The sequence below is a fragment of the Mesoplodon mirus genome (assembly GCF_964341445.2).
Source record: "Mesoplodon mirus genome assembly, chromosome: 15".
Classification (NCBI taxonomy): Eukaryota; Metazoa; Chordata; class Mammalia; order Artiodactyla; family Ziphiidae; genus Mesoplodon; species Mesoplodon mirus.
Genome location: NC_138991.1, coordinates 26,737,966 through 27,022,736, shown reverse-complemented (window position 1 = coordinate 27,022,736; position 284,771 = coordinate 26,737,966). Strand labels below are relative to the sequence as shown.

The 284,771-nt window shown below is 47.1% G+C and overlaps 9 protein-coding genes and 1 long non-coding RNA gene across 17 annotated transcripts in view; 4 read left to right on the top strand and 6 right to left on the bottom strand.

Annotated features, from left to right (window-relative positions):
* The window catches only part of BCL2L1 (BCL2 like 1), a 50,311-nt gene extending 4,583 nt beyond the window's left edge, over positions 1–45,728 (bottom strand). Inside the window, exons 1-2 of one of the 5 annotated variants that reach the window (XM_082600348.1) lie at positions 45,604–45,728; positions 43,408–44,083 (exon numbers count right to left, since the gene is read on the bottom strand). In XM_082600348.1, the coding sequence (XP_082456474.1) occupies positions 43,408–43,971 (564 nt within the window). In that variant the 5' untranslated portion in view covers positions 43,972–44,083; positions 45,604–45,728. The other 4 variants (XM_082600349.1, XM_082600351.1, XM_082600350.1 and 1 more) reach the window with 4 other exon arrangements.
* Positions 45,729–58,361: 12,633 nt separating this feature from the next.
* Positions 58,362–114,250, top strand: TPX2 (TPX2 microtubule nucleation factor). Of its 3 annotated transcripts, none has more exons than XM_082645836.1 (18): positions 58,362–58,450; positions 61,784–61,900; positions 73,128–73,296; positions 76,290–76,409; positions 81,474–81,600; positions 88,222–88,350; positions 89,241–89,369; positions 90,913–91,034; positions 92,004–92,155; positions 93,827–93,998; positions 96,004–96,142; positions 96,950–97,166; positions 105,235–105,330; positions 106,354–106,530; positions 106,963–107,109; positions 111,095–111,206; positions 111,877–112,043; positions 113,445–114,250. In XM_082645836.1, the coding sequence occupies exons 3-18, from the start codon at positions 73,191–73,193 to the stop codon at positions 113,553–113,555; spliced, it is 2,223 nt and encodes a 740-aa protein (XP_082501962.1). In that variant the 5' UTR covers positions 58,362–58,450; positions 61,784–61,900; positions 73,128–73,190; the 3' UTR covers positions 113,556–114,250. The 3 variants fall into 3 exon arrangements, with proteins under 3 accessions (XP_082501962.1, XP_082501960.1, XP_082501961.1); XM_082645834.1 differs by having other exon boundaries at positions 111,856–112,043; XM_082645835.1 differs by lacking the exon at positions 58,362–58,450 and adding an exon at positions 58,457–58,670 and having other exon boundaries at positions 111,856–112,043.
* Positions 114,251–129,302: 15,052 nt separating this feature from the next.
* MYLK2 (myosin light chain kinase 2) lies at positions 129,303–141,552 on the top strand (the record flags this gene model as incomplete). The annotated part of the gene is made up of 12 exons (XM_082645837.1): positions 129,303–129,354; positions 129,832–130,333; positions 131,306–131,616; positions 133,176–133,281; positions 133,839–133,932; positions 136,134–136,243; positions 136,325–136,466; positions 139,252–139,322; positions 139,444–139,572; positions 140,057–140,209; positions 140,378–140,510; positions 141,460–141,552. The coding sequence occupies 12 exons, from the start codon at positions 129,303–129,305 to the stop codon at positions 141,538–141,540; spliced, it is 1,884 nt and encodes a 627-aa protein (XP_082501963.1). The 3' UTR covers positions 141,541–141,552.
* Positions 133,330–149,232, bottom strand: LOC309817493. The gene is made up of 3 exons (XR_014296134.1): positions 148,988–149,232; positions 134,527–136,586; positions 133,330–133,862 (listed from the first exon to the last, which is right to left on the bottom strand). It is a non-coding gene; the product is annotated as an uncharacterized lncRNA (long non-coding RNA).
* A 2,188-nt stretch (positions 149,233–151,420) lies between these two features.
* On the bottom strand, positions 151,421–152,771 carry FOXS1 (forkhead box S1). Its single transcript, XM_082644652.1, has one exon. The coding sequence runs from the start codon at positions 152,673–152,675 to the stop codon at positions 151,683–151,685; it is 993 nt and encodes a 330-aa protein (XP_082500778.1). The 5' UTR covers positions 152,676–152,771; the 3' UTR covers positions 151,421–151,682.
* Positions 152,772–155,353: 2,582 nt separating this feature from the next.
* On the bottom strand, positions 155,354–162,528 carry LOC309816851 (interferon regulatory factor 4-like). Its single transcript, XM_082644646.1, has 8 exons — positions 162,078–162,528; positions 159,167–159,356; positions 158,760–158,860; positions 157,853–157,955; positions 157,668–157,733; positions 156,540–156,911; positions 155,825–155,943; positions 155,354–155,592 (listed from the first exon to the last, which is right to left on the bottom strand). Exons 1-8 carry the CDS (start codon positions 162,306–162,308, stop codon positions 155,482–155,484), a joined length of 1,293 nt encoding a protein of 430 aa, XP_082500772.1. The 5' UTR covers positions 162,309–162,528; the 3' UTR covers positions 155,354–155,481.
* Positions 162,529–166,114: 3,586 nt separating this feature from the next.
* On the bottom strand, positions 166,115–174,948 carry DUSP15 (dual specificity phosphatase 15). Of its 2 annotated transcripts, XM_082644648.1 has the most exons (7): positions 174,707–174,948; positions 173,980–174,013; positions 171,968–172,050; positions 169,864–169,913; positions 168,816–168,890; positions 167,504–167,675; positions 166,115–166,668 (listed from the first exon to the last, which is right to left on the bottom strand). In XM_082644648.1, exons 1-7 carry the CDS (start codon positions 174,725–174,727, stop codon positions 166,396–166,398), a joined length of 708 nt encoding a protein of 235 aa, XP_082500774.1. In that variant the 5' UTR covers positions 174,728–174,948; the 3' UTR covers positions 166,115–166,395. The 2 variants fall into 2 exon arrangements, with proteins under 2 accessions (XP_082500774.1, XP_082500775.1); XM_082644649.1 differs by lacking the exons at positions 169,864–169,913; positions 173,980–174,013; positions 174,707–174,948 and having other exon boundaries at positions 171,968–172,051.
* A 7,017-nt stretch (positions 174,949–181,965) lies between these two features.
* Positions 181,966–237,847, top strand: TTLL9 (tubulin tyrosine ligase like 9). Its single transcript, XM_082644647.1, has 13 exons — positions 181,966–181,987; positions 182,273–182,316; positions 198,318–198,429; positions 199,342–199,527; positions 211,003–211,071; positions 213,265–213,355; positions 214,921–214,961; positions 215,823–215,910; positions 227,271–227,329; positions 228,139–228,335; positions 230,397–230,510; positions 231,725–231,849; positions 235,955–237,847. Exons 1-13 carry the CDS (start codon positions 181,973–181,975, stop codon positions 236,029–236,031), a joined length of 1,218 nt encoding a protein of 405 aa, XP_082500773.1. The 5' UTR covers positions 181,966–181,972; the 3' UTR covers positions 236,032–237,847.
* A 134-nt stretch (positions 237,848–237,981) lies between these two features.
* Positions 237,982–245,299, bottom strand: PDRG1 (p53 and DNA damage regulated 1). Its single transcript, XM_082644653.1, has 5 exons — positions 245,127–245,299; positions 242,753–242,828; positions 241,602–241,676; positions 239,559–239,639; positions 237,982–238,933 (listed from the first exon to the last, which is right to left on the bottom strand). Exons 1-5 carry the CDS (start codon positions 245,211–245,213, stop codon positions 238,851–238,853), a joined length of 402 nt encoding a protein of 133 aa, XP_082500779.1. The 5' UTR covers positions 245,214–245,299; the 3' UTR covers positions 237,982–238,850.
* Positions 245,300–260,074: 14,775 nt separating this feature from the next.
* XKR7 (XK related 7) lies at positions 260,075–283,537 on the top strand (the record flags this gene model as incomplete). Its single annotated transcript, XM_082644499.1, has 3 exons — positions 260,075–260,658; positions 281,054–281,256; positions 282,582–283,537. The coding sequence occupies 3 exons, from the start codon at positions 260,075–260,077 to the stop codon at positions 283,535–283,537; spliced, it is 1,743 nt and encodes a 580-aa protein (XP_082500625.1).
* Between the last annotated feature and the right edge of the window lie 1,234 nt (positions 283,538–284,771).

Below are 284,771 nucleotides of genomic sequence, written 5' to 3'. Positions count from 1 at the left end.
GTGGGAAGCAGAGAGAATAAGAAGCAAGACAATTTCAGACATGATGAGGTTTTTAAGACAGTAAGTCCTGGGCAGGTGATAAAGAATACCAGGGGACTGATGTAGGTGGAGTGGCCAGAAAAGGCCTCTCTGGGGAAGCGAGGTTTAAACTGAGACCTGAATGACTAGGTGGCAGTGGCCAAGGGAGGACTAAAAATCTCGGGTGAAAAGGAGCATGTTCCACCAGAAGCAACAAGTGCAAAGGCCCTGAGGCGGGAAGGAGAGGCAGGGGCGTCCCTAGGTTGAGGCCCTCTGTATGTCGGTCTCGCCCATCAGTCTGGGGGCTCAGTGCAGGCAGGGACCAAGGACCCGTGTCTGAAACCAGGGGTCCATCCAGACAGGCACAGACTGGCTTCAGCTAGATCTCTGCCCAGAGACAGCCAACTGCACAATGCAGGTTATCCTGCAGCCCCCCGCAACCCTGGAGAAGTCAGGAGAAAGGCTGGCACAGCAGTGCCCCTGGGGCAGTGGCCCAAGTGCCAGCGGACCACCCACCCTGCCAGGGGCTGGAGTGCAGTTCCTGCTTGAATCCGGTCAGTCCTCCACTCCCCACCCTTCTCCTCTCTCACCTCCCACGTCTCCATCCTTCTTCCTAGCAGTGTGACTTTGAGCAGGTTACTTCGATTCTCCAGCCCGTAGTGTCCTCACTTTTTAAATAACAATAAAATATCTGTTATTATGGCAGCTGACCTTTATCACACAGCTGAATGTTTTACCTGTGCCAGGGATTGAGCTAAAGCGCTTTACTCCAAGGAGGCCATACTCCCTGCACAATCAAAATCACATTCACTTGAGTGACTGCACAATCACATTCACTTGAGTGATTGTTTTTTGTCCTGTCTCCCCCACTAGACTGCGTGTAGTTTTTGTCACTTCTACCTCAAGAACCTGGTGCTGTACCTGGAACATAGCAGGTGCCGCTCTAAATGAACCTATTTGAGATGAACAAATGAATGACTACTTTCAGTTAATCCTCAGAACATTTATCAGGGCCTCATTCTACAGACGTGAAGATGGAGGCTTCAGCGTTTCCCCACAAGCTCTATCTAGGAAGTGGTAGGACTGGGATTTGTCTGAGTTCTGGCCTCCTGCTCATTCTGATGTCCAATCCTGCCATCTTGGGTCCCTGCTGTCTCCACCCACAGAGAACTAGCCTCTTCAGTGGCGGCAGCAGTGGCTGACTTTTCCCGAGCACTTATCTTGCAAAACACTCTTCTTGGCCCTTTCTGTGGATTAGTTTATTTAACTGTCTCTACGCTCTGTCGGCCAGTGGGTACTACTATTAACCCAGCATACAGCTGATGGACCCGAGGCCCACAGATGATTTGTGACTTGCCCAAGGTAACACAGTGACCTGGTGACATGGCTGGGTTGCCTGCACCAACAATCTGGCTCCAGTGCCTTTGCTCCTATCCTCTACACAGCACTCTGCTCACTTTCAAAAGGATAATTTGCCTCAAGGCCCCATCATGGGCCAGGTGCATGCACTTCTGTTACTGAAGGAGGTCCTCACTCTAAGCCCAGGTAAGCCGAGGCTCAGAGATACTGAGAGATCTGTCCCAAGTGGATAAGTAGAGAAGCCAGTTCATATTCTGGGCCAGGCCTATAGCCCTGAGTCCCTCTAGGAGGAAGAAGGTGGCCTGAGGCCACCAGCTGAATGAATGAGTTCTGGCCCCTAGCCAGCTGAGGGGAACTGGGTGCCACAGGAAAAGGATGTGACGAAGGCCAGGAGAGAAAGTGAAACCCTTCCGTCCTGCCTTCAGTGGATTACAAGCACCTCTGCCAGACGGGCCCTTCCTTCCTTTAGGGTGACTCTGGAGGGCCCAGGCCCACTGCTTCCTTCCTGCTTGGTTATTTCAGGAAAGAGGTAGGTGGAGAAGAGGAAGGGGCTCCTAGCAGCCCAGGGAAAGTGCCAGGAACAGCAAGACTGTACCTTACCCGGCCTTACCACAGCCCTGCATGGGCAGGCCGGGAGTCGCTTTCTGCTCCTGGCCTCAGTTTCCCTGGGGGAGAGGTTGATAAATGCCGGCTAAATAGACAAATGAGGCCTTGCTAGGAGATCCCAAGGAGATGGCAGGAAGGTGGGTGGTGGGGCAAACGAAGAGGTCTTATCACTCTTGGCAGGGAGCAGCAGGCGGAGACTCGGAAGAAGTGAGGTTTGTGGTTGGAATCCACTTCCCTTGGCTTTCTTGGGGGAGCTGTTGGCCTCAGCAACGTGAGAGGAACACCGCCTCTCTCCTCTACCCTGGGGAACACGGGCCTGGATGTGGGCAACTCAGAGAGGCGGCTCAGTGGGGCAGGACAAAGAGATGGGTTGCCAGATTGCTGGGCCGACACCTCAGTCTAGCCAGCCCAGCTGTGGGCGGCACAGCAGGCCGCTCTACTTCTGAGCTTTAGTTTCTCCTGCTTTGACCTCACAAGGCAGTGATGGTGAGACCAGGGGATGAAAGCACTTGGTAAAGCAAGGTGACCTTGGTGTTACTGGCTGAGGAGGGTGGCATGCGGGGCCCAAGCCATCTGGGCTGTAGGTAATGTTTGGAGCATCCTCACAGCAAACTTCATGTTAATCTTTCTCTAAGTCTGCCCCGTCAGCTGCCAGCCTCTCCTCCCCCGCCTCCTCCCCCACCATTAGTTCTAAGAAGCTAAGCCTGACAGATGTGCTTACTTCTCAGAAAAGGAAGTGGTTGTGCCAGGAGGAGATAACACCTCCGCTGGGGAATTGAGAAAGCTATCGCGCCCAGCAGCGCGAGCGTGGGCTCTCCACCTCCTCAGCTCAGAAGTGGAGTGCTAGTCTTGGAGGCAGAGAGAGATAATTCAGAAAAGCATTTACTGGGGGCACAGATGCTCATTTTGGGGCTCTTGACCACCTTCCCAGGGAGTGATGGCTGCTCTTTACTGAGCACTTACCATGCACCAGGCATGGTGCTAAGAGCTTCGTCATGTATGCAAATTCACTTAATCCTCATAATAACCCCATGAAGTAAGTGCTATCATTACTCTCCAAGTTACAGATGAGGAAACAGGCATGGAGAGGTCAAGTGACCTCCCAAGGCCATACAGTAATAAATCGCAGAGTAGGGATTTGATATTCAGGCAGTCTGGCTCCAGAGCCCAAATGCTTAATGGCTCCTGGGCAGCTGCTACCTGCTCATAAGCATTCATTCCCTGGCAGTCTGAGAACTCCCCTCATCTCAATCCTCTCTCATCTCATCCTTGGTAAGTAACTCCCTATTCTTTCATGAGTAGATGTCCACAGCCTTTCATTCCTCTCCCAGTGTCCAGGGTGAGAAGGACCAAGGCTCACCCTTGAAACAGAGTCAGAGACTCAAAAGTGACCTTACAAGATACCCATCCAACCTTCCATGTGATGCTCAAGCTCACCCCTAACTCATCCTCACTTCCCAGATGAGGTTCAGAAAGGTGGAGTACAAATCTACAGATTCAGTGCAGTCTCTATCAAAATACTAATGGCATTTTTTTCACAGAACAAAACAAATAATTATAAAATTGGTATGGAAACAAAAAAGACCCCCAATAGCCAAAACAATCTTGAGAAAGAAGAACAAAGCTGGAGGTATCATGCTCCCTGATTTCAAACTATACTACAAAGCTACAGTAATCAAAACAGTATGGTACCAACACAGAAACAGACACATAGACCAATGGAACAGAACAGAGAGACCAGAAATGAACCCACACTTATATGGGCAGTTAATCTACGACAAAGGAGGCAAGAAGATACAACAGGGAAAGACAGCCTCTGCAACAAATGCCGCTGGGAAAACTGGACAACTACATACAAAAGAATCAAACTGGATGATTTTCTCACACCATGCACAAAAATAAATTCAAAATGGATTAAAGACTTAAATGTAAGACCTGAAACCGTAAAACTCTTAGAAAAAAACATAGGTGGTATGTTCTTTGATTTGTAATGTTTTATGGATATGTCCCCTGAGGCAAGGGAAACAAAAGCAGAAATAAACAAATGGGAGTACATTAAACTAAAAAGCTTTCGCATGGTGAAAGAAACTATCAACAAAACTAAAAGGCCACCTATTGAATGGGAGATGATATCTGCAAATGATATAGCCGATAATCAGTTAATATCCAAAATATACAAAGAATTCATACAACTCAGAAAAACAAATAACCAGATTACAAAATGGGCAGAGGATCTGAATAGACATTTTTCCAAGGAAGACATACAGATGGCCAACAGACACATGAAGAGATGCTCAACACCACAAAACATTGGGAAATGCAAACCAAAACCACAATGAGACATCACTTCACACCTGTCAGAATGGCTATTATTGAAAAGGCAACAAATAACAAGTGTTGGTGGGGACGTGGAGAAAAGGGAACCCTCATGCACTGCTGGTGGGAATGTAAACTGGTGCAGCCACTATGGAAAACAGTATGGAGATTCCTTAGAAAATTAAAACTAGAACTACCATATGATCCAGCAATACCACTCCCTGCATATTTATCTGAAGAAAACAAAAACACTAATTAGAAAAGATATATGCACCACTATGTTCACCGAAGCATTATTTGCAATAGCCAAGATATGGAAGCAACCAAAGTGCCCATCAACAGATGAATGGATAAAGAAAATGATACACACACACACACACACACACACACACACACACACAACGGAATATTAGCCATAAAAAAGAATGAAATCTTGCCATTTGTGACAACATGGAGGGACCTAGAGGGTATTATGCTTAGTGAAATAGGTCAGACAGAAAGGCAAATTCTATATGATTTCACTTATATGTGGAATCTCAATCAAAACAAAACAAATGAACAAACATAACAAAACATAAATAGAGTTATAGATACAGAGAACAAACAGGTGTCTGACAGAGGGGAGGGGGCTAGGGGGAGGAAAGAAATAGGTGAGGGAGATTAAGAGATATAAATTTCCAGTTGCAAAATAAATGAGTCTCGGGTATGAAATGTACAGTGTGGGGAATATAGTCAATAACTATGTAGTATCTTTGTATGGTGACTTATCTTAACTAGACTTACTGTGGTGATCAGTTTGAATTGTATAGAAATACCTAATCACTTCATTGTATAGCAGGAACTAATATAGTGTTGTAGGTCAATTGTACTTAAAAAACAAACAAACTCATAGAAAAAGAGATCAGATTTGTGGTTACCAGAGGCAGGGGGCGGGGGTGGTGAGGGGAGGGGAAAGGAAGAAGGTGGTCAAAAGGTACAAACTTCCAATTATAAGATAAATTAGTACTAGGGATGTAATGTACAACATGATAAATGTAATTAACACTGCTGTATGTTATATATTAAAGTTTTAAAGAGAATAAATCCTAAGAGTTCTCATCATAAGAAAAACAATTTTTTTTCTATTTGATTTTGTACCTATACGAGATGACATGTTCACTAAACTTACTGTGGTAAGCACTTTATGATGTATGTAAATCAAATCTTTATGCTATAAACCTTTTAAACTTATACAGTACTGTATGTCAAATATACTTCAATAAAACTGAAAGGAAGGGCTTCCCTGGTGGCGCAGTGGTTGAGAGTCTGCCTGCCGATGCAGGGGACACGGGTTCGTGTCCCGGTCTGGGAAGGTCCCACATGCCGCGGAGCGGCTGGGGCCGTGAGCCATGGCTGCTGAGCCTGCGCGTCCGGGCTCCACAACGGGAGAAGCCATGACAGTGAGAGGCCCACGTACCGCAAAAAAAAAAAAAAAAAAAAAAAAAAAACTGAAAGGAAAAAAACAAAAAGAAAGGTGGAACATCCAGATCACATAGTAGGTCTGTTTCACTCCAGATGGTCCATACTCATGGAGTATCTCCAGGGCATTCTCTGCTTACACACTTGTGAGCAGGGGCTCCCTCCCTCCTGTGTGGAGCATTTCATCTTTGGACAGCTCTTTTGGAAAACTTTTCCCTTTGATCGGCTCTCCTGGAAAACTTTTGCCTCTTTCCCTCTACCTCCCGCCATGGCTGGGCCTTAGTTCTGGTTCTCTCTCCTCTGCTGCTCTCCTCCAACTCTGTCCCAAGGGCTACCCAAGAAGGCAACATGAGCTGGCAGAGGAAGCTATGCCAGCCTTGCCGAAGGCCCTGGACCAGGTCCTGCTGCTCTCTGAGTATCAGCTTCCTCATTTGTAAAATGGCAGTGCTATCCGGATGAGGCCAAGGCTGGTGACAAATTAACTTCTTTTTCTCCACCAAACTGGGCTGCCAGAGCAAAGAATAGGCAGGTACTCAAAAAGTCTTGGAATTAGATATTAGATAGACTAAGATATTTAGCTTTGGACCTCATCTATAACATGGGGATTAAAAATGTACTTATTTCACAAGAACATTGTGAAACTTCAACAGTAATACATATAAAGGGCTTAGAACTATACGTGACACATAGTAGACTTTAAGTAAATGCTAGCTATTATACTGCTCTTATTATTAGACCAAGGCTCAGCCTGAGTCTCAGAGCTTTCTCCATGGTCTGCAGGGTTTCCTTAGCTTTGTCGAGGGCCAGGCTGCTTATTCCTCACATGCCATGTTCTGTTCGGCCTCAGGACCTTTGCTCATGTTGGTCCCTATGCCGAACTCTCTCCTGCTTATCTCTTAGGTCTTAACCTACAGGCCACTTCCTCAAGGAGGCCTCCTGCTCTCCCCTTCCAAGTCTCCTTCGGCTCTCTCACCAGTTTGCTGAGCTGCTCATTTCTGACCATGAGCTCTGTCCCCCAGGCCTAGCCCAGTGCTGGGCCCAGAGAAGGTGCTGATGAGTACGGCTGACTGGTGGGAAGGGAAGAAGGCCAGTTCCCTCTCTCTTCATCCCCACCCACATTGCCTGGCAAAACTAGGAGGAGGTCCCAAGACATCAGGTGATTGGGCAGGGTACCTGGGGCTCCCCAGACACCAAGTTCTCCCAGGCTCATGAGAAAGTTCTGGAAAAGGCAACTTCTGCATTGTGTTGAGGCAACAGGTAGGAGGGACTAGGGCAGCAATCTACAAAAGGAACAGGGGCTTGGTCTCTGGGGTCAACCCCCTCCCTAAAACTCTGCTTCTTTCTGGGGTCTGTGCCTCTAAATACTCCATGGTCCAAAGCAGCCACTCCCTCCTCCTTTCTGCCCAGAGCCGCCCCCATTCCCTCATCTGGTGCTGATCAATGCTGCATGCTGTGAGAAAAAGAGCAACGGGCTGAGTATCAGCAGGTGTGGGTTTTGTGTCCCAACTCTGTCACTGGCTTGCTTGGGGTGAGTCCATTCCGCTGTCTGGGATGCTGGGAAAGCCTGGGACTTTCCTCATCTGTAAAATGAAGGGGATCATCTCAAAGGGCTCTTACCAGTACTGCAGCATGAGGAGGATGAAAATAATTCACACACGGGCAAATAAGTGACTACCTGTGTTCTCTCTCAGGGGTATCCAAAAGACCCAATAATTTAGTGTGGAAGGTGAGAGGCAACATTCTGGAGTAGAAGAACTTGTTGCCTCCACTTTAAAGCCTGCTGGGCCTTGCCCTCAACCCTGCAGATTCCAGGGGAAAAGGGCAATGGGCATGTCTTTGACCAGGGCCAGCTCCTCAGAGGGCCAGAACTTGCCAGGCTGTGCCCCAGTGGCCTCAACCTCCTCACCCCAGCACCGCCTCCAACTAGTCCAGACAAGTCCCGGGTATTTTCAGCCACCTTTATCTGATGGGAAATGTTTGGAATTCCACAGCAGAAGGCAACGGCTCTGGAGGATTTGGGGACGGGAGCAAATCCCTGCAGCCCCCACCACATACGAATGGTCACACACACACCCTTGTAACCAAAACCTCAGAGCTGAAGGCTCCCTCAGGGTGCATCTCCTTCATTCTGGTTCCTTCTAGTCTCCCCGTTTCATCTTCACCCCAGTCCACCAGCCCCCTCAAGGTACAGAACAGCAAGATGCCTGAGATGGTGCCAGGAGAGCTGAAGTACTCTTGTAGCCGTGACGCTGAGGAGGGGCCACCTGGAGGTGTGCTGTTCACGGTCAGTGCCCACAGCACCAACAAACTGCAGAAGGTCACCACCACCATCACCAGACAAGCCCAGAAGCAACTCACTGTCCCACCTGATGTGGCATGACCTGTGGTTCACAGAGATGTCTAGTTCAATTCCCACCCTAAACAGATGGAAAACTGAGACCTGACCAGGTGAAGGGACTCCCCCGCAAGGCCTCTTGAGCCCTGGAGCACAAAAGTGCGGGTTCCAACCCCAGCTCTGTGACTGCCTACTTGTGGGACCTGGGGCAAGACTTTACCTTTCCAAGCCCAGGGGCCTGTCTACAAAGTGAGAACACTGTCCTTACATCACAGGCTTAGCAGCAAGAATTAAATGGTCCATGGAAGGTACTCAATAAATGTTAGCTGTTTTTTTTCATAGCTAAAAATGAATGGCCCCATTTGTGCTTCTCATGTGGTAATCTCATTATTTATAGCTACAAACAAACAAACCCCAAAAAACAAACAAAAAAAAAACAACCCCAAAACAGCTCATACTGACTCAGCCTCTGCTTGAATTCTCAAAATCTTCCAGGCAGGTGTTGTCCCCATTTTACCAACGAGGAAACTAAGGCTCAGAGAGGTGAGGAGACTTTGCCTGAGATCTCTGGTTACCAAGTGAGGGTGTCTGACTCCACAGCTCGTTAAATCTGCCAGCGCAATAGGACAGATGCAGAAGGATGTGACTAAGCTCTTCCTTCCTTCCCCTTTCACCCACCCACTGCCCACTACTTACTGAGGATCTTGGGCCTTGCATCAGAGGTGACTTTGAGGACAGGGCAGAGGCATATCTCTTGGTTCCCCCCCGGGTGCCTTGTGGGTGGGAAGGACAGAGGTATGCAGATGGCTGCTCTGTGCTTCCCCACTGCCCCCCAACTCAGCCCCTGCAAGGCCAGTCCTTGCAGAGTCCCTCCCTCCACCTAGTCATTATCTTGGAAACAAAAGCCATGCCAAAAAGCTTTGGTGGAGTTGTTAGCTGAGTTTTTAAAGACAGACCATGACCCCTTTCTGGGCTGACCTGTGGGGTTGTAGGAGGATTCCCTGCTTAGCTCTGGACACTCATTCATTACATAAATCTATATTAAGAGCTCACTAAATGCCAGGCACCACGTTAAGTGCTGGGGATAAAGCAGTGACTAAATTAGAAGAAAATTCCTACCTGCATAAGTTTATCATTTAATGGGAAGAGACAGGCAACAAACAAATGTCAGATGGCGATAAGTGCTAAAGAGAAAACTAAATGAGAGAAAGGGGTTAGCGAGAAACATGGAAGATGGCAGAATTAAAACCCTGGTCAGGGAAAGCTTCTTTAGGAGGTGACATCTGATCAGAGCCCTGAATGAAATGAGGAACCGCACTGCAAGGATCTGAGGAAAGGCAGAGGGAAGAACAAGTGCCAGGCCCTGAGGCAGGAACACACCTGGGGTGCTCCAGGAACAGGAAAGACGTCAGCGTGGCTGAAGCTGAGTGAATGAGGGGAGAATGATAGCGTGGGGTCTGGCAGTAGCCAAGGGCCAGATTGTGCAGGGCCTGTAAGACCATTTAAAGACTTGAGCCTGTCCTTCGAGTGACATGGGAACAATGCAGGGTTCTGAGCAGGGGAGGGACATGATCTGACTTTGATTTTACCAGACCCCCTCTGGTTGCTGGGTGGAGATCTCCAGGGGTAAGGGTGGAAGCAAGAGGTCTGGTGAGGAGCTGATGCAGTCATCTGGGAAAAATATGAGGATGGCCTAACCAGGATGGTGCCAGGGAAGCTGGAGAGAAGCAGTCAGATTCAGAATTTATTTTTAAAAGTAGAGCTGAGGGGCTTCCCTGGTGGTGCAGTGGTTGAGAGTCCGCCTGCCGATGCAGGGGACGCGGGTTCGTGCCCCGGTCCAGGAGGATCCCACATGCCGTGGAGCGGCTGGGCCCATGAACCATGGCCGCTGAGCCTGCGCGTCCGGAGCCTGTGCTCCGCAACGGGAGAGGCCACAACAGTGAGAGGCCCACATACAGCCAAAAAAAAAAAAAAAGTAGAGCTGAGGACTTCCCTGGTGGCTCAGTGGTTAAGAATCCGTCTGCCAATGCAGGGGACACAGGTTCGAGCCCTGGTCCGGGAAGATCCCACATGCCGCGGAGCAACTAAGCCCGTGCGCCACAACTACTGAAGCCCGCATGCCTAGAGACCGTGCTCCGCAACAAGAGAAGCCACCTCAATGAGAAGCCTGCGCAACACAACGAAGAGTAGCCCCTGCTCACCACAACTAGAGAAAGCCTGCGTGCAGCAACGAAGACCCAACACAGCCAAAATTAAATAAATAAATAAAATTTTTTAAAAAAGTAGAGCTGAAAGGATTTGCTAATGGATTGGATGTGCACTATGGGAGTTGCTTTCTTCTCTGGCCTTGTTTCTCATCTACAAAAGGCAGGGGATTTTTTTCCAGCTTGATAACTATGGGAACCCTATGGCATGAAGAAAGAGACAAAACCATTCCTGCTATCAAAGCCATTTGCTCACCTGACCTCCAGGCATGTGCAGGATCATGGCGTAGCCAGGCCCAGGGTAGGGGTGGGGATAGCTTAATTTCTATGGGGAGGAAAGGGGCATTAGAGCTGTGCTGTGTGTGTCCAGGGCCTGCTAGGCAGAAAGTGCTCAGTGAGTGAGTGAGTGAGTGAATGAGGCAATGTTAGGAGGCCAGGATGCGTGCAAGAACTTTCCAAGTCCTTCCAAATTAACAACAGGTAAGCCTAGCCTAAGGGATTCCTCTCCTGGCATTCCTTCTGCATCCATTACATTCTAGGCTGAGTGTCAAGTTCCCATTCTTCATGAATGGGAGACTTAGAGGTCTGAAATCACCAAAGCACAATTTTAGAACCGGAAGGAAGCACAGACACATCTGGCCCACTCTATCCACAATTTTAGCCGTCACTGTTTTGGCCTTATCCACGTGTCATGATTATTATTAACATTTTTCTATCAATTGACTCACTTTTTAAACGCTTAAATGTATTGAAAATCCTTAACCCATCCCCCAACTTGTTCTTTCTGCATCTTTCCCCCTTTTACTGAATGGTAGCAGCTTCATCCATCCAGGTACTGAAGCCTGGAACACCTTGGAGTCAAGATCCTTAAGTCCGCTCTAGCTCTGATCTGTCAGCAAATTCCTCTGCATACATACTCAGAATTTATCCAAAATCCCACCACTTCTCACCACCCCCACTGTCCAAGCCAACATCATCTTCTGCCTGTATTGTTATAACAACCTCCTTACTGATCTCCCAGCTTCTTACTTCCCTCTCTGGTCCCTCACACAGCAGCCAGAAGGGTCCTTCTAAAAGCAGTTGGGGGACTTCCCCTGGTGGTCCGGTGGTTAAGACTCCATGCTCCCAGTGCAGGGGGCACTGGGAGTTCCCTAGTTGGGGAACTAGGATCCCACGTGCCACACAGCGTGACCAAAAAATAAAAATTAAAAAAAAATTAGGGCTTCCCTGGTGGCACAGTGGTTAAGAATCCATAAGCCAATACAGGGGACACGGGTTTAAGCCCTGGTCCGGGAAGATCCCACAGGCTGCAGAGCAACTAAGCCCGTGCACCACAACTACTGAGCCTGTGCTCTAGAGCCTGCAAGCCACAACTACTGAGCCCAGGTACCACAGCTACTGAAGCCCACGTGCCTAGAGCCCGTGCTCCACAACAAGAGAAGCCACCACAATGAGAAGCCCGTGCACCGCAAGGAAGAGTAGCCCCTGCTCACTGCAACTAGAGAAAGTCCGCACGCAGCAACAAAGACCCAACGCAGCCATAAATAAATAAATAAATAATTTAAAAATAAATAAAAGCAGTTGGACCCGAGCCTGTCTGGTCAAACCACTCCCCCACCTTCCCATCTCACCCAGAGGAAGAGCCACAGTGTCTCACCACGGCTCACGCAAACCTCTGTCTTCTACCATTCTGCCACTCTGTTCTAGCCACCGTGGTCTCCTCTGCTCTTCCTCAAACATGCCAAAAACACCCTTCTCACCTTGGGGTCTCTGTACCTGTACCCTCTGTCTACAATGTCCTTACCACAGACTGTTACATGGTTTACTCCTTCAGGTCATGCAGATCTCTCCTCACATGGCTCCTCCTCAGAGAAGTCTTTCCCAATCACTCTTTATTAAAACAAACAAATACCAAAAGATACCTAGCCACCCTCCACCCCCACCATCATTCCCTGTCTCTTTTTTTTTTTTTTTGCAGTACGTGGGCCTCTCACTGCTGTGGCCCCTCCCGTTGCGGAGCACAGGCTCCGGACGCGCAGGCTCAGCGGCCACGGCCCACGGGCCCAGCCGCTCCGCGGCATGTGGGATCCCCCCGGACCGGGGCACGAACCTGTGTCCCCTGCATCAGCAGGCAGACTCCCAACCACTGTGCCACCAGGGAAGCCCTCCCTGTCTTTTTAGAATGTAAACTCCATGAAGGCAGATATCCCCAGTAGCTAGAACGGTGCTTGGCACAGAGCAGACACTCAGTAAGTATTTATTAAATGAATAAATGGAATGAAAAGGCAACTTATATTATTATGAATACTACTATAAATAGAACACCAGTATCATTTGCCACAGATGGAAATCAACATAAAATAAAAACACTATTAAAAATCTTAAATACTTATCTGCATATCAACTATAAGTTACCTTAAAGATCAATGGTACAGGTACTGATCTTGGTCCCACATCTTTACAAAGGAGATACATGAAGTCTAGGGCAGGAGAAAGCTCAGGACAAAATCAGCCAGCCCATTAGAGGCCAGTCCAGAGCAGCCACACAGGTGCCCCTTCCCTGCCTCGGAACCACAGCCCCGGCCCCCAGAGTGCAGGCAGAGAGATTGAATCTTGGGACGGGTATAGCTAGGATGGACCAACAGAGCCTACCTGAGGGGACAAGAAAGCTCTCCCCTTGGCCAGGCACAGAACTGGCAGCTCTGCTGAAGAGAACAAAGGCCAAAGAGGAGTATGCCAGGCAGAAGGAGCCTCGTGGGGCTGCATCGTGGGGGACGGGCATGCATAAACCTGTAGGTGAGGCCTGCGGACACCAGGCAGCTGAGAGCAGAAATGAAAACAGGCTAGGTCCCAAAGGGTGGCAGCTTCAATCCCGTAAACACCAGACAGGCATGGGGGTTCAGGTGCAGGCCTAGGGGCCCAGCTGAGCCCAGCACGAAGCTGAGACCTTCCCAGTCTCCTCCATCAGTGATGATGATGCTAAGCTGTGCTGAGCAGAGGACCACCAACCCTGCTACTACTAACCACAGCAAGCATTAGACATTAAGGGGGAAAGAGACAGACACCCTCCTAGTCCCCACATTCCACATGGTCTCTTCCAGCACCCTCCTAAGTCCCAGCCAGCTCCGCCTACATAGGCCCTTGAGGATTTGATCCCTGTTTGGAGGGGAACATCCTTTTCCCATCCCCACAGGGCTTAGCAAACATGGCTGCAGGTGCAGGGGTAGAGACAGAGCTGTTGTAACTGCCAGGTCAGCAATGCCTGACCTACATCTCCACGGTTGGTCGCATGCAAAGAAAAATACCAGGGATTTCCGTTGGTGTTCACCAGATGCAGCTGCCAAGGGAAGGCTGGGTCTTCTGAAGGCCTATTGTGAGTTGGGCGGGACCAGTGGTGAGCTGGCTGGGATAGGCTGGGGGCTGGCCTCTAAATTATTTCCTGGCTTTGAGGACCTCCCTAGATTTCAGAGAATCTATCAAATTTTTACCTTTTTTCTACCAAGGTCTTCCACTGAACTTCCCCCTGCTCCCCCTTCTAGTATATCATCCTTAATAAGAATTGAGAGAAAGAGAGAAAATGAGAATGAGATTCTATTTGGGAAAAAACTCCCCAAACTCAACAGCTGTTCTAATTGTAAACTGCTGGCATTTGGAGTGAGGTTTAGATTTGCATAGAAAAAAAGCAATTTGGAATCCAGTTTTGCAAGGTTGTATGAAAAGGACCTGGGACCTTAGTGTCAGGACGCTGGGTTTACTACTGCTCTGTGGTGACAGAGACATGTCTGGCCCTGGACATGTCAGTTAATCACCCTGGCCTCACTCTTCTCATCTGTCAAGTGTGGAGGATGGACCAGAGGATCTCTAAGGCTCTCTCTCCAGCTCCAGAGTGCTATGATCCCATCCCTAGGCCTTCCTCCAGCACCCCCGTACCCCTGCGGGGGAGCAGTATTGTATAGGGAAAAAGTAAACTCTCTTAGGTGACAAGAGACCCGAGTTCTAATCCCAGTGTTGCTGTTTATTAACTCACTGTGTGGTCTTGGGCAAGTCACTTTACCTCTGGGGGCACATCACTTTCTGCATATGTAAACCAAAGACTTGAAAGTTCGTTGAAAAAAGCACTATAGGAACTTTGGCATTATTATGCCTCCCTTATGTCATTCACCCCTTAGAGTATGCCTGCCTCCCAAAGGGCATGTTCTTCACCTGCAATTGCCTCAACCTGCAAATCTTAAGATCCTAGAGACACAAAATGGAGGAAGGGGGTTAGATCCCCCTTCTAACCCCCTTCTGTCTGATCGCAGAGCCTGTGTTCTCCCACTACAGAAATGTGGAGGTGGTACGGATGGTGGAAAGGACTTGGGATTTGGAGTCAGAAGACCTCAGTAGCTTCCATGGTAAGAGGAAGACCTCCTCTACACCTCCTGGCATAAACAGAGGCTCAATGAGATAATATATGAACACAAAGCAGCACTGGACAAACCTTAGTCAATGTCTCCAGGTCACCCAGCATAGAGCCCACAGTACTCTCCCTGAGAGGCCGTGGAGGGGCTCAGAGTCCTAAATCTGACACTTATTTGCGGTGCACTCTGGGCTGATCACTTAAAACTCTGAGTCTCAGGGTCCTTGTTTATAAGATGGGCATAAGACCTACCCCATAGGGCTCAATAAATGTTTGCTACGATTCTAATTATGTTACGCTTCCTCCCTCCTCTGAGCTCTTCTAATCCTGTAGTCGTTTCCATTGACTTTGGTACTTGCAGTCTCATGACCTAAGTTGTTGAGAGCTAGGCCCATACTTTATACGTCTCTTCTCTCCCATGGGAGCAGTGAGCACATGACAGGTGTGCAAAGAGCACCTGTTATACCATTGGGAGATGGATTCTTTCTGAGGCAATATCAGTGGGGGCCATCGCCAATGATCACCAACCAATCCTCGGGCATCACACTGCAGCACACTCTTTGTTTGCTACCCTGTGCTGAATAGTGGGGCCAGGGGTGGGGAGTATGAGGTAAATGGAAGCTACAGGCCCTCTCCTCTGAAGCAGTCAGTGTGAGGTGGAGAAGCCAGATTCACCATCTGGAGAGGGCGCCAAGCAATACAGAAAAGTGGAAGAGGCAGAGAGAGCCAAGGGAAATCAATGGACACCAGAGGGAGCGAGTGAGTGTGTCTGAGTCTAACGGATTGTATTTGGATTCTGTCCTTATTAGCATCTGACCTGTCTTACTCTCAGTTCACTAATCTGGACAACGGGGACAATAATATGTTTCCCAAGCAGGATTATTACGACATAGTGCACCTTACAGCACCTTGCACATAACAGGTACTCAATAAATGGGGTTATGTCTATGGGCCCCTCTGACGGCCAATAGATTGCACACCAAGAACCAGTATGACTTATGGCTCTCTATAGCAACTGGAGCTCTGGATGGAGAAAGTTCTCTTGACAGAATCCTGATTAGATTTGGAAACTCTTTCTATAGAAGGAAGGGAGGCAGCTCAGTACAGACCAGAGGCCTCAGATCAGACATATGTGGGTCCCCCCTGGGGACTCCATAGCTTCCTGGCTATGTGTTCTTTTGGCCAGTTACTGTGAGTCTGATTCCTCATCTGTGTTAGACTCTAAGACCATGTGTTACTCCTTCCAAGAGGGAGCCAGGGTGTTCTTTAAGAGCACAGAGAACAGGTGTTAGAGGATTCAGACCTGGGTTTAAATCCCAGCTCCACAACTTACTAGCTTGGGTGAGTGACCACAGCACACTATTTAACCTTCTTGAGCTTCAATTTTCTCATCTAAAAACCTTCCTCCTTGGGTGGCTGTATTACCAGATAATGTGCTTGTGTCTGGCACACAGTAACAATTTCACTTGATACATGAAAGTGTTATCTTTGTATCCAGAGCCTGGCACTGGAAAGCACTCAATAAATGTGCTGAATCAAACCCTGCCCAGTGGAAGAGGTGTGGGGAGGAAAGATGCTCCTGTAGACTGGCACTGCTGCTACCAGCCCAGGTTGGTGATATCTATCAAAATCACAAGTGCACATGCCCTTTGACCCTGCAATTCCACATCTAGGGATTTATTCTCCACAGATACCCCGTAGTCATACATGGGCCAAATGACAAATATATCGGGCTCTTCACTGAGTATCCTAATGGCAAAAGACTGCAAAAAAGTGTTTACCACTGGAAACTGGTTAAATAAAGTAAAGGACAGTACCATGTATGGAATACTCTGTAGCTATTAAGAATGAGAAAGCTCCTGAAGGACTGATACAGAGTGATCTCTAAGAGACACTCTTAAGTGAGAAAATCAAGGTACCAAATAGTATTTACAGCACACAACCATTTGTATAAAAACCAGGGGAAACATATGTGTTTGCTTATGTCTACACAGTCCATTCTCCCAGGAAGGGAACTGGGTGGCTAGGAGAAAAAAATGGGAGGGAGACATTTATTCCTTTCAAAATTTGAACCCCATGAATATATTATCTATTCCAAGAAAACTAATACAAAGTTAAAGGGGGGGTGGTTTGACAGAGAAGAGAGAGAGAAATTAATTCTCCCACGAGAAGCAGCTGGGACTCCCCAAAGACAGACCCTTTGGCCAGTTATCACACTATCAGAAAAAAAAAGACGACTCTGGTATTTGCAACCTGTGACAGCAAAATAACACCACTGCTGTGTGACCAACTGCACTAGGGTTACCAACATCTCTGATCCTTTGGCCCTAGGAGAGGACCAGGATCCATGATGAGGTCCTCTATCCTCTGGGTTAAGTCTGTCCAGGTAGAGTAACAGGGAAAGAAGGTTCTGGTTAAAGTAAAAATTATCCCTGATAGTCTCAGAAGAAAAAAGGGAAAGGAGGGAACCTAGTCCTGGGGGGAGCCCTCTTCCCACCTTTCATTCTTTCATTCATTCTTTCTTTTTTTTTTTTAAAGAAGGCATTGGATCTTTTTTTTTATATTTTATTTATTTATTTTTGGCTGCGTTGGGTCTTCGTTGCTGTGCACAGGCTTTCTCTCGTTGCAGTGAGTGAGTGGGGGCTACTATTCGTTCCAGCGCACCGGCTTCTCATTGCGGTGGCTTCTCTTGTTGTGCAGCATGGGCTCTAGGTGCACGGGCTTCAGTAGTTGTGGCACATGGGCTCAGTAGTTGTGGCACGCAGGTGGTTTAGTTGCTCCGCGGCATGTGGGATCTTCCCAGACCAGGGCTCAAACCCGTGCCCCCTGCATTGGCAGGCAGATTCTAAACCACTGTGCCACCAGGGAAGCCCCACTTTCTTCCCCTAAGGCCCCTACTACTCCTTCTCCTCCTGTTTTCCTTAACAATCTGCCTGCATGCTAAAAACACTCTATCAGGGACTCCTGGAAGTCGATGGAGACCCAGCTGGCTCTAATAAAATATAATAAAAGATGCTTTACCTCATAAGTAACCCTGGAAATAGTCCTTGGATATTTTTAACTTTTTATTATGAGAATATTTAAACATGTACAAAGGTAGACAGAATGATAAAATGAACCACCGTCACTCAGCTTCAACAATTATCAACTCAGTATCAATCTGATTTCATGTGTTTCAACTCTCCCTCACCTCTCTGCATTATTCTGAAGAAAATTCTAGACATAGTTTAGCATGTATTTCTAAAAGAGAAAAAAAAATCCATAATCACAATACCATTATCATATCTAAATTTGAAAAATACAACAAAAGTCTGCTTTTAAATGTGATCAAAACTCTTTCCCAAAGAGGACACCTTTGTTCAATATGAAATATTAATGCAGCGTATATAATAAGCTCTAGGTACAACTCAAGTTATAAATAATTCAGATCTGTAGATGTTTAAAACCTATCGAAATAAAGGTATTCCACCAACAAAAATACTAAGATGACACGAGAGTCAATTCCAGATCTATTAAGAACTTAAACGTGAGAGGAAAAACTTTAAAACTTTTAGAAGAAAATACAGACAAATGTCTTTAGGACTAGAGATTAAGGAAGTATTTCTTCAACATAACATAAAGGGTGTAAATCGTGGAAGAAAAGATTCAACTACATTAAAATTAAGAAATTCTAATTATCAGAAGACATCATATATAAAGTGAAAAGGCAAACTGCGAGCCTATATTTATAACACATGCAGACAAAAGACTAGTATTCAGAATACGGACTTCCCTGGTGGCGCAGTGGTTAAGAATCCGCCTGCCAATGCAGGGGATACGGGTTCGATCCCTGGTCCGGGAAGATCCCACATGCCGCTGAGCAACTAAGCCCGTGCGCCACAACTACTGAGCCTGCACTCTAGAGCCCATGAGCCACAACTACTGAGCCCATGCGCCACAACTACTGAAGCCTGTGCACCTAGAGCCCGTGCTCCGCAACAAGAGAAGCCACCACAATGAGATGCCCGCACACCACAACAAAGTGTAGCCCCTGTTCGCCACAACTAGAGAAAGCCCACGTGCAGCAACGAAGACCCAATACAGCCAAAAATAAATAAATTTATATATAAAAAAGATTAGTATTCAGAATATATAAAGAATTTCTACAAATCCATAAGAAAAAGGCATATGAAAAGAAAACAGAGCAAAGACTTTTACAGGTATTTTACAAAAGAAGAAACATGGTCAATAGATGTAAGGGAAGATTCTCAACTCCATTGAGAAATGCAAATTAAAACCCCAAGATACCATCTCACACCCACCAGCTATATAAAAATTTTAAAGTCTGACCATATCAAGTATTAAGATGTAAAGCAATGGAAATTCATATGCTGCTGTTTCCAGCATAAATTCTTACAAACACATAGGGAAACATTTGGGCATTACCTTCCATCAAGCAATTCCACTCCTGAGTATATATCCTACAGCAATGTTTCCCACAGTGTGGTTCCTGGACCCGAAGTAGCGGTATCACCTGGGAACTTGTTAGAAATGCAAATTCTCAGGGCCCCAACCCCAGACATACAGAATCAAACACTGTGGTGGTGGAGCCCAGTAATCTGTGGTTTAACAAGCCCTCCAGGTGATTCTGATAAGCAGCTGAAGTCTCGGAACCACTGCCCAGGAGAGACTCTTGAACATGTGCATGCGAGGGAGACACACAGAATGTTCAAAACCACATTGTTTGAAATAGCAAAAACAAGGGAACAACCCAATAATCACTGACAGTAGAATGGATACATAATCTGAGACATAATCATACAAAGGGATATGAAAATGAATGAACTACAACTATACACGTAACATCAAGGGATCTCACAATGTTCAATGAAAAAAGAAGACTGCAGATGAATACACACAGTATGATATTTAAATGAAATTTAAAAGCATGCAGAAGCATACACACACACACACTAAAACTTTTTTTTAAAGGCAAGGGAACGACAGACACAAATCTCCGGAGAATGGGTAGGGTGTGGCTGTAACTGGAGGGGACACACAGGGGGCTCTAAGGTATTCATAAACTGGGTTATGAGTTTACAGGTGATCATTTTCCTAGTCTTGAAACTTTACATACGCATAAGATATTCTCTGTTGTATTTATGATAAATTTCTTAAAAAAAAAAAAAAAGGTACACTGGAACAGTGCATACTTGGGAGCCAGAACTGCAACCACTAACTCTGGGTACATGTGTGGTGTCCAAAGAGTTAAGCCTGTTTCTCAGCCTGTGGGTGGGAGGGCAGGCAGCAGCTGGGGCACAGTGGGAGTCTCTGGCTCCAGCTGGCTCCAGCCTAGATCTGCCTGGATCAAGCACCACGCCCAGGAACTGGCACCTGTGGGGGCAGGGCCCTCTGGACAGGTGGCACCTGAAGCCTCTGATGACCTGCACATGTAAGGGACTGGGCCCAGTCAGATGGATGGCAGCCTCCTCCTTTAGGAGCCCCTCCATCTGGTAAGAAAGTGTGCTGGTGGCAGCTTAGAGATGGTGAGAAGGGGGAAGAGGGTCTGGAACTCAGCGTGGAGGCGGGGAAGGAACTGGGTGGGCTGGGCTCAGATACCAAGGGAGGCTGCTGGGATTAGCACCTGCTGAGAATGAGATTAGGTTTCTTGGGAAGGGCTCATCTATCTAATGCCCCCCAAAAGCTGTCTCCCTACAGCTTTTCTCTGCTGGACAGATGGTGTCTGAGCTGCCTCCTTGAGAGGGTGGTGGAGGTGGGGTGGGAGCTGATGACTGCTTGGTCTTGGGCTTCCCTGTCTTCCACAATAGTAAATCAGAGACCTACTATATGCCAGGCACTGTCCTAAAAGCCCTTCACACAAATTACCCCCATTTAGTTTTCACAGCACCAGACTGCCTATGGCCTAGACAGCAGGTTTACATTCGAGGAGACCTAGGCTTGGTATACTTAAACACTTTCCCAAAAGTCAAAGAGTGAACAAACTAGGACTTGCATGCAGGAGCCCTCGCAGGAAACTACTGGCCGTGATGTCTTCCCCTTCTCATTAAACGGCAGCAAGCTCCTTCCTGTTGCGCAGGCCAAAAACCTGGACTCCTTTTTCTCTCACATACCCCTTATCCAATCATTAGCAGATCCAGTGGCCCTGACCTTCAAATTATATCTACGCTCTGACCACTGCTCACCACTTTGGCCACATCTCCACCCTCGTACAAACCACCATCATCACCTGCCCAGCTTTTTACTGGTCTCTTGCTCCCACCTTTGCTCATATAGTGAACACAGGGACTCTGGTTTGTTTACACTGTATGCCCAACCTATAGCTCAGTGTCTAACCCACAGCAGGTACTCAATAACTATTTCTTAATGAACAAATGAATGAATGACCAACATCTCTCAGGAAATGACTCAGATTCAGAAGGGAGGAAGACCTGCCTGAGTGCCCTTAGCTTTCTCAGCCCAGATGACCTTAGGTACCCCAAAGCAGTGGTCAATGTCCTTCCCTATTATGAAATGTCCTGGGTGTATAGCATTACCACTGTGTCACCTACTTGTGCCTGTACACATGCACACACACACAGGGACAAAGGTGCTGGAACAGGGCTGCTTCTGATTAGGAATGAGCCTAGGGCACTTATTTCTAGTGGACCGTCCCTGCACTGTATACACGTTGGTTTTTATTCTCATGAATGAAGAGTCACTGGAGGGTTCTGAACTGAAGAATGACAGGATCTGACCTCTACTTTAGAAGAATCAGTGGTTGCTATATGGCTAACAGATTGGGGAGGGGAGCGGTGTGCAAGGGCAGAAGCACGGAGGTGGCTGTAGAGTTGTCCAGGTGAGAGAGGGAATGAGCAATAGTTCTGCCCTTAGCCAAAGCAACCTTGAGAAAGAAAAATGGAGCTGGAGGAATCAGGTGCCCTGACTTCAGACTATACTACAAAGCTACAGTAATCAAGACAGTATGGTACTGGCACAAAAACAGAAAGATAGATCAGTGGAACAGGATAGAAAGCCCAGAGATAAACCCATGCACATATGGTCACCATATCTTTGATAAAGGAGGTAAGAATATACAGTGGAGAAAAAGCCTCTTCAATAAGTGGGGCTGGGAAAACTGGACAGCTACATGTAAAAGAATAAAATTAGAACATTCCCTAACACCATACACAAAAATAAACTCAAAATGGATTAAAGACCTAAATGTAAGGCCAGACACTATCAAACTCTTAGAGGAAAACATAGGCAGAACACTCTATGACATAAATCACAGCAAGATCCTTTTTCACCCACCTCCTAGAGAAATGGAAATAAAAACAAAAATAAACAAATGGGACCTAATAAAACTTAAAAGCTTTTGCACAGCGAAGGAAACCATAAACAAGACTAAAAGACAACCCTCGGAATGGGAGAAAATATTTGCAAACGAAGCAACTGACAAAGGATTAATCTCCAAAATATATAAGCAGCTCATGCAGGTCAATATCAAAAAAACAAACAACCTAATCCAAAATTGGGCAGAAGACCTAAATAGACACTTCTCCAAAGAAGACATACAGATTACCAACAAACACATGAAAGGATGCTCAACATCACTAATCATCAGAGAAATGCAAATCAAAACTACATGAGGTATCTATCACCTCACACTGGTCAGAATGGCCATCATCAAAAAATCTACAAACAATAAATGCTGGAGAGGGTGTGGAGAAAAGGGAACCCTCTTGCACTGTTGGTGGGAATGTAAATTGATACAGCCACTATGGAGAACAGTATGGAGGTTCCTTAAAAAACTAAAAATAGAACTACCATATGACCCAGCAATCCCACTACTGGGCATATACCCTGTGAAAACCATAATTCAAAAAGAGTCATGGACCAAAATGTTCATTGCAGCACTATTTACAACAGCCAGGACATGGAAGCAACCTAAGTGTCCATCAACAGATGAATGGATAAAGAAGATGTGGCACATATATATGATGGAATATTACTCAGCCATAAAAAGAAACGAAATTGAGTTATTTGTAGTGAGGTGGATGGACCTAGAGTCTGTCATACAAAGTGAAGTAAGTCAAAAAGAGAAAAACAAATACCGTATGCTAACATATATATGGAATCTAAAAAAGAAAAATGGTTCTGAAGAACCTAGGGGCAGGACAGGAAAAAAAACGCAGATGTAGAGAATGCACTTGAGGACACGGGGAGGGGAAAGGGTAAGTTGGGACGAAGCGAGAGAGTGGCCATGACATATATACACTACCAAATTAAAACAGATAGCTAGTGGGAAGCAGCCGCATAGCACGGGGCCATCAGCTCGGTGTTTTGTGACGACCTAGAGGGGTGGGATAGGGAGGGTGTGAGGGAGATGCAAGAGGGAGGGGATATGGGAACATATGTATATGTATAACTGATTCACTTTGTTATACAGCAGAAACTAACACAACATTGTAAAGCAATTACACTCCAATAAAGATGTTTAAAAAAAAATAGCTCTGCCCTCTCACATCCCACTTCTAGCTTTTTTTTTTTTAACTTTTAAAATTTTGGCTGCGCTGGGTCTTAGTTGTGGCATGACATGTGGGATCTTTCGTTGCGGCGTGCGGGCTCAGTAGTTGTGATGCGCAGGCTTAGCTGTCCCGCAGCATGTGGGATCTTAGTTCCCCGACCAGGGATCAAACCCGCATGCCCTTCATTGGAAGGCAGATTCTTAACCACTGGATCACCAGGGAAGTCCCCCCCCCCCACCCCCCGCTTCCAGCCGTTAAGCAGGCTAGTTCTCCTACCAAATGAGAAACAACAACAGCACGTGCTGGGGACTCCCTCAGCAGCTTCTATTATCAAGATAGCACCTCACTAACCCCCTCAACAGTCCTGTGAAGCAGATTCTAGTAGCACCCAAGTTTTACAGAGAAGAAAACGGAGGCTCTAAGAGGTAGAGTCACCTGTCAAGACTTCACAGCAGACTGTCAGCATCCAAAGTCTGTCCTCTTCTCATCTGAATAGGCTGCTTCCAGCCAGCATCCATCCACAGCCTATCCAGACTCCAAAGCCCAGTTCCCCTTACTCAATGGCCTTCTTTTGAGAACCTATCTACAGGGCAACCATTCACTGAGTACTCCCTGGGTGCTGCGTGCACTGCTGAATGCTGTACATGTGCTGTGTAATATTCCAATGATCAAAGGAGCCACGTACCTTGGTGACTTCCATTTTACACATGAAAACAGTGAAGCTGAGAGAGGCAAAGTCACAGAGCAAGTAAGCTGTCTATTGTCCTAGTCACCTGGCCCTGGGCCATCTTATTACTTTTCTGTTTCTTTATTTTTTTCCTTTTCAGTCACTGGGTCAAGGGAGGATATCCAATAGGTCATAGTGTGGTGGATGCTCTGCTCTGAAACATAAGCTGTCTTTTTTTCCCCTTGACCCGACTCTACAGGCCTTAAGGTCAAAGTCCACAAATAACATTTGTTTGCCCATCCTACAGTGCTGGACCTGAGCCTTGGACTTGGGCAAAGGAGATCAGAAGGGTCAGGAATTCTTGTCAAAGTCACAGGGATAAATGAAGGTGGAGGAGAGGGACGGAGGCCCTCCTGTGAATCCTACCCCTCAAGGGCACTGTTCCTTTTAGCTTGAGAAGCCTTGAGGACACCTTTGTCCAGGAAAATGCACCTTCTAGTTCCTTAAAAGTGGGGAGCACTGTCCCAGCTAAGACCCTGCAGACAGGTGGAATGTCTGTACCCCAGCCTCGTTCTGAAGAGACTTGCAGAGCGGGAAGGAAGGGGCAATGACTTTCAGTTCCCGTTAATGTGTCTAGAAGCAGCAGCTGATTCAGCTAGATGATGTCACCTTCCTAAACCTCCTGACCAGCAGCTGAGATGGTAAAAGCAGGAAACTGGGGGATACTCAGCTGGCTAAGCCCGAACATGCCTCTGGCAAAGGCCAATAGTGACCCCGGGCTCTGGGAGCATCCTCCTGAAGTTTAGCAAAAAGAGTCCTATCAGATGAGAGGACAGTAGGTGTCCTTGAAGACCCTCATTCCAAGATGCTGCCCTAACTCTCCTTTTGCTCAGCAGCTTTCTGCACATCCTGAACTAACAATGCTTCGCTTACTTGAGGGTGGAGCACTGGAAAGAAGCCTGGCTTTTGGAGCCAGACCAATGTGGGTCTGAATCCAGGTCCCACTGTGTCCAAGCTGCAGGACCCTGGGCATGGAACTTCATCTCTCTCAATCTCAATTTCCTCATGGAAAAGAAACTGGAGCCAATAGCCCACTCATCACACAGGCTGGGTGGGAGAATAAACAAGAAAATGGATGTAGAGTGCCTGATTTGGGAAAGGTGCTCAGTAAGTGGTAGTCACCATTACTCCCTTTGGATCCCTGGGAGGGAGGAGTGAAAGACCCATAACACAAAGGGAAAGCAAGGCCCGCAGTGGGCCCACCAGTGTCAGAGCCGAGTATCTGCGTGGGCCCAAAGTCTGGACGAGCCAAGTTCAATCTGCCTTGCTTTTCTGTTTGCAAAATCCTTGCTTCAAATCTTCCCAGGCCGGCTTGCTCCTTAATCTACTCTCAGGTCAAAAGTCACCTCCTCAGAGAGGCCCTCTTGACCTCCTCGTATAAAGTTGGTTCCCTAGATACTGCATTACTCAGTTTCATTTTCTTTAAATTATTTAACCCTCTGTCCGAAATCATCTTACTTGTCTGTTTCTCAGGCTAGCTGCCTCCCCAGCTCACGTGTGTGAAAGCAGTGTCCTTGACTGTCTAGTTCATCACAGCACCCCCAGCACTTAGCACAGGGCCTGGCATGTGGTGGTGCTCAAGAAACGTCTGCTGAATCAACAAATGAATGAATGCACCTGGGACAGCCACAGGCGGAACTGACAAGGACCCCACACTTACTCCTCTGCTCACTGGCAGTTCTAGGTCCTGACTCTCATTCCAGATGCTGGCATTGCTACCTGGGAATCAGTGGACCAGAAGGTGGCCAGGATGGGCATCTGTACCTGGCAATGAGATATATATATTGGGATACCAGGACTGCCGAGGAGGGCCTCGGACTCTCTCCCTGGCACTTGAGGCTCCCACAAATATGGCTCCAGTTGACCTTTCTGGCTTTGTCACCTAATAAGTGACCCTTTCACACACACTCCAAAATGGACTGCCACTCCTATGGGTCTCTTCTTGAGAGTCCATGCCAGTCTGCACAACTTAGCTCACATGGAGCACCAGCTCCTCTTTTCCCTGTCTCTGCGGTAAGTCCCAGCACAAAAGTCACCTCTCCTGTGAAGTGCTGCTCTTATTTGGCATTTAGCATTTATTGTTGGCTTTCACAAGATCTCTTTTCACGTGCATTACGTCTTTTCTAATTCAACTGGAAGTATTTCAAGGATAGAACTGGGTCTTCAAATGGCGATATCTCAATTAATAAATCTGGAAAAAAGGCTCTCTCTCTGTTTTAATTAGTTTATTTATTTATTTATTTTTGGCTGCATTGGGTCTTTGTTGCTGCACGTGGGCTTTCTCTAGTTGCGGCGAGCAGGGGCTACTCTTTGTTGCGGTGCACAGGCTTCTCACTGCGGTGGCTTCTCTTGTTGTGGGGCATAGGCTGTAGGCGTGCGGGCTCAATAGTTGTGGCTCGCGGGCTCTAGAGCACAGGCTCAGTAGTGGTGCACCGGCTTAGCTGCTCTGCAGCATGTGGGATCTTCCTGAACCAGGGTTCGAACCTGTGTCCCCTGCATTGGCAGGTGGATTCTTAACCACCGTGCCACCAGGGAAGCTCCCAAAAGACTCTCTTTGAAACAAAGTTGGCTGTGTCCCGAAAGGGTTGAGGGGGTGGGCCAGGCTCCTCCCTGCTGCACTGGCCCCTCTGGTGAAGGAGGAGGAAGATCATCATGCTGTCTCAGCCCAGGAGCCCAGGTACGAGGCAGTGAGGGAGCCAACAAATCCTGGACTATCACATGCAGTCTGGGACAATCCCAAGGTCATGTGTGTGACTGGCTTTTTAAAACTCCATCATTTTCACGAATCTGGGCATAATTTACTTATCAATCATAAAGAATGATAGAAAAGCTTTGCTCAGTTCAACGGGACCTCCATGCTATTTGCTTCTGTGAATTAAGCTTATCCATCTTATCATCTTCTTATCCGTACTTTCCTTTCCCTTGACTCCCCCTGCTATTTTATCCTTTTGATCATATGAATTTTCCTAAGTTGCCTCCAACTCTTTGTAAAACAGAGTGAGGCTCCAATAAAATATGGGTTGGTCCAGTTCTCTTTTAAATGCTACAAATGGTGTACAAAAATGATGTCCCAAACAATTCATTATAACAAAGATAAGTGCCAGAAATAATGCATGTGGATCACTAAGTATAGTACATGGCACTTAGCATTCAAAAGGTAAGTTGAAAGAACACTCACAATTCTTACTAGCTTCTCTGGGCTGACTCAGTTTTCTCATGTGTAAAATAAAAACAACGTCTTAGGTTTATTCATTTGTTCAATCATTCATTCCAAAATCATTCACTGAATGTGAATGATAAGGAACAGTTTTAGGTATTAGAGATAAAATGATGAGCCATCTAAAGTCCTTATAATCATGGGGCTTATATTCTAGTAGAAGAGTGACAAAAACCAAATAAACAAACAAAAAGAAAATTTCAGATAGAGGTTGGTGCTGTGACAAAAATACAAGAAAGTAAAAGACTAGAGAGTGATTTAGAAGTACCTTGGCTACTTTAGACCAAAGGTCAAAGAGAACCTCTCAGAGAAGGTGACCTGGGAGCTGAGTCAACTGAAAGGACCAGCAAGGCAAACACCGAGGGCAAAGCACTCCAGGCAGAGGGAACAGGCAACTACACAGACCCTCAGGCAGGGGCAAGTGAGCCAGGAACCAGGAACAGCAGGAGCCCCGAGCCATGAGCGCAGAGGGGGAAGGGGGAGTGCTGAAGGATGGAGAGGCAGCCAGTACCAGATCATGCAGGCCTTAGAGGCCTCGGTAAGGACTGGGTTTTATTCCAATTGGGTGGAGGGTTGTAAGCAAGAATGTGCCAAGATCTGAACTGGTTTTCAAAAGACCACCCTGTCTGCAGTGTTGGGGCAGAAGTGATTTTTTAAGGTCCCTTCTTAGCTCCAAATAGCTGACTTTTCCTCCTGTCATTATTCTAGGCTCCCACAAACTGGCTGCCAGAGCAAGAAAGATGCATCCTCCTCAATAAGGAGAGAGCAAAGAGAAGGAGCAGTTTCTACCCCGGGGAAGAGGCAAGGAATCTGTGTCACCTTGTTCTGCAGGAGATGGAGGGAGTGGCCCCATCAGGGAGGGGTGGGAATCCCAGCTTGGAAAACATCCCCAAGCCACCTGTATTGTTTCTGCCTCCTGTGTGGAAGTTTCTGCCATGACACAGTGCTCTGGAATGCTCTCCCCACCCCCCCACACACCCAATCTTCCGTTTACAGAGGCAGAGTTGTACTTTGCATTCCTCCCAGGATTTAGCTCAAATCTAGCCTACAGGAAATGGTCGATAAAGAGCTACTGACTGATTAATGAAGAGAGGGAATATTCCCAGCCATTAGGCAAATATTAATGAGTACTATGTTGGTCTCTGCGGATACAAGGTGATTAAGATGGGTTTCTTGCCTTCACTGAGCTCAGAAGTCAGCAGATAGACCAAAAACCACAGACAGCTACAATGCTGGGTATAAGAGTAAACAGCAGCAACATTTACCAGGCCCTCTTTATCCACAGGTAGAACACGGTGGGCTTTAGAGCCAGACTAAGGTTCAAATCACGACTTTACACCACTTACCAACCTAGCATCTTTGTACAAATTCCTTAACTTCCCTGTGCTTCACCCTTCTCCCCTGTAAAGTGAGAATTATAGTAAGAATGCCTACCTCAGTGGTACTGCTTTGAGAATTCAATGAATTAACACATATGAAATACTTAAGGGTAAGTGCTGTATAAATGTTAGCTATTATTAAAATTACTATAACATCTGTGCCAAGCTCGACATGTATGATCTCATTTCATCCTTACAAAAACCCTACAAGGCAGGTATTACCATCTCCATTTTTGAGATAGGGGAGCTGAGGCTCAGAAAGGGGGAGGAATGAGCCCAAGATCAAACAGCTGGTATGTGATGGAGCCAGACGCAAACTCAGCTCTGTCCCACTCCAGAGGCTGTACTTGCAATAATGAAATGATCCCATTCTCTTCAGAAGCTCACAGCACAGTGCCCCAAACACAGCAGAGGCCCCGTAAAGGGAGCAATGGTATTATTCCACTGTTCCTGGAGATCTTCCAGTAGTAGGTGCTGTGGAGCCTAGAGGAAGCACCTCTTTTACCCTGAAGGGGTCTGAGAAGGGCTCAAAGGAAACTGACCTGGGTGCCAACTGCAGGCTTTGCTATGGGTTCTCCTCACTGAAGCGTGGTCTACTAATTTGGAACCCTACCTTCCACCACTAAATCAGACCCAGAAACTGCTCCCAGGTGCCTGGACACCTGCATGGACAGGCAGGCAGTTTCCTCTGGGCTGACTTCTTGTCTGGCTCTACACATCTCTCAGTTTCATCACTTAGCCACCAGCCTGGGGCCTCTTGCCTGCACCTGCTGCTGGACCCAGTCCCAGGGGACCCGGCCCAAAGGGCCATTTCTGAGCGACTCCCTGGAGACTTCCTTGATATGGTAACCCCTAGGGTTCCATATGAATGTGGGTGCTGTGAGCAAAGGGAAATTTTTCTGAGTAGTAGATGGAGAGTGGGTAGAACAAGGGGTGGTTGTTCTTGTTTTGAATCAGAGGTGAGTGTGGGGTGAGGCCCACTGTGCCTCCCAGTTTTATATTTAAGCAGCACTGATTCTGGCCGGTCAGAGCTCCCACTCAGCAGTCTGTGGAGCCTAGAGGTGGGTGAGGACATCCGGGGGTGAGGAGTTAATAGTCATCTCTACTTCCCATTTGAGTCTTACTCATAGATCTGGCCTTGCCGAGTAATTAGACTGCAAAAGGCATCCAATGGCTGAATTAATGAATGACCAAACCTCACAGTGAGAGGAAAGGGAAAGACCCAGCATTTGGTAAAGGACCCAGCTTTTACTCCATACCAGGCTCTGTGCTGGGGCACTTTACATACACCGTTCATCATTATAATGTTCATTAACTTGGACACTAAACACTCAGCCACCAAGTGCTAGGCACAAGAGTAGCTGATGGCAGTGAATGAGATGCAGTTTCTACCTTCAATAAGCTCAGAGCACCTTGCTTAGTCTTTCTCCCAACAATCCTATGAAATGATTATTATTTCCATTTTATAGATGTTCAGGTTTAGAGAAGTAAAGTAACCTGTCCAAATTCATGAAGCTAGATAAGTGAGAGAGCTAGGATATTGCTTCCACTCAAAAAGTGCTTGTTGGTTGAATGAATTAATGAGTAAAAGAATGAATGAAAGAATGAAAGACATAGGGTTCTGACCTCAGTCAAGGAGCAGCAACAAGACCAAACATTTATAGTTCTCAAAGTGCTTTTTCATCTATCATCTCCTTGGGCCTCTCAGATAGCCCATGAGGGAGGCAAGGCGGGTGTTATCTTTCTTCAGCAGATGAGGCAACAGGCTTACAGCTACACAGCAAACAAGGAGTGGGGCCATCCTGGAAAACTCCAGAGTCCCCACGGCACCTTGTTTAATCATTCAGATGCATGTCAAGCAGCTACTATATGCTAGGCATGCTCCTACGCTCTTTAAACATTCAACTCATTAAGTCTTCCACTCAGTCAACAAATAATGATTCAATGTCTTCTGTGTTCCAGGTTCTGTGGCAGGATCTAGGGATAGAGCAGCGAATAAAGCAGAGGAGGAGATCCCTGCCTTCCTGGAGGCACTTGGCAAAGTGCTGAAGAAAATATGCCCCATCACCAAATGCCCAGCCAGCAACCATGGCCAAACCCCCACTGTACAGCATGATTTGGGGCCCTTGTGGAGGAGGTGGGGGACAAGGTTATGAGCTACAGCCCCCAGCTTCAGGAGTCTTAAAATCTCCAAGCTCTTGGTTCAAAGGACATCCATATACTCTGTCAGCCTAAAAGTCTGCTCTTGGAGTGTAGCCTCGATAGTGATCGCAGCTTCTTGATCACCTGTGAAGGCAATCTGCTAGTAACAGCTGTAATAGTAGCCGTCATACTGAGTAATTACACACGCCAGGCTCCAAGGTAAGTGTTCCATGTATCTTACCACTTATTTTTATGATCAAAAGAGTCTTTCAAGAAAAGTACTGCATTATTTTCGTCTTTTAACAGATGAGGAAACTAAGGCTGAGAGAGATTAAGCAATTTGTCCAAGGTTATCTACAGAGCAAGTAGGATTCAGCACTGGTTTGTCCAATTTTGTATCTGGCTCTGAACAGTGATGGCATTTCTCCCAGGGAGGCACTGGAGATGCAAACATCAAGAATACCAAGAGCAGCTGCTTCCTGGGAGGACTGGGACCTCCAGAGCCCCCAAAAGATTCTTCCTCCCCCACTTTTATCAGGTCTGAACATCAGACAGAGAGGGAAAGGTTAAGTAAGCTCAAGCTATCCCTAGGGCAACGGGACTCTCTCCCTCTCTGCTGAACCTCCAGGGGAGAAGTCTGTGACCTTCATTTGCCACCCCCCCCCCATAAGAGAGACAGAAGGAAGGAGGGGATAGGGGCAGGGGAGTCTTTTCCCTGGGCTGGGGAGGGGTGGGGCACACCAGGGAAGAAGGGAAAAAGCATGACTGCTTCTTTCCTCTCTTGGACAAGAAGCCCGTACATGTGACGTGGTGTGTGTCCTGCACATGGAAGCCCCACAGGGGAATGCCAGGGTACCTTTTGGACCCAAGAAGACTCAGAGACGAGAGACTGGCACAGCCCTGAACTGCAAGCTGAGCTAACAATTTCTAAGCATTGTAACTAGGTCATCAGGTTCCTGGAGAAGCCAGCTGTGTCTGGGGATGGGGGATGGGGAGGGAAATTTTGCAGTTTACCAAGATCCCTACTTCCCTTCAGGCCCCGCCCTCCCCGAAATCTGCACCTGCTCCCAAACTGACCCCTCCCCCTAGCTGGGCCCAGCTGTCAACGGCTCCCAATGCCCCACCGCTGCCTTCCATGGGGCGGAACTATGGGGGCCTCTTGGACAGGAGGTACCTTATTGCCACCTTAGCCCTTCGGAAAGGGAGCTGTGGGGCAGGGAAGGAGTGGCCTCTCCTGGGGGGTATTTCTTACTCCATGAGGGCAGCAAGAAAGCTGGGTCCCTTTGGGCCTGCCCAGGGTACCTTCCTGGCATTGTTGCCACAGGTGGCAGGAGACAGATGATGTTTCCCCTGCTGAGACCAGAGTTGCCAAAAGGCTTCAATCAAGCCTTTGAATCTGCACCTGGCCTGGAGCCCCAAAATAACAACCACGGCAGCCTACCTGATCCACAGGTCGCAGGTGCATCTGGCTTTTTTCTCCCTGCTGAGCCCTGGCTGGCAAGGGATTCTCTCTGCCAGTGATAACTAGAGACCTGGCTGCATGGCTCTGGTGTTGGACCTCTCCCCATTGGGCCCACCTCTACCAGCAACTATCCCCATCCCTCTGCCCAGGGGCCTCCACCATCAGTCACCATTCCCTTCTCCCTGACCAGCTTTACTGACAGCCCAGACCCTCTGCTGCCAGACTGCCTCTTCACCGTCTCCCAAATGCTTCATACACACTCCACCCTCCAGCTCTGTCTGGATCTTTCTTACCTATCAAGGCTGCCCTTGCCACATTCGTTTCACCTACTGAAAGCCTTCATGGTCCACATTTTCCTAGTAGGTAGTAATGATGCCTGACACCGAATGAGCATACTGTATTCAGGCACTGTGCTAGGTAGGCTACAGAGTCACTCACTCATTCAGCAAGTATTCACCGAGTGGATCCCATGTGCCAAGCACTCTGCTAGATGCTGGGGATGAAGGAAACTTGAAACAAACCCCCTACACTCCAGGAGCTTAGTTTTTACAAGAGGAGTCAGGCAGTAAAGAGGTAAACAAAGGTGGCCTCTTTACTGTTTAGGAGAGGTGATATTTGAGTTGTGACCTAAATGCTAAGACAGCCCTGATCAGATCTAGGGGAAGAGTGATCCAGGCAAGCCTATGACAAAGAGATTACTACCACTATCTTCATTAAGGGATGATTACTACCTTCATCTTACAGATGAGAAAACTAAGGACTCGGTGTGAACTGCACAAAGGCACACTGCTGAGAAAGCTATTATTCAAGGCTCTAGTGACCTTTCTCCTTCCTGACACTAGGGTTTGGGCTGGTAATGCAGTTGGTGAGGGAGAAGGTACATGGGGTGATGCAGGCTGAGGGTGGAGGTCCCTGGACCAAGCCACCAATTGAGTAGCTAGCTGATGGTGGAAGTGGGCTGGTTTGGCAGGGGTCCAGGGCACCTGTGGGATGCAGCCAGGGGGTCTGTCCTCTTCCATTTCTGGAGTCTACAATACAGATTTGGCACAGTTTGCCTGGAGCCATTCACCAAGGGCTGTGAGTCTATTCCTACTGCTTTAAATGAGTTTGCTTCCTTAAGGACAGAGATATTTTTGTAGCTTAACCTGCATCTGATAATAACAACCCTTCATGTTCATTGAGCAGATCCTGGCTGAGCCCCTGCCCAACCCCAGGTCCTGTGCCAGGTACTCAGGGTAAAGTAAGCCAGTCCAGGCCTGCAAAGAAGCAATGATGCTGTGACTTGAGGGTAGGCTTTGGCATGAGATACAGCTGGGTGCAAGACCCAGCTCTGCCTCTTACAAGGTGTGGTGCCGTGGAAATGCTATAAAGCCTCTTGAAGCTCTGGATTCTCCATCTTCACACCAAAGCAGTTGTGAAGACCAAACAAGATGATTATGTCAGGGGCATAAACATAGCACCTGGCACAGAGCAAGCACTCAACACATAGCACCTGTCATTATTACTTAAAAAAAACACTTTTGCATTTCACTTTCTCATTTGAGCCTCGCTTACTCTGGTAGGCTGGTACTATTCTCTCAGATTTATGGATGAGAATTTAAAGCTGATTTGTCTACCAGCAAGAAATTAAGCTAAGTTTCAAATCTGAGTGCAGAGTTTTATGTAGAAAGTGATCAATACGTACTACCATGACCCTTGCCTCGTGTGTCTGGGAGCTGAGGGAACGGATGGGTGATGCACACAGCCTGACTCAGATGGCAGAAAGACACCAGCAAGGCCCAAGGTGTGGGGCATGGAAACAGACCATTGAGGGATGGGACCCGGTCCCCCTCACTGCAGTACCCACAGTATCCCCAGCCCTTAGCGCAAATAAAGTATTCACCAGTATTTGCTGATTTAACAAATGAAACAAAACTCTGAAGACAGCTCCAAGCAATGAATCCCACTTTAGGGAAGGCAGGCAACATCGATAACACTGAGTTAAAAGCTAGAATTCTAAGCCATTTACTGTGGGACTAAGGCCCCTTGCCTTAGTTTCCTCCCTGAAATGGGACTGAACATACCCACCTCACTGTGAAATCATGTATACAAAGAAGTCTGGTAAGTTATAAAGTGTTATCATGCATATAAAAGCAATTATCATCAGGCTACAGACCACTAAGGCAATGAAGTGTCGTGAAGACAAGCACCTCAGGTTTGAAGCCCGGGTCGTCCTGGCACTAGCCTGTGTGGCCCTGAGCATGTCACTTTTCTCTGAGTCTCAGTCTTCTCAACTATAAAATGAAGATGACACCACCTACCTTGTAGGGTTTTTAAAGATGGCTTAGAGATAAAGAACACAGGCTTGGAGTTAGACAAACTTGGTTTCAAATCCTGACTCTGCTTCCCACTAACTGGGTCCCCCCACATCTCACTGTCCTGTAATGCTGAGGTTGTTGGACAGTAACACAGAGATGAAATTGGTGAAAGCCCTGTCACACAGTGAGCACTGAATAAATGTCAACAATCATTTAGACACTGGTACAGTCAGGAGAGGGGGCAAGGTGTAGTGTTTAAAAGTGGGAGCTTGGAAGCTACCCTCACAGGCTTTGCCACTTACTAAGCATGCTACCCTTCATAAGTTGCTTAACATCTCTGTACCTCAGTTTCCTCATTTGTAAAATAGGGATAATAATAGTAGCAACTTCAGAGTGTTGCTCTGCGAATGGAATAAATTAATACATGTAAAGCATTTTGAACAACGCCTGGCATAGAATAAGCACTTGATAAATGTTAGGTGCTATTAATAGTAACGTTAACAATGATATTAATCACCAAGTGGAATAAGAGGGAGGGACTGTGTAACCCTGGGACATGGGTATCCCATGGAAGAATTCTAGGGAAGTCCCTGGGCAGCTGTTTGTAGCCAAGTTCTCAGCCTCTGGGAGAAAGACTCTTCTATGGAGAGGACATGAAGCTGGGGGCTCCTGAGCAAAAATCTCAGTCCCGATGACCAGGAGGCCAGTCTCTGGGGAGGCAAGTCAGGCTCCTTGGAAGGACACAGTGTTCCTGGCCCCGCCTGACTCAGGGGAACAAAGGCACGTGTGTGGCCAGGGAGGAGGGAGGGGAATGTTTCCCTTTCAAGAGCGGAACAAAGGATCTGAGGCATAGTTGAGTGCGTTCCAATCCCCTCCCAGGCTAGCTCCCATTCCTCAGATGATTGTCCAACAAGGTCTTCAACCTTCTAGCTTCCTCCTGAAAGGTGACCTCGGGGAGGGAGTGGCAGGCTCCACTTCACTCTTCTCTCTGTCATCGGTCTCCTCGAGGCAGGATTTCTACGTGCCAACCTCTAAGACCTCTCTTAGGAGTCCCAGGCCTGTGCGGGGTGTGGGGTGGGGACCCCGGGGGAACCCAGGGTTAATGGATGACACAAGGCACTGCAAGCGACAGGTTTAATGTCCCTCTAGGGGGAGTCCAAGACTAAAACTGCTACTTAGTGTGGAGCCAGGAGAGAACCCAGGAGTTCTGACCAACCCCCAGTGTGGGGTAGGTGGAAAACTCTGAACAGAACTCAGTGGAAATGCATTTTCTAAACCTTAAAGGGATGATCACAGGCTGGAGAGAGAAGCTAGGTGAAGGGTGAAGGGGGAGGAAGCAAAGAAAGTAACTGACAAGAGGAAAGGGAGAGACATGGCCAAAAAAAGGAGTTTGTGTGAGCGGGGAGCCTTTAGGGATATTACTTTCCAATTTCCACACTCTAGCCAGCAAGAATCTGACTGCAGGGCTGGGACAGGAAGCAGTCCATGGAAGTCATTGCAATGGCATTTCCTGAAGAGTGAGAGAAAAACCTCTAGTTCCGAGGGGAGCTCTGGAGTCTGCCCAAAAAGCCCTGTAGCTTGGAGCTAGCCTTAAGGCTCCAGCTTGGCCTGAGAGTCTCATCAGGGATGAAACCAAGTAGCAGAAGGTCCCAAAGGCAGTTTCTTTCTGCAAAAACACTATTTACAAAAATCAATATGTAATAAACGGGAAGCCAGATGATGTGACTGAAGGAGCCCTTGGTTGTGGCTGCTGGATGCTGCTGATACTGACAGTCACTATTCTGAGAGCCTTTCGACATGAATTAACTCACTGAATCTTCAGAGCAAAGCGCTATTATTATAGCCATTTACAAGTTAAAAGACTTGCCCAAGGTCACACATGACATAAGTGGTCTAATCCAGATTTGAAAGCCCAAAACCTGCATCTTCCTCCTGATGTAACCTTGGGCAAGTCACTTCATCTTTCTCAGCCTGATTTCTCTCTGCTCACCTCCCTGGGTGGTTGGTTATAAGCATCAGAAAGGCAAGGTAGGGGGAATTCCCTGGCAGTCGGTGGTTAGGACTCCCACTGCAGGGGCACAGGTTCGATCTCTCATCAGGGAACTAAGATCCTGCATGCTGCACGGCCAAAAAAATACAAAGTATCTGGGAACACTGGAACCACAGTCCCTCAGGGAAATAATGAGCAGAACTCACTCCATTAAAAAAAATAATAAAAAATTAAAAAAAAATTTTAAAGGCAAGGTGGATATGAAAGTGCTTTCTAAACTGTAAAGTGCTACATAAACGTGAAGTAGAAATATTGTGGGGTCAGTGATAAACTACCCTACATTAACACTGGGATTAGTTAATTTTTAGCAATTAAAGTGCTGCAGCTGTTGATAGGAAAGAGCCATCCTAAAGCATAACTATCGTGAAATATGCCATAATGATGGAATCCACAAGGCCTAGGGTCATGAGAAGCAGGATTCCTAGACTCAACTTCAATCCTCCATCTTACAGATGGGGAAACTGGGGCCTAGGGGTAAAATGACTTGGCCAAAGTGAGACAGTGAGTCAAGGCAGATTTGAGACTAGAACTGGGATCCTGACTAAGACCAGTGCTTGACGACCATGCAGAGGAACGCTACGGAGCTCCTGGCAGGACACGAACACTGCTAGGGCCTGCCTGCCCTAAGGATGTGCCCAAAGGTTACTACGAAGTCCAAACAAGGGAGAACAGACGCTGTAGATTCTGTGAATGGGTCTCCGACACGAGTTCTGTGGCAAAGATGATCAGAATTATGATACCAACCCGTGCCGGGCTCTATGCATCTCAGGCAGATCTCGTTAGGTCTTCGCCATGGACTTGTGAGGCAGGTAATATTTGCCCCAAGGTTCAGAGAGTTCAAGGAGCTTGCCCCCAAGGTCACAGAGCTAGACATGGGTGATGTGGGACCTCAACCCAGACATGGTGCAGTTATTCACACAGAAATAGCGCTAGAGTGGAGGAGGACCATTCAGGACACCACATTTGAAGAGACTATCCCAGAAGAATATCTAGCTTATTTAGCCCTGATTCTATGATCTCCAAGTGGTTAAAAAATGTGGCTTTCAAGGTGGCCAGACCCATCAATATGCCATGTGCAAGCCTGGTCTTGGTCCCTTTTCACCATTTCCACCTCTACCTCCTGATCCAAGCCACTCTTCTTTCTCACTTGACAGCTTTCACCAGCCTCTTCACTGGGCTCCTGGCTGCCACCCTTGCAGAATTCAGATCATTTCACCCCTGCTTCTAATCTTCTCCTGGCCTCTCTCTCATTCTACCAAAGCCAAGTCCTCACCATCACCTGTAAAGGGCCATGTGATTGGGCCCCTGGCTACCTCTCCCCCCTCAATCCCAACCACTCTCCCCTCTCACCTCCTACCGCTCTCTTACTGTTTCTTCTGCAGCTACACTGACCTTCTTGCTCATCCTTGAGCATGCCAAGCACCCTCCCTCCTGAGTCCATCCCTCTGCTTATAACACTCTTTCTACAGGTACCCACATCGACCACCACCTTACCTTCTTCAGGCCTTGGCTCAAATATTACCTTCTGGTGATGCCTTCTCTATGCACTCTTTTAAAATTGCAGCCTTACCTCCTTTGCTAGGCATGCCCTATGCCTCAATGTGCTTCATTTTCTTCATAGCACTTAGTATCACCTGATACACGTTACGTATATATGTAATTACACGCTGTCTGTTTCTCCCCACTAGAATGTAAGCTCCACAATGCAGAAACTTAATTGTATTTAATGCTGTACTGCTAGTGCCTAGGACAGCCTGACACACAGCAGGAGCTCAATTAATATTATCTGAATCACTGAATGAATGTTTAGGGGCTTCCCTGGTGGCACAGTGGTTGAGAATCTGCCTGCCAATGCAGGGGACACGGGTTCGAGCCTTGGTCCAGGAAGATCCCACGTGCCACGGAGCATGTAAGCCCGTGCGCCACAACTATTGAGCCTGTGCTCTAGAGCCCGTGAGCCACAACTACTGAAGCCCGCACGCCTAGAGCCTGTGCCCCGCAACAAGAGGAGCCACCATAGTGAGAAGCCCGCGCACCCAGTGAAAAGTAGCCCCTGCTCTCCACAACTGGAGAAGCCCACGCGCAGCAATGAAGACTCAACACAGCCAAAAATAAATTTTAAAAAAAATGAATGAATGATTAGATAAAGGGCAATTCCTATTACTATTATTCTGGTTTGATAAGTGTCTGTTTCTTCAGAAATTTAGAAGGCTTCTCTTTCATTAGGTACCTGCTACGCCTAAGACCTCTGCTCAGTGCTGACTAAACAAGTATGGACAAGATGTAGACTCCACCCTCAGGAAGTTCCTAAACCTGGTAGAGGTATGGTAGTGTTAGATGTCTTCTTTATACTAATTTAAACTCTACCACTGTGATTTACCTATCCAAGTTCTTCTGGCTACTATACCAATAAAAAGGCTTAGCCCCTCTTCCTGCAGATATTTGAAACCAGTGACCGTGGTCTCCTGGGTCTTCTCTTCCCCAGGCTAAACAAAAAGACCCAGTGGGATTGTCTGACTCAGATCTGCCAACTGGGAACGGGGAAGACAGACTGTCGGCTGGAGAGACAGAAGAGAAGCGGATCCAGGAGCAGAGTGGCTCCTTCAAAGAAAAGAGAGGGAGTCCTTGGGGAGGAACTCCATGGAATTAGGTTGAAGGTTGGGGGTGGGGACAGAGCCCTGCTCATTAGGTAGTAGGAGATTATGTTTCTGTAGAAGAGCAGCTCACTGGGAATTACCCCTAAATCTATCCATGCTAAACCCAGACAAAACCATGGCTGCTAAAATAAAGCCCTGTAATGGAAGGCTGAGGGCACTGGAAAAACCAGGGAGGACGCTCAAGCCACTGACCTCAGGACAGATACCTGCTGGGGAAGGGACGAGTAACAAATGCTGCTTCCTGTAGCCCAGAGAAATCTGGTGACTACCCACACAAAAGCCAAGAAAACCCTCTAGGTTCCGTTGGGGCCCCCTGAAAAAATACTTGGGTATTTTCTGAAGGGAAGCTGAAGGGCTCTGTGGGGCTACTGGGGAAATCAGTCTCAGGAAGCCTGGAAAACCCTGTGATGGTGATGGTGTTTTAAGGGCAACTTCAAATGTACGTCCAGAAGAACCGGGTGTTTTGAGGGGGAGCCCCTGAGACACTTCTACCTCACTTTGGGACCTGAACGAGATTACTAAAAATTTCCACGTTTGGGGTTTCTAATGGGGTTTCCCCAAGAAAACCACAGAATTGTGAACAGCTGCTGAGATCTGCAAAAGTCGCTGAGGTGCTTCAGCGAAGCATACATCAGTGCCAAAGAAGACAGAACAGGCAAGAAGAAACCTACAGAAACTAGAAGACCACAGAGCTATGCAGCCTGGGAAAGGCCAAATTATGGTTTCTCCGCTCCCCCCGCCCCGCCCCGAACAACTGTTCATTGCTTTCAACAATGGTGTTTCCATCAAGCTAAGGGGTTTCCCAGGGACAGTGATAACAAAATGGCCTGGCCCACCTGGGTCCCCACCACATAACTGTCCACATTCCCATTGGAAAGCCCCAGAAACACTCTGTCCCTATCATTCTAGTGAACATCTCAGCGGCTGGCTTTGTTTCTCAAGAAACTCTGGGGGCAAAGTTCAGTTTTCATAGGCAGATAGCCCATTCATTAAAAGAGGTGCCTCCATCCTACAATTAAGGCCCAAAGACAGCCTTTGTTCTAGATCCTTTACTAGAGTCAAGCTATGGTGGCTATCATTATTTCATTTTACAGGTGGGAAAGATGGATGGACAAGAGAGATAAACAGGTTCAGCATCTTGGCAGGTGACTCCAAGGGAGGCGGTGGTGTGGTTATATGTGTGGAATTCCAGTCCTTGGAGCATCACCCACAATTAAGTAGACATACCTGGAGCAGGCCATCTTCTCCCTTTATGCACACAATTCTTACCTACTGGTAGGGCTTGAGAAAGTTTTAACAATGAAAAATTAACAAGAAGCCCACTCTCACTGGGCAAAACCCTGATACCCACTTGAGTTTTACCAGTGCCAGAATGTGTGGAGGCTACACACATGCCTTTGGCAGCCCGCTACTGCCAACAAAGGTGCTGTTCTTCCTGCAACGCCTGAACAAGGCCAGCACCACAGACTTGAGTGAGCACCTCCACAGGCATGTTGTGCTTGGCCCTACAGCACCTCTGGCTCACATTATTACTCCTAGGACAACCTGAAATGGAGGGAAAGAGTTTAGGCTTTGGAGTCAGGCCCACCTAGGTGTAAGTTCTCACTCAGTCACTTAACTGGCTGAGGAATACCTGCGGCCAGTCACTTAGCTACCAGGAGCTTCATATGTAAACTGGGAATAAACCCACCTACCTTAGAAGGTTACTGTGTGGAGTACATGAAATAGCATGTCATTTCCATGAAAGAAAGTACCATGTTTTGCTTATGGCCAGCACCCAGCACATGCCTGCCTCATAGTAGATGCTCAGTGAATTTTGGTTGCATAAGTAAAACACCTAACATAATGCCTCATGCATAAAATGTACTCTGTAAAGGCTCATTTCCTTTTCCTTTCCTGTAGGGATGCTAAATTTAGAGCATATCCTAGGGTGGAATGGCCCGTAACTCCTGCACTCATGGATCCCCCAGCCACAGCCTCCAGAAAGGTTATGAGATGCCACTGCAGTAGCCAGTCGGTAAGTCAAACAGGATGGTCCCTGAGAGGGGCGTGGGCGGGTACCTTCTACCCAAAGGATCCCATGTCACATGTTCTTTACCTCCTGGCCTCAGGGAGAATGCGTGCCCAGAAATGGTTCTGACATAACTGGCTCTTCTGCACACATCCCCTCTGTTCACCAAGAGGAAGTAACATATGGTATGCTGTCCAACGGGCTCTGATAATTCTTGAGCAAAGAGACAGAAGATGGAATTTCAATCCAGTGGTGATCTAACGAACTTGCCCAGTGCTGCTGTGTCTAAAACCTCTTTCTACGTGCAATACTGGGTGACTAGCAATTCTCTGGTCCTCTCAGAGGCTGTCTGGCAGGCCAGGAACCTCTCCCACATTGCCTTTTGTTAATAGCTGGCAACAACCCACCTGTATTAGGACCACCGGCCAAAGACAACAGTCAGGCAAAGTGGGCAAATGGCCCAAGTCTCTACTTGGAGATGCCTCAGAGGGTGTGTCAGAAATGCTGGAATCCTGTCCCTCCTGTAATAAGTTAAACAAATACTTGCCCCCAAAGAGAATCAAAGCAGGAGGGAATAAGAGAGGTCATCCCACAAACCAACAGGAACTATTTAATCATTTATCCCCCCAGGGAGTTCATTTACAGAAAAGCTTTCAAGTCTGGTCAGCCTTAGCTAAAGAAAGCCCTCCACCCTTACCTTCCGCAACCCCACCCCAGTCTTCGGACCTCTACTGACTTGACCCCTTTGCCTTTTACAAGAACTGGCACTAGGAAGAGTTGATGAAGTTGCAAAGAAATGGGAAATAAGACAGGGGGTGGGGTTCCAGGAGGTCCCTTGCTCTGTGGTAAACTGAAGTGCCTACCACACCCTAGGCCCAGCCTCTGGATAATTGCATTCTTAACATTCCTGTGTCCATGATGCATGGCCCTTTCCACCTCAGCTCCTTCAATCAATGACTTATTTTCCACAGGCTGCTTGATTTTCTGGGTTTTCTGAGGGGACAAAATACCTCTCAGAAGCCCTGCCCCTCCCCGAGGCAGGGAGATAAGCAAGGAGATAGAACTGAGCTCACTGCAGAAAAGCAAAAACTGCCTACAATGACCACCAGTAAAGAATCTCTCACCACTAGCTCATCCTGACTTGGTGACGGGCAAGGGAATTCTCTTTCCTGGCAAAGGAACGAGGCACAACTGCTGGGCCCAGAAAGTGTACCTGGGACCAACGACAACTACTACAGCAAACTTGCTGGTGTCCATCACTGTGCTCACATTAGCTCCAAGGACTGCAAGGCAAGGAGGGCTTGCCACATTCTTTTAGTGGAAGAAGCTGAGGCTCAAGGTAAACTGGCCTGTCCAAGGTCACACGGCTAGTTACGTGACAGGGCTGGAACTCACACCTGTGTCAGTTTGATTCTGAAGTCTGTCACTGAATCTCAGTGTTCCAAGGAGCCCCACAGACCAGGTTCTTGCTTTGCCAGCAAACAGTGCTCAGTGAAGAGGCCCCAGGGCCCCGGCCGGAAAGCAACAGGCGTAACAGCTGGAGCTCCCCAACCGACCCCAGGCAGTGAGGTGCAAAGTCCCTGGGCTTAATGAGTGACACAGCAAGAGCTCCGCAAACTGGCCAACCACACAGAAAGTTGCACACTTTAGAGCCAACGAACATAGAGGCGCAGCACAAACACAACTGGCCCACAGGCACAGCTTACACCCTAAAATCAGACAATCCTCAGCCATCCAAGCCAGTGGGATGCAAAGTCTGGTCATGCAAACTCTAAAATAAAGGGAACTTGATTTGGGGGAGGGAAGCCCGGGGCAGGATTGACATCCCAGGGGAGTAAGATTGAAGGGGCTTGTGGGTCACTGATACTCACTATCGTCTCCAGGCATTACACTCATCACCCCTTAGCATGGTGAGCCATTATGTCAGGGTGAGGGGAACACTGGACTAACTTCCCACTCTCAAGGGTTTGGGGCCAAATGAACACACAGGCTATGTTTTCCTCTGCAGAGAAACTGGAACACAAGTATGAAAGAGTATGGTCATGAGGATGACCAGAATGAAGATGTCTGGTCCTTGCAGAACTAGGTCATCTGTATTTCAGAACAGTTAACCCCTTGTGGTGCAATGAGGCCAGTCACGTCTCCTTAGCAAACAACGTCTCCAATAATCACCCAGCACAAGAGAAAGAGACATAGGGGAAAGGCTGTTGGGAATCTGATCAGAGGCCAAGGAAAAGGGACACACAAGGGGCGTGGTCCTTACCCAGCCGCCGTTCTCCTGGATCCAAGGCTCTAGGTGGTCATTCAGGTAAGTGGCCATCCAAGCTGCAATCCGACTCACCAATACCTGCATCTCCTTGTCTACGCTTTCCACGCACAGTGCCCCACCGAAGGAGAAAAAGGCCACAATGCGACCCCAGTTCACCCCATCCCGGAAGAGTTCGTTCACTACCTGCTCAAAGCTCTGATATGCCGTCCCTGGGGTGATGTGGAGCTGGGATGTCAGGTCGCTGAATGCCCGCCGGTACCTCAGTTCAAACTCATCGCCTGCCTCCCTCAGCGCTTGCTTCACCGCTGCCATGGGGATCACCTCCCGGGCATCCAAGCTGCTGCTGTGGCCAGTGGCTCCATTCACCGCAGGGCTGTCCGCCAGGTGCCAGGATGGGTTGCCATTGATGGCACTGGGGGTTTCCATGTCTGATTCAGTCCCTTCTGGGGCCTCAGTTCTGTTCTCGTCCACATCACTAAACTGACTCCAGCTGTATCCTTTCTGGGAAAGCTTGTACGAGAGAAAGTCAACCACCAGCTCCCGATTGCTCTGAGACATTTTTATAGTAGGGATGGGCTCCACCAGTCCATTGTCCAAAACACCTGCTCACTCACTGAGTCTGGTCTCTGCTTAGTGGTTCTCTTCTGAGATCCAAAGCCAAGATAAGGTTCTGAAGGGAGAGAAAGAGCTTCAGGAAAAAAAAATTAATATGCATGCCATTTACCCTACAACGTCCCATTCCCCCTCCAGGTACCAGCACTGGGTTCTTTGCGGCTCTTATGAAGGTCTGGGTCTAGCTTCCAAGGGACTTCAATGAAGTCAAATTGAAAGCACCAGTGGGCTCTGAATCATCACACCGGCTTTTTTTTTTTTTTACCTCAACCATCCCATTTTCCCCAAAATGTCTTCCTCAGAAAGTCTCCCCAATGGGCAGTCTGCCCCCCAACCCCACCCCCGCACCACCTACATTCAAATGTCTCGGGCAACGGCAGGCAGGTGCAGCCCCCGGAAAATCTTTTGTATCATAGGTCGGGCTAGGAGGTGGCAGCCGGGATGCCGGTAACTCAACCGGCCTCGCGGCGGCTGGCAATAAAAGCAGCTCCGGCTGGAGGGATCATGCGACCCGGCGGACTGAGAGCTCAGAAGGCGACACAGGAATTACGAAGCTCAAGAACCGGCCCCCTCGCTTGCTTCCTCCTCCATCGCCCAGATCGAGGGCGGCCGCTCAGCAGCCGCGGCCTCCAGCCACCCGGGAGCCCAGCCCCCTCGCTCTTGCACGCCCCTTGGCTCTCCGCCTCCTACTGGGAGCCAGGAGAACTCTCTCGGAGATGGCTGGTGTGAGGTTTAGTTTTTGTTTTTTTCTATTTAAGTACCAGCCCAAGGTGAGGCTTCCGAAGAAACCCTGAGGGGACTTCTCAGTGGGGCTCAAGGTTTCGATGAGGGGCGGAGAGAGGGAAAAACTGCCTCGGATCTGCGCTCTGACTGTGGAAAGGCCATCCCCGGGCCTTTCTGGGAGGCTGAAAGCCGGGGACCCCCCAGAAACGCCGCTGGTTTTCTCTGAATTCCCCAAAGGCCCTGGACGTGGCGGTGGCGGTGGCGGTGCGGGATTGCCGGGTCCTCCATTCCCCGCACGGACACAATGGCCGCCGGCGCCCTGCACAAAGACCGGGCGAGGGTGAGGCGCCGGGCCTCTTCTCGTGTCAGAGAGAGGGGTCGAGGCCAGCTCGAGACCCCCCACAGCTGAGACCACGTTTTCCTGGGGACAGGCGGCTTCCTGGCGCCCCCGGGAGGGCTTGGGGGCCGGGGGCTGCACCTCTCCGGAGCCCGGGGTGGGTGGGCTGCGGCCTCGCAGCTTCCTCCGCGCGTTAGGCCGGGTACCCGCCCGGCCACCGCCCCGTTGCTAGGCAACTGCTCTCCCTCAGGGGCGCCCCCTAGACCTTTCTGGGAGGAGGGGTCTCCCCCCGGCGGCCCGCCCCGGCGTAACCAATCAGCGAGTCCAGGTAGCACGCAAGCAGGACGGCGAGGGCTCCCATTGGGCGCAGCGCCTGCCACGCACAGGGGAGGCGGCGCTCTCACCTGCGAGCCCCGCGAACCGTGGGGGGCCACATACCCCCTTCATGGGCCAGGTCGTTTTCGGACGCGAGCGCTCTTCGCGGCCAAGTTCCGCGCCGTGGACCTGGGCCGGCCTACCTGGCTGAAGGCTCGCGCTGTCTCTTCCGAACGAGTCGGCCTCAGTTTCCCCTGAAGAGACCGGGAGAACTTGCAAGCTCAGTCACTTCCGGTGCCGCGGCAGCGCGCGCGAGCCCGAGACGCAAGGGGAGTGCGCGCCTTGAGGACCGGCGTCAAGAACTGGGCGAGAGCGCCCCCTTGCGGTAGAGCTGGGGAACCCGGAGACGCAAGAAAAAAAAAATCAATGTTTACGTTCACATTTCCATTATGCATTCATTTAGCCAGTTACATCCACCCGTCAATTTATATATCGAAAAAGCATCGCGTTGTGGCTAAGAACCTTGTGTCTGGGATTCCAGCTTTGCCGGTTGGGCAAGTTACTCAACTGCTGCGTGCCTCAATTATCCTTAACTGTAAAATGAGTAAAAACCAACCTCCCTCATTGAGTTATTGTGATGATTTAAAAAGTTGTTATTTGTGAAGTCCCTAGTATACGCTGCATAATTTCTCTCAGCAAATTTTTATTGTTTGGATTGCTGAAGTTAGAGTTAGGAACAAGACAAGACATGGTCCGTTCTTTCATAGAGACTTAAACCCTTGAGATGAAGAGAGACAGTAAGCAACTAAGAAAACGAACATGGTAATTTCAAATAATGACTAGTGCTCTTAAGAAAGCAAATAAGGGTATTGTCATAAAGAGGGTGAAGGAAGAGGTGCTCCTTTAGAGTGGGTGGTCAGAGATGTAAGCCTAGTCCTCCCTGCCCAGTGAGGAAGAGAGGCATTTTTTCAACTGTTTCGATTGTTTGTGTAGGGTGCCAGAGACGGCCTCTTTGAAGAGATGACATAGGACCCAAGACCTGAAGTGTAGGAAGATGCCAACTCATCGGAAGAGTTTAGAGAACATCAACCTTGGCAGAGGGACTGGCTTATGCCAAGTGTCCTGAGGCAGTAAGATCTTGGCATGTCCCAGAAACTGAAGGAGAGGCAGTGTGACTGAGGGAGGGCAAATATGGGTTGAGAGGAGGTTGAAAAGTTGACCATGGAAGTGAGTTAGACTTGATTCTAGACATTCAAAGGTGTTTTATTTTGTGGTAATTTAATTGATTAAAAATAGGATATTAAAAATACACCAAAGAGCATAGAATTAAGTCCTCTTCCCACACCTGCTTTCCAACCCCTAGTTCCCCTCACAGAGGTCATCACTCTTAAGCCCTTTCCTCTGTAGTCTTTCAGAGATGGTCACTGTATTCACAAGCAAATTTATATGTATAAATGTTTTTACACAGCCAGTCGCTTGCTATAGACACTTCTACATCTTGCTTTTTTTTGCTGAGCTCTATGTTTTTAGTCGGCCTTCATTTTTTAAATTAACACACAACTTTATAAAGATATGCCATAATTTACTTGCCCAATCCCCTATTTGAGAACACTTAGGTAGTTTCCAGTCCTATCTTATTATAAATAAAACTATAACTTATCCATTTGTTATTTTGCATATGTGGGAGTTTATCTGTTAAGTAAATTCCTGAAAGTGGAATTACCAGTAACTGAGTATATGAATTTGTTTTTTGTTTCTTTTTTTTTGCGGTACGCGGGCCTCTCACTGCTGTGGCCTCTCCCGTCGCGGAGCACAGGCTCCGGACACACAGGGCCAGCGGCCATGGCTCACGGGCATAGCCGCTCCACGGCATGTGGGATCTTCCCGGACCGGGGCACGAACCCGTGTCCCTTGCATCAGCAGGCGGACTCTCAACCACTGCGCCACCAGGGAAGCCCCGTTTTTTGTTTCATTTTAATGCATACTGGCAATGTGCTCTACATAGCAGCTGTACCAGTTTGTCCTCCCATCAGTAAAGTATGAGACTGCCTATTTCCTCACATCCTGAGCTACACAGTGTGTTATCAAACCTTTTTATCCTCACCAATCAGATAAAAACTGAGAGACACTCTTATTTTGATTTCTTTTTATTAAGAGTGAAGTTGAGCAATTTTTCATATTTATGAGTCTTTTCTGGGGGGAAAGTCTTGTTCTGATGAATCCTCTATTCATTTCATTTGCCCTTTTTTCAGTTGGTCTTTCTGTTGAACTTTTTTCTCATTGATTTGTAGAATGTTTATCCTTTTTTTTCTACATATAAGTCATAAATAGTTTTCCAGCTTATTATTTATTATTATGGAAAAACTTTTATTTTCTATGTATTTTAATGTATAAGTCTTTTTCCTTTGTGGTTTCCAGGTTCTATGTCATTCTTATGAAGACCTTCTCCGTTTGATATCATAAAAATAATTCTCTGTTTTCTTCTACTTGGTTTCATATTTTACATTTCAATCTTTGTTCCGTCATAAATTCCCTTCAGTGTAAGATGTGAGGCAAGAATCCATAAATTTTTTCTAAATAACTACCCAATTATCCCAATATCATCATCTTTTCCAACTCACTTGAAATGTCTCCATTACCATAATCTATATTCCCAAGTATATTTGTGTCAATTTCTGAATTTTTTATGTTCCATGGAAACTTTTTTTTTTTTTTTTTTTGACTGCGTTAGGTCTTCATTGCTGCAGGCAGGCTTTCTCTAGTTGCGGTGAGCAGGAGCTACTCTTCATTGTGGTGCGCGGGCTTCTCATAGCGGTGGCTTCTCTTGTTGCGGAGCATGGGCTCTAGGTGTGTGGGCTTCAGTAGTTGTGGCACGTGGGCTCAGTAGTTGTGGCTCGCGGGCTCTAGAGTGCAGGCTCAGTAGTTGTGGCTCATGGGCTTAGTTGCTCCGTGGCATGTGGGATCTTCCCGGGCCAGGGCTCGGACCCGTGTCCCCTGTACTGGCAGGTGGATTCCTAACCACTGTGCCACCAGGGAAGTCCCCATGGGAAGGTTTTAAACTGGTACAGGACATGATCTGATTTCCATTTTTTTTTTTTTTTTGCGGTACGCGGGCCTCTCACTGTTGTGGCCTCTCCCGCTGCGGAGCACAGGCTCCGGAAGCGCAGGCTCAGCGGCCATGGTTCACGGGCCCAGCCGCTCCGCGGCACGCGGGATCCTCCCGGACCGGGGCACGAACCCGCGTCCCCTGCATCGGCAGGCGGACTCTCAACCACTGCGCCACCAGGGAAGCCCTGATTTCCATTTTTAAAACCTGTGGTGTCACAATCACTTCAATGTGGAAATTAAAAAAGAATAAATTTATTTATTTACTTTTGACTGTGTTGGGTCGTCGCTGCTGTGTGGGCTTTCTCTAGTTGCGGTGAGCCAGGGCTACTCTTCATTGCGGTGTGCAGGCTTCTCATTGTCGTGGCTTCTCTTGTTGTGGAGCACGGGCTCTAGGCGCTCAGTCTTCAGTTGTTGTGGCACGTGGGCTCAATAGTTGTGGCTTGCGGGCTCTAGAGCTCAGTCTCAGTAGTTGTGGCACACGGGCTTAGTTGCTCCACAGCATGTGGGATCTTCCCAGGCCAGGGCTCGAACCCGTGTCCTTTGCACTGGCAGGCAGATTCTTAACCACTGCGCCACCAGGGAAGCGCTGGAAACTTTTATTATGGAAGTCTCTGATGTGCTTTGGGAGCCCAGGAGCGAGAAGAGGTGTGAGAGGTATTTTAGGTGTAAGGCACTGCCTCAGCAAAGGTATGGAGAGTTAACAGGAGAGTCCAGATGGGATGGCTAAGAGGGAATGGTAGCAAAGGAGACTGAATGTAAACATGTATCTGCGTGTGCAGGACACTAAATAGGCACTGGAGGAGCCAACCAGGCTTTTTGAACAGAAAGGACGTGAAGAGATTTATATTGGGGGAAGATAGAGCCTTTGGGGAAGGGAACTTTGCAATATTTATCAAGAGCCTTAAAAATAGCTCTGGAAAGATCATTGAAAAATAATCTTTGATTGGAATTGAATTTAAGAAAAGAAGTGAAATGAAACCAAATTTTATCCACAGAGATGTTTATACTAGGTTATTTATAACACAGGAAAGAAAAATTAAAACTGAGAATTCAGTAAATAGGGTGATACTTTAAATGGGTTAAATTCACACATATTTAAAGATGGGGAAAAATGCTCAAAACATAACACTTTGTAAAAAAAAAAAAGGTTACAAAGCTATACTGAGACTTATTCTAATTTATTTAAAAATGTACATTACATGCAACATATATTAGAAAGAATTATGCCAGGATGCAAAAAGGTGATTATTGCTACATAATCAAATTATGGATGATTTTATTTTCCTTTTTATAATTTCTATATTATCTAAACATGACTATTTTCTTTTAATTGGAAAGCATTGTTTAAAAAACACATTTGCTGAGATTTAGATGATGAGGAGATGCTTATGGTGTAATATTAAGTGAAAATAAAAGTATACAAAATTAGATGTGTGACATGATCTCAACTCTAAATGCCATGTATAGGAAAAAAGGCTGGGAAATCAATGTGATAAAGACAAAAGAAAACTGGAGAAAGCCCTTGTGCAGATGCTAAAGAGGAATGGAAATAGAGTGGTCCATAAACCAGAGATTGAGGTAGATGCTCAACCTCACTAGTTATCAGGGAAAATGCAGATTAAAACCTCAGTGAGATATCATTTCACACCCACCAGATGGGCAAAAATGAGAAACTCTGCCTTTTTTGGTAGATGGTTATTCAGCAGTTGGTTGTGATTTCGGTGTTTTCGTGAGAGGAGGTGAGCTCAAGGTCTTCTGCTCTTGATGATGGCACACTACTGCTTCACCAGCAACTCCCTCACCTCGGCCAAGAAAATCTGATGAAATCAAGTGTGGTTCAAGAATATGGAATAACTTTGGAAAAATGGTATTGTTACCAAGTAGAATTGAAGATGCCTACAACCTATGACCCAGCCATTCTATTTTTTGATATGTGCTCTAAAAGAACTCTTAACACGTGTGAGATGCAGGTATAAGAATGTTTATAGCAGTATTACTTGTTTTAGCAAAAATATGGAAACTACCCAACTGTTAATTATAGCAAATGATGAACCAAATAGTAGTATGTTTTTACATAGTAATATGACACAGTGAAAAAATAAGCAGATTTAGCTATACACAGCACGAAAGAATCTTAGAAACATGTTGCATGAAAAACATTGCAAAAGAATAATGCAGTATGATTCCATTTATATATAGTTTGAAAACAGGCAAAATTAATTGACACACTGTGTAGGGTTTGTGGTAGCCTGCCACCTCCAAGAAGGCTCCCAAAGATCCCTGCCTCCTGGTATTCACACCTTTGTGTAGTCCCCTCCCACAATGTTCTGTGTGATTGATAACAAATGGCAGAGATGATGGCATGCCTCTCTTTCTCTCTCTCTCTTCTATCTCTCTGTCTCATCATTCACTCTGGAAGTAGCCAGCTGCCATGTTGTGAACAGCCATGGAGAGTAACAGTATGGAGAGGCCCATGTGTAATGAGAAACTAGATCCTCCCGCCCCACCGAGCCTTCAGATGACTCAGCCAACAGTTGACTACAAACCTTATTTGAGACCCTGAGACAGAACCACTCTCTTAAACTGAATTCCTGACCCTCAGAAACTGTATGAGATAAGAATGCTTGTCATTGTAAGCTCCTAAGTTTGGAGGTAATCTGTTCTGCAGCAATAAGTAGATAATTCATACAGGGAAATATATCTATGTGGTAAAATTATAAAGAAGTATAAGGGAATAATCAACACAACATTCAAGATAGCCATTGCACCTTCACAGGGGAGGGTCCAGGATGAACCAGGGAACAGGATAAAGTTGGGAGCTTGAAAGAGAATAGAAATGTTCTTCTTATTAAATTAAATCTTATGTATGTGTACAGAATGTGTTGCCTTACTATTCTTTATACCTTTCATTCATTTTACATATACATACATTTATATTTGTATCTGCTCAGTATCTAATAAAATCAGTTTATTAGATTTGAAAGACTAGAAGGAAATACACTTAAATGCGAAGAGTGGAGAGGTTGCTTCTAAAGACTAGGTTATAGCTATTTTTTGGTTCTTTATTATTTTCTATATTTGCCAAATATTACAAACAAGTAGGCAATACTTTTGAAATGAAAAAATTTTAAATATATAAACACACACACATATGTAAAATACAAAAATGCATGCGTGTATAGATACAGATATATGAGAGTTTGTATTTGCATTAAAAGCCTTTGAAAGATTCACACTCATCTTTTAACACTAATTTTTAAACTGAGGAGTGGGATTGACAATGGGGTAGGGTGGAAGGCTTAGGGCATTTTCACTTTTTAGTTCATACATATTTATAAACTCATATGGATCTGGCTGCAGATCTTAACACTGCTGTGTGACCTTGAGTAAGTTATGTCACCACTTTTGGGTTTTTTTTTTTTTTTTTTTTTGCAGTACACAGGCCTCTCACTATTGTGGCCTCTCCCGTTGCGGAGCACAGGCTCTGGACGTGCAGGCCCAGCGGTCACGGCCCACGGGCCCAGCCGCTCCGCGGCATGTGGGATCTTCCCGGACCGGGGCACGAACCCGTGTCCCCTGCATCGGCAAGCGGACTCTCAACCACTGCGCCACCAGGGAAGCCCTATGTCACCTCTTTTGAGCCTCGGCTTTTTTCATCTGGAAATTGAAAATAATAGCACCTACCTGGTAAGGGTGTTGCAGTGATTAAATAAAGTAATAAATATACAGCACCTAACATATATTCTCACTCTGTCATAAGCGTGTATAATATTTGTAATTTAAAAACTTTTTTAACATAGAAAAAGTCTCCAATATTAAAGTAGTTTGACATAGGCCAGGGCCCACTGCAAATGGAGAGGATGGAATTTCAAGTGATTCCCCTCTTCCAACTCCCAGAAGAAGACAAAGGCACCTCTTGAGTCAGGCTACCACTTACCTTACATGAGCTTATTGAAAAAAACCCCTGCATCAGTAGTTCCTTTCTATCCCCCCATCCCCCATCCCCTGGCAACCAATAATCTAATTTCTGTCTCTATGGATTTGCCTATTCTGGAAATTTCATATGAATGGAATCATACAATATTTGTCCTTTTGAGTCTGGCTTCTTTCACTTAGTGTAATGTTTCAGGTTCATCTATGTTGTATGTATCGATATTTTATTCCTTTTATTGAAGAATACTATTCCATTGTATGGATTTACCACATTTTATTTACCTACTCATCAGTTGGTGGATACTTGGGTTGTTTCCTATAATTCATCGCTTTTAATCAATGTGTGCTAAGGCGTCTGTAATCCTTCCTCCAAAATGGATTACACATCAGCTAGGAAGGAAGAGACCAGGACACCCACAGAGATCCCTGTGTTTGGTTGGAGGGGAACTGCAGAAGACAGATCCTTTTGATGACTGTCACCAATGACTCACACTTGCAACTTTCTCCAGGGGGTGTCCTTGGGTGATCACAGCCACCTTGCCTGGAGGTGTCTGAGGGTTACGTCGCTACTGAGAGCCAGTGACCAGCTGTTGTCTGTTCTCCACGAAGCAGGAGGTCTCCAGTGAGCTGGAAGGCAGGTCCAGATTTCTGGCCTGGTGACCACAGGTTGGATGGTGGAGGGAGTGACGGACATGGAATGAAGAAGATTTGGAAGGGGCAGGAGTAGACGTTGGGTCTTTCCCTCTCACTTTTTAAATCTAGAGCTTGTCTCCCCCTCCTCTCTCCTTTGCAGACTTCTCTCCCCTTCTATAATAAGAAATAATAAATTCAAAGCAAACAAGTAACACATGGATATATTCTTTAAAAAAAATTAAAGATAAAGATCCAATTATCTATCCTTTCTGTCCACGAGTCCTGTTTATCTCCTCCCCTCTGAAGTTCCCACTCTTGTCAGGTTGTTGTGAATTCTTCCATACCTTTCTCTCTATATACACATGCATGTTTAGGAGAGGTAATATAGGGCAGTGGTTAAGGGTTTGGCCTCTAGAGCTGGCCTCCTTGGGTTCAAATATTGGCTCTGTCACATACAAATTATGTGACCTTGGAGAAGTTGTCTAACCACTCTGAGTCTCAACTTCCTCAATCTATAAAATGGAAATATAACATTACCTACCTCACAGGGTTATTGTCAGGATGAAATGAGTTAACTATGTGCACAGTACTCCAAACAGTGCCTGGCATATGGTAAGTGCCAGGTAAGTGCTAGCTGTGAATACTTAATCACACCCATGGGAAAAGTGGTACACTGTTTTGCATATTTTTTAAAAACATAATGATCAACTATACTTCAGTAAGAAAATATAGTTCTTAAAGTTCAGAAAAAAAAACCCATAATCAATCAGCAGTTTGTGTTTTAACTCAAAATGTGTCTCAAAGATATCTCCATATCAGTCCAGATCTATCAAACTCTTTTTTTAAAAATTTATTTATTTATCTTTGGCTGCATTGGGTCTTCGTTGCTGCATGCGGGTTTTTCTCTAGTTGCGGCGAATGGGGGCTACTCTTCGTTGTGGTGCGAGGGCTTCTCATTGTGGTGGCTTCTCTTATTGTGGATCATGGGCTCTAGGTGCGCGGGCTTCGGTAGTTGTGGTGCACGGGCTTAGGTGCTCGTGGCATGTGGGATCTTCCCGGACCAGGGCTCGAACACATGTCCCCTGTATTGGCAGGCGGATTCTTAACCACCGTGCCACCAGGGAAGTCCCCAACTCTTTTTGAACTGATGCTTAGTATTCCATCCTATAGACAGTTTATTGAACAATCCCCCTCTACTAATGGACCATTAGGTGGTTTCCAATTTTTCACAACTACAACGCAGCAGCCTACTAATTGTTTTCCCTATTTCCACTCTTGTTCCCCTTCCCCCTGTTTTCAGCACAGCAGCCAGAGTTATCCCATTAAAAGTAGAGAGTAAATCAATGCTCAAAACCCTCCCAGGACTCCCACCTCATTCAGAGTAAAAATCAGCTTCCTTCCTAAGGCCCAGTTGGTCTGCATCCTGCCCCAGGATATCTCTGGCCTCATCTCCTGATACTCTTCTCCTTGTCCATTTGATCCAGTCACCCTGACTTCCTTCTAAAACATGCCTCTCTGCTCCTGCCTTTGCACTTGCTGTTCCCTCTGCCTGGAATATTCTTCCTTCAGATATCTGCATGGCTTACTCCTTCACCTCCTTCAGGTCTTTGTTCAAACGTCCCTGAACTACCCTATTTATAATTGCAAACCCCTTTCACATGGATAAGGCCAAAAGAGTAATGACTGAGGGACTTCCTTCGTGGTCCAGTGATAAAGAATCCACCTTCCAATGCAGGGGACGTGGGTTCAATCCCTGATCCGGAAACTAGGATCCCAAGTGCCATGAGGCAACTAAGCCCGCCCGCCACAACTACTGAGCTCCCGCTCCTCAACGAGAGGGCCTGCATGCCACAAACTACAGAGCCCACGTGTTCTGGAGCTCGCTTGCCACAACTAGAGAGAGAAAGACCCGCACGCCACAACTAGAGAGAAGTCCACACGCAGCAACGAAAGATCCCGCATGCTGCAACTGAGACCCAACACAGCCAAAGAAACAATAAAGAAAATAAATAAATAAATATATAAAATAAATCAACAACAAAAAAAAGAGTAATGACTAAAATTGTGGAGAGTCTACCAGATATGTCTGCACTTCCTTCCAGGTCTAAAATTCTGCTTTGGTGATTTCAGACCTTGAAGTCTCCCATTCGTAAATAATGGGAACTTGAGACCCAGCCTACAATACAATGAATGCAGAAGGAATGAAGAGAGGAATCTTTTGGGCCAGGCTTACCTCTTGTTAATCTGGAAGGACTTGGGAAGTTCTTGCACGCATCCTGGCCTCCTGGCATTGCCTCATACACTCATTCTCTCACTGAGCACTTTCTGCCTAGCAGGCCCTGGACACAGCACAGCTTTGATACCCCTTCCCTCCTAATATAAAGCAAGTACCTTTACCTCCACCCCTACCAGTGGCCCTGCCCGTACCTTGAGGTCGGTGGGCAGCCACAGCCTAGGCAGACCCTGCCCTCCCTTTGTCCCTGTCCAGCCCTCCTTTCCTCCGCTTCTTGTCATGGCTTTGCATTTATCATCTCTTATTACAAGACATTATTTACTTATTTATTTATTCACCTTGTTTAGTGTCTGTCTTCTCCACTAGAATGTCAGCTCCCTGAAGACAGAGATTTTGTCTGTCTTTTCACTGCTATATCCCCACATTTATCACAGCGACTGGCACCTTGTACGTGCTCAGTAAATGCTGCAGTGACTGTGCCTCTGTTTCTCTGTGTGAAAGTTGATAAGTGTGTCTCTTGGAACTAAACCTAGAAATAGAAGTGCTAGGTTACAGGGCACACATGTTTGACATTTTAAATACGTGTTGCCAAGTTGCCCTTTAAAGCAGCTGAACCCATCCTTTTTCCCAACCTTCTGAGTTACCTTGTAAATCCTTGATACCATCAAACTTTTAATTTTGGTCAGTTTGATAGGTGAAAAATGGTACTTCTTTGTTTAAATTAAGCTTAAAATTTAATTTCAGTATTACTACTGAGGCCAAGCACCTTTTCATTTCTTTAATGGCCAGTTTTGTTTCTTCTTCTAAGAATTGCCTATTTTCCCCATTTTTTCCCCCTATTGAGCTTTTGTCCTTTTCTCACTGATTCTTAGGAGTTTTTGTTGTTGTTGTTTACATTTTAGGTTCTAATACTTTGTTACATGTGTTGGAAATATTTTATCCTTCAGTTTTGTTTGTTTTTCTTTTGTCAAACAGAATTTTAAAATTTTGGTTTGGTCAGTCTTTTCCTTTATGTCTTAGTTTTCCCCTTATGTCTTACTTAAAAATTTCCTACACGATGTCATAAACATATATTTTAACTTAAAAATTTTAATTTAAAAAAGTTTATTTACTTTGGCTGCACTGGGTCTTAGTTGCGGCACGCGGGAACCTCACTGTGGCATGCAGAATCCTCAATTGTGGCATGTGGGCTTTCCTGGTTGCGGCATGTGGGCTCATAGTTGTGGCATGCAGGTTCTTTAGTCGCAGCATGCATTTGGGATCTAATTCCCTGACCAGGGATGAAACCCTGGCCCCCTGCATTGGGAGCGTGGAGTCCTACCCACTGGACCACCAGGGAAGTCCCTAAAATTTTTAATTTTTAAATATCTTCAGGGTTTTAATTCATCTGAAATTTGTTTTTGTAAATGGTGTTGGATAAAAATCTAACATAATATTTTCCCCAAATGAAAAGCAAATGTCCTAACTCCATTATTTGTTTCCATCTGATGTGAAATTCTACTCAGCATTTACTAAATTCTGATATACATGCGCCTGTGTCTGAACTCTTAAATTCTTCCACTGATCTTTTGTTGTTAAAATTTTTCTATGCTAATACCCTGCTTAAAAATTTTTTGGAAGATTTCAAATGCATATATGTATGTGTATGTATATATGTATCTTGAACCTGTCACTCAGTTTTAGCAATTATCAATTTGTGGCGAATCATGTTTCATCTATACTCCCATCTACTTCCCTTCCTGGCATATTCCAGATTATTTTGAAGCAAGTTCTAGAGTCATTTCATCCTCATCATTTCCATGTGTATCTCTAAAAATAAGGAATATTGAAAAACAAAGACAAACAAAAAGACCCAACTCTTGTTGTTTTTTTGTTTGTTTTTGTTTTTTCTATTTATTTTTTGAAGAAACTAGATCTTTTGTCCTGTAGAGTTTTCTCGTCTGGATTTTGTTGATTGTATCCCCATAGACTCAACTGACGATACTTCTTAAATTACTATAATTTCGTAGTATGTTAATATTTGTGAGATCTGTTATGGCGATTGCCCCCTATTATTTTTCAAAATTCAGATGCCACTTCTTGTGCTTTTTTTCTTCCATGTGAATTTTAAAATCAACTTGGCAAATTCCATGACAAAACCTATTGCGATTTTCATCGGAATTGCCTTGAACTTTTAATGTGGAGAATTTACAATATTAGATCTCCCCATCCATTAATAAGGTCTATAGCTTAATTATTTTTATAGTTATTCAACGAAGTTTTAAAATTTCCCGTAAAGGTCTTAGGCTTATTTTTAAAAACTTTGTTGCCTTTTTTGTTATTATGAACGTTGATCTTTTTGTTCTTGTTGTTGCTATTATCTTCTAATTGACTATTGATGATATATAGGATCAGACGTTCTTAACTCAAATCCCATCTCCTCTACTTAAAAAATGTGATCTTAGATAAGTTTACTCAACTTCTGTGAGCATTTGTTTTCTCTTCTACAATACGAGGGTAATAGAGCCAAAGATGCAGACGGCATTAAAAGTGAAAGCCCAAGCCTTCAAAACGCCGCCGGCTTTAGCCAGTAACATTGGGGCGTGGACTGGATAAAGAGTTTGAGAGACTCCTTCACGATTGGCAGAGAATCTGGGGGCGAGACTATGTTGCTTGCAGGGGACTCGATGTTAAAACGAAGTGAATTCCTAAGAATAATCAAAGGCACGATGCACAACTACAGGGAGAATTATAAACTAATGAAGAATTTCCTTCCGTGAAAGTTTTGGAGAGGTTCAGGACGCGCGCCGACCTGTTACCTAAATAGACTCCCTCTCTCTTCAGTGGGTAGTACCACCTTTCCCAAACAGTCTGTAGCCGAGCATTCTGGGCTTTGTGGTAATTTCCTCTTTCGAGTTGCTGCAGCCGGCTCACGCAGTCGCACTACATTTCCCAGGAGCCTCCGGGGCCGGTTGTTTGCTTGTCTCTCATCCTGACTTCCGGCCTCCCTACGATCTCTAGGGCCAATCGGAAGGCTGGGATAGCTGGTTCCCGGCACTCTGATTGGTGCGTTTGACTGGATAGTCTGGGTTCAAATTTTCAACGGTACTGAATGAGTCCCGCGGCGGGTCTTCCTGGCGGTCGGTTGTCAGCGCTGAGGCGAGGTGAGCCGAGGGGAGAAAAGGGGAGCAGCTGGGGCGCCGGGCAGCCTTCTCCCTGATTTCCAAGTGGCTGGAGGTCTCCTCCTCGAGGGCTCAGCTTCTGGGACGGTGTGCTGCTGGGGCGCCGACCTGACCCGCAGAGCAGGAGCCGGGCTTCCGGCTACCCTTCCCTTCATGACAGGATTTCCACGGCCGGACCGGGACTAGCGGGCTGTGTCTCCAGGTAGAGGCGGAGGCCGGCGTGGGAAATAGGTGGAAGGAGGAGTGGGGGGAGGTTGTGCGCTAAGGATAACGGTAACGACAACTATATTATTACCCAGCACACATGAAATAAGCGTTTACCGGACCAAGCACTCTGCGTTTTCTCGTTTAATTTTCGCCCCAATCCAGTGAAGTCGGTGCTAGTCTTAGCCCTCCTTTATAGGAGGGAAACTGAAGCCCGTAATCTAGATACATTTCTCGAAATGGTTGATACAGTAGCCCTACCCGCCCTCAAGACGTGTGGCATTTGGTGGAGGAAAAAGATGTGGCCACAAACTACATTTCAAAACTGTTGTGTAAGATAGAAAGGTAAATGAGGTGAGAACATAATTGAGGGCGAGTTTAATTCCACTTGGAGTTGTCTTTCTATTTGGGGATTTAAAATTCATTCTGTTTTATCCCTTCTGCCCAGCCCTCCCCCTTTGTGTGGTATCACTAGGTATTACTGCTTTTCTAATTTCCTGTTCTAAAACACTTATAGATCGGAGAGGGAAGGAAAAGTGAACCAGGCTGTAATATTGTAGGATTGTTTTTCTCCCTGGTTTCTTGATACATGGTTTCTTTTTCTCGCCTACAATTTCCTAGTACTTAGGTACCAAGGACTTGCTCCCTATCAGTCCTGCTTAGAACAAGACAGCATCTGCGTGCTCTGCTGATTTTGCTTTAAGACCATCACTTGGAGTTCTCCCTGGTTCAGCCTTACCTTGTCTTGACATTCTATGGCCTTTCAATTTGTCTCACTCATCAGATGTCAAAATTCAAACTGTTTGCTGCAATACTAATGATATTTTTGTGTTGTGGCCTCAGTGTATCACCCCCTGTCAAGCCACCTCTAAATCAAACTTAAGTTGTTTTGGAGTTGTACTGTGGGTGTGTCAATTCAGTATTAAGTTGGCACTCTTGGGATCAAAATTATTGTGGCTCCCAACTCACTTAGCTAATTAATTGACCTTTGAGGTTGTACTGTGTGCCCAGTATTAGATACTGTGTGTATACAGATGAATGGTTTCTGGTATGTTTGAGGCCAAAAGTCAGATTCAAATTGACAAGTGACAATTAGAACAAGACAAGAAAGCATCTGAGTGCTCTATTGTTTTGTATTGTAAGCGCCCTGGCAGTTTAGAGGTGAGGCTTAAAACAGGCAAGGGTGGCTTTGTGAAGCAGGTGGGACAGAAACCGTTCTTGATAAGGAGAGTCTAGTTAGACAGGAACCAGAACAGTCTTGGTGCATGGAAGTCACCCATTCAATATCTGTTGAATTGGAAAGACAAGAAGGCATTCTCTAAATTGACTACAAAATTTCAGGTATGAAAAACTGGATATATTGAATTAGATTGGTAAATTTGTTTAAACTTTCAAATCATTTAAAGAAAATAGTTATTTTGGCCCACCTTATGCTTAAGTCTGTGTATTCCAACCTTAATAAAGTTAGTTTATCCTGCAGCTGCAATTAAGCTTCAATGGGAGACAGGATTACGTGGGAAGGTCCTTCATTTCTTGTTTAGGTATCAGGAGAGGTTCAGAATTCACCTATATTTCCTATATGTATTTTTTCTTCAGCCTTTCCTGGGTCTCTTCCCTAATTCTTTTTGAATTGCTTGGGAAGAAAGGAGGAGGAGAGATTTAAATGTCCTTTGGCAAACTGAGTTTTCTTTGCCATGGGTAAAGGTAGGAAGCAGAATTTACTACAGGGAGATTGAACAGGCCAATCAATTCTTTTTTAATAAATTTATTTATTTATTTTTATTTTTGTCTGCGTTGGATCTTTGTTGCTGTGCACAGGGTTTTCTCTAGGGGGACGACTCTTCGTTGCAGTGCGCGGGCTTCTCATAGCGGTGGCTTCTCTTGTTGCAGAGCACGGGCTCTAGGCGCGCGGGCTTCCGTAGTTGTGGCTCCTGGGCTCTAGAGTGCAGGCTCAGTAGTTGTGGCGCTTGGGCTTAGTTGCTCCGCGGCATGTGGGATCTTCCCGGAACAGGGCTCGAACCCATGTCCCCTGCATTGGCAGGCAGATTCTTAACCACTGCGCCACCAGGGAACAGGCCAATCAATTCTGTGAATAGATCTGTGTCTGAGACAGATCAGCAGCTAGGGTACTTTGTGAAAAAAGTACAGATAACTGGGAGGGGTTCTGTTTTTGTTTGTTTGCATAGAGAAACTTGATTATAGGGGGAAATTAAAGATTAGTGAGAAAGGTATAAAATTGTATGTAGGAGCATACTTTAGAAAATTTTTATAAAATGCTATTTCTACTTTTTAATTAATTTTTTAAAGCTAAGTTATTTTTTTTAATATTTATTATTTATTTATTTTGGCTGTGCTGGGTCTTAGTTGTGGCATGTGGACTTCTTAGGTGTGGCATACATACGGGATTTAGTTCCAAACCCCAGCCCCCTGCATTGGGAGCGTAGAGTCTTACACACTGGACCACCAGGGAAGTCCCTATTTCTAATTTTTTAAATTTAAAAAGGTAGTAGAAGTTTTTTCATATTTTGAGTGTGCCTACTCTTTGTCCTGATGTTTGAATAGGATAGAAGTGCACACTACAACCCCTTGATGTCAGTGTTCCTAAGTTTCAGGTTTCAGAAAGGTTGCTTTAAAGTGGGAGTATGTAACCACAGAGATACTGGGAAACAGCACATGTACACTAAAAAACTTGAAGAACATTTTTACACTAATGAAACAACAATCTTTTAAGAAGTCTGGCATCTGGGGGGATCCATGCTATTTAGACCTTAGCTCTCAGAAGCACTCTTTGGTTTTAAGAGTGGGTATCCTTGGTATTTTATAGCAGAGGTCCCCAACCTTTTTGGCACGAGGGGCTGGTTTTGTGGAAGACAGTTTTTCCACGGACGGGTTTGGGCGGGGGTGGGGTGGGTGGGGCATGGTTCAGTTGGTAATGCAAGCGATGGGGAGCGGCAAATGAAGTTTCGATCGCTCACCTCCTGCTGTGCAGACTGGTACTGGTACGTGGCCTGGGGGTTGGGGACCCCTGTTTTATAGCTCCTTCTGTTCTCTGTTAACCTTTTTTACTACAAAGAACTTGAACCTGTTTCATCACCTTTCTGCTTCTTCCAGGTTCTTGATAAGAAGTACTTTCTAGACTTCAAGATTTCAGAAGAGAGGTTAAAGAGTATATTACAACTTTGAGTCAAGCCTGTAGACAGGTGGACTGACAGACGGATTAAACCACAGGTAAGGCTGTATCCACAGTATTACATTAAAAAGGAATAAGGGGGACATTAATATATTAGCTTCAAAATTCTTTAAATAACTTTAGCTTATCTTTAGAAAGTAACACTTATTTTGGAAGAAAATTTATTTAATATATAAAAGCAAAAGAAAATAATGTCACCCAATATCCTACCTCTCAGATAAACTATGGCTAGCATTTTGATAGATTTCTTTCCAAATTTTGGAGGGTATCTATATTTGGTTTTAAGAACCATGCTCTAATAACCTTCATTTTTTTTTCATTTAATAATTAGGTTATGAAAAATTTTTCATTTCATTAAAATTTTCTATAACATAATTTTAATGGCTATATATTATTCCATTATATCGTTCTACCATAGTATTTTACCCAGTGGAACCATTGGTCAAAAAGAATGCATATTTTAATTTTTTTAACTTTTAAAATTTATTTATTTATGGCCATGTGACATGTGGGATCTTAGTTCCCCAACCAGGAATTGAACCCATGCCCCCTGCATTGAAGGTGCGGAGTCTTAACTGCTGGACTGCCAGGGAAGTCCCAAAGAATGTGTATTTTTAAGACTTTGGTACGTAACACCAAATTGCTTTATAGGAAAATTGTGCTGATTTACATATCCACCAGCAGTGTATGTTCACACAGGCACAATTTTTTATTTTTAAAATATATTATAGATTCAAATGGTGCAAAAATCAAAATAATATAAAAAGGTTTATAGTTAAAAACCTTCCAACCCTCTCATTGTCTACCTCACTCCCTGCCACCTCATTGATTATCACTTTTTTAGGGTGTGTGTGTATGTGGGTGTGTCTCTGTCTGTCTGCTTTCCAAACCAGATACCTTTTGAGGGATATAAATCTCTACAAGATTGAATGATTGAGATTTGACTAGGATTGTAACCTCCTGTAGCCCCATTGTCAACCCTTACAAACTCTTTCAGCTTCTTACTTTTGGAACGTCAGAACACTTTGGTATTACAGAGATCTGTGTCGTTATTTGGCCTAGAGGTAAATGGCATCTTTGATTTCTATCCAGGTCCTGTTAGTCATGTAAGAGTGGATTATGGTTTATAGAGTTCTGTGGATGAATAAAAAAAAGCAGAACTGAATTTATAATCCTTCAAAAACAGTGATATGAAACTCACAAGTTTGGGAGGAAAATGGTAGAAAAATGTATTTGCTTGAGACTTCTGGACAGTGATGAATTAGAACAAGTGTCCGTGTGTCCTGTGCTGACTTCTAAGTGCTTGGAGAGTGAGAGATTGTCACTGGACTTTAAAATGACCCAATTTTGGAAGCTTCATAGATCTGTTTCTGTAAATAGATCCGATTTCATCATAGAAGTTAGCAAACAAATGTGGAAACACGAAGTCCATTAACTTCCTTCAGACTTAGTTTGTGACTTTGATGAACAATTAAAATTGCTGTCTGTATTATGTTGCCATTTACTGTCTCCTACTAATCCTTATGTACAAGAAAAAAAAATGTAGGTGTTTTCTCCCTGGTTAAGATGACAATAACTCAACTCTAACTTGTGGTAGTGTAACAGGATCTCTTACCCCTTGTGAAAATAGGAGAGGGTGTCCCTGGGGAAATGGCACTGCCTGGGATGGGACCTTTTTAACTAACTACACTTCTAATGAGGTCTTGCCTTACTCTGTTTATTCTATTACATTACCATTTATTTAACTCATGATTTTTCCTCCAGTAGAATTAGGCAATACACAGTTCACAAGCTTGTATAGTGAGGTACTTGAGATCATTTATCACACCAAAGTCTTCGTCTTGCTCAGGAGCTGCTAGTCTATTCCAACCTTGCTTAGAGTGCAGCCTTTTACAGCTTTCCTCCACCCGCTCTGAACCTGCACCTTTTGATTTATAGAGCTTGTCATGGCTGGTTATTTTTGGTTTGATAGTGAAGAGAGACAGGGGCCCTTGGAGGTTAATTTCAGATGAATGTGGAAATAGGTTACTTTGCTTCTTTTGCAATCTTCCTCAATTGTGTACTTCCCCCTATTTGTTTTCCCTTTCCATTTATTTCTTCCCCTAGAAAAAGTCAATATTCATCTTTAGCCTGTAGAACTCTGCAGGTCTATCTGTATCTTTTATGTATCACTTCCACCAGGAAGCCTTCTCTGACCCTCCTTCATCTATTCCCCTTCTCTGCACTTTCACAGCAAAGATCACCCTGTGTCAAAATTACTGTGAGTTCCTTAAGGGAAAGGATTATATATATCTTTTCAATCTTTGTTTTTTGGAAACAAAAATTAGCCATGTGATGTGATGGATGGCACTTGATAAGCAGTTTTAAAAGGAACCTAACTAGTTCATAACATATGGGAGAAACCTTTCCCTGTCTATCATAGGATTATTGGTCAGGAAGAGCTATTTCTTCACTCAGAATGTTTCTAGTTTTGCAAAAGTCTGAAGTTGTGGTGGATTCAGATAATTTTGAAATGTGAAGCCGATTCTCTTGCTTGGCAGCTTGATTTGTGTGGGGGAATGTGGTTGACGCATGTGCCTTTTTCTTTTTTCTTTTTTTTTTCAGTGAAACCTGTTGACAGAAATTCAGTCTTGATTAAGGGGTGCAGGAAGGCATCCAGTTCCACCTTGCTTGGGGCTCTCATTTAAACAGTTAGTGTTGGCCTTGGCCTGTTCTATTTCCCACTAGTCCTTTAATTTTTGAGGGTTTCACATCCTAATATTTATTATTTGTGGGAGAGGCAGCGTAGTGACGCTAGCATAACCCAGTAGTTACTTTTGGTTTTGTTCATGTACTTGTGCCATCACTCTTTATTGAGGAGAATCAGACTTCTCAATGGATATGTATTTATCTGTTTGTTCCCCTCTTTTGGTCAGGGGGTGGGGGCGAGGGTCTGTATTAGACCAAAAGATAGCTCAAAAGAAGCTTTTTGAAAAAGAGGTCGTTTATTTTTTAATATCTTTATTGGAGTATAATTGCTTTACAATGTTATGTTAGTTTCTTGTACAACAAAGTGAATCAGCTCTAAGTATACATATATCCCCTTATCCCCTCCCTCTTGACCCTCCCTCCCACCACCCCTATCCCACCCCTCTAGGTGGTCACAAAACACCCAGCTGATCTCCCTGTGCTTTGGAGCAGCTTCCCACTAGCCATCCATTTTACATTTTGGTAGTGTATATATGTCAGTGCTGCTCTCTCACTTCGTCCCAGCTTCCCCTTCCCAGCCTGTGTCCTCAAGTCCGTTCTCTACATCTGCGTCTTTATTCCTGCCCTGCCACTAGGTTCATCCGTACTGTTTTTTTTAGATTCCATATAAGGGCGCTAGCGTACGGTATTTGTTTTTCTCTTTCTCACTTACTTCACTCTGTATGATAGACTCTAGATCCATCCACCTCATTACAAATAACTCAATTTCATTTCTTTTTATGGCTGAGTAATATTCCATTGTATATATGTGCCACATCTTCTTTATCCATTCATCTGTCGATGGACACTTCCACGCCCTGGCTATTGTAAATAGTGCTGCAATGAACATTGTGGTACATGACTCTTTTTGTTGTTGTTGTTTGTTTGTTTGTTTGTTTTTTGCAGTACGCGGGCCTCTCACTGTTGTGGCCTCTCCCGTTGCGGAGCACAGGCTCCGGACGCGCAGGCTCAGCGGCCATGGCTCACGGGCCGAGCCGCTCCACGGCATGTGGTATCTTCCCGGACCAGGGCACGAACCCGTGTCCCCTGCATCGGCAGGTGGACTCTCAACCACTGCGCCACCAGGGAAGCCCATGACTCTTTGAATTATGGTCTTCTCAGGGTATATGCCCAGCAGTGGGATTGCTGGGTCATATGGTAGTTCTATTTTTCACTTTTTAAGGAACCTCCATAGTGTTCTCCATAGTGGCTGTATTAATTTACATTCCCACCAACAGTGCAGGAGGGTTCCCTTTCCTCCACACCCTCTCCAGCAAGAGGTTGTTTTAAAAAATAGTATTTTGGTTTTAAAATTTCATCTAAATAAAGATAAGGTATATTTAGGTTTCAGCCCCCTTTGCCTTTTTTTTTTTTTTTTTTTTTTTGTGGTATGCGGGCCTCTCACTGTTGTGGCCTCTCCCGTTGCGGAGCACAGGCTCCGGATGCGCAGGCCCAGCGGCCATGGCTCACGGGCCCAGCCGCTCCGCGGCATATGGGATCCTCCCAGACCGGGGCACGAACCCGTATCCCCTGCATCGGCAGGCGGACTCTCAACCACTGCGCCACCAGGGAGGCCCCCCCCTTTGCCTTTTAACCCCCACCAATCAAATGCAGTCCTAGACCTCAGAGGACATCCCTCCTTCAGATGTGTGAATAGTCTACTCTGGAATATCCACTGAGAGGTTCAGACTAACCTCCATCTTATTTACAGCAAAAATTTATATGCAAGAGTACAAACTTAGAAAAAGAGAAATTAAGGGGTGATATTTTAGTTTATGAGAAGATTCAGCTCAGCGCTTTCCTGGTATACTTAGAATAGGGTTTTTAATTTACCAAAGTGTTCTTTTTGCACAACTTGTCAGGAATGCTTAATTTTTCTATAGAGCAGAGTTTATTTCTGTAATTGTCTAACAGGTTAGTAAGATTTGGTTATGTACCTCATTTTTTTTTTTTTTTGGCTGCACTGTGCAGCATATGGGATCTTAGTTCCCCGACTAGGGATTGAACCCGTGCCACCTGCAGTGGAAGCGCAGAGTCTTAACCACTGGACTGCCAGGGAAGTCCCTACTTGCCTCATTTTTGAAGGAATATTTATAGGAAAACCCTGTATATTATAGTGACCCTAGATTTTGGAATCCTATAAACCTGGTATTAAAACTCAATATTGCTACATACTAGTTGGTGATCCTGGATCACCAGGATCCTGGAGTAGTTGAGCCAGTTCCTTATTTGTAAGATGGTGATGACTATATCTGCCTTATACATTGTTAATGCAGTTTAAATGAGATGATTTATGTGAAGTGCCTTGTAAAGTGCTTGGCCTGAGGTAGACAATCAGTATTTGGAAGTTATTATTATCTGTAAATGGTTTTGTCTCTCGCTCCTTGACAGTTGATATTGATCTACATAAATATCTATTTTTAAATAAATATGAGAGGCAGTGGATAAGGACACTCCCTTTAGGGCCTGTCTGGGTTCGAATCCTGGCTGTGCTACTTCTTAGCTTCATGACCATGAACAAATAGTAAATCTTTCTGTGCCTCATTTTCCTCATCTGTAAAATTAAGATAGTAACAGTACCTACTTTATAGGATTATTGTGAGGATTTAGTGAGTTAATATATAAAAACACTGTTTGGCTTGTCGTAAGGACTCAGTAATTAATAGCTATTATTTTTTTAGGTCAATACACAGGAACATTTTATTTTTATACAAAAGCACGAGAAAAGAAAATATTTAGCATTTGGTTACGTGAAATTAGTAGTCAGTTTACAGACCATGTAAATGGGAAGCATTATTTCCAAGAATCAAAAGGTTTAACAATTATTGCTGGATTGTAAGAATATTTAATAAAAATTCCAGAAAACCTAATGTCTTCTGGACTGTAAACATAGATTTAGGGGGAAATAATACTGCTTAATTAGTTCTTTAAACTGAAAAGGTATGTGTTTATATAGTAGAATACAAAAGTTCATATAGTGAAAAGTCTTCCCTTGACCCAGACCTCCCAGCTTTCTTCCCAGACCAAATGCTGTTAACACTTTTGTGTCTCTTTCCACAATAGTCTATGTATATATAAAGGTATATATGAGTATACGTTACCCCTTTCCCTCTTTTTTTAAAAAATAAATTTATTTATTTATTTATTTGTGGCTGCATTGGGTCTTTGTTGCTGCGTGTGGGCTTTCTCTATTTGGCGGCGAGTGGGGGCTACTCTTTGTGCGCAGCTTCTCTTTGCGGGGGCTACTCTTTGTTGCGGTGCGCGGGCTTCTCATTGCGGTGGCTGCTCTTTGTTGCAGAGCACGGGCTCTAGGCATGTGGGCTTCAGTAGTTGTGGCTTGCGGGCTCTAGAGCACAGGCTCAGTAGTTGTGACACATGGGCTTAGTTGCTCTATGGCATGTGGGATCTTCTCGGACCAGGGATCGAACCCCTGTCCCCTGCATTGGCAGGTGGATTCTTAACCACTGTACCACCAGGGAAACCCTGCCCCTTTCCCTCTTTTATAACCTGAATGGGAGCACACACTTGTGCATTTTGCTTTTCTCACTTAGTAGCTCTTGGAGCTCATTTTGTACAAATCACATATGTAAAGTTACCTAATATTAAAGTTACTTAATATTTCAATATACGGTTGTGCCATAATTTATTCACCTAATCTATTGGTGGAATTGGAGTTTTCAGTTTTTTGGCTTTTATGAACACTGCTATGTGAATTTTCTTATACTTACATATGTATAAATACATATCTGTAAGATAAATTTCTACATTTGGCAAGATGTATCAAAAAGAAAAATGTAAATTGCCCTCCACAGGGGCTAGCAGTGTAGCTCCATAATTTAAAAAAGGAAAGAAGGATGTGAGGGTTTAAATTTGAATACTTTCCAGGTGGTTTTCAGCAGCATGCTTTGGTGGAATCACAGTGTTTAGGAGGCTAAGTGGGGTTGCTGCATATTACATTCCTGCCTCTTCCCTCCCCCTGCTTTAGTTGTCTTCATTACATTCTTGCCTGGGAAGTCTTCCCAGTGACCTGGGTTAGGCATTAAGATCATGGGAATCCAAGATTTTCCCATGTCTTCCAGCATGTTTGTTCACAAGAACTGGAAAACTTCCTCCTTGCAGCAGGGGAATTTTAACCATTGTCAATTGCTGGAGAATCTTTCAACAATGTCCTTTGAATAGAAATGTGGTCAAGGAGAGGAGAGATATCAGTAGGTTAAAAGGCAATGATAATCTCATGCGGTAGTGTACTTCATAGCACTCAAAATACCTTCTCACTTGTTTATGGGAAGTAGGTAGGCAGAAAGGTGGAGTGACTTGCCCATTATCATATACATCAAGTAATGCCAGGGAGAGGGCTAGAATTCTGGATTTCTATGTTGGGATTGTTTTTGGCTTTAAGTGAAAGAAAATGTGACTTTAACAGCCTATATGAAAAGAGTTTTATTGTCTAGAGGTAGGTGGTTGCTGATATTTGATCATCAGTGATCAATAGCTCAGTGATATCAGGGCCATTGTATGTTATTCTCTTGATCATTTACTCCTGTGTATATGATGGCTGCTATAGCTCTAGCCATTACATCTGCCTTCAAGGCAAGAAGAAGGCTGAAGGAAGAGGGCAGGAGCAAGAGCTGTAGCTGTATCAGGTAAGTATGAGTTTTCCTATGAATCCCTCAGCAGATTCACATCATTCTCATTGGCCAGAACTGTCCCATGGCTACTCCAAGCTTGGAAGCTTGGCAATCAAGGAGGTGACTTCTGTTACAGTGCACTCCTTACTGTTTTGATGCTGTTCAATGAAAAGTATTTAATCATAACTTGACTTAAGCCACGTTCATCTCTAATTTTCATCCTTTTTTTAACTAATTATTTTTGGCTGCGTTGGGTCTTCATTGCTGCACATAAGTTTTCTCTAGTTGCAGTGAGAGGGGGCTACTCTTCGTTGTGGTGCACGGGCTTCTCATTGCGGTAGCTTCTCTTGTGGAGCACAGGCTCTAGGTGCACAGGCTTCAGTAGTTGTGGCACCCAGGCTCAGTAGTTGTGGCGCGTGGGCTTAGTTGCTCCACAGCATGTGGGATCTTCCAGGACCAGGGCTAGAACCCGTGTCCCCTGCATTGGCAGGCGGATTCTTAACCACTGCACCACCAGAGAAGTCCCTCTAATTTTCTTTATACTTATGGTTTATACTATATAATTTAAATATTTATACTGTCTTATTTATTGAGTCTGATAGGACTCCTGTCTAGGTTTTAATTCCTTTGTGTCTGAGACTAGATCTTCTACCTTTTGTATGAGACATATTGTCTCATCCTTGAATATTAGTGAGAAAGGAGCTCCGATATTATCAAGCCCACATTTATGACCTCTAGCAAGTGTGTAATATGAGTGGACTGCTAATAAATAGCTTATTGAGTTAAACTGAATAATGAAAGTAGAAATAGGGGAGAATGAAAACTTAGAAGGAAGATAATAAAGAATCCTCTATTCAGGGCAAAAGACTATGAAGAATGGATCTACTTGGAAAGAAATAACCGTACTATTTTCTGTGCAAATAAAGACTATAACTACATTAACATGCTCCTCTAATTCATAGGGTGAGAGGGCAGAACGATATAGGAAAAACACTGTGCTGAAGTCAGGGGCCTCAGTTCTAGATCTAATTCTGCTTTTATATAACTGTATGATATTGGGAAGTCTTTTAATCTCCCTTACCTTCAGCTTCCTCTTCTAGGATGGAAATAATAATTGTTGCTTTAGAGGATTGTTGAGGGTTATTAAAATAGTACAATTTAGTACCTCATGGTGTCTGGCATGTATAATCACCTTGGGGAACTGTTTTTACCGTAATCATTAGTAGTGTTGTGTGATCTTGGAGGACCCCATTTCGCTTTAATTAATCTTTATAAACTTAAAAAGTTAGGTGTTATTTAAAATTCCTCCCAATTCCAAAAGGTCATATTTCTACATTAAGTTCCTCAGTCGGCACATTGTTATAAAGGTATCTGTGGAGTTCTGGCTTCGGTGAGTTCATAAGAGAGACCATGGGAGAATGAGGTTCTCTGGTGTATAGGTTGATGTCGCTATATAAACTAAATATCTGTCAGAACAAATTCCTTCTGAATTACCCAAGTCCACTGAGAGAAGCTAATGAAATGATGGCCAAACCACTGAGCAGCAATGAGGTTGGGTGGAACTAATCTCATGGTTTATCTCACAGCATAGGTATAGTGGTATAAAATAGAGAAAATGAGCACTGAGGGCTGTTAGTGCCCAGAAGAGAACGGGCACACCTCTCTGGTAATGCTAGTGGGTATTACTCTTCTGAGGAATGTTTTCACAGTATGTGTCAAGAGCCAGCAATTCCATCTTTAAGAATTTGTCTTGGGACTTCCCTTGGTGGCGCAGTGGTTAAGAATCCACCTATGAATGCAAGGGACATGGGTTTGATCCCTGGTCTGGGAAGATCCCACGTGCCAAGGAGCAACTAAGCCCGTGTGCCACAACTACTGAGCCTGCGTGCCACAACTACTGAAGCCCGTGTGCCCTGGAGCCTGCGTGCCACAGCTACTGAGCCCATGCGCTGCAACCACTGAAGCCCACGCACTCTGGGGCCTGTGTGCTGCAACTACTGAAGCCCGTGCGCCTAGAGCCCGTGCTCTGCCACAAGAGAAGCCACTGCAAGGAGAAGCCCGCGCACCACAACGAAGAGTAGCCCCCATTCGCCGCAACTAGAGAAAGCCCACGCACAGCAACAAAGACCAAATGCAGCCAAAAAGCCCCCACATGGGCTTCCCTGGTGGCGCAGTGGTTGAGAGTCCGCCTGCCGATGCAGGGGACACGGGTTCGTGCCCCGGTCCGGGAGGATCCCACATGCCGCGGAGCGGCTGGGCCCATGGGCCATGGCTGCTGGGCCTGCGCGTCCAGAGCCTGTGCTCTGCAGCGGGAGAGGCCACAACGGTGAGAGGCCCGCGTAACGCAAAAAAACAAAAAAAAAAAGACAAAAAAAACCCCACAAAAACACAAAACATAAATAAATAAATAATAAAAAGAGAATTTGTCTTAAGGGAAGAATTAAGAATATGTACAGAAATTTAGCTACATGGTTATTCTTCTAGTAGTATCTTTAAAGTGAAAATATTGGGAAAATCCTAAAATAGGGGATAAGTAAATTGTGGTTGCTGATATATCTGTATTTATTGACAAGGAATATGCTCACGATATGTGAAGCAGATTCAGAATGTCAGTGATCCCATTTGAAGAAACAAGTGTGTGCGTGTGTGTGTGTGGAGAGAGAGAGAGACTGAGAGAGGTATTGTGTGTGTGTCTGGAGCAGTGTGGCATTGTAGGTTTTTATGAAAACTATTTTTGTGATCTAATTTTTTTTGTGATCTAATTTTTAAAAATGAGCATGTGTATTTCTAAAATAAGGGCTTACAGAAAGGTACTTAGTTTAATAATGTGTATGCAAGTTGTTACTTATATCTACTTCTCTTCCAAGATACAGAATACTTTAAGTACATGTCATTTCATGGATGAAGACAAATGGCTCATTGGGTTTCATAGGGAAATTATTTACCAGTGAGTGTGGCCTTTCGGCTATTTTTCAGAATACTTCCAGCTATTTTCTTAACCATACAAGGCTGGAGTGGGGGCTGACTTTAAACCTACACAGGTTTCCACAGCACAGAGGACACAGGACAGTACTTCTGTACAAAGTATGCAGAAGTAAGGATGGACCCATATGTTTGACATGTTTCTTTTACCTAATCTGCATGTTGTGCCTTTTATGTACTTTTTTTTTCTTTTATGTATTTTTTGAAGTCTTTCTCTTCATGCCCAGGAATAGTATTTTTATGAAAGTATTTCTAAAGAAAAAACCTGTACTTGGCAAAACTATATTGAGCTTTTACTATGTATGAGATACTGTTCTAAGCACCTTGATGGATGAGGTATACACAAGTGAGTAAAATTCATCCTTATCTACAGGAACTCAGCATCTACTAGGAGAGACATTTGCATAGTTAACTAATATAAAATTAGATGGTATAAAAGCACTATGGCTTTGGAGAGGCAACAATTAGGTGTGATAGGTGGAAACTGGGAAAGATTTTACAGAGAATTGGACTGGATTTGAATGATGAGTAAGATTTTGGTCAGTAGGTATAAAATTTAACGGTGTTTCAGAAATTGGGTTATTCAGGGCAGAGAGAAAGCACACTGGATGTGGAGGAGACTGGAAATGAGAAAACGGTAGATTGAGGAAAATAAGATAATGAATGTAAAACACCTAGCACAGTACATGGCATGTTGTAGGTATTCATCAAATTTGACCTCTTTCTAATTCCAACATATTTACCTCAAGGAGTGTCTTCAAGTTACTGAAAAAGCGAAGTTAACTGTTAGTGTGATTTGAAAAGTAAGGCATACTGCCTAGGTGATTTTCAGAACTGCAAATGTGATCGTAAAAGCAAAGTAATTGTTAGGCAATCAGTACCTTAAGATAAATGTGCCACCAAGTTTCTGAACTATTTCTTTCCTTAGGAGGTGACCTATTGAGAAACAAACCCTGGGCAAACCTGCTGTTCTGCACCAAGGGTGGAAAAAATGTCACAAGTTACAACCTCCTATTCCTATGATGCTCCAACAGACTTCATCAATTTTACATCTTTGAAGGATGAGGAAGATACCCAAAACATAGATTCCTGGTTTGGTAAGTATCTGCTTTCTCTGGTTGTTTTAAGGGTTAGTAACTTGCTTTGTGCTGGGGACCTTTCAAAAATAGAAGGGATTGTAGATAACCAAAATATAAATTCCTGCGCTTCCCTGGTGGTGCAGTGGTTAAGAATCTGCCTGCCAATGCAGGGGACATGGGTTTTAGCCCTGGTCCGGGAAGATCCCACATGCCGCGGAGCAACTAAGCCCATGCGCCACAACTACTGAGCCTGCGCTCTAGAGCCCGCGAGCCACAACTACTGAGCCTGCATGCCACGGTTACTGAAGCCCGTGTGCCTAGAGCCCGTGCTCCAGAACAAGAGAAGCCACTGCATTGAGAAGCCCGCACACCGCAACGAAGAGTAGCCCCTGCTCGCCGCAACTAGAGAAAGCCTGCGTGGAACAACGAAGACCCAATGCAGCCAAAAATAAATAAATAAAATAAATAAATTTATAATAATAAATAAATTAAAAAATATAAATTCTTTTCTGCACCAAGATACTTTGTCATCCCCGATATGATAGAAATAATCGAGATGCCCAGTATTTTGGGAATGGACTATCAGTAGAAATCAATGTTTTCCAGTTAAGAATGACAAATATTTAAGCTTTAGGGACATATGGTAAGATCTAGATGAAACAAAGTTGAGTGAAGTTCTAGGACATGTCTGTAGTGATGGCAGTCACATAAAAACTTGCTCTACTGTCACTGGGCATAGAGTATAATATTACAACTATGATGTTGACAGTCTTACTCAGATTTCTCCAGCTTGACTTGTATTTATTTTTATTTATGTGTATTAAATTCTGTGCAATTTTATCACCTGTGTAGGTTTGTTGATCTGCTGCCACAGTCAAGATATCAAACAGTTCTAACATCACAAGGACCCTGTGTTGCCCTTTTATAACTATACTCATCTCCCTCTTGCTGCTTCTCCCCAGTTCTTTTTTTGTTTGATTTTGGTCCCACCACAGAGCTTGAGGGATCTTAGTTCCCCGACCAGGGGTCGAACCTATGGCCCCTGCAGTGGAAGCAGGGAGTCCTAACCACGGGACCTCTAGGAAATTCCCCCCAGTTCTTTTTTTTTTCGTTGCGGGGCGCAGGCTCCGGACGCGCAGTTTCAGCGGTCATGGCTCATGGGCCCAGCCGCTCTGCGGCATGTGGGATCTTCCTGGACTGGAGCACAAACCCACGTCCCCTGCATCGGCAGGCAGACTCTCAACCACAGCGCCACCAGGGAAGCACCCCCCAGTTCATTTTTTTTTTTTTTTTTTTTCTTTTCGGTACGCGGGTCTCTCACTGTTGTGGCCTCTCCCGTTGCGGAGCACAGGCTCCGGACGCGCAGGCTCAGCGGCCCTGACTCACGGGCCCAGCCGCTCCGTGGCATGTGGGATCCTCCCGGACCAGGGCATGAACCTGTGTCCCCTGCATCAGCAGGCGGACTCTCAACCATTGCGCCACCAGGGAAGCTCCCCAGTTCATTTTTATTTTTTTTATTTTATTTTTTTTTGCGGTACGCGGGCCTCTCAGTGTTGGGGCCTCTCCCGTTGCGGAGCACAGGCTCTGGACGCACAGGCTCAGCGGCCATGGCTCACGGGCCCAGCCGCTCCACGGCATGTGGGATCTTCCCGGACCGGGGCACGAACCCGTGTCCCCTGCATCGGCAGGCGGACTCTCAAGCACTGCGCCACCAGGGAAGCCCCCCCAGTTCATTTTTAAATGGAGGGATTATACTACTCAGAACCCAAACTCCAAATAGAGATAGGATTGCCTGATGTTGGAGCAGGTGATATGACACAAAATTTGACACCAGGTCAACAAATAACGATGTGGTTTTATTTTTATATTACGTTGGAATAATATCTGAGCCCAGTGATATGTGAGGCTAGTATTTGTTGGGACTCCTTCATTTTCTTCTATCTCATGTCCTTATCCTCCTCATTAAGAGAAATCAGTATGTGATGGGGGATAGAACTTAGCCATTGCAGCTGTACTTAACACTTATAATGCAGTGTCCAAATGTGCTGGCTTATGCCATTCTCTTGGAAAAGGATTCTAATAAAATCCAGTGGATATCCTGAGAGGAGGGGTCTTTTGGGTGTGGTGTAGGAGGAAGGGTGGATAAGATGGCCAGCTGCTATAAAAGGTCTTCTCCATGCCCTTGGCCCACAGAAACCCTGAGGAAAGAGCTGAGTTGTCTATCTCTTTTTCCAAGTTTTTCTTGAAAACAAGAAAGGAAGTATTAATATAACAATACTATTAGATACAGTTTGGAAGAAAAAATGAATCTCACTATTTTTTTCAAAATCACCTTAGTTCTAATATATTACTTTCTAACTTTCTTCCAAATAATCACATCTTTTTACACAGTTGAAATCAGAGTGCACATTCACAGAGTTATTGCTGGGGCTCGCCACATTCCTAAAATTTCTATCAGTAGGCTGTTGGTAGAACACGCTTTTCACTGCTTTGCACTGGCTTTTGGGCATAGCAGAACCTAAGATAAAATTCCTTAAGAGAGCCTAACTCTGTTCCATACTCATACACCCCACACTCTCCTAGTTGAGGAAGAGCCTCAACACAATTAGACTATCAGATGTCCCTTGTAAGCCTTGCAGGTCTTGCTGGATACAGTTTTCTTTAAGAGAAACATGATGTATTTAGGTGGTAGATAAGGCCAGTTTATGCTTGTATGGTCCTGAATGTGTATCAAGCAAAGATAAGGAGCTATTCACAATGCAGAGTCTGCACTTCTTTTCTGTGATACATTGTTCAGTGTTGCCAGTGTTTTAGTGATAGTTTTTGCAGTCGCTCTGACATATAGTGTGTACTTATTCCGTTTTGAACACTAGAACTTTGCTGGTACTTGCAAATGAGTTAGAAGTATACTGGTAGGAGGCTTTATTTAGGCCCCATATTAAGTGTATGACACTAATTTATTTTGCTTTCTTGCTGATTGTTTACACGATGATGATTTTACCTTTTCACAGAAGAGAAGGCCAATTTGGAGAATAAGTTTCCTGGGAAGAATGGTACAGGAGGGCTTTTTCCGGGCAAAACTCCTCTGAGAACAGCTAATCTTCAGCAAGATGTCACACCTTTGAGACCAGGTAAGAAAGAACATCTTAGAAAAAAGCTGCTTGGCAGAATGGTCGAACAGTATATTAGGAACCTGAGGGATCTGGGGATATTACCTAAATGATGTATCCCTTGGATTTTAATTGGTGAAATGTGCTAATTCATTTATTCATTTCATGGTGAACATGAAACTAATGATGTGCTGCATTTTTTTTTTTTGTTCCTAGTCTTTTGGAAATTAAGCTAACATAGAATTTTATTGCCAGATATATAACTATTTTCTTTTTATGACTAGATTTAATGTAACCTAACCTCGGTCTGGCTGGGTAACAAAACAGCAGGAGGAAAGAATGTACTGCTTGCTAACTGTACAAGAATTCTTTGAGTCACGTATCTGATTTTTAAAGATGATTGACACTTAAACTAGTAGTTACTAAATCTGCAAGATACTATCTATTTGATTAAAACAAAAAAAGTTTCTTTAAATCCTCAAAAATGATTCTTGTTTTGAAATAGTAGCTATATTTAGATTAATTCACATATCATACAATTCACCTGCTTAAAATGTACATTTCAATGTTTTTTCATATATTCACAGCATAGTTGTGCAGCCATCACCACAATCAATTTAGAACATTTGAAAATTAATCTTATGGGTAAATCTGAAACTAGCCTCAGTCACACCAATAACTAGAGGGCCGTATCAGAAAATGGCTGTATTTTCAGTGAACTTGCGTAGTTTGCAGAGTCTGAGTTGCTAGGCTGACTTTTAAATAGTTTATTCATGAGTACAGGTGATATCTATTGAATTTGGGATCTGGACAAGGATCCTGAACTTTTACATCCATCTTTCTTGCATAAGAGGTTAGAACTATGTGCACGTTTCACTTGAGGTGCTTAGAAGTGTGGCAGATTTTCTGTTGCTTTGATGGTCTTTGTGCTCTTCTTGAATTGAAAGAGGATGTGATGTACCTAGTTTGTCTGGACCACTTTCAGTTTAAGACTGTTATATCAGCAGTAAGCCCCAGAGCAAGAGACCTCTGCATGGCCCATCATTTGGCAAAGACCATGTACCCTGCTTCCATGCATGTATACCCCTTGGGCTCTGCAGTCTTTTTGTTCTTTGTTAGCACACATTCTTACCTGTCTCATTAGTGCTATTCCCTCTGCCTTGAATACCTTTAATCTGACTGAGAAGTCCTTACTTATCATTCAAGTTCCAGCTCAAATATCTTTTCTCTAATTGATTCCCCTTATTTGTGTTCTCAAAGCACTTTTCAGACCTCTATTTTGATTTCAAGTTTCTATTGTGTTGCTAGTACAAAGAAATACAATTAATTTTTCTATGTCCATCTTATATCCTACAATCTTCTAAACTCAGTAGTGTTTGTATCTTTTTTGTAGATTCCATCAGATTCCTACAAAGGTGATTATGTTATCTACCTTTTGTTTCTTTTTCTTTCTTGCATACTGCACCTTTAGTAGGATGCTGAATAGGAGTAGAGAAGTAGACATGCTTGTTTTATTCCTGATCTTACGGCAAAAACATTCAGGCTTTCACCATTAAGTATGATGTTAACTGTAGTTTTTTCATAGATGCCCTTTATCAGGCTGAGGAATTTCCCTTCTATTCCTTTTTTTTTTTTTTATCTTGATTCCTTTGTTTTTATATTCCTATTTTGCTGATAATTTTTATAGTAATGGATGCTAGATTTTCTCAAATGCTTTTTCTGCATTTATTAAAACGTTTATATGATTTTTTTCTTTTTTCTTTTATTTTTATTATTATTTTTATTATTATTTATTTATTTATTTATTTATTTATTTATTCATGAGCTGTGTTGGCTCTTCGTTTCTGTGTGAGGGCTTTCTCTAGTTGCGGCAAGTGGGGGCCACTCCTCATCGCGGTGCGCAGGCCTGTCACTATCGCGGCCTCTCGTTGCGGAGCACAGGCTCCAGACGCGCAGGCTCAGTATTTGTGGCTCACGGGGCTAGTTGCTCCGCGGCATGTGGGATCTTCCCAGACCAGGGCTCAAACCCGTGTCCTCTGCATTGGCAGGCAGATTCTCAACCACTGCGCCACCAGGGAAGCCCTCTTTTATTCTTTAACTATGCTCAGTTATGCTGATTTTCCAATTTTAAGCCAACCTTTCATTTCTGGGATAAACCCCCAATTGGTCAGGATGGTATTTTTCTTTTTATATATGTATTAGGTTCAGCTTGCTACATTTTTTTGTTAAAAATTTTTTCATCTATGTTCATGAGGAGTAATGATCTGTAGTTTTCCTTTCTTATGATGCCTTTGTTTGATTTTGATAGAGTAATGTTGGCCTTACTCTATAAATATTCCCTTCTCTTCATTTCTCTGGAAGAATTTGTGTAAAATAGATATTACATCTTTCTTAAATGTTTGGTAGAATTCACCAGTGAAGCCATCTGGTTCTGGACTTTTGTTTGTTGGGAGTTTTTTTTAAATTACTGATTCAATTTCATTGCTAGTAATTGGTTTCTTCGAATTTTCTATTTCTTCCTTGTTCAGTCTTAGGAGATTTTACATTTCTAGGATTTGTCCATTTCTTCTAGGTTGTCCATTTTATTGGCATATAGATGGTTGTAGTAATCTCCTATGATCCTTTGTATTTCTGTGGTGTGAGTTGTAACTTCTCCTTTTTCATTTCTGATTTTATTGATTTGGGCCCTCTCTCTTTTTTTCTTGAAGAGTCTGGTTAAAGGTCTATCAATTTTATTTATCTTCTCAAAGAACCAGCTCTTAGTTTCATTGATCTTTTCTATTTTTTTAGTCTCTATTTCACTTATTTCCATTTATTCATTTCTTTCTGCTCTGGTCTTTATGATTTCTTTCCTTCTACTAACTTTGTGTTTTGTTTGTTCTTCTTTTTCTAGTTCCTTTAGGTGTAAGCTTAGGTTGTTTGAGATTTTTCTTGTTTCCTGAGGTAAGCTTCTATTGCTATAAACTTCCCTCTTAGAACAGCTTTTCCTGCATCCCATAGATTTTTGGATTGTTGTGTTTTTGTTTTCATTTGTTTCCAGGTATATTTTGATTTCTTCAGTGATCCATTGGTTGTTTAGTAGCATATTGTTTAGACTCTATGTGTTTTTGTTTCTTGCAGTTTTTTTCTTATAGTTGACTTTTAGTCTCATAGTGTTATAGTCAGAAAAGATGCTTAATATGATTTCAGTTTTTTTAAAGTTACTGAGGCTTGTTTTGTGGCCTAGCATGTGATCTATCCTGGAGAATGTTCCATGTGCACTTGGAAAGAATATGTATTTTGCTGCTTTTGGATAGAATGTTTTCTCTCTATATATATGGTCTAATGTGTCATTTAAGGCCAGTGTTTCCTTACTGGTTTTCTGTCTGGATGATCTGTTCATTGATATAAGTGGGGTGTTAAAAGTCCCCTACTGTTGTTGTGTTACTGTCAGTTTCTCCCTTTCTGTCTGTAAATATTTGCTTTATGTATCTAGGTGGTTCTCTGTTGGGTGCATATATATTTATAATTGCTATATCTTCTTTTTGGATTGATTCCTTGATCATTATGTAGTGTACTTCTTTGTCTCTTGTAACATTCTTTGTTTTAAAGTCTATTTTGTCTGATATAATTATTACCACCCCATTTTCTTTTGATTTCCATTTGCATGGAATACTCTTTTCCATCCCCTCACCTTCAGTCTGAGTGTGTCTTTAGATTTGAAGTGAGTCTCTTGTAGGCAGCATATATATGGGTCTTGTTTTTGTATCCATTCAGCCACTTTGTGTCTTTTGATTGGAACATTTAGTCCATCTGCATGTAAAGTAATTATTGATATGTATCTACTTATCGCCATTTTGTTAATTTTTGGGTTGTTTTTGTATGTCAGGTTTTGTTCCTTTGTTCTTTTTTTATTCTCTTCCCTTGTGGTTTGATGACTGTCTTTAGTGTTATATTTGGATTCCTTCTCTTTGTGTGTGTGTGTGTATCTATTATAGATTTTTGGTTTGTGATTACCGTGAGGTTTATATTTATCAATCTGTATATCTCTGATTATTTTAAGTTGCTGATCTCATAACTTCAAATGCATTTTAACAACTCTGCATTTGTACTCTCCTCCCTGTATGATTACTGTTTTGACATCATATTTTACATCTAATTGTTTCGTGTATCCCTTAACTGCTTATTGTAGATACAGATGATTTTTTTTTGTCTTTTAACCTTCCTATTAGCTTTGTATGTGGTTGATTTACTACTTTTACTGTATATTTGCCTTTACCAATGAGATATTTCCTTTTGTAATGTTCATGTTTCTAGTCGTGGTCTTTTCTTTTTCACTTAGTGAAGTCCCTTTAACATTTCTTATAAAGCTGCCTTTGGTAGTGCTGAATTCTTTTAGCTTTTGCTTGTCTGTAAAACTTTTGATGTGTCCATCAAATCTGAATGAGAGCCTTGCTGGGTAAAGTATTCTTGGTTGTCGGTTTTTCCCTTTCATCACTTTAAATATATTGTGCCACTTCCTTCTGGCCTGCAGTTTCTGCTGAAAAGTCAGCTGATAGCCTTATGGGAGTTTCCTTGTATGTAACTTGTTGCTTTTTCCTTGCTACTTTTAATATAGAATTGCAGATTAAAAGATTTTTTTCTTGACTTCTCTGAAGGCATTATTCTGTTATCGTTTATCGTCCTGTGTTACTGATGAGGAATTCAGCTTATCCTATTTTCCTTCCTTAGGTGATTTCTTTTTCTCTATGGAAGCTTTCAGAATTTTATCTTTTTAAAATGTCATAAGAAGATGTTAAAATAAAAAATGTCATGAGAATGTGTTTGGGATACTTTTTTCTGAGGTGATGCCTTAGGCTGGCAAATAGGCAGGGCCCTGGATACTTCATTTCTGCTTCAACCAAAGTAGCTTTTATAAATTGCTCTTCTGCATAAGATTTCACTGCTTAGGAGGGATACACACACACACACACACACACACACACACACACACACACAATTTGCAATCTAGAATTCTATATTAAGTCATATATATACACATGTATCTCTCATCTCCAATTCATTTCCTTGGGATTTGAGTACTGACTAGTTTTTGCTTTCTTGCAGTTGACAACACTTATAACAAAGAGGCAGAAAAAGAAAACCTGGTAGAAGAGTCCATTCCAACAAATGCTTGTTCTTCTCTGAAAGTCAAAGGAACCACATCAAAAAATATTCTAGCTCAGCCTCAGAGGTAAGACTGTTTTGGTGTTCAAAAGTAGTGGTTATATTAATAATGTTCAAAGAAGAGTTACTGGAGCACCTACTATATGTCCCATACTACATTAGACTCTTCATGTTACCTTATTTAATCTTCATAACATTTATGAGTTGTAGGTAACATGCTTAATTTATAGATAAGGGCTCAGAGGTACTAAGTTGCTTGCCCAAGGCAGATTTATTTCAGAGACAGGATTCAGACTGATCACTTTGGATCCAAAGTCCTTGCTATTTGCGCTGTCAACATGGGTTGCCATTTACATTTATTTGTGTGGATATGTGGCAAGTTTGTTTTTTTTCCTGTGTATAGGTTGTAAATAAACTTCATAAGGGCAAGTGTCATGTATCCTTAGTACCTAACAGTGTCTTGCAGGAGCAAAGCTGAATAAAGTCTTGAGTGAAGGGGTGGATGGATGGGTGGGGTAAGCTGTACTCTTGGCACTAGGAGCCTCTGAAAATCTAATGTCTTTGAATGTTGCACTTTGTATCGGTATCCTCTTTTTAACCAAAACAAAGCTGTTAGTCTTAATATTAGTTGCCTTCAGATGGCACTAATCAAAAGATTATTTGAATTAGATTTTTTTAAAATTTCACTTGGGAGTTCCTGGTGGCCCAGTGGTTAGGACTCAGCACTTTCACTGCCATGGCCTGGGTTCAATCCCTGGTTGGGGAACTGAGATTCCACAAGCCACACAACATGGCCAAAAAGAAAAAAAAAAAAATCTTTCACCATCTAATAATTACCACTCACCCATAGAGTTTAAATTCCAGGACTGGGGACTTCCTTGGTGGTCCAGTGGCTAAGATTCCACACTCCCTATGCAGGGGGCCCGGGTTGGTTCCGTGGCCAGGGAACTAGATCCCACATGCTACAATGGCATGAGTTCGTATGCCACAACTAAAGATTCCATATACCACAACTAAAAGATCCCGTATGCTGCAATGAAGATCCCAAGTGCCGCAGCTGAGACCCAGTGCAGCCAAATAAACAAATAAATATTTGAAAATAAATAAATAAATTCCAGAACTATTTAATGCTTTATACTTTGTTGTCAACAATATTGAGGAATGGCAGAGTATTTATAATACTATTGCTCAGAAATAATGAAATTACCCTTTACAAAGCCTCATGCTGGTATAAGGGGATCACCTTTTGAAGATGGTATCATACATGCTTATTTTAATCTTTTCTGGTGAAGAAGCCCCTTTTAATTGAAAAATTCTGTGAGATTCAACCAGCTATCACAGGAAATTTAAGAGATTGCTACAGGTTGATTCTATGGTTTCTGTTCCATGTTTAGATTGTTAAGTCCCTATGGAAAAGGGACCCAGTATCCTGTAGATTCCTTCAGAGTCCAAGATAGTGCTAGTGTCTTGGCTTCTGCATTTTGAATATGTATATGATTACTAAAATTGCCCCACATTCTGAATGAATTTTTGAATGCTTTTTGGAAATGATGGTATGACAGAAAGCCAGCTGTTCACAGAGTCAGAAGACCTGAATTGTTTTTGTTTCGTTTGTTTTAAAGGCAGATATCTCTACTACTCAAAACCTTAGTTTACTGAGAATAACCGTCTCTCTCAGGCTTATTGCAAGAAATGGCCAAATAGGATAACATGTGGTAGTAGTGTGTAAATGAGACTCCATTATGAAAATGCATAAAGAGGTAAAACATTAGTGCCATTTATCTTAGATCTCAGATTTATCTTAGTCTAGGGATGCCTAATCTAGAAAAGAATAGCAGATGGAATAGGAAGGTATAGATAATCATACAAATTTCCTACAATTTTCTTCTCACATGATTTTGATGGATAAGCTAAAAGATGGCCAAAACTCCTTTGACTCAGAATAGTTAAAAGTCAATAAGGCCTTAGTCTATAATAATAATTTTTCCATGCAGGTGTTGCTTTACCACATATATTTTTAAAATAAATTTATTTATTTATTTATTTATTTTTGGCTGCATTGGGTCTTTGTTGCTGTGTGGGGGCTTTCTCTAGTTGTGGCGAGCGGGCCTACTCTTTGTTGCAGTGCACGGGCTTCTCATTGCGGTGGCTTCTCTTGTTGCAGAGCACGGGCTCTAGGCGCACGGGCTTCAGTAGCTGTGGCTCGAAGGCTCTAGAGTGCAGGCTCAGTAGTTGTGGTGCACGGGCTTAGTTGCTCTGCAGCATGTGGGATCTTCCCGGACCAGGGCTCAAACCTGTGTCTCCTGCATTAGCAGGCAGATTCTTAACCACTGTGCCACCAGGGAAGCCCCACATATATGTTTTAATTTTTTTAGTCTCATCCCTTAGCAACTTCTCCCTAAAGACATTCAGCAATTCTTCTCCTGACTTGATAATATCATTGTATATTGAATTTAAGTAGTGGTCCAAAATGGCCATGTCTTCATGTACTTTGCCTTCTTTCCTTCTAATTTTTAATGAAACCCTGTCCATTAAAAAAAAATTAACTAATTTTATTGGGGTATAATATGCATATAGAAAAATGTACAGCTCTTGAGGGCACAGTCTGATTAGTTTTGACAAGTCTATAATGCAACCACGATACCAATATAGAACAAATTCCATCACCTCAGTACATTCCCTCATTCCTCTCCCTTTAAATTCAACTTTTACTGTTCTTTCTGCCTTCTCACTTTCCCGCCTCCCACCCAGAGGCAGCCACTGTTCTGATTTCTGTCGCCATAGATTAACTTTGCCTGTTCTAGATATTTTTATAAATGGAATTGTATAGTATGTACTCTTTTATATCTGAGTTCTTTCACTTAGCATGTGCTTTTGAGATTCATTCATGTCATTGCATATATTAATATTTTGTTCCTTTTTATTGCTGATAATAAATTCTGTTGGATGGATATACCACAGTATATCCATTAACCAGTTGAGGACATTTGAGTTGTTTCCAGTTTGGGATTATGATAAATAAACCTGCTACGAGTAGTTTGCCTATAGATTTTTGTGAGGACGTGTTTCTCTTGGGTGAATACCTAGGAGTGAAATTGCTGGACTGTACTGCTAAGTGTATGTTTATAACAAACAGAATTTTTCCAAAGTGACTGTACCATTTTACATTCCCATTAGCAGTATATGAGAGTATCAGTTGCTCCATATCCTGGCCAACACTTGGTATTGTCAGTCTCTTTAATGATATTTCATTGTATTTTTTTTAAAAATAAATTTATTTATTTATCTATTTTTGGCTGCGTTGGGTCTTCGTTGCTATGCTCAGGCTTTCTGTAGTTGCAGTGAGCAGGGGCTACTCTTCGTTGCGGTGTGCGGGCTTCTCATTGCGGTGGCTTCTCTTGTTGTGGAGCATGAACTCTAGGCGCGTGGGCTCAGTAGTTGTGGCGCGTGGGCTCTAGAGCACAGGCTCAGTAGTTGTGGCACATGGGCTTAGTTGCTTCGCGGCATGTGGGATCTTCCCGGACCAAGGCTGGAACCCGTGTCCCCTGCATTGGCAGGCAGATTCTTAACCACTGAGCCACCAGGGAAGTCCCTCATTGTGTTTTTAATTTGTATTTTTCTGATGACTGATGATGTTGATCACATTTTCATGTGATTACTGGCCATTCATATATCTGCATATACAGTTGTTTTTTTAGTCTGGCTCCCTGGAGTCTCCCCTGTGCCTGAAAATGTTAGTGGTCAGCCAAGACCGAGTAGAGTTTATACTCAGGCTTAAGGGTTCATCCTCTCTGGTTCTCTTGCTTCTCATTTTGCCTCTAAATTTCCAGTTGTTTTGCCAGCCCTAATGTTTGTCTTCTGATACCTAAAGCTAGTAAGACTTTAGCTGTGTGCCATTCTACTATATACACATTGGGGAATGCACTGAATCAAATAAAAACCAGCGAACTCACCAGTCTTACCTAGTGCATTTATGTCTTTTAAGGATGGACACCTCACCAGTTTCTGCTTTTTCACTGGGCCCCCCAGTCTCCTCTAAACATGCATAGTTAGCATATATAGTAATACATAGGAATTTGTGCAGAGTTTTGGCTCAGACTTTGGGTGATACCTTTTCTGTAGCTCCTTCACTTCCGGGACTTTCCTCCTAAGTTTCCAGCTGCTGTACTGGCCTGAATTCTATCTTCCATTATCTACAGCCAGTGAGATTAGAGTTTTCTGCTGCTGGAGCTGCCGCATTTGGGGTGTGCCCTCAGGCAAAAAAGCTACTAACTCATAATTCTTAACCTTTGTAGTTGCTTTTCATGGATAAATGTTTCTCTTTTTTCTGCCTGCTTTTGGTCACTTTTCAGTGCCTTCAAGTAGTCATATTTTTATATATTGTGTACATTTTGTAATAATATACAAGAAGATTTGCATGATAAATGCACTCTGCATTACTCCATGTAATTGTTTTTATGAGTACTTTTAGAGATTGGTATGAAAATATTTGCAGAAGAAAGATCTGAAATTTGGGATTTGCTTCAAAAGCTGGGGGTGGGGTGGATGGAGGGAAAATTGACAGTGTGATTGGCTATAAGTTGAAATTTTTAAAGCTGAAATGAGTAGTACCTGGTGGTTCATTATATTATTCTCTTCACTTTTTACTAAGTTTTAAATTCTTTATGATAAAGATTTTAAAATTAGGTACTCTATGCAATCTAATAAAAATTTGAATATATACTAATACATCTTAAGACTTGAGAGAAATTAAGCAAGATCTAAATAAATGGCAGGACATAACCATGTTCATGGTTTGAGAGACTCAGTAATGTAAATATGTCAAATCTCTTTATCTGATGTATAGATTCAATGCAATCTCTACAAAAATCCCAAAGGTTTTCATTTTGGACATTGATAAATTCTAGTAGATAACAATATTATAAAGCTACAGTAATTAAGACTTTGTGGTATTACCCAAGGATAAATGAGACCAATGGAATCAAATAAAAGCTTACTCTCTCATATATGGACACAATATATGACAAATGTGGTACTGCAGACCTTTGGGGAGAGGGTGTTTTTATTTTTCCCCCTTCAATAAACAATGATTGGACAATGGATAGCCACATAAAACAAAATGAGAATTAGCCCCTACCTCACTCCATAGAAAACAGTCAGTACAAGGTGGATTGTAGTTCTAAATGTGAAAGCTAAAGCTCATGTAAGGAAATATAGGAGAATATCTTCATGACCTTGGAATAGTGGAAGATTTCTTAAATAGAATCCACACAGAAAAACACTGACATGCTTTTAGGGAAGGAGGTTGTTGTATTTGAGCATATTTGTCTAATCAGGTGATACCATAAGGAGAGTGAAAAGCCAACCCCTAGATTGAGAGGAGATATTTGTAACACTAAAAACCTACAAAGGGCCTCATATTGACAGAATATAAAGAATTCCTACTAATCAATTAGAAAAGGATTGACAATGTGGTAGAAAACAACCAAGAGACTTAACTAGCACTTTATGAAAGAGGATGCCCAAATGGCCAGAAAACATGTGAAAAGGTGCTCAGTCTCACTGGGAAAAGCAAATTAAAACCACAATGAGTTTCTACTCTATACCAATTTATATGATTAAAATTAAGTCGTCCAACAATACTAACTGTTTTGGAGAATGTAGAGCAGTGTAGACTTCGTAAATTAGTCAGTGTAAGCATAAATTGGTACAAGCGCCTTGGAAAATAACTTTAGTTGATAAACCAATGTCTATCAATGACCTAGCAACCTTACAACTTAACATACCCAACAACAATGTGTACATCAAGAGACATTATGTGAGAATCAACAGTAGGCTGGATAAATAATTGTATGTTCCTACAATGAATGTTACACAGCATTGAAAATCAGTGAATTAGAACTATGTGAGTCAGTGTGGTTGAATTTCACAAACATAATGTTGAGTAAAATAAATCAAGACAGAAAAAATGCTTGCAGTAGTCTGATTATTACATAATGTTTTTTGTTTCCTTTCCAAACTAACAGACCGTATTTATGGAATGCATGTCTGTATGGTAAAATGATAAAGAAAAAGTAATCATTACTGTAAAAGTCAAGATAGCATCTGCTGCCAGTGTTTTATTTCTTAGTCTATGTGGTGATTTCATGAGTCTTCACTCTGTAATCATTTAACTTAATTTTTGTTTTGTGTACTTTTTGTTATGTGTTATATATTTTAACAAAAATAGGGGGCCATGGCTAAAAGAAAGTAGAGAAAATAAACACTTGGTAGTAAATTTCCAGGAGGTCTGATTTCTAATTTTAAGTCTGACAGCAATTAGCTGTGTAACAGGGTCAAATCACCTCATCTTTTTTTACTTTTACGCATACTTCCAAAAGGAGGGAGTTGTACTAGGTGATTGCCAGTGCCTTTTTACAAAATTAAATCAGCTCTATTGAGGTCTAATTTACAAACACCAATGCACTTAAGTACCAACATTTTATGGTGAATTTTCAAAAACTATCAGTAAGACAAGAAGGTATTAGATTTTTAGAGCAGAAATAATGCCACTTTTTTTTTAGAGCAGAAATAATACCACTTTTTATAGCCCTTTGTAGTTCGACATATTTTCACATTTCTGAGGAGTATTTGCATATATAGGAGATGTATTCATTACAAATAAGTTTTGTCAATTCTTCTACCATAGAAGATCTCTTAGACTCTCTGCTCAGAAGAATTTGGAACGGAAAGAAAAACATCATGTACAAATGAAAGCCAAGAGATGTGCTACTCCTGTAATCGTCAATGAAATTCCACCCTCCAAAAAAATGAGAGTGTAAGTAGCCACAGCTTCTGTCTTTTGACATAGATTTTACCCCGTTTGCTCCTATAGTAATAGGAAGCAGAATACATGGTGCTTGTTCTTATTTTTATCAGTTAGGAATGTATTTTGCTGAAGGTAATAGCCTATTTAACTAGAGAGGTTTAAAGAATAGTGATTTATTTGCTTCACAGAAGTCTGAAAGTAGTTTGCTGCTAGCTTTGGTTCAATGACATCTCTTTGAGTCTTAGGGGTTTTTTTCATACTTGTTGCTCAAGATGGCTGCTCTGTGTTTCTTAGCTTCTTCTTAGTGCTTGTTGCCTCATTACCTGAAGATAGCTACTATATCTCTAGGTATCATATCCATGTTTGAGAGAAGAAGAAGGGTCTGGCAAAGAGAGGGGCAGCACCCATATCAGGAAAGTGAAATATTTTCCAGAAACACTTATGTTATACCTCAGTTGACTGAACTGTAAATTAGATCCCCTCTAGTTGCAGTAGAGACCGTTGAAGCAAGTACAATACTTTTGCCTTCATACATTGCTGCCCCAAGCAAAATTGGGGTTCTGTTAATAAGAAAGAAAGTGGAATAAATATTGAGAAGACAACTAGCTGTCTGGCATTTGTTCAGTTGATGATGAGCAGTTGGAATCTCTTTCTACCCTCCTGAACCATCATCAGACAACTCTTACCCTGACTTCTATTGGCATTCTCAAAGTTCACCCATTGTAGCCATTGGTATATATGATCTGATGATACTATTGGAAGAATCTTGCTGTTGAAACATGGTTGTTGTCCTAAAGAATGAGAAAATTTAAGCCATGTGTGGTAGATCTGGGGAGGAGGGTAGAGCAGGATATGCTGTAGGGAATTGAGAGTATATTTTTTGTCCTTTTCAACTCAAGTTCTCACAATAAAAAGAAGCCAGAGGAAGAGGAAGAAGGCAGTGCTCATCAAGATACTTCTGAAAAGAATGAGTCTTCCCCAGAGAAAGCCAAGGGCAGACATACTGTGCCTTGTATCCCACCTGTAAGGTATGATTCTATCCTGAATTTCAGCTTTAGAGTCAGTAGAGTAAAATTACAAATGGGTACATCTACAGTCTGTTTGATGCACATGGAGCTTGGGAAACTCCAAAAGCCATAACCATGGTAAGGTAAATTGTTTTATGTCCTTTTGGGTGTTTGAGTGTTACAGATTGAAAAAAATTAACTATTAAAACAAACGTAAAAGAAATATAGAAGGAAAAAGTTAGTGAAGGTTCTTACTACCTAAATTGAACAGTTTTTATTTTGCCAAGCTCCCTTCTGGACTTTACTCAAGTAAAATACATATTTTTACAATCAGTGTATAAGCAATCTTTGGGTTCTGCTTTATTCATTTGCTATGAGACTATTTTATTTTCTGTACTGCTACAAAATCTTCACATTTACCCTTTTTTTGATAGATTGTTAGCATTCTATCAAATTACATTTAACTATTTCCCGTTGAAAATGCTGTTTCTGATTTTTCACTATTATAAGGAATCAATGAACATCTTTACAGGCAGATCGTTTTCTTTGAGTAGTCTCCTCAGGATAAGGAAAGAGAAATTCCTTGATCTAAGATTATGGTCAGTTTTCTGGCTATTGATATTTATTGCTAATTTTATTTCTGAAATGAATGTGTGAATTTACAGTGCCATCAACTTTGAATGAATATTTTTATTTCCTTGTAGTCTCATCTGCATTGAATTTTTTTACTTTAAAAATTGTTTCAAATTTAACTGATATGTTGATGGCATCAAATTATTTTAATTTTTATGTGTTTGCTGACAAGATTGTATAACTGTTACTGTAAGCATCTTTTCCAAAGTTCCTCTTGGGTGAGTCATCTGTTTTCCTTTTCTATTTATCTATAAGTGGTCTTAGTGATGTTCTCATTACTAAGAATGGCTACTTTATTTTATCGTTATTTTTTTTTAAGAATGGCTACTTTAAATTGAATTTTTGCTATGTGTCCAGTATTTCAGAAACATTATCTGATTTAATAGTCACAAGTATTCTGTGAGAACAAGTATTCATATTACCCATTTTACATTGGAGAAAACTGAGGCTCACAGAGGTTAAATAGTTTTCTCAAGATCACATAGGCAGAAAATGAAACAACAGGGTTGGGATTTGAATTCTCGTTGGCTTTACTCCTAAGTCTGTTCTCCCTATCACAGTATATATTTTATCTATATTAACCTCTTGCCATGTTTGTTGAAAATATTACTACTGGTATTTTAGTTTTAGTTTTTCTTGTAGCATAAAAGTTAATCATTATATAGTCAAATTTATGGATATTTTGTAATAGCTTCTATAGTCTATTTTAGCTGTTTTTTCAGAAACTTTTTCAATATTTTGGAATAAATTTTGTATCTTTTTTCATAGTGTTATCTAAGTTAATATCGATTTATTAGGTAATAATTTTTGGTTTTGATGGTTATTTTATCACAGGTTAAAAATCTAATCTATATAATGCCTTTAGGTTTTTTTAACCACTGAGTCACTTTCTCCTCTCCTCTCCCATCTCCTTTACTGATTTGCCTTTTAGGCAGAAGATTCTAAAAACTACTGAGGAGCAAGAGTTGGAGAAGAGAATGAAAATGCAGCAAGAGGTGGTAGAGATGCGGAAAAGGAATGAAGAATTCAAGAGATTTGCTCTTGCAGGAGCAGGTCAGCTTGGTTCTGATTGAGTCTGATTTATGAGGGGGTGCTTCTCATAATCTTGGTAGGGTTTTTGAAGTCTCTAAAGCACAAAAGTCTTTCTTGGTCAGTAGTCAGCATAAAAAGATGTGTTTATTTAGAAACCTGGACATGGGTACCATTCATATCCCAGTGATCATTCCCTAGAACATTTTACATATGTTGGTCCTTTCTTAGAGCATGCTGTTCCTCTCCATCTCTAACTGAAGAAGTCACACCCATCTTTTGAGGCCTTTTTCCATGAGTCCTTACCTCATTTCTCTAAGTGGAGTTAATTCCTCCTTCCTTTTTTCTCCTAATTCTTTTTCTTTGTATTAGAATAGGAAGGAACTAGGATTGAGACAGAAGATAGAGCAATTGGGCAGACCAGCTTTTTGTTATTGTCTTCCCATTTTATCCTAGTCAGAGGAAAAGACAGCTGAGTGAATCCAGTTGTAGTTATGGAGGAAAGTATGACTGAGAGAGCTGAAGGGATCAGAGTTCTACTTTGCTTTGGCATAATTATCATTGGTGGAGTCAAAGCTGTGAAGCTCTGCTTACTGGGTTGAAAAGCATCTCTGGAGTTTATAGGGTATCCCTCTTGGAGATGCTTAGTTAAGTGTGCTTTTAAAGTCAATTCATAGCTTTTCCTATCAAAAGTATTCCAGTTTCTCTGTCTCCAGAGCTATGACCACAACTGGGAGGTGGGATTCTTCTCCCCTGTGCTACCTTATAACAGTTTGCCTCTGACTGAAAGGCCTCAAACCCAATAGTACTAAATGAATAAGGCACATATACTGGTGTCCCTGAGGACTGTTTCAAGTGTTGGCTTATATGTAGAGAGTAAACAAAGTTAGATCCATGGTAATAGAAATACCAAAAGGACTGGATAAAAGGGGACTTACTTTATGTTCTCTATTCTTAGTGTTATCTGTGTGTTTTACTCTGCTCCTCCCTCAGGGCTCCCTGTGAAGAAATCAGTGAGCCAGGTAACCAAATCAGTTGACTTCCACTTCCTCACAGATGAGCGAATCAAACAACATCCTAAGAACCAGGAGGAGTATAAGGAAGTGAACTTTACATCTGAACTGCGAAAGCATCCTCCGTCTCCTGTAAGTTGATAGACTAAATTAATATTCTTGTTAGTAATTCAGTGAGGATTCTGGTGTAGTATTTGTGGTCACTAGTTACAAGAATATAATTGAGAAGAGCATATGTTTTTGAGTTAAGATAGGTCTGAATCCTCACTTTGCCCCTGTTAGCTGTATAATCTTGGATAAATCACTCTATGTCTCTGGGAAGCATCTTAGCAAGTTGCTGTGAAAACTGAATTGAGAAAACTGAATTGTACACAAAACACATAGAATTATGTGTGGCAAATTGTAGTTACAGGCTTGTTACAGCTTGTGCTATTACAAAATTTTTGAAAAAATCTTGTGTCTGCAAAGTTGTGTGCAAAATATAACAGGGTTTATGGGGAAAATGGGATTGGGGCAGACCACTCAAACCCAGTTTTTTTACCAGAGCACTAACAAAAACAGTAACAATCCTAAATAAAAATTCTAGCACTAAGCATTTCTCCTTGCATTTGCAGTCACCATCATCACTTGGTGAAGTCAGTCCTTTGCAGTCTTAAATCCTGGGGTTGTGCTTCTTCCTTTGGGACGTAAGTCCTTGAAGAGTTCTGTTTCCAATCAGAGACCAATTTTATCAAAATTAATGACCCAAAGAGTAGGCTTCTGCATCAGTCAGTTTTTGGTAGGATGTGTGGAGAGAATTTGATTCAGGCAGCTGCCTGACCTGATTCAGGTCCAGAAGCCCAATTAAAAATTTTTAAATGGGACTGGGGAATGGGATACCTTTGTAGCTTTTTTCGCTTCTAAGAAAACTTGCTCTTGATTGCTTCAAAACATTAACATGGGCTTCCCTGGTGGCGCAGTGGTTGAGAGTCCACCTGCCGATGCAGGGGACACGGGTTCGTGCCCCAGTCCGGGAAGATCCCACGTGCCGTGGAGCGGCTGGGCTCGTGAGCCATGGCCACTGAGCCTGCGTGTCCGGAGCCTGTGCTCTGCAACCGGAGAGGCCACAACAGTGAGAAGCCCGCGTAGAGCAAAAAAAAAAAAAAACAAAAAACCAAAAAAAAAAACATTAACATGCTTGGGAAAAATCACCTTATGTACTCTTACAGAACAGATAATTTGTTAAGTGCTAGATGCTTTCTCCCCCTTTTCATTTTATTTTTATTTTTACTTTTAACTTTTTTTGGCCACGCTCTGTGGCTTGTGGGATCTTAGTTCCCCAACCAGGTATTGAACCCACACCTCCTGCAGTGGAAGCACAGAGTCCTAACCACTGGACCGTCAGGGAATTCCCCTCTCCCCCTTTTTAAAAGATGGGAATAGACTGTTTATAACCCTTGCTCAAGGACTGACAACTTAAGAAGAAGAATAATCTTGGATTTACACAGGCCCTTTTATTTTTTTTTTTTTTGCGGAACGCGGGCCTCTCACTGTTGTGGCCTCTCCCGTTGCGGAGCACAGGCTCCGGACGCGCAGGCTCAGCGGCTGTGGCTCACAGGCCCAGCCGCTCCGCGGCACATGGGATCCTCCTGGACCGGGGCACGAACCCGTGTCCCCTGCATCGGCAGGCGGACTCTCAACCACTGTGCCACCAGGGAAGCCCCGACCCTTTTTCTTTTGATCCTCTGTACTGAGTTTGTGGCTTGTGGTAGATCTGAGCTCTTCCATAACACTTCATTTGGGGAACAACTTCTTTCTTTTCAGGCCCGAGTGACTAAGGGATGCACCATTGTTATGCCTTTCAACCTGTCCCAGGGAAAGAAAAGAACATTTGATGAGACGGCTTCTACGTATGTGCCCCTTGCACAGCAGGTCGAAGCCTTCCATAAACGAACCCCTAACAGATATCACTTGAGGAGCAAGAAGGATGATATTAGTAAGTTTCTTTCCAGTATCATACCTGGCTGGAGCCTCCCCTAGAATTCCCTTTCCTTACATCTTAGGCACAAATTTGCCTTTAGTTGAAATCCTCACTTTTGAACTAAAGCATGGTATGTGCCTGTATGCAGACAACAAATGTATACATAGTTGAGCATTTCTCAAACCACCCAGCTATCTGTCCATTTATACCCATCAACCACCTTGATCCTCCTGATCAATAATTGGCCAAGGGGAATTAAGTTAACCTGAGATGTCATTACACATCAAGGCTATCTTTACCATGTGTCAGTGTGCATTTACTGACCTACAGAAAATGAAAACATTCCATTCACTTAAGGTTGTGTGCTTTTTGTTCAGCGATTCAATAAATGTTTTACCACTACAAAGCAGACACTCTGTGTGGTGTAGGGAGTATAGAAGTGAGCAAAACGGACTTGGTGCTACTCAATATCAGATTTCTAATTCAGTGAGACAGATAAACAAATAGATCATTACAAATTATGGTAAGTGCTGTGCATGTGGAGGGAGATAGATGTAAGAATCCAGGGAGGTGCGAGATAGGGAGAGCAGGTCTGTATGCCGAGAGGTCCTTAGCAGGGAAAGAAGATGAAGATAGAGGAGAGAAAAGAGATAACCGATGATTAAGTCCCTGTGCAGGCAGGTAGGAGAGGGATACTTCGCACAAGTGGAGTGATGGTTCTTTGAAAGGAGGGTGGAAGAGAGCAGTGGGTGTAGGTGCTGCTGAGTTTGATCTATATTTCTCTTTTTGTGCCAGTACCATGAAGAGGCTGTCTTTTCTCCATTGTATATTTTTGTGCTGGTGAGTTTGTAGATTTGGTGGTGAACAGATAAGAGTAATCTAATCTAATAGCATCTATCTTTATGAAAATAATTCCTACGAAAAGAAGATAAAGAAGTTTGAGGAGTGGAGGTGTGGTATACAATAGTTGTCAAGAGTGTAGGGTAGTATTCTGGATAAAGCAGAATCTATTTGTTTTGACTTTGAAGGTTTCTAAATTTTTTCTGCCTTTGCATAGGCACTGTTTAGTGCTATGTTAGGTAGCCAGATGAATTCCTTTAAGGACAGCATTTCCTAATATTGTTATTATGTTCTAGTAACCATCTATCAGATTTTATATTATGAAAATAATGAAATGTCTTTCTTTATTCTAATGGAAATGTAAATATTAACCATGAGTTTCCAAATAATACATGACTGTTAGAGTCTTATATACATTGCTCTTAGAATCTTGGTCCTGGCAAATAGAAAAATTATTTTCTGCAATTTTTATTTAAAACTTTGTACTGTTGTAGCTCAAAAATAGTTATATGTATACTTGAAGGCTGGCTTATTTCTAAAATAAGTAGATTTGGTTTCCATCTCCCACTGTTAGGTAATAAGGTCTAAATTAGAGGATTCATTCTATGTAATTTTGAAAATTGACAAGGTTGCTCCTGGCCAGATAAATCAATATTTTCTATGAGTGCTGGTGATGATCTTAATATTGATGCTTTGACATAGTTTTTTCTTACTTTTTCCGTTTGACTTTCTGTGAGAGGTGGTCTTGATGTTTTGATGTAGACACTTTTAGGGAATTCATAATATTGGGAGTTATTACTTGGTCTTTAGAAAGGCCTTATTTTAAAGCTGGAATAAGTGAAAATCTTATTTGTCAATAACAAGCAAAATAGTTGGCACTGTCAATAGAAAGTCAGTACAGGCCTGTGCAGTGAAAAGGAATCCATCAGACATAAATGGATTTCAGATTCAGAAGATGATAGCAGAGTTTACCCAAGGGCTGCCTTCATCATACCCTTCAGTAAAGAGTGATAGGGGAGAAGGGACTGAATGTTTATCAGATTGACTGACATGAGCTGAGCTGAGTGTAGAGGGCCAGCCACTCTGTGGTTTGGCATCTCTGGGCTGCTAGCTGAGTCAGCACCTACAGGTAAACAGGGTCTTGGAGAGCTAAGTGAATGTCTGTGATCTCGGTTTACAGCTCTGTTACCCTCCAAGTCTGTGGCCAAGATATGCAGAGACCCACAGACACCTGTGCTGCAAACCAAACATCGTGCAAGACCTGTGACCTGCAAAAGTGCAGCAGAACAGGAGGCTGAGGAGCTCGAGAAACTGCAGCAGTAAGTTTCACTGCCAGTGTTTGAGGAGGAGTTCCAAGAACGTGCCTACTTTCCTTTCAGTTCTGTAAGGGGGACAGTTAACTATTTTTCTTGCCTTGGTAATTATGGCATTTGAGCTACAGGCTCTGCCTTGCCACTGTGATGAAAGGATTGAAAGTGGGAATATGGAGCTGTCCGGGAGTGTAAACTGGTAAAACACTATTGTGGAGGTCGCAGTGGGGGAACTTACTTATGATTCCAATAAGGAGTGTCCTCTGAGGTTAGTTTAGGTAGATCTCACCCTTTTATGGCTACCCAAGGGAACTGGAACTGTGATTAGTGCTAGACTTTGTCTCCTGTATTCTTCTTTCTTCCTTCTTGTACTTTCTTTTTCTAAAAAAATTATTTATTTATTTATTTGGCTGTGCCATGTCTTAGTTGCAGCATGAGGGCTCTTTTAGTTGTGGCATGCAGGATCTAGTTCCCTGATCAGGAATCGAACCTGGACCCCTTGCATTGGGAGCTCAGAGTCTTAACCACTGGACCACCAGGGAAGTCCCCTTCTTTTACTTCTTTTTAGAAGGGGGAGTTTCCTCTTGCAGAGAAACCCCAATCTTTAAAGTGGTGGGAATATTACACTGTCTCATTTATTCTTTGCTCTAGAGGTAGAGACAATGGCTATGAAGAGAGTTGAAATTTTGTTGTGCATGATGGGTAATCTTAATGAGTATTATTTTTCTGGTTTTGGCCTACTTTGTTGTTTATGTAGTTTTCATTTTTATTAAAAAAATATTTTTTGTGGTTGTCACTTAAACTCTCACCTTACAGATACAAATTCAAAGCACAGGAACTTGATCCCAGAATTCTTGAAGGTGGGCCCATCTTGCCTAAGAAACCGCCTGTGAAGCCATCCACTCAGCCTATTGGCTTTGATTTGGAAATTGAGAAGAGGATCCAGGAGCGAGAGTCAAAGAAGAAACTGGAGGATGAACACTTTGAATTTCATTCTAGGCCCTGCCCTACTAAGATCTTGGAAGATGTTGTGGTAAGAGTGGGGAGGCTCTGCGAGCTGGCAGAAGTGCCCTGCTCATGACCACAGATCCACCCATTCACAAATGTTTGAGTAGATACGTGATCAGGGCATCATATTAGGAGCTGTGGGTGATAAAGAGACATGTCAGAGGTGGATTTTGCTCTCAGGAAACTTAAAGTCCAGTAAGGGATACAGTATAGGTATAAATAATATAAAGAGTGACAGAAGTGCTCTAAGAGAGGTGACAGTTAAAAGTGCTGTAAGTATTCAAAGGAGATAATGATTTCTTCCAGATAGAAGGTTCAGGGAATGCTTTGTGGAGGAGGAAGCATTTGATCTGAGCCTTGGCAATGTATAGTAGTCATCCTCATCATCGTCATCTTCCTGTCGTTACTGTCATAATAGCTGACACTTTCACTATGTGCCAGGCACTGCTCCTAGCCCTTTTTGTATATTAACCCATTCATTTTGATCAGAACCCCTTCAGGTTGTCTACTCTAATTCTCACCAGTTTCAGATGAGGCACTTGAGGCACAGAGAGGTTAAGTAGCATTCCTAGGGTACTCAGCTGGTAAGTAGTGGAACAAGTATAAGAATTCAGGCACTCTGGCTCCAGAGTTTGTGACCTTAACCCTTCATTATATTGCCTCTCCACTCTATGGTGGAATTTGGACTTGTAGAAATGCAAATGAAATGGACTGGCCAAGCATTCCAGGCAGTGGGAGTAACATAAAGTCCCAAAGGTGGAAAGCATGGGGTGGCTACTGGGAACTGTAAATGGGTCATTTAAGCTGGAGAAAAGAAGTATATCAAGAGGAGCACCTGGAACCTAGATTAGAGAAGTGGGTTGTAGTTTGATGATGGGCTCACAGTCATGATTTTAGAGAAAATATACAATCAAGAAGAGATGCCACAGTCAGAGAAGAAGTAATGGAGTTCAGCGCCTGCCTAAGTGCAAAGATGGTTTTCAGGTATATTTCCGGGCAGATGGGGAAACATCCTCCTCCCAGTTTGGATCGCCTTTTGTCCAGGTACTAAGAACTGTTTTCCCGTCCTCTTTCTTTTTGCTTATCCTTTAGGGTCCCCATAGTTTTAAGTGAAACTGTGCACCAATATACGGTTGGCCCTCCTTATCCATAGGTTATGTATCTGCAGATTAAACTAACCATGGATTGAAAATATTCAGGAAAAAAACTAGAAAGTTCCAAAAAGCAAAACTTGAATTTGCTGCTCTCAGGCAGCTATTTGCAAAGCATTTACATTGTATTAGGTATTATAAGTAATCTAGAGATGACTTAAAGTATACAGGAGGATGTGCATAGGTTATATGTAAATACTACACCAATGTAAAGGATTTGAGCATCTTCGAATTTTGGTATCTTTGGGGGTCCTGGAACCAATTCCCTCAGGATACTGAGGGACAACTGTATTACCTTTGACTGGCTATTTAGTTTTGTTTATTTTCTTAGCACTAAGTCAGAAGCAATCTGAAGTTATATTTTCCAGGCTTTAAAAAATCATGATGATGCTTACAAATGGTTCTTCCTCTCTTCCCTTACCGACACCTTCTTTCAATTTGAGAGCTTTCTGCACATGAGACCTCTTTTCTATTCACAATGCTTTTCTTTTTTCTTTTTTCTTTTTCTCTTTTTCTTTCTTTTTTCATTTTTTCTGTGATGCATACATATGATAGGCCAGACTCTATTACACAAACTTTTAAGAAACCTCTGCCCACTCAAGTGATTAGTCTCCAAGAGCTGTGCCTTCTTTGTCATTACCTGGTGAGGAAATTGTTCTGAATACAACAAGGGAACTGTAGTTTGTATGCAGACCTCAGAATCCTAGACCCAGAAGGGCTCAATGTTTTCATTTTACACATCAGAAACCCAAGGCCCAGAAAAGAGAGATGACTTCCATGAGGCTTCTGTAACGTGCATTTGGCACCTTACTTTTAATAACATTTTTTTCTCCAAGCTCCTGGCTTTTCCCCCTGTTACAAGTTTTTTGTTTTTTATTTAATTTACCTATCACCCTCTCAATTTTTACTGTATTCTTTGTATCTCATATACCAGTATTGACTTTAATTGACTTTATATATTCTTAAAATCATCAACTCATTTTAAAAGTAATTTTAAGGGGAACATTTAAATCATTATGTAAATGGAAAATCAGTACTTTTTGCCATGAATAACAACAATAATAGCTATTACTTCTATAAAGCTTATGTGCCAAGTTTTATTCTAAGCTCTTTATATGATAACTTACTTAATTCTCATAACAACCCTATGAAGTAAACACTGTAGATACTATTATCAGTCTGTTTTGTAGAGGTCAGATAACTTGCCCAAGATCACAAACTAGCCAGTGGCAGAGCTGGGATCTGAATATGGTTCCAGGGTCCATGCTCTTGTGTTAAAATAGAAGGTGCCTTTTAAACTAAAATGTTCTTAGGAAAATATGTGATTTTTTTTTTTTTTTTTTTTTTTTTGCGGTACGTGGGTCTCTCACTGTTGTGGCCTCTCCCGTTGTGGAGCACAGGCTCCGGACGTACAGGCTCAGCGGCCATGGCTCACGGGGCCAGCCGCTCTGTGGCATGTGGGATCTTCCCGGACTGGGGCACGAACCCATGTCCCCTGCATCGGCAGGCGGACTCTCAACCACTGCACCACCAGGGAAGCCCGTGATTATTTTTTTAAAAAACATGGTCTACATCCTACCTAACATCCTTTTCCATATCACCGGTATTACCTGAACTCCATTTTTAGAAACACTGATTTAGGAAATTGGTTTGGCAGTTTGTTGTACTTTGGAAATGTTGGGGTGAAGTGTTAAGTGGGGAAGGGTGACTGGAGTTCATTGGGAGTTAAGTGAGATCTTAGAGTAGCATTGTACCAGGTAAGGCCTTGTTGAGAATTCTGCATAAACAGATGAGCAAAACACTAGGTAAGTATGTTAGATGCTACTGAATGGATATGGTATGCTGTAGGGAAGTGATTGCCAAATCCAGCTGGTTCTCAGAATCCTCTGGGATTTTATTATATAAACAGATTCCCAGGCTCCATCCCTGGAGTTTTGCTTTGTTAGGTGCAGCATAGATTAGAGAGAGCCCTGATGAAGACCTTAGTGTCTGACACACAGTAAGCAGTCGTGTTGTTAATAGTAAAAACTATTGCATGCTTACGTTGTACTGAGTGTTTTGTGCAGATTCTTTTATTTATTTCTCATAACTCTTAAAAGAGATATTGTTCTTTTTTTAACATCTTTATTGGAGTATAATTGCTTTAAAATGGTGTGTTAGTTTCTGCTTTATAACAAAGTAAATCAGTTATACAATGTTCTATTATTAACCCTACTTTTCAGATGAGGAAGGAGATGCTGAGAGGTGTCTAGTATGCAGAACCAGGATTTGAACCTGTCATCTCCTTAAACACTGATATTCTACCCCACAATGCTGTTATCATTGTTTATTTTGGCAAATGCAGTTTCTGAATTTGATGCTGGCTCTTAGCAGCTCTCTCCCTACTGAAATTTCCAGTGACATCACTTCAACTTTTGGATTCTAGAGAAGCAAAGCATAAAAGGAGGCAAAGATGTATTTATTCCCTTCCACTCTTCTTCATTTTTTAGAAAAGGAGGCTTTGAAAGGAGAATGTGGCTTGCCCATAGAAACGTTTTTAAAAGTTGGTGGCAGAACTGAGGTTAGGTGTCTTAACTTCTAGTGTTGGACCCTCAGACAGCAGAAGAGCCTGCCTCCCAGAGTCCGAATGCAGCTATCTGTCTGACACTGTTGTCCCCATCCGTGTCCCCTGGTGCTGAAGCTCTCTTTCCATGCGTCCTTACGGTGTTTCTTGTGCTCTCCAGTGACGTAATTTTAGCAGCAACATTTTAGGGACTTGGGGAGACCAGCAGCCTTTAAAAAAAATTTTTTTTTCATACTCCCTGAGATATAATATTGCTTCATGGTAATCTCCTAATTGCTCTGGGACAGGCCTGAGAACTTGTCCCAGGGCACTTGGGGGCATATCCTGCCTTAGGGAGAAGTGCTCACCCCTAACATCCCATCCCCCATCCTGGGCTGCTTTTCCAAAATGTGTCATCTGTCCACCCACATTGCTCACTTCTAACCATGTATCACCTCTTTAGAGATACTTTCCCTCGGCTTCCTTTCAGAGTTTCCCCCATTATCCTTCAGCTCCACATTCTGTTGGGTTTCTTCAGAGCACTTGTGAAAATCAGGAAATACTTGATTTGTTACTTTTTCATTGTCTCTTTCCTCCACTAGAATGTGAACTCCCTGATAGCAGGGACCATGTATATCTGTACTGTTCACTCCTGTTGCCCCAGCACCTAAGCATCACAGCATGGGCATTGCTATATTGGATAACTGCATGAGCAGCAGTACAAGCTGAAGTGCACCAGCCTATATTAGACACTGGGAATTCGAATGGAATTAGGCACAGCCTTTGTCCTCAAAGCTTTCACAGTCTGGGAGAACAGATTTACATGTAAACAAATAAGGACAGTAATGCTAATCAACATATGTTCATTGAACAATTACTACTTCTTGTAGGTGCTGTGGAGAATGCAAAGGAATGCAAATGGCAATATCGCTGCCCTCAAGGAGCTTATAACTAAAAAACCTTAAAATAATAAAACAAGAAGCCTTCTCTGTCTCTAGAAACCCAATGTCTTTTTCTTTATTTCTGATTGAGCCCCCTATTGGCTTTGATTGCAGTGGAGATGGGGTGTGGATAAATAGTTGCTGCAAGGTTGATTTTCATAAATCACCTTTCCCTCACCCCCAAGTAATTATGAGGATTGATCCTACTCATAAATATCTCTTTCATGGCTTACTTATTAGAGATTTCTTTTAAAATGCACATCTCTCTGTTGGGAGGATGCAGAGAGAGGGGAAAAATAGGAAAAGCAACATTATTTTAAAACTGAGTCCTCAGATATTTATTTCAATTACTATATTTTATGAAAAGAAAAAAAACAAGGACTAAAGGCTATCTCATGTTATACAGGTTGTACAGACTGGAGTCAGAGCTGGGCTAAAACAGACCTCTTGACTCCTTGCTCAGTGTACTTCCCATTACCGCGTATCCTTGGCTGTGTTCGAGCTACAGGCTGGTGTCCACAGGTGTCCAGGATGTTGTAGAACAACAGATTTTTGTTGTCGTTTTCTGGCAAGCATTATTTGAAAACCCATTTCATAGACTTTTGTCACTCTGATTACAAGTTCTGCTGTATTAAATTTTACTATACTAGTGATTCTGGTTTTCTTTAGAAAATGTATGAGAACTTTCACAGCAGAATGAGCATTCCCTTTACAGTGGTCACCTTGAGCATTTATTAATTCTTTCCAAAGATTGATATTGTAGAAAGCATTTTGGAAAAACCACTGGTCTTGGATCCTGTGGCACAGTCTTTTGGATCTCTTCAACGATGGCAAGTCTTCATAGTTTAAAGATTAATTTGCTCTTAGGGGCTGGTCTAAAGTCATTGGGAACTAAAACTTCTGAGTAGTCTAAAATAATAGAGCTGGAAACAATTTTGCTTAATTAAAAGTAAAGATTGAGCAGTTGCCTTGCATGGCCCTAAAACTGGCTTTGAAGGCCACTCCAAGAAAGATATTCCAAACATGTTTGGAGCAGTTGCAGCACTGTTGGGATTAAGAAGTCTCCCAGGGTATAAATTAGAGTCCAAGAGTCTTCATGTCCAAGGTATAAATTCTGTTATTCATGCTTACTGTATTCATTCAACAAACATTTCCTGAATGCCTTATGCTTGCCAAGGTCTGTGTTAGGTTTTAAGGGTTGATGGAATAACAGTCCCCACTCTCAAAGCACTCATAGGTTAGCAGGAGGAGATGAATACCTAAATAAACAAGTGCAATGAAGTTTCATATGTACCATGATAGACTATATACAGGGGAGAGTGGGGTCAGTAGGTCTGGAGGAGTGGAGCAATCTATTGAAGGGTTTTATCAGAGAGGAGATGCTTTAGTGGAGGCTTGAAAAGAAGGGTTAGATGCTTCCAAGCAGCCAGAGCATTTCTGAGAGAGCATAAGCAAAGGTATTGCATTGCGATGAGAACCAGTGTTAAATTTTGGTAGCTGTCAGTAGTTCATTGTGGATGGAGGGTGATGCCTAAAGAGGGGCAAGAGATATGCCTGGAAAGTCAGGCAGGGTTCCAAATTATGAAACACCTTGTACTTCATGCCAAGGAATATGTTATACTGTTGTAGGTAGGCAGTAGGAGCCATTAAAGAATTTTAAGTCAGGAAGTAACATCAAATCTTCTGACTGTATAAGAAGGTGGACTGGTGGAATGAGAGAAGCTGAAGGACTGTTAGAAGGCTAGTGGAATGGTACAGGCAATAGATGATGTGGCCTGTGTCATGACAGTGAAGAGTTAGGAAGTAGAATAGAGAGCTGATGGGGCCAGCAAATGGATGTGGGTATAAGAAATAAGGAGTTACTGAGGATGTCTCAAGGTTGTTTTAATTTTTTTTTTTTTTTTTTTTTTTTGTGGTACGCGGGCCCCTCACCACTGTGGCCTCTCCCGTTGCGGAGCACAGGCTCCGGACACGCAGGCCCAGCGGCCACGGCCCACGGGCCCAGCCGCTCCGCGGCATGCGGGACCCTCCCAGACCGGGGCACGAACCTGCGTCCCCCGCATCGGCAGGTGGGCTCCCAACCACTGCGCCACCAGGGAAGCCCTCGTTTATATCATTTTAAAAAAATTAGATCCCACATATAAGTGATATCATATATTTGTTTTTCTTAAAAGACATCTTAAAAACACAGAAATAATATTTAATAATAATTTTTTTGTTTCAGCAACTTGTCCCTCCCCCCTCAACATTATGAATACTGTTCTGTCAGTAATAAAGATTTATTTTCTTCTTTTTGATGACTGTATAATATTCTATTGTGTGGATGTACCACAATTTTTAAAAATTATTTTTTATTGGAGTATATTTGATTTACAGTGTTGTGTTAGTTTCTGCTGTACAGCAAAGAGAATCAGTTATACATATACATATAGCCACTCTTATTTTAGATTCTTTTCCCATATAGGTCATTACAGAGTATTGAGTAGAGTTCCCTGTGCTATACAGTAGGTTCTTATTAGTCATGTACCACAATTAGTTATGTACCACAATTTAAGAAAGGATTTAGCCAGTTCTTTTTTGATAGATAATAGGGTTATTTGCAATTTTTTTATTCATTTAAATTTAAAAATGCTGTATTGAAATATACCTAAAAACTAAACTAGAGATCAAATACTAGAGATGTAATATTGGGTGAAAGAGTATGACCATTTAAAGATTTAGTAGCTAATTCCTAAAGGTTGTACCAATTTGTGCCCTGTACCTTACCCAGCTGTATAGGAGTGCACGTTTCTCTTCACCTGTCAACACTGGTATTAACCAGTCTTTTAATTATTACTCAGTCTTATAGGTGAAAAATAATACCTTATTTTACTTTATATTTTTAAAAATTATTGAGATTGAGCCTCTTGTATATCTTTGTAAACTGCTTGTTCTTTATCCAGTTATTTGGCAAAAGGAAATTAAGCTAGCCCTTGCCCCATACTTTTTTACATTTGCCTTTTGAGGTTAATATTTTAAAATATAAGTTCTTATTTTAGAGATGTATGTGGAATAGGTTTAAGAGAATAGACAGTATCTATTCTATTCCTAGATAACATTTGGAAGTCCTTTTTGATTTTGTTTTTAAGGGATTGGGGTATAAAATTGGAGAGAAACAAAATATTGACAGTTTATTTTGTAGTGTTTTTCATAAATACCAAAAAAGATTTTGATGAATCCTATTTTTGTTGAATATACAAATCAAACTATGTTTTTGTTATTTGCTGTTCTTCTGTCATGTTAATCCACCTTTGGAGCGTTAATACATACCAGTCTTAGTTGGATAAGTTAACAACATACTGAAATAACTAGCTTTTTTTGATTCCTGATATGTGAACTTCTAAGAAAGGGATTGATCTCATCACACAGCCTAGTAGAGATTGTTCTAGGATATCTAATTGAGTTGCTTACTCCTTCCAGGGTGTTCCTGAAAAGAAAGTACTTCCAATCACTGTCCCCAGGTCACCGGCCTTTGCTCTGAAGAACAGAATCAGAATGCCCACCAAAGAAGATGAGGTGATTCCCTGGGATGGGGGTTTCTACTCCTTCTACATAATCAATCTAAGCATTATTCTTTCTTAAACTTAGTGGAATACAAAGGCCATCACTCTTGTCTGGAGTTGTCCTAACAGTGGGTATGAATTATTGATCACCTGTTTTTGCTCTTCTAAAAACAAAGTAGTTAGTAAGGGTATGAATCTTTTGGCTTTCAGTGGTAACTGGTTGTAACTTATTGGAGTTATGTTTGTTTCTGTTGCATTGGAAATCACCCTGTTGTAATGTGGATCAAAAGTTCCCAAGACCTATACTCTGTTTTGCCCCAGCTATTGTCACCTTTCAGTGAGGGACTTCTAAAATTCATACTAAGCAGTTACATCCACCCTGTCCTTAACTATCTCCATTAATCCAAGGGTTGCAAAGGTGACTGTGTGGTGATGGTTCATGAAGTTGGAATATATAAACTGTCATTGATCAGGCTAGTTTCTTGTTACATCTCCCATTTTATCTATAAATATCCAGAGTTAGGGTAATTTTACAGCAGATCTCAGACATAAGCCTTTTTATAGGTTCATTTGAAACTAAAATACACAGTAATCTTATGTTACCAGCTTGAATCCAATCAACTTACTTGGTCCTATTCTGGGTTTGGCAACTGGGAATACTCCCAGTCACATGTTTTAGTGGAGTCTGAAGTCTGGGTCAAAGAAGAGGCCAAGGTATATGCTTGGTTAGTACTTTTCTTCTGTTCTTCATTTTATTCAAACTGTTTGATATCATTTAGTTTTTACAACCTTCCTGTGAAAAATTTTAGATCCTTTAAGAGTAATTGTGTTAGTTTATCAAATGCTTTCACACTGGTTTCACCCAGGAGAGTTGGTAGATACCCCTCTTTGATAGAAAAGGAAGCTAAGACACCTGAGAGGTTGAGTGACTTGCCTTAATTAATGACTTCTCTCATATAATGTCTTCTGACTCCACATTCAGAGGAGGTGAGAGAGAGCGAGGAATCTTGTTTCTAAACTGCATTTTTTTCTTTAGGAAGAGGAGGAGCCAGTAGTGATAAGAGCTCAACCTGTGCCATATTTTGGAATGCCTTTTAAGCCCCAAGTCCCAATGGGGAGAACTGTGGAAATATGCCCTTTCTCTTTTGATTCTCGAGACAAAGAACGTCAGTTACAGAAGGAGAAGAAAATAAAAGAACTGCAGAAAGGGGAGGTAGGTGTTGCCATTTCTGCAAGTAGCATAGTACTATTCTTTGATCCCTCAAAGGTAATCTTTTATGTTGCACTTTTAACTATAAATCACTGACTTCCTTTGATCCCTCTAAGAGCCTTATGAAGTATAAATAGGGCAAGTAATTTAAAGTGCCATTAAATTACTTGCCCTATTTATACTTCATAAGGCTATTTAAGTGCCATTCTGGCACAAGGAGCTTAAGTGACTTGCCCATGACCATGCTGCTAGTTATTGGCAATATTGGGAGGAAAACCTTGATTTCCTTTTGAACCCATTACTCTTTCTGCTACACCATGCTGCTTTGAAAACTGGCCTTTCCTATTTTTTAGATTCATCCAAATATTCTGGAGCAGCTGTTGCTTTCTGGCTAGAAAGGCCTTATCTTAAATCTTACATTTTCTTTTCTGTTAGGTGCCCAAATTCAAGGCGCTTCCTTTGCCTCATTTTGACACCATTAACCTGCCAGAGAAGAAGGTGAAGAATACAACCCAGGTTGAGCCTTTCTGCTTTGAGACCGACAGAAGAGGTGCTCTGAAGGCACAGACTTGGAAGCACCAGGTGGGGATGGGGAGAGCAGCTAAAATGTGAATTGTTTGATTGTTGATTCGTTACAATAGGTAGACCCACTACCCCGAACTTCTTCTGGGAACTAACATACCGGATTATTTTAGGGGCTGTCACTGTAATCAGGGGTCAGCAAACTTTTTCTATTAAAAAGTTTGCTATATATTATTTTAGGTTGTGCAGGTGGTCTCTGTCACATGTTCTCTGTGTATGTGTGTTTCAACCCTTTAAAAATATAAAAGCCATTTTAAGCTCAAGGGCTATACAAAACGAGGTTGCAAACTGGATTTGGCTTGCGGCTTAAGTTTGCTGATCTCTGCTGTAAGTGATCACCTGGGGAATGTGAGAACTGTTAGGCTTTTTTTGTGTCAGGAGATTCTTAAAGGTCTCATCTATTCCATTTATTAGACTTGTTCATTAAATGTTCACTCCTTTCTGTTGGTGCTTTGATAAGAAACTGAGAATAGATTCTCAACATGGGATGTTGTTTTCGCAACAGAGTGTGCTATTTGCTGTTTATAGATGACAGGTGATTTAAAACAGTCGGTTGGTTGTTGGCTGGTTTAATTGGATCTAATTCTGCCCTGTCTGGAAAAAAATCTCCTGAATCCCTAAATTTGTCAGTATTGGTATTGTCTCTTATTCTGGACTCTGTCCAAAAGGGGCTCTGGCCTAATCTTTGTTTGTAGAAAGTCATCCCTCTTGAAGCCCAAGAGATATGATTGCTTAAGTTACTAAATATAGGCTCCCTGTTGGTACTGTTCTCTAGGAGAACTTAGGACAGTTGCTTTGGAAGCAGTAGTGAATCTCTCGTTCAAGGATCATGACATGGAATGTCTGTATGTGGGATATTTTCCATAACAAAAAGATTTTTAAAAATTTTTCAGTCATACATAAAAGTAGAATAGTATAATGAACTTCCATGAACTGTCACCTGGTTTTCTAGGGATCAAAACTTGGAAAATCTTATTTCACCTCACTTCTACCTGCTCATCTCTATACTGTATACTTCTGCCTATACAAGATTACTTTGAAGCAAATCCTAGGTGTCATCTCATTTTATCCAAAAATACTTCAATGTGTAACTTTAAAATATAAGGATTAAAAGAATTTCATAACCACAATACTATTATCATACTTAAAAAGATTAACAGTAATTCCTTAATAATGACAAATAGTCAGCATTCATATATCCCCTAATCTCTCATTTTTTAAACAGTTGAATTGTTCAAATCAGGATCCAGAAAAGGTCCACATTTTATATTTGTTTGATAAATCTCTAAATCCCTTTTAATCTAAAGGCTGCTCTACTTGCATTTTATATGTTGAATAAACTGGATTGTTTTTCCTATTGGTTTTTTTTATATGAATAATATGACCATTTATTTTAAAAGTATATGTGTTTACACGTATATGATATGAAAGGGGTTATACACTAAAATGTTAATAATAGTTATTTATGGTGGGATTATAGGTGACCTTATAGAATTTCATTTTTAATTTTCATCCATTTTTTAAAAATTTTTATTTTTTTATACAGCTGGTTCTTACTAGTTATCCATTTTATACATATTAGTGTATACATGTCAATCTCAATTTCCCAATTTATCCCACCACCACCACCACCCCGCACTGACTTTCCCCCTTGGTGTCCATACGTTTGTTCTTTATATCTGTGTCTCTCTTTCTGCCCTGCAAACTGGTTCATCTGTACCATTTTTCTAGGTTCCACATATATGTGTTAATATATGATATTTGTTTTTCTCTTTCTGACTTAGTTCACTCTGTATGGCAGTCTCTAGATCCATCCATGTCTCTACAAATGACCCAGTTTTGTTCCTTTTTATGGCTGACTAATATTCCATTGTATACATGTACCACATCTTCTTTATCCATTCGTCTGTTGATGGGCATTTAGGTTGCTTCCATGACCTGGCTATTGTAAATAGTGCTGCAGTGAACACTGGGGTGCATGTGTCTTTTTGAATTATGCTTTTCTCTGGGTATATGCCCAGTGGTGGGATTGCTGTGTCATATGGTAATTCTATTTTTAGTTTTTTAAGGAACCACCATGCTGTTCTCCATAGTGGCTGTATCAATTTACATTCCCACCAGCAGTGCAAGAGGGTTCCCTTTTCTCCACACCCTCTCCAGCATTTGTTGTTTGTAGACTTTCTTTTGATGTCCATTCTATCTGGTGTGAGGTGATACCTCACTGTAGTTTTGATTTGCATTTCTCTAATAATTAGTAATGTTGAGCAGCTTTTCATGTGCTTCTTGGCCATCTGTATGTCTTCTTTGGAGAAATGTCTATTTAGGTCTTCTGGCCATTTTTGGATTGGGTTGTTTGTTTTTTTAACATTGAGCTGCATGAGCTGTTTATATATTTTGGAGATCAATCCTTTGTCCGTTTGCAAATATTTTCTACCATTCTGAGGGTTGTCCTTTCGTCTTGTTTGTAGTTTCCTTTGCTTTGCAAAAGCTTTTAAGTTTCATCAGATCCCATTTGTTTATTTTTGTTTTTATTTCCATTATTCTAGGAGGTGGATCAAAAAAGATCTTGCTGTGATTTATGTCAAAGAGTGTTCTTCCTATGTTTTCCTCTAAGAGTTTTATAGTGTCCTGTCTTACATTTAGGTCTCTAATCCATTATGAGTTTATTTTTGTGTATGGTATTAGGGAGTGTTCTAATTTCATTCTTTTACATGTAGCTGTCCAGTTTTCCTAGCACCACTTATTGAAGAGACTGTCTTTTCTCCATTGTATATCCTTGCCTCCTTTGTCATAGATTAGTTGACCATAGGTACATGGGTTTATCTCTGGGCTTTCTATCCTGTTCCATTGATCTATATTTCTGTTTTGGTGCCAGTACCATATTGTCTTGATTACTGTAGCTTTGTAGTATAGTCTGAAGTCAGGGAGTCTGATTCCTCCAGCTCTGTTTTTTTCCCTCAAGACTGCTTTGGCTATTCGGGGTCTTTTGTGCCTCCATACAAATTTTAAGATTTTTTGTTCTAGTTCTATAAAAAATGCCATTGGTAATTTGATAGAGATTGCATTGAATCTGTAGATTGCTTTGTGTAGTATAGTCATTTTCACAATGTTTTCTTCAAATCCAAGAACATGGTATATCTCTCCATCTGTTTGTATCATCTTTACATCAGTGTCTTATAGTTTCTGCATACAGGTCTTTTGTCTCCCTAGGTAGATTTATTCCTAGGTATTTTATTCTTTTTATTGCAGTGGTAAATGGGAGTGTTTCCTTAATTTCTCTTTCAGATTTTTCATCATTAGTTTATAGGAATGCAAGAGATTTCTGTGCATCAATTTTGTATTGTATCCTGCAGCTTTACCAAATTCATTGATTAGCTCTAGTAGTTTTCTGGTGGCATCTTTAGGATTCTCTATGTATAGTATCATGTTATCTGCAAACAGTGACAGTTTTACTTCTTCTTTTCCAATCTGTATTCCTTTTATTTTTTTTTCTTCTCTCATTGCCATGGCTAGGACTTCCAAAACTATGTTGAATAATAGTGGCGAGAGTTTTCCTATAGGTTTTACAATCTGGATTTTGCTCATTGTATTCCCAACGTGTTGATTAATATGTTCCTCTATCTCCTGTATTTCCTATAAATGAGTAGTCAGATCTAGAGGCTTGACTAAATTCTGGTTAGATTCTTTTTGGGGTTGGGAGGGAGAATACTTTACAGGTGATCACATCCAGGGGTATATTAATGTCTACTTGTTTATTTTTTGTGGTGTTAAGTAGGCCTTAAAAGTATCTTAAAGGTATTTTCTAGTTCTCAGTGGGTTCAGATGTTGTTCTACTTAATGTAAAAGGGATTTTAATTGAGTTTAGATTAAATCATCTGCTGTCTTTGTAGATGAAACTGTTCAGAAGCATTCGAACTTGAGTCATTGAGATGGTAGTTATGGAAAGTAGTGTGGCTGCTTATCTGACAGATTTTCTTTCTAACAGCTGGAGGAAGAACTAAAACAGCAGAAAGAAGCAGCTTGCTTCAAGGCTCGTCCAAACACCGTCATCTCCCAGGAGCCCTTTGTTCCTAAGAGAGAGAAAAAATCCCTTACTGGTAGTATTTTATGTATTCTTGGGGGATTGGGGCAGAATGGTTAGACTTCCTGGGACTCAGTTGTGTCAGTACGATGCTGTGTCAACCAGAAGCATCTGCCTGTAGAGGATCTAGTTTTTTCTCCCCTAGCTCTTTATTGAATCCAGCAGCTATGTTGATTTGTAGAGTGTGTTGGGGTCAGATTCATAGAACAAGCACCTGGCATTTCAACAACAATTTTACTTTCCCCACCCAGAGAGTAGCAAGTAAGTGAGGGAGAGCCAGGACTTCTTTCTGGAGTTCACCCTAAAGCAAGCCTTAGATAGAAAACATTTGATTCCTTAAGCACTGGGCAGCGTTTCAGAAAAGTGGGATTCTTTTCCTAAATCTCTCTCACAATCACTGTGTAGTTTTGAGCAAGCTACTTTACCTGTGTAGGTCTTGCTTTTCTCCTAATTAGATGTTTTATAGAGGCCCTTCCAATGATTTATAGGGGCCCTTAAAATTTTAGGACTTTTTGTATGTGGTTTACTCCACCTTTCTCCCAACTGGGCTTCCTTAGAGCTCCACCTTTCTGTTGCCATGCATATCTATCACTTGCTGGATCTGTGGGGCTAGGTTTATGCAAGTCTTGCTTGTGCACCAATATTCTCTCTGTTTCTGTACTCAGAGGGCCTTTCTGGTTCTCTAGTTCAAGAAACTTTTCAGCTGGCCACTGAGAAGAGAGCCAAGGAGCGGCAGGAGCTGGAGAAGAGGATGGCTGAGGTGGAAGCCCAGAAAGCCCAGCAGTTGGAGGAGGCCAGGCAACAGGAGGAAGAGCAACAGAAGGAGGAGCTGGCCAGACTACGGAAAGAACTGGTAACCGGGCAGCATGAGCGCTGACTAACCCATGGTTGCGTCTGTTTTGTTTTATCTGTACCTTGCCTTGTTCCAGAAAGGATCTAAGGTGGCCTCCAAGGATACATCAAAGTTGAGTGAAAATGAGAAGCCAGATAAACCAGGGGTGGTGACAAAGTTGAGGAGTGAACTAGGCTAAAGATGTGTACATTGTGATCCATGGATCTGCTAAGTGATATAAACAAGCTAGTTATTTAAAAAATACATTTATCTTTGATCCTGAATTCAGTCAGAATTTCTTCCAGGGGTCTAAATAAGGAGGACATCAGGTGCTATACCAGTGCACAGTGATATATTTGTAGGACTGTTTATTTAACTTTTCATTATTGCCTTAAGGCTTAAGGAAACCAATGTGTTTTACAATTAGAATACATAGGTAGGGAAGGACATGGGAATTGTGTGACAACTATATTTTCATTTTCCTCTTAATACTTGGCTCAAATTCCTTGGAGTTATAGTGCATATCATTCCAGGTGACCTTCCATGTTAACACTAGATAATGATTTAAATATTAGTTATCCAAAAAGAAAGCTTAATTCACATTAAGGACCCTTTCACTAGGAGGGCAGCAAGCCACATTAACTGCATTAATAAGGAAGAACACAGTTTTAGATGGAATTTCATATGCTTAGTAAAAGGATGAATATAGCAATATGTAAGTTGTTGAGGTTTTGTCTAAAAGTGCTAAGCCAGCAGCTGATACAGCTGTTGGTAGAGGTGACTGGCCACAGGAGGGCTCTAGGGACAAACTATTAAAGGGACTAGCTTCCTGACAAAATCCAAGCTACCATATGCTGATTGGATATACTCACAAAACCAGCCTCAAGTGTTTTGACTTTTCTTCAGCACTTGAATCCTGCCTCTTGTGTTTGTCTGTATCATAGAACCCTCTACTAATCTGGCTTGATTCAGGGTTGATTTTAGACTGTAAGAAGGATGGATGGGACCATGCCTTCTCCTGGCAACCCTTCTTGGTTATTTTATTTTATTTATTTATTTTTGTCCATGCTTTTGGTGAATATTAAGACTCAATAATCTTAAGATTGTACTCTGGCAAATTCTTAACATGTATCTCCTTTCTGCTGCAATTGAGTACAGCCCTGTTATACCCTAGTACTGAACAGTCAAACTGGAGATAGGTGCAAGCTGAGGGATCCAGCAAGACCTGAATAGAAACCTACTTGAGCTCCAGAGCTCTTGTGCTTTGCTGCTAGACTGTGTTGCCTCCCCACAACCCCCAAATTAGTGACTGGGATTTGCAAAACTATACAAAAATGTTCTCAAGAAGAGGAATAAAAACACCCATTAGTGTAGTTCTCTAACATCCTTATCAATGGTAACTTTATTTTTCTCACTCTGCAGGTACACAAGGCAAATCCAGTACGCAGGTACCAGGGTGTGGAAGTCAAGTCAAGTGACCAGCCCTTGACCGTGCCTGTATCGCCTAAGTTCTCCACTCGATTCCACTGCTAAACTCGGCTTTGAGCTGTGGACACCGTCTGGGAACCAGAGCTACTCTTCCCATTAAACCAGGAGCCTTCTTTGTCATGGGGGCATGGAGAGAACCCATTTCTCCAGGCTTTCTCCTGCCCATGCCTGACAGGTGTGGACTCCAATTTCATTGAGAGCTGTTTTCCTACATTATTGTGGCTAATAATAAGACTCAACTCATGTATGTCTCAACCAGACTCCATGTAGTTATTTCCTTGGAACCATCAGTTGACCTTTAATATGGGTCTTAACTCTGACTAGAATTTAAAGTCTCTGTATCAGTACAGTGTAATTTCTGTTGCCCTTACCCCCCGCCCCCCTTTTTTTTCTATTTTAATCAGAAAATAAAGATAGTTAAATACTGAGATAGGATTTAAGTCATGAATTAAATGAGGAGCCATCAGTAGTATGTCAGATTCTTTCCTCTTCTCTGTGCAAAATGAATTTAGAGTTAAGGAGCCCTTCGCTACGAGGGAGGAAGCCTCATTAACTGCATGACGAGGAAGAGACTTGACTGGCGGGAACCTCACAGCAGCCATCGGCTGGCTTTGGGTAGAGCTTGCTGTTCAGGCACGTTCTTCCCTTGTTGGTGCTGATAATAGGGGGTGCTGAGTAGTACACGTTTTAAGTCCTCCAGTGACCTAGATGGAATAAATATGTTTGTCTTCCCTCCCTGATTTTGTTATTTGATGTTTTTCAATCTGTCAGCCCCCTTTGGAGGTCACATCTTACTGGGGAAGTGGGTACTTTGAGAGGAGGGTCTAGGAACTTTTTTTTTTTTTTTGCGGTACGTGGGCCTCTCACTATTGTGGCCTCTCCCATTGTGGAGCACAGGCTCCGGACGCGCAGGCTCAGTGGCCATGGCTCACGGGCCCAGCCGCTCCGCGGCATGTGGGATCTTCCTGGACCGCGGCACGAACCCGTGTCCCCTGCATCAGCAGGCGGACTCTCAACCACTGCGCCACCAGGGAAGCCCTCTAGGAACTTTTAAAAGCATAGGCTCTGTCCTTAAAGGGAAGAGCTTTGTGACTTTTTTCTGTCTTATGTCAGAATATCCTTCCATATTTTGTTAACTCCCTCCTAGGAACCACTCTGGAAGCCTGTTATGCCTTCAAAACAGACTGTGCCTTCTCTAAATGTGTTTTTTCCCATCTGGTAAACTCTTCCTTATAAGACTCAGCTCTAGTAAAATCTTTTTCATAAATCTTTCCTTGACCATTCGACCTCCTCAGGTAAGGTACGATTTCCTTCTTTGTGCCTCCCAAATGTTTCTTATGTATATCTCTAGTAGAACCACTGAGTTACTTGTACTTGTTTACAAACTAGTAGAGATGAAGATAACTAAAATTATGTTAGTCCTTGAAGATAAAAATTATGTTAATCATATCTGTATTTCTCATAGTTGGCACAGAATTTGCTAGGTCCATGTTATCAATAGTGTATTTTCTTTTCGACTTGATATTGTTTATGAACTCTACTCTGTACCAGTCATCTTATTCCTGTGCCACGAGATATAAAAGCATCCATCTTCTGCCCAGGCTAGGCCTAGGCACTATATATGATATTAGACCTATGTTATATTCCTTTTGTTTATTAATTCAGTGACCATTATGTACAAGCCATTGTAGATTTAGTGACGGGCAACAAAGCAAGATGTGATTTGCAGATCCCTGGGCCTCCTGAAGGCCCACAGAGTGATACAAAATGCAGTTCCTTTATTCATTTCCTAGAGATACGTGGTGTACAGTTCCATAACAACTTGTGTAGTTCATTTAACAAATATTGATTCGGTACTAACTGTATATACATTGGCACTATTCTAGTCTCTGGGCATATAGCAATGAACAGAAATAGAAGACCTTGACTTCATGGAGGTTACCTTTTAGAAGGGGAGACAGACAATAAACAAGTAACTGTCCTCTTCTGTCAGGTGATAAATGTTTCTCTGACTGACTGCTGTGTGGAAAATAGACTGGGATGGGGACTTGGGGGCATGTAAGATTGGAAACAGGAAGGTGAGGAGGTTCTTGATGTTGTCCAGGTAAGAGCTGATAGTGGCCTGGGCTAGGGTGGTAGCAGTGGAGGTGATGAGAAATGGTTGGATTCTGAATGGATTTTGAAGCTGTAACTGACAAGACTTGCTAACAGATTGGACGCGGAGAGAGAGAGAGAGAAAGAGAGAGGGTAGATAAGGATGGTATTTAGATATCAGCCTCAAATAGAAATAGAGTTCTCCATCCCTTGTGCTGTGAAAAATCCAGTTCTACCCCAGTCCTCATATCTCTTGTGGATTCTCTGGGTGGGGGTGGCACAACTTCCTTTTCTGAGCACCTTTTGCTTTGGTTTTTCTCTGTTCATCTCTTGATCCTCTCTCTGTGTCTTTCCTCTGTAGCTTTTCTCCCTCCCATGTATCAGCAGTTCTCTAATAGTTCACTATCATTCATATATTGCCATCTAGTATCATTTTTTTCATGTATTTTGTCCATTTTTTGTTTTGGTTGTTTCAGGTAGAAGAATAAATCTGGCCCTCAAGTTGAGGGTTTTAGAAAGAGTGTTACATATTGAGAATTATGGACCTGTGGGATCCTTCCACTCCATTTGCTCCATTCTGGATTACCCCCTCTGGATACACCCACATCAGGGTGATATTGTTTGACAGTCTGTTACAGGCAACAGAGGGATTATATTATTTCAGAGCAAATAGCTTTTAAAATTAAGATGCCCTTGCTTCCCAGAATTTCCCAACTTCCTGGTGGTCTCCTCATCACAACCTGTCTAGTATTGAGCCCTTTCTTTCTGGACCACCTCACATGACCTTCATTTTTCTAGGACAGCCTCCCATTTCCCCTGAAACTCAAACTCTGCTTTTATTTTACAGAGAAATTCAGGTTCTTTATCCCTCAGGCCTTGTCCAAGAGGGAGCTTCTCTTTCAACACTCAGAGGTCACCCTGGAATTTTCCTAAACAAAGAACATGTCCTCTAATAGGATTTACTGAATTCTACTGAGAAATCTGGCTGCCACAGTTTGCTTGGCAGTTTTGCAAAACTCCTAGCACATGCGCACATTCAGATTGTTAGAATTCCCACACTTGCTGGGAAGGACTGTTTTCGGTGTTGTTTTGAACTTGGTCATGATTCCCCACTGCTAACAGTTTGTGCTAATTAATACAAGATTACCTTTCACTCTTAATTTGGTTGATCATTTTGTTCTTGTGTAATTGCTTTGTTCCCGTTTTGACTGCTGTTTTATGCTTTAACAGTTCTTTTCCACAGAATTTTGTCCTTGGAAAGTGGAGCTTGAGTGGTGGACACGCTGCAGTGGCAGTTGCTCCAGCATTTAATAGATAAGTCTTATACACAAACAATTGTAACACAGGATAAGATGTGATTGAGTAACATGAGACAGACAGAAAAAATGCTACAGGAGGGGTTTAGAGGTTCTTGTTGGAGGTGAGATTGCAGTTCTTAAAGATGTTTCTTTTTTTATGTAAAAATTATGAAAGTAGTATAGTCATCCCTCAGTATCCACAGGGGATTGGTTCCAGGACCCCCTGTGGATACCAAACTCCACGGATGCTCAAGTCACATTTAAAATGGTGTATTTTCATATAACCTATGCACATCCTCCCATATACTTTAAATCATCTCTAGATTACTTGTAATACCTAATACAATGTAAATCATTGTAAAGACAATGTAAATTATACATAAATAGTTGCACATGTACAGCAAATACAAGTTTTGTTTTTTGGAACTTTCTGAACTTTTTTTTTTTTTTTCCAAATATTTTTGATCTGGTTGGTTGAATCTATAGATATGGAACCTGTAGATACAGAGGGCTGACTGTACTGCCTTTTGGAAACAAAACAATACAGACTGTATAAAACAAAACACGAAAGTCTCTTACTTCCCCTACTCCCATTCCCCAGGAGTAACCCAGTATTAACAGTTGTGTATTCTTCCAGAATGTTTTTTATGTACACACACAGATTTATAGAGCATTTTTGATAACAATAAGATTATAGCGTTACGCATTTGCCTTTAATTTTAATTTGTTCTTTGAAGGTTATATATCACATCTTTCAAAATTCAAAAGCTACAAAGGGGTTCAGAGATAGTCAGTGCTGCCAGGTATGTTCCCTTGCAGAGATGGCGTCAGCCTATATGTATTCCTACCTGCTCCCTCTTATTTTTCCACAAATAGTGTCATAATTTACACTCTGTAGCTTGCTCTTTTCATATGTGTTCTGCATTGAATGATGTGGTTCAGGCACTACCTTAGGCATGTACTAGCTTTCTCCCTGGCTGAAGTATGAAGCCTCTTATGAGAATCTAGTGACGTGGAGGCAGACCTTGTGTGGGGTCTAGATGTCCTGACCTAGTGACCTCAGGTCCCAAAGGCTTGAGGTCAGGTCAGCAACACCTGCTCTTTTAATTCCTCCTGGCTTAGCTGAGCCTTGGGGGTTCATTGGCTTGAGTATCTGGTTAAACCTGTGTATCCCCTTAGGTCACTCTTGATATGCTTCCTTTTCAGTTCCCTTCTGAATCTTGTCTGCTGGGGAAGTTCCTCACTGCTGAGAGTAGCAGTTAAAAAAGCTGTCAGCCACGAGGCTTAGCTCCTATTTCTGCACAGGCAGGCTGAGTACAGCTTGGTGGTGTGGATCCAGGTAGGAATTGGTCAACATTCTGAATCCTGAGCTGCCATCTGCCTTGCAGCCTGCTGGGGTTCTCAGTTTAGACAACATATAAAGTTTCCTGGATACGGAACAAACCCAGGCCTATGGAAAGAGCAGGAAGGTTAAAGTGTGTGGTACTTTGAGCAGTGACGAAGGCATAACCAGGGAACTGACATGTTTGCTCCAATGCCAAGAATTCGAGGACAATTTGTTATCCAACTGAAGCCAGTGTAGTTGCTACAGAAAAGCCTGGGGACAAAAACATGCTTTTTCCTTGTTTTTGTCTTCCTGCATACCCACTCTATTTTCTAGTGCTGTAGTGAAGGTTACTGACCTAAAAAACAGAAATGTCTGATGGTGTTTGCTCTTCTCCTTCTTGCAAGAGAATATGAGGCTGGGCTCTGGTCAAAGCATGGATGGCTCTTATGTGCTGAAGGTATCAGCTTCCTGAAAGGGCTTGACAAATGCTAACATTGTACTTGGAGAAACCATAGTTGGAGGGGCTTAGGAAAATACTAGGTTTTATCAGGAATTATTTCACCAGACTAAGCCTAATCTGAAGACGTCAACTACCTTCTCTCTTTTTCTTAAAATTTTATTAAACAGAAGGGAAATAAGAATCTGGCCTGCGTGATCTGCCAAAACCCATGGGACTGGTATCCCAGAACCTCACAGGCAGGTGTGTGAATGGGTTAAGAATTGTTGCCTAGCTTATTTCGGCACTGATGGTATTCTCAGGGCTTCTTTCAGGAGCAAGGGTGGGAGAGGTGTTTTTCAGTGGGTCAAATACTAAATAGTCAGTGGTTGTAAATTGTAATTTGAAAAGCAGTTTAGGGCAGCATTGTCAAGCTTGGTGGTAAGGAACAATGAAGAATCTCTGGCCTGGCACTGACATCCCCTACTCACGGCGTACAGGTGCACTCTCTTACACAGACTACGGGACTAGAAAGTGACTTTGAATTTGCTCTATACGAAAATCTCAACAGGGTTTTGCAATGTTTTTGTTTATAAAATTGGGATTTATTGTTAATTATATACAATTCAGAAAATACCTGGTAATAGGAGGAAGGAGAAAAATATCTGTGGTCCCATCACCCACCTTGAACACTGGTGTTTCTCTGTATAATCTTTTCTTATATAAAACTTCAGTCTGTTTTTCTACATTGTAGGGGTTTTCTGTTTATGTATATATATTTTTTGTATTCTGCTTTTTTTAACTTAGCAGAGTAGTAGCTCAAATATTTTCCTATATTACTGCATACTCTGTAAATACCAATTTTAATAGCAGCATACTGTTCCATCGTCCAGAGTTTGTTTCTCCCCATTGAAAATGTTTGTTTTGCAAAGGATTTTCCTAGGCTATTTATAAGACAGATTTCTTTGTCCCCCTAATGTATTATGTCTGTCTCTAAACTTTAAATGGTTGTTTCAAACCACTTAGTCAATATTTGTAATTAAAGTATTAAAAGAAAATATAATTCCCTCCCAAAAGCGTAGTTAATGACATCATCCTGGCATACGCATTTGCAAATTGGAAACCTCCTTTTGGCTGACATAGTGTCAGTGTTACTGGGATTGGTGCCCAACGAAAAGTTTATTGGCATTTAGCAAAGCCTTTCTGGAGAGAATTCTAGTTATGTTAAAGTCTTGGAATTCTACATCTTAATACAGACTTACACAGTAGATTGATGTCTCAAAGCCTTCAGACCAGATTTGAAAGGGAATGCCCTTTGTCTTTCTTAACTCTAGCTGAGCTGTGATGTGTCTTTTGGGAAGAGTAGAGGCAGGAAATATAATCTCCTTCCTGGCACTGGCACACTGGGTGACCTTTAGCAAGTCACTCCCCTTTTCTGGACCTCAGTTTCCACATCGTCAAAGAGGAGATTGAATTGGAAAGATAAATAAGGCTCTTTCCAGCTTGAATATTTTCAGATTTTTTTTCTAGGCAATTTGTTCTAACCACATTAGCCCTACTTTAACAGTTATATTTTTCTAGAGTCAGCTGCTCAGCCACTGCAAGAGGGCACCTCTAGCAAGCTCCCTGCTCCTAGATTTCCATTTGAACGTCAGTGAAGTATGTTGGAGACCAGTGTGCTAGCTCGTTGAGGAGGACTTTCCAAGGGTTTGTTCTGAAGCGGAAATCTAGCCCAGATCACTCCAGGGGACTAATCTCTGAATAATGTCCTCTGACACACGCACATATTTTCTGATGTTTCTCTTGACCTTGGAACTGGTTAAAAGCGGCACAGAATGCTCAATGAATTCTAACAGACTAAAGCAAGGAAGTCCCTCCCGTCCTTGGCTTTTCCAAGATGTAAGGTTGCTAGTATCCGTTCTTTAATTGTTGGCATTTTAAGGATGTCACCTTGCCTTGCAGCTCTTCTGTTTCTCTCTGCTGCAGGCCAGTTTTTATAATGTTTGTGGTCAAAAGGACTTGGGTTGATTTGAGATAATTGTCACAGGGTTCTGAGGGGCACAAAATTATTTAGTGGAATGAACCCTAGACTGGGGATTGGGAGAGTAGCTTGAGCATGTCATTTGCATTTTGTGGGTCTCAATTTCTTTATCTTAGAAGTTTAAAATGATGTTTCTAGAAAGGATCTTTCCTCTGGCTCCATGGATGAGAATTTGCTCCTAGCTTTAAAATGACCCAAAAGCAGTCTGGGCAGCCATGGTGACTGTCACATTGGGCACTTATTCATCCTTGTTGGCCAGCGTGACTCAGTGTGATCCTGCTTGAGTCGTATATTCACTATGTTAATTGTCAGTGGGTATGTGTCATCAGGGGTTGCCAGAAGCCCCTGCTGTTTATCCAAAGCTAACAAACTGACAAGACAGGGCCAGCAGCTGCTAGTCAGCCACCAGCGAGAGGAGCAGGGACGCTTGTCAGGAAGGAGGCTCGTGGGAGTTGGTGCAAGCAAGAGAGGCGAGGGATTTGAGTTGAGCTTTTAGAAATCTCATTCTTACTGGGCTGGAGGTTGATGTCTACACTGTAGCCTCCCTGATTCTTACTTGCCCATTAGCCGTTTTCTCTCTCTTGTGGTAATTTGTTACCACTTCGCATAATAGAAAACTAATATGTGAAGCAACAGGGCAGGCAGGTAGGAGTTGGGAGGGGCTGGTCAGTATCTGCCCACCTTCACTAAACAACTTTTTGTGCCTCTCCCTCTCCTTGAAACATTAGCTGTACTGACCACTACTGGGTCTGAGTGTGTTTTCCTCACATACATACCAAAACACTCCTCCTACCCAGAGGACCCAGGAAAATGTGTAAGACTTGGCAGGCTAGGAAGCTCAGCAACTTGGGCTGGGGGACTTTTCTCTAGGACGGTGGTCCTCAGAGTGTCCTGCAGACCAGCAGATCAGCATCACTGGGAGTAGAAATGCAAATTCTCCAGCCCCACTCCAGACCTCTTGAATCAGACACCATGGACCTGGGGCCCAGCAGTGTGTTTTAACAAGCCCTGCAGGGGTCTGTGATGCACCCCCAAGTGTGAGGACCATTGTTTCAGGAGATGTTGTCCTGGTGGAGAACAGGTCTCCCAACTCAAAGGTCCCTATCTATGGACCAGGGAGCCTGCAGCTGTTCTCTCCTGTGAGCCTCAGCACGCAGGCCAAACTAGAGCCCTGTAGAGGGCAAGAGCACGCCTCCCCTCTGAGCTCCCTGGGGAGTTACATTTATGCAGCCTGTTCGTGTTACCCAGGAGAGCTGCTGAATTTGTTGAGTAAGTGTTTATCTCCTCAGCCAAGACTCTTATTACCAAAATAAAGATGGAAGGAAGAATGCTTTTCCATATGTCCTTCCAACAAGTCATATGACAGATGAGGAAACTGAGGCTCAGAGTTTAAGTTACTTTCCCAAAGTCACACTGCTGGTAAGTGGCAGAGTCAGAATTTGGACCCAAGTCTGTGCCCTCAAGTGCCCTTTCCACCACGCCAGTTGCATCCCTTGAGGGGATGGATGGACATTCTTAGGAGCTCCTGAAGGATAGGGCCTAGCTCTTTTGGGAATTGAGTGACACTTGATCAAAGAGCCCCATGGGTGAAGAAAAGATTGTTTCTGTCACTCACCAGGGCCAGCAACTCAGGACTTTGGAGCAAGTTTGGGCTGTAGCCCTCACTGAACTCTTGACGTTTCTGTGGGAACCTCCAGCTACGCTTCCCAGAGGCTGGGAGCAGGTTCTCTCTCCTCAGTTTCACCCAGCAGCCGTCTGGGTCCTTGCTGGATGCTTGCGTTCCTATCAGGGATGTGGCAGCTGTCCGTCAATTATTAAGTCACAAGCCTCAGCAGGCCTGAATGATAGCCGAGGTGGTCACAGTGCCAAGTGACTGCAGCCAGAAGTGCTTTGCCCCGGCCCACTCCTCATCCTTTATTTGGACTCCCCTCACCATCCCAGATGGGGCCCTCTTCTCCCAGGAGCCTCTCAGAGCTTGCCATACACCCCCTGGCTCATATGGTAACCCAGTTCTGCAGAGGAGCCTGAAGTGTTATAAATAGCACAATGGAGGCCAGGAAGCCTACCAGGATAGAACATGCACTCCCCCCTTTTTGAGCCATTTCCTGGGATCGTGTGCTGGGAGTGACTTCTAGTGCAGATAAACTCCAGTTACTCTCCTCTCCAGGGTCTGCGCTCTGCACTTGGGTTTTGCTTCTTTCTGTGTTTGCGTTTGTCCCCCGCCCCCACGGGCCCTGCCTTCATGAGGTGGTGCTTCCAAGTCTGCTCCTGGGACGTTTCCTGTTCTTGGAACAGCTGCACCAGCCTGGGGTACCCTCCTGCTACTTGATCCTATAGGGAGTGTCCAGCGGCCATGGACAATTTTCAGATGACCTTGTTCCTCTGACGTCATTAGATGGCTATTTTTGGCTTCGCTGTTTATGCTGCAAAGAAGTTGGGCTGCGATGGGGGAGAGGGAGAAAGAGTGAAGGAGGGGCCGGTCTTGGTTTCTCATTGTCCCAGGACCTTACCAAAGTAGGAACATTTCTTCTTCAGCATTTACAGAGTACCTACTGAATTGTCAGGTCCTGGGGCTACCAAGTTGTGACATAATCTAAGTATTCTTCACTCACCCGTGAATTCATTTTTCAGCAGGCATTTACTTTGTGGTATGGAATAGTAATCAAGAGTGAGGGCTCTGAGCTTGACGGGTTGGGTGTAAATTCTGGTCCCACTGGAATCCTACCTTTGAAACCTTGGGCAAGTTACTCCTCTGTGCCTCACTTTCCTTTTGGAAATGGGACTGATAATAGTGTCTACCTCATAATGTGGCTATGAAGATTAAAGGAGTTAATATCTTTGCCTGGCACATGGTAAATGCACAATAAATATTAGCAGCTGTTATTATTAACATCAGGAGCACCACTTTTTGTACTAGGTCCTTGGGATATGAGGTCGACTGACTTGGTCCCTGTCTGTTCTGAGCCGGCACCTGATCCCCAGGGCCCCAGGTACGGGGTCAATACACACAGTCAATACAAGTCAGAAGGGAACACCTGCCATGTGCACCGCTTTACCTTAACTTGCAGGTGCATTCCAGGGAAACAGGTGAAGTTCCTGCCCTGGGAGAACCTCAGAGCAGTGGCTTTCCATGCTGACTGGACATCAGAATCTTCTAGGCAGGTTTGAAAAATAACTTTCTGGACCCCACTCCAAATGTGCTGATTTAATGATCTGAGCCCAGGAGCGGCTCAGACTTCAGAAGTTGTGAAAACTCTCTGGACATTTCCCACGTGCATCAGGGTTGAGAACACAGCCCAGGCTAGAAGGATATGTGTCCTGGAAGTACCCTGCCAGCTGCCTCAGGACTGCCTCAAAACTGGCCTTCTGACTCGTGGGTTCTCAAATTTGGGGTGTGCATGAAAACCACCTGAAATGCTGGTTATAAGGACAGAGTCCTGGGGCCCTACTTGAAGGAGGCTTCATTTTAAACAAACTCTGGGGCCTAGGCCCAGGAGAAAGCCTGCCGCAGCCATGCCTTCAGCTGGGAAGTCACCCCCTGATCATCAGTCCCAAAGACTCCGCCTCTGAGACCCTACAGTGTTTCATATCTCATATGTAGCTCTTATTTTCTGTCTTGAATTGTAGAAATCTGTATCCATATTACTATGTCTTGAATTAATATTTATCTCCTAACAGTTACAAATAGTCATTTCAAAAAAAATTGCAAAATCCAGACAAAGCATAAAAATCATCTCTACTCCCACACCTGTATGTGTGTGTGTGTGTGTGTGTGTATACATATATATGCCTCCAGATATTTTCTCTACAAATATTTTTAGCAACAAAAAAGAACCCACTTCATGAATGATTTTACAGTCTTTTTTCACCTAAAATGCACTGCATGGTGATTCTATAGCTTTTCCCCAGTTTCATCTCTGTGTCCCCAAAGTGACCAGTTTATTCCTTGCCACAGAGTAGTAATAATCTTAGCGATAAAACTCTACAAATTCTGGGCTGGAACAGTGTCATTCGAACTTCCAGAGAAATCTACATCCCGTTGTCCACACAGAATGTCCATACATCTCTGCTTACCAGCCTCGGAGGGAAGGACAGGGTACGCGGTAAGGACAGCAGCCTTACCAGGGCTTCCCCGGGGGCTGGTACTGCCAAAGCCCCAGGCTCAGGGGCCCAAGGTGGGAGAGAGCAGGAGAAAACGGCCCTGAGTGGCTCCCATATCAGGACTGGAGGGAAAGTCGTGAGGGGAGTTGGCTGCTTTCTTTGGAGTCAGAAAGGTCATTGCTCAACTCCTTGGATTTTCCATCACAGCCGAGCAGGGAGAGGGTCAGGCCAGGAAATGTCTCCTCTGAGCCGGTCCTTTTAAAGCTTCTTGGCTGGGTCTGTTTCCTCCAGGAGCCAGGGAAGCAGTGCCCGAGTGGAGTTAACCCCTCCACGCCCCAGGAATTCTCCCAGGGATGGGTGAGCCTGGGAGCCCAGGCTTCTGGAATGCAGAGCCTTACAGGGCCAGAGGCCTAAGGAGCCGTGAACTCTGGCTGGAGAAACCTTCCCTCTCGCCTTGTTAAATCCAACAGGCATAATTGCATCCTGCTGACCTTAATTCCCCTGGCGGGTTTAATTGGTCCTGGCACGTCCCACTTCCTGCCCTGCCCTGTAGAGGCAAGGAGGGTGGCTGCACAGCTGGTGCAGGGCGGGAAAGCCCCTTCTTAAGGGTGGTCAGGGGCTCTGGCAGCCCCCAGCTGCGTGGGGGAGGTTTCCCTGTGCCCCCTCCCCCACCCTGCACCTCCAAGGGAGCTCTGAGAAGAAGCTTGGGGACTCCCAGGGAGCAGCTGGCTGAGCTGAGCTCAGCCCCAGTGGGCGGGCGAGTAAGCTGCAGGTAATCCTGTGGATCCGGAACCAGGCCAGGCTCTCATCTCAGCGTGAGGGACTGTGGAGTAGCCTGCAGGGACAGCTGAGCCCTCTGGGTGTCCACATTATGGAGACCTCACACACGGTGCTGCAGGTACCGTGCCAAGCACTCTACATACATGTTCTCACTAAATGCTCCCAGCCATTCCAGGAGAGAGCAGTGGGGCAGAGTAGTTATGAGCTGAGCATTGTGTCAGATGGTTCAAACCCAACTCTGTGACTTTGCCCTGTGACTCAGTTTTCCTTTCATATCTGTGAAATGGGGATGATATAGCTGACATTTATACAGCACTGAGTACCCATGCACCGTTCTAAATGCTTTACATATCTCCCCCTGTGAAGAAGGTGCTCGTCCTACAGATGAGGAGACTACAGAAAGCATTTGCCCAAGCCTCACGGTCATTAGTCTGAGAGTTTCACTGTCAGAGTTCCTCAACCACTGCTCAGCAGGACTGTGGTAAGTATGGAGTGTGGGGACGGGGCCTGATCCATTTAATGAGAGTTCAAGAAATGCTAGTTATGGGCTTCCCTGGTGGCACAGTGGTTGAGAATCTGCCTGCCAATGCAGGGGACACGGGTTCGAGCCCTGGTCTGGGAAGATCCCACATGCCACGGAGCAACTGGGCCCGTGAGCCACAGCTACTGAGCCTGCGCGTCTGGAGCCTGTGCTCCGCAACAAGAGAGGCCGCGATAGTGAGAGGCCCGCGCACCGCGATGAAGAGTGGCCCCCGCTCGCCGCAACTAGAGAAAGCCCTCGCACAGAAACGAAGACCCAACACAGCCAAATAAATTAATTAATTAATTTTAAAAAAAAAAGAAAAGAAAGAAATGCTAGTTATTATTTGGGAATCATAACAGTAACAAGTGCAGCAATTAAAAACCCTTATATTGTCCCAGCCTGGATTTTGGTCTCATTGGGAGGTGGCTCTGGATATGAATCTGGGTAGTTTGAAGTTATTCAATAGCTGTGTGACTCTAGGGACAAGCCTCTTACCCTCTCTCGGCATCGAGCTTTTCCGAATCTTTAAGATGGTCTAGAACTTGGCCCCTAGAGTCCTTTGTGAAGATCCAATGAGCTGGGCAAAACCCTTGGCAGAGCCCTTAGTGGCCCTTCATGGGCACTCACTCAATAAACGATCAGTACTGATAACCACAGTCATAACGAGAGGACATCAGCAAGGGCCATCATGGTAGAACCGGTCCAGAGCCTTGCTAGTCACTTGGATACTCATCAGACACTGATTGGCAGGAACACTTTGTGCCGGGGACACATGTGAGCATCATACAGCCCCTGCCCTTGAAGGACTCCCGGACAGTGGCAACGGTGAGATCAGCCTGGAGCTGAAGGAGCTCAGAAGAGGGGGTCCAACATTTCAAGCTAAACCAGAATGTCCTTTGGGGACAACCAAATAGAAGACTGGGGGTCCAGGTCATAGGCACAGGCAGGAAGCATTTCAACCTTCAGAATGCTATGAGACCCATAAAGCCAGTACCCAGCAGGGAGATGGGGTGAGACACAGGCTGGGAAATTTTAGGCAAGAAAGAGGACTTTGGCGCTGTAAAGAAGCACATTTGTGGTCCAACTCCCTTCCTTGTGGAGTGACTTTTGGCAAGTTACTCTTTTGATCCTCCCGTCTTCATCTAGAAAATGGGTTGAAATCTCCTCACAGAGTTATTATCAAGATGATGTTTTAAGACAATATGGATAAAGCTAATAATAGCAGGCACTCAAAAAATGGGAGCTCCCGTCCTTTCAGAGTCTGGGTTCAGATCCCAGCTCAGTCCCTTACAAGCCCGATGGCCCTGGGTCAGTTACTTAACTTCTCTGAGCTTCAGTTTCCCCATCTGTAATCGTATCTACCTCATCTGGTTGTTCTGAAGATCACGTGAGTGAACCTACACAGGAGCACTTAGAGGCCCTGCACGTGTGACGAGTACTGTATAGGTGTTAGTATTTTTGCTTCCTATAAGAGGCAGGCTGTCAACTAGACTCTGAAGGAGAGAAATGGAAGAGAGGAGGGCCAGGTCAGAAGAGGAGGACAGGCAGACACAAGGCAGCAAGACTGCGGAAGGGGCGCCCACTCTGGCTTTTGCTAGCCTTGAACAGACAACCCCAGCATTTGCTCACTTGAGAAAACATCACTCATTTTGAACAGTAATCTGTTCACATAGTTTTGGGTTCAAATAAAAAAGTAAAAGGGTATGCAGCAATATCTTTCTCCCGCCTCTGGTCCCCAGTTTCTTATTCTGCCAAAGAAATCCTTATGTGTGTAAAGGGAAATTTTATATATTAGATGTATTATGTCCTCTATTATGCACCTTAACCCCTTTTGCACAAATGATAGCATCCTCTACATGCTATTCTGCACCTTTGCTTTTTCTCCTCCCACTTTGTACGTTGCTTCGTGTCAGTTTATTCACAGCTTCCTCCATATCGTTTACAGTTACACAATTTCCCATTGTGCGGATGTGCTGCATTCTCAAGCCATTTCCCCATTCCTTCTCTCAACAGGGGGCAGGAGTTGATTTCTCCATTTGATAATTAGAGGAGCTGGACCGTGGAGTGGGGTTGGAGTGACTGGATGGGTCACCACAGTCAGGACCTGAACCCAGACATCCACTCCAGATCTATTTCCAATGCACTCAGCTTGGGGCTAGTTCTCAAGTGCCCCACAGAGAAAGGCTCTGGGTAATGGAAGGGCCTTTGGATCATACCTCTCTGCATCCCATCTCCACTTGAACACCTCGGGCTGGAGTGGCCCCTGGGTCACCATTGTGGTGGAGGATCCTAGGATCCTTCCAGGCGGGCCATTGAAAAGACCTGGATCAGCTCGAGGGAGGGGCATGAGAGCACTGACCATCTCTCACAGCTGCTTGGGGCAGCCTCCATCTCCCCAGGGGCCCAGGAAGAAGACATTTTCAAAAGAAAATGCTTTCAGGCCCATGGACGTGTTGAGCAAGTGCCCCTGAGGCCATTTTTTACCCAAAGATGCTCCAAACAGATCCAGAGGCCGGGGGCAGGGCTTGTGGACACCGAGCTGGGCGCTGGGGTCACGGTGATTACCCGTGGGCCTGTGTGGTTCTAACCAGGCTCTGGGGAACCCCAGGAGATGCAGGCAGAGCCAGAGCCTGGCCTGGGCATAGTCTTGCCCTTCAGCCCTGCCTGAAAGCCCCTCTTCTTCAAGCCCCCCTGCATCTTGTCTAAGCCAAAGATACCAGGCAAAGCCTGGGAGAAGGCTGCTCCCCCAGGGCCCCAGGTGACCCCTCCCTCTTTCTCTTCCTGCTTGTTCCAACACCACTCTCCCCCCAGTCAGTTCATGGGAAGAATGCCGTGTCCTCTGAATGGGGGCCAAGAGTGACAGGTGGTGGCAGTCTGAGCTGCATGGCCCCTGGTGTAAGAGATCCTCTCCTCCGCCCCCGCCTCCCTGCCTGCGCCCCTGCCTCCGCCTCTGCCCACCCGGCCCAATCCCTTACAACTGCCCGAGGACTGCTCCTGGGCAGCCGCTGCGAGACAGACAGACACCAGATTGCCTCTCTCTGCTCCAGGTGCCTCTCTCTCCTCAGTCAGCTGGCCCTGGCCTCCTCTCAGCCAGACAGGAGGAGGAATCCTGCAGCCCGACACACCTTTCTCTTCTTTCTGCAGCTAGAAAGACTTGAGTTAGACAAGCAGAAGCACACGCCTCCCTACCTCATGGCGACAGAAAACGGAGCAGTGGAGCTGGGAATCCAGAGCCCATCAACAGGTGCCAAGCTGGGGAAGGAGATGGAGGGAGGAGCTTGGGAAGGGGTGTTTGAATCCAGAGTTGGGCCTGTTTCTCAGTGGGAGTTCTGTGCCTGAGGCCTCCTTTATGGCGCGTGGAGGACCAAGAAATCAGGGTTATCTCTGGTACAGTGGGGCTGGATCAAGGGCCAACATGAAGCCGTCCCCAGAGAGACTGGGAAAACATGAAGTCCCCATTGTTGGCGCCTGAACACTCAGGGCGACGGATGGCAGGGGCATCAAGGCCCACCAGGAGACCAGAGCCTCCTACACAGGGCCGCTGAGGTCTTGGCAGCCCATCTCTAGAGCCCATGGAGTGGCCCCAGAGGCTCAGTGGGACAAGCCCTTGCAAATTGTGTCCTGGGTGGGGACCTGGGCCTGGAGCTGGTCTCTGGCCAGCCTAGCTGGGGAAGGAGGTGTAGGAGGGTGGATCCTGACTGGTGTTTCACCTCCTTTGCAGACAAGGCACCTAAAGGTGCAGCAGGTGAAGGACCCCCAGCTGCAGAGAAAGACCCTGGTCCCCCAGACCCAGAGAAGGATCCTGATCCCCCAAACCCAGAGAAAGAACTTGGTCCCCTAGATCCAGAGAAAGAAATTGGTCCCCCAGACCCAAAGGAAGAACCTCATCCACTCACCATGAAGAAAGATGCTGAAGCCCCAGCCCCGGAGAAAGGGGGTAGTGCCTTGGCCCAACCCTCAACCAGCAGCCAAGACCCCAAGGGAGAAGGACACCTGGGTGGGGGGCCTGCGGAGGGCAGTGCTGGGCAGCCGGCCACCCTGCCCCAGGAGACTGCGACAGCCGAGGTCAGTGTCAAGAAGCCCGAGGCCAAGCAGGGGACCCCAGGCAGCCAGGACCTCGGAGAACCCAAGCTGCACAAGGAGGCAGCAGAGGGCCAAGAAGCAGCCAGGAGGGGCTCACCCGCCTTTCTGCACAGCCCCAGCTGCCCTGCCGCCATCTCGAGGTGAATGGCCCCTGGCCGGGAGCGGGGAGGGGCCCTGCAGTTCCTCTGTCTTGGGCACCGTCATCACACTCAGTGCTAGACGGGGTAGTTCTGATGTTCACCTCCCTCTGTCCTGGGCATCGGCCTGACCACTTTGTCTCCCTGAAGAAACCAGGATTTTGTGATAGTTCACAGAAGCCTGGAATGTCAGGCAGGAGAGGTCCTCAAAGACCTCTTCTCCAGGCATCTGGAGTCCAGAGTTCCCCTTACCCCATGAACTTGGGTCTCGCCAAGGGCAGGACTGAGATGTCAGGAGGAAAAGATAATCCGTCTGCTTAATAGAATTATTGGTATAATATGGAAAGATGACTAATAACCAGACTGATAGCACCAGTCTCATGGTACAATCCGTTATCCTTACCTGAATGCCAGTCATATTAATGAGGTTATTAATGATGTATTTATCGTAAACCACAATAATAACACCATATCAGTTTGAATTATGTGGTAATATAAATTAATATCGTTAATACATTATCAATTGCATTACCACAGTTTTATGAATCAAGAACTACATAACCTTCCTAATTGTTGCCACATAATGATTAACCAAATCAACAATCCTGTTAACAGTTATTAATGATCTATTAGTGCATTGATACTCAAGATAACAACCACAGACATGGGAATTCCCTGTTGGTCCAGTGATTAGGGCTCCGCGCGTCCACTGCAGGGGGCACAGAGTAATCCCTGGTCGGGGAACTAAGATCTCGCATGCCATGTGGCGTGGCCAGGAAAAAAAACCCCATAGACATTTATGGTATTATTAACATCCCTTGATTTTGTATGAAGTGAATTCAGATGCATCACCCCACGCGTTTGGGGTGGGGGCGGGGTCGTATTAGCTCTAGATTGCAGATGGGGCTCTGGGAGACCTGCCTGCTGGCGGGGCCGTGGCTGCTGAGGGCGTCACCTCTGTGTTCTCACTTCTAGCCCTGAGAAGCCGCTGGCTGAGAAGCCCCCAGATGAGGCAACAGAACTCATCTTTGAAGGGGTGCCCGTGACCCCAGGCCCCACGGATCCTGAGCCAGCCAAGGTAGCAGAAGGAGAGAAGAACCTCCCGCAAGGCAGCCAGAAGGAAACAGAAGAGAAGGCTCCAGGCCAGGCAGGCCAGGCTGGCCAGGCTGAGGTGCAAGGGGACACCTCGAGGGAGATGGAGTTCCAGGCTGTTCCCTCGGAGACATCGGAGGTGGGACAGGCCCTCAGTCCCACAGCCAGAGAGGAGGACTGCTTCCAGATTTTGGGTAGGCTGGGGCTGCCCTGGGGCTGAGGTAAGAGGGAGAGGGCTCCCCATGTCTCCCCACTTGGAGGACTCAAGCCCTCTGAGCTGCCTCATCAGCCTGATCCATCTAAGTGTCACCCAACCCCAGGAAGTACGAGTTCCTGGTCCCCTTTGAGAGATGGGGAAACGGGGGATAAAAAAAGGGAAGTGGGGCACCCCAAACCCATAGCTAGAACAGGATATGAACTTGTCAGGACAGCCTGACTCCAGAGCTCACTTTTTACTTTCTTCTGCTTTGACTAAAATGGGGCTTAAAAAAAAAAAATCAGGCAAGTTATTGCAGCAACACCAGTTCTCTGGACAGTGGGATTTGAAGTCAACCTGTAGAAGGGCTCAAGTGCCAGGCTTTGGTAGTTAAACTGCATCCTGGGCGGGTGGGGAGGCTCCTGGGAGCCATAGAGGGCTCTTGAGCTGAAGAGCACAGGTGTGTGTGTGTGTGGAGGGGGGGTTGGTGACCAAGGTAGCTGGGCACGTGAGATGGGGCAGGACTGTGGAATGGCCTTAAGTGACGACGGTTTATTCAGCGGGCAGCAGGGAGCCATTGAGCGTGAGTGAGCTTGGCAAGCAGGTGAATAGGAAAAGGGCCTGGGCAGGAGTGCGGCAGGGCTGGGGGTGGGTTGAGACGGGGTCAGGAGAGCCCAGAGTGTCCTGACAACCCCCCTCCTCCAGGCTGAGGTGCCCTGGGAGACCCGCCAACCTGCCTGGTGAGCGGCACCGTGCCACCCAGACAGGGTGGGAGGGCCTAGGCGGCTGGGCGGCAGCCAGGAGCCCTGCCTCCTCCCCTGAGCAGTGGCCCAGACCTCCGGGCCCACTCCACCCTGCAGTCACATCCTCGAGTGACGGACCTGAACAACCTCCAAGGGCCGCCTGATTTATCACCGGCTTCCCTGCGGCCTCTTGCTATTTATAAAGAGGTTTCCATTTCCCATGACTCAGCCTGTCTGGCCCCATGCTGTCCCTCATGCTGTCACTAGGTGGCAGCCTCTCCCTACCAACATCTCCATCCCTGGCCCACCCCACCCCACCCCCAACTCTGCCTGTGGGCCAGGTCGAGGGAGGACATCCATTCCACACGTGGTGAGAGCTGGCGGCGTTATTAGAGGGGATGGGAGGCAGGTCCCATCCCCTACCGCAACAGACATAGTAACCCCTATCGGGCACTCCACCATTATAGATGCCTTTTTTTTTCTTTAATGGAAATGCAGATAGCTTGGGATGGAGTCTTCATACCTTATAATGTGGGAGGGTCCGAGAAGTCCAATCAGCCGCCCCCACTGTTGTGACGGGAGAAGCTGAGCCCCCCTCTGACAGAGGCAGAGGCCTCCCAAGGAGGGTGTGTGTTGGTAGCAGAGCTGAAATTGGAAACTAGGCCCCTAGGCCCTCTCCTGGAGCCAGCTGTCCCCCAGGTATCACTCGCTGAACTTCCCTGGATGGGGCTCCGGCCAGGCAGGAGGGCGTGGTGCCAGGGTGGGTCCTCAGCAGCCCCGGCACTGACTGTGATGGCCTTGCTCTGTTCCACAGATGATTGCCCGCCACCCCCTGCCCCGTTCCCCCACCGCATCGTGAAGCTGAGGACTGGGAACATCAGCAGTCAGTTCAGCCTGAACTCCAAGGAGGAACTGGGCGGGTGAGAGCTGGGACCTCAAGCCCCTAGCCCACCAGCAGGAAAGCATCGAGCCCCCAGGCCTTACATCTTCCCCATGAGAGGCCCAGACACTCCGACTGGACATGAGCAAATTGGTGCCACATGGTCACACTTGTGTGCAGCCTGTCACATGGCTGGTGTGTCACTGTCACTCACACAAACACACCATTGGTCATTCAGTGTCTCCCATAGGAAGCATAGAGTATTTTCCTGTCTGTCTCAGTTGCAGGCACCACACTGACCCCCCTCAAGGCGACTCCTGCTTTGTTAAAAGTCCTGAAGGTGCCCTCCCCCAGGGCCCAGGGCCCCTCCCTGCCACAGTCTGCGAGCTGCACATCAGCGGCCATCCTTTGATGAGCCCACCCTTCCTGGGCCTGTGGTCTACGTGGTTCAGCCATTGTCCCTGCAGTAGAGCTCACAGCTTCTGGAAGGAATCGGAGCTGGCTGGGATGTGTGCCCCCATGTCACAGGGAAGAGAGCACAGCCCCTCACCCCATGGCCCTTAGAACTCCTTCATTCCCAGCCCCTTCTCTCTCCAGTGGCAAGTTTGGAGCAGTCTGTACCTGCACAGAGAAAGCCACAGGCCTCAAGTTAGCAGCCAAGGTCATCAAGAAACAGACACACAAAGACAAGGTAGTGGGGGTCTGGCTGTGTGGCACGGGGAGGGGATCCTTGGAGTGGGTGCCTCTCACCTCCCTCCACCCACACATCTGCACCAGGGGCCTGGTGTCCGAAGCTTAATGCACTGAAGATATCACACAGATAGACAGACAGACAGACAGATAGCCCTGCCACAGGGGCCTGATGCCCCTGACCATAAACTTGACCCCGCGGTTAGTGAATTTATCCTGGAGACTTACCCCCTTCATGCCCTCCGTTCAGTTCAAGTCAATAAGTGCCGATGAGTGCAGGCTCTGGGCCAGGCCCTGTGCTGGTGCTGGAGGTCCCAGAGGGAAGTCAGTTGGTCCCTGCCCTCAGGGAGCACCAGGGTAAACAGGCCTCGCGGGCTCTGCCTCTAACACCCAGCCCAGGCCTGCTTCAGAGCAGTGTTTGTTCAAGGAGTGAATGAATGGCTGAATGAATGAGGCAAAGGCTCATGTGGAGTGAGGGAGTTAGGTGTGTGAGGAGGTGATGGTGACCTAGCAGGCTGGCATGGTGAGAGCTGTAAGTCGGGAAAGCTAGGGCGGGGGGTAGGGGTGGGGGTCACAAAGGAGGCTCCTGACTCACCTGTGGGTTCAGGGAAGCTTCTCCTGAATGAAGACTTTGAAGAAGGAGGAGCTGTTTTCCAGTGAGGAAGGCAGGGGAGAGAGTTTCAAACAGAGAAGACTGTGGAAAGAAAGGCCTGAGGGCCAGAAACGGCAGGTACCTCCTGGGAACGCTTGAGTCAAGGTCAAGGCCAGGGGAGCAGAGACAGCGGCACCTGCAGAGGCCTGGAGAAGCAGGAGAAGCAGCTCCAGAGGAAGTACTGCAGCCCTGAATTCCTCACCGTGGCTCTGAGCACATATGAACAGCATGGATTTTCTATGTGACTCTGTCTTTCTCTGTCGCTTCCACTTGACAGGGCCTGGATCCATGTTATTGACTGCTGGGTCCAAGGCCTCTATCATGGACCTGGCTCAGCGTAGATGCTCAAGACATATGTACTGTGTAAATTAATTGGAGTCAGCTGTTGATTAATTAATTATTGGGCACTTTTTCTGTGCTGTTCAATGTGTCAGGTGCTAGGAAAATGGTAGTAAACAAGTCCTGATGTGCTAGAGAGGAGGGACAGATGGCTAAAACCAAACTAAAACAAAAAACATGCTGTCAGGAACTGAGAAGTGTTAGGAAAAAAAGTAAAGCCAGGTAGGAACAGGATCGATGGGGGCCGTTCAGATAGGATCAAGTGAGGTTAGACCTCTCTGAGGAAGTGGCATGGAAGGTGAGATATCAACCAAGGAATGGAATAACGGGAAAAATGGAGCAGTCCAGGTAGTGATCCAATGCTCTGGGGGCATAGTTCCAGGGAGAGACCTGATCTGTAGCATTTGCCAATTTCCCTGGTGTAAATATTCCTACCGTTGTTGATTTCACAGATGTGACCACTGGTTTGCAAACATTCTGAAAGTGACAAATAATGGCAGCTGAGACTAGGAAGGCAGTGATGGGGGAGGTGAGAAATTATTGGATTTGTAATCTAGCTTGAGGGTAGAGTCAAAGGATTTACTGATGGATTGGATGAAGGGTGTGAGGAAGTGAGAATAAGACAGGAATCTGGGAAAGCTCCTAACTTTTTGTCCTGCACACCCAGGTGAAGAGTGACGGCCTTTTGCTGATGGGCAAGCTGGGGGCAACTCAATTGTGGGGAAGGAGTGGTATCAAGAGTTTAATTTTGGACATGAGAGATTTGAGATGCCTGTTAGTCAGACATTCAGGGGGAGGGAGGGTAGGCAGTTGGAGAGATTGGTGTCTGGAGTTTAAAGGAGCACTCGGAGGTGGAGATATGGATTTGGAAATCAATCACATTTGGATGGAATTTCAAGTCCTGGGACTTGAGGAGAACGCCCGGGGGTAGAGTATAGAGCAGGGAGTCCTGAGCAGGGAGGATGGAGCCCACTATTCAGCCAGGGGGAGGAGAAGAACCAGCAAATGAAAGGTGTCCCAGCAGGAGTGACTGTGTGGTGAGGGCACAGACTTGAGGGTGGGGAGAGGTGGGAGGCGAGGAGACCAGCGAGGAGGAGGTGGGCAGTGGTCCAGGCAAGGCCCAACAGGTCTGGTCAAGGGCGAAGGTGTGGAGGGTGGAGGGCAGGGAGTAATGATGCTCGGATGGTCCCCCTGACTTCCCTGGTCCCCAGGAAATGGTGATGCTTGAGATCGAGGTTATGAACCAGCTGAACCACCGCAACCTGATCCAGCTCTATGCAGCCATTGAGACCTCGCACGAGTTCGTGCTCTTCATGGAGTAGTGAGTGCCATCAGTGGGGTGGGGCCTGGGGAGGGGGCAGCGGGCCCGGAAGCAAGCCTGCAGAGGGGTCTGTGCACACAGCATCGAGGGCGGCGAGCTCTTCGAGAGGATTGTGGACGAGGACTACCACCTGACTGAGGTGGACACCATGGTGTTTGTCCGGCAGATCTGCGACGGGATCCTCTTCATGCACAGGATGAGGGTTCTGCACCTGGACCTCAAGGTACTGGGGTGGGGGCTCCCAGGAGGGGTCGGGCGCGGCATCCATCCACCTGAGACCAGCGTCGCAGCCAGCCATCCCTCCATCCTCCAACCCCTCCTCCTCCTCCATCCAGCCTTCCATCTGTAGATTCAAAAAGGGTTTATTGAGGGCTTCCCTGGTGGCACAGTGGTTGAGAGTCTGCCTGCCGATGCAGGGGACACGGGTTCGTGCCCCGGTCGGGGAAGATCCCACATGCCGCGGAGCGGCTGGGCCCGTGAGCCATGGCCGCTGAGCCTGCGCGTCCGGAGCCTGTGCTCCGCAACGGGAGAGACCACATCAGTGAGAGGCCCGCGTACCGCAAAAAAAACAGAAAAACAAAAAAACAAACAAAAAAAGGGTTTATTGAGCACTTAGTAAGTACCAGGAGCAGGGGACACATCAGAGAGCAAAAAAGACTTGGTCCCAGCTCTCAGGAGCTCCTAGTCTGGTACTAAGTACTTGCTGAAAGGGTCTCTTGCCCCACACTCAGTGTCTCACACTTGAAACTTGCTGATAAGTGTTGCAAAAGCACCTGCCTCAGTGCAGACCTCCGACAGGCACTGCGAATGTTTGTTCATTTATTCCACAAATATCTGTTGAGGGCCTACTAGATGCCAGGCAGTGTTCTAGGTGGTGGAGATCCAGCGGTGAACAAATTAGATAAAAACGCCTGCCCTCACGGAGCTTACGTTCTAGAAGGGGAGTCAGAAAAACGCATCAGCAAGTATAGTGTCAGTGCAGCAATATGCACGTGGCAGGCGCTGACAAAATGTGTAGTGAAAGATTATGTCTCTCTTCTGACCTTGCTCATTAGTACCCTGCATGTAGCAGGTCAGGGAGAGCAAATAGATTTTACGCGTCCCACCAACTCTGATCAGCTGGCATTGGTTGTCTGGAGCTGAGAGACATGGCCGTGGCATGGAGTGGGCAGCAGCCCTATGAGTAGCGGGTAGCCCCATCCTTAGGGCAGGTGTTAATGTTTGTGGGATCAGTGGCAAGGCTCGTGGAGAAGATGAAATCTGAACACTGATGTGGGTTGGCAAAGTGGGTGGTCCTTTCATTCATTCACTTGGTAGATACGTACCAAGTCCCTGCTCCTGTGCTACTGTGCACAGTGCTGGGCGTGGGCGTTGCCATCAAGATGATGAGGACATGCCCCTGTCCCACGGAGCCTACAGGTCAGTGGGGGAAACAGACATTCATACAGTAATAACCCAATGAATAGGTCATTTTAAACCATTAAAAGTGTTATGAAAAAGTACGTGAGAGCAATGGGGAAACATACAAGGTGTAACTGGAGAAGCAGGCAAGGGCTGGAGCATTTGAGGTCCAAAGCAGGAGATGCTCCCGCTGCTGTGGGCTAACACCCCTACCGTGCTTACTAGGGGTCAGAGCTGCTCAGGGTGTGTTCAGAGTGTGTGACAGCCCATTGGGTCAGGTGTGCTGTTATCATCCCCACTGACAAGTGAGGAAGCGAGGAGGGTCAAGAGATGAGTTTCAGTGGGGCCACCGTAGCAGCAGGGCATTTAGGAGGCGGTCATAATAAGCCAGGAGAGAGATGGTGGGGCTGGAACCAGTGGCAGTGGGGGAGGGATGGGAAGTGGTCAGATGACGGATGCATTCTGAAAATAGAGCCAGCCGGGTTTCTGATGGTTTGGATGGGGGAGGGCAGAGGGAAAGGAAGGAGTGTGGGGGACTCCTGAGTTTCTGGACAGAGTGGGTGCCTGCGTGGTGGCATCGGAGCCTGCCCTTCTCCCGTGAAAGCCATTTTCTTTGGGGTAGGGCAGGGTCTCCAATGAAAATGCGGTGTCCTGGGAAGAAGGTCAACCTTAAGTCTCTGTATCCTAAAGTGTGTTTTTTTTCAGGAAAGCAGTAAGTTTTTCATCAATAAAGGGTTTCACGTCAAGTAACTTGGGTGAACCACAGCCTGAAGGCACTTCCCAGGGCTCTGGCTGCAGGGCTTTTCAGGAAGTCCCCTGTCCTCCAAAAGGAGGTCTGAATCTGTCTCATTTCCCCTACCGATTGTATCCTGGGGCCTTTCTTTCCTTTCCCTGTTTCGGTGGAGCCCTGGGTTGGGCTGTTGAAGTCACTAGCATCCTGCTCTGAATGAGTGCAGCAGTGTGAAAGGACCTTCAGAAAGCCTATCATTTGGGGCCTCAAATCAGACGCACACAAAGCCCAGACGAAGAACAGAACCCCATTAAACGAGGTGGAGGCCCCAGGGTCACAGGGGTCAGGGGCAACTCCCTCCCAGCCGTGTGTAGCCATGCGGCTGGGGCTTCCAGTGTTTCAGGAGGTGCTGAAACTCAGGGGTTTTGTGCAGAATCTGCCTTTTAACCATTGTTAACTACTTACAACGTTTCTGCCCTGCAACCCCAGATTAGTCCTCTGTCCTTGTGTTACATGAAGAGGAAATGGAGGCCCAGAGCGGGCGGGACTAGCCTTGCATGTGACTCACATAGTCACCTGTGCTTGGGGCACAGGATTTCTGGGAGCCTTGGCTGAGTATCTGCTGGGCGCTTTGTTAGACGCTGAGGGTGGGGAGCAAGGAGGCCTGGAGAAGGTGGTTCCTGCCCTGCAAGAGCCCCTCTCGGGCCTCAGGATCCTCCTCTGTGCCTGGAGCAGGCAGGTCTGAGGGTCTCTGATGGGCTGTCCACTCTAGCAGCCTGGGCCTCTAGTCCCGGGAGCCTGGGACTTGGATGGACCTGGAGGGGGAGGGAGGGGGAGCCAGGTCAGAGGTCAATCCAGGCCACCCCCTTCTCCTCAGCCAGAGAACATCCTGTGCGTCAACACCACGGGCCATATGGTGAAGATCATTGACTTCGGCCTGGCACGGAGGTACCACCTGGGTGGGTGGCATGGCAGGGCCAGCCTCGAGGTGGGCAGGGCCGGGGGAAGGTTGGAGGGTGTCTGGGAATGGCCTGGGAGTTGTGCTCTGAGCTTTTGGCCTCACCTCCAGGTATAACCCCAATGAGAAGCTGAAAGTGAATTTTGGGACCCCAGAATTCCTGTCACCTGAGGTGGTGAATTATGACCAAATCTCTGATAAGACAGACATGTGGAGCCTGGGGGTCATCACCTACATGCTGTGAGTCCTGAGGGTGCCTGTTGTTTATGGGGTTGGGGCACATGGGTGGGCAGCTGAGGCCTAGATTGCTTCCACCTCCCCACTCCCTCAGTCAGGGGTTTGTGGGGTGTTGGGCGTGCTAGGATGAACCAGGAAAGGGAACTTTGTACCCATTTTATAGATGGAGAAACCAAGGCCCCCAAAGGCATAGTGTCCCAGCCCAGGGCTCTGGGCAGCAGAGCTTTGACGACCCAGTGCACTCATCATTCCTCTTCTTCACTCTAACCCTGGGAAGCTGGGATGATTATGCCCATTTTACAGATGAGAAGAGTGAGGCTCAGAGAGGGGAAGTGACTTGCCCAAGGTCACCCAGCCAGATTCAAACCCAGGTCTGTCCCATATGAGAGGCTGGGGGTCTTTTCAGCGCATGGTGCTGCTTCCTAGGCTCTGTCCCCATCCCTGACCCAATCTCACCTCCCTGCTCCCTGCCAACCCCTCCCTCTAGGCTGAGTGGCCTCTCCCCCTTCCTGGGAGACGATGACACCGAGACCCTGAACAATGTTCTATCGGGCAACTGGTACTTTGATGAGGAGACCTTTGAGGCCGTGTCAGACGAGGCCAAAGACTTTGTCTCCAACCTCATTGTCAAGAACCAGAGGTGAGGCTCACCCCAGGACACGAACCCCGTGTGTGCAAGCCCAGTGTGTGTGTGTGTGTGTGTGTGTGTGTGTGTGTGCCAGCTGGGCGGGAACTGGGCCGGGAGGGCAGTGGGGTGGTGTCTCCCTCGCCTGCCACCCACCCTCACCGTACTGCCCCCTCCCCACAGAGCCCGGATGAACGCTGCCCAGTGCCTCGCCCACCCCTGGCTCAACAATCTGGCAGAGAAAGCCAAGCGCTGTAACCGACGCCTCAAGTCCCAGATCTTGCTTAAGAAATACCTCATGAAGAGGCGCTGGAAGGTACCACAGAACTGAGGGTGGGGCGGAGTGGGGGATACAAGGCAGGAAGAGTCCTGGCCCCACTAGCCCTGTGTCAGCCGGTTCGGTCTGGAAAACAGAATTGGCTTTTCTCTTCTTGTCCTGGGCTGGCTACTGCCCTGAGCGGTGGCCCTCCACCCACCCATCTCCACTGTAGGGAGGGGTGTCCATTTGTGGCTCGGGCTCAGGAAAAGGTCTCTGACCCCATCACAGGCTTCCTCCCCTCATTTCACAAATATTTCTTGAGCATACACTACCTCTAGGCACTGGGGATACAACAGTGGACAAAGAGACAAGGATTTCAGTCTTTGTGGACTTGCTTTTGGTAGAGGATGGAGAGTTGCTAAAAGGAGTTAAGGAAGGGCTCTAGGAAAAAATAAGGATGGTCAGGAGTTCTGGGGAGAGGCTGCACTTCTTAGTAGGGTGGCCAGCGGGGGGCACACTGAGAAGGAACATGTGAACAAAAACTTGAAGGAGGTGAGGGCTGAGCCAGGCTGGCATGGGGGGAGGAGTGTGCCAGGCAGAGGGAACAGCTGGTGCAAAGGCCCTGAGGCAGAAGCACGGTGGTCAAGTGTGAGGAACAGGTAGGAAGCCAGCACGGCTGGAGTGGAAGAAGCAAGGGGTAAGGGAGATGTCCAAGAGGATCGGGAGGCAGGGCGTGGAGGGACTCGGCCATGATAAGGGGTTTTTACTTGGAGTGAAATAGGAACCACTGTACTGCCTTGAGCAGAGCGGTCGGTACTCAGGTTGAATGAGGGAGGCAGTCCTGGAGGCTGCAGTGTCATGGCGCCCCCTGCGGCCAGTTTGGGCACTGCGTCCTCCCTGGCATGGAGCCCTCCTGGAATGAAGGCGACCTTGGGAGACACTCAGCTGTCCTACAGATGTCCCCCTGCCCTGCTGCTGACTGGGACCCCTCTCCCTCATCCCTCAGAAAAACTTCATCGCTATCAGTGCTGCCAACCGCTTCAAGAAGATCAGCAGCTCAGGGGCACTGATGACTCTGGGGGTCTGAGCCCCAGGAGCAGCTGAGGCCTGGACGCAGCCACACAGTGGCCAGGGCTGAGGCCACACAGCCCAGAAGGCCGGAGCAGACGGGCCAGATCGCCAGGGCTGACTGACCAGGACAAGGCTGCACCAGGCTGGGAGGCTCGGGGCTCCCATGCCCCCGCGCAGTGACTGCTTCCCCGACGTGAGCTGCCTCGGATATAGCCTGACTCCATCCTGCTAATGCCTCCCCAGACAGGGCTCCAGCCCATCAGCCACAGCCCAGATGCCACGGGCCCTGCTGAGACGCCACCCGGCTCACCTTCTTGGAACTGCTGCTCTGGTGACCCCTGCTTGGCCTCACCTGGGGCATCCCTGGCCTGGGCTTGCTCCTAGCTAGAGCAGGAGGGCTGGGGGTCCTGGCATATGGGGTTTCTGCAGTTGGGGGTGGGAGGTCCTTGGTGGGGCAGGAAGGCAGACGGCGATTCCTAAGGCGCAGCTGCCAGGGGAGACAGGGCAGGCTTTGTGAAGGAGGAGCCCCATGCCCCCCCCCCGCCTCCCCACTCCCAGCAGATAAGGCCTGACACACCATCTGGTCTGGCCCGGCCCCCGCCCACCTTCCTTGCGACCACCAACACACAGGAACTCTGTGTGAGAGAGAGGACACCCAGCCTGGGCCTGGTGGAGGGGGAGGGGAGAGGCGTGGAGGACAGGGGAGACCACCCCCGAGCTTGCCTGAAGGCCAAGCCGGCCCAACCCAGCCACTCCGGCCCCCATTCCAAGGGTCACCCACGGCCTCGGATGATGGCGTCAGCAGGCCCAGGAGGCGTGGGAAGGCCGTCGGCAGCCCCCAACCTGCTCTCAGCTTGTGCCTTGTAAATAAATGTACAGGTTGGAAGTGGCCTCCTTTCACAGTGTGTGTGCGCCCGGGGTGGGTCTCAGCTGGCCACCGTTCACGGAACACTGCTGCGGGCCAGGCACTTTAGCAGCCTCAGGAGCCACACTACCCAGCGTGTGATCTAGGCAAGTGGCTGCCCGCTTTGTGCCTCAGTTTGCTCATCTGTGAGAGGGAGGGCACAGCACCAGCCAACACTTAGGGGTGACATTACTGTGTCCGGCTCTATTTAAGTGCGTGTATGTCTATTAACTCAGTTAGGAGGTCATGAGGTAGATATTATTATTATTCCTCTTTTACAGAGGGGGAAACTGAGGCTTAGAGAGGGGAAGGAACTTGAAGGCTTTTCAACAAGTCAGAAGCCGGGGCTTGAACTAGACTCTTCTACCTCCCATAGCAAGGCTCTGCCCGTAAGCCCACTCTGCTTCTCACCGAACAAGGCGTAAGCAGAAAGCAGAGTCTCCAGGTGGAGCCAGAGGTTTGGGCCTGCAGTGGCGGGGGTCCTCCAAGAGGCCTGGGGGAGACAGCTGTTCTCCGGTCCCTTCCATGGGCCCCAGCCCGCCTCACCCCAGGCCTGCAAGGCAGGGGAGGGCCTCCATCTGCTGGAGGGGGCAGCCCAGAGGGCAAGAGAGCTTAACCCCAATAAGGTGCAGCCTTTCTGGCTGTGAGGACAGCTGACTCAGAAGTGGGACTGGCTGGGCTTCCCTGGTGGTGCAGTGGTTGAGAGTCCGCCTGCCAGTGCAGGGGACACAGCTTCGTGCCCCGGTCTGGGAAGATCCCACATGCTGCGGAGTGAGTGGCTGGGCCTGTGAGCCATGGCCGCTGAGCCCGCGCGTCCAGAGCCTGTGCTCCGCCACGGGAGAGGCCACAGCAGTGAGAGGCCCACGTACCGCAAAAAAAAAAAAGAAGTGGCACTGGCTTAAGCGGGACAGCTGGTCTGCCTGCTGGGAGCTTATTGGTTCCAGCAAGAAGGCAGTAACAGCAGCCCACGTGCACTGAGTGCTTGCAGGGTGCAGCCCTGGCCCAGCTCTGTGTGTTCACGTGACTCTGCTTCCAGTGACCCTGCACGGTGGGCAATTGTGTTATGTCCATTTCTCCGATGGGGCAGCCAAGCCTCAGGGAGGCTAAGCCATTTGCTCAGGGTCACACAGCTAGTCAACGGCAGAGCCAGGATTTGTACCCAGACAGTCTGGGCCCAGAGCCCCTGCCCTTAACCACCACACTATCTGCCTCTGAGAAATCTTGGACAGAGACCATGACCGTTCATCCTTCCACCCCCTGCTTCCATGAATATTGGCCTGGAGGGCAAGGCCAGGTCCTCAACCCCACCCCTGCCCTGTTCCAGCAGATGGGTGCGGAGTCCCCCTACAGCAGGTGCCACATGGGGCAGGGTATGGGGGACTTTGGAATCTGAGCCTGCTGGGGCTTGCACTTGGGGCTCGGGGGGCCTGGGGAGCATGGCCTAGGCTCTTGGTGGGATATGTGCTTATGGGCAAGGCCTCTAGGGCTGTTGATCCCTGCCTGCCTGTCCGCCCGCCACCTGCTAGCTGGGCCAGGCCTGTGGTTTCCTCTCAGTTCTCTCAGCCTTGCTGGCCCCCGCCCAGGCTGAGCCTCGGCCACACAGCGTGATGATGAGGGATGAGTCACTGCCATAGTGGAGGGGTAAGGAAATGAGGTCCAGCCAGCACAGAGATCCAGGGCCTGGATCCAGCTAGGGAAACCGAGGCCAAAATGAGAAGGCTCCTCAGCAGAGACAGCAACAGCTGGGACTAGAACCCAGGACTCCCGACTCCCAGCGCAGGCCTCTATTTCCTCCTCTATAAAATGCAAATGACAGCCTCAGCTCCACTGTCCTCTGCCACTCTGAGGGCCATTGTAACAATCCAGAGATGGGATAGGGTGCTCATTCACCCTATTTCACAGGTGAGGAAACAGGTTGAGAGAGGGAAAGTGAGCTGCCACACAGCAAATTAACATGTCCTGGGAAGGAAGCCCACCCAGAACCATGGAGCAGGGCTGACCACTACCTCTGTCCCTATCTGCTCCTGGGAGCACATCTTCGAAAGCTCTTTTTGATTCATCAGGTGCCTCCTTTGGGCCTCCCCTAGTCCCCGGAAGTAAAGGATATGGACTCAACAATATGGATGGGAAATGATGGGAGTTCAGAGAGAATTTGCTCCCCCGGGGCCACAGAGCACACCCAGGAGAAAGCTGGTGTGGCAGGCCCTGGGGTGGGACTGAGTCTCAGTCTTTCTGTAGGCTGGGGCCCAGCCCCATGACCTGCACTAGCACTTCCATTCCCAGCAGCCTCGGAGCCACCCGAGAGAGGGAGTGGATCCGCGCTCGTTTGGGCCTGCCAGCTGGAGCCAGAGCCAGGACCAAAGCTCCAGGTCTGGGTCTGGGGTTCTGCCAGTCCCGGGCAGCCGACGGCAAGAATCCCCTGCCCCTTCCTTGGTGTGCCCTGCCCACCCCATGCCTGTGTTGTGGGCTCCCCCTGACCGGCGCCCATCACAATGCCAATGCTGTAACCTTCCCTGCAAGGTGCTCTGTGCCCCATGGGGCCAGGACCACGAGCTGCTCCTTCACACTGTCCTGGGCCCCCCTTGTGGGCTCAGAAGGGTTAACACCCTCAACAGGACAGCTCCTCCCGATGGGTCCCAGCCCAGAGAGCGTTCCTCCAAGATTATTTCCTGCCTCTGGGCCTTGGCCAGGCCCACAGTGACCACCCCCATGGGTCTGAGGCCGCATCTGGTTTGGATTACACCAGGGCTGGTGACGTTGCCTTTTCCTGTCGGCGTCCAGTGGCCTCGAATTCCACTGGCCACCTTGGACCCAGCAGGGCAGCTGTGGGAAAAGATTGAGCCAGTGACAGGGCTGCCCCAAGGGTGTGAAGCAGCCAGGGCTGTCCTGAAGGATGTGCCCACCTGGACCAAGCGCCCGCTCGTGCAGCTGCCCACACACCTGTTCCTTCCTTCACTCTAATGGGTGTTATTTACTGAGCACCAGGCACAGTGCCAAGTGATTCCCATGTATGGACTCATTTCATTTCCCTCCATGAGTGGGTATTTCCTTTTCAGCAGTTCACAGATGAGGAAACTGAGGCACAGGGAGGTGATGTACAAGTCCATGGGTTCCCAGCTAGTAAATAGTGGGGTCAGCATGCAAAGCAGGTGGCCTGACTTCAGACTCATCCAATTACTTCACAGCTATTTCTTGAGCCCCTTTTCTGGGCCTGGCCTTAACCCAGAGCCTGGAGCTGAATTAGTCATGGTCTCGGTCTTCAGGGAGTTCACAGCATCTGGAACCCCAGGGGTGGGAGGGTGGGGATCATGGTGAAGCTGGAAGGGCGTGGAAGGAGATACTAGCTCCTATTCTCTCCTCTCCGGTGGGACTGACAGTCAAGCTGAGAGCAAATAAGGAGCAGGCCGTTTCCAAGTAGAGCGTGTGCTGGGGGTAGGGGGTGTTCCAGGCAGCTCCAAGGACTTGGAGCTGAGAACAACCTTGTCTTGGAGCATCCCAGGGGGCTTTTGCATATGAGGAAGCAAGAAGTAAGTCCGGAGAATTTGGTGGGAGTCTCAAATGCCAGGCTGAACTGGGGCCATAGGGAGCCATGGAAGGGTTTTGAACGAAGGAGGGACATGATCAGATCTGTGGTTTAGAAGGATCCCTGCAGCCAGGGATGTCAGTGAAGGAGAGACTGGAGTCAGGGAGGCCAGAGGGAGGTTGGGCCATGTCTGCCTGAGGGGCTGTGAGGATTGTGGGGACTGGAGGTGGGAGCTGCAGACCTCATACACTGCCAGGGAGACAGGCCGATGACAGAGAGACTGGGTGCAGGTCAGGCAGAATGGGGTTCACATCTACTTATTTGCCCTCTCTGAGCCTCAGTTGCCTGTCTGTAAAATGGGATAATAGTACTTGTCTCCCAGGGTCGATGCAAAAGTGACATGAGATGTGCAGATCGAGCACCTGGCCAGGCTGCTGAGCTTATGCTTGTTCCACAACTATTTCTCCAGCCCCTACTTTGTTCCAGACACTGTTCTAAGTGCTGGGGACAAGCAGCCAATAGACAAAAACCCCTGGCCTGGTGGAGTTTCCTTCTGTTGGGAGACAGACCCTGGACAGCAATAAAATGAACTTAGAGCGTGTTGGTGGGGTGGATGGGGGATGCGGTGGTCAGGGAGGCTTTTCTGAACAGAGACTGAAGGGCATGAGGGAGTGAAGATCGGTCCAGGCAGAAGGACTAGCAAATGCAAAGGCTGTTTGGAGTGGGGGCGGGGAGGGCAAGAGCAGCTGAAACCAGATCATACAGGCCTGTAAGGACTTGGCCTTTGGCTCTGAGTGAGCCAGGAAGCCCCTGGGGGGTTCTCTGAGATTTAATCCATGGCAAATGGATTTATCCATTTATCCATTCAGCAAATCTTTATTGAGGGCCTGCTATATGCCAGCCAGTGGGTTAGGGAAGTGGATAAAGTGAGTAAGGCAGACCCAGCCCCTGCCCCCAGAGGTTTATGACACAAAGGCAGAGACAAGCAAAAGGGAATGCACACAGAGATGCAGAATTCCACATTGCAACAGGTGCCGGGTGGAGGAAACAAATAGGATGCAGAGGTGGAGAAAAATCTAGAGGCATCCAATCAGATAAGGAGGTGAGGGGAGGCTTCTCCCAAGGAGGTGATGTTTAACCTGGGCTCTGGATGCTGAGAAGTCAGCTAGTGGGGAGTGAGCATTCCAGGCCGAGGGAGCAGCGAGTGCAAAGGCCTAGAGGTGGAAACACTCATGGAGATGTCAGCTGCCTTAACTCAGCTCGGGAGGGTGAGCCTCCTGTTTGTCTCCCGGAGAGATCAGGGCACCGGAGGACTGTGGTCTGGCGGAGGCAGCCCTGGCCTTTCCAGGGGCCACAGGCAGGGCTCTGGCGGACTGTGGGACTAAATAGGACTCTGGTCTGTTTTTAGCCTGGAACCACTTCCTTCAGCCCCACCAGCTGCCTCCCTGAGTCACCACCCAATTACCAGCAGGGCAGGAACAGGGGATTAGACACCTTGGGGTCTGGACCTGTGGGGAAGGAGGTTTTGCCGTGTGCAACAAGTGGGCAGAGAGGACTGGGCTGAGGGTACAGGGACCTCCAGTGGGGCTGTTTCACGTTCCAGTAGTTGATGTACACTATTATATTAATTTCAGATGTCCCATTTCATTCGTGTTGACTGAATTGTACACATATTGTGCAAGGTGAGGTTTCCCGCATGCCCGTCCTGGGGGCTGAAGTCATTGCCCCATTTTACAGATGAAGAAACTAGTACTCAGAGAAGTGAATCCACTTGCTCTAGGTCACACAGCAAGGAAGTAAAGATGCCAGGAATTGAATCCAAAGCTTTGTGTATATAACAACCTTCCCTCCCCCTGCAACTTCCCACCTCTACAGCAGCTAGACCTTCCTGGTGGGTAAATCAGGTTAAGAAGACAAGCCCCCAGGGCCCAAATATTTATTTTACTTAAACAATTAAATTGCTGTTTCCATGTGTCAGACCCTGCTTGAAGCACTTTGCAGGTATTAATTCATGTAATCCTGACAACAATCCCATGGATATAGGTACTGTTAGTGTCCACATTTTTTAGATGAGGGAAACCCAGAGAGGGGAAGCAACTTGCTCAAGGTCACACAGCTAGGAAGTGACAGCTGGGATCTGAAGCCAGTCAGTTGGAGTCCAGAGCCCCTGCTCGTAGCTGCTCTACCTACTGCCTCTGGGAGCCTGACCTTTCAGGGGTGATGGGAGGCGATGTTTTGGCTGAGGCCTGGATTCCTGGGTTTGTACACTGCCAGTAGGCAGACATGCCAGGCTGGCCGACACAACCTCCCCCCACCGTCTTCCTCATTTCTGTGGTGGCCTCAGAGTGCCCGCCCGCCAAGGGAGAGCGTCTCCCCACCCTGGCCCAGGCGCTGTCTGGGGTGTGGGAAGGAGCTTGGAACTCTGGGCAGTGGAATGCCATAAACCAGGGAAGGAAGCGGGTGGGCGGAGAGGCGCAGGGAGATAAGATGTGGAGGGTGGAGGAGAGGCTGAGGAAGGCCCAGCCCTGTGGGTGGGGGTAGCCTCCCTGGAGGCAGAGAGAGCAGAGACCAAAGGACCAGCAGGTGAAGAACTTCCTGACAGCCCTTCAGAGCTGCCAAACTTGGGCGGGAAGGGGCCGGCTCTGAAAGCAGCAGGCTCCCCTTTCCTGGAACCCCCCCCAACCTGATATGAACTGCTTGGTGTAGAGGGGATTCAGAAATCAGGCAGGAGACGCCTTTTCAACTCTGATATTCCAAGAATCTGAGCTGCTGTGATTAAAAACTCTGCAATATTCTGAAACACCACTGATCCTACCATTTTAGATTTCGATTTAGCCTAACTCTACAAGGCCCCTCGGCACTCTCTTTTGCTCTGATCTGCTGAGGAGGAGTGGGGGCTGGGATCCCCTCCTGGAGACAGACCAGACTCCAGTGAGGAGAGTCAGATGGAGCGGCCCCTGTCCCCTAAGAGCTCTACAGTTAAGGCAGCAGAGGGGGTACTCCTGCCCTCTGTGTGACCTTGGGCATGTCACTTACCTTCTCTGGCCTTGGTCTCTCCATCTGTGCCGAGGAGCTTTCTCTGGGTCGGCCCAGCTTAGGCATTCTGAATCTCTGCTAAGCACTGTCCACCCCTGGGTGGCCAGGCCAAAGGCAGGGGGTGTCTGTTGGTCATGGAAAGAATGTGAGGGCAGGAGGCCCAGTGGGTGGGGTCCCCAGGCTGGGCAGCAAGCAGAGGGCAACATGAGATCATGGTGTCTGGGCCTCCTGGTCCAGTACTTCTGGGGATGGGATCCCTTCCAGGCTGTCCCCCAGGTTAGACCCTCCCTGGCATCCGGATTCAGAGAGTCAGGCTGCCCTTTCCCCTCACCCTGCAACCCCCTCACTGGACAAAGGGAGTGAAATCAGGGCCCAGAGAGATGGGCACTGGTCCAGGCTCACATAGCAAGTCCAAGGCAGGCTCTGAGCCCAGGGCCCTGCTTAGGGACTGGGGCTGAGGGGACTGTCTTCACTTCTTGACTCTCTGGGGGGACCAGAGAGGGACATGGAAGGGGCTCATGCCCAGAGCTGAGTCTGTGCCTCTGGGTGCACTTGACCCCCTGCATGTTTCCCCACCTCAAAGCATGGGCAGGGGGTTGCAGCTTTCTTCCCCCCAGGCCCCCACCCCAGTTAGATGCTCAACCTCATGGGGGGGGTGGGCGGGGCAGGATGCAGAAGCCTGGGATCCCCGAGTCGGGCCAGCCTCCCCATCCTCCTACGAGCTCAGGACACAGGCTGGGAAGGCACTGGGGTCACCAGGTCTCCACAGGAATGCACCACAGGGAACAGTGCCCGGCAGAGGCCTCTTTCCCTGACCCAGCTGAGAAAGAACCCCCGCCCCCCCGAATCTGTCCTTGTCTCCGTAACTGTCTCTGCGCATCACACACACACACACTCACGTACACACGGAGAAGTACTGACCCACACAGGCACACACGGTGGTGCGAACCTCTCCTCACCCGTGCCCTGCACTCGCGGGCCTCCGTCCCCTCCCCTTTCAGCCACGAGGCTGCCTGAATGCGACAGGACAGACCCTCTTTCCCTCCCCCCATTGCTCCATGGGTTCCAGGCTGGGGTCCGGCACACACGGTAGGGAGGGTCCGCACAGCTGGCTGGGCATTCTTCCACCCACTTCTGGCCGCACTGAGCCCGCACCCTGCAGGTGCCCCCTCCACCCTGGCTCTGGAGTCTGTGGGAACCAGACAGTTGGGGCTGTCCAGCCGGGCTCACTTCCTCCCAGGCCCCAGGGGACCTGCTGAGGGAGGAGGGAGCCACAGAGACTGAAGCCAGCGTGGCCGCCTGCCCGAGAGGGGTGTTTTGGAGGGGACTGGGCTGCCTGCCCAGCGAAGGGGTCTCCAGCCCCCTGAGCATCACCTCATGGGACATAAGACCCTCCCGCAAAGACCAGAAAGTATCCTTGGCCCCTTTTCTCTCCTATACCCATGATCCAGGTGGGGGGACTGAAGTTCCAGAAGAAAGCCATGTGCCTCTGTAAGTCTGGTGTTGGAGGGTATGCGGACAGTGAGGTTTCAGGTCCCTAAGTTGTTCCTCTGATGGGGGCCACAACTATACCCACTTCTCCTGCTTCCACCCAAGGGGGCAGCTACAGAAGGCCAAAGGTCAAGGCTCAGTCTCTTCTAATCTGTACCCAGGGGAGCCACCGCCTCCCCCCCACCATGAGGGAAATGCTTTCTTAAAGAGTCCCCAGGAGACCTCAGAGAGCTGGGGGCTCAGGGATGTATCCCAGTCACGCGGGAAATCCAGACAGGGGAAGTGTGCCTGCCTTTTGAACCTTGGGTTCCCTGTCTGTGCAAGGGTTGAGGGGTGGCTTTTTAGCCCTGGCATGCCAGGATTCAAAAAAAGCCCGCCTCCCTCTGGGGGGGTCACCCTGTGGGCCACGCTGCATCCTCACGCAAACTGCAAGTAGGGGCTGGGGGTAGAGCCACACAGACCTGGTTTTGATTTCCTCTCTGCCACTCATTGGTCATTTGGAGCCAGAGCTAGTGAGCTCCAACTTCTTTGAGCCTCAGTTTCCACCACTGTTAAATGGAGATAACATTCCGTACCACCCAGGATCCGGTGAAAGGATATATACGAGCCCAGGACAGGATAACTGCCACAAACGGTCACGGTTATTGTGGCTGCTCATAATGTGAGGTGCTGAGTCACAGAGTTTGGGGCTGGAGGATCAGCCCCTTGGTCCAGCCCAGCCTCACTCCTGCCTGGTATCTCTCCTGGTTGCATCCCTCCTCTCTCTCTCCCACTCCCTGCTCCCCCTTCCTCGGCCTTCCTGGGAAACTCCCTGAGAAAGTCCCCAGCAGGAGAAAGCCTCATGTGGGGTCCCCCATCCCTGCCATATCACCCCACAACCATACGTCCCCCACGGAGCCAGGTGTCCTGGCCCTCAGTCCCCAACCATCCAGCAAACTGACCCTCATCATCACACTGGCTTTATTGGCCCTGAGAGCCATAGAGTAAATCTCAAGGGATCCCTGCTTCCCCTCACCCCCAAGTCTGTCCAGAGACCCTGGGCGCTGGCTGAGCGTTCACCACTCCAATCTTGGCTTCCTGTCCTGGCTGTTGTGGGCTTGCCAGGCCTGCGTCCTTTGAGAGCTCCCCAGATCCTAGAGTCAGGCTCAACCTGTAGGGCGTAGCTGGCAGGGTCTCTGCAGGGACTGCCTGAGGCCGGCTGGCTTCACTCAAAGAAGAACATTCCTGGCGTCCGGTATAGGCAGGAGGTCAGCCCCAATGGGTAGCCGGAGCTTCCCTGGACAGGGAAGCTGCCTGTAACCCAGGGTTCCTTGGGGTCAGCTGGCAGGGGCAGCGGGGCCCGGAGAGAGGCTGGAGGGGTGGGTGGTGCAGGGGAGGGGGCTGCTGAGGCCAAGAGGTGCTCAAGGCCAGGATCAGTCCCCATGCAGAAATTCAGCGCCTGCAGCCGGCACTGGTAGCTGCCCCCGATGGTGGCCTCGGAGGTCAAGATGGGGGCAGGGGCCTTGCTAAACCCCTCAGCCTCAGAGAAGCTGGCAGGAAAGCCAAATGCGGGGCTCGGGGAAGATGAGGTGGCCACGGGGAGCTCCCCTGGACCTGCAGGCTTGGGCGTGGGCATCTCCTTGGGCTCCGAGGGTGGCCGAGGCCTGGCATTGGTGGTGGCCGGGCACACACTGGCTGGCAAGGCACCCACCAGACCCCCAAAGCTTAGGCCCTTGGGCTCTGGCGGCTCCAGTGGGAACGGGCATTGCATGCCAGTCGCAGCGTCGGGGCCTCCTAGGTCCTGGCTGGTGGCTCGGAGGGGTCTGCGGCGCACCTTGGCGGGGCCCTTGGCTCCCTCGGCGCCTGCCCGTCGGGTGAAGCGCCGGCGTCGGCGCAGGAAGCTGCCGTGCTCGAACATGTCATGGCAGTCGGGGTCGAGCGTCCAGTAGCTGCCCTTGCCCGGTTTGCGATCATCACGGGGCACCTTGACAAAGCACTCGTTGAGGGACAGGTTGTGGCGGATGCTGTTCTGCCAGCCGGGCCGGTTGTGGCGGTAGAAGGCGAAGCGGCCCATGATGTAGCGGTAGATGCCACTGAGCGTGGCCCGCTGCCCCGGTGAGCTCTGGATGGCCATGGCAATCAGGGCGATGTAGCTGTAGGGAGGCTTGGTCGGCTCAGCCGCAGGGGCCAGGGGCCCAGGTGGGGGCTGCTGCTGCATGCTGACCAGGCTGGCCGGGCTGGCGGCTGCCGGAACCGCGGGGGCCAGGCACGGTGTCCAGGCTGGTGTCCGGCACAGCCTGCCCAGGCTGGTTAAAAGGCCCACTGGCCCAGCCTCCCAGCCTGGAAAGGCAAAAAGGGGTGGGCCCGCCAGGCTGCCCTCCCTTCTTCCCTCGCCCCCCTCCCACAAGGCCCAAGAGGGGCGGGCAGGAGAGGCCAGGATTGGGAAGCCGTGAGCAGCTGCCAGGGGTGAGGAGACTGGAGGGAAGGGACTGAGACCCTTAGCCCACATGTGCTGGCTGGTGGTGGCTGAGGAGGGACAGGATGTGAAACTGATCGAGAGAGAGACGAAACAAAGAGAGAGAGAGGCTGAGATGGAAAGAGAGAGTGAAGAGAGACAGAAAGAGACAAAGAGAGGTAAGGACATAATAAGAGGGAGACAGGAACATACAGAGAAGATAGAGGCAGAGACTTAAAGAGAGACAAAGAGCAGAAAGAGACAGAAAAAAGGGAGACACACAGAGAGCCAGCCCCACGCACGTGCACACATGCACACAGAGTACAGGAAAAGAATCACTGAATGAGAGAAAGAAAGGAATCCACAAAGATAGAGAGGAAGAGGGAGATACACACACACACACACACACACACACACATTAATGAGAGAGGAGAGAGGTAGCATCTGTGTCTGAGCTGGAGAACAGGGAGTTCCTGTGAGAAAAGCCTCAGGGGCCTCTCGAGTCCCCACCTCTGGTTCCCCCTTTCTTTTCTCTTCCTCCTCCCAGGCCTGGGGTCTACTTTCTCCTCCCCACAGTGCCGAGCACTCGGGGGCACACTATTCCCTGCGCTCCTAGCACTGGGGTCTACGAGGGGTGGGGCACCTAGGGTGGGGACGAGGGCCGGCCCAACCCCGTTTGCTGAGCCCTGGCGCCCTCTAGTGACGAGTGTGGGGAGGACAGACATCTGGACAGAGCCATCCACCCTCCCAAGAGGCTCTCAACCATGACCCTGGCTGAGCCTCCATTTCCCATCTCTAAAATGGAGCTGAAGACTCTGCAGCTGTCCGGGCTGTGGTGGAGAGGCAACGGGCTCCCTTACACTGAATCCAGTGCCCTTTGAGAGCCTGGCACAGAGTAGGGGTTTGGGCATGACGAGGACTGTCACCCTGAGCTGAGGCTCCCCGATAGCTGCAGCCTTGGGCCGAGGGTACAGCGAAACCCAGAACAGTCAAGCCTTCTGAAGGATGGGTGAGCCTCCTCCACACTCTCCCACCCACAAGTAACCAAGTCATCGGGCCCCTACTGTGTGCCACTCTCCATGCCAGGCCAGCTCCCCTCGCCTCTTGACATTTACTTCTCAGACCAACTCTGCTCCAGAGGCGTTGATAGCTTCTTTTGAGTAGATGAGGAATGTGAGGTTCAGAGAAGTTAAGTGACTTGCCTGAGGTGGCACAGCTAGTCAGTGACAAAGCTGTGATTTCAACCCAGAATTCTGTAACTCCTTAACACTACTCCTTCCGTGAGGGACAGGGGTAGAGGACTGTCACTGGGCCCCCACTGGAAAACTGGCTGTGACCCCCAAGGGAATAGGGAACCATGCTTTGCTCTATCCCAAGTGTCCAGTATCTGCCTGGAACAGAGTAGGTGCTCAATAAACATTCGTTGAATGAATTTTAAAACCAGTGATCTGACTGATTCTGTCCTTTATTGAATCATACAGGTTTCCCCCCATAAAAGTGGCTTATTAATGTGTCACTAAAAGATTTATGATGCCGCCATCTGTAAGAGAATTCCTATAAATAAAGTCAGAAATCAGAAAAGGTAAAAGGTCTGATATCTGGGGTAGGAAACAGTGACTTTACTGACAAGGCAGGGTCACTGCCTTCATGGTGGAGAGGGTTCCCTCCCAATTCTCAAGGACTCCCTACAACTTACAGTTTGCAAAGACTGGGCGGGGCTCAGGCAGGGGCTGGACTCCTGGCTCCCACTTTGGCTTCTGTCCTAGGCCTGCCTCAGTTTCTCCAAAGACAGTATCTACTGGCGGTGGTTCAGTGGTTAGCATTTAAAGCCCCAGGTTCAGGCTAAGTCCTCTGTTTTGGGACCCCCTCCCCTCACAATCCCCACCCACCCCAAAAGAAGAGAGACTTGTGGCAGGTGACAGGAGGGTCTGGAAACTCACAGCCCCTCAGAGGTGGGGCAATTCTGTTACTGGTTGGGCTTCAGTCTAAACTATGCGGAGGATCTTATTATTGGTAAACTCAGCCCCTTTTTTTTTGGCTGCACCTGGGGCTTGCGGGATCTTAGTTCCGCCACGAGGGATCCCTCGAACCTGGGCCCCCAGCAGTGGAAGCACACAGTCCTAAGCACTGGACCACCAGGGAACTCCCAGTAAACTCAGCTTTAAGCAAACCTTACAATGGATCAATTGCAGGTAAGGTCTGCTTTAGGTAAGCCGCTATGGGCATGTCCGGTTCTTCACAAAAAGATGAAGTCTTGTTTCTGACCTAATTGCTATTTCTGGAACCTCAAGGTCGAGTTTGGTTCCCAAGCCTGACGCCCCAGGCCCAGCTGCCGGGCCGTCCGCTTACGCGCCTCCTTCCTGGTTTCCCGGGGCTCCATCTCATTGGCTGAGAGGTTGAAGGCTTTGACTGGCTTCCGCTGTCTCAACCTACCTGGGCAATGAGTGAGGCGAGACTTAAAGTCCCCTGGCTCAGCTGGGGCAGGGCTGGGGTGGGATCTGCACGCTGTGGGGACTGCTTTAGAGGGTACGGGAGGGGGAAACAACCGCTCAGGGCTGACTCAGCTGTGTCAGCAGGTGAGTGACGCTGTCGGGGATGTGGAGCTGGGAACGCGCCACCGAGGCACCTGGCCGTGGAGCTTCGAGTGTAGGAGGAGCTCCCGCGCGAAGACTGGCTCCACCTGCGGGGTGGGGGTGGGGCAATGAGCCAACCTCCCCCTTTACCCACACCCTTTGTTGGGGTGGGGGGGCGGGAGTGACATCTCCTCTCCACATGCATTTTACACGCAAGGTCTTCCAGATCAGAGGGTCGTAAGGCAGGTCCGGGGCGGAGCTGGGACTGGAGGGAGCAGTGAGAGGCCGTTCGGGGAGGCTGGAGGGTGTGGTTCTCCACTGGAGTGGGAGGTGACTCACATGGGCCATAACGAGACGCTCCTCAGGCTGGTCCGGGGGTCCCGGGTACTCCTCGCCAAAGCACAGCCGGATCTGGTACTCGGGCTCCTGGCGACCATCCTGCAGGTGGGCTCTCAGTTCTACGGGCACCGAGACTGTGGGGTCTGGGCCAAGATGGGGCGTCCCACCTGGTGCCCACCTTGTGCTCACATCCTATGCCCACGTCCCGTAAGCCCACATCCCCATTGTGTGCCCATGCCCTATGCCCACTTCCATGTCCCCACACCTGCTCCCACTTCTAGGTTTCATGCCCCGTGCCTCGTGCCCTGTGCTATCATGCCTTTATGCCCACCCCATGCCCACTGCCACTCACCTATGCCTATCTTGTGCCCAGTGCCCCGATGCCCACCCTATGCTTAACGCCCTATGACAACACGTGCCCAAGTCCTATGCTTATGTCCCACACCCAGTGCCCCAGCCTGCCGCATGCCTACACCTCCCCTACGCCTATGTCTAATCTGTGCCCAGCCCTCCCGATGCCCATATTCGTTCCCACTCCCGGTGCTTCTGCGTCATGTCCTTTGTTTCCATGCCCACTCCAGCCCAGCATCGTCAAGCCCATCGCCCCGCGCCTACATCTCGTGTGCCCACTCTCCCCTGTCCGCGTTCCTTTGCCGACCCCTGTGCCCGCCCACTCCGCCCCGCGCCGCCAGCGGCCCCGCTGTCGCGCTCTTACCCGCGAGGAAGCGGCGCGTGTCGAGGAGCTGGTAGGTGCGCTCTCGCTCCAGTTTTTTGGGCCGCGCGCGGTGCGGGGCGAGCGGGCCGCGCCAGTACACACGGCCCTGGCACAGGCGCTTGGCGAAGACGCCCTCGGGCGCCACCCAGAGCAGCACTCCGCGCTCCAGGTGGGGCAGCAGGCGCCGCAGGACGCGGGCGCCGGGCGGCGGCTCCGGGAAACGAACCTGCGCGACGCGCGGCGGCGGCCCCAGCAGGAGCTCGGCGGCAGCGGCGGCTGCGCGCGGACTCAGGCTGCAGCCCTCGGCCGCGCGCGCTGTGGCTTCGCGCACCAGCTCCGCGCCATAGAAGAGTCGCACGTGCAGCCAAAAATCTGCGGGAAAGGGAGGGGACGCGCGCCCGGCCTTGGCGGCTCCCCCTCCCCTCACAACAGGGCAGGGAACCCAGAGGTCACCCGGCCGCCACCTCGGGAATTTTTGACACTCCCTCCCGATAAATAACAGTAATTCTAGTAGTAGTGGTGGTAGTAAATAATAGCAGCTTCCAGTATAAACAAACTGGTAGTTGAGTTTCAAAAGCATAGGGTCTGGGGCCATCAGTACAATGGGGGCATGACACTGACGCCCTCCCAGCCCGAATTTCTGGGATTCTAGGAATTTCTTCTCGGCAAATATTTTTAATGCCGGTAGAAATAATAATCATAAGAATAATAGCAACAACAACAAAACAGCAGCCTCCCATATGAAGAGCTAGCAGTATGCTCAGTGGTTAGGGCTGTGGGCTCTACAACCAGGCCCTTGGGTTCTAATCTCTCACTGCCCCTTAGGAGCTGTGATCTGATGTAACTTTCCCAGGGTTACTAACTGTGTGATCTTGGGCAGGGTTCTTAACCTCTGTGTCTGGTTTCTGCATCTGTAAAATGGGGAGAATGGCAGTATCTATCTCACAGGGCTGTGGCGAGACTTAGAAGGATGCCTGGTATAAGCTAAGCCCTCAACAAATGTTAGCTGTTGCTATCTGGAGTCTGGGCTGGGTGCTTTGGGTGGGAGACAGAGGCTATTCGGCACCAAGCCTAGGTCCTCCCCAGTTCTGCACAGTGGTCAGGGGAGAGGGCCTTCAGATTCCTTACTGGGGTTGCTGAAGTCCTCAGAAGGCGAGGGGCCCCAGGGGTGAGCAGGATCCTGAGCCTGGTACCCTGGAGAAGGAGGGGAAGCAGTAAGGCATCGCCTCACCCTGGGTCCCTCGACCCCTAGATCAAGGTCCTGGAAGAGGCCGGGGAGGAGGCAGGGGTGGGTGAGGAGACCCAGTCCTTACTGTGGCCAGCCAAAGGGCCTGGGGGCAGGGCAGCTGGGGGCAGGGAGGCCAGCCTGGGGGGCTGCTCCTTGTTCTTATCCTCTGTGACTAATCTGGAGCCAACCTGAGCATCGGGAGAAAGGGTCGTGAGGGTGGAAGAGGAGACCTGTGGGCCACAGGAGCTCCCAGACAGTCTAAACTGGGGCAGGGGGAGGTCTGGGCAGACTGAAAGCCAGCCGGGCTTGATAGGGACTTTGAAGTTTACCCCCGTAGAGTTAAAGAGAGAGTTGATGGAGTTTTTGGAGGTGAAGCTCATTGTGATAGGGAGAGAAAAGTGCTAGCAGTGAATGAGGAGATGGGGTGATAGAAATGGGGTGATAGAGCAATGGAATGGGGGCACTTGGGACAGTGGAATGAACCAGGCTAATGGGGAGATGGGAACAGAGGAATGAACCGCAGATGAAGGGGGAGAGCTGATGGGGTGGAGTAAGAGTGATACAGATAGTGATGGAGACAGAGATGATAGGGGTGATGGCAACAATGAGAGCTAGAGGTGATGCAGGTGAAGGGAATACAGTGATGGAACTGGATCTGATGGAATGAGTGGGGACAGAGTGATTGATCCCGTGATGACAGGGAAGAGGGGCTGAAATGGGAGAAAATAGGGCTGGCGCAGACAGAGTGATGGAGGTGAAGATGGTGGAGACGATGGGACAGAAATGATGGAGTCGAGGAGAATAGAATGAAGGAGATGAAAATGATGGCAGAGATGGAGCAGAGGCAGGAAGTAGAGCTGATGGATGGGAACAGAGATGGGCAGGAGCTGACGGGGAGGATGAGATGAATGTGCTGGAGATTATAGAGGGGGCGGTATGGGTGCGAGGTGACTGGGCTAGCAAGGCCATAGGGGCTGGAAGGACTCACTGACCTGCTCTTCTGTCTTGCAGGCCAGCTCTGTCACTTCTCCAGGGGGCACCTGCTGGCTATGAAGAATGCCCTCCTCTTTACAGGGGGCACAAGCCCTGGTAACTGGATAAAGAAAGAAATAGTCTGTGGTTTCCTGGGCCCCAAGGGGAACCCCCCAACCTTGTCTGTGGTGAACCCAGACCAGAGTAACCCAGCTCACTGCATGACCTCAGGCAAGGCCCACCTCTCTCTGGGCTCAGTTTCCTCCTTTTTGAAAGGGGAGATAAGCTGTAAGGTCCTTCTAGGTTTACCAGCCCATGAGTTTAAGCTCAATAAGCCCACCAGTTCCCATTTTACAGATGGGCAATGTGAGGTCCTTATTGCCCAGAGAGCCATCCTCAGCTGCTCCCTCCAGGGACAGGATGGTACCTGGGCTGTGGGCACCATCAGACAGGAGCCGGTAGACCTTGTAGGGGTTGGAGATGTCCAGCTGGCTGCGTGAGCGCACCTCACAGAAGTCAGTGCTCTTGTTGAGGGCACAGCGGAGCCGCGTCTTCCAGGTGGAGGGGTCCTCCTTGTCAACGCCCTCTAGGTGCTTGCCCTTGTATATAGCCCAGGCCTGGGGGTGAGCAGGGGCATTGGGGGAGGAATAGCGTGGGAGATGGGGATGGTGCCATGAAAAGGGATGAGGGCTGCCTTGCCTCCCACCCTTCGCTCTCTCTCCCTCTGTCCCTCGGCCCCTCCCTCCTTCCTTCTCTTCCTCCCTCCCTCCATCCAACACATATTCCTTGAGCTCCTGCTATGTGCCAGGCCCAAGTTAAGGACTAAATGGGGAACAACAAGACATACATGTCAAGGAACTCAAGTCTAATGGGAGAAGGCAGCCGCAAACAGCTGAAAGGAAATAACTATATTCCAAATTATGGATTGTGATAAATAAAAAAAATAATACGATGGGATATAAAATGCTGGTAGTGACTTGCTATCTGGAGAGCCATAAAACTAAATCCTTACCTATTGCCACAAACAAAGTGGACTCCAGATGATTAAAAAACCAAAAGTAAGAGGCAAGACTATAAAATTAATAGGAAATAATGTAGAAGAAAATCTTCTAGGGGCAGAGAATGCTTCTTAACCAAAATTTTAGAGGCATGAACCATAAGGCAAAAAATTTGCAATGTCTGAAATCAGCAAGGGGCTAAGATCTAGAACATACAGGAACTTCTGCAAATCAATAAGAAACAGAAAGCACCCCTTAAAGAAAAATTCTTATCAAAGGACAAGAATGGGTGGTTTACAGAAGAGGAAACCAGAGCATAGGAGCCCATGAGCATAGGAGAAGGTACTAAAACTCATTAGTGCCAGAGAAATGCAAATAAAAGTATGAGATATCACCTGTAAGCTTACAAAATTTAGCCAGTTGGATAAGCCAGTAGTTGGTTGGGATGTGGACACTGTTGGTGGGCATGGAACGGGAGCAGTTTCTGGAGGGCAATCAGGCATGCCTAGTCCAATTAAGTATAAGCATACCCTGTGAGCAGAAATTCCAATTCCAAAGGAATTCTCACCTAGGCTCACGAGGGGACCAGGACAAGCAGATCCACTGCAGCGTTATTTGTGGTCTGGAAAGCAAACTTGTGTCCATCCCTGGGAAAGTAGGTGGGGAGTGCGTGTAATAGATGCCCACTATAGAGTCTATGCAACATCTAGAAACAAATTAGATGGACAGAGAACAAGAATAGATCTTCAGAGCATGACCTTGAGTGAAATAAAAGACACAGAATGAGATCTATGACACACTTATGATGTATATAAGAATACACACGAAACAGCAATGCCCACTTTGCAAGAAAACATACAAACCAAAGATACTCATTAAACACATTAGAATGACTGTTGTGGTAGAGGGACTAAATAAATAAATAAATAATATGAGGGGCTGCTTTAGAGAGGGTGATCAGAAAAGCCCTCTCAGAGGAAGTGGCATTTGGGCTGAAGCCTGATTGAAAAGAAGGATGGAGTCGGACAAAGAGCTGGGGGAAGGCTGTACTAGGTAGAAGGAACAGCAAGCGCAGAGGTCCCTGGGTGGGAGAGATTCCAGGAAGGCCAGTGAGGCGGGAGCACAGTAGTCAAAGGGGAGGACAGTAGGAGCTGTCTTGTGTGCATTGCTCACTTTCAGGGATGGGGGGCGGGGGATTTAACTGATAAATCACACTCCGTCATTGCTCTCGGAGATCCCAGGCTTAGTGGGACACCAGACTGAAAAGCCACAGTTCCTTTGTTGGTGTCTCTTGCCAGTGGCGAGACCTTTAAGGCTTGATTTTTTTTTTTTTTTTTTTTTTTTTTTGTGGTACGTGGGCCTCTCACTGTTGTGGCCTCTCTCGTGGCGGAGCACAGGCTCCGGACGCGCAGGCTCAGCGGCCATGGCTCACAGGCCCAGGCGCTCCACGGCATGTGGGATCCTCCCGGATCGGGGCACGAACCCGCGTCCCCTGCATCGGCAGGCGGACTCTCAACCACTGCGCCACCAGGGAAGCCCTAAGGCTTGATTTTGTTGTCTGTAAACTGTGCCAATAATACCTAACCTCACCTGGCTGTGGCAAGTGTAAGATGAGTGGTCTATGTAATGTGCTTAGCACAGCACCTGGCACACGGTGCTTATTTATGGCAGTACTTATTCATTATGTGAAGGATGCTCTCTAACTCAAAGGTAACCTGGGCTCAGAGGGGCGTTGATGTCCAGAAGACCCTTTCTAGGTGCTTCACCCTGTGAAAGGAGAGGGTAGGCCAGAGAAGCAGGAGCTGGAGACGTGGTGTTTGGGATGGTGGCGGTTGCCTGGGACGCGGTTGGTTGCTTATTGCTCATGGGAGAGATTCCAGAGTTTCAATCTTGGTGGGAAAGACCCAGCTTGGAGGAAGTTAATGGTGTCCAAGGAAAGGGAGGGCATCCCTGGAGGAGGTCCCTGAGAAGGGCTGGTGTTGGAAAGCACAGAAAATGTCCCGAAGCTGCTGGGGTTAACAGTTTAGGGGTGGGAAGTGGAGGGAACTTCCATCGGTGGCGGTGGCATCTAATTTCCTCAAGGAGAGGGAGGAGAGGTCCCCTGAGGCGTGAGGATGGTGCAGGTTATGCAGCCCTTGTCTGATTCTTTTAAGAGGGTGTGGGAGGGTCTCCCATGTATAGAGCACACTACCCTCAACCTAGAGACAACTGAGGTTAAGGGGTGAACCTGTGACCCGAGGTGACAGCGTGTCGGGTCGGGTCGGTTCCGGACTCTGCGACCACCGTGTGCGCGCAGAGCCCTCCCGGGCCGGGCCGGCGACCCCCGGCCCCCACCCTTACCCTGAAGAGCGCCGCGTCCTGCTGCGCCTGGTAGCCCTGCTTGGCTGCGTGCTTCCAGGGGATGCGGAAGAGGGTCTTGCTCGCGTCCTCCCAGCGCAGCCCGGCGTAGCGCCCGCTCTCGATCTGCGCCACCAGCCAGTCGCGGAGGCGCAGGGGACCCCCGGCCCCCGCCATGAGTCGCCTGCTGTCGGGGACCCTCCCTTCGTCCCTCCGCCATTGGTCGCCGGCCATCGGGGACGCAGTGCTCCGAGGACCAGGTCTGGGGAGCGCGGCGGCCGGACCCCAGCGCGACAGGGGATCGCGGGGGCCACCTGAACGGCGAGCGGAGGCGGCGAAAGCGAAAGGCTGGGCGGGAGGTTTCACTTTCCTTTCTGCTCCCCAGAGGCCCTGTCGCCCCTCCCCGTGTCGCCGGGCCTGGAGGGCGTCGGTTCTCACGTAGGGGGCAGCTAGGGGCACCACCAAGACCCACTGAAGGGTACGGGGTGGGGTAGCCTGGGTTCTGCTCATCCCTGGACGGGGGCCCCCGAAGGGCGCTCAGAGGCGTCCCTTGCACCATCCCTGCACCTGTTTTCTGCTCTTCCCAGCCTACCGGAAACTTAGTCTCTTTCCAGGACCTGGACTGTAGAGGTGGGAAAAGCATAGTGCTTCTCAGACTAACTCCCAGTAGAATTGGGAGGCAGAGACTGGTTTAAAATGCATACTCCAAGCCGCCATCCCAGACCTGAAGAATCAGATTTTCTGGGCAAGAAGTCCAGGAACCTGCATTTTAAACAAGTCCCCCCATGGGATTCTGATCCAGGTGGTCCATGGGTCACCCTTGGAGAAATATTTCCTTAAATACTGGGAGTCCCTTTCTGACTGCTCACCATGGTGCTGGGCCTGGCTGAAGCCTTTCCTGCAGTGTCTCAGTTGGTTCTCACAACAGCATGTGAGATAAATGCAATTACCTACTTTGTTAAGAGGACTGAGGTCACAGAGCTAGTGCCTGGGGGAGCCAGAATCTGAACCCAGGACTCTCTGCCTCCAGAGCCCAGGAGCCTGAACAGTGCCCCACACTGCCTCCCAACAGCTGCACCTGGAGTTTATGGATTCCGGGTGGGGTCCGTGACCCGCCCAAAGTGTATGCAATTTTTTCATCTCTACGCATTTTTCTAGGGTTTGTATCTTTCATTAAATTGTCAAAGGGGGTTGTGATATGAAAGAGGTAAAGTAGCTCAGACTGCTCCACCCTGGCCGTGTACCTGGGGAAACTGAGGCTCTGAGAGGGAGAAACCACTCCTCACTGCAGGGAGCACCGAGCTGGATGGCCAGCCAGTGTTGACCAGAGGCTGGGAGCACTGTCCCTCATGTGTACCTGTCAGGGGCCTTGCTTCATGCTCCCCACCTTCTGTCCTCATATGGCAGCAGCCACCCAGTTCTGACACTTCTACAGTCACAGCCAGGATTCAAACTCAGAGCTGTAGGGCTCTGATGGGGCACAAAAAATTTCATATGATTAAATTCAAGAGTATGAGACGTCCCTGGTGGTGCAATGGTTAAGACTCCGCCTGCCAATGCAGGGGACACAGGTTCGATCCCTGGTCCAGGAAGATCCCACATGTCACGGAGCAACTAAGCCCATGTGCCACAACTACTGAGCCCACGCGCCACAACTACTGAAGCCAGTGCGCTTAGAGCCTGTGCTCCGCAACAAGAGAAGCCACTGCAATGAGAAACCTGTGCACCACAACAAAGGGTAGCCTCCACTCACCACAACTAGAGAAACCCTGCGTGCAGCAGCAAAGATCAAATGCAACCAAAAATAAAATTAAAAATTAAAAAATAAAATAGGGCTTCCCTGCTGGTGCAGTGGTTGAGAGTCCGCCTGCCGATGCAGGGGACACGGGTTCGAGCCCCAGTCCGGGAAGATCCCACATGCCGCAGAGCGGCTGGGCCCGTGAGCCATGGCCACTGGGCCTGCGCGTCCGGAGCCTGTGCTCCACAACGGGAGAGGCCACAGCAGTGAGAGGCCCGCGTACAGCAAAATAAATAAATAAATAAAATAAAATAAATAAATACAAGAGTAATAATTACATCTAAGTAGGAGTATTGATTGTGTCAGGCAATCTCTTCATTTTTTTCTGGGGGGGGTGGGCAGAGTCATAGTAATGACAAGGATGGGGTCCACAGCCAGACTGCCTGGATTCAAATCCCAGCCCCACCACTTGCTAGCTGACCAGCCACTTCACAGGGCTGCTTGGGGATTCAGTGAGATGCAGGTAGAGTGTTTGGCACATTGCCTGGCCCATAGTGAATGCTCAATAAATGAGTGGTATTATTGTTGTTATTGAGCCAGAGTGTGGTAAAAGCAGCAATGGAAGGGGGCGGGGAGCATCATGGAACATCAGATCAAGGGGTTTTGTTTGTCCTAGAGATGATAGGAATGGAGTTTGGTTTTTTTTTTTGGCTGAGCTGGGTCTTCGTTGCTGCACATGGGCTTTCTCTAGTTGCTGCGAGCGGGGGCTACTCTTTGTTACGGTGTGTGGGCTTCTCACTGAGGTGGATTCTCTTGTTGCAGAGCACGGGCTCTATGCGCGTGGGCTTCAGTAGTTGTGGCTCGTGAGCTCAGTGGTTGTGGCTCGCGGGCTCTAGAGCGCAGGCTCAGTAGCTGTGGCATGTGGGATCTTCCCAGACCAGGGATCAAACCCATGTCCCCCTGCATAAGCAGGCGGATTCTTAACCACTGCGCCACCAGGGAAGCCCCCCATTTTTTAAAAAAAATTATTTATTTATTTATTTGGTTTCACTGGGTCTTAGTTGCGGCAGGCGGGCTCCTTAGTTGAGGCATTAGAACTCTTAGTTGCAGCATGCATGTGGGATCTAGTTCCCCGACCAGGGATGGAACCCGGGCCCCTTGCATTGGGAGTGCAGAGTCTTAACTACTGCGCCACCAGGGAAGTCCCCCGGACATATTTTTTCTTTTGTTTATCTGTTTATCTAGTGTCTTTCCCACCAGAATGTCAGCAACACCAGGGCAGAGGTTTGCTCACCGCTGGTGCCCAGTACAATGCCTGGCATACAGTAGGTAGTCAATGAGCTCACATTTCATGAATGCAGAGGAGGAGGTTGGAATCTGGGCCTCCCCCACAGCCATGGACACAGTGCTTGGTGCATAATAAGAACCCCCATACAGGTGTTTATTAGATTATAGAGATTTCAGATCTCTCTTAACTCCAAGTTAATTTTAGTTTAGGAAAAATCAGCTCGGGTGACCCCTGTTCATCCTCAGAGTCAGTTTGCTGCTTTACTGGGCTGCCCTGAGGCCCTCCCTCCACAGTGGCTCCCCTGGCCTTTAAACTCTAGGTGGGGAGGGCCATTCCCACTAGCTGGGGGTGGATCCTCCTTGCCAATAACCTTCAAGACCAGAAGGAGAGGCTTCTTAACAACCATCATGGGACACAGACTGTCTAGCTTCAAACCCAGCCTCCCCTACACTAGCTGTGTGTCCTTGGGCAAGCTGCCTGACCACTCTGAGCTTCAGTTTCCTCCCCGAGGAGTAAGTGAACTCATTCAAGTAAGAAGTCAGGCATGAGGCAGGTACTACTACTATACCTTTACTAGCTAAGATTTGTGGATAGGGAAAGGAAAGGAGCTGGGTAGGAGGCAGGAGGCGGGGGCGGGGGGGGGCAGTGCTCAGGGAGGACAGGAGCTCAGCGGGGGGGGGGGGGGGAGGGAACGGGGTTCAGAGAGGAGGAGCTGGCGGCCTTTTCAGGAGACCAGGGCTCCAGGGAGAGATAGGGGTGAGGGTCAGGGAAGTGGAACTCAGCCCTGCAGACTGCAGTTCACGGAGGGTGGCAGGCTCCTCAGGCCCTAGGGGATGCAAACCCCCTCCCATTCTTTTATCCGGCAGGCTCCAGCCCCTGGCAGAGTCCTGCAGCCCTGCCTTTGCTCAATGGAATGACTGGGAGGCGATCAGACAGGCAGCTTCTGTGTCTCTTTAATATCCTCCAGGCACATCCAACTACCCCACCCACCCACTCCTACTCCCACTCCCACCGCCTTTAATGGGGGGGGGCCGGGGGCACCCTCCCCCAGCCCAAGGACTAAGGCACCAGGTAGCTGCAGCAGGCCGGCCCAGACACAGAGCCACACACACAGATGGAGGACACAGTGACCGCGGACGCAGACAAGCAAGGCGCGAAGAGGGGCAGGGGCGGGGATTAGGCCGCCGCGGGGCTCCCACAGGCTCTGGGCCCGTCCTGAAGGCCGTGGGAGGCGCAGACAATCCCCGAAGGGGACCGGTCGAGAGGCCGAGAGGCGCCACGGCGGGGCAGAATCCTCACTTGCTGCCTTTGCGGGACAGACACCGCGGGAGGCAAGAGAAAGTCTGCTTGACGCGCGCCAGCAGCGGCAGCGGCCGGTGGGCTTCCCGGGGCGACCGCGGCACCAGGCGCTGCAAGGTCCCCTCCGAGGCCGAGGAGCTGGGCGCGGGGGAAGAGGCCGCGCTCGCAGAGCCCTGCCGGCAGCGCGCGCACAGCGGCAGCAGCGCGCGCACCTCCTCCTCGTCGCGGAAAGGGCTCTCCCCGAAGCGCTCCTCCAGCTGCCGGCGAAGCTGGGGTGGGGTGGAGTCGGAGTCGGTGCCGGGCCGCCGGCTCGGTCCCCTCCCCAATACTCAGAGCTTCCGCTCTTCTTCGAGCTTCCCACACCTCGCTAAGCCCCTCGCCGTCCTGACCATCCTCTTAGCTTCCCTTCTGGGTCTCCATCCCCCTAACTGAGCCCCTCTCCCTCTGAATCCCTCCCCTCTCCCTGAATCCCCTTCCCCTTTGACACTCCATCTTCCAGACATACTAAAGTGACCCCCCACCTGCACAGTGGGGACCACATTAACCCCTCCCCACACTGCCCAACCACTCTACTCATGCAGGCCCTCTTCCTTGCCTGCCTCTTTCCTAATGCAGCCTTGCAGACAAGTCTCTGGGCAGCAGCCTGCCTTCCTGCACTGACTGCTTCTCTCTCTCATCTCTTGTTTGTGGGTGGGGGAGGGCGCGGCTCAGTCCCCGACATCTCCATGTGCCATCTGCCCAGTGGGCATAAGAGGAGGAACTGCTTTGGCCTCATCAAGGACCCAGGGGTGGAATAAGGACTGGACATGTCTCCCCAGAGGAGCCAAATGTTCAAATGCCTTCAGGCTCCAGGTAGGCAGAGCAGGCAATGCTGGAACCTAGCCAAATTGAGGGTCCATAATCAGGCCCACGGGTATTCAAATCCTAAGTTAAAAAGGAAAAGAAAACACCTGGCCGTCCAACCTAGGGTCTAGGTTAGCTCAAGAGCCACGAGTTCAAGACCCCAGAAAAATCTTCTGCCAGGTCTGAAGCACAGGCTAAATTCTTTCCAATCAGTGCTCAGCTCAAATAAGAAGAGTTTCCCACCCCTGCCCCTGCCCCTACCTTCCGGGAACTGCCCCAGCCAAACTCTTCAAGCTGCTGCCTAAAGCCTGGGTTGGGGTTGGCGATGGGTCGCGTGGCCTTGATGGCTTCAAGCACGTCCCGCCAGCTCAGTCCTGTCACAGTCATCACATATGCTGTCACGATGGTGGTGCTTCGGGAGATGCCTGCAAAGCTGGGACATCCCACCCCAAGGCTTCAGGTAAGGCCCAATCTCCTCCGTGTCCTCCAGGCACCCTATCCCCACTTCAGGTCTCCCACCCTTGCCTCCTGAGCTCCAGACACAAGGAACCTGCCGGGACCTGTCTTCCCACATCCAGGCCTTTGTCTATGCTGTTCCCTCTGCCTGGCATTCACCCACATCAAAGGCCTGAGTGAAACATCACTTCACTCAATCATTCAGTACACGTTTCCTGATCATCTGTGATTTTTCAGGTACTGGGGATATAGTGGCGAATAAAACAGACATGGTCTCTGCCATCCTGGGGCTTACAATATGGTTGGGGGAGACAGACACTAACAAGGGAAACAATTTCAGGTGGTGATAGCTGCTTTGAAGATGAGTCCAGTGGCTAGGAGATTGTATAAGAAGAGGTATTAATCTAGTGGAAGGGATGCGGAGGATTAGGGAAGGGGTTCGCAAGGAAGTGACATCAAGCTGAATCCTGAAAGACAGGTAAGGATTGTCAAGAATGTTCTGGGCAGTGTACAAAGACCATGTGGGTGGGATCCTGGTGGACTTGAAGAATGGGGAGATGGCCAGCGCAGCTGGAGCAAGGAAAGGAGGAAGAGAGGGGGAGAGACAGGCTGGAGGAGCCATCCCTATGGCTGGGGCTCAGGCAGAGCTACCCTGAGCCAAGCGTAGTGAGAAGTTATGGAATGAATGAAATCAACAGGGCCAGGGGCCCCTGGGAAAACTCAGGGGTCCCATCTCCCAGCCTGCGGCTCCTCACTGCCCTGTACCACTGCCTCAACGGCTGGAGGGGAGGAGGAGGAGCCGGAACTACTGGAGGATGCTGCGCTACCTGCCTGACCTCACCTATTTCTCCCAGTAGCTCGCCAGGTCAGCATTCTTTTTTCCCATTTTATGGATGAGAAAATGGAGTCTCAGGGAGAAATAGCTATCTGGCCATGGCCATACAGCTGGTAAGAGACAGAGTCCTCCATCAGCCTGTCAGACGAATGGTGGACTGTCAGGCATTGTGACAGGCTGGAGAAGATCCATCGCAGGCTCTGCATTCCCCACAGGATGAGGGCATGTTCAGGATGGAGGATGGCCACTCACTTCCCCTCCCCCACTCCCCTCTTAACTCACCAGTGCACAAGGCAGTTTCCCCCATTGAGGCGGCAACAGTGGATGAAGTTGATACATTCTTTGAAGTGCTTTTTGCTAGAGAAGAAAGCAATAAGGTACAGCGCACTGGGCGGGGGGACAGGCCCCCTAGGAGTTGTCCCCCTCCCCATTTCTGGGATGGCAGGAGACAAAGAGCCCTGGATCCTCAGGTCAGCCAGCATGTGCAGTGACTAGGGGCCGATACTGTAGTACTGGTGGAGGTGTGTGTGAAGCAATAATGGTGGTGTTTCAGGAGGTGAGAGAGGCCAATGATGGCAAATCCCACCACAGAGGCAGGAGCACCTCTCCAATGGGTCCTGTGGATCCTATTTTCATGGAGGGTTTATCTTGACCTTTCAAGGAAATGGGTGTGAGGAGTCCCACCCCTCTGGGGTCTGCAAACAGAGCACCTGGGGACAATAATGGTCAACAACAGGGTTGGGAGCAAGAGTCCCAAGGGGCAGGAGTGTCTGTCTGGGTCCCTCCCAGGCTGGGGTGTACTACTTCTAACAACATAAACAAAAATCCTGCTTCCTGAGCCCTCATTACACGCCAGGCCCTGTCCTAGATCCTCAACCTGTGCTCTCCGATCTTTGACAGCCTCCTTGGTGCTGATGGCCGCAACCCCTCACACACCTCAGAGAGGGGAAGTGATTTGTCTAAGGTCAAACAGCAAGTAAATGGCAGAGCCTGGCCTGAACCCAGATGCCTTAACTCCAAGGCCAGGAACAGGCTGAGCCTGACCCTTTCAAATCCACTGGGGCGTCTGAGCCTGAGGGACAGGGTGTTTTCTCCATTTCATAGCCAAAGAGACTGAGCTCTGGGAGGTTAAGGCTTGGCCAGCAGCATAGGCAAGGGTGTGGCTGAGACAGAGTCCAGGTGGTCTGCGAGAACACCTGTGCTGGGGCCTCCAGATCAGCTTTGTGGCCTGAGTCCTCTCTGTCCTCCCTCAGACCACCTCCCACCCTCCCTCTTCCCACCACATGAAGCAGCTGTCTGTCCATCTGTCAGCCCATCCAGAGGAACTTACATGGGTACCTCAGGGGCGTCGGCCACTGAGATGCGAAGGTAGGTTATGTCCTGCAAGTACAAAACACACATGGGCAGCCTGCACCCCAACCCCAGCCTGGGCCTCCCAAGCACCTTGCAACCCTAGGCCAGTTCCTGCCCCTCTCTGGGCCACTGTTACCGTCTCTGTCCAAAGAGGGTAGACACCTTCTCTGAGGGCCTCCCAGGTCTGACCATCTGTGGTTCCAGAACCTTCTGAGAAGATGATATCCTAACCCCATAGCTGACTTGGGCACAAAGACTTGCCAAAAAGTATTCAGGGACCTTTTATTTAATAGCTGGGAAAGGGCCACTTAACTTGACTCCCCTCCATAAAAGGATTACAAAATTACACAGTAAGAAGGGCAAAGCAGATTTTATTCTCTTGAAAAGAAACAAGAAGTATGAAGATTAGTTTTAGTTCATGAATTGTGGTTATAAAGCTCTGTGCTAATTACTAAAATAATCAAGGAATGAATTGTCAGGAATTTCTCCAACAAACTTGCTACCACATCCTTCACTCCACGCCTAACCTTCACACAAGATCTTAAAGATGAGTCCTGCCCACATTCCAAGAATCACTTTTCTCAGGGACCTCTCTTAGTCCTTTGATATTCAAATGGCTCTTTTCAAGGGCCTGGCCCACCTCCAGCCAGTGACTAAGTGACCACCTGGCCAGGTCCTCATCTGTTAGTGGCTTTGTGTGAGATTCCAGCCCTTCTCTAACTCACTCTCCCCAAGGTCACATGAGCCTGCATCTTTTGCAAGGTTCGCAAATTCGCTTTGCAACACATTTGGCCTTGGATTTGCAGGGCATTATCAAACCCTGACTGGTAACTTCACTGATGGATGGGGAGGGAGAAGAGGGCAGGGCTGCCAGAGCAGGGACTCATTTTGCCAGTAGTCATTTCATTAGTAAACATAGTCATGCCTAGACAACCTTCCCCAGGCACTCTAGTGACTGCATACTCCAAATACTCCAAAACAAGCCTGCCCTATAAAGCAAAATCAGACTCCATTGACCTGGAAATTTCTTCTAGTGTCTCTGTGACACTGAGAACCACAGATTATTGGAGGTAGCTCTTAGAGACCATCAAATCTGACACAAGGGGAAACTAAGGCCCAGAGAGGGCGAGGACCCTGCCCAAGGTCACACAGCAAAGCTGTGACAGAACCTGGTCTGGATCTCAGATCTCCAGAGTCCCTTCCCACCCACAGTTCTCTCCCGTCGATGAGTGAGCCAGACTCTAACAGATAAAGAGGAAGGGGCTCTGTTTATCGATTGAGAATATGATTAACTTTGTTATTATGTCAGCTATAATTTGTTGAGCGCCTATTTTGTGGCTCTCAACAACCCAGTGAGGTAGGTACTGTTATAAAATTTCCCTTTTATGGATCAGGCAACTGAGGTCTAGAGAAGTGAAGTCCTGTGCCCAAGGTTACAGACAGAATGTGGGGAAGATGTGAACTCAGAGCTCCTGACTCCAGCACATGTGGTCTGGACTTCCTACTTCCCTACTCTAGGTCATAACACACTCACTCTGTCTTTTCCAGGATTCGATAATACCAGCTCCAACCCTCCCAGTGGGGGCCGTGCTGTACAGTGTGCAAAGCATCTTTACCATATCACAGTCCCCTGGGGGCAGATAGGGCTGAGGGATCAGAGGCCCAGACAGGTGAAATCATAGCCCCAGGTCACAAGCGAGATACAGAGCCCAGAAACATCTATGTGTAGTCATCTATTCAGTTGGACAACGGGAAGCCCCTGTGGGAGACTTTTTAAGGTTTAGTGTGAGGCCTCTGGAGCCAGATAGCCTGTGTTCAAATTCCAGCTCCTTAGCTTCCTGGATGTGTGACCTTAGGCAGGTTACTTTACCTCTCTGGTCCTCAGTTGCCAAAGAGGGAGCAAATAGGGATGCTAATGTAAAACAGACCAGTTTTTAACCAAATGAGTTAGCATGGGTCAGGAAAGCCTATGTGCCAGTATAGGATCTGGCACATTGTAGGTACTTGATAAATGGGTGCTGTGGGGGTCTGAAACCCCCTTTCCCACCCATGTGCAGCTCTGGGATGGGGGTAAGGCTTACCTGCAGCAGAGGCTGGGGTGACTCGTGGATGGAGATGATGTGTGTGATCTTATTCCGGCCTAGCTGATCCGTGTCTTTGGCATCTGAAAGAAACAAGGATGCTTGAGCCAATCTGGCAGGTGTGACCTATATATTCCTATGGCCAAGTGAGGCGGGAGCTCACTGCCCCACTCTCCTCCTCAGCCCACCCTCTCCACCTTGGCCCACCCTCTGCCGGCTCCCTGCTCCTTCACCACCTCTTGCTCCCAGCATGACAGGTCCTGTCACAACCCTAAGCTTCGGTCTTTCCACTGGAGCACCCACAGGTAACAGCCCAGCACCTCCCCAGCCTTGCCCCTGCTGTTCTTATTACAAACACCCTTCTGTGGCATATCCTTCACCAGGCAATTCTTCTAGGAATCTTGACTACAGAAGGGTTAACTCACACAGAAAGCTGTGTGTAGAAGATGATGTTCTCTGCACTGCCCCTTATGACTGTCAACACATCAGAAACAGTTAAAAATGGGAACTGGGCTTCCCTGATGGTGCAGTGGTTAAGGATCCGCCTGCCAATGCAGGGCACACGGGTTCGAGCCCTGGTCCGGGAAGATCCCACATGCCATGGAGCAACTAAGCCCGTGTGCCACAACTACTGAGGCTGCACTCTAGAGCCTGAGAGCCACAACTACTGAGCTCGCGTGCTACAACTACTGAAGCCCGCACGCCTAGAGCTCGTGCTCCACAACAAGAGAAGCCATGGCCATGAGAAGCCTGTGCACCACAATGAAGAGTGGCTCCCGCTCGCCACAACTAGAGAAAAGCCTGCACGCAGCAGCGAAGACCCAATGCAGCCAAAAAAAAAAAAAAAAAGGGAACAACCCACAAGGGGACTGGATAAATAATGGTATATTCATACTTGAATACTGTGCAGCCACTAACAAGATCTCTATGTGCTGATGTGCAAGGAAGCCCACAATATATTATTAAATGGGAAACACAGGTTACAGAACAGCATGCAGAATAGGCCTCCATTTTTGTTTTAAATATTATATCTATATGTACAAAGATACATGAAAACAACCCAGGGATATACCTCCCACAGCTATCAGTAGCCATCTCTAGGGGCTGGATTTCCAGTGCATGCAGACCTTTTATAATCGAAGTAAATAACACTTGATCTCCACATGCCCACTTCCTCATTCACCACATTTACTGAGTGTTTACCATGTGCAGCCTTGGCTGGGCATGGCATTGTGGGGTCAAGTTCATGGCTCCTGCCCTCATGGGCCTACACACTTAAAGGGGATTCAGACCTTACTTACCAAATATTCAGAAGTCGGTTTGGTGTGAGCTGCTGAGGGAGCTCCCGGGGAGGAAGGGACCAGGGTTTAGGAAAGTGGGGCCCCTAAGCCCAGTGTGGGACAGGAATGGATGGGGAAAGCTCTGCCCCAGTGCAGATGCCCCTCCCTCCCTAAAGCTTTCTCTGACTCCACAGATGGAAGTGACTTTTCCTGCCTTGGGTCTCCCAAGCTCAGGACCAGCCTGTCTCTTAGCCCAGGCCTAGGACAGGTGGAGTGCTATGGCCTTGGGACAGAGCGGGCAGTGCTCACCAGTGAAGTTTGTGATGTAGAGTCCAGTCTCTAGAGACCTCTCCTCTGAGGAGGAGGTTGTGCCAGGAAGCCTTCCCAGCTTCCCAGCTAGAAGCAACACCTCTTATCAGACCTCAACCCAGAACCTCAGGGCTGGCAAAATCCTTAGAGGCGGGGGTGGGCCTTGTGCTGCGGGAGAGGCTGAGGCTCAGAGCAGGTGCAGCCTTGCCCAGTGTTCTGAGCCCTCTGTACTGGGGACACTCCTCCACCCACGTTCCCCTTAGTCTTCATGAGTCCTTTCCCCCTCCCAGCCTGGCATCGCTTCCCTGCACCCGGCCCCATTCCTGAGCGTGTCCAGGGTGCGTGGGCCAGAGCATGAATGGTGGACACAGGCCTGGGACAGGGAGTGTGCCATGGCCTTGGGACAGAGTGGGCAGTGCTCACCAATGAAGTTTCCGAGGTACAGTCCAGGAAGTACCTACAGGAGAGACAGGCCGGGGTCAGCTGGGTAGGGGTGCATGCAGCCCCTCTCAGTCCCATGAAGGGCGTCTGGCCCTCAGGACTCAGGGAGCAATCACCCCTGTCTTGTGGGCCTGGATGCTCTATGAGTGAGGTCTGGGGAGGGCAGCAGGGGGGCATCAAGGGAGGCCAGCCTGGGTAGGGGGAGCGGAAAGAGGAGGGAGGGGCACAAAGACCTAGGGAAAGAGGGTGGGAGGAGCACAGGGGAGGGGGGGCAAAGGGAGAGGTGGACTTGCTAAGGTGGGTGGTGGGGAATTCTGAGAAGGAGGTGGGAAGGTGGGGACAGATGGGGGTCGTGCCTTGGGGTGGGGGATGGGGAAGGATAGAGAAGCAGCGTTAGAAAGAGTCCAGGGAGACAGAGACACATGGAGACAGAGAAAGGGACTCAGGAAGAGAGAGTCTGGGGGTGACAGAGAGCCACAGAAAGACACAGCAAGAAATACAGAGTCACAGAAACTGTCAGAGACAGAGACACAGAGAGGCAGAATCAGAGAGAGATACCGCCCCAGAGAGGCAGACGGAGACGTACGGTCTCAGAGTCCCAGGGAGACAGAGAAATAGACACAGACTGCCAGAGCCAGAAGGTCAGAGGCGGGCGCCCGACTGGCGCTGGGGGCGGCCAGGTGCGGGCTGCGCCATCCCGGCCCCCTACCTTGGTCATGCCATTCCCCATGATCCCGGGGGCGGGGATCCGGTCGCACCCCCAGCTCGCCACCCGCTGAGCGCAAGGGTCACAGCTGCCCTGACGGCCCGGGCCCGGCGCCTGCAGCCTGGCGGGGATCGGGGGGGCCTGGCGTCCGCAGCCTGGCGGGGATCGGGGGGCCTGGCGTCCGCAGCTCGGCCCAGCCCTGCCCAGCTGCCGCCGCCGCCGCTGCCGCCGCCGCCACCCGCCGACCCCCGGCCAGGGAGGGAAATGCTGAAGCCGCCGCTGCCGCCGCCGCCGCCACCGCCGCTGCAGGCTCCTCCTACCCCCTTGGTCATGTGGGCCGCCCCCCCACCCGTGGGTCGCGGCGGGGGGCTGGACAAAGCCCCAGTGTGACGGGCCTGGGGCCCGCGAGACAACGGCAGCTTGTTGGGGCCGCGAGGGGCCTCCACCTCCGGAGGTGGGGGCGGGGCGCTCCCCCCACCCTGGCACCGTCAGGCGCGGGCGGGGCGGGGGCGGAGAGAGCCCCCAGCCGCGGGCTCAGAGACTCGGATCCCAGTTCCAGCTCTGCCCGGCCCTCACTGCGGGCCCTGGGGCGAAACACCAAGCTCCTTCGGCCTCGGTTTTCTAGCAGAAACGTGATGGGGGCTGGACTTTGATCTTCAGATTCTGTTTGAGATGCGAAAAGTGGGTAATTCCTTCCCTTTGTACACCTCCCTGCCCAGCCCCCCATGCAGGCATCTTACCAGCCAACCATCCTCCTCTCCCACTCTTGCAGCCAGTCTGTCCTCCCATCCTCCACTCCATCCATTCACTGTTCCGTCTGTCTGTTCATGCATCCAGGCATCCTCCCACCTCTTCCCCCCATATACTTTGGCCTCTGAGGATAGTGCCATCTGGGTCAGCTCTGCTGGGACCAGGCATAACTCTGCTTAGGGGCCCCAATAAATCATAGGTGCATGTGAGGAGAGGGAGATGAGTGAGGGTTACAGTCACCTGGGTCCCTTGGAGTAAAGGAGACTATGACAGGATGTAGTTAGAGGCAAGAGTCTCAGAAGGTGAGTCTGGAGACCAAGGTTCCAGGCCCTATTCATTCGCCTCTGACCTGCTCAGTGACCCTGGGCAAATCCCCTTGGGCTCCCAGCTACCCAAACTGCATGTCCCAGTGTGCGGCTACTAGGACCAAAGCTGGAGAATGTGAAATAACTGAGAGCACACACCTCCTGTGGGACTGAAATAGAAGCAGCTGAACCAGCTTTACTCCTCTAGCCGTCACCTGCCCCCCTCCATCTGTCGTGGTAAGTGACTGTGGGAGGAAAGTGGGTACAGAGAAGGACAGGGTCGGAGGAACCTGTTTGAAATGCAGTGACTGCAGGAAAATAACACTGTTTCTTTGGTATTTCTTTCTTCCTCAAATTCACAGTGTACATGGGGCTGCCTGTCTCAGCTCTGTGTCCAAGGTTCTCATATAAACCAAATTATTCAACAAATACTTACTGAGTACCCACTATATGGTAGGCATTAGGGGTGTCCCTAATAGATAAGGTGGCAGTGGTTCCTACCTTTGTTGGCTAACGGTCTAGACCAGCATTGCCCAATAGGAATACAATGTGAGCCACATGGGTAATCATAAATTCTCTAGTAGCCACGTTAAAAAAGTAGAAAGAAGCAGGTTGTTACTAATGGTTTTATTTGACCCAGTATAGCCAAACTATTATCATTTCAATGTGTAGTCAATATTTAAACATTATTAATGACATATTTTGCATTCTTTTCATTGTATTAAGTCTTTAAAATCCAGTGTGGTTTTTTTTTTTTTTTTTTTTTTTTTTTTTTCTGTACGCGGGCCTCTCACTGCTGTGGCCTCTCCCGTTGCGGAGCACAGGCTCTGGACGCGCAGGCCCAGCGGCCACAGCTCACGGGCCCAGCCGCTCCATGACATGTGGGATCCCCCCAGACCGGGGCACGAACCCGCGTCCCCTGCATTGGCAGGCGGACTCCCAACCACTGTGCTACCAGGGAAGCCCTCCAGTGTGTATTTTATACTTAGACACATCTCGATTCAGTTTAGCCACATGTCAAATGCTTAATTGCCATATGTGGCTGGTAGCTCCATACTGGACATCAGGGCTGGGAGGGAAGGCAAACAAAATAAACAAATAGACAAAGCATTTACAAACAGTCACAATTTTCTATGGAGGAAACAAACTGGGGGACAGGAAGAACTTCTGTAAATAGGTGACATTTGGATAAGACCTGACATGTAAGAAGGACACAGCTGTTTAAAGAGTGGAGAGATTTCCAGCAGAAGGAACAGCACAAGCAAAGGCCCTGCGGTGGGAAAGCTTGGTCTTTGGGAAGAGCCAGTAGGACTGCAGGGGAGGAGGCCAACGGGTGGTGGTAAGATTGAGGCTAAAGAGGAGAAGAGGCCAAGCATGAAGGACCACGTATGGCCATGATTGGGGGTTTAGAGTTTCCTTCTCAGTATGATGGAAAGCCAGTAGGAAAATTTAAACAGAGTGGCCATGTCATCTGATTTACATGGATCACATTGGCCCCTGGAGTATAGATTAGAGAGACAAAGAAGGGAGGCTTTGAGGAGAGATGGTGAGAGATGGCAAGAGATGAGGTGCCCTGGGACAAAGAGGGAGTGGAGAGGCTGGAAAGAAGGGGAGAGATGCAGCGTATATTAATATTTTGGCAGCATAACCGGCTTGTAGATAGATTATATGTGGGGAAAAGGAAGGAATTCTAGGATGACTCCCAGTTTTCCTGCCTTGAAAATAGCTATCTGTGCCTCAGAAGTAAAAGCAGGGTTATTAATCCATTCAACAAATAATTATTGGGCCCCAGGTTATACATGAAATTTTGCACCAAAGATGTACTGTCTGACTTGAGTTTTCCAGAAGGCCCCACCGTATGGATGGCATAAAGAAATGCCGAAAAGGTGGCCTGAAGACCATTTCCTCATCATGACCCTGGCCTTAGCAGCTCCGTGAACCTGGGCAGGTGACCAAATGCCCCGGGTCTGTTTCCTCATCCATCTGGGGGCAATTACCACATAGCCCTTTGTACTTCTACTTGATTGTTGGGGGAATAATCAAAGCACAGGTAGGAAAGAACTCTATCAGGTTAAAAACCCTGGAAAAAAATGTAGTTATTAGATTTAACACATTTAATATCTATATACTGTTTAGCCTTTGAAAGTGTTAGTTGTTACAAAGCCCAATTTGCCTTAAATGAGTCACAGGAAGTGACAGTTTTTTAAAACCAGTAATATGAAGATGCTAAAATGCAGTTCTCACCTTGTGTTTCCTTGCTTAAAACCATTCAGTGGTTCACCATGGTAGGCAAATTAATGGTCTCCCCGAAGATGTCCATTCTCTAATTCTTGGAAATTGGGAACGTGTTATTTTACATGGCAAGAGGAAATTATGGCCGCAGATGGAATTAAAGCTGCTAATCAGCTGACTGTGAGTTGGGGGGATTATCCTGGATTGTTTGGGAAGGTCCAGTGTAATCACAAGAATCCTTATAAGTGAAAGAGGAAGGCAGGAGTATAAGAGTCAGAGGGGATGTGGACAGCAGCAGAGGTCACAGTGCTATGATTTCTGGCTTCGAAGATGGAAGGGGGCCATGAGGAAGGCAGAACAAAGAAATAGACTCTCTCATATAGAGCTTCCAGAAGGAACTCAGCCCTGCCAACACTTTCATTTTAGCTTAGTGAGACCTGATTCAGACTCCTGACATCAGGAACTATACGCTAATACATTTGTACTGTTTTAAGTCATTCAGTTTACGGTAATTTCAGCAGCAATAGGAACCTAATACACTCACCGGTGCCCTTGGGGGAAAAGTCCAACCTGCTAAGTACAGCACACAAAGCCTTGTGGGATTGGGCTTCTGCCACTGTGACTCTGAGCAAATTTCTTAACTTCTATGGGCCTCAGTTTTACCATCTGTAAAATGGAGAGGGAAAAAACCCCTCTAGGTCTGTAGTGAGATTAAATGCAAGGACATATTTACAGTACCTACTAGAGAGACTGCACACAGCACATCATCATTATCATCATCCTCATTACTGTTGTTGTCATTATTATTATCACAGAGAAATTGACAGGTAGTTAGAAGGCCTGGGTTCTACTCCCCTCACTAGGACTCTGTTTCTGCATCTGTAAAAAAGGAAACAAACAAAAACATACAGGTTTAGCCATCTCATCTTTCCTCTCTTCACTCTTTCCTGGTCACTGATCTGCATTCACTTCCTCAAACATGCTTCACTCTGTCTTCCAATTTTATACATGCTGTTCCCTCTGCTTGGAATGCCCTTCCCATCCCCTTTACCAGATGAACTCCCATTTCCTCCTGGAAGTCTCTGCTGACCCCAATTAGAGTTGGTTAGACCTCACTGTTATGCATTCCCAAAACATCCTAAACTTCCTCTATCATAGTACTGATTTTCTTTTATTACTATGGCTTGTTTTTTATTTAGAAAAAAAAGAAAAACAGATCCAGATAAGAATATTTTGACCTATTTGCTTCAACTGGGTTGTTTAAAAAAAACCATTTCAAATAAACTTGACATAGTTGAAGTTTCCTCTCCTCTCTCCTCCTCCTTAATTCTCTCCCCACAGGCAATGCTATCATGAATTGGGTGTGCATCTTTCCAGTCTGTGTTTTTAAACTTGTAATACCTATATACCCATAAGTATATAGAATATACTTTTGTATGTGTGTTTATAATTAACACAAATGTAACCTTTAAAAATATTTATCATTCTACAACTTTCTTTTATTGATCCAACAATAGGTTTGGGGATATTTCCATGTTGATATAGAGCTGGATCATTCATGTTAATCACTGTATAGTATTTTGTTATTCGGGTATATCCCCTTTTATTCATCCATTACCCTACTAATGGACATTTAAATCATTTCTAATATTTTCCACTAATATAAAGAATGCTTTATATTATATGCAAAGAACATCCTTATACATACGACCTATGCACAAGTGTTCGAATTTCTTTAGGGAAGGTTGTCACCTTGCACATTAGCTGCAAAACAAAAGGTAGTCCATGGGCTGTGCAGCTGTATTCAGAGAGCCTATGAGCTGTATATCCAGTAATTGAATCGACGAGTTGTAAGGTGTGTGCCTTTTCAACTTTATGAGATATTGCCAAATTGCCTTCCAAAGTGTGAATATAATCATATAAAGATTCCTGTTTCCCAACATGCTCACAGACACTTGGCATGCATATGTGTTTTAATTTTTGTCTAGTTGATGTATTTAAAATAATCTCTTATAATTATTTTGATTTATGCATCTCAGTTGCCTATTGGCAATTTAAGTTTTTTCTGCTGAAAGTTCCCTATTTATATATTTTGTTCACTTTTCTTTTGCAGGTTGTGGGGGAGAGTCTTTCTTAATGGTTTTCAGGAGTTCTTTGAATGCTTGCCCTTTGTTATATAGGTTGCAGATTTCTACTCCTAGTCTATAGCTTGTCTTTTAATCCAATTTGCAATGTCTTCTGTTACATGCAGTTTAAATTTTGAGAGAGTCACAGATCAATTTTTCCCTTATGAGTTGTGCTTTATTAAGAAATCCTTCTTCACCATGAAGTCATAAAATTATATATATATATATGTATGTATGTATATACAGTTGACCCTTGAACAACATGATTTTGAACTAAGCAGATCCACGTATATGCAGATTTTTTTCAATAAATATGTACTACAGTACTATACAATCAGAGGTTGGTTGAACCAAGGATGTGGAACCGTCTATAGGGAATGCCAGCTGTAAAGCTATAGGTGGTTTTTCAACTGCTTGGGGTTGGCACCCCTAACTTCCGCATTGTTCAAGGGTCAGCTGTAGTCCGAAATATTTGTTTGCCATATTTATTCTTTAATCCACTTGAATTAGGTATCTATTTTTTATTCCTATGGAATGCCAGTTTCTCAGTGCCATTTACTGAGTTCTCCATCCTTTCCCTTCTGACTTATGATGCCACCTCTATGGTACATCAAGTGCACACACACACACACACACACACACACACACACACCTGTGTCTGTTTCTAGGATCTCCATTGTATTCCATTAATATTTGCCTCTCCCTGCACCTATTAATGTGACTTAATAAGCAGAGAAATATCTCCTTTCCCCAACAAATACACTTTGTTGTTTTGGTTTGATAAGGGCTCTCAAAAATCCTGATTGGATTTGGGAAAATACATGTCTTTATGATACTGAGTCTTCCCATCCATGTACATGGTATATTCCTCCACTTATTCAGGCCTTCTTTAATGTCCTTCAATAATGTTTTGTAATTTTCTCTGTGAGAATATTAACTCCACAATCCTTGTTGGTTTTGTTCACTGCTGTATCCTCAGAGTCAAGAATGGGGCAAGACATAGAGTAGATGCTTAATAATAATTTGTTGTTTAATGAATGTCTTGCGTATATTTTGTTAGATACATTCCTACATAACTTATGTTTTGTTGGTATAAAACAACAACAACAACAAAATTTTTTTAATAGTTTCTAGTCAGCTATATAGATATAGGTATATAGATTCCAGGGCAGTGGGGAAGTGAGGCAGGGAAGGACAGGGAGCCAATACAGGATGCAATGACGAATAAATTGCCACTTCAGGTTATACGCAGGGGAGAGACAAGATCAGATTTGTGTTTAAAAGGACTCTTTGCCGGCAGTGCAGAGAATGAATTGGAATGGATAGGGCAAAGTGGGCACAACTAGACAGGAGGCTACTACAGGCATTGAGGCGAGTCCTAGCATAGTTGGTGCCTAAGAATTAGAGTGACTGGGAGAGATCAGAAGTGACCTATTGGCCAGGTGACCAACTGACCAGGTAACTCAGTGAGGGACCGAGTAAGGAAACTTAGAACCATCGCATTGACCGAAAACTGACAATTTTTCGGACGCAGTGCTATTAGTTCAACCGAAGTGCAGCCGGAGGAGACGCTAGGCAGTGAGTGCCCGCGGCTGGCAGGCGGTCTCTGGCCCGGTGTGCCCCAGGGTCGCGGAGGCGTGGGGTTGGGAGACAAAGTAGAGGGGAGTAGAGGGGTCCGGGCCGCAATGACACGCAAGGGTTTCAATCAGCTCGAGTCTGAGAGCTGCGGCGAACGGCGTGTCCTTGTCTCATCCAATCAGAGCGGCAGATCCTTCCCTCCGTCGCCTTGGCAACGGGACACAAAAGCTCGAGCGGGACGCGGTGACGGTTTGGGTCGGGCCCTGGGGAATCGTATCATGTCACGACAGAAGGTAGGGGTGCCCCTCGATCCAGATGTTCCATCGTCCCAGAGAGGGAGGGAAATCGCGGAGGGATTCAGAAGTTGTGGAGGGATTCCGGTTAGAATGGGAAGAAAATGACGAGTTCAGAGAAAAAACTACAAGTCCCGGCATGCCGCGCAACGCCGGAGTTACATGTCATAGCATCTGGGCAGTGTTGAGTCTGATAGTTTGAGCATTTTAATATCTACAGTAAGTTGATTTGGGAAGCAGGGTAGATATGCATAAAATTATATCACTTTCCTTTTCTCATTGCAGAATCAAAATTACAAGGGGCCTGGATTGCCAAAGGGAAAAGAGCGGTGAGTGGTCCCACCCAATCCAATAAACCCAGAACTAACTGCCTGCTTGCTTGCTGCCTGCCTTCCTTCCCTTTGTCCATCCCTCCCTCCCCACTTCTTTACTTCAATAATGATAATGATAATAAACAATTAGTGAGCACTTACCATGTGCCAGGCCCTGCGCTTGTTACTTTACTTGTATATCTCATCGAATCCTTACCACAATTCTTTGAAATAGATACTACTCTTATGTCCACTTTACAGATGGGGAAACTGAAGCTCAGGGAGGCTAAGTTACTTGCTCAAGACCATAGCATGTGTTAGTGGCAGAGCTTGTTGGACTCCATGGCCCATGTTGTGTCTAACTGTGTTTCCTTGCCTCCTTCAACAACCATGGGAAGTTGACTTGATAATGCAAATGTCAACTGCACTCTGAACTTCTGCATCGCTCTGCATCAATAACCTGGTTATAGAACTCAGCACCTCTTCGGATTTCTTAAAAATAATCCACTTGCACAAAGCAGGAGTGAGCAATGCAGACTTTACTGAAGACTTTTGTGGGAATTAGAGGAGGTAGTTTACATTGCACACACCATGGCAAATATTTTAGAATTTTCTATTCCCTATTTCATTATATATTTCTGTTCTTTCTAATGCCCTTCCTGGCTACACCACCTCTGGGGCGGGCATGCATGGCCTCTGACCTTTCTCTCATGCAGCACCCATCTTCTTTGCCTTCTTTGTCTCTGTACTGACTGCTTTCCACCAATTTCAAACCTTTCACTCTTGCATGCACAGTGTTCCACTGTGTTCCAGATCCTGGCCCTAAACTTACACACCCACTCCCACCTCAACAAAACAAAGAGCACTTCAGTTAACAGGACCCATCCATCTGTTTTATCAAGGCAGATATTGATTAGAAATGCATTTAGCTACAAGTAACAGGAAACCCAACTAATAGTACCTTTAAAAAATTGTATTTCTTTTCCTCATGTAACAAAGAGTCTGGAGGGCTGGTGCAGTGGTTCAACAATGTCAGAGCTAGTGTCTCTGTGATTGCCTTCACATTTTCCTGATGGACACCAGGTGGCTGCTGCAGCTTCAGCCTTCATGTCATGATCAAGATGGGAAGAACGGGGGAGGGCAGACTCAAGCCATCTCTCTCTTTCTCAAATCAAAAGAATAAACACTTCCCAGGAACCTACCCTCCTTGGCAGTTTTATGCTTTTATCTTATTGACCCACATTTTGTCACACGGACACCCCTAGCTGCCCGAGTGGCTAGGAATAAAAGTTACATAAGTGGCATTATACTGTTATATTCTGCACCCTGCTTTTGTCTCACAAAATTATACTTTCGGTATTTATCCATGTTGGTGCATGTAGCTCTGGATACATTTTAACTACTGTATGAGTTCCATTATATACCACAAGTTATTTATCTATCTGCCTTCTGAAAGGCACTTAGGTTGTGTCTTATATTGGCTTCCTCCAGAAGCAGACCCTGAGATAAGGATGTGAGAGCAGATCGTTTATCTGGAAGGTGATTCCAGTAAGCATCGGCAGGGAAGTGGGGAAGTGAGACAGCTAAGGGAAAGAAACCAATAAAAAGTGCATTATTGACAGGTTATTGCTGTGGGCAAGTGGGGCTCCTTCCCACGGGGGATTCCTATGAGATACTGTAGAACACACTGTAGACTTACCCCAACTGAGTGATGAAAGAGCTGGAGGATTTATCCATAAACTTCAGTCATCATTGGTTTTATGCTGTTGGGGGGAGGGCAGTTAACTCCCTGGTACTTCAGATCTACTCCAAGCACTGGCTGAGCAGACCAAGGGCTAGAAGAAGACTTCAGGTAAAGAACTGCAGGTGCTGGCAGAGGAAAGCCCTGTGATTTGCATGCACAGGAATGGCAAATGCCCAAGGGATAAGGATGGACCACCAACAGTGTGTGCTGCAGATTACTTCCATAAAAATATTAACAGTTACAGATGAACGTCCTTGTATGTATATTGCCGAGTACATATGTAGGGTATCTACCTAAGGTGTAGCTCTAGGATAGAATTGCTGGGTGTAGAGTATATGCACATTCAACTTACTAAATACTGCCATGTGGTTCTTCAAAGTGCCTTCTACTGGCAGAGGAGGAGTTTCCATTTTAGCACATTGTTGCTAAAACTTGGACTTTTAGATTGTTGCCAGTCTAATGTGTATGAAATAGCAATTGATGGGTTTAATATGCCAAATTTCTCTCCAAAAGTTTATCCAATTTACACTCCCATCAGCATCACTATCATTTCTCCACATTCTCGCAAACACTTGGTATTTGCCTGATTTTAAATATTTTCTCCAATCTGATGGATTTGAACTTGTATTTCTTTTTTTTTTTTTTTTTGAGGTATGTGGGCCTCTCACTGTTGTGGCCTCTCCCGTTGCGGAGCACAGGCTCCGGACACGCAGGCTCAGCGGCCATGGCTCACGGGCCCAGCCGCTCCGCGGCATGTGGGATCTTCCCAGATCGGGGCACGAACACGTGTCCCCTGCATCGGCAGGCGGACTCTCAACGACTGCGCCACCAGGGAAGCCCTGAACTTGTATTTCTTTATTGTTTGGGATTAGCTTTAAATATTTCACTACTTTAGAGCAGTAGTTTTCAAAATTTGACCTCAGGATCCCTTTACAACTTAAAAATCATTGTGAACTGTAATAAATTTTGTTTGTGCAGCTTATACTTATTAATATTTACCACATTAGAAATTTTAAATGATAAATTTTAAAAATACTTGTTTATTAATTCATTTTAAAAGCAATCACATACTCATTACACGGAAGCATAAATAACATATTTTTATGAACTATAACTATTTTCTCCCTCCCCCAAATTTACTGAGATGAGTGGTGGTTGTTTTACATTTTTTGTGAGGCTCTTCAATATCTGACTTAATAGAAAACATTCAGCTTCTCAAATTTTTCTGTATTCAATCTGTTGTGATACGTTGTTTTGCCTGAAGAGTAGGAAGAAAATCTAGCCTCACAAAGATATGTTGTTGAAAGGAGAGGACTTTGTGTACCCCTGAGAGTTGGGGACCTTGAGGAGTACTTGGACCACACATCAAGAACCACTGCTTTGGGACTTCCCTGGTGGTGCAGTGGTTAAAAATCTGCCTGCCAATGCAGGGGACACGGTTTCCATCTCTGGTCCGGGAAGATCCCACATGCTGAGGAACAACTAAGCCCGAGTGCCACAACTACTGAGCCTGCGCTCTAGACCCCGTGAGCCACAACTACTGAGCCTGCGTGCCACAACTACTGAAGCCCATGCCTAGAGCTGGTGCTCCACAACAAGAGAAGCCCGCGCATGCCATCGAAGAGTAGCCCCGGCTCGCCACAACTAGAGAAAGCAACGAAAACCCAACGCAGCCAAAAAATAAATAAATAAATTTATTAAAAAAAAAAACAAAACACTGCTCTAGGGAATTACAATATGCATCCTTAACTTATCACTATCTACCTTGACTCAATATTGTACCACTTGGTGTACAACATAAGAGCCCTAGAACAGCATTCTCTGTTTACTCCCCTCCCATCTTTCATGCTGCTATTTTTGTCATATATTTTACTTGTAAATATATTATAAATCCTACAATACATTCTTTTTTTTTTTTTACAATGTAGTTTTTTGTTGTTGTTGTTTTTGGTTTTTTTACTTTTTGGCCACACCACCTGGCACATGGGATCTTAGCTCCCTGACCAGTGATCGAACCCTCACCCCCTGCAGTGGAAGCGTGGAGTCTTAACCACTGGACCGCCAGGGAAGTCCCAGCCCTACAATACATTCTCATTATATTCACTTTACATAGTTAATTGTTTGTTTTTTTAAATTAAGATATGGAAGAAAGTATTTCAAATTTACTCCACTCTTTATCCCTTCTTATAGCTCTGAGTCTCCATCTGGTATAAGTTTCCTTCTACCTGAAGAACTTTCCTTTAAAATTCTTAAAAGATGATGTCCCTTTGTCTTTAGGTTTGCATTGTCTCTGATGAGAAGTCAGCTGTCCTTTACAGTGTCTCCCCACCACCGCCCCGGCAGTTACACATACACATACACACACACACCTGTATGTGTCTTTTTCCCTTGTCTGTTTTTAAGACTTGTCTGGTTTTCAGCAATTTGACTATAGTTTGTTTGCCTTTGTGTGTGTGGTGTTTTGTATTTATTCTCCTTGGAGTTAATTGAGCTTCTTGGATCTGTGACTTGATCATTTAGTCAAATTTGGAAATTTTCAGCCATCATTTTTTCGAAAAATATTTTCCGTCCTATTTGCTCCCATCTCCTTCTGGGATTCTAATTACATGTATGTTAGTTTGCTTGATATTATCCCATAAGGCACTGAGATTCTGTTCTTCTAAATTTTTTCTTTCTCTAATTCAGATTGAATAATTTCTATTGACCTGTCTTCAAATTTATTATCTTAAATTTTTTCCAGCTTTATTGAGATATAATTGGCATAAAACATTGTATGATTTAAGGTGGACAATGTGACGATTTGATACACATATATATATTGTAAAATGTTTACCACAATAAGGTTAGTTAACACATCCTTCACCTCACATAACTACCATTTTGTTGTTGTTGTTATGGTGAGAACACTTAAGATCTACTTAAGAACACTTAAGATCTACTCTGAGCAACTTTCAAGTCTATCATACAGTATAGTCACCCTGCTGTACATTAGATCCTCAAAACTCATTCCTCTTATAACTGAAAATTTGTACCCTTTGACTAACTTTACTATCCTTTTTTCTACAATGTCCAATCCCCTGTTGAGCTCATCCTATGAATTTTTAATTTCAGATACTATGATTTTCAGTTCTACATTTTTCCATTTTGGTTCTTTTTTAGACTTTCAGTGTCTTTTCTCATTATACTGATTAAATGTAATTAAATATATTTAATATATATTTAATGTAATTAAATATATTTACTCATTATATCCACCTTTTCATGTAAATTCTTTTTTTTTTATCTTATAATTGCTTTACAATGGTGTGTTGGTTTCTGCTTTATAACAAAGTGAATCAGTTATACATATACATATGTTCCCATATCTCTTCCTTCTTGCATCTCCCTCCCTCCCACCCTCCCTATCCCACCCCTCCAGGTGGTCACAAAGCACCAAGCTGATCTCCCTGTGCTATGCGGCTGCTTCCCACTAGCTATCTATTTTACGTTTGGTAGTGTATATATGTCCATGCCACTCTCTCACTTCGCATGTAAATTCTTTAACATATTTATAATATCTGTTTAAAGCCTTTAATAATTCCAATAATTGGGTCATTTATGAGTTTATCTCAGTTGGCTGTTTTTCCTCTTGATCATGCATTACATTTTTCTGTTTTATTATTGCATGTCTTATATTTTTTATATTCCATTCTGGTCATCGTGTATAAAAAACAGTGAAGACCAAAAAATTACACACAGGGCTTCCCTGGTGGCACAGTGGTTGAGAGTCCGCCTGCCGATGCAGGGAACACGGGTTCACACCCCAGTCCGGGAAGATCCCACATGCCGCGGAGCGGCTGGGCCCGTGAGCCATGGCCGCTGGGCCTGCGCGTCCGGAGCCTGTGCTCCGCAACGGGAGAGGCCACAACAGTTAGAGGCCCGCGTACCGCAAAAAAAAAAAAAATTACACACACCCACACCCACATATGTGTATGTGTGTGTGTGTGTGTGTATATACAGGCATACATCATTTTATTGTGTTTTGCTTTATTGCAGTTTACAGATATTACGTTTTTTACAAATTGAAGGTTTGTGGCAACCCTGCATCAACAAATTCTATTGGTGCCATTTTTCCAACAAAATTTGCTCCCTTCGTGTCTGTGTCACGCTTTGGTAATTCTCACAATATTTCAAACTGTTTCATGATTATTATATTTGTTATGATGATCTGTGATCAGCAATCTTTGATGTTACTACTACAACTCACTGAAGGCTCAGATGATGGTTAACTTTTTTTAGCAATGAAGTATTTTTTAAATAAGATGTACATTTTTAAAAGACACAATGCTATTGCACACTTCATAGTCTACAGTACAGTGTAAACATAACTTTTATATGCACTGGGAACATGGGTTGGACCAAAGCTTTAATTACACTGAGTTCACCCCAAGCCTAGCCTCCTGTCCTGCCATTTTGAGCTTGTTAGTATTTGACCTGGGAGGAGACTGGACTGCAGTTCCGTTTTTTTGTTTGTTTGTCTGATTTTTGTTGTTGTTGTTGTTCATTTTTGAATTCAACTCTGGCAGGGCTGCCGGAATGCAAACACCACGTAAACATGCAGGAGTCTGGGTTTTCTCTCAGCTGTACTGTTTTCTCTACTGTTCCTTTCTTAAGCAAATTTACCAGAATCTGGTTTGGTTTGGTTTGGTTTTGGAATGGGCCCTTCCAGATTTTGATTTGTTTTGCCATCCTACATAATGTGTAAGCTCAGCTGATTTCTCCTGGTGCCACAAACTCTCTCTTCCACAGCTGGCTTGTTCCTCCACTTGCCCACCCCAGGCCAGGCAGCCAGCCCAGATCTGGAAACGGCTGCATCTCTCTGCTCCCCCCCATGAAGGCCTTGTTTCTCTCTGGAATCAGTTCATCAAGTTTTCTTTTGTCTATTGCTCTCCACTAGCCCCATGGACAAGTATATTTGTTTTGTACATTTTTTTCTCATTGTTACTATAGGATTGAAAGTCTTTTACATTCTTTTACATCATAACCAAAAGGGGAAGTCCTCTCCTTGGTATTTTAATTTGCATTTCTTAATTATTGGTAAGGTTGAGTATCTTTTAACATGCTTGTTGGTCATTTAAATTTCTATGCTATTAATTGCCTGTTCATAGCTTCTAGACATTTTTCTATTGAGTTTGTCTTTTTCTTAATGATTTGTAGTAGTTCTTTATGTACTTGGTCCAAATCTCTTATGGATTATAAGCACCACAAATATTTTTCCTTAATCTATAGGTAGTCCTTTAACTTTATTTGTGGTATATTTTGTTATAGAGTTCTGTTATATATACAGAAAGTTGAGTATATCATAATTTTACAGCTCAATGAATTTTCATAAACTTAATATACCCACATCAGGAAACAGAACATCACCAGCATGCCCTCTTCTAATTATTCCTCGATAAAGGTAGCCATTATCCAGACACCTAAAGATGTGTTGGGAATTCCCTGGCTGTCCAGTTAGGACTCCGCACTTTCACTGCCAAGGGCCTGGTTCAATCCCAGGGAAATAAGATCCTGCAAGATGTGCAGCCAAAAAAAAAAAAAAACCTGTTAATTTTTAAAATTGAATATTTTAATTGTGGATTCATATGCAGTTGTAAGAAATAATACAGAGAGACCTTATGTGCCCTTTACCCAGTTCCCCCCAGTGGTAACAGAGTAAAACTATAGCACAGCATCCAACTAGGATATTGACATTGATACAGTCAAGATATGGAATATTTCCATCACCACAAGGATCCCTCATAGAGCCTTTTATAACCACACCCACTTCCCCTCCCTCCCCCTCTTCCTCCCCATCCCAACGTACCCTATCTTTAACCCCCAGCAACTGTTGTTCTGTTCTCTTTTCAATAATTTTGTCCTTTCAAAGAGTTTTTTTTGTTTTTTTTTGGCGGTACGCAGGCCTGTCACTGTTGTGGCCTTTCCCGTTGCAGAGCACAGGCTCCGGACGCGCAGGCTCAGCGGCCATGGCTCATGGGCCCAGCCGCTCCGCGGCATGTGGGATCCTCCCAGACCGGGGCACGAATCTGTGTCCCCTGCATCGGCAGGCAGACTCTCAACCACTGCGCCACCAGGGAAGCCCCAAAGAGTTTTTATAATGGAATCACACATTATATACTAACCTTTTGGGACTGGCCTTTTTCACTCAGCAGCTTCGCTAGAGATATATTCAGGTTGTTGAGTGTATAAACAGTTCATTCCTTTTTATTGCTGACTAGTATTCCAGGGAACGGATATACCACCATGCATTTAACCACTTACCTATTGAAAGACATCTGGGTTTTCTTCCAGTCTGGGGCTATTATGAATAAAGCTGTTATGAACATTTAAGTACAGGTTTGTGTGTTAGTTTTCATTTCACTGGGGTAAATGCCCAGGAGTACAATTGCTGGGTTATATGGTAGTTGCATGCTTAGTTTTTTAAGAAACTGCCAAATTATTTTCCAAGGTGGCTGTACCATTTTATATTCCCATCAGCAATGTATGAGTGATTCAGTTTCTCTGTGTCCTTTCCAGCAGTTGATGTTGTCAGGGTTTTTTATTTTAGCCATTCTGATACTTGTGTATTGCTATATCATTGTGGTTTAAATTTGTACTTCCCGGGCTTCCCTGGTGGCGCAGTGGTTGAGAGTCCGCCTGCCGATGCAGGGGACGCGGGTTCGTGCCCCGGTCCGGGAAGATCCCACATGCCGCGGAGTGGCTGGGCCCGTGAGCCATGGCCGCTGAGCCTGCGCGTCTGGAGCCTGTGCTCCGCAACGGGAGAGGCCACAACAGTGAGAGGCCCGCGTAGCACAAAAAAAAATTAAAAAAAAAAAAAAAAAAAAATTTGTACTTCCCTAATGATAAGCAATGTTGAACATCTTTCCACGTGCTCATTTGTCATCTGTATATCCTCTTTGGTGAAATATCTGTTCATGTCTTTTGCCCATTTTCTAATTGGATTTTCTTTTTAATGTTGAGTTTTGAGAATTCTTTATGTATTCTAGATAGTAGTCCTTTGTCAAATATGTGGTTGCAAATATTTTCTCCTAGGCTGTACCTTGCCTTTTCATTGACTTAACAGAGTCTTTTAAAGAGCAGAAATTGTTAATTTTGAAGGTGTCCAATTTATCAGTTTTCCCTTTTATGGACCATGCTCGTAGTGTCAAATCTAAAAATTCCTTGCCTAGCTCTTAGATCCCCAAAATTTTCCTCTATGTTTTATAATTTTACATTTTACACTTAAGTTTGTGATCCATTTTGAGTTAAAGTATAAAGTACTTTATACTTTATATAAAGTATGAGGTTTAAGCCTAGGTTCATTTTTTGCATGTGCATATCCAATTCTCCAGCACCATTTATTGAAAAGGCTATTCTTCCTCCATTGAATTGCTTTTGTTCATTTGTCAAAATTCAGTTGGGCAGGGACTTCCCTGGTGGTCCGGCAGTTAAGACTCCACGCTCCCAGTGCAGGGGGCCCAGGTTTGATCCTTGGTCAGGGAACTAGATCCCGCATGCTGCAACCGAGGGCCCACACACAGCCAAATAAATAATTTTTAAAAATTCAGTTGGGCATATTTGTGCGGGTCCATCTCTTGGTTGTTTGTTTGTTGTTGGTTGTTTGTTTGTTCTCTTGGTCTTTGTATCTCTTTCTCTGTGAATACCACACAGTCTTGATTATTGTAGCTACATAATGCTTTAAAATTGGTTAGACTGATTTACCCCACTTTATTCCTCTTTTCAAAATTGTTTTAGATATTCTAGTTCTAATATCTTTGCCTTTCCACATACATTTTAGAATTATCTATATCTACAAAACAATCTTACTGGGATTTTGATCCCAGGAATCGCATTAAATCTGCACACCAATCTGGGAAGAATTGACGTCTCTATTCTGCTGAGTCTTCCAATCCACGAACACGGTAGTGTTCTCAATTTATCTAGATCTTCTCTGAATTTTTGCATCAGCATTTTGTAGTTTTTAGTACATAAGTCCCGCACAAGTTTTGTTAGATTTGCACCTAAATATTCCTCTTTTTAAAAGTAATAGTTGTAAATTGTATTTTTAATTTCAGAGTTCATGTGTTCATTGATAGCATATAGAAATATAACTGATTTGTATGTTCATCTTATATCCTGTGATCTCACTGTACTCACCTATTAGTTCATGAATTGTTTTTTAGGTTCCGTGGGAATTTTTACACAATCATCTGCAAAAAGGGACAGTTTTCTTTCTTCCTTTCTGATCTACGTCCCTTTTATTGACTTATTGCACTGGTTAGAACTTCTAGTGCTATGTTGAATAAGAGTTGTAAGAGTGGACACCCTTGCTTTCTTCCAGCGTTCTCCACATATTCTTCAAATGTGTTTTTAATTACGCATTGAAACATTTTTATGTTGGCTGCTTTAAAATATTTGTCAGATCATTCTAACACATCTGCCATTTTGGCATTGGTACTATTGATTTTTTTTTTTTACATTTTTATCGGAGTATAATTGCTTCACAATGGTGTGTTAGTTTCTGCTTTATACCAAAGTGAGTCAGTTATACATATACATATGTTCCCATATCTCTTCCCTCTTGGGTATCTATTGATTTTTCTTAGTCACATTGAGATTTTCCTGATTCTTAGCATGACAAGTGATTTTCAGTTGAAACCTGAACATTTGGGGTATTATGCCATAGAACTCTGGATCTTGTTTAAACCTCTTTTAGGTGACTTTTTCTGACACCACTCCGGCCAGGGAAGGGGGCATGGTACCACCTCATTACTACCATAGAGTGTAGAAGTCCAGGTTCGCCACTTGACCTCCATTGACACTTGAGGGTAAAGGGGGTTCCTTCTTACTGCTGGGTGGAATGGGAGTTCTGGTTCCACTAGGCCTCTGCTGATACCACCCTGGCCGGGAGGGTTAGGAGTTCCTTGCTACTGCTCCCTACCTGACCCACATGAACACCACAGGAAGTGCAGCCTCATTACCACTGGGTGGTATTGAAAGTCCTGATTCTCCACTAGGCCTCCGTTGACATCAGCCCAAGGAAGAGGGGTGCCTCCTTACTGCCAGGTGGGGGTGGAAGCCCAGGCACATGATCTCCACTGACACAGCAGTGGTGGGCACCTCACTACCACCTGCTAGGGATGAAAGTCCCGGCTACATCTTTGACCTTCTCTGACACCAGCCTAGCCAGGGGTCTTGGGGGATATTGGGTACCTTGTTACAACCTGGTGGGATGTGTAGATTCCCCACTCAGCCTTTGCTAGCATAAGTGAGGGTGGGCCACATATTTGTTTCTGCCGGGGTTGGCCAGAGTAGAGAAGTTATTTTCTTAAGTGTTCCTTTCCTGGTTTTGTCAGCTGGAGAGAGCAGGCTTTTGTTGGAGGTTTTTTTTTGTCTGTGCCCATTGGTGTTTCAGACTTGCTAGCTTCTTCATCTCCACATCTGGGATCTATGAGGCAAAAAGATAACCCAGGGAATTCACCGCATGCTGTTCCATGGGTCCTGAGGTCCTTAGCTAATCTGCCTTCTTCTGTCCACCTTTCAGGGTCTTCTTATACTTGTTTTATATCTAATGTCCTGGGGTTTTCATTGTCCTGGTAGGAGGAAGAGGGAAAAGTATATCCATTCCATCTTCTCAGATGAGTGACAGAAAGGGGGATTTGCAAGAACATATCATTTAGTATAAGGATTAGCCATGGCACATGTAAAGCAACCAGACCATGAAAGGCACTGAAGACAGTGATTGCTGTTATTTTTCAATGATTCAAAGATTCTATCATTCTCAATTTGATTATTTTGTTTCATGCTATGATGCTAAATTCTAAAATTCAGTAATCCTATGTTTTGGCATTTCCATGTATGGAACTTGACCTTTCTTCCTTTCCCTTTTTTCCTATCCCTGGACTGTCCTAGGGAAATAGTTGATTCTGAGCAAGTGTTCCATTGCCATGTCTTGCAGAGAGCATAGACCGTCAATCCGGTTCAAGACCACTCTTATGAATACTCTCATGGATGTCCTTCACCACAGGCCAGGATGGGTGGAAGTAAAGGAGTAAGAAACCCTCACCCCCAGCCTTGTCTCTTCTTCCCTTTGTCTCACAGGTTCTTGTCTCCCTTCGTTTTTGTCCCAGTTCCCTTGGGTGGCCACTGGGACTTGTCCCAATTTGGCTGTGACAGGGACCAACATTTATTTAGCATTCACAATGTGTTAGGTGCATTACTCATGCCATCTCTGTCTTATTTAAGCCTTATAACCATCCAGAAAGATGTGATTATGTTCAGAAATATTAAGCCAATTGTTTAAGGTCACACAGCACGTAAGTGTCAGAGTGGGATTCAAACCCAGTTCAGTTTGACTATTCCACAGCCAGTGTCCTATAGCTCTCTATGCAACCATCACAGACCTGTGGGGTGAATCCTCCGGTGATGGCAGGTCCTGGCCACTTACTAGTTTTGTGACCTTGAACAAGTTTTTTGACCCCTAAGCCTACGTTTCTTCTTCTATGCTGGGCCCCGGGGATGCTGAGATGAAAAAGCAAACAATCCCTGGGACGTAGTAGGTGTTAATATTAGTGAAGGTTAAGGTTTGGATGCATGTAACAGAGACACAAAATAAAAGAGGCTTTGACAGACTAGAAGTTTATTTACCCCTCCCACTGAAGTCCAGATGTAGGAGGTTCAAAGATGGTATGGAAATGTGGGACCCATCTGCTTCCATCTTTCCTCTCTGCTATCCTTTGAGTGAGGCCTTCATCCTCATGGTCTCTGGTGGAGTTCCTGTACATTCCAAGCAGCAGGAGGTAGGAAGGAGACAAGAAGAGGCATGTCCTACCCTTGAAGGACACAACCCAGAAGTCCCTGCATTTCACTGGCCAGAACTTAGCCATGTGGGCACACCTAGCTGCAAGGGAATCTGAAAAATGTAGACTACATTTTCCAGGTAAATGTTGGAAATTCTATGACTGTAGAAAAAGGAGAGAATAGATATGAGGGGTGAGGGCAACCAGCTACCCTGCCAGGGTCCTCAATAAATATTTGTTGCATAACAACAACTAAGCCTCCTAGACACTCTTCCGCACTTTACACGCATGACCTCTTTGAATCATCCCAGCAAACCTTCCGGTAGGTGCTATTGTCATCCCCATTTTCCTGATGAAAAAACTGGACAAAAAGAGGAAAAATATACCATGTTGGAAAATGAAAAATATACTCATCTTGTCAGGGCTTGAGCTAGGGTTTGCACCTAGTCTGGCTGTCTGCAGAGTCCCAGGTTCATCCTCCCTGTTCTAGCAGCCTCTCAGTAATTGAAGGAACAAATGAGTGAATAGGTGAATCCATGCTTCCTGCTGCCTTGTGCTGGAGTCTAGCAGAGGAGAGAGACCCTTACTAAATCATCCCACAAAAAAATTAGGAATTGGCTGATGGTGGCAAGCGTGGTATGGGTAATCCAAGATGGCAGAGTCCTCTCTCTGGCACTTTGGGGAGTATTACAGTGATGGTGATGATGGTGATGGTGGTGATGATGGCAGATACTGTGGATTTTCCTTCTTGGTTCTCTCATGTACCACACTAATATCAGAATGAGTTTTCCTTCCCTGGATCCAGAAGAACTGGATATAGTGGAGGATGAGGCGGGGGAGGTGACCGGCAGGTGTATGGGAAAAGGCACTGTCCTGACCTGCCATGTGATCTGAGGCTGCCCCCTGTTTCTCCTCAGCCTTGCTCCATGGTCAAGTGGAAGAAGGTCTGAGGGTTTGTCTGGTGCTGATGGTGTGGGAGTCCATGAAGCAGGTTGTTTCCTGGCTGATCCCAAATTGCCTTGAGAGTCCTCAAGTCAGGAAAGGCTAGAGGCCAGGGCCTTTACACCAGACATGGCTCTGTGAATGTGAGGCCTTGTCCTTAGGACCTAAGCTGGGGTCTGGTATTTCCAGACAGAACGAGGTCCCACTTCAGACCATCAGCCTGTTAGGTCAGAGTTTGGAACAGATGTGGCCAGAGCTGTCCCCTCCCTTGCTTCCCACAAAGAAAGCTGTCCTTGATGCCTGGAACTGCAGCAACCATCTTGTGACCTTGAGGTGATGAGCATGAAGACAACATGTTAAGGATGGCAGAATGAGAAGGTAGAAAGAACCTGGATTTCCTGTTGGCCTTGTTGAGCAGTTTAATGTCTTCCTGGTTGATTTAAGAGCAACTTGACTGTGATAATCATGAAGATGGTGTACAAAATGAACAAACTTGTGGAATTAGAAAAGAATCCAAAATCCACATCATGGTCTACAAGGCCCTGTTTGTTGGGCCCTACTCTAGTTTCAGTGTCATCCCTTACGTTTCTCCCTCCACTCTGGCTTTTTTTCCATATCCTTGAATGAGCCCTTTCCAACCTCAGGGCCTCAGTTCCTGCCCTTCTCTCTCCTGGAACCCTCTCCCCACTGCCCTTGGTCTGGCTGTCCCTCCTTACCATTCAGATCTGAGCTGAAAGGTCAGCTCCACAGGGTAGCCTCCAGCTGCCCTTCCTCATGGCCTCCAACTGGGTTATTCCAACTGGGTTATAACATTTCACAATTCCTCATTAGAGAGTTGTGTATTTGTTTCCTTGTTTATTTATTGTATTTTATTTTTTTGTTGTTGTTGTTGTTTTTGTGGTACGCGGGCCTCTCACTGTTGTGGCCTCTCCCGTTGCGGAGCACAGGCTCCAGACGCGTAGGCTCAGTAGCCATGGCTCACGGACCCAGCCGCTCTGCGGCATGTGGGATCTTCCCGGACCGGGGCACGAACCCGTGTCCCCTGCATTGGCAGGCGGACTCTCAAACACTGCGCCACCAGGGAAGCCCTCCTTGTTTATTTTTTATCTTCCCCACAGGACTGTATGTACCACCTGGCCAGGTGTTTTTGTTCCCCCTATATCCTTGCATCCAACATTGTCTCTGACACCAAGACAGCCTCAACACCTATGTGCTGTATGAATGAATGAATAATTCATTATTCATTCATTCATCCATTCATTCAACTAAAACAAAAGGTGGGTTAAATAAAAAAAAGCAAATTGTGAAAGGAAATAGACAAGAGTAGCTCTAACCACGGAGCTTGGAACTTGCAGCCCGATGGCCTGAGTTCCAGTCCTGCTCTGCCACTTACTAGCTTATGAACTTAAGTGAGTTCCTTAACCTCTCTGTGCCTCAATTCACTCATCTTTAAAATGGGCATAATAAAAGAATCTAACAGTTACTATGAGGATTAATGAGTTAATATTTGTAAAGTACTTAGAACAGTGTCTGGCACATGGGAAGCGGAAGTAAGTATTAGTCATTAGAAAGTTTTAAGAACATGCCAAACAATGCCATGTGCCACACATGGATACGCACATATATACACAGTAAAACTATAAAGACACTCATAGAAATGATTCCAAATTCAGTCTAATGGCTTCCTTTTGGACAGGAGAGTACGAGATAGAATCAGTCAGGTATATACACAGGGCTTCAGTTATATCTGTAATTTTTTACTAAAAAATTGGAAGTAATCATGGTGGTGTATTTCATTTCCTGTCAAGTCTTTTTCAAGCACCTCCTCTGTGTACTCCAGCTCTGGTATCTGGATTTGATAGATCAGTCTGGTTTCCTGTCCCCCTCTCTGTCATGGTGGTGAAGAATAGGGTCAGAATTTGGAGTCGGGCAGGCTTGGGTGTGAATCCTGAGGCTGCCATGTCCTCACTGAGCAAGGCTGTCCCTGTCTTAGGGATCCAGGCATGATCGTAGTCACTTTTGGGGCTGCTCTGAGGATTCAGTGAGAGGAGGGCTTTCTGAACTGGGAAGAGCTTATAAATGTTGCCTGTTTCCACTGCTTGGTAATGTGGGCTCAGGGGTGGCTACTTGGATGCTTCCAGAGCCCAGGCAGGTAACATGACCAGGTAAGGTTGGCCCGTTGTCATGGGCCATAGGGCATGGTGGGGACTGTGATCTGGAGAAGGTGTGCCCTGTCTAAGGTGGTGGGTGCCGGGGGGGCATCTGGGCTCAACGTGGCCAGGTCTGCTGACTGTTCGAAGGAAGCCAGTAGCCTGGATTTTTGCAGGGACATTTCTGTAGTTTTCACTCAGGCCTCATAAAGTACATAGTGGGCAGCGACAGCCCGAGGCCACCTCCTTGAGACTTACCTGATGGACACACCGCTGCTTACCCCTCAGCTGCACCTCCCTGGGCCCCAGATCCCCGGCAGTGCTGAGGTCCTCAGGTCCTGACTTTTGTCCCACCCCCACCCCCAGTGAAGGAGAGTGGGATTTCTACTGGTGCGATGTCAGCTGGCTCCGGGAGAATTTCGACCACACCTACATGGATGAACACATGCGGATCAGTCACTTCCGAAACCACTATGAGGTGAGCTGGGTGGGCCCAGGGGACTGGGTGTGACAATGAGCAGGAGTTGGCTTGGGGGTACAAGGACCAGAATGGAAAAGTACAAGGGAATTTGGGGTACCTGCCAGGTGAGAGATATGTGCCCTAGATTCATGATGAGCTAAACAGTGGGAGGGAATAGGGATCTCAGACCTGAGGAACAGGCCACCTTGGGGAGGGGACTGAGGTCATGGGCCGTCTGGCTTCAGGTGCAAAGGCTGAAGAAGCAGGATGCTTGAGGGATTATGTGATTTCAAAGTGAGGCAAGTTGAGCTGTTTGGAGTCTGGAGATGGGAGGGAGGACTGGGAGGAACGATACCACAAAGATGGGACTAGAGGGGCTGGTGGTGGGAGATTTAAAAAGCTTAGTGCAGCTTAGCAGTTAGAAAAAGAACTTTGGCATCAGACAGACCCGGGTCAAACCCTGGCTGTGCTGCCTGTTAGCTGGATAGCTCTGGGCAACTGACAACCTTTCTGAGCCTCAGTTTCCTCACCTATAAAGTGGGGATAATTATAGAATAGCAGGCTCTCAGTCAAAGTTACTCTTATTGTTACTCTTTTTTTTTTTAAGATTTATTTTTATTTATTTATTTCAGCTGGGCCGGGTCTTAGTTGAGGCACGTGGGATCCTCGTTGTGGTGTGTGGGATCTTTTAGTTGCAACATGCGGGCTTCTTAGTTGCAGCATGCAGCATCTAGTTCCCTGACCAGGGACTGAACCCAGGCCCCCTGCATTGGGAGCGCAGAGTCCTGCCCACTGGACCACAGGGAAGTCCCTCTTATTGTTACTCTGACCATACAGAGAATGAGGGCTGTGGGGGGCAGTTGGTGGGACGGTTGGTGCAGGGCAGTGGGCATGAGCGCCAATGGCCTGCCTGTCCATCGTGCTGCTCAGCTGACCCGCAAGAACTACATGGTGAAGAACCTGAAGCGCTTCCGGAAACAGCTGGAACGCGAGGCGGGAAAGCTGGAGGCAGCCAAGTGCGACTTCTTCCCCAAAACCTTCGAGATGCCCTGCGAGTACCATCTGTTTGCGGAGGAGTTTCGCAAAAACCCAGGAATCACCTGGATCATGAAGCCTGTGAGTGCCCAGTGCTGGGGACTGGGGAGAGGGGGTGTCCCGGGCACCAGAGCAGGGATCCTGCATTGACACAGGAGTCTGCCAGTGGAGAAGGACAGGACTGTGCCTGGGAATTCAGTCTTAGATGCACCATCTGCCTTTCCCTAAAGCAGGGGTCCCCAACTCTCGGTCTGGGACCTGTTACAAAGCAGACGCACAGTAGGAGGTGAGCGGCGGGCAAGGGAGTGAAGCTTCATCTGCCGCTCCCCATCGCTCCCCATCTCTCCCCATCGCTCCCCATCGCTCCCCATCCCTCCCCATCCCTCCCCATCGCTCCCCATCACTCCTCATCTCTCCCCATCGCTCCCCATATCTCCCCATCTCTCCCCATCACTCCCCATCCCTCCCCATCCCTCCCCATCGCTCCCCATCTCTCCCCCAGCCCTTCAGCAGGTTTCTCTGAAGAAGTGAGAGATTGGGCTCTGAGACCAAACCCCTTGGTTCAAATATTAGCTGTACCACCTACTGTGTGACCTCAGGCAGATTACTTAACTCTTCTGTGTCCCGGTTTCCCCATCTGCAAAGTGAGAATAACTATAGCACCTATCACATAATGTTGTGTGACTAAATGAGTTAACACAGATACAGCACATATTAAGTCCTCAATGAATGATAGTTGTTGTTGTTATAAGAATTAGTATTGAAAAACAAACAAACAAAAGAAAACAAATAAAATTTTAAAAAAGAATTAGTATTGAGCTTCACCCTGAAGGATGCAGAGGAGTCAGCCTGGAGAAGGGCAGAGGTAGGGAAGAGCATTCCAGGAAGAGGGAACTGCATGCCCAAAGGCCTTGCATCTGGAGGAAGCCCTAGACCAAGAAACTGAGTGGTGGGCAAGGGTACCAGAGCACCTGCCGGCCCCTCAGCCCTTCCTCGTGCCAGGACTGGCTCTCACCACAATGCCACCATAGCCTTGAATGGCATCGTCAAAGCCCCCCTCGTATTTTCTGGGATTGGAAATGTGCTTGGCCCCAGGAAGGGAGTTGGGGGGTAAGGTAGGAGGGGGCAGCCCTCCTTGTGGAGCTGGAGATGGGCTAGTGTTGGCTGATGCAGATTTAGCCAATAGCACAGGTGAGTGGAGGGGGAAACTGGCAAAAAACACCAAATGCTCCCAAAGGGGACAGAGCCAGGGTTTACCCAGGCCTCCTGAAGTCTCGCTGGAAGGCTCGGCCCCCTGCCCAGGAAGGCGGGAAGGCCAGTGAGGAGGGCTCAGAAGGGTGTTAGGCAGATGAACGCTGCAACCCGCTGGGCGGATCCCAGTTCCCACCATTATCTCCTTAGACAAATGGCAATTTGTGCTAATTGGGAACAAGCAATTGCATATTAAGTTGATTCCTTTCTCAGCCCCCGCCTTTGTTAGCAGCAGAGACAGGTGTAATTAAGAGGAGGAATCTTGGCTCCGTGTGTGTGTGTGTGTGTGTGTGTGTGTGTGTGTCTGTGTGTGTGTCCTCTCTCCTGAATCGCTGAGGCGCCCTGTCTGGCGTGGAGAGTGGGTGCTTCTAGTTAGAAGCCTGGTTCTGATTCTGATCTGCCACTTATGAGCTGTGTGAGCCTGAGCAGGTTACTAAACCCCTCTCAGTCCATTTCCTCATCTGTAAAACAACCTTAATGGGTATACCTGCCTTACAGGGTTGTGAGAGGGTTCAGTGAAGTTACACGGGTTGTATACGTGAATTACACAAGCTGTATAAAGGGCTTGGCACTTAGATGCCCAATAATTAACCGTTTTTATTGTTACCTCTGAGAATCCAGACAACACTGCCTCTTCCCCCTGCCCCTGGGGAGCACTGGGTCAGTGCTTCCCAAATTTTAACGTGCTCACAAATCATCAGGGATCTGGTTAAAATGCAGAGCCCCTTTCAGCAAGTCTGGGTGGGGCCTGAGAGTCTGCATTGCTAACCACCTCCCAGTGGTGCCACTGGGGCTGGTCCACAGACAACACTTTGAGTAGTGAGAATATAGAGGGGCAGTTCTCAAACTTGAGAATTTTCTGGAAAGCTTATTAAAGCACGCACCCCCAGAGTGTTGGATTCAGTAGGCCTGGTGTGGGGCCTGAGAATATGAATTTCTAACAAATTCCCAGGTGCAGCAGTCAGGGCTCTCCATGGAAATGGAACCGTTAGTGTGTGTATAAGGAATTGGCTGTGTGATATTGTCTGAAATCTGTGAGGGCAGAAAACTCGGGCAGGATTTCTCTGTCACAGTCTTGAGGCAGAACTGCTTTCTTGGGCTTCCCTGGTGGCGCAGTGGTTGGGAGTCCGCCTGCCGATGCAGGGGACACGGGTTCGTGCCCCGGTCCGGGAAGATCCCACATGATGCGGAGCGGCTGGGCCCATGAGCCATGACCGCTGAGCCTGCGCGTCCGGAGCCTGTGCTCCGCAATGGGAGAGGCCACAACAGTGAGAGGCCCACGTACCGCAAAAAAAAAAAAAAAAAAAAAGAATTGCTTTCTTTTTCCAGAAGCCTCAAGTTTTGCTCTTAAGCCCTCACCTGATTGGATGAAGCCCACATCATCCAGACTGATATCTTTTACTTAAAGTCTACTGATTGTAGATGTTAATCACCTCTATAAAATACCTTAACAGCAACATCTAGACGAGCATTTGACCAAACAAGTGGGCACCATTGCCCAGCCAGGTTGACACATGCAATTAACCATCATACCAGGTTATGAGGATGCTACTGGTCTGGGTACCACACTCTGAGAACCACTGGGCTAGATCATTAGCTCTGGGATCCTGTTGTTTGGATTCCTTTGGTGTGGGGAAATGTTAAAAAAGAAAAAATGTTCACATAGTTCACATAGTTGCAGTGGCCGGGCCAGTTGGGGCAGCCACCAGCCTGCCTTTTCCCTCAGATGTCTCCTCTGCCCTGTTCCCCAGGGCCTGCAAGCCTTCATCTTCCTCTTCAATGACGGCAGAGCAGTCCTAGAAAGAGGGGTTTGAGTTGGACTCAGAAGGGAGCAGGCAGCATCAGCCCCTTCACGCCACCCCATCAGTCTAGTGTAAAACCCGTCTCAATCCAAAGTTTTTTTTTCCATCTAAGTGTTCTCCCCTCCCACCAGCCCAGGCCCTCTGGATTGTCAGGGAAACAGACAGGACCCAGATCACAGGGATCACGCTTGCTCCTCTAGCCTCCCTTGTGTGGCTAGGAAGCAGGTGCTGGGCTCTCAGGACCCTGTCTGTCAGTCTCTCTGTATGTCCACAGAACTGGTCTAACACTTCAGGGCTGTGAGCATCCTGGGCAACCACTGTGCTGTTCTGGGCTTTGGGGGGCCTCCGTCCAAACTGCAGGATGGTAAGAGCCGAGTTTTAACATTCTCTTACACGGGTTTACCCCCAACCAGAGCTTCTCACACTTTTTCACTGAAATCTCCTAAGAGTTGGGATGTTTTGGATGCAGATAACAGAAAACCCAATTCACAGTAGCTCAAACAAGAAGGCAGGGGTTCTGAACTGTTCTCTTTGGCATCTGGTGTCATGTGTGGACCCCATCACAGAATAGCGTTTTTAGAAGCGTAACATAAAGTATGTTTGATTATAAAAGAAAGCAACTATATTGAAAAACAGTTACAAGCTGTGTTTGTCTGGCTCCTCTGAGAAACAGATGCCAAGACAAGATTTAACAGGCCAGAGTTTGGCCTGTGAGACGACGGGGAGGGAGCCTGGGGAGGCTGAGGGAGCTGTCACTCCACCAAGGCCAACCCCAGTGAGGGAGAGAGGGAAGGAAGGGTGGGCGAAGTCTCCTAACTGCCCTGTGGCCTGACGGAATTTCAACAAGGCCTACGGAGGCCTCAAGCCCTAGTCGCTGTCAGGAGCCCCCTGTCTCCCAGGAGCGGGCCAGCCTTCGGGTCCCTGCATCCCCATCAGTGGCCTGGCAAGCAGGGCTGGACTTCTGCCGCCACAGCTGGTGTTCTGTCAGCTACTCTCCTGCAGTCAGAGGCCTGCGGGTACTTCTCATGGGGCCACCACAAATACTAACACCTTCTTTATGCTGTAGGAATATATGTTCTTTTCATTAACCATTAAAGAGAGTCTAACAGCAGGCCCAACCATTATCATAATTTCAAGGTCATAATGGGTAGAACCAGTATTTGGAGATAGATATCAACAACAGTTGTAACGTGATATGAAAATAACTGGAGTTTTTTTTTTTTTGAGAGCAAAGTCACAGGCCTGGCTAGTACTACTAGGATTTTTTGCCTGCTTTCATAATGGAAGGAAATGTGAAAATCTGCTCAGGGGTTAATGAAAATAAAGATGAAAAATTTTTTCTCATTCAAGCTTACAGACCCCAGGGAATTTCCTTGAATGATGAAAGGTCAACTCCAGGGATGGTTCAGTGGGCAGTTCAACACTGTCACCAATTCCCAGCTCAGTGGGCTGACTGTTCCTCTCAGTCACAGCAAGGCTGCTGCAGCTCTAACTAACCTCCTCACATCTCCACCTGCCGCAGGAATAAGGGAATATCCTGGTCTTGTGGCCCTTTTGAGGAAGACACAAATTCCCAGAAGTCCCTGCAACAGACTTCCCCTGGCATCCTGCTGGCTCATGCCTGAACCGATCACATGGCAGGGACATGAGACCACTGTGAGGGCTCAGACGTCCCCAGAGGGCGGGGCTACTGGAAAGAGGAGATCCAAATGGGGTTCTTGGGCTTCCCTGGTGGCGCAGTGGTTGAGAGTCTGCCTGCCGATGCAGGGGACACGGGTTCGTGCCCCGGTCTGGGAAGATCCCACATGCCGCGGAGAGGCTGGGCCCGTGAGCCATGGCCGCTGAGCCTGCGCGTCCGGAGCCTGTGCTCTGCAACGGGAGAGGCCACAACAGTGAGTGGCCCTCGTATCAAAAAAAAAAAAAATCTTAAAATTTGTATGGAGACACAAAAGACTCCCACTAGCCAAAGCAGTCTTGAGGGAAAAAAACAGAGCTGGAGGAATCAGGCTCCCTGACTTCAGACTACACTACAAAGCTACATAATCAAGACAATATGGTACTGGCACCAAAACAGAAACATAGATCAATGGAACAGGATAGAAAGCCCAGAGGTAAACCCATGCAGCTGTGGTTAACTAACCTATGACAAAGGCGGCAAAGATATACAATGGAGAAAAGACAGTCTCTTCAATAAGTGGTGCCAGGAAAACTGGACCACTACATGTAAAAGAATGAAATTAGAACACTCGCTAACACCATACACAAAAATAAACTCAAAATGGATTAAAGATCTAAATGTAAGACCGGACACTATAAAACTCTTAGAGGAAAACATAGGAAGAACACTCTTTGACATAAATCACAGCAAGATCTTTTTTGATCCACCTCCTAGAATAATGGAAATAAAAACAAAAATAAACAAATGGGACCTACTGAAACCTAAAAGCTTTTGCAAAGCAAAGGAAACTACAAAAAAGACGAAAAGACAACCCTCAGAATAGGAGAAAATATTTGCAAACGAATCAACGGACAAAGGATTAATCTACAAAATATATAAACACCTCATGCACCTCAATATTAAAAAAAACAAACAACCCATCCCAATCCAAAAATGGCCAGAAGGCCAAATAGACATTTCTCCAAAGAAGACACACAGATGGCCAAGAAGCACATGAAAAGCTGCTCAACATCACTAATTAGTAGAGAAATACAAATCAAAACTACAGTGAGGTATCACTTCACACCAGTTAGAATGGGCATCATCAGAAAATCTACAAACAATAAATGCCAGAGAGGGTGTGGAAAAAAGGGAACCCTCTTGCACTGTTGGTGGGAATGTAAATTGATACAGCCACTATGGAGAACAGTATGGTGGTTCCTTAAAAAACTAAAAATAGAACTACCATACGACCCAGCAATCCAACTCCTGGGCATATACCCAGAGAAAACCATAATTCAAAAAGACACAGGCACCCCCAATGTTCATTGCAGCACTATTTACAATAGCCAAGTCATGGAAGCAACATAAATCCCATTGACAGACAAATGGATAAAGAAGATGTGGTACATATACACAATGGAATATTGCTCAGCCATAAGAAGGAATGAAATTGGGTCATTTGTAGAGACGTGGATGAATCTAGAGACTGTCATACAGAGTGAAGTAAGTCAGAAAGAGAAAAACAAATATCGTATATTAACGCATATATGTGGAACCTTGAAAAATAGTACAGATGAACCGGTTTGCAGGGCAGAAATTGAGACACAGATGTAGAGAACAAACGTATGGACACCAAGGGGGGAAAGCGGTGTGGGGCGGGAGTGGTGGTGTGATGAATTGGGAGATTGGGATTGACATGTACACACTAATATGTGTAAAATGGATGACTAATAAGAACCTGCTGTATAAAAAAATAAATAAAATAAAATTCAAAAATTCAAAAAAAAACCCCGAAGTTGCGTAACTTGTTATACTTTATATCCAACCTCAGTGTCTACCTTTGCAAAATTTGGGGACTAATGGTACATGGAACCTAACTGAGACACTGTGATTTAAATAAGAGAGGATTTTTTATTCAAATTAAGTGTATATTCCAGCTTTAGTGGGCATTACTGTCTCCCCAGTATCCATTCCACTGCGACTCCCCCATTCTATAGGGTAGATTCTATTTGGACTGAGTTTTTCCAGGTGATCCCATCTGTATTACCCATGTTTTCCTGTCTCCTGAGTAAAATTCTCTCACTTCCATTTTATGAATTTTGTCAAGTGGCCCCTTAGTTATCTGTAAATGCGTAATTCTAATTACACATAATTCCAGTGTTTCCATTTGGTGTTTGGAGGCTATCTTTAAGGAGTCTGAGATTTTCTGTCCCTTTTCCTGTTGACAAAGGGAGAAAAGCAAAACAATTTCTATAGTCGTATCACATGCAGTAGTTTTCTTGTAGTTATCCCTCCACATAATTTTAGCCAACACTCAACTGTCCCTTAAGAAAATTCATGATATGACTTTCTAAACAGAATTTAGAAACTAATTAATTACAATACAACAGACTTCTTTACCAAACATACATTCAAGGGCTCCTTTTAAAAAGCAAACTTTTGGGCTTCCCTGGTGGCACAGTGGTTGAGAGTCCACCTGCCGATGCAGGAGACACGGGTTCGTGCCCCGGCCCGGGAAGATCCCACATGCTGCGGAGAGGCTGGGCCCGTGAGCCATGGCCGCTGAGCCTGCGCATCCGGAGCCTGTGCTCCGCAACGGGAGGGGCCACAACGGTCAGAGGCCCGCGTACCGCAAAAAAAAAAAAAAAAAAAAAGCAAACTTTTGTTGCACATAATTAAAGAATCATAGACCTTGATGGGTCTTTTATGATCATCTTTACAAATAAATTGAGATGAAGTATTCTTTTCAAGGGAATGATCACTTTGTTATTTTCACCCAGTGGGATCTATGTAGCCATAGTAAAGAACGAGGACATTCTATACGAGCTGAAATGGAGAGATGCTCAGAATAGAATGTGAAGTTGAAAAAGGTGCAAGTTGATCAATCTTAGCATCTCTAGGTGTGGAGCAACCAGACAACTGTGATGGAATAGCGCCAGCTGTGTATTCTTGCCAAAAAGTGGAACCTGGATCTAACCAGACCTCTAGAGCTGAGTGTCATTTATAGGAAATACAAAGAAAAGAGGAATACTTTCAATGGTGCCACAAGGAAACAGACAAACACAGAATATGGAACAGTGCACAGGACAGTTGGTTTGTACACCTAGTCAATGGCAGGGGGAAAGGAGGGAGGACTGTCCTCAATTAAAAGAGACTTAGGTGTCATAACAACCAAATGCAATGTAGGGAGCTGTTTAGGTCTGGACTTAAACCTATTATAAAAGGACATTTTTGAGATAATCAGGGGAATTTGATTATGGACTGAAGAATCAGGTGCTAAGACATCATTATTAATTATGTCTTGTATGATAATGGTATTATGGTTATATAGCAGAGTGTCAATTTTTTGAAAACAAGATGCACACTGAAGTCTGTAAGGCTGAAATAACATGACATCTGGGATTTGTTTTAAAATGAAAGTTTGATAATTTTGAATTTGTGTGTTGGGAGTATGTACTATTCTCTGCTTTCGATATGTCAGACATTTTTAATGTAAAATAGTAAATAGAAAATGCAAGGTGAAAAAAATAAAGTTTTAATGAGGAAATGTGTGTAAAATCCTTGTGCCTGGTTCATAGTTGAGAAGTATTAGCTTCTAATATTACCATTGTTTAGGAACTATTTCCCTAAAGTTCTGTTTCTGTTGCTGCATCCCAAAACTCCATGGCTTGAAACAACAATCATCTCTTATTGAGCTCATGAGCCTCCGGCTTGGGCAGCACTTGACAGGGAAGGCTCATGGCTGCTCCAGCATCTACCTGGGCGGATTTACTGAGGGCTGGATGATTCACTGCCAAGCTGGCTCACTCGCTCCGCTAGCAAGTTGGTGCTGGCTGCTGGCTGGGAGTTCAGCCAGGGTTGGGGGCTGGAAGACTCAGTTGCCCCCAGTGTGGGCTTCTCCACGTGACCTGAGCTTCCTCACCCAGCATGGTGGCTGGGTTCCAAGGGTGACCATCTCCAAAGAGAAAGCTGTGTGGAAGCTGTGTTGCCTTTTATGACCCAGCACTGGAATTCCCACAGCATCACTTCTGCTGTACACAATTAGTTGAGACAGTCCTGAAGGCTCACGCAGATTCAAGGGGAACGGACATTGACTTTCCTCTTGTTGGAAGGTGGTGGGTAGCAAGGTTGTGGAAGACATACGGGACTGGGAATATCGCTGTGATTGCTTTTGGAAATGACAGTCTGGCAGGGCTAGATATTAGGTGATTTCCAGTCTCAACAACCCTGATATATCACCACGCAGGAAGTTTATTTTCCACTTTTTAGGATTATTCCCTTAGGAGGACATCTCCTGGAATAGGCATGTCAGTGACTAACAAGGCTTTAAACAATAAAGGCTTTTCATTATCTTATATAACAAGAAAGCTGGAGGTAGGCAGCTCCAGGTTTAGGGATGTGCTCAATGGTGCCATTAAAAGCCCAGGCTTCTTCTCTTTGTCCACTCTGCCTCCTCAGTGTGTTGGGTTTCTGTCATCAAACTTGTCACCTTATGGATGTGAGATGGCTGTTGTAGTTGCAGGTATCACCTCCTCAGATGTAGCATTCAAACAAGGGACAGGCACTTTCTCTCTCTCTCTCTCTCTCTCTCTCTCTCTCCCCAACCCCCAATCTCTCCCCAACCCTAATATTTTTAACAAGGATGAAATTCTTTCCTCAAAGCCCCAAGCAGATATCTCCTTAGGTCTCTTTGGCCAGAATGGGTCACATGGTTTCCATTAACTGCAAGGGAGGCTGGGAAAACAAGTACCTGGTCTTTCTAGCCTCCATCCTGAGAGGTGGGCTTTGTCAGCCAGGAAGAAGAGGAATTGGAGTGGCTTTAGGGAAGTCAACCAACAGGGGTGGGGGTGGCGGTTCCTAGATCAAAAGGTATGAACTGTTAAAAAAATTTTTTTAATTGAAGTTTAATAAAACAGAAAGTGCCCAAATTATTAAGGATATAGCTTGATGAATTTTCACAAGGTGAACACTAGTATCCAGATTATACACAGGGCATTGCCAGCCCCTCAGCAGCTCCCCCAGACCCCTTTCCACTCACCATCCCCAGTCACCGACAGCATAGGTTCCTTTTGTCTGATTTGGGACTTTATATAATTGGAATCATGCAGTACAGCTACATTGTGTCTGGTTTCTCTCCTTCAGCATTATGTCCGTGTGATTCATCCATACTGATGTGGGTAACTGTAAATTGTTAAGCATTGTTGTATACTATTCCATTGAGAGAATATTTATTCATTTGAGAGTTTCAAGGTTGGAGTTATTATGAATTGTGCTGCTTGGACATTCCCATGCATGTCCATGGATGCCCACGTGCACACGTTTCTGTCACGGAGTTACCTAGGAGAGGAATCGCTGGGTCACAGGGGTGCCTGCCTTCAGTTTTAGTGGATGCTGCCCAGCAGTTTCCCAACAATGCAGTGTGTGAGCGTTCCAGTTTCTCCACATCCTCAGCAACACTTGGTAGTGTCTGCCTTTACTTTTAGCCATTCCTGGGGAGTGTGTAGTGCTATCATATTGGGGTTTTCATTTGCGTTTCCCTGAAGACTATGGGTCAGTGCCTTTTCATTGCTTACTCTGGGTCATCTCTCGCAAAGTGCCTGGTCAAGTCTTTGCACAGCTGTGGACTGTTGGAAGCCCTGGATGCACACTAAGTAATTGTTTTCCAAAAGAGCTGTGCACATGTGGCTGCCCCTGTGCAACTGCCAGTGCTCCAGTATTTTGGGCACGCCATCTCCTGGGCACACACAACCCTGAACCACAGTGCACAGCATGGCAGGCAGAGCAGGGCTGGGTTTCTAGCTCCCACTGCCCCCACCACTGGGAGCCCTTCTTGCAACAACCCGTGGCCACGCCTGATGGCCCTGCCCACCTCACATTGTACCAAGAGCCTCACTTTGATCAGCTGGGCCATGCTCAGAGGAGATGAGAATGACATGAGAGTTTGCTCAGGCTGGGTGCACTTATGCTGGAGAAAAAATGACTCCGGGGCACTTGTTCAGTGGCTGCAAATAACCAAAGGGCTGTTCTGGGGCCCAGGAACCAGATTTGTTGTAGGAGGCCTAGAGGCCAGAACCAGGCAGGCGAATTTTAACTCAGCACCGTTTAGGCTGTGAAAGTTCCATGAGGTCTGGGTTACTGCTGTAGCATAAAGCCAAGCACACAGTAGGCACCTAATATGTACCTTTTGGATGAAATGACTGCTTAATAGAGCTATCCTGCTGTGGAATGGGCTGTCAGGGGGTGGGGGAAGGTAGTGAGCTCCCTGGCACTGTGAATGTGCAAGGTCAGGCAGGTGACCGTTGTGGAGGGATGTCACAGAGGGAACAACGCCTTTGGTGCCTGCTGCCCTGCATGGTATGAAAGATTCTCCCAACCCCTAGACTCTGTGAAGCTTTGAATTATCCATGCTGGGATTCAGTAAAGGCAGGCTGATTGCAATATTAGCTGAAGCAAAATCTAATTAGGAAGGCAAATTGATTTCCAAAAAAAGAAGTGGATGATGTGTTCCCAGGACTGTTAGAAATGGCTTTTTAATTGTCTGCTCCTTTGTATTATTCATGCAATTGTGTGCCTTTGTGAGCTCAGTCAGTCTCTCACTTTCCTTCCCACTTCCCTCTCTCCCTCCCACCATGCTTAGCACCTTCTCTGTCCCAACCCCTTCTAGGCTGGGCTGGGCCATTCCTCAGGGACAGCTGGGGGGCCCTCGGGGAAGATGGAAACAGAAAAATGCTGGGGAGGGGCCCCTGGGGAGGGGCCCCAGGCCCCCAGGCCCCCAGGCCCAGGGGCCAACAGGGAACCACACAGAGCTGAGAGCCAACCTTTCTGCCCTCACCCCCACCCCAGGTAGCCCGGTCGCAGGGGAAGGGCATCTTCCTCTTCCGGAGGCTGAAGGACATCATGGACTGGAAGAAGGTGAGCTTGCCCCTCCCCCTTCCTCCCCAAACCCTCCTTTGCCCTTGCATGGATGAGGGGCCCCTCCTCCTTGCCCTGAAAGCTTGGAGGACTGGCAAAGAAGTTCTGCCCACAGGTCTGCCTATGGGTGCAGGGTCTCTGGAGCCAAATTGCCTGGGTTCAAATCCTGACCTTGCCACTTAATAACTGTGTGACCTTGGGCAAGTCATTTCACCTCTCTGTGCCCCTGTGAACCAGTGAATTAATATGTCTAAGAGAATGGTGCATTCTTTTCCTGGGCCTCCTGCTCACCTGGCTGCGGAGAGTTTGGCTAACTCTTCCTCCAGGTCCTGGACTGAGCCTGAGGCAGGTCCCTCCCTCCCCCAACCCCGTCCTTGTCACAGCAGAAATCCTGGTCCCAATCCTGCCTCAGCAGCTGTGTGGTCCTGGGGAAATTGCTGAACCCCTTAGGGACAATAATGTGCAGGGTGGGTGTGAGGGGCAGGATGACAGAACTCCACAACCAGCACCTACCGTGTCAGCAGGCTCACAGCAGGTGCTCAATAAATGAACTTTTCCTCCCCACCGTGTGTCCTGATTCCTCCCATGAAACTGTCGGGGCACCGCTGCGAAGAAGCTCACCAGCTTGGAGGCTCAGCCGACTCCGAGCGCTGTCAACCCCTCTGGCAGCCACATGAGTATAGGTGTGGGTTGCCCTGGGTCCCAGAAAGAGAAGACCTGGCTGCCTCGATATTGAGGCAGCTTGGGGGTGGGGGTGATGGTAGGTGTAGAAAATTCTGGCCCTTGGGCCCAGAAGCCCTGAGTTCCAGCGCTCACTGCCACTGGCTGTTGTGTGACCTTACCAGGTGTGTGACCTTTGCCTTTGGGCCTCGGTTTTCTCACAAGGTTACTGTGAAGGGGACAGTGGGTGGGAAAGGGCTTTGCAGATGGTGAGGTGAAAAGGAGCGTGCTATCCTCCTGAGCTGGACTGGCCTGCAAAGAATTAGCAGGTAGAGAAGGGAGAGGAATGTCCTTGGAGGCCTGGGTGGTGCTCCAGGCAGCACTGACCAATGGAACTTTCTACAGCGGTGGGAATGGTGCACACCTGTGCTCTCCGATGTCCTGACCACTAGCGACATGTTGATATACTGAACACTGGAAATGAGGCTAGTGCGATTGAAGGACTGGATTTTTAATTTATTTCCTCTTTTATTGCGGTAAAATATACATAAAATTTACCAGTTTAACTCTATTTGTGTACAATTCAATGGCATTAAGTACATTCATAGTTTTGTGCAACAATCACCACCATCCATTTCTAGAACTTTTTCATCTTCTCCAGCTGAAATTTGTAGCCGTTAAACACTAATCCCCTCCTGCCCCCCTGCCCCCAGCCCCTGGCAACCACCCTTCTACTTTCTGTCTCTATGAATTCCACTACTCTAGGTACCTCGTTTAAGTGGAATCATACAATATTTGTCCTTTATTTTTTTATAGTTCATTCTGATCAGGATAGCTTTATTTTATTTTATTTTATTTTACATCTTTATTGGAGTATAATTGCTTTACAATAATATTTGTGCTTTTATGTCTGGCTTATTTCACTTAGCATGAAGCCTTTTTTTTTTTTTTTTGCGTTACGCGGGCCTCTCACTGTTGTGGCCTCTCCCGTTGCGGAGCACAGGCTCCAGACGCGCAGGCTCAGCGGCCATGACTTACGGGCCCAGCCGCTCCACAACATGTGGGATCTTCCCAGACAAGGGCACGAACCCGTGTCCCTTGCATCGGCAGGCAGACTCTCAACCACTGCGCCACCAGGGAAGCCCAGCATGAAGCCTTTAAGTTTCATCCATATTGTAGCATGTAACATCATTTCCTTTTAATCAACTTAAATATAAATGTACATAGCCACATGTGGCCAGTAGCTGCCCTATTGGGAAGCACAGATCTAGAGGTTAAATACCCAAGCTCTGGGCCCAGCCTGTGTGGGTCCACTTCCCAGCTGTACCACCAACTGGCTGTATTACCATGGGCAAGTCATCCCCCGTCTCTGTGCTTCAGTTTCTCATCTGTAAAACGGGTATAACATTAGTACTTTCCCGACAGGGTTGATTTAAGGATCAGATCATATACCCCCAAGTAGAGTGCCTATCACAATGCCTCGTATACAGGAAATGCTAAAAAAATGTTAATAACAATTATTATTACTACTAGGATACAAGAAGTTCTGATGACCAGAAAGATGATATTCCCGTGGAGAGCTATGTAGCTCAGCGTTACATCGAAAATCCCTACCTGATAGGAGGTAAGGTGGCTGTCTCTGCTCCTGCCCTTCCATGGAATGGTCGGTCAGTCAGTCAACAAGCCTTGATTAGCAGCCCAACGTGGGCTCAGCCTGACACCAGGCATGATGAGGTGCAAAGACAGAATCCCATCCTGCATGCTTCTACCTCCCAGCCGTCGCCCCTAAGGTTTCCCCTGCCTGGCACGCCCTTCCCTCTCCCTTCCTGGTTCACTAAAATCCTCCTCATTCTTCAAGAACCAGCTCCTTCATGCATTTATCCAACAAATATTTACAAAGTGCCTAGTCAGTGCCAACCATTGTCCAGGGTGCTGGCTGCCCACCCTGCTCTCTTGGAGCTTACACTCCGATGAGCAGACGGCAATAAACCAGAAACAAAGAAGTAAGAGAGTTCCACACAGCGGTGAGTGTTAGGAAGTAAATCAAGTGCAGAGTGAGGGAGGGCCTCTCTGCAGAGGTGACAGGAGCTGAACCCTGAATGACAGCTAGGAGTCACCCGTGGGTAGATTTGGAGGCAGGGGGAGCTGTAAGGGCCAAGGGCCTGAGGCGGAACCAGGCTACGGCGCATGAAACCTTCTCGGATTTCCCCAGGCCGTCTCCACCTCTGCTTTTCCCCGCACGGGGGTGCCGTAAAGTACAGACACATCAGGCAGTATGTGAGGAGGGGCGTCTTGGGAGGGTCTGGTCTGAGAGGAGCCAGAGCTCCAAAGGGGTCAACATCACTTACCTCCTCTCACTTCCTCAGGCAATGTCCTTCCCCAGGGGCAGTCCGTGGTGTCTCCTCCACCCCTCCCTTTCCCAGTGACCCCATCCCTTCTCGTGGCTTTAACCACCCCCCAGATCCAGTGACTCCCAGCTTTCTGTCTGCAGCCGAGACCTTGCCCCGCAACCCAGACCCTGATTTCCTGCAGCCTGTATCATCCCCTCGCAGGCATCTCTCAGCAACTCGAATCCAACAGGACTAAAATCCAGACCTTGTCCTACCCCCCACCATCTGGCTCACCCACCAGCCTCCCCCAGGGGACACAGCCCTCGCACCCCCAAGCCAGAAGGTGGAGACCGTTCTGGGAGCATCCCTCTCTTCCCTCCCACATCCGGTTCTTCATCAAGCTCCCATGCAGCTTTTGAACCTGCTGGCCACCTCCATCCCAGTTCCGGCCACTGTCCTCTCCCTCCAGGGCAACACGCCAGCCTCCGCACTGATGCCCACTGCTCTGGCCCCTTTCGCTCCGCTCTAAACACAGTTGCCAGAGGGATCAGACACCCTTCAGTAGCTTCCCATGGTTGGTGGAACAAAATCCAAAAACTGCACATGACCTGGCCTCTGCTGACCTCACTGACATCTCCTTCCACTCTGCCCTTGGACCAAGCTCTTTGTCGCCTCTGGGCCTCTGCTCAGGCAGCTCCTCCTGCGCGAAGGCCCCGCCCCATCTGGGCTAGGCAGGCGCCCGGTACCTCCTGTGGCTCACTGGGATTCACATCTGCCTGTCCACTGTTGTATCCCCCAAACGTAGCATGGTACACAATCAGTATTTGTTACACTGATTAATTCTTTCCTTGCCTGACAGGCCGCAAGTTTGACCTGCGTGTCTATGTGCTGGTGATGTCGGTGAGTGACCAATACATGTGCCATCCTCCAGTGGCGGGGAAGGGACAGTTGGACTGGGGGACAGGGGCAGGAGCCATTCTGGGGGCACCCGTGTGAGCTGTCTGGTTTAACCTGCCTGGGAGAGCCCGGGGGTGGGTAAACAGATCCAAGCTTTGCCGCCTCAGAGACCCCAGCAACTGGATTGTCCCTCTGCCTTCTTTATTCATTCAGTCATCCATGGTAACCACAGCTAGCATTTATTGAGCACCAGGCCCAGTATTTAGCAGGTTTTATCTCATTCAGTCCTCCTAATAACCAGGGAGGTAGGATCTTTTATTAGCCTCATTTTACAGATGAGGAAACAGATCAGAGGGATTGAGTGACTTGCTTGAGGTCACACAGATGGTGAGTGGCAGAGCTGGGATTTGGATCCAGGCATCTTACTCTCTTAACAAAGGAGGTGCTAGACTCCCTCCACCCATGCATTCGACGAACACTTAAACCTTCATGGTGCAATATTCTATGCTGGGAACAGGATATAAGGGTGTCCAAGACAGGCTCGGCCCCTGTCCTCCTGGAGCTTACAGTCTGGTGGGGAGTATGGACACACCGTGAGCTGGTGGGTGTCACATGTGGTGGTGGAGCAGAGAAGACACCCATTAATTTTGTTCCCTTCTGCATCTCCCTACCCCTACTTCTACCTCCAGGGAAGGAGGGGGATCGAATCAAAGGAGGCTGAGCAAATTCATGAAGGATGATGTGGGAAAGAAGGCAGGGCATGCCAGGCGGAGGAAACAGCAGGTGCAAAAGCTAGGAGGTGTGAAAGTGCTGGTACTGATTCCCCTTCCCTTTTCTCTCTCTCCATTTCCACCTCCCCCACAGTACATGCCGCTGCGAGCCTGGCTGTACCGGGACGGCTTCGCCCGATTCTCCAACACCCGCTTCACACTGAACAGCATTGATGACCAGTGTATCCTGGCATCCCACCCCCTACCCCTAAACGTTCTCCACATACCCTGCTCTGCCTGTCCTCTGGCTGGTCCTGAGATAACTCATTCATTCCACAGATGTTTGCGGAGTGCCAGGCTCTGGTCTGGGCACAGGAGATACAGCAGTGAACAAGACAGCCCTGGTCACTTCCCTTCCGGAGCTTACAATCTTGTGGAGATGGGGGATCCTCCAGTGATCTGAGGAGAGCAGCCCTGCTCTGCTCAGAGCAACTCACCCCAGGCTTCTCTGCTTGATGATCATTTCACATTGATTCCTGTTCATAGGATAGGAGTGTTTGAGTCCCTTTGGAGAATGTTTGCGTCCTTTTACATGCCTAGTCATCGGCTCACTCATTCACTTGAATACAATGTCCTTTTCACCCATCAAATTGACAGATATGAAAAATTTGATAACACGCTATACTGGCGAGGCTAGGGGAGTACATACATTGCTGGTGGAACGTGAACTGGTACAACCGCTTAGGAGGCAATCTGGCAAATTATCAAAAGACAAATGCACGGACCGTCTGACCGAGCAATTCCCTTCTGGAGTTTATCCTGCAGGTACACTAACAATATAGTAAAAGAGGGGGTTAAATGTTATTCACTGCACAGCCTTGTTGTGAGATTTAAAAACAAAGAAAATAACTAAATGAATCACTCATTTTTACAGTGGAGTACTATACAGCTGTTAAAAAGGAACGGGGGGGCTTCCCTGGTGGCACAGTGGTTGAGAGTCCGCCTGCTGATGCAGGGGACGCGGGTTTGTACCCCAGTCCGGGAAGATCCCACATGCCGCGGAGTGGCTAGGCCCGTGAGCCATGGCCACTGAGCCTGCACATCTGGAGCCTGTGCTCTGCAACGGGAGAGGCCACAATACTGAGAGGCCCGCGTACCGCAAAAAAAAAAAAAAAAAAAAAAGTATGTCTCTGTATATGTTTTTATCTGTGCATAGATATCTCTGGAAGGATGTAGAAGAAACAGGAAACAGAATTTGCCTTTGGGAGGAAAAATGGGTAGGTGGGGACTGGGGTGGGAAGGAGATACTCCTTATATACATTTTTATACCTTTTGACTTTTGAACTATGTGAATGTATTATCTGGTTCAAATATAAACATCAAAGATTGTTTTTAAGATTTTCGGACATGAGCATCAGAGGAAAAGGGGTAGATGATCAGCAATATTTAGGAGGTAAATCAGCAGGACTAGATTCCCTGCATATGGGAGAGGTGGAAATGGCAAGTGATGTTGCCAAGCTTCGGGCTTGGGCAATCCAGCTGATGCTTTTAGTCAATTCACATCACTGTGCCTTAATTTCATTATTCAGTTAAGTGTCTGTCCAAGGTAATACATTCCCTACATGATAGAAGGGCTTAGGCCCTCCTGAGAATTTTCTACAATTTGTTTCTTTCTATTTAGCCAACTTCAGCCTTTCTGATATGTTTGTTTTATTTTGTGATTCTAACAAGCCTTTACCATATGCAACTCATCAAATTTATTTTAGTTTCATTTTTTGCCACCTCATTTCTTTTTTTTTTTTTTAATTAATTAATTTATTTTTGGTTGTGTTGGGTCTTCGTTTCTGTGCGAGGGCTTTCTCTAGTTGCGGCGAGCGGGGGCCACTCTTCATCGCGGTGCGCGGGCCTCTCATTGTCACGGCCTCTCTTGTTGCGGAGCACAGGCTCCAGATGCGCAGGCTCAGTAGTTGTGGCTCACGGGCCCAGCTGCTCCGCGGCATATGGGATCTTCCCAGACCAGGGCTCGAACCCGTGTCCCCTGCATTGGCAGGCGGATTCTCAACCACTGCACCACCAGGGAAGCCCCCACCTCATTTCTTATTAAAGTTAAATGGTACATGTAAAGCACTTAGACAATGCCTAACCTAGAGTGACTACTCAGTACAGGTTAGTGGCCTCCCGGCCCCCATTTAAAAGTGTTTGCTTATCTCCAGGCATCATGGGGCCTCATTAAACTGAGGCCTCTCCCGGCACCTTATTAAACTGAGGCCTCTCCCAGGGCTAGCTTCTGTTTAATGAGGCTTTGCCGTTTTCACAGTGAGTGAATACACGTAATTTTCCATCCCTTCTTTTAATTGTTCTTAATTTTTTAATACTGAAATAGTTAAATTCTATGAAAACTGCAGGAAAGGCTGTAACAAATCTATGCATCTACCATCCAGATTTAGCAGATATTAATATTTTGCCATATTTGCTTTAGATACACAGCAACTTTTAAAATAATAAAGCAACTTGGGATCACAAAATAATAATATATAATATTATTAACCTGACTTTAAATAAAGATATATAATATATATAGTTTACACACAATTATTCAAATACATATATGCATATACACACACCCAAAATATAAAAATATTCACCTTAACACTGTAGTAGTAAACAAGCAGAAACAGCTTAACCCACCCTAGAGGGATGGTGAAACGAATGATAAAGCATTTCCAGGATCCTGTGTAGCTGCTGAATACAATGAGATGATTGAAATGTCATGGAAAAGTACCTACAGGAATTCCCTAGCGGTCCAGTGGTTAGGATTCTGCGCTTTCACTGCTGAGGGCCCGGGTTCCATCCCTGCTTGGGAACACTAAGATCCCACAAGCTGCAAAGCGCTGCCAAGAAAAACAAACAAACAAACAAACCCGAAGGTATCTACAGATAGACCATGAGGTGGAAACATGTGCCGAGGTGGAAACATGTGCCGTGTAGAACTGGGATGTGTTTACAATCCCATTTTTGCTTTTAGGGAAGTATGTTTCTGTTTAGAAGAAAGTATGAAAGGATATTCATGAATCTGTTAACTTTGAAAAATTCAGAGGATTAGAATCAGGTCAGGAAACATTTACTTTCAACTTTACACATTTCTCTATATTACAAACTGTGCTTTATAACCACTATGAATTACTTTAATAGGAAAGAGAATAAAACATTTAAAGTATATTTATATAATACTTTATATAATAATATACTTTATATAATAATATAAAGTATATATTATTTATCATAATAAAAGTATAGCTCTTTAAAGACAAATCAGAAAATACAGAAATGTACAGAAGGGGGAGGGAGGAAAAGAAACCTTTTCTAGTCACACTTTCTGGAAATAATTACTTACCTTTTTGATGTCTTTCCTCCCAGGTTTTTTGTTGTTGTTTGGCCTTTTATATATGAGTGATCCGACTGTATAACTTTTTTTTCACTAAACGGTATTTAAGTATTTTCCTTATAGACATTTTTTATTAGTTACAAAGTATTCCACTGAATTGGCTTACTAATCCTACTTGCTGCAGGCATTTGGGAAGTAGTCAATTTCTTCCTGTTATGACAAACAATGCTGCAAAGAAACATTTTTTTCATAAATCTTTTACTATATTAAAATTTTTTCCTTTGTATGATGCCACAGGGGTATAAATACTGGGTCAAGGGCATCGGCCAGATTGTTTTCCAGAAGATTTCCTCATATTTTTACCCTCCCACTGACAGGGCCCATTTCATCCCAGCTCCCCAGTACTGGGGACGATCAATTAAAAAACACATTTCCAGGGCTTCCCTGGGGCGCAGTGGTTAAGAATCTGCCTGCCAGTGCAGGTGACACGGGTTCAAGCCCTGGTCCTGGAAGATCCCACATGCTGCAGAGCAACTAAGCCCGTGTGCTGCAACTACTGAAGCCCACGTGCCTAGAGCCTGTACTCCACAACAAGAGAAGCCACCACAATAAGCCCGCGCACCGCAATGAAGAGTAGCCCCCACTCACAGCAACTAGAGAAAGCCCATGCGAAGCAACAAAGACGTCACACAGCCAAAAATAAATAAAATAGATAAATTTATTTAAAAAAAACACATTTCCAAAACAATTGGCATATCTAGGTGAAGCATATATTGGAATTCATTGTACTATTCTTGCAAGTATTCTGTGGGTTTTAAATTTTTTTCCAATAAAAAGGTTAAAAAAATATAACTGACTTGATGGGGAAGCACATTTTTTGCCTTAGAATTTGCATCTCTTCCAATTTGCATTTTTCCCCCATTTACATTCCTTTAAAATTGTGTATCTTTTATTACTAGAAACTTTGGGCACTTTCCCAGATGGTCTTTTACCAGTTATATTTTCTCTTTTATGTTTTCATATCCTTTATCTATTTATCTATTAGGGTCATACAATTTTATTGTTAACAATTTATGCGTGATTTTCATGTGACAAAACATTAGCCTGTCATATTTGTTACAAATCTTTTCTCTAGTCATGTTTGCCTTTCATTTTTGCCTTGACATCTGATTAATTTCCTTTTCACAGAGTTGACTATATCCACAGATTTCCTCTGTGATTTCTATTGTCATTTCTAAGATAAGAAAATCCTTTTCCCCCTGAAGATCTCACAGCTAATCAGTTCCACTTCTCTATGAATTGGACCATTTGTTTGCTTACTCTTTGCCACTTAGCTTGTTGGTCCATTGGAACCTGGTTTCAGGTCCATCTGTGGAGAGGGGAGGCTCTGAGGTCAGCTGACCAGTCACCCACTCTCCTCTTTTAGCCTCTGTTTCTCCCTGGAAACTAGGGAAGTCCCTGACTTCTCCTCCCTGCAGGCAGGAGCAGTGTGCGGAGAAATCTGAGTGTTTCCTCCATCACAAGGGAGCGATTTCCCCTCTTAAAGCCAGTAACTCACTTTGCCTGAACATCCTCTTTTTGCATTTTTTAAATAACAATTGTATTGTGATATATTCACATACTACACAGTTCACCCAGTTAAATCATACAACTCAATGGTTCCTTTTTAAAAAAAATAAATGTATTTATTTATGGTTGTGTCGGGTCTTCGTTGCTGCACACGGGCTTTCTCTAGTTGTGGCGAGTGGGGTTGTTGCAGTGTGCAGACTTCTCATTTTGGTGGCTTCTCTTGTTTCAGAACATGGGCTCTAGGTGTGTGGGCTTCAGTAGTTGTGGCACATGGGCTCAGTAGTTGTGGTTCCTGGGCTCTAGAGCATAGGCTTAGTAGTTGTGGCACATGGGCATATTTGCCCTGCGGCATGTGGGATCCTTTGGACCAGGGCTCAAACCTGTGTTCCCTGCATTGGCAGGCAGATTCTTAACCACTGCGCCACCAGGGAAGTCCCAACTCAATGGTTCTTATCATCTTCACACAACCATCACCACATTCGGTTTTACAACATTTTCACCATCCCCCAAAAGAAACTCCATATTCATTAGCTGTCGTTTCCCATTTCCTTCCAACCCCACTTCCCAGCCCTATGCAACCACTTTTTACTCTGTATGTTTGCTTATTCCGGACATTTCATATAAATGGATTCATATAATATGTGGTCTTTTGTATCTTCTTTTATTAAGCATAATGTTTTCAAAGTTCATCCATGTCATAAGCTGTATCAGTACTTCATTCCTTTCTATTGCTAAGCAATGTTCCATTGTATGGATATAGCACATTTTATTTATCCATTCATTAGTTAATGGACATTTGGGTTGTTTCTACTTTTGAGCTATTATTAATAATGCTGCTATGGACATTTATGTACAAGTTTTTGTGTAGACATATGTTTTTATTTCCCTTGGGTATGTACTAGGAGTGGAGTTGCTGGTCACATGGTAATTTTTTTTTTTTTTCTTTTTGCGGTATGCGGGCCTCTCACTGTTGTGGCCCCTCCCGCCGCGGAGCACAGGCTCCGGACGCGCAGGCCCAGCGGCCATAGCCCACGGGCCCAGCCGCTCCGCGGCACATGGGATCCTCCCAGACCGGGGCACGAACCCGTATCCCCCGCATCGGCAGGCGGACTCTCAACCACTGCGCCACCAGGGAGGCCCACATGGTAATTTTATGTTTAACCTTTTGAAGAACCACTAAACTATTTTCCAAAGCAATGAATCATTTTACATTCCCACCAGCATGGTAGGAGAGTTCCAGTTGCTCCACATCCTTGCCAACATTTGTTATTATCTGTCATTTTTTATTATAGCCACACTAGTGGATGTGAAGTGGTTTTGATTTGCATTTCCTTGATGACTAATGATGTTAAGCATCTTTTTGTGTGCTTCCTGGCCATTTGTAAATCTTCAGAGAAATTTCTACTCAAAGTCTTTGCCCATTTTCTCATTGAGTTGTCTTTTTTATTGTTGAACTGTGTTTCTAAATGTATTTTTAATACTGCTCCCTTATCAGATACATGATTTACAAATATTTTCTTCCATCCTGTGGGTTGTCCTTTTTATTTTTTAATATATATTGTTCCATTGTTTGTTTTCTCTTTTTTAAATGTTTATTTATTTATTTGTTTTTGGGTCAGGTCTTAGTTGCAGGCACACGGAATCTTTTTGTTGCAGCGTGGGCTCTTTGTTGCAGTGCTCAGGCTTCTCTCTAGTTGTGGTGTGCAGGCTTAGTTGCCCAACCAGGGATCGAACCTGCATCCCCTGCATTGGAAGGCAGATTCTTAACCACTGGACCGCCAGGGAAGTCCCTGGTTGTCCTTTTTTTTTTTAAGGACTATTTTTTAGAGCAGTTTTAGGTTCATAGCAAAATTGAGAGGAGGGTACAGAGATTTCCCATATGCCCCCTGCCCCCACGCATGCATAGTCTCCCCCACTATCAACACCACTCACCAGAGTGGTACATTTGCTACAATTGATGAACCTATGTTGACACATCATAATCACCCAAAGTCCATAGTTTACATTAAGGTTGTACATTCTATGGGTTTGGACAAACGTATAATGATATGTATCCATCATATTGTATCATACAGAGTAATTTCACTGCCCTAAAAATCCTCTGTGCACTGCCTTTTCATTTTCTTCATAATGTCCTTTGAAACACAAAAGTTTCTAATTTTGATGAAGTCCAATTTATCTACTTTTTTATTGCCACCTGTGCTTTTTTAATCTCAATGTAATTTTTTTTTTACATCTTTATTGAAGTATAATTGCTTTGCAGTGCTGTTAGTTTCTGCTGTACAACAAAGTGAATCAGCTATATGTATACATATATCCCCATATCCCCTCCCTCTTGAGCCTCCCTCCCACCCTTCCTACCCCACCCCTCTAGGTGGTCACAAAGCACCAAGCTGATCTCCCTGTGCTATGGAGCAGCTTCCCACTAGCCATCCATTTTGCATTTAGTAGTGTATATTTGTCAATGTTACTGTCTCACTTCATCCCAGCTTCCCCTTCTCCCCGTGTCCTCAAGTCCATTCTCTACATCTGCATCTTTATTCCTGCACTGCCACTAGGTTCATCAGTACTGTTTCTTTAAGATTCCATATATGTGCATTAGCATACAGTATTTGTTTTTCTCTTTCTGACTTACTTCACTCTGTGACAGACTCTAGGTCCATCCACCTCATTACAAATAACTCAATTTCATTCCTTTTTATGGCTGAGTAATATTCCCTTGTATATATGTGCCACATCTTCTTTAACCATTCGTCTGTTGATGGACACTTAGGTTGCTTCCATGTCCCAGCTATTGTATAAATAGTGCTGCAATGAATATTGTGGAACATGTATCTTTTTGACTTACTGTTTTTCTCAGGGTATATGCCCAGCAGTAGGATTGCTGGGTTATATGGTAGCTCTGTTTTTAGTTTTTTAAGGAACCTTCATACTGTTCTCCATAGTGGCTGTATCAGTTTACATTCCCATCAACAGTGCAGGAGGGTTCCCTACACCCTCTCCAGCATTTATTGTTTGTAGATTTTTTGATGATGGCCATTCTGACAGGTGTGAGGTGATACCTCGTCGTGGTTTTGATTTGCATTTTTCTAATGATTAGTGATGTTGAGCATCTTTTCATGTGTTTGTTGGCCATCTGTATGTCTTCTTTGGCAAAATGTCTATTTAGGTCTTCTGCCCATTTTTGGATTGGGTTGTTTGGTTTTTTGATATTGAGCTGCATGAGCTGCTTGTATATTTTGGAGATTAATCCTTTGTCAGTTGCTTTGTTTGCAAATATTTTCTCCCATTCTGAGGGTTGTCTTTTTGTCTTGTTTATGGTTTCCTTTGCTGTGCAAAAGCTTTTAAGTGTCATTAGGTCCCATTTGTTTATTTTTGTTTTTGTATTTGTTTTTTTTTTTTTTTTTTTGCGGTACACAGGCCTCTCACTGTTGTGGTCTCTCCCTTTGCGGAGCACAGGCTCCGGACACGCAGGCTCAGTGGCCATGGCTCACAGGCCTAGCCACTCCACGGCATGTGGGATCTTCCTGGACCGCGTCCCCTGCATCGGCAGGCGGACTCTCAACCACTGCGCCACCAGGGAAGCCCTATTTTTGTTTTTATTTCCATTACTCTAGGAGGTGGGTCAAAAATGATCTTGCTGTGATTTATGTCATAGAGTGTTTTGCCTATGTTTTCCTCTAAGAGTTTTATAGTGTCTGGCCTTACATTTAGGTAAGTTTAATCCATTTTGAGTTTATTTTTTTGTATGGTGTTAGGAAGTGTTCTAATTTCATTCTTTTACATGTAGCTGTCCAGTTTTCCCAGCACCACTTACTGAAGAGGCTGTCTTTTCTCCATTGTATATTCTTGCCTCCTTTGTCAAAGATAAGGTGACCATAGGTGCATGGGTTTACCTCTGGGCTTTCTATCCTGTTCCATTGGTCTATATTTCTGTTTTGGTGCCAGTACCATACTGTCTTGATTACTGTAGCTTTATAGTATAGTCTGAAGTCAGGGAGCCTGATTCCTCCAGCTCCGTTTTTCTTTCTCAAGATTGTTTTGGCTATTCATGGTCTTTTGTGTTTCCATACAAATGGTAAAATTTCTTGTTCTAGTTCTGTGAAAAATGCCATTGGTAATTAGACAGGGATTGCATTGAATCTGTAGATTAATTTGGGTAGTGTAGTCATTTTCACAATGTTGATTCTTCCAATCCAAGAACATGGTATATCTCTTTATCTGTTTGTATCATCTTTCATTTCTTTCATCAGTGTCTTATAGTTTTCTGCATTCAGGTCTTTTGCCTCCTTGGGTAGGTTTATTCCTAGGTATTTTATTCTTTTTGTTGCAATGGTAAATGGGAGTATTTCCTTAATTTCTCTTTCTGATTTTTCATTTTTAATGTATAGGAATGCAAGAGATTTCTGTGCATTAATTTTGTATCCTGCTACTTTACCAAATTCATTGATTATCTGTAATAGTTTTCTGGTGGCATCTTTAGGATTTTCTATGTATAGTATCATGTCATCTGCAAACAGTGACAGTTTTACTTCTTCTTTTCCAATTTGGATTCCTTTTATTTCTTTTTCTTCTCTGATTGCTGTGGCTAAAACTTCCAAAATCATGTTGAATAATAGTGGTGAGAGTCTTGTTCCTGATCTTAGAGGAAATGCTTTCAGTTTTTCACCATTGAGAATGATGTTGGCTGTGGGTTTGTCATATATGGCTTTTATTATGTTGAAGTAGGTTCCCACTATGCCCACTTTCTGGAGAATTTTTTAATCATAAATCAGTGTTGAATTTTGTGAAAAGCTTTTTCTGCATGTATTTCACCTGTGCTTTTGTTGTCACAAAAGCTAAGAAGCTCTGCCTAACCCAAGGTTGCAATGACTTATTCCTAAATGTTATTCTAAGAGCTTTATAGTTTTTGCTCTTATATTTAGGTCTGTCGTCCTCTTGGAGTTAATTTTTGTCTATGGTATGAGAAAGGGGTCTAACTTTATTCTTTCACACATGGATATTCAGGCATCCCCACTCCATTTGTTGGAAATACTTTGCTTCCCACCACTTAACTGTCTTGGCACCCTTTTCGAAAATCAGTTGACCAAAAATGTAAGGGCTCTCTTCCTTTTAGTGGTTTGTTATGTGCTTATTCTTTTGAAATTAAGGCAGAAAATCTCTCAGACAAATGTGAAAAAAAAGTCTATGAAAAGCCCTAAAGAAGACATTCTAGGAAAATGGTGCTACAGAGAATACCCACCTTCTCTGGAGAGGCTGAAGCCCTGTCCAATATGCCACAAATATGGAGAAACATACGTGTTAGGGGAATTAGACTTGGGTCAGTGACCTAGAGCCTTTACCTCCGCATCTCTGAAATGTCCCAATGTTACCACCCAGGGTTCTTGGCCTCCTCAATCAATAGAAATTGATCAGAGGCCAGAGAAGAAATTCAGCCAAGGCTTTATTGGGGCCCCTTCTGCAGCAGTGGAGAGCAAGAACAAGTAACAAGTTCCCTTACTGCCTTGCTCACCAAGGTGGGGGGAGCTGGTTCCTTATATGGGATGAGGGTAGGGGTGTGTCCAGGGGTCGGGCCAGAAGGGTGGCTTAGGTGTTTTGCCCAACCCTTTGGTGGTGGTGGTGTGTAGGGGGCATGTGCAATACCCTGCTTTTGCTCCCGACCCTCTGCTTTTGCTCCGGGCTCTTCAGAAGTGGCAGTTGGGCTTTTTGGTCTCTTTGTATCTTGTTATCCATAACTTGCCCCAACTGCGCTTGCATGCAGTTATTTTTAGTCCCTTATAGTTTCTTTGTATCCAGGTGCAAGCACTGCAGCAAAAGGTCTCAGCCTGTCTCACCAACAAGTCCAAGTGAAAGTTATGTCTTGTCACTACACAAGGTTTTGGGGATCCATCCTACTTAGCTATGTGGAGGAGGATGTTGAGAAGGGGGTATTCTGAGTTGCTGTCAACCTCTCTGAGCCTCGAAGCTCTCTTCTGTGAGATGGGAATGATTTGGGGAATACATGAGCTGAAGTGTTTGAACATGCTCTGTAAGCTGCAAAGTGTTGCCAATGTTACTGGTGGTGACGATGGTAATGATACCGAAAGGCAGACTCTCAGGGCTGGGACTTCAAAGGCGGCCAACTTGACCCCATCCCAATGCTGGGTCACTTCTCTGATATTCCTGCAAAGTGGCCACCCAGCCTGAACCCCTCTAGTGAGAGAGAGCTCAGAATGTCCTGAGATGGCTGTTCTGTGCTTGGTCTTTCTACATGTTAGAAAGTGTTCTCTCCTCTTGCGTGGAGCAATCCTAATCTAATATCAGCCACGCCAGGTACTGTAAGAGGTGCTTCTACACAGCATCTTATCTTTCAGATAACCCTGTGAGGTCAATATACTACTACACACCCCCATTTAATAGGTGGGGAAACAGGTTCAGAGAGGTTAAGTGACTTGCTCAGGGGCCCACAGCCAGTAAAGATAGATGCAGGCATAGTTTGAACCCGAGCCCACCTGACTCCAAAGCCCCCGCACGTGGCCTCTGGGCTGTTTGGTAGCCTTCCCCCATCAATTGCCAAGCAAGGGTCTCAGTTTGGTCCCTGGGGGCTACATGGCGCAGGGCTCAGCTCTTTCTTGTCCGCACTGCCCCTTGACCACTAATCTCTGCCAGATGTTCACCTCACCAATGTCGCCGTGCAAAAGACGTCTCCCGACTACCACCCAAAGAAGGTGAGGAACCTGGGCTTCTGCCCTCCAGGTATGGCCTCTGGGACTGGGCTGGGGGGAGGAGGAGGGATGCCAAGGAGCCCAAGAGAGTTCTCCAGCGAGGTCAGGTCACCCTTCCCGTTTGCAGGGCCCAGGGCAAGAGTACAAATGGAGGCCCACACATCATGTGTCTAAATATTTAAGAGTTACAAATCAAAAGAACACACCCTTTAAAAAATGTGTTGTATCCTCCTACCTTGACAGATATACTCCTATCACCTACCTATCTATCTATCTATCTATCATCTATCATCTATCTATCTAATAACCTGCAAGGCCAGGTTCATATTTAGAACACTCAGACTTCTCAGAGTTAAAAGCCAGAACAGAAGAGCACAGGAAGGGATGGTCCCCAGCTCCCCATCACCCCAAGGGGGCTTCCTGCAAACACACACACAGACACACACACACACACCCCCAAAGCAGCAAGCTGTTGGTGACTCCCTGGGCCTTGGGGTGCACACATGGTCAGGGCAGTCTGTCTGCATAAGGGCAGGCCCAGGGAGGAAGCTGGCACAGGGCATTTGGTCAAGGACTTCTTGGGTGGTGGATAGCAGCAGGCTGTGCTCTAGAAAGAGAGGCACAGGCTCTTGGGCACGTAGAATCTTCACCCCTCAAGGAGGGACACACTTGGGGTTCTCCTAATCAGAGGACTCAGGGCTGGACCCCTCTCGTCCAAGCCTAGGGGCTGTGCTGATGGTAAGTGATGGTCTGGACGGGCCAGGTCCGGGTTGACTGAGGCTCCCTCTCCCAACCCGGCGGCGGGGTCCCAGGGCTGCAAGTGGATGCTGCAGCGCTTCCGGCAGTATCTGGCGTCCAAGCACGGGCCCGAGGCAGTGGAGACGCTCTTCAGTGACATGGACAACATCTTCATCAGAAGCCTACAGAGCGTGCAGAAGGTGATCATCAGCGACAAGCACTGCTTCGAGCTGTATGGCTATGACATCCTCATAGACCAGGACCTCAAGCCGTAAGTGGCTGGGCTCGCGGCCCGGAGAGCATGGAGGGATGTTTTACACACTCTGCACCCAGACTGCCCGGGTTTGAGCTCAGCTCTGCCACTTCCCAGTGGGACACACTTTCTTTTTCTGTGCCTCAGCTTGCCTGTCTATAAAATGGTCACTGTGGGACTTCCCTGGCGGTCCAGCGGTTAAGACTCTGCGCTTCCACTGCAGGGGGCACGGGTTCGATCTCTGGTCGGGGAGCTAAGATCCTGCATGCCGCGCGGTGTGGCCAAAAAAAAAATTTAAAAATTAAATAAAATGGTCACTGTGCCTATAAGATTGTTATGAGGAAGAAGTGGGGTACTGAGCCCCATGCCTGGCACTGAGGCCTTTCCTGAGCATCTGCTGAGTCAGCAATCCTCCCCTCCTATCAGGCAAGAAGCTTCCCCTCTGTTAGTCCTGGTGCTTGGAGGATGCAAAGTGCCATGTAAGGGAATACTGTTACCATGTCGATCCCTGCCAAGGATTTTGTGCCCTCCCAGTGCCCACGAGGAGGTTGAGCTGATGAGTAGAACAAACCTGAACTATCAGGGAACACAGTGATGGCCCTTACGTGATACAACAGGGCACAGAAGCCCAGTGGGGTTGTTGAGGCAGCTTGAGGTCATGCAATAAGTCAAGGGCCAAGCCAGGCCCAGGGTCCATGTTCCTGGGCTGAGCTGCTCCCACAGCACTGAGGTTCCTGGACCCAACCCCCTCCCCAGGGTCACTGTATAGCTGTTGAGGGGCTTTCTGAGCCAGGAGTAGGAGCCCTAGAGCAAGACCTAAGTTGGGCCCAAGTTCAAGAGAAACAGGGGCCGGACACCAGCGGGTCTCTCTCCCTTGCCCCCGGGGATGCAAGATGTGCTATGGGCATTAAAGTGGACACTGAAAGGGGAAACAAGCTTGGCAGGAGGCAGAAGATAGTGGGAAGGGGGCCCTAGTCTCCCACTGACCTGCTGGGTGAGGCCTCCCCTCTCTGTGCCCCAGATTCCTGTCTGTAAAATGACAGGGTTGCACAAAACAAGCGGCTGCAGGCTGGCGGCCCTTGGGCTGCTTTTGGCCTGCAGACACTTTGAGTTTGGCCTTCCGAACGTTTTTTCATTTGGTTGATTTTCATTGACAGTCTCCAATAACTGGAAGATGTTTACACAAAAATCTGGATTTTTGGCTTTTCTGGAAGAGTCAGAGGATCTTGCAATTCTGGGTTCACATTCTCACAGGGCAACGCTCTCCTAGAGCCTCCATAGCCACCCCTTTAGACATGGGATGCTCTTTCTGGCTCACCACAGTCCCTACCCCTCCCTGCTACTCTCCACCCCCTGACGTGTCAGGCTGGTTACCATTTATGGGCAAAGTTTCACTAGGACAGGAGTTTTTCTTGTACTCACAGCTCTTTTGAAAGAAGGAAAAGTGATAATAAGCATGAGGGCAGCAAAATCATTCTTACCCCCACCAACTTACTTCATATAAGTCACCACCTGGACCCTGTGGGGATTGCCCAAGTTTGTGACAGTTGTTTTCAAAAGTTCTGTGCTTCCCTGGTGGCTCAGTGGTTAAGAATCCGCCTGCCAATGCAGGGGACACGGGTTTGAGCCCTGGTCCGGGAAGATCCCACATGCTGCGGAGCAGCTAAGCCCGTGCGCCGCAACTACTGGGCCTGCGCTCTAGAGCCCACGAGCCACAACTACTGAGCCCGCGTGCCACAACTACTGAAGCCCGCGCGCCTAGAGCCCGTGCTCCGCAACAAGAGAAGCCACCACAATGAGAAGCCTGCGCACCACAACTAAGAGTAGCTCCCTCTCGCTGCAGCTAGAGAAAGCCTGCGCGCAGCAACGAAGACCCAACGCAGCCAAAAATAAATAAATTATTTAAATTTAAAAAAAAAGTTTTAGCCCCTGAAACCTTTCTTCAAATGGAAATGTGGAGAGAGCAGCCCTGGTTGAATTGAGGGTGAGACCCAGGCACCCTATCTAGCCTCTCAGTGAAATTCCAGGGGCCTCAGGAACCAGGTAAACTTAAGCTTCTCTACTCCCTTCCCTCCACAGGTGGCTCCTGGAGGTCAATGCATCCCCATCACTGACAGCCAGCAGCCAGGAGGACTATGAGCTCAAGACCTGCCTCCTGGAAGACACCCTGCACATCGTGGACATGGAGGGCAGGTGAGGGAGAGCAACCTTGCTCACGCATCCCTGTACCTGACAATCAGGGTTCCCACCGAGGATAGAGAACTCAGAACCTTGGGACTTGAGAGGCCCTCAGCGATGGCTCTGTCCCCACCACCCCACCATTCTACAGGTGGAGAAACTGCAATGTCCACACAGGGTCAGATCCTGGCCCAGGGACTTAGCCCTGTCCCAGCAGAGCAGGCCAACTACAGCTTTCTGAGATTTGGTCCAGCAGGATTTCCTCAATATTTCCTGACTGTGGGACCCTGAACCACTCACTTCACCTCTCTGAGCCTCAGTTTTCTCACCTGTAAAATGGGAGATTTCATATCTATCTACCTCTCAGGTTTGTTAGATTAATTTGCCAAGATAATTTATTATAAAGTGTGTAACTCACAGAAAGTGCTCAGTAAGAGGCTATTTACTTATATAACGATGTGGATATAATAGAAAGATCCAGGGTTTGACTTCAGGAATGGCTCAGGCAGTGTTGGCTGGTTTGTCTGTTCTCACTTCCCTCTCTCTCATCTCTTTCCTCCGTATTAACTTTTCCCCAATTATTCTGACAAAAGTTTGAGGGCTGACTCTCACTGCTCATTGGTGGGGATTGAGTCGCATGCCCATCCCGGAACCAATCACTGTGACTCTGATTGACCTAGGTAGTGTGCCCACCTCCCAGGGGGTGGGGTTAACCCCACCTGAGCCATGAGAGTGAGAGAAGGAGGCATCGTTTTCCAAAGAAAAATCCAGGTACCCACAGGCTAAAAAAAGGTGAAATGTATGCTGAGCAGGCAGAACCTCAGGTGTCCACTATAGCCACCATCACTTATTCATTCAACAAACATTTGAGCCCCTACTATGTGCTAGGCCTTGTGCCACACACTGGGGACACAATAAAGGACACGACAGGCCTAGTCCCTGCCTTCATGGAGTCTGTGGTCTGGGAAGAACAGCAGACTTTAAACCAGAAAGCACGAATAGGTGCATGTTACTGGGGGCAAGTGTGGAAGCCTAGGGACAAATTGGGGATGACCCCTCTGAGGCCTGTGTGGGTGCCTGGGAAACGGCCAGTGAATGGATGGACAAAAGAAGGTACTCTGACAGGGTGGGCACCAGTCGGGTGCAGGAAATGGTCAGGGACCTGGCTTGAGTCTTAGGGCCCTACCAGGTGCACTTTCATTAACCCTTTTTGTCTCCTGCCTGTCCAGACTCACGGGAAGAGAGAAGCGAGTAGGAGGCTTCGACCTCATGTGGAACGATGGCCCTGTCAGCAGAGAAGACGGGCCTCATGACCTGTCAGGGCTGGGGAACATTGTGACCAACACGCACCTTGGTATGTGGGGCCAGGTGGGGAGTGGGCACCAGGGATGAGTCATGGGAGGTGCCAAGTAGTCTAAGAGGCAGCTTGCCACAGTGGTTAGACTGTTTTAATTTGATCTACAATTTACCAGCTGTGTGACCTTGGGCAAGGGACTTACCTCTCTGTTCCTCATCTGTAAAACAGAGATTAAATAGTTTCTGTCTTAATATATGCCTAGAATACTGCGGGGCACGTAGTGAGAGATATTATTAATCTGTCACGAGGTGGATTTCAAAAGGCTTAAGTGGCACCCAAACAAAAAGCATGATATGTTGTTAAGAGAAATTAAGGACTTCGGGGCTTGACTTTAAATTTGGTTTTTCAAGAGTTAAAAATTTCCCTGACTATAAAAATTATTCATACTCATTGTAGAATATTTGAAAATCACAGAAGAAAATGAAAAAAAAACATCCAGACGTAACCATCTTTAACAATCTGGTGTATTTCCATCCAGTTTTTCAAAAATGCATATATTCATACTTTTTCTTTTACAAAATTGGCATTGGGCTGGAGCTTTGAGTCTAACTTTGCCATGTAGCGTTTTTCATCTCATTCAATAATAAGAGCCTCTCTTTTGGAAACATTCTATGGCCAGGTCCAGGCTAACTATTTTATATACGTTATCTCATTTAATTTTTAGGCAGCTTTTATTATTTTGCAGATGAGGAAATGGCCTTCAGATGTTACATCATTTGCTGATGGTCTTGGTTATAAGTGGTGAGCGGGGACTTGAACCCCAATCTGTCTGATTCCAAAACTTGAATGCTTGGCTGCTAGTGCTTGTCCCTGAGCACAATTAAAACCAAAATTACCATATGGCTGTAAAACATCCCCAAATTTATGAAATCAATTTCATATAATTGAGCATTTGGCATGATTCCAGTTTTTCACTTTTATAAATAATCCTGTGAGAACATCCTCTCACATAAAGCTCAGCTGAAACTCTGGCTGTTTCATTAGGACAGATTCCTAGGAATAGAATTACTGCGTCAAAAGGATGGACTTATTACAGTCAAATTGCTTTCTTAGAAATATTACACAAATTTGCCAGTTCTGAATTTAAAACAACAAAAAACCTTTGCCAACTTCATAGGTAAAAATATTGACTTGTTTTCTGTGCATTCCATTGATTATGGGTGGGGTTTCAGATTTAAAATTTGCATTTCTTCTTTTGTAAGCTGTCCATACTCTATTTTTCAATGGGCTTACATTTTTCTAAATTTGTAAAGGCCTTGGATATTAATATATTGAGGATATTATCCCTCTGTCAAATTTATTGTAAACATTTTCCTGAGTTTGTCATTTTGCTTTTTAAATTTTATTTGTGGCATTTTTTTTTCTCTTTTTTGATGAAGTTTTAAGTATATTTTAGAGTTTGGTATGATTTAGGATTGGGTTTGGCTGCAAACACTAACAAGCCAACTAATAGGTATACAGATAGGAACTGATTTATCTTAAGCCACAGGAAGTCATGGGGTAGGCCGTACACAACAGCTGCACAAGGACCCAGCTCTTTCCTCTTTCTGCTTTGCCACTCTCAGCATGTTGCCTTGATGCTCATGCTTGTTGCCTCATGGCTACAAAACGGCTGCTCCAACTCCAGACACTGTGTCCTTGTCTCAGGCAGGAAGAGAAAGGAAGGCCCAAGGGCCAAAGCCTTTCTTTCAAGCTTTGACTCTTTATTCCAAAAGGGAAGCCCTCCCAGCAACCTCTGCTGACTTCTCACCCACTAGAACTGGGTCACATGGCACCTCAGCCGCAAGGAAGCCTGGGAAGTCAAGTAGTTTGCCTTCAGGAAAGCAAAGGAGAGAAGGTTTGTGAATGGTTTTCCCACAGCAGACGCCCTAGTACCTGCCCATGGTGTTGTTGGAGGATGACTATACAATGCTTTCAAGTTGTGCGATCACCTGGGAATCTTGTTAAAATGCAGTTACGATTCAGTAGGTCTGGAGCAGGAGGCTAAGAGTCTGCAACAAGCTACTGTTCTTTAACAAACCCTCTTAAAACCTCGCAGCTTAAAACAACTATTTTATTTGCTTACGATTCTTCAGGTGTCACCCGGGTCTCTCACAGGGCTGCAGGCACCTAGCAGATTTGCTGAGACGTGATGGTCTAGGATAGCCTCATTCACACGTGTGGTGCTTGAGACTGACTGTCAGCAGCCTCTCTTTCCAGGTGGCCACTCATCCTCCAGCAGCCCTGCCCCAGGTTCTTCACATGGTAGTCTCAGGGTTCCAAGAGGGCAAGAGAAGACGTAGCGGAGCCTTTTGAGGCCTAGGCTCAGAAATCCCACAATGTCATTCCACCACAATCCATTAGCCAAAGCCAGTCCAGCCCAGATTCAGGGAACAAGGAGATAGATTCTTTTTTTTTTTTTTTTTTAACCGGTACGCGGGCCTCTCACTGTTGTGGCCTCTCCCGTTGCGGAGCACAGGCTCCAGACGCGCAGGCTCAGCAGCCATGGCCCACGGGCCCAGCCGCTCTGCAGCATGTGGGATCTTCCCGGACCGGGGCACGAAGCCGTGTCCCCTGCATCGGCAGGCGGACTCTCAACCACTGCGCCACCAGGGAAGCCCGACTCCACTTCTTGATGGGAGGAGCGGCACAGTCACCTTACAGAGAGGTGCATATAGGCCTGGGAGGATCATTGCAGCCGCCTTTGCTAACAATCCACCTCAGATATCAATGCTGCTGGTTCCTGGACCCTGTTTGAGTAGCAAAGATTCAGAATGGTGGTTCTCCACCTTGGCTGAACATCGGAATCATGCGAGAGAATTAAAAAATACTGATGCCTGTTGGAGATAAATATCTTCGGATGTCAGTATTTTTCAAAGCTCCCAGATAAGTCTAAAGCACAGCTTAGGTTGAGAGCCAGTGCTTCAGAAGTCTCCAGTTGAGTGTCTGGGTGGGTGGTTTTGAATACAGGAGGAGCTGGCTGGGGGTGGAAGAGTACTGATGAAATGAGTTAGGGATGTGTTGAGAACTGGTGAAAAGATAAACAGATAACTCAGAGATGAGTCTAGAACTCCAAGAAGAGATTTGCACTGGACACAAAGGTTTGAGAATTATGAATGAGCCAATTGTAGTTAAAGCTAAGGTTCCATGGAACTCACTTTGGAAAACCCTGGGGATGCATTTAGTGGACTCTCGGCTCAGTGAAGCCTTGATGGCTGGTGAGTGCCTAGGAGGCAAGGATAGGGCTCTGGGCTGCTGAGAAGATGGCAGACACCTCCAGGTCAGTAGTTGTCCCCATGGTGATTCAGTCAGTCAGCCACCATTCGTGAGTGCCATCAGTGTGCCTGGCCCAAGATCAAATGACCACGGAGTTCCCTCAAGGATCAGCTCTGAGTGCAAAACGAAGGGAACGCTGTGGACACACTCAGAGAGGGGAGGTCATGTCAGCCTCTCAGCACGGACTGCCTGGGACACATTTTCATGAGTAGGGGCCACCTGTGGGGAAGAGCCATCTCTTAGATGAAAGTGCCTGACACATGGGGTTGGATAAAGGAAGAAAGCTAACATTTAACCAGTTAGGTACCAGGCACTGTGCTAGCTTTAAGTGCATTTTCAGAGCAAAGCCAGAAGGTAAGGCAATGTGGGGTGGTGGTTAAGAGCTGGGCCTCTGGAGCTTGATAGACTGGGTTCAGCCCTCAGTCCTGCTACTTATTGTGTGATTTGGAGCAAACTACTTAACCTCCCCGAGCCTCAGTTTTCTCTTGTACACATTATTCCCCTGAAAGCTCAACCAGTCAGTCCACATTCTGGACCTGAAGCAGCCCCTGGTTTGAGGTAAGCCCCCAGTGAATATTACCTTCTTTTGATGATCCTTACATTCACCCCATAAAGCAGGTATCCTGGTTTACAGATGAGAAAGCGGATGCTCAAAGAGGTAAATGACCTGCCTAAGGGCCATGACAGGCAGGAGGGGAGCCAGGATGCAAACCATAGGCCATCCGTGGTTGCATGGCTCCTGCTGTCCTCTTCCCACAGGTAGTGGGAGCACAGGCCTCTCCACTCCCCCTAAATCCCCCTCTACTTGGGACAGCCCATCCCAGGCAACACTCCATTTCCCTTCCAGGCTGCGTCAATGATCGGAAAAAACAGCTGAGGCAGCTGTTCTGCTCCCTTCAAGGCCAGAAGAAAACTCCCAACTAATCCCCAGCACAGAGGAGAGCGACCCGGGAAGGTGCCACACCAGTCCTCTCCCTGCTCCCAGTTTCCAGCACAGCAGCACCTCAGAGCACTCACCCCCTCCCTCCCCCTCCCTCCGGCCTGGCAGCTGCTTTGCTAGCCTGGCACCCCCACCCCACCCTGGGCATCTCTGCACCAGGAGAGAGCCAATCCCCAGGACTGGATAGACTTTAACCTTGACGAATCTGCTGGCTTGGCGGTCAGGCCCGAAGAGGACAAATGCAGCAAGTTCTGCTACCCCAGAGATCACATCTAATAAAGGATCACAGTCTTGATTCGGGCTCCAGGCTTGGCTCAGGGGATGCTGTCAGCTGCAACCAAATCTTCCTGGCTTTGACCCTTTGATGTCTCTCACGGGGATCAGTGTTGAAAAGATCCTCCAGAAGCAAGGAACTTAAGCTGTGTTTGCAAAGCAAGCAGTTACTAGATTGTGTGTTTACTGGGGGTCTGGGGAAGGACTGAGCCTTATATACATCTTGCCCTCCTTACAATACCCTGACTGCATGTCAGGGAACCCACGGCCAAGGTAAGGATCAGGAAGGCAGAGCTACTTAGAGACAGTCTCTGCAAAGGTGCACTTATCGAAGTCAGATGGGTGACCTAGGTCCCTCTCTGAGCCTTCCTGTTTGAGGTTGGGAGCTGAGCTTTTTAGACCAGAAAGCCTTGGGCTGGGAGGCAGAGATGGCTTGGGGAGTTGGGCACAAGTAAGAATGTCTGCATTTTCCACATTCCTACGCCTCCTCTAGGTTGAAGAGAAGTTGCAGCAAGAGTGGGCTGGTGGCTAATTGCTCCAGGGCGACCTACCAAGGGACCCTAGTCAGCTCCCCCTATCACTCTCCCCACTTCAGGACAGTTCTTTTGGCTGCAAGAATCTGACTGTGGAAGGAAAGGAAGGGGAGGGGTGCAGAGGGCTTTTGAAAGGAAAATACTGGGAAATCTAAGTGAATCAGCCAGCCTTGGGAAGGCCTGAAGCCAGGCCTTCTGAGCCTCCTGCCTCCAGAGTGTGGGGACTTCCCTCATCCCTGGGACTGGGGCAAGCCCAGACAACCCCAGGCATGGATTCCACATCTTTCCAGGAGAAAGAATCTGATTGGCTCTTCTTTGGCCTAGCATCCACCCTCAGCCAGACAGGCAGTGGCAATGTTCAGACAGACCAACTGTGAGCCAGGCAGTCATACTAGACAGCATCAACCAAAGTGAACGCCACAACTCCCCATTTTCAAATATACAACAGCAACATGTCCTTCCCTTGCACCCTGTGCCCCACCATGCAGTTTCTATTCCAAAGGAACCACATAATTGTTTGCACACAAATTATGAGCTTATTAGACACCTGTCCTTACTTCTCACTTTAATGTATCTTGGAGCTTGTTTCAAATCAGTGCTCAGAGCTTCTTCATTCTTGATTACAGCTGTATAGTATTGCACTATTTGGAGTTATCAATTTCTTTAATCTACTGTGGACAGACATTTAGTTTCCAATTAAACCTCCCTACTTCTTAGGGCCATTATGCGGAAAACCCAGCAATTTCTACTAAGAAGACTCAAGAGGATGCAAAATCATAGGTCTGGGCCAAATTTGACTTATGTAAAGTGTTTTGTTGGCCGACACCCAAGTTGTAAAAAATTTTCTGAATTAGCAGTATTTAAAAAACAGAGGATTCAACCTAAAAATCTAAATTTCTAGATTATCTTGAAGAAAACACAGGATGTGGCCATACCAGCTTGATTCCCCATATAACTTGGTTGGAACCAAAGGGAGTGTCCTCTCCATCCTGCCATCTTCTGTTGTTACTGCCTATCTAATCCTGACATCATTTCAAGGAGGAACCACTGCCCCTTCATAGATGGTATCCTAAAGGAGTGGCATGTCCTCAATTAAGGACTGAATGAGGTGAAGACTAGAAGCTGCTATTCATTCATGTAGGTAACATTTATTGAGCCCTCGAGGCACACGAAAGACATCCCTCACGGCACATTCCCACCAGGATCGCAGACCCTGAAGGCACATGGGAACTCCGAGCAGCACTGGCCTGGGTCCTGCTTTCAGAGCCAGTGGAGGCGGATCCTGCACAAGTGCAGCAGGTAAGACGCAGCCCCTCACCCACCTCTGGTGCAGGACTCTGCAAGGCCTTCCTGACTATAGAGCAGCCACAGCAGGTTGATAAGCAGCACCTACTCTGGGCTCCGTCCTGGGGGCAAGCAGGAAGACGGGCCCAAATGGAGGCAGTGCAGGGGGACAGTGTGTCTGCCTATGGCGGACCATGAAGCATCAAGATTCTGTCCTTCATTCAGGACAGGAGCCTCCTCTGAGCCTCCTGCTTTATTCCAATTCCGTTACACACACTGCTTGAAAATGTGTCTCTCTCTTTCTGAGAGGAATGCTGGAATGAAGCTCCCACTCTTCCCCCTGCCCGGGGCCCATTTCAATAGCAGGCCATTGTTGAGAAGTGCCTGTTGCAGTCATTCTCACACCCCCACAAGCACTGCCCCCTCCCACCTCCTGGTGGCTGCCAGAGCCTGTCAATGGGCCTTGTGTCCACCCAGCCCCAGCGGTCAAGTCCGGCAGATACTGGCAGGCTGAGAGTTCCCTCCTGCCATCACAAAATAGCCAAGTACTATAGACAAAGAAGCTTTGTACAAGGGCTATGGCCAGATTCCTCACAACTGTCCCCTTGCAGAGTAGATCCTGTCCTTGCAGGTGTCAAGGCTGGAGAGTTCTAGGTCCTCCATGATCCCAGGGGGGATGCTGGTCTTAGGTCCCCCACTTTGGTTCTTAAATTTCATCCTTTCAAGATGACCTTGAGAGCTTTAAGCTCATCCTCGTTGAGGGGGTTCAGGTTAAAACCCTTCAGCTCCGGCTTGCCTAGGGTGAGAAGACAATTCATCAGCGAGTCGGGGCTCCTGCTGTCCAACCTACTGGCCCTGGAGTCAGGCCTGGGAAAGGGGCTTACACTGCATTCATGCTGCCAAACACTTGGCCTTGAGGACTGACAGAAATGGACCTCAAATTCTGCAATGCACTGAAAAATGCGCATCGACACCTGCTCCTGAGTCACCAAGAACCTGCAGAGTCATGACTGCTGGCTAGAAACCTCCAGATTTGCAACAGACTGTGACCAATCTGGAGTGGTTTGGTTTACCTAGAAATTCAGCTCTAACCTGGACCACCTGACTGAGGCCTTCTGACCCTTAGTCAGAGCTATCCCAGTCCCAACACCATGCCCTGGCATAAATGTGAGATATCCCAGGCCATTCCTGGTGCCTGAAAATAACTTGTGACAGGAATAAGATCCCACAAACTTCCCGTCCATTCCATCTCTGGGCAGCTCGAGACAACCCTGCCCACTGCCCACAGCTTCAGTGCCACTCACCAGCTGCCCGGGTCACTGCCCACCTGGAGGGGCTTCCCACCCCTGCCTTCAAAGTCCGTGTTGATGGTTGTCTCCACTCCTGGTTTCCAGCCCCACCCCCAGCCCCCAGGTCAATACCTTGGGCCTCAAAGAGGCGATTGACCTTCACTTTAAGTTGTTTCCGGAGCTTCTCTATTTCTTTATCCAGATGTTCCTGATCTGAAAGATGAGATGGGCAAACAAGATGAGGTTATACTATAGACAGATCTAAGGATGCCAGTCTCTCCCCAGCCCCCTTGAGAGCAAGGGGTCTCAGCATGTGGGAAAGAAAAGGAGACTTCAGAGACCAGCTGAGGAAGAAACTAAAGGCTAGAGAAGGGACAAGACCTGCCCCGACCCCTGAGTGAGCCCAAAACAGGGCTGAGCACACCAGTCCCCTGACTCACAGTTCACCAAACTGTTTTCATTATGCAAAGTACCCTGGCCAGTGGCTGGGGAAGGCAACACCAGGATTTTAGGTCACCCTCCCACAGTGAAATTATTATGGAAAAATAATTATGGAAAATTCAAATGCAAGGACAAAAAGAAAAACCTAGACCCAGCCTACCCCTAAGATGGATGGAAAATAGTTGGGTGAGGAATTTCACAAACCCACATTCATCAAGGTGAGGGGTTTTCACAAAGGCAGGACTGTGGTAACTGATATGTAAACAGTCAACGTGCAGCCTGATGCTCATGCTTAACCTAATTCACGGCTGTGAAGAGAAGGCTGTCTTACAGGACAGACTGCACCCAAAGGCAGGTGCGCCCTGAGTAGTGCAACTGACTGGTGCCACCCAACCAACTCCCCCAGCTCTGTTTTCATCCACTCGTGAGTGACATTCCTGTCCTCCTCACAGACTTTCATTCTTTCTGATGGATGAAAGCCCTAACCAGCCGAGTCTTCTGGCCTGGGCAGTGGTTCTGGTTCTCACTGTAAATGAGGAACCACAGTCTCACACAAGCTTGTTTAGCCTGTGTCCATCCCTGAGAACCAGAGGTGATGATGTCACAGAACTTCTCTATGTCGGTGACAAGACCACACCTGTGGGCTAAGAGAGCTGAGGATCCTGAACCCAGACAGGCAATGCGCCCTGGAAGCTTAGTCTGAGCGGCCTCCGGCCTCCACCCAAGTGCAATGACGACTCTTAATTTTATAACCATGGTATTAGTGTATGTTTTTCAACAAGACAGCCGGAAGCTTCTCTTCCAAGCTGACCTAGTTTCCTTTGCTAGAATTTCGGTTTCAATAGGGATAGAGATACCCTGTTTTCAGGGACAGAGGCAACCTTGTTGGTCCTCCTGGCCCACATATTTTCAGGGGTACGGAAGAGAAAACATGCATAACTTGCCCTTTTCCCAGCCAAGGACCCATTTGTAGCCTGACCTTTTGCCTTTATGACGCTCCTCCAAAGAGCCTCCAGGAACGTAGTTGTGAGATTTGAGTAACATATGGTGTGTATCCAGGCTGTGGCAGACCCTAGAGGTTCACTCTTCCCAAACGTCCATTTCAACCCACTTGCTACTGCAGGGGATGTGAAAAATAAGAGCTCCTCTGCCAGGCTCCCCGGCAGCTATGTGTGGGCATGTGCCTTAAATCTGGCAAATGAGGTATCAGCAGAAGTCCCTGAGGCGGACGGTCTTATTTTCAAAATAGAAGGCAAGGCCACATATGGAGAAAACCCTCTGCCTTTTCTCCAGCCTGGCACTCAAACATGAGGCCTTCGATGATGACACAATAACCATGAGAACGTGTTAAGGTGACACTGCTGAACAGCTGTGCCAGTCCTGTACTGCCCATCTCTGGACAACTTCTTACATAAGGAAAACAGAACTCTATTTCCTTAACCCTCAATTTGTTGGATTCCTGTTATTTGCAGTCCAACTCATCCCTCACTGATAAGCAAGCACTGCGCCAGGCATGCGTCCTGTTTTATCTCAACTGCACAACAACTGTGCTACACAGAAGTGTCCCCTTTAGAGATGAGGGGATCACTCGGTGGCAGAGCAGGGATTACCATGCACACAGCCGCCTCTCATCAAGCTGCTGCCCAAAGAAAGCCTGACTCTCAGTTCTCGGTTAAGACCAAGGCTGGGGGGTGCGGGGGAACCTGTTCCTGACCCCTGCCCAGGAGGCCTTACCTTTCTCAATCATTTCCTTTGTCTCACGGTGAGGCATCCGGATAAACACGTTCCCAAAGCAAACCATCACGTCTTCTGAAATGGCAAACAGTCATTCCTTCAACAAATAGTTTTATGCCAGGCATTGTTTTAGATGCTGAGAACACAGCAGAACAGGACAAAGTTCCTGCCCCCATAGCTTATGTTATAGTGGAGGAGAGGGAATAAACAAAAAAGTAAAGATAATAAAGATATGATTTGTCAGACCCTGAAGAGTATCGTAGAGAAAACTAAAGCAGGGTGAGAGAGATGGAGAATGCCAAAGTAGGGGAGGAGTTTGTCATTTATACCAGGCAGTCGGGTAAGGCCTCACTGATTATGTGCCATTTGGGCAGAGACCCAAAGAAAGTGAGGGTGTAAGCCCTGCAGACACCTGGGCAAAGAGCAAGCCAGGCAGAGGAACCAGGAACAGCAAAGATCAGTAATGTGCCGGGCGTCAGGAACAGCAAGGAGGCCAGCAAGGGTGGAGCTGATGAGTGAGGGGGAGAGAGAGGAGATGACGTGGGAGAGTTCAAGGAAGTCTGGATTCCATGGGGTCTTGCAGGACTCCGGATTTTACTCTGGTGAGACGAGAAGAAACTGGAAGGTTTTAGGCTTCCCGGTGCACTTTAAACCGTTGGCCCCCAAGGCCCTTCATTATGGCCTGGCCTCTGCCCACCTCTTCAGCCTCATCACACACCCCTCCCCTGCTCCTTACTCTGTCACAACCACTTAGCCTCATCTAAAGAGCCACTATCCCCTTCTCCCAAACCCACTCCACGTCCAATTCCTTCTTCAGCTTTCTCACAATTCTCAAATTGTGAATTTTCAATTCACAATTTTCAAGTGCCGGGGGTTTTTATACCCCCCAGCACTTTCCCAGTGCCATCACTGGTAAGCTGGCAGCTAACGACCTGTTACTGAGGAAGTATCATAGAGAAAACTAAAGCAGAGTAGCTGCTGAAACCCTGAGCCACAGTCTATGTCAGACCTGCAATACCGTCTCCCCCATCTCCACGGGCTGTGCTACATGCCTGTGGCCTCCTGCCCAGTCTCCATCAGGGACAAGTCAAAGGCCTTAGAAAGAAAATGGAACAGGCCTCCTGGGCTGCAGTGAGGAGGTCTAGGCTTACCAGAGAGGCTGAGATCCTTCTGCAGGGCCCTCAGGCCCTCCCGGTTCCGATTCCTTTTGGCATCCAGGTCCACAATCTGAAAAGCACAGGGGCAGGAAGGAGCTCAGCTACTTCTTACCCCAGCCTGTACTCCCAACAGACCAGGGCTATTAAAACCTAACAGAGGGCTTCCCTGGTGGTGCAGTGGTTGAGAGTCCGCCTGCCGATGCAGGGGACACGGGTTCGTGCCCCGGTCTGGGAAGATCCCACATGCTGTGGAGCGGCTAGGCCATGGCCGCTGAGCCTGCCCGTCCAGAGCCTGTGCTCCGCAACGGGAGAGACCACAGCAGTGAGAGGCCCCCGTACCGCCAAAAAAAAAAAAAAACCTAACAGAGACAAGGCATCATTCCTAGGTTAAGTCCAATGTCCTGCCTAAAATGGACTGATGTGTGAAGGTATTTCTTCCCCCACTCAGCTTCCAGCTCCTTAAAAACAATGCTTTGTCCAGGTGTCTTCCCCCAAGAGGAGGTGCTGGGGAAATGTTTAATGACTAAATAGGTAATTTTTTTTAAATTATCCACTGAAGCACTAGTTCTCAAGCTTTAGGGCATTTCAGAATCACTAGGAGAGTGCAAACCACCCCCTGGACAAGCTCCTTCAGTTGATTCTGACCTAGTATCATGAAAACCCCAACAATATTAGATCAGAACAGCAGAGGTGGTGGCACTGAGATGGTGGTAACAGCCCAACAGCTACAAAGGGAGTGAGCAGGCAGTACAGCATACTGCCTGACAGCACTGGCTCTGAAGCCAAATACCCACGTTTGAATCCTGCTGTCCATTATGAGCTATGTGATTTCACCTCTCTGAAAAACGTAGACGGGAACAGGACCCACCACATAGGTTACTGTTTTTTTAAATTTTTTGTTATTTATTTATTTGGAGTATAATTGCTTTATAATGCTGTGTTAGTTTCTGCTGTACGATGAAGTTAATCAGCTATTATGTATACATATACCCCCTCCCTCTTGGACCTCCCTCCCCAATCCCCGATCCCACCCATCTAGGTCATCACAGAGCACCGAGCTGAGCTCCCTGTGCTATACAGCAGGCTCCCACTAGCTATTTCTTTTACACATGGTAGTGTATTTATGTCAAACCTAATCTCCCAATTCATCCCACCCTCCCCTTCACCCCCGTGTCCACACATCCATTCACTACATCTGTGTCTCTATTCCTGCCCTGCAAATAGGTTCATCTGTACCATTTTTCTAGATTCCACATATGTGTTAATATACGATATTTGTTTTTCTCCTTCTGACTTACTTCACCCAGTATGACAGACTCTAGGTCCATCCACATCTCTACAAATGACCCTATTTCATTCCTTTTTATGGCTGAGTAATATTCCATTATACATGTAGATATATATATGGATATATCTCACATCTTCTTTATCCAGTCATCTGTCGATAGACACATTTTGGTTGTTTCCATGTCCTGGCTATTGTAAATAGTGCTGCAATGAACACTGGGGTACATGTGACTTTCTGAATTATGGTTTTCTCAGGGTATATGCCCAGTAGCGGAACTGCTGGGTCATATGGTAGTTCTATTTTTAGTTTTTTTAAGGAATCTCCATACTGTTGTCCATAGTGGCTGTATCAGTTTACATTCCCACCAACAGTGCAAGAGGGTTCCCTTTTCTCCACACCCTCTCCAGCATTTATTTTTTGTGGATTTTTTTAATGATGGCCATTCCAACTGGTGTGAGGTGATACCTCATTGTAGTTTTGATTAGCATTTCCCTAATGATTAGTGATGTTGAGCAGCTTTTCCCATCACGAACTCCCTTAAAACCCTTGGCATTTCCATTAGAACCAGACCCAAACTCCCTGTGCAGGTCTACATGGCCAGGGCCCCACGCTCCTACCACGCCCCCACTCCCGCGCAATCACGAGACCACTCGGGGCTCTTTTCTGTTCCTCCTCTCCACTCAGGGCCTGGACTGCGGCGGGGCAGCCCAGGTCGGTGAGGTGGCCCAAGAACTGCATTTTGAAAAAGGGGTTCAGGTCATCCAAACGCCCAAAGGGGTAATGGATCGGATCCAGAAGGCAGGGCAAGAGGCAGAGAAAAGCTGGCGAGAGAGGAAAGGCCTGGCACAGACAGGCGCTCACTTAATATGTGCTAAATAAAGGAGTGAAGCAAGGTGCCGTGCCACGCATTTGACCCCCGTGATCTCAAACCGCCCAGTCTGTCGTCACAGACCTTGGCCCACAAGCCTAGGTCAACTCACGGCGAGACCGAGCTGGAGGCAGTTCCGGACCACGCGCGTTTCTCTAGGCGCTCGCCGTCAGGCCAAACCCGGGCCCCAGCCCCGCGGACGGGCCTCCTACCTGCCGTTTGTCCGCCAGCACCTCCTCGGCGAGCTCCTCCACCTCCACGAGGTACCGAAGCACCCGCTCCGCCTCGGGCGACAGCATGGTGTTCACCTGCGCCAACTCGGCTCGGCCTCGACCCGCATCCACCTCCGCTCTACCTCCGCTGCAACTCGGTCCGCGCACGCGCCGATCTGACAGGGCTTCCGGCGCGCATGCGCAATTGAAAGAAGAACGGTGGCGCGCAGGCTCCGATGCACGCGCGGCGGGCGGACGCGAGAGGCGGGACCTAGCTTTGGGGGCGGGGCTGAAGCGCCCCCTGCAGGCACAAACCTTTCAACCCCTCCCTTTCATACAGTTCTTGAGCCCCTCCTCGGTGCCAGGCAGTTTTAGGGGCTGAGGGTGCAGCAGTGAACAAAACAAAGTCCCTGCCCTAGTGCAGCTTTATCTAGCGGGAAACAGCGACAATTAATGACAAAACAAATAATTATATACTATGGCAGGCAGTGATAGTGCTTTGGAGAAGTCAAATCATTCTTCCCCTCCCTGCCTGAGGAACACCAAGGAGGCCCATGTAGCAGTGTGACTTATATTAACCTCTGACACCTTCAGGATCCAGTTTATAAAATGAGAGTGAATAAAAACTCCCCCTCATTGTCTTTCCTCAGGGTTGGAAGGAGGCAGGAATCTTTTTAAATTCAGTTTGACCCCCACGTTCGTTGAGCCCCTGTGTTAGGCCCAATTCCAGAATAGCTGACCTAGACCCAAGGAAGGGGCTGGAAAACCATGGGCAGTGAGTGATGAAGTGCCAGCTCAGAAGAAAGTTGTGTAAGTGCTGGAAAGTGAATTGGTGTGGGCTGTAGGATCTGGGAAGACCTCCAAGACGAGGCAGGCAGGTGGAAAGTGGCGGCCCTTCAGAACCAGAGGGTTCCCTAGAGATCTTCAAGCCCAAGACCTCATTGTACAGCTGCAAAAACCAAGGTTGAGAGAGTGGCGAGGACTTTAAAAAGTCAAGAGCAGACCCAGTACTAGAGCTCTGACCTCTTGTTTCCCTGAGTCCAGCTTTTTATTTCTCTCCTTTTGGCCACTGCAACCTTTCACACCCCTTGCCTTACTTGAATTTCACAGCAACCTTTGTGTGGATGGGTTATTACACACTTCACAGTTGCAGACTGAGGCAGGGAAAAGGGCAATGCCCTGTCACACAGCAAGCCAGACCGCAGCTGTCTCTGGACCCTGAAAAAAGGCCCTCCCCTAAATCGTGGCCCCAGAAGTCGCCGTAGCACCCCGTCTTTGCCTGGCCGTTGGCTTCCTTCAACTGCCAGAGGCAGAGCTAGTTTTCCCTGCAGCCACCTGGCATGGGGAGAGAAGGAGATTCATTAAGGATTCCTCATTGAGGGTGAATTTGTCGCCAAACCCAGGATGTTTTGTGTAAACACCTTCTGGTTCAGAAACGCAGACGCAGGCCCTGTGAAGGAAGGGGGAACATTTGCCAAAGGAGAAACAGGCCTCACCAGGCATCTGTGGGGCCTGGACCCCAGGACTGGGTCTCCTCCATCTTGGGGCTCAAAGAGGGCTGGACCAGGCTGACCCCTGACCCCTGACAGTTGGGCCCGGGTGGGGAAGGGTTGAGGAAGTCTCCGAAATTGGCAGCTTCTTGGCTGTGACTGGCCCTCAGAGGGCACCCCTGGCCACTGGCAATGTTGGGGAGGGAGGTCCTATCTAAGACTTTGGGACAGTCAGACCTGGAAGGGCTCCTGTTTCAGAATCACTTATGTTTCAGAACCATCTATTTCACAAATATTTATTGACTGCCCTGGCCCTGTTATAGGGATTCCACCGTGAGCAAAACCAGACATGGTCCTTGCCCTCAGAAAGCTTTCAGTCTGGTGGGAGAGACAGACAATAAACACGTGAACAAGCAACTATATCATATGTCAGGTGGTGGGTGATAAGTGCTATGGAGCACACTGCAGGGCAAGGTGGAGAGGGAATGAACCAGGGGCGACTTGAGATAAGGTGGTCAGGGAGGGCTTCTCTGAAGAGGTGGCATTTGTGCAGAGATGTGGAGGAGGTGAGCGGGTGAGCCACGTGGGCATCTGGGGGATGAGCATTCCAGGCAGAGGGAACAGCAAATACAAAGGCCCTGAGATGAGCCTTCATCTGGCAAGTTGGAAGGACAGCAAAGCCAGTGTAGGTGGAACAGAATGTGGGGGGAAGTGGGGGGCAGAGTAGGAAGTGATGTCAGAAAGGGGAAGGAGGCATGGAGCCTGTAGGCCTATAGATGGGGCTATAAGTGCCCCGCCCACATGGCCAGGCCCTCCTTGGGGGTGGCCTGCAAGTACTGCAGCACAGGCCTGTGGCTTCCTGTTTCTCCCTGCTCACAGATGCAGGTTGAGTGGAGAATGCAGGTGAGTTAACATCCACAGGAGTGGCCCTCAACAAAGAAGAGGAAGGAGCTAGTGGCTGCCTACCCCAGCTTCTTTGCCTCTCTGTGGGAGACCCACGAGGAGGCTGTTACAATCATCCAGGCAGGAGAGGATAGTTGCTGGACAGAGGGTAGCAATGGAGATAGTGAACACTGATGGGATTCTCCGGGCCTTTGCACACACTCTTCCATCAGCCTGGATTTGTTTTCTCCCAAACTTTGTACCTGTATAACTACTACATGTCCCCCACTTATCAGCTTGGTGTCACCTCCTCCCAAAGGTCAAGAGTCCTCTCGGGGCCCCCACAGCTTCCTGGGCTACTCACACCTCTGTACTTACCACACCATCTTTTTCTCTAATCATCTCCCTCTCCAGTTGAGAGTTCCTCAGGGCAGGGACCTTGTCTGTCATTTTTGCTGCTGTGTCTCCAGGACCTAGGATGGTGCCTGGCATACAGTCGGTGCTCAGCCATGGGCTCAACATGAAGCAGAACTTTCTAAAACCCAAAGTATCCAAAAGTGAACAGATCTAACCCAAGGGTAGCTAGCTCCCCATCCCATGAGGTGTATAAGGCTGGACTGCCACGTTATCGGGACATTGCAGAGCATGGAACCCTCTGCAACTCAGGTGGAAGTGGACCCCCGGTCTCTCCTAACCAGAAAATTCTACCTAGTCACACTAGGGTATGCCCCATCTTTAGCCACCCACTGCCCCAGGCCAAAAGGGCTGTAACTACTGGGGCTTTGGTGTTTGGGGACTGGAGGTGATAAGACCGATGCTGCACTCCTTCCCCTTGGACCTCCTTTGACTGTTTCTGTGCGCCCCACCCTTGGGTAAGTGTTCAGTGACCAGCACCCACTTCTCTCCTTTGGGAGGACTGCTCTCAGGCTGCTGGAGCCTTCTGGGGGGACCCACCCTTCCTCCAAGCTGTAGCTCATCATTTCAGGGTTAGGAAAGCCCACCTTCTTTGCGTAGGATGCTGGCAGGGGTGTGGGTGGATAACTCTGAGGTGTAACTTATACTCCAGAGTTCCCCCATGGAGTCAGGCTGAAGCAGCCACCCACACGACATCCGCAAGTGCTACTTGGCTTCCTCTCCTTCCCTGTCCTGCCTCCCCCACTCCCTTATGGTCAGAATCCTCCAACGCTCCCATCTCACTCAGTAAAAGCCAAACTCCTCAGCGAGGCCTGCAAGGCCCTACATGACCTGCGCTACCTCTCTGAGCATCTCCCACTTCTCTCCCCCCAGCACCTTGCTGCTCCTCAAACCAGCCAGGCGCAGTTCCACCTCAGGGCCTTTGCACTGGCTGCTCCCTCCGCCTGTACTTTCCCTTAGTGTCCTCTTGTCTCCCTCCCTCAGCTCCTAAAAGTCTTTGCTTAAATTTCACCTTCTCAGTGAGGCCTACCCTGACCATTCTATTTAAAAATAAAACACCCACCCCCCCAGTACTCCTGATCAACTTCCTCTGCTCTACATTTTTCTACAGCTTTTGTTACTTTCCAGCATGCTATTTAATCTACTTATATTTATTGTTAATCTCCCTCTGTTCGAAAGGAAGTTCCATGAGGGCAGGAATCTTTGTCTCATTTGTTTCTGATGTATCATCAATACCTAGAACATTACCTGGCCCACAGTAGGTGCTCAATAAACATTTTTGAATGAATGAATGAGGAAAGGAGCCAGAATTCTAACCAAGGCAGACCTCTCTGAGGCCAGGCTCTTAACTCCTATGCTGGAGGTGGAGGTGGGAGTGGCAGGTCATGCCAGGCCTTGTTGTTAAGGTAAGGAGATTGGATTTTGTTCCCAGATCAATACGAAGCTACTGGAGGGTCTTGAGCAAGTATGGGACGTGAGTGGATTTTACCTTGTGAAACTGTCTCTGGCTGTTGGGATAGGATGGGCTAAAAAGGGCAAGTACAGTGCGGTCCTGTGTGTGTGTGTGCGTGTGCGTGTGTGTGTGTGTGTGTGTGTGTGTGTGTGTTGGGGGTGGAAGGGTGATGATGGGGGCTTGGAGAGGTGACAGGGCTGTGACTGCACTGGAGTTGGGAGTAGCAGGAAGCTGGCTCCATATCCCAATTTTCCAGGCACCCTGGGTGGCTGCCCCACGGGCTCTGGCCTGCGAGTGGTCCAGGCCAGGCCTCCCAGCTGCTGACAACCCTTGTCCCACAGATGGGCTGTTTGCTCTCCTGGGTGGTCCCCAGCTCCTCCCTCTGCTTCCTTTGTGCCTTGTGGGCTTGGCAGGTGGAGGGGAGGCTTCCACTCCCTCTCCTCCCCTGACCCAGAGAATAATCCTTTATATTCATGTGATTCTCCTCATGCCCTCACTTCATCCTCCCACGTCCCCAGGGAACGAAGAAATCTGATTCCCATTGGGCAGATGAGGACACTGAGGCCCAAAAAGGGCATGGGATCCTCCCAAGGTCATGAAGCCAGATGGGGATGCCAGGTGGGGACCTGTGTCCTAACACCCTGCACCTCGATTTCATCAGGCAACAGATGGTCCCAAGGCTTGACTTGAAAAATCTTAAAAGTGACCTCAAAGATAATATAAGCCCAGAACATTCCCGGCCTCCCTGAGCTGGTCTTTACTACTACCTTTAATACTAAATCCATTCATGTAAAATTCCATGAATAGATTCTTCTTATTGAAAATGAAAACATTACAGAGAAGACTAAGGCTCCGTTTTGACACCCCTCCCCCACCTCAGTTCTCTCCACAGTCCCAGTTTGGGTGTGTGATGATGTTCATTTAAAGATGTAGTTGGGAACCCAGAGAACATATGCAAGACTATTATGTGCGTGGCAGGGTAGGAAGGTGGGATGGAAGGCATTGCACACAAATGATCACTCTGCAGCCTGTTTGCTCTTAGACATCTTTGATGGGTATATTTAGATCTCTCTCCTATTCCCTGACTGCTGCAGAATATTCTATAGTCTATAAGCACCAGAGTTCATTTGTTTATCTAGTTTCCTAAATTAAGTTTTACATTTATTTTTCATGCAGTAAAGTACAGGTGGTTGAATTAATCACCTTTCAGCTCTTAGCACATAATCATGAGTTAGTCTTCAAAGACCCTCTCTTGTTTATATTATTTTCTCCTTTTCCCCCCACCCCCACTCAATTCTGAGCTCACCAAAACCCTCTCTACTGTGTTTGATATATGTCCTCAAATATTTGTGATTTCTTGAAAAATGCATAGTAGTTGTGTTATGTATTTATGTATTTTAAAAATTCTTATTGGGCTTCCCTGGTGGCGCAGTGGTTGAGAGTCTGCTGCCGATGCAGGGGACACGGGTTCGTGCCCCGGGCCAGGAAGATCCCACATGCCGCGGAGCGGCTGGGCCCGTGAACCATGGCCGCTGAGCCTGCATGTCCGGCGCCTGTGCTCCGCAGTGGGAGAGGCCACAACAGTGAGAGGCCCGCGTACCGCAAAAAAAAAAAAAAAAAAAAAAAAAAATTCTTATTAAGGTATAACACACACAGGAGTGCACAAGTCTTAAGTATACTATAGTTTATGAACGTTCAAAAACTGAACACACCCAAGTACCCAGCACACAGATCAAGCAACAGAACATCAGCAGCCCCCTCCCCAGAAGACCCCTCCAAGCCCTCCCGTCCACCACCTCAATGTAACCACCGCTCTGACTTCCAACACCATACATCGGTTTTGCTTGGTTTTGAACTTTATACAAATGGAGTCACACGGAGTGTGCTCTTTTATGTCTGACTTCTTTCGCTCCACATTTTGTTCATGGATCTATCTCTATCGTTGGCTGTGGCTGTAGATCACTTACTCCCCATGCTGAAGCATACTCCATCAGAGGTCTACACAGCAGTTAAGCCATTCTGCCGCCGGTGGAACTGTGGTGGTTTCCAGCCTGGGGCTGTTACAAAGAGCGCGGATATGAACACTCGTGTGTACGTCTTTGGGTACACACACATATGTATCATTTCTGTGGCGTGAATACCGAGGAGTGGGATTGCTGGGTATGATTAGTTTTAGTAGATAGTAGATACGGATAATCCACATAATATTATTGTGCTGTAAGTTGCGTTAATGTCCCACTTGTTTTGTTTTTTCTCATCTCGATGTTCCTCGGATCTATCCACATCCTCCGTGTACCTCTAGTTCCTTGCTCCTGGAAGCTCCAGAGAACCCGTAACTGCTTCCACCACATTTCATACGTCCTCCTCCTTGCTTGTGGGTGCTTGAGTTCCCTTTTTCTCCGCATTGACACACACAGTACCACAACGAACACCCTCGTGTGCTGTTGCCTTGAGGAAGGGCATGCACACACTTGTTTTCCCTGAACAATGCCACATTGCCCTCCAGAACGGCTGTACTCATTTATGCCCTACCAGCGATGCACATCCTCCCAAACATTAGGTATCATCCACCTTTCTGCAGCTTGCCAGTGTGGTGGTTGTGAGTATCATGTTTACTGACCCATTCTTTTGTGGATGGACACTTAAGTTGTTTTCCATCTGTGGGGATTATAAGAAGTGCTGCAGTGATCCTTCAGGGACTCATCTCCTGTTACTTGTCTGTGAGTTCTTCTCCACCTCCTCTTCCTCTACTCGCCTTGAACCCTAGTTCCCAAACACTCCCTGACTTGCCCACCTCTCTGCCTTTGCTTGGGCTGTGCCCTCTGCCTGGAGTACCCTTTGCTTTCCTTCTCCACTTGTTGAGGCTTACTCTTCTCTTGAGGCCCCTCCTCCTAGAAGACCCCATCCCATCCCCGACCTGATCCCCCGGGAGGGTGGCTCTCCCTCAGGTCTTCCAGAAGGACTGTCATCCTCCTTTTCTTCTGGCATCGATCACTTTCTTGTTTTGGACTAAACCTATGTTTGCCATGGTTTTGGCTTTCTCACTGACATGGGAGCCCACTGAGGCTAGGGGCTCTGTGGGCTTCCTCTCGAGTACCCAGGACCCTCAGATGATGTCCCCGGAGAGGTCTGCTGAATGAATGAATGAAGCCGTGACATAATCATGCCTTGGAGGGAATTAAGAGTCCGATCTCTCTCTCTCTTCTTCTTTACCAACCAAAACATTACGGAAGTTGCTCTTTCCACTGGAAAGAGGGGAACATGGAGTCCAGACTTCCACAGTCTTGGGTGGGGATGCGTGGCTCAACCTCTCTGTAAAATGGGTGTTGGCACTCACTTATTCGCTCAAGGCCATGGTTATTGAGTGCCTACACTGTGCCAGGCTCTGCAGATTCAATGGTAAACAGGACAGGCCTAGTCCTGAGCCTCACGGGCTTTTGGTCACAGGGATAAGATTGACATTCATGCAGGCACAATTCCTATTGTGATAAGGCTCAAAGGAAAAGCCCAGAGTCCAATGAGATTGTATAGAGGGGTGTCCCAACATAAATCAGGGACTACAGGTAGAGGAAGCTTTCTTAAGAAAGTGACATTTGATCTGAGACCTACGGATGAGTAGAAATAAACTAAGCAAATGGAGAGGTTATGGGTGGGTATGGGGTAAAGAAATTGTTTCAGGCAGGGGAAACAGCAAGTGCAAAGGCACTGTGGCAGGAGGGAACCTGGAGGAGGCAGTGTAGCTGGATCCCAAAGAGAAGGGGAGAAAGAGGTAGGGGATGAGCTGAATGGACAGGCAGGAGCTAGGTCATAATGCAGGGCCTAGTGGGCAAAGTGAAGTTGGAAAGTGGACTCATTCACTTACTAAATAATTATTGGACACCTTCCATTAGCCAGGGCTGTGCTATAGCACTGAACAAGACAGACAAGGTCCTTGTTGCCACAGAGCTCGCAGTCTGGGGGCAGATGATAACATCAAGCAGAGGAGGAATGCAAACCTTCACAGAGGCCCTACTATGTGCCAAGAACTAGGCGGAGGACTTCCCATGCACTATCTCATTTGATCCTTACCACCACTCTATGAAGTAGGATACTCATTATATTGACGAGGAAGCAGGCTTAGCAAGGTTGAACAATTTATTCATCTATTATACAAGGAGTCTTGAGGACTTATTGCAGTCCATTTAAAAAGGCCTATTATGGGCTTCCCTGGTGGCGCAGTGGTTGGGGGTCCGCCTGCCGATGCGGGGGGGCACGGGTTTGTGCCCCGGGCTGGGAGGGTCCCACGTGCCGCGGAGCGGCTGGGCCCGTGAGCCATGGCCACTGGGCTTGCATGTCTGGAGCCTGTGCTCCACGACGGGAGAGGTTTCTGCAGTGAAAGGCCCACGTACCGCAAAAAAAATAATAATAAAAATAATAAAAATAAAAAGGCCTATTATGAGCACTTTTACTCAATGCTGATATGTGTGGGATAAATTGGTATAGTCCCTATAGGGGGCATCTATCAAAATTATAAACACACCTACCATTGAATTACCAAGTCCATTTATTATACAGGTATCCAAAATGGTGTGTCCACAAAGTCATTCACTGAAGTATTGCTACAGGCTGGTGACAACCTAATTGCCCACCACCTAGGGGATTGGTGAAGTAGATTATGGTACATCGATGCAATGGAACACTGGGATGCCACAAAAAAGAACAGGAGTGCTCTCTATGCACTGATATAAATCAACCTCCAAAAATGCTGTTATGCGAAAAAAAGCAAAACACAGAACTGTGTATAATTAAGCTATGATTTGTTTCAGAATGGTGGAGGACAGTATAAAGATAAGCAGTGGGGGGCAGGGGAGAAATAAAGAAGGAAAGGAAGGAAGGGAGGAAGGGAGGTAGGGAGGGAGGAAGGGAGGAAGAAAGGGGAAACTTGTGTACCTAAGGGAAGGAGAACCTTGGAGAACAAGATAGGAAAGACATATGTGTTGCCTTTGTACCTTTGAATTTTGAATACTGTGAATGTATTAACTCTTCAATAAATAAACACAATTACGTTTGCTTAAAGGACTTTCAGATTCCATGGAGGAGAAAGTGACGTTGGAATAGAGAAGACATCCCAGGATTGTTGAATTGAAGGTGTCTCTGTGATTCACTTGTTTTACAAATGAGGAAACTGAGGCCCAGAGAGGCGACGTGACTTGCTTAAGGTCACCTAAGCAGGTAATGGCAGAATCAGGACTGGCTGTCACCTGAATTGTAGACTGTGCCCTTTCATGTCACAGCTGGTTCAGGATCACTAAGCATCTATGTGCCAAAATCTGCTAAGTGCTGAGGACACAGTGGTGAACAATGTAGGCAAGCCTGCTGCCTCCACAGATCTTGTACTCTAGACAAGAAACAAATACATACGTATTATAACATCATGTAGTGATAAATGCTGTGGATGAAAAATAAGGCAGGTGAGGTGACAAAGTGTAGGGGGAAATGATGAGAAAAACCCCTCTGAAGAGGCAACATTTTAGAGAAGAGAGAGATGGAGCCTTGTGAACACCTGGGGGAGCAGAAGGAACAAAAGCTGGGTGAGAGGGAGAAGGCTGGTGTGTTAAAGGAATAGCAGAGTGTGGCTGGAACAGAATGCACGAGGGAAAGACGGGAGGATGAGAGGTTGGAGAGGAGAGCAGGAGAGAGATTGTAGGCAGGGCTGAGGAGTCAGGCTCAAAGTGAGTAGGAAGTAATCAGAAGGTTCTGAGAAGAATGGGATCTGATCAGATTTCTCTCTTTTTTTTTTTTTTTTTTTTTTTTGCGGTGCGCGGGCCTCTCACTGTTGTGGCCTCTCCCGCTGCGGAGCTGTGGCCTCTCCCGCTGCGGAGCACAGGCTCCGGACGCGCAGGCTCAGCGGCCATGGCTCATGGGCCCAGCCGCTCCGCGGCATGTGGGATCTTCCCAGACCGGGGCACAAACCCGTGTCCCCTGCATTGGCAGGCGGACTCTCAACCACTGCGCCACCAGGGAAGCCCCAGATTTCTCTTTTTAAAAAGTCCCTCTGGCTAATGGTGGAGACTGAACAATAGGAGGGGAAGAAAGGCTGCAGGGCGCCCAGTGAAGAGGCTGATGCAGTCCAGTTGTCCAGGAGAGTAGCGACAAAGCTATGGTCTGGGGCGGGGTGTTGGGGAGCAGAGGTCAGTCTTCCCAACTGCACAACAAGGGGTTTGATGAGATGGTCCCTTAGGGTCTTTCCAGCTCTGGCATTTTGTAATTTGCTTGAATTACCTCAGCACACACCAACTAGGTGCAGCCAAGCCCCTGTTTTTCTTTTCTCACAATCTCTTGGATGCTGAGTCTGGACAGAGCCCAGTGATCTGAGGCTCAGAGTGGAGACTCCTGCCCACCCCCACTTCTGTCCCCACTTCCCAGGGACAGATGGGTGGGCAGCAGGAGACAGCTGTGCCTTGACGCCTGCAGGGCCCCGGGGGAAGGGTTTATCTGAGCGTTCATAACCTCTCTCTGCCTTGCAGGTCTTGAGTTAAAAGCCCCAAATATCACAGCCCCAAGGGGCAAGGGTTGGAGGGTGCCAGGAAAGGGGCAGGACAAGACACTTTTCTGCTCTGTCTGCGGCTGCCCACAGTAGGGCAGAGACCTGGGGTGCTGAGAACTCCAGCCTGGAAGCAGAAGGCCGTTAGAGCCGAGGCTGAAAACTGGTGGCCCTCAGGCCACATCTGACCCACTGACCTATTTATTTGGCCTGAAAAGTATTTGAGAGAAAATGGAGCCAAGGTTTAAAAATCAAGAGATTTTACAATAAAATCTGGATTTCTGGCTTCTCTTGAGTAACTGGAAAATCTGACCATACTGACTGCCTATTCCCTATATGACAACACTCAGCAGTAGCTGAGTAGCAGCTGTCCCCATTATTATTTCAATTTATTAATAGGTAAATACATTCACATGATTCAAAAAATTATAAATAGGCATATAATAGTCTCCCTCCCAACCTGTTTCCCTTCTGCCCAGTGCTCCCCAGTAATCCCATTTCCTTATGTGGACTTCCAAAGTTTCTTTATGCATATGCAAACAAATACAAATATAGATTAGTAGTCCCACTTTTCACCTGTTCTGTCCCTTGCTTTTCCATACGGCTGCCTCTGTATTAGGAGACAGGGTGCTCCATCACCTCCTTTACTGCCACATGCCATTCCGTTGTCAGGAAGTCCATGATTTATTTAGCCCGTCCCCTACTGATGGGCATGTGGGTCGTTCCCAATTTTTCTTGTTATAAACAATGCTGTGTCAATAATTATCTTGTGCACAGTTTGCACAGGACTAAAGAAATAGTATTAGAGACTGGTCCAAGCAGAGGGTGTGGTAGGCACGGATTAAGCTCTTGGCTAATTGAGGAAATGTGATGAAGGCTGTTCCCAAGAGTGATTGCCAACAAAGCCCAGAGGCCATGTCCTTGGGCACTAAGGAAAAGCTCCCAGATTTGCTCCTGCCACTTGCTAGATATACTTCTCTCTGGACCTCAGTGTCCCTGTTTGTAAAATGAAAGAAGAGCTCAGGGAACTAGATGAGATCTCAAAGGACCTACCCACTTCTGACCAGCTGTGGTCCACCTTCTGCCTCCACATCAGCCAGACCCAGCCTCATCTTAGCCCTTGAATGAGCCTGGCTCAGTCCCACTGCAGGGCCTTTGCCCAAGTTATTCTGCCCCCGGCCCCAGGGGAACACCACCCCTGTACTTCCTCATTGGTCTTAGTCTGAATCCCTGATCTCGGATCTCAGGCCACTCAGAACACACTGGTCCAAAGTTGCTCAGAGCAGAGTCCCCTCTACAGCACCAGTGACAAGTGGGTCCCTCCCACCTGACCCACTCAGGCACCCCGTCAGTTCCTTCCTCAGTGTCTCTCCTCCAGTTGACTGAACTAGAGTTCTCGAATGCCAACTCTGCTACTTCCTAACTAATGGTCTCAGGTAAATGACAGCACCTCCCTGAGTCCCAGTTTCCTCACCCCCCCAAAAAAGGCTAGTTTGAGGATAACATGTGGTAATATCAGTAAATTTCTTAGCACAGCTCCTGACACACAGAAGGGCTTCATAGTTACACAAGTCGCTGCCCTTTTCCAAATAAGTTACTTTGTTTATAAAATGAGGAGAATAGCAGAACCTATTTCATAGGGCTGATCACTTATTCATTCATTTATTCAGTGATTTTTATAGAATATCTATTGAGTGCCAGGCACAGCACTGGGCACTCGGCGATTTGTCAGTGAAGAAAATGGATGAATTGTCCCAACTCTCATGGAGTTCCCAGACAATTCCAAACAGGCAAACATAAAAAGATAAACTGCCAGTGTATTGATGTTAAGAAGGAAAAGACTACAGTGTCATGGAAGCTCATAATAGGGGAGGGTCAGGGAGATTTCTCTGAGGGATAGGGAGCAGGGCACAGCTGGGTAGGAGATCCAAGAGGGCTTCCTGAGGGAGGCATCACCCCAGTTAATGATTAGCATTAATTTTCAGCACAGCCCTAGGAGGAAGACACTGGTTATCCCCCAAGCCCGCCATTTTACTTTCTTTCCTGAAGTTAAGAGAAATTGAGTGACTTGCCCAAGGTCATAGAGCCAGGAAGGAGTGAATAGATTTTGAACCCAGGTTTCCTGGCTCTAGAGTCTCATACATAAAAGTGTGACTTCTATTGCCTGTTTGAACAGGCTGATCCTGGGATGTGGAGAGGCATGGGAGGTAGAGGGGCTGCCTCCATTGGGCGGGGCCCGGAGGGAGGTGAGAACATAACCCTGTCAGGCCCTATCCATACACATGCAGAACTGGCCCAGGGCCGTAAGGGGATCTGGGGTCAGATCTTCCCTCTGCTCAGGGCTCCATGCACTACATGAGTCTCCCTGCCTAGGGTTGTAGAGGAGAAAGAAAGGAAGAGATACTTCTCCTGCTTAATCACATTGGGATTCGGACTCCCCGACTCCCCGACTCCCCTCCAGCCCAACCCACAAAAACTCCCACCAGTCTACACATGTCTGCGGATAAAGACTGTCAGTTTGTATCCAGCTTGGAAAACTCCCTTAATCCCTAACTCTTCTTCCTCCATTTTCAGCCTTGGACAACAGCTGGCACTCCAACTCCTGAGCATTGCTGGGACCAAAACAGTCCCTGGACACGAAAGGGATGTTGGGCTGAAGGACTGCAAATGGCTGCTCCTTCCTGACGCAGGGCAGCTGTCTCCCTTCATCTTCCCTTCCTTGCCACTCTGAAGCAGGGTGGTCCTCAAACCTCCCTTCCTCCCCTCTTCTCTCCTCCCTTTCTCACCTAATTCCCATCCTCCCTTTGGAAGGTAGAAAAGCTTATTCTGGAACCAGATGATGGGTTTGAATTTGACTCTAGCACTTACTGTGTGATTCCAAACAAATAAATAAACTTCTCTGTGACTCAGTTTCTTCATCTGTAAAATGGGAGGGAAACATAAACTACCTCACAAATTGTAAGGATAAAGAGTTAGTAAATGTACAGTGCTTAGAATGATTCTGAGCAAAGAGAAACTGCTACATGAGTGCTTGTATCATACATGCCCTGGTACATCCAATCTGAGCAAAGCAGGGTAAAGTGGGGTGGTGAACTAGGGATATCCAGGACATATGAGGGGCCCTACCCCTCTCATGGATTACTGTTATCACTCTCTCTCTCTGGTCTCTCCATCCCCACACTGCTTCCCTGTAAGCACTTCTCTCCTCTGGCTGCAGGGTCTTTTATCCAAATCCTGATTTGATCACATTACTTCCCTACTCAAATTCTGCAGTGTTTCCCCATTGCTTCTGGCCCTTTAGGATTGCATCCCTTGGAACTCTCCAGCCCCAACTTTCCTAGCTTTCCACCTCCTTGGATCTGTGATCCAGACTTCCTTGAAAACATGCCCTCAGTCTCAGGCCTCCGGGCCTTTGCACTTGCTCTTTCCTCCGCTTGGTGTTTCCTCTCATCCCTTTCCCTCTGATGTTGCCCCCTTCCCAGCCTCCGTTCGACTAGGGCTGTGGCCAGATGAAGGCAGTCCCTGAGGGAGGGGAAGGGGAGAGTGGGAAGAGACAGCAACTCTCAGAGCTGCAGTTTACTCAGCTTAAATAAGAAAAAGGCAATAAGAAAAGAGACCTCTCAAGATCAAAGAAAGGGATGGAGCAATATGTGAACACTCTGGAAACTAGGAAGTGGGGTGTTAGCTTGGAGTGATGGTCTACTGCGGTGCCTGCCTAAGAAGCCCCTTACTTTCAAGTCCCTGGTCCCCTACTCTCCTCAGACCCAGACCACTGAAGGTAAACAGAGGAGATAAATGTAAGAGGAGAGGATGGAGAGAGGGATGGTGAAGAAAAGAGGAAAGAAGGAAGTGGAGTGAGGTGGGGGGCTTGGAGGCAGAAAGCATGTGGCTGGAGCCCCACGCCTCTGAGGAAGGAAGGGGAGGGTGACCTGGGATGCTCTCCCCTCCCCTCCCCCTCTCCATTCCCTGGAGGGCTGCCCGCATCCGGCCACAGCCCAGGCGGGGTGGGGGAAGGGCGGGGGCGGGGGCGGCGCCGAGGGGAATGAATAATTGAAGTGTAGGGGAGGAGATAGAAGAAGAGGAGGAAGAGGAGGAGGCGGGAGCCGCCCGCACAGGGTCCTTCCCACTCCGCACCCCACCCCCCTCCGCCGCCCGGAAGTCGCTCCCCGCCTCCTGCTCCGCCAACATGGCCGCGAAGTCGGATGGAGCGGTGGCCGCGGCCGGCCCGGGGCCGGAGGGGGCGGCCGGAGGAGCTCGGGGCAGTGCGGGTGGGCGCGGAGAGGCGGCGGCGGCAGCCGGGGACCCCGGGGTAACCGGGGCGGGAGGCCCGGGGCCGCGCTACGAGCTGCGGGACTGCTGCTGGGTGCTGTGCGCGCTGCTCGTGTTCTTCTCCGACGGCGCCACGGACCTGTGGCTGGCGGCCTCCTACTACCTGCAGGGTCAGCGCACCTACTTCGGCCTCACGTTGCTGTTTGTGATCCTGCCCTCGCTTGTTGTACAACTGCTCAGCTTCCGCTGGTTCGTCTACGACTACACGGAGACCGCTGGGGCCCCGGGACCCGCAGTCAGCACCAAGGACAGCGGCACCGGCGGGCCGGTCATCAGCACCAAGGACAGCGCCGTCACCTTCCGTACCAAAGAAGGCAGCCCCGATCTGGGCCCCCGACCTGAGCCCTCCTCGGCCAGCGCCTACCGCCGCCGCTGCCGCCGCCTCTGCGTCTGGCTACTGCAGACCCTCGTCCACCTCCTGCAGCTCGGCCAGGTCTGGAGGTAGGAGAAGCTCAGGTGGAGAGAACTGAGTTGGAGGAGTGGGAGGTGGTAAGGGGCTGCCTGCCGCCCCAGCCTTTCTCTGACCCTCCACGCCCGCTCCTGTCCTGACCTCCGCCCCGCCCCACCCTATTGCAGCTCTTACTCCTCCTCTGCCAGCTCCTCCCTGACCTCTGCCCTCTAACTCTGATCAACCTCAGTACCATCCTCTATGATCTGGCTATTGAGGGAAGAGGGAATGGGGCAAGAAGAAAGAGAAAGAGATCCTCAGGGGTGTGTGAATGAGGAGGGCCCAGGGCCGATGGAGATGAATGTGAAGGTTGGAACAGGGCCCCAGGGCTCCATCCAGCCCTGTCCCACTCCTCTCTGCCTGAGTGGGTGCTGAGCCTGAGCCTGGGCTTAGGAAAGATCTCAGAAGTCCCTCTCTGCTCTCAAAGATTCTCAGGTCGGAATTGCAGCCCATTCCCAACCTCCCAGGAGAAACAGAATTCGAGGCAGCTAAATGAATATCCCGCCCAAACTTTTTGGACTTTTAGGAAAGGTTGTGGTGGACCCAGCTGAGAAGGTGTCTAGCTCCTTCTGCCTCCTAGGACTTCCCCAGTGTCTCTGCAGCGCCCCCACCCCCCCACCCCTGAAACAGAGCCATGGGGATATGGGATCTTGAATCTGAGATTAGATAGCCACTATCTGTCCTTTCATCTCAGGACAGTAAGACAAAACCGAAGCTTTGTACAAGCCGCCCAATTCCAGGCTTTTTCCTCTGCCAGGACTGAGGGTGGCTGCTGAGCTGAGTTAACTGGAGACGGGGAATTCTGAACCTAGGGTTCCCCTTGAGTCTGTATTGCTCTAGTAGCTTAGGCTCTACTGTGCACTGACAGAATGAACTTTGCTATTTGATCTTACACAAACCCCTCCTCCCTCCAAGCCTCAGTTTCCTCACCTGTGAAGAGGGGGCGATTCCCTACTCTTCTCATCTCATTGATCTACGTTGCATTTTCTTACCTCTTGGGATGGTCAGGTGAGAGAAGGTCTTTGTAAAGGCCCTGCAGACTGTAACATATTTTAGGAATGCAATAGATTATCATGATTATCACACCTGTGGGGAAAACATGGAAAAAGTCAAAGTCACTGTGGAGTAAAGGGTGATTACTGCTGTTGTTATATTTATTCTGCTACGTGTTAACACATTCTGCTTAACTCAGAAGATGCAGTTCTGAGCTGAGGGTTGGAAAGAGGACTCCCAGGGTTTGTCCCAGCTGCTCACTTGCTGTGTCACCCTTGTTGTGTTGCCAAATCTCTCTCTGACTTGGTTTCCCCATCTGTGCCTTGCCTAATGATGTATATATTCCATTTAGCTTGCCCTGAGGGAAAAGGTGGGAGGAGCTCTATCCACACAAGGTGGTGTTATTATTATTAGCTTGACACAAAAAATATTCATGTCTACATCCAGGAACTAATCTGCATTTATCATTCTGTGCCCGAGTGGACAGATGGTGAAAGATATTTTTAGATTCTGAAATGGTAACTTCCTATTCTTGGTAACCAAAGCTTCATTCCCCTTTCCCTTCAGCCTAAAATGGGCCAGCTGCCCCTTGACTCACTGGCTACCTCAAAACCCCCTTCTCCCATTTTCAGAATCTACTTAGAAGAAATGCATACTTCTTTCTTGAACATAAACTGAATTTCCCTCAAACAGAGCAAAAAATGACCATGGGGTGGAGGTGGGGGTCTCAGGGGAGTGGCTGCAGATGGCTGAGGGTCCATTGAACTCCATGGTTTCTTAGATAAAAGGACTAGCGATTTCTACTCTACCCTATTCGTAAAATGAGGGGCTTGGGATGAGATGATTTTGCAGGGATGACAAATTAATGGCTCTTAGGTTGAACCTGGCCTACAGAAGTGTTTTGTCTGGCTTGCATAGTATTTCAAAAATCCAAAATCCTAGCTTCTCTTGAAAAAAAAATGCATCTAGCAATATCAGGCCTGGAACAATTTAGACAGGGTATATATGCTTCAGTTTTTCCATTCTCTTTGATCACATCTGGACTCTTTCACTTAGGCATTAGGGGCATGAGAGCCCTAATTTACAGTTCTGTAACAATTGTTTCATTAAGCATTCACTTTGTGCCAGACTACTGATTGCCTTTTTACCTGCTTCATCTCCTGTATCGCTCCTAATAATCCTGCAATGTGGATGTATTATCATTCCTGCTTAACAGATGAGGGAATGGAGGCTCAGAAAAGGGACATCTTTGCCCAAGGTCACATGGCTAGGGAGTAAAAGCACTGGGACTCAAGACTCTCTGCCTTCAAAGCCCAAGTTCAATTTATCTCCCCTGCAATTCTGCCACTAAAGTGTCCTCCAAGCTCAAAGAATTATGAGTCTGAGATACCAAGATTCCAGGATGATAGAAAGTCAGGGCTTCTGCTGGACTGAGATAAGAATGGAAAAGGAGGGGGAGGGAGTTGAACTATGTGGATAAGGATGGGGAGACTGTGTATATTGTCAGGAAAGTGCTGGGTTGGGGGTAGGGTGGGATCAGGAGACTTCATCCAGGTTTGTAACTAGCTGGCTAGGTGGCTTTGGGCAAGGCTCTTCCCACCTCTGGGCCTCAGTTTCCCTGTATGTAAAATGAGAATAATAGATTTGATGACCTTAAGAGCCTTCCCTTTTCTGGAAGTCTGACTCTGGGTCTATATCAGAGCTAAATCTCTGGGCCCCTGTCCCAAAAGCTTTGGATTCAAAAATGGCTGAGAGTCTGGCTAAATGGAGAGAAATCCAGACAAGAAGCCACCAGAGTTGGTATTCCTAGAAACTAAGCAATGTGGTAAGCAAACATGAGGTTCCCACAAAGAACAGGTTCGCTGTCCAGCGGGACTTGGTGCAGATGTTCTGAGGGGTGGAACCCAGGGTAATGAGGAAGGAGATGTGTGTGTGAGACCTGCATGATCAACGCTGAGGGACTGGCCATTCATTCACCTGCTGATCCCGTGCCCCCAAATCTGAATAAATTAATTTGAATCATAAAGATATCTTTCAACTCCTTATGCTTGCACAATGCTGAGTCAAAAGCTTGAATACTTTGAGGAGCTAGTAACACAGACTGTCGGTACATGGGTGTCAGACAAGGGGACAGTATGGGGCAAGCAGTGTCCTAGAGAAGCTGAAGCTACCACCCAGCTCCAGCTGATGGTGCCACAAGAAATCATGGACCAGGTGTTGTCAAGTCTTGATTTCTCAAGAGAAATGGGAAATTGGGATTTTTTTTGTGAATTCTGCCAGTATTCAATTACTAATTAAGGTTTTTAAAAATAGTGTCAACCACAGGAAACATATGTGGGCCCATCCTCTTTGTAACCTCTGACCAGCTCCTTACAATTGATTCAGGTCCTTTCTTCTTCTGTTCCCAAACAACCCTGCAAGATGCATGTTATTATTTTAATCACAGAATGGGGCTCTGAGGAGGGAGAGCAAGAGAAGGAATTCACAGACACTATGCACCCTCCATGTCCCAGCAGACCCCATGTGAGGTGCTCTAGGCATGTGATCTTGTTTTGCCCCAAAACCTTCCCTCTGGTGACAGTTGATATACCCATTTATCAGACAAGAAAGTGAGGCTTGGAAAAGTCAAGTAACTTACCGAAGGTCACCCACTGAGCAAGTGGGGGAGAGGTGAGGTGTCAACCCACCTTTGTCTAATTCCCAAGCCCAGGCTCTATCCCTGACACCACCACACTGACTGCATTAGAGGATCCCAGAGCAATGGCCCGGTACAGAGACAGACTGATCCCTGAGAGAACACACAGATCCTCTGGTCAGACATGAAGCTGGCTGGGGGCTGGACACCAACCTGTGTTTTCATGCCCTTCTGCCCAGCTCCCACCCCCAACCCTCTGAGCTGTTAAGCCACTCAGCACTGTTAAGCCAATTAAAGTCCTAACCCTGTCCCCTCTGACCCTGTGGGCAGGAGAGCAGTAAGCCATGCATCCTGCTTTCCCTAATCTTAAACTCACCGGGCCCCAGCTTTGCCCAGATAAGCGTGGTTTGTTAAGCCAATTAGTGGAATTAATCTGGCATGGGATTCCTCCCAGGCTGTCAGGATCTGGGGACCCCAAAATGGGAGGGAGGGGAAGGAAAGAGGCAAACTGGACTTTGAAGGCCCTCCCTCTACCACACTGTCTCTGTCTAGGCCCCAGCACGGCTCCCTCTTTCTCCTCACAAGCCCTGCACTCCAGAGAAGTTCAGAAATGAATTAGTGACCTACCTGGTATGAAAGTCAGTCTCTGGGGCTCCTCTCTGGGAAGCTCTTTTCTTTGCGTGATGGTTAAGAACATGAACTCTGGATTCAAATGTCCTCAGTTCAAATCCTGACCATACCATGTTATATGTGTGATCCTGACAGGTCACATAATCTCTCTGTGCCTGAGTCTCATCCTTTATAAACTAGAGACCATATGGTATCACCTCTTGGGTTGTTTCGAGGTTTCAAGAGATAATATACCAAGGGTTTAGCAAAGGGCTGGCCATCGTTAAGTGCTCAGAACCCCTGGCAATGGTTAGGACCATCAGCCTGGGCTTTGTTCCCTGTAGAAAGAGGTTTGTTCACTGAGCGGGTGGCCTGTGAGTGGGCAGGAGGGCAAGAGGGCCTTGAAGGACCCTGAAGCCGTAGGGACCCGGCAGCTGTGCATTTAATCTGTAGTCATTCAGTCCACAAATATATGGAGCACCTGCTGTCTACCAGGCACTGCACTAAGCGCTGGAAATACAGTGGTGAACAAGACAAAGTCCCGGCCCTCTTGGAGCTCAAGTGTCTAGTGGGGGGCTTCCCTGGTGGCGCAGTGGTTGAGAGTCCGCCTGCTGATGCAGGGGACACGGGTTCGTGCCCCGGTCCGGGAAGATCCCACATGCCGCGGAGCGGCTGGGCCCGTGAGCCATGGCCGCTGAGCCTGTGCGTCCGGAGCCTGTGCTCCGCAACGGGAGAGGCCACAACAGTGAGAGGCCTGCGTACCGCAAAAAAAAAAAAAAAAAACCAAAAGAGACTAGTGGGGGAAACCAATAAACAAACAAAATAAAATATATATTACCTAATATAAAATATAAATATAATATATAATATAAATATAATACATAATATAAAATATAATGGGTCAGATAGTGGTAAGAACTATGGAAAAAGTGAAAAGGAGGAGGATGTGGCCCTTCAAGATAAGGTGGTCAGGGCAGCCTCTGTGAGGGGTGGGCACGTGGGCAGAGGGCTGAACAGGGTGAGGGCAAGCTGTGTGGATGTCTTGGGAAGGGCGTTCCAGGCACAGGGAGGGAGCACAGCAGGGAGAAGGCCCTGTGGCAGAGCAGAGAGCTGGGGGGGGATTGTAGGAGACGACGGTGGACAGGGTGGCTGGGGGTGGATGACGCAGGGCCCCACAGGCCAGGGGGAGGATTGGGGCTTTCACTCTGCATGAAGTGGGGAGCCCAAGAGGATTTGAGCAGAGTAGGAACAGGGTCTAGACTTATGCTTTACAATGCGCACTCTGGCTGCTGGATGGAAAATGGACTGGAGGGAAGCCAGGGTAAGCCTGGTGACCCACGAAGAGATCCACCCTCGATGATCCAGGTGAGAGAAGATGGGGGCTGGACCAGGGCAGTAGCAGAGGGGGCGGGGGTCTGTTTTAGGCATAGCAGACAGGATATCTTTCCTTCTTTGGTCAATTTCCCCATTGGGGCCAGACAGTTAATGGTTAAGAACTCATACATACTCTGGAATCAGCCTTATCCTGTGTCTGCCACTTTCTGTGATTTGGGGCAAATGGCATAACTTGTCTGTGCCTTAATTTTCTCATCTGCAAATTGGACATTCTTACTGATAGTATGTATCACATGTGGCTTGGAGGAGGAGTAAATTAAAGAATGTATGTGTAGTGTTTAGCACAGTGCCTGGAACACAGGAAGTGCTCAATTCTCGGTAGCCATTACTAGTTGTACAGTAATAATACAAGTGTATAAGTAATACATAAAACAGGTCAGGAGTTGGATTCCATAGTGGTTTTCAAACTGTGTTTCACCTCTTACCATCATTTCAACCTGAGTATCTCAAGTTTCTCTTTCTTGATATGATGGTCACGTGTCTAAGATTTTGTTTTGACAGTCCTACAGCTGAAACATGTTTACAACCCCCTGAACTCAGTGACTATCCACAAGGTCCCTCCCTGCTCTGACCTTGCAGGGTTGTTCCAGTCTAGCCTCACCACCCACCTCCTGGGAGACCCTTCTCTAGGACGCTGTCCACCCGGCCACCCTCCTCTCCCTGCCCAGCTGGCAGCAACAGGCCATTAGAGCAGCTCCTAACAGACACAGCGGCGGCAGTTGGGCCCAGCGTCCCCTGTTTGATCTATAAAGACCACACAGGAGAAGTCCTGGGGGAGGAGGGATGGCTGCCAGGAAATGGCTTTGAACCCCTGGCAGCTGGGGCGAAGGTCCCCAGGGAGAGGAAGGAAGATGGGTTGGGATCTTCTCTGGCCTCTCCATTCACCACTCTGCCTTTGTTAGGGCCTCGGAATTCCTCCTCTGGGAAATCCTATCAGCCTCCGGTCTCCCCCCAGCCCACTCCTCCCCATCCTGTCTCCACCTGCGGCCAGAATGGTAGTTCTGAAGCTCAGAGCTGACCCTGCCCCTCTGTAGCCAGAGGGCCAGCCCTGGCTCCCCTCTGCCCCTTGGGCGAGTCTTAATGCTACAGCCTGGTGTCAAGCCCCGCACCTCCCACCCTTTCATCCCCTCACTGCTCTACCCTCCCCCCCAAATAAGTCACATGCTCTTTCTTCATGCCTCTAAGCAGCTGCCTGCAGTCCTTCCTTCAGCAACACCCCGCCCCATCCTCCTCCCCGCGAAACTCTGTACATCCCTCAAGACCAAGCTCAAATGCCACCCCTTCTGAGACGCTTGCCCTGAACAAACTCAACACGTGCCACCCGCTGCCCCTCAGACCCCACCTCCCATTTCCTCAATCAGGCTAATTGTTGTCATTTTTCATCTAAAATGAAAACTGCTTGGTTGTTTTGTCTGTTTAAAAAGGAGCTGTATGCTCTTGTTGAAACCTCAGGCAGCGCAGGAAAGGTGCAAAGAAGACTCCCCTCCACTTATTATCTCTGGGGGCGCAGAGGTGGGGTTAGGGGAGATTTTCCCTTACTAATTAGGTATTTCTTGTATCACTTGATGATTTTACTCTGATTTTTAATTAACCAAGAAATACGTTTTACCTGCATACATTTTAAAAACATGTGCACCTGCTTTCAAAGAGTCAGATACTACTAAAAATTATAGTCACTGTTTATAGAGACATAGATTAGGTCATTCCTCTTCAATCCTGTCAGGTAGGGAGTGTAATAATGAATAATAAGGACTGTGGAGCCCAAACTCTGACTCTGCCACTTAGGAGCTATGTGACCTTGGGCAAGTCACTTAACCTCTCTGGGCCTCAGTTTTCTCATCTGTGAAATGGGATAACACCCCTATACAAATGGCCATTATGAAGGCTTATTGAATTAATATATGGAACATGCTTTGCACAGTATTCAACACATCATAAGTCCTCAAGTAGTGTTAGATAGCATTATTGGCCCATGTTTCAGACGTGGAAATTGACACACAGAGAGGTAACAGCCTCCTAATACATAAGTAGCAAAGCCAGTGTCTGAAGCCATGCAGTCAGGCTCCCCAGCCCACATATGTAACTACCAAGAGATACTACCTTTTGCCAGTTAAGTGTATTCTTACAAAACAAACAATCATGTATTGCTTTGGGAAGAGGGAAAAAGTCAGAAAAGTATTTTTTAAATTTTATTTTTATATAAAGTACCCACTGTTGACATTCTGGGTTCTTCCTCTCCGACTTGCCCCCCATGCACAATTACTCATTCCTCCTCAGCCCCACAGTCCTGATCAGATTCTGTTGTGATCCTTGCCCACCTGGCTGGTTTTCCTACCAGATTAAAAGCGCCTGGGGAGTTGAGGCCTTGTTCGTTCTTCTTTCTGTCCCCCACCATGACTGGCTCCGAGCTGGCACTCTGTTGCTATTGGTGGCCTTGTACCCAGCGAGCTTTGGTGAGGTCCATAGTAGGGTCTTAGGAACACAAATTCTGTTGAAGCAGGGTTTGCATCTGTGGCTGATGTGGGGGGCGCTAAGGCAGTGTGGGAGCCCCTTGCTGTGTGGACACAGCGCTGAGGTCTGCTTAGGCCTTCATCCACAACCTTCCAAACTGTCAATGAACAAATGCAGGCTAAGGGCAATACATATGTATTTGTACAAGATGTAGTAGAAGCAACCCCGGGGCTGAGTTCCCAGGAGGATGCACGTGTGTCTGACAGGGGATGAAGTTCTCTTGTGCAGTAAGTGCTCAATAAAGGTTCACATGAACTGAATAGAATCTTTAAAATCAGAATCTTTTTTCCCCCACTGTTAGTAACGTAACTTTATGTAAATTTTTTATTTTATATTGGAGTATAGTTGATTAACAATGTTGCGTTAGTTTCAGGTGTACAACAAAGTGATTCAGTTATACATATACATGTACCTATTCTTTTTCAAATTCTTTTCCCATTTAGGTTATTACAGAATATTGAGCAGAGTTCCTGGTGCTATACAGTAGGTCCTTGTTGGTTATCTATTTTAAATATAGCAGTGTGTACCTGTCAAACCCAAACTCCCAATCTATCCCTGCTCCCACCCTTCCCCCCTGGTAACCGTAAGTCTGTTCTCTAAGTCTGTGAGTCTGTTTCTGAACTCAGAATCTTGAGCAAGACATTTCTCTGCCTGGAATTCAGTTATCCCATCTGTAAAGTCCAGTTGGGGGCTTGGGAATCCTGGATGAGTTTTCCCAGGACTTGGACAAGACAGCAGAGTAGCTGAGAGCTTGGGGCACTGGTACAGCCCATGGTGCCATGGCTTCCTCACTGTGTGACCTTGGGCAAGTTGCTCCACCAGCTGGAGCTCTAGTCGCATTGTGAAATGGGGTGATAGTATTCACCCCTTAAGGTTCTTGTAAAGATGTCTTGAGATAATGTAAATGAATAGAGTCTTCTCATATTACATGCTCAGAAAATATTTACTACCAATTATTATTGGCCCATCCTACTTGCTTCATAATAAGATAGGGGGTGGGAGAAGGGCATCAAGGGTCCTAACGCTCACTACCCCTCACCCACAGATCCCCCCTTCAAGGAAGGAGACTTATTCTGTGACTCCAGAGACAGTGTGAGGATAGGTGACAACCCAAGGTGAAAGGGAGGCAGAAGCTGTTTGATAAGAAGAAAGATCTCCCTGGGTTGCCCCGAGGGCGTGAACTCCACATCACCAGACATGCATGCAGACAAAAGTGACTGCCTTTGGCAGGGAAGCTGTAGCAGGGCCTCCTGCCTTCAGTTTGGAGGATAAACCATTCATCTCTAAAGCCCCTCACAGTTTTAAGAGTCTGTGGATCTAACTTGGGTGCCTTGTGATGCTTATCTGCTGGACCACAGGTTGCAAATCAGTGGCCCAAGGGCAAATCCAGCCTGAGGATGTGTTCCTTTGTCCCACACAGTATTTTTTTCCCCTACTATTGAATGAAACTTTTTACTATGGAAAAAATTTTAATATATAAAAGCAGAGGGAACAGGATAATGATTCCTCCGTGTACCACCATCCTGCTCCAAGAATGATCATCTCCTGGCCAACCTTGTCTTATTTAGAGCAGCACCATCCGAAAGAACTTTCTGCAGTGATGGAAATGCTATGTATGTATATAGGAAGTGCAGTGTCCAATACAGTAGCTACTAGCCACACATGACTGTTGAGCATTTGAAATGTATAACTGAGGAACTGAATTTTAAATTTTATTTAATTTTAACTAATTTAAATTTAAAGAACCATATGTGGCTAGTGTAGGACACGTAGGTGTTGGAGAGTATAGGTCTGGACCCCACCCCATTTCTTGCCCTTCCATGTTATTTTGAAGCAAGTCTGCGATGTCATATCATTGCATCCATAAATATTTCAGTACATCTCTAAAAAGATAGACTTTAAAAAAATATAACTGAAGTATGTGATACTGTTATCAAACCTAAAAAAGGAATAATAATTTCTTTTAAATTCGCCTCTCACTGTTGGGGCCTCTCCCGTTGCGGAGCGCAGGCTCCGGCCGCGCAGGCTCAGCGGCCATGGCTCATGGGCCCAGCCGCTCCGCGGCATGTGGGACCTTCCCGGACCGGGGCACGAACCCGCGTCCCCTGCATCGGCAGGCGGACTCTCAACCACTGCGCCACCAGGGAAGCCCACATATGGTATTTTTAAAATTAGTTGCCAACATTTCCAAATTGAAGTTTGTGGGTTTTATTGTTTTTTGCATAAATATCCTAAGTTCCAGCTCTTCTTGAAAAATTGAAATTCCAGCCATACTGGGCTCACATTCTCCCATGGCATCAATCAGCTGGAGCTGAGGGACAGCTACCTTTCTAGACACCCCTCTTTCATTCCCCAGAGTCCCTCATAATATCAGCTTGGCTCCTCTACCATCTAGGATCTCATAGATCAGAGACAAATAGAAGTGGTGCTTTCTCCCTGCCTTGATCTTCAAGTACCTTCAGATGCCACCAGGAGACCAGGATCTAACTCCTTCTCCCTCACAGGCTCATGCCATCCCAGTGTCACACAGGGATATCAGGAAAAGAGGAAAGGGGGGATCAAAGAGCTTTGGGCTAGAGTATGGAGTCCTGGCTTTGAGTCTCTGCTCTGCACCCATTTCACAGATGCAGAAAGTGAAGCCCAGAGAGGGAAGGAGATCTGGCTGCACTCATACAGTGAAGAACATAAGAGGCAGGAACCTGGTCCCAAATGCTTTGCTGGAGAGGAGCAGCCTGCTTCCCTGTTGGGCAAAGAGAGGAGCACGGTCTGGGAGCTGACTGCAGTGGGCGGGTTGGGAGAGGGTCTCAGCTTTACAGCCAGAGCCTAAAATTAGTGGCAGGGAGATGTTTGGCCTTAGCCCAGCAAAAAAAAAAAGTGCTGTGACTCTGTAGGGGGCTGCTGAGGAGGAAGGAGACAGCCCAGCTCCCAGCACCATATGAAATGGGAGCCAAACGTGTAAAATCGCATCCTTTACTGACATTTATGACTCATTAGGCTGCCAGTTCCAGGAAGGTCCCATTTTGCATCCTTGCAGGAGTGCTCAGCACTGAGGAGTGGACAGATGGGGAGGGGGCCTCAAGGCCATTCCCCCCAGGAGCTTCCTTGGCCACATTTCAGGTGAGGAAGCTGTATAATTGGAGGCCCAATGTTTTGCAGGGAGCTCACAGACTGCATCTAGGTCCTCAGCTTGATCCATGCCTGTGGTGAAATGAAGGAGTCCACCATTCCTAATCTGAGATGCAATTCCAATGCTTCTGGCTACCGACCTTGGGCAAGTCACTTCTCAAAATGCCTGCTAAATGTCTCTGGGGTCCATCCCTTCTGTCTGGGCCATCCTCATCTCTCACCTGGTAACTGGTCTCCCAACCTCTACCCTTGCCTCCGTCCAATCTGTTCCTTACAGCCAGGGTACTCCCTCTAAAATGCAGAAGTGCTTGCTATCCAACACAATCTTCACTCTTCAGATAAAGACCAAGTGCTTCACCATGGTCCCCCTCATCCCTTGCTTTCTCACCTCCTTTTCTGGAGCTATAGCCATTCTGACCACTTACTGTTCCCGCCTAACTCAGGACCTGTGCCATGTTGTTCCTCTGCCAGAAACTCCCTTCACCTGGTTAACTCCTGTGCCTGCTTCAGATCATGCCTCAGTAGCCACCTCCTTCAGAAAGCCTTCCCTGACTGCCACGCCCTTCCCAAGCTGGGCGCTTCTCCCATAGCATTGCCTTCCTCAGTGATGGAGCACAGAAGCCAGTTGGAACATGTCTGCAACCCACAGAATGTCGGTCGTTTCAAGTCTACAGGACGATTTCATTAATGTCCAGGTTCCCCGCTAGACAGTGCCAGATGGACTGGGTCTGTCTTGCTCACCATCGTGTCCACCAGCATTTTAGCACAGCTCCTGGCACACAGTAGGTACTCAAAAGTGCTGGGTGAATAAACGTCAAGTGAACCTCCTCTTTTCTGAGACTCAGTTTCCTCATCTGGAAAATGGGGGTCATGCCCACGAAACCTCACAGGGCTGCAGTGAGGATTTTAGCAAAGTACCCACAGAAGGTCTTTGATGAGTGGCAGTTATTTTCTGGAGGAGGACGAAGACCCCAAATAAGGCCCTGCCCTGTGAACTTGTCCTGAAGGGACTTCTCTGACCCTCTGTCTCCTGAGGATGGATTCAGTGAGCACCAGGGAAAGTCAGGCGAGGAGTAGGTCTCAGCCCCGCCAGAAACTAAACTGGAAACTACAAGACCTCCTCTCCCTGCTGGAGCCTCTGAGTCTGTCAGCTTCTTAAAACCTCGTATTGGTTGAATACCCTGCACTGGGCTGGGCATTTTATACAAATCACCACTTTCTGATTTTATGGCTACCCCATAAGGTGGGCTTTGAGCTGAAGGGCTCAGAGAGGGAAGCAACTTGCCTAAAACTATACAGACAGTAAATGATGGTGTCAGGATCAGAACCCGGGTCTCCCTGACCCTCAAGGCTGATTCCCTCTGCACTTGACAGCCTTCTCTTGGGGGCTTATAGAATACATTCACACTCCATTCATTCACTCATTCAAGAAACAAATATATATTGAACATTAAGTGTGTGCCAGGCACTAGGGGCATAGCAGAGAAGAGGACAAACATGGTCCCCACACTCATGGAGAGACAGACAAGAAACATGTAAGCAAGTAAATTAGATCATCTCTGGTTGTGATATGTGTTATTCAGAAAATAGGGTAACTTGACAGAAAGTGGCAAGAGGGGTGGGTAGAATTGCTTTGGAAGGCAGGGGGCGGATCTGAGAGGGCCTCTCTGAGGAGGTGACACTGAGCTGAGATGGAGAGAATAAGCATTTGCCACGTGCTGGTAAAGCCCTTTCCAGGCAGAGGCCCTGAGGCTGGAAAGAGCTTGGGGTGTTCAGGAAGAAACAAGACCAGTATAGCCGGAGATGTGGGAGAGGGGGAAGGCGGAGGGAGATGAAGTCCTAGAGGTAGACAGAGGCTGGATTGCACTGGGCCCCACGGGTCATGGTGAGGATTTTATTCTAAGGACAGTAGAGAGTGACATGACCTGACCTAGGATTTTACAGGACCCTTCAGGCTGCTGTGTGAAGAATACGGTCTATGAGGGCAAGGATGGAGGGAAGGAGATCAAGGTAGATGGAGGCTGCCGCTGCTTGGGGTTGGGTGGCTTGGACCAGAGTGATGACACCGGGGTGGGGAGAAGTACTTGGGTTTAGGAGACAGCTGTTGGGCCTTAATGTTATCAGAATTGGATACGTGGGGAGATGCGCCTGATGAAAACTCCTTGGGGTAGTCAAGCATCAAGTTCCTTGGACCTATTTTGTAGGAGAACTAAAGCCCACAGAGGGATTGGACTTTCCCAGAAAGTCCAGTGAAGGCCTTGAGCTTGGGTTTCCTGACACTGCAACTACTATTGTCACCCCTTCCCCAGTTTTCTCTAAACCCACATAATTCCAAGCAAAGCTTTTAGGTCCAGCCCTGTCCGACATGGGTCCTCCCGGGCAGCCCTCTGAATACCTTCCAGGCAACTGAAGCTCCTTCTCTGATGCAGGGGCCCATGGAGAGCCAAGTCTGAGTCCTAGGTCTGGCACTAACTTGCTGTGTGACTCTATACAAGTCCCAGTCCCCTTCTGGGTCTCCGTTTCTTCATCTGTAAAATAAGGATAATAATAGTACCCACCTCAAAGATTTGCTGTGAGGAATGGACAACATGTATTAAAAGGCTTAGCATGGCCTATCATACAGTTGGTGCTCAATAAGCGTGAGCTATTCTCATTATTTTTGCCTGCACACTATCCCCCTACAGACTTATGGAGCAGTTGTGGCCCAGTTGGTACAGTGTTCCTGCTGCTTTCCATCAGCCCAGCCTGGTCACCCTCCAGAGCCTGCAAGCCTGGCCCACAATGGAGACAAGAGAGCTGGCCATGGTGCCGTTTCTGGATAGGGTGGGAGCGGGGGAGCCGCTGGAAGCTGCTGTGTTTTTGGCCCAGAGCTGTGAGGGGGAGTGGAGAGGGACGAGAACACACACTCGGAAACGCTGAGATCGACAGATGGAGGAGCCGAGGATGTGAGAGACGCAGACAGACAGAGAGAGCCCCAGAGTCGGGAGCCGGGGAGCAGGCAGGGGAGGGCGGCCGGAAAACTGGCAGTCACGCGAGCCACGAGCTGAGCATCAGACCAGCAGATGGACCAAGCCGCCAAGAGACTGAAGGATGGACAGACCAACAGGCAGTATCCAAGAGACAGCCAGAAAGACAGACAGAAAAGCAGGCCTGGTATCCGAGGGGACAGACAGGCTATCCTGACATCCAAGGGACAGACAGACTGACGTTCCTGGCCTCTAAGAGCAGACAGACAGGCTGACTTGGGACCCCAGGGTCAAGCTGACTAACAGATGGACATAGTATCTTAGAGACGATGTGACCTATAGTCCAAGGACAGAGAGGAGGACTGACCCAGGGCCCCAGAGTGACCCTGACTGACAAATAGATTGACTGACTAATGGAGGAACAGATAAGTAAATGGGCTGACCCTGCATTCAAGGGACAGACGCAACAACAAGCTGATCTGAGCCAGAGCCAGAGACAGACAATGACCGAGGATCTGAGGACACACAGAAGACGGGTCTGGGCTGACCTTCTGCACGGAGACTGAGGCCAAGGCCAGCAACCCTGACTGGTACCAGAGACTCAGGGCAACCCAGGAACAGAGAACAGGAGAGAGACAGGGTGACCAGAAACTTTCTGGCTTCTTAGGGATGTGGGATCCCCTCATCCTTCTCTCTTCTGCCTGTTAGAAAGGAGCCCTCAACGCTGGGAAGTCCCTGGGCCTGGGGAGAAGGGAATGAGCTCTGTTCATCTCCTGCCCAGCTGCCTGCTCGCAGGGAACAGCCTTTCGGATCCTTGAGTGGAGGGATTTCACACCCTTACTGCTGGCTTCTCTCTTCTCTAGGCTTCGTCATTTTGCTCCCCACCCCATCCTCAACGATACACACTTACCACTTCAATTTCCAATTTCCTCCCAGACAGGCTTCTTCTCCGAGCCAAAGATTGGGAGTCAGCAAGTTAGATCCAAAACAGACTTCTGAGCACCTCTGTTTCCTCACCGGTAAAATGGGGGTGGTAGAGCTGTCTGTTAGGTTCTGGCTCACGCTGGCCTCAGACAATTTAAGGCTGGGGGGTGTCAGAGCTGGGGAGGCCCAACCAGGCTGTGGAGCATCACGGAAGGCTTCCTGGAGGAGGAAGGACAGATGTTCTGGCTCTATGCAAACTCAGGCAGAGAAGCCCCAGGGCCTCCAAGGTCAGGAGGGAGACACCTGCAAACACTCATGCACTTGGATTCATTCAACAAATATTTATTGAGTGCCTACTACACGTACTGATGCTGGGGACACAGTGGTGACCAAGATAGATGAGGTCCCGGCCCTCAGCAAACCACAGTGATAAAACAGAAAATAGATGTGTAAATTAATAAATAAGATTGTTTCATAGTGTATGTTAAGAAGAAAATAAGACAGTGATATGAGAGATGAGAGTGATTTAGCGAGAGTGGAGAGGGGCTGACGTGGGATGAGTGGCCTGGGGGGCCTCTCTGAGAAGGTGACGTGGGAGCTGAGGAATCAGCCACGGGAGGATCTGGGGAAGGGGGTGTTTCAGGCAGAGCAAGTAGCAAGTGCAAAGGTCCAGAGTCAGGAACAAGTTTGGCTGGCTTCCAGGAACCTCCAGGGCACGAATGAAGCAGTGGTTTGAGACGAGTTGAGAGAAACAGAAAGGGCCAGATGGTTTAGGGCCTGCAAGCCAAGGGGAGATGCTTGGATTTTATTCCAAGTGGGATGGGAGGCCCTTGGAAGATTTTGAGACGGGGAATAACATGATCTGACATGATTAGTTTTTAAAATATCCCACTGGTTGCCATGTGGAGAATGGACTATGGTGGTGGGGCACAGGAGTCGATGCAGGACTGAGAAAGCAGAAGATGATGATGGCCTGGACCAGGGTGGTGTCAGTGAATGGACAGACTGGGGATGTGTTTTGGAGGAGAGTAGAGACACTGCCCCTGAAGTTGGATTCCATTCCCTGAGATGAGGTGTTCTCTGTAGGTGGCATCGGTCCCATTTGTGGTGAAAATCAACTTCTTCCAACTTCCTTTCAAGTAGAGTGGAATCAGGTGGGCTTCCTGGAGGAGGTTTTAAGGGCACCTGCTAGTACGTCAACTTTCAATTAAAAGAGAGAGGCTGCTTGATGATCAGAAGGATCCAGAGGCCTCCACCTAGCATATGCTCACCCTCACTATGTGCACATCCCTCTACAGTTTACAAATGCCCACAACAAGGGGGAAAATGAGGCTCAGAGAGGCAGAGAGATTACCCAAGGCCACACAGCATCCAGGGCACGGGCAAACCCACAAGCCCAGCATGTTGCCATCTTGTCTCCTGATCCTCATCCCCGTGGCTGTGATGTAGGCAGGAGGGCAAGTGCTGGGCCCCTTTCTAGAGAAGGTAAAACTGAGGCCCAGGGAAATTAGGTTGTATGTCCTGGGCAGAGCTGTTTTAAGACTTTTGTGGGCCCCACATCTATCAAGTATATTAAAATACAGCCATATCAAACATCGAATGTAAATTATATATACCCAGATAAAAGCCAAATTGCAGTCGCCTGGCTGATATCATGCTCTGTTTTGCAGACGTTTAATTAAACATTTATTAATTTTGATTCTGCAGTTTTTCCCTGTGTTTTAGAGCCAATTTTTTTTCCAGACTTCAAACGTTTTGCTAGGCCCATGAAAACCTCGCAGGCCCTTGGCAACGAGCATTTACCACCTGCTGGAAAGGACAGCCACGATTTTTGGTCCTGTTGCCAAAAGGGGCAAGGGGCAAAATGAGGCTGAACTGAGGCCCTTTCACCCTCAGACTGCAGCATGGTCTTTCCATGCTCCCTGCTGACCCCATGTTCTTGGGTCTCAGAAGCCTTCTTTGTCCCCTCCCCCTTCCTTGCTCTGGCCCAACAGCGCCCTCGGCTGGGTAAGCCCTTTGTCTGCTGTTAGCTGGGGTGTGGGGTGTTGGGAGCTGGCACAGGAGGAGACAGGAGTAGGTGGGGAGTTGGGCAAGCAGCCTGTCAGGTGGTGATGGATGCTGGCCGGGCTGGGGCCTTTCTCATGCTGACCCAGGCCGGGAAACAGATGGTCTTCCAGCCTGAGGGAAACTTCCAGGGTGTTGCCCTCCCCCAGCTCCCCAGGCCCCTTCACACTGGACCAGCTGGTCTCTCCTTCCTGTTCAAAGCCGGAGCCACAGGACTGGGAAAGGGAATGGGAAGGGGGAGATGGAGGCTGGGACAGGTGGTCTGCGTTTTCGGCCCTGAGAAGCTCTGAGGGCCGTTCTGGTCTCTCCCCGAGTCGCCCCCACTTCTGGCATCTCCAGCTCTGCGCTCGGCTCCTCCTCTGTGCCCTGCCTTAACTCAGCCCTGTCATTTCAGGCCTGAACTAAACTGGGGACTCACCTGGCCTTCCTCCAAGCAAGCCAACAGAGTGAGCTTTCTAAGCCACCGAGCTGATCATATCACCCCTGATTCTGGGATAGAATTCAGATTTAGAATAAAATATGAACTGTTCAGTCCAAAATTTGATGCCCCTCACAATTCTAGTCTTCTAATTCTCCTCCCTAGGACAACCCTCCCCACCAGGCCTGGCAAAACACTGGCCGTTCCCCGAAAAAGCCATGTTCTCTCATGCCTCTACACCTTTGCCTTAGCCGGGCTTCCACCTAAAATGCTTTCTGCTTCCTGTGTGCCTTCAAATGCCTACCCATGCTTTAAAATGGAGATCAAATGTTTCTTCCTCCAGGAAGTCTTCCCCAGCTAAAGTTACCCATCTCTTCTCTGGGTTCCACAGCATCTTAGAGCATCTATTTCAGCCCTTAGCTTGTCTGTTCTCCCATGGGACTGTGAGGTACTTAAGGTCACAGGGCCAGGAACATAGCAAGTGGTCAAGATATGCTTGCTACGTGAATGAATGATTCTAGCTGCAGACATCCTTATTTGGGGGGTAGGCAGCGGCCTAAGAATAGAAGTCACAGGGAGACAAATTTCTGCTCATCAAGAGAAACACAGTTCGGCCCTGGAGCTGCTCGGAAGCCAAAGGCTCTGCCTGAAGAGGTAGCGTCTCCCTGTTCTGAGAAGTGTGTGAACAGAGGGGTAAATGCACGGGGCTGGGAACTGCTGAAGGGATTCCAGCACTGGACAGGAGAGCTAGACTGAAGGGCCTTTGCATCTTGAGTCAGCTTCTGAGGGAACAGCCCTCTTCGTTGTCCCGGGTGCCAGTCCCATACTGTTTCACACTGAGGGTGTGTCTACACCACCGATTGGTCCTCAGAAGACCCAGAGATGGGAAGGAGAGGCCTAAATGGGATGTTTCTGGCCATGTTTTGGGGGAAAAGTTTGGGTCCCAGAACATTAGCTCTGAAAGAATCTCCAAAGTCTCCAAGCCCATCCCTCTTGTTGGCAGATAGAGAAGCTGAGGCCCAGAGACGGCCACACCATTGCTAAGACCAGGATACTCATTTGGGAAAACTCTGGGAATTAGCGCAAATTCCAGGGAGCACTGTGGTTCCTCCCGTGGGCTGGTCACACACAGCTGAATACAGAACATCCTGGAAACGCCAGCACTTCACATCTGGGAATAGACCCCCAGATCTCTGGTTCCCTGATTTTGGATTCAGGCAATAGGGTCATTGAATCTGGTGGGATTTTCTCCCCCAGTTTTGGGGGATATGACTCCTAGAGGAGCCCTCTCTGGTTTTATGAAAAGGGCTTGCCTGTCCTGTGTATCAGAGAATTTGGGGGTTGGGGAGCAGGGTCTGTACCTGCAACAGCCAGGAGTGGAGCTGCTGGGCAAGGAACCAGGGCAGAGATCTGTGTGGACAGGTCCTTTGTCACCCTAATGGGCACTGCACTTTATAGTTGCAAAGTACCTCATCCATTTAATCCTTACAACCACTTTAGATGGGATCAACTAGGGCTCAGAGAGGGTCTTGTTCGAAATCACACAGCAAATTAGAAGCAAAGTCAGGAATTGAACTCAGGACTTCCACATCCCTTCCATACCTCCTATGGGGCTACCAGAGTTCCATTCAGTTAAACAAACTTGGAATCATGCACTCAGTCATGCAGCCAATAGGATTGGCACCTACCGTGTGCTAAGAACTAAGGGTATAGCAGTCAGTTATGACCTAGTCATACTCATGGAGTTCACAGCCTGGGGGAGATGGATGCATAACCAGACAGTTACAACCCACTTTGACAAGTGCTGTGTTGGAGGGAAGCCGGGGAGAGGCCCCTACCTCAGGTGGAGGGTGATCAGTAGAGGCTACCTGGAAGAAGTCATATCTGAAAGCTGAGCCTTGGATGAAAAGCAAGAGTTATCCAGGTTTGGGGTTGGGGTGGGGTTGGCGGACAGGGCAAGGTGTTCCAGGCAGAGGGAACAGAAAGTGCAAAAGCTTAGCAGTGAGGGCGAGCAAATCTGTGACGTGTGCAAAGCAGCTGGAGCTGTGAGGTTTGTTGGGAGAAGTGGCACCAGGGGAAGCAGCCAAGTCGCAAATGCCAGGGGATCTCTGAGCAGCTTCCCTAAGGGGAGAACTGGGCACTCAGACGTGGGGCTGGGGAAAAGGCCAGGAAGCTGGCAACAGAACTGGGGGCTGGCACCAGGACTGTCCCTGAAGGAACCTGTGTATGGGCAAGTCTTTATGGCTTACAGTGAGAGGCAGTGTTGCCTATTGGTTAGAGTGTGGGTCTGAGACCAGCCCACCTGGGTTTGAATCCTGGTTCCACTGCTTCCTAGCTGTGTGACCTTGGACAAATGACATACCTCTCTGAGCCTTAGTTTTCTCATCTATAAAATGGGGATAATAACAGGGTTACTGCAAGCTCCAGGTAAGGTGTCCAGAATCCTGCAAAGAAACCAGGCCCTAACTTGCCATAGCAATAATGATCCTTATAATGCTGTATTAAAGGCTTACTTTGTGCCAGTGCTTTAAGCTAGTGAGCCCAGTGGGAGCAGCCCAACAACAGCCCCGTGAGGTGATCCTTTCAATGAGGCCGTTTCACAGCTGTGGAAACAAGCGCAGTAAGTGACTTGCCCAGGGCAACACCGCGCCCTGGCTCTCTGCACTTGCTGGGTGGCGAGGGTCTGGTTGGGAGGGGGCGAGGGGGATGAGCGCGCGCAACAGCCTGAGCACCACGTCCTCCCGCAGGTACCTGCGCGCCATGTACCTAGGGCTGCAGAGCCGCTGGCGCGGGGAGCGGCTGCGGCGCCACTTCTACTGGAGGATGCTGTTCGAGAGCGCCGACGTGAGCATGCTGCGCCTGCTGGAGACCTTCCTGCGCAGTGCGCCGCAGCTTGTGCTGCAGCTCAGCCTCCTGGTGCACCGCGGCAGCGCGCCCGACCTGCTGCCCGGTGAGCCCCGCCCCTCCGCCTGCCCGCCCCGGGCGCCCCCGCCCCCAGGGCTCACTGGTCTGCAGTATTCTGACGGCCCCACCTGTCCCCCACCCCCACCCCCCAGCCCCATGCTTAAGGCCCCCTGGGGAGGCCCTGTCCACTCCCCCCACCTCGGCGCACTCACTGTCGGGGTTTTGGAGGCCCCGACCCTTCTACCCTCACCATTCTCCAGGCCTCTGCAGACCCCCAGGTCCCCTCCAATGGCCCCCTTACCCTCAGTGTTAGGAGACACCCCACCCCCTTGCTCTTTTCAGGCTCCCTGCGCACTACCCTCTCCCGCCCTCCTCCCTTCGCCATTGCCAGGGCAGACCAGACCTCACTTCTGCCAGGTCCAAAGAGGCCCTTGACCCCATCACCACACCTCAGACCCTCAGGGAAGTCCCCTGCCCCTGCTTTCCCCAGACTGTCCTAATCCCAGCGTGCATCTCCTGGGGACCCCTCTGCCTCACAGACTCTCTGAGTCACCACCAGTTTCCAGAGAGCCCTTCCATCCACCCCTCACTGCTCTTCAGCCCCTTGGGGACTCCTCCCAGGCTTTGTCCTGGTCCCCATGAGCTCACCCTGCCCACCCACCTTGCCGCTTCTCTAACCCTAACAGACCAGGCCAACCCCTTCAGTGTCAGAGAAAAGCCACATGCCCAGTCTCGCTGGGGCTCCCCGTGCCCCTCCCGCCGGACACTGCCCGACACACCCTCAGTGTTTCAGACGACTCTGTCACCATCTCTCAGGTTCCCTGGGCATCCCTCGCCCAGGGTCCTGGGCCCCAGTCGAAACTTCCCACCGGGATTTTCCTCCCATGCCCTCAGCTGTGCTCAGCTTGGATATTCCTTTCCATGCCCCAGCCTCATCCTGGTGGCCTGTAGCTTCTAACAGTCCCTTCTGGCTCCTCCATTCCCTAATCATGACCCCCCTCTTCACCTCCTTTTTCAGTCCCAGAGTCCTGGACCCTATTTTCCCATCCTCCCACCAAGACCCCTGAACCCTAACAGCCCCATACTAGAGACCTCAACCTGACCCTTATGGAGACCAAAATCACCCACTTCCCCTCTCCTTTTATGCTCCCATCCCTGTAGAAGTACCCAGCCCTGTCCACTCTCACCCCTGCCTCAGTGTTCTTCAAGCCCACCCACCCAGACCCTCTCCACACCCCTCTTGATTTACAGGCCCTTCCCTCACACCTCCTCAGAACCCAGCTCCTGACCCAGACCCCTCCCCCTTTCCTCAGACCCCAACCCAGACCCACCCCTAACCCAGCCCACCCTGCCCCCACCCTGTCTCTGCAGCCCTCTCCACCTCCGCCTCACTCGTGTCCCTGGCCTGGACCCTGGCCTCCTACCAGAAGGTGCTGCGGGACTCACGGGACGACAAGCGGCCGCTGTCCTACAAGGGTGCCGTGGCCCAGGTGCTGTGGCACCTGTTTGCCATCGCGGCCCGCAGTCTGGCCTTCGCGCTCTTCGCCAGCGTTTACAAGCTCTACTTTGGCATTTTCATCGTGGCCCACTGGTGCGTCATGACCTTCTGGGTCATCCAGGGCGAGACGGACTTCTGCATGTCCAAGTGGGAAGAAATCATCTACAACATGGTGGTGGGCATCATCTACATCTTCTGCTGGTTCAACGTCAAGGAGGGCCGCAGCCGCCGCCGCATGACCCTCTACTACTGCATCGTCCTGCTCGAGAACGCCGTGCTCACCGGCTTCTGGTACTCCAGCCGCAACTTCTCCACTGACTTCCACTCACTTATTCTGGTCTGCGTCGTGGCCTCCAGCTCCGCGCTGGGCGTATTCTTCATGTGTGTCTACTACTGCCTCCTGCACCCTGACGGGCCCCTGCTGGGTCCCCACATGCCTGGCTGCATCTGCCCTGAGGCCCCAGGGCCCTGTGGCCCGCCAGCCGATGCTCTCACAAGTCCCCCGAGGTCCCTGCCCAGGACTACAGGCGCTGAGCGGGAGGGGGCCTCCATGGGAGGCGAGCGTGCGGGGACCCCCACACCACCTGTCTTCCAGGTGCGACCTGGCTTGCCTCCCACGCCCGTGGCCCGCACCTTGCGGACAGAGGGGCCTGTCATTCGGATTGACCTGCCTCGTAAGAAGTACCCTGCCTGGGACGCTCATTTTATCGACCGCCGGCTCCGGAAGACCATTCTGGCGCTGGAATACTCCTCGCCTACGACACCCCGCTTGCAGTACCGGAGCATCGGGATCTCCCAGGAGCTGCTGGAGTATGAGACCTCGCTGTAGGTCACAGTCTCCCTGCAAAAAGGGATGAACTTTGGCTGATCCCACATCGAGCACAGCGTTGAGCCCAGAATTTCAGGGCCACCAGGCTGAGGGGGAGTGGATCTGTTGGTCCAAGGGTAGAGTGGCGCCCACCATTGGGTTATTTCACGGGAGGGGACAGCCTTGTGGAGGCCCCAGGCCTTGGCCCTGTTTTCAGCCCTGTGGCCCATTTCCTAAACTCCCCTGAACCGGGGCCCAGGGAACCAACTGGTGCTACGCTCCTTGTGAGCTGCCCCGCTTTCATGGAGGCCTCCATGTCACGGCTGGTGCTGAGGACCCCACACCCTCTCCCCTGCCTGGAGTTGCCCACCTGTCAACTCCGGTGGGCCCGCCAGAGAAGGGGGTCCATGACCTAGGCCCTGTGCTCCTCAGGGGGTGTGGGGGTGGGCTGCCTCTGGGAAGGATGGAGGAGGCCACGGAAGATGTGGGGTGAGGCGGGAGCATCTGGTGAACGAGGTTGGTACAGCTCCCGTGGGTCGAGGTCTGGAACCTGGGCAAGAGGGGAATTAAAGGAGGGAGTTGGGGTGGGGTGGGAAGTTGGGTTGGGGGGCTGACAGTGCTGGAGGTGGACAGGAGGGAGGACCCTGAGACATCGGAGGGGTACAGGCTGGCAAAAGCATGAAGGGGTGGCAGATTTGGGGGAGGGCAACCTCGATCCGGAGCACAGAGAATGTTTCTCAGGAGACACCCTTTGTTGTGGGCTCTTTTATGGATGAGGCTCCAGACACCTCAGGTGAAATGTTTCAAGGAGCCGTTCTTTGTTCTAGGTGAGCATCTAGAACATTTCTTCTAGATGAAGGTCTTGACCACAATAGATGAACTGCCTAGGAAGATACTCTGTCTGGGTTTGATTGTGGATGAGGTTCTGGCACCTTTAGCAGGGAGACTGTTCTAGAGAGACATTCTTTGTTCTGGATTGAGTTCCAGGACACATAGCTGATAAAACATCCTCGGGAGTCACTCTGACCTGGATTCTGTTATAACGAGGTGCAGACACTGGCACCCTGCTGCTCTGCTGTGGGGGATTCTAGCTCCTGCCATGGAGGTGGGGAAGAGGGCACCAGAACCCTGTGTGAGTGGAATATTCTAGGAAAGAGTACTCCAGTTCTAGACTTCTAGGGTTTATAAGAGTTCTGTGCCCCTGTCCACCTTAGTCCACAGCCACCTTCCCGAGGAGAAACTGTCCTCAGAACCC

What these genes read in the sequence shown, in the direction of transcription:
- TPX2 (XM_082645834.1), top strand. Translation starts at nt 73,191, where the DNA reads ATGTCACAAGTTACAACCTCCTATTCCTATGATGCTCCAACAGACTTC. An exon ending in CCCTCCAAAAAAATGAGAGT is followed by an intron (nt 88,351 to 89,240) that starts GTAAGTAGCCAC and finishes TTTCAACTCAAG; the next exon opens with TTCTCACAATAAAAAGAAGC. An exon ending in CCTTGTATCCCACCTGTAAG is followed by an intron (nt 89,370 to 90,912) that starts GTATGATTCTAT and finishes TTTGCCTTTTAG; the next exon opens with GCAGAAGATTCTAAAAACTA.
- FOXS1 (XM_082644652.1), bottom strand. Translation starts at nt 152,675, where the DNA reads ATGCAGCAGCAGCCCCCACCTGGGCCCCTGGCCCCTGCGGCTGAGCCG.
- LOC309816851 (XM_082644646.1), bottom strand. Translation starts at nt 162,308, where the DNA reads ATGGCCGGCGACCAATGGCGGAGGGACGAAGGGAGGGTCCCCGACAGC. An exon ending in AGGACGCGGCGCTCTTCAGG is followed by an intron (nt 159,357 to 162,077) that starts GTAAGGGTGGGG and finishes GCTCACCCCCAG; the next exon opens with GCCTGGGCTATATACAAGGG. An exon ending in TGAGGACTTCAGCAACCCCA is followed by an intron (nt 156,912 to 157,667) that starts GTAAGGAATCTG and finishes CCTTTCCCGCAG; the next exon opens with ATTTTTGGCTGCACGTGCGA.
- DUSP15 (XM_082644648.1), bottom strand. Translation starts at nt 174,727, where the DNA reads ATGGGGAATGGCATGACCAAG. An exon ending in TGGGGAATGGCATGACCAAG is followed by an intron (nt 174,014 to 174,706) that starts GTAGGGGGCCGG and finishes TCTCTCCTGTAG; the next exon opens with GTACTTCCTGGACTGTACCT. An exon ending in GACGCCCCTGAGGTACCCAT is followed by an intron (nt 168,891 to 169,863) that starts GTAAGTTCCTCT and finishes TTTCTTCTCTAG; the next exon opens with CAAAAAGCACTTCAAAGAAT.
- TTLL9 (XM_082644647.1), top strand. An exon ending in TTGCCAAAGGGAAAAGAGCG is followed by an intron (nt 182,317 to 198,317) that starts GTGAGTGGTCCC and finishes CCCCACCCCCAG; the next exon opens with TGAAGGAGAGTGGGATTTCT. An exon ending in ATCGTGGACATGGAGGGCAG is followed by an intron (nt 230,511 to 231,724) that starts GTGAGGGAGAGC and finishes CTGCCTGTCCAG; the next exon opens with ACTCACGGGAAGAGAGAAGC.
- PDRG1 (XM_082644653.1), bottom strand. Translation starts at nt 245,213, where the DNA reads ATGCTGTCGCCCGAGGCGGAGCGGGTGCTTCGGTACCTCGTGGAGGTG. An exon ending in GAAGGATCTCAGCCTCTCTG is followed by an intron (nt 241,677 to 242,752) that starts GTAAGCCTAGAC and finishes TTGCCATTTCAG; the next exon opens with AAGACGTGATGGTTTGCTTT. An exon ending in AAAGGAAATGATTGAGAAAG is followed by an intron (nt 239,640 to 241,601) that starts GTAAGGCCTCCT and finishes CTCATCTTTCAG; the next exon opens with ATCAGGAACATCTGGATAAA.